This window comes from Bos grunniens, chromosome 23 (genome assembly GCF_055505025.1).
Source record: "Bos grunniens cultivar Pamir isolate PY7600 chromosome 23, Bosgru_T2T1.0, whole genome shotgun sequence".
Lineage (NCBI taxonomy): Eukaryota > Metazoa > Chordata > Mammalia > Artiodactyla > Bovidae > Bos > Bos grunniens.
The window spans coordinates 15,580,950-15,869,307 of NC_141187.1; the positions used below are offsets into that span (position 1 = coordinate 15,580,950).

The 288,358-nt window shown below is 48.9% G+C and overlaps 1 protein-coding gene, 2 long non-coding RNA genes and 2 other non-coding genes across 5 annotated transcripts; 2 read left to right on the forward strand and 3 right to left on the reverse strand.

Moving 5' to 3' along the window:
- Window positions 1-10,449: 10,449 nt before the first annotated feature.
- Window positions 10,450-13,658, reverse strand: LOC147346755 (uncharacterized). The gene is made up of 2 exons (XR_015152712.1): window positions 12,465-13,658; window positions 10,450-10,996 (listed from the first exon to the last, which is right to left on the reverse strand). It is a non-coding gene; the product is annotated as an uncharacterized LOC147346755 (long non-coding RNA).
- A 600-nt stretch (window positions 13,659-14,258) lies between these two features.
- LOC147346756 (uncharacterized) lies at window positions 14,259-16,977 on the forward strand. The gene is made up of 4 exons (XR_015152711.1): window positions 14,259-14,795; window positions 15,003-15,659; window positions 15,847-15,916; window positions 16,364-16,977. It is a non-coding gene; the product is annotated as an uncharacterized LOC147346756 (long non-coding RNA).
- Window positions 16,978-29,602: 12,625 nt separating this feature from the next.
- On the reverse strand, window positions 29,603-231,658 carry LRFN2 (leucine rich repeat and fibronectin type III domain containing 2). The gene is made up of 3 exons (XM_086370657.1): window positions 230,911-231,658; window positions 71,304-72,728; window positions 29,603-31,631 (listed from the first exon to the last, which is right to left on the reverse strand). The coding sequence occupies exons 2-3, from the start codon at window positions 72,701-72,703 to the stop codon at window positions 30,668-30,670; spliced, it is 2,364 nt and encodes a 787-aa protein (XP_086226783.1). The 5' UTR covers window positions 72,704-72,728; window positions 230,911-231,658; the 3' UTR covers window positions 29,603-30,667.
- Window positions 46,780-46,884, forward strand: LOC147346758 (U6 spliceosomal RNA). The gene has a single exon (XR_015153332.1). It is a non-coding gene; the product is annotated as a U6 spliceosomal RNA (small nuclear RNA).
- A 24,753-nt stretch (window positions 231,659-256,411) lies between the features above and the next one.
- Window positions 256,412-256,484, reverse strand: TRNAR-CCU (transfer RNA arginine (anticodon CCU)). The gene has a single exon. It is a non-coding gene; the product is annotated as a tRNA-Arg (tRNA).
- Between the last annotated feature and the right edge of the window lie 31,874 nt (window positions 256,485-288,358).

Genomic DNA, 288,358 nt, shown 5'->3' on the forward strand with positions numbered 1-288,358 from the left:
CCTCTCCTGAAATGGAACACAGTAAGCTTTCAAAGCCCCACCAAGTTATAACACCCCTGGTCCCTCTCCTCCCTCCAGGAGGAAGGAGACAAGTCCTGGCTGATTGTCACATTGTCCTGCCTCCCCCTCACACCCGTTCACTTATTCATCCCTCTCACAAATATTTCTCGGGCACCAGTTCTGTGCAGGGCCCCTTCTAGACTGAGAATTCAGCAGTGAAGAAACAGACAAAGCCATTGTCAGGCAAGGCAGTCAAGAGTATTAACAAATAATTAAATGTATCATACATAGGAGATAAGTACTACCGTGAAAAGTTAAAATAAAGTAATAGGATGGAAGTGCTTTTTTATAAAGGGTGCACAGGCAGAGCCTCTGTGAATAGGTAATGAAATCTAAGGAGAAAGAAGAAAAAAGTGAGCTCTCTGAATATCTGAGGCCGAAGTATTTCAGGAAGAAGAAAATGCCAGGGTCTTTTGAAGGCAGAGAGAGCAAGACTGCAGGTCTGAGGAACAGCCAAGGGACCTGAGTAAGTGGGAAACACAAGGCAAGGGGGCGGGGGCGCTGTTGAGGATTAGGTCAGAGGTCAGAGGTTGGTGGGATGGGGGTGATAGGGAACAGATCACATGTGATCATGCAGGCCACTGTTAGGACTTTGGGGAGCAGGGAGTTAGACACAGAAGAGTGACACTGCCTGACATAATTTAAAAAGATCAACTGACTATTCTATTTTGAGAATAGACTGAGGTAAGAGAAGGAAATGGCAACCACTCCAGTGTTCTTGCCTGGAGAATCCCAGTGACGGTGGAGCCTGGTGGGCTGCCGTCTCTGGGGTCGCACAGAGTCGGACATGACTGAAGCGACCTAGCAGCAGCAGCAGCAGCAGCAGCAGCAGCAGCAGGAGAGTGGGGGGCCAAGAGGGAAGCAGAGGATCATCTAGAAGGTTACAAAATAATTCAGGAGGGAGAAAACATAGACTGGTCCAAGGCAATTCATATGGAAGAAGTTAAAATCGGTTGGGTTCTGAAAATATGTTGAAGACAGAGTGGACAAGAGCTGTTTACAGTGAGCATTCAGATAGAGAAAATGAATGGTCAACTTGGAGTTACAATGGAGACCGTCTAATCATCCCTCTGCTGACCCAGGAATCTCCAACCCAACATCTCTGATATCATGATACTCAGTCACTTAATGCACATTCCCCTCCTGGGGAAAGTGGATTCGCCACTTCACACAACAATCTCACCTGGTCCTTGAAGTTCTTTCTTATAGTCACTTGAAGTTTGTGCTTTCTCTCACTGCTCCTAAAGCAACACAGGACAGGGCTCCACCACCTCCCACGGACAGTCCTCCAGACTGTTTGACCTCTCCCTTGGTTCGAATCCCCCATCAATGCTGTTTCAGTCCCTCTGGCTGTGAACAAATCCCTGAAGGAAGTAGCTTTGCTTGTTCTACCTAGGCAGAAGGGCCAGGGGGCTGATTGTTCTCTGAGCTCCTTCTACAACATCTTTCACAGATTACGGTAAATGACTTTCCGCTCAGGACACAAATATAAATTTGGCAAATGCACTCTTCCCCTACCCTTTTTCAGGTGAGGGAGTTAGAGAATTAGCTTAGATCTTGCTTCTCACCACTGAGAATGCCAAAGCCATTATAAGAGAACCTCCTGGGAGTTTCCTGGCGGTCCGGGGGTCAGGACTCCATGCTTTCACTGCCAGGAGCCTCGATTCCATCCTTGGGGAAAGAACTAAGATCCTACAAGTTGGGGGACATGGCCAAAAAAGAAAAGAAGAGCACTTCTTTAGGTATCAACTGTCAACATCCATGTCCACACTCTCTGTTTTCCTTCCCATAACATAAATGGACCATCCATGTTCCTATCTAAATCCAGTCCCTCCACTTTTCTGCTATATCCACCCCTTCTCTCATGTTTAAGAACACTGGTGACCCTAAAAGTTGGAGGGAATAATAGAAAAGAGCTAATATTTTTAAAACAAAACTCGAGAATCCTTTATACAAATAAAAGAAAGCCTGTATTTATTTAAGTCAACCATATGCCTGGGAAAATTGACTGAGAATGATCAACTCAGAGACACAGCCTAAAAAATGATTAAATTTTAAAAACAAAGAAACCATACCCAAGAACTCCAGGCACAATACCCATAATACCTACAAGAGTATGAAAAAATTAGATTGGCATCAGTATATCTAAGAGCTACTTGCAAAACAAGGCAAGAATGGAACATTATTCTGAAGTAACAAAGAAAAGAAACAAATTGTGAGCCAAGGACTTTATACACAACAAAGCCATCATTCAATTATCAAGGCTATAGAAAAGTAAATTATATATGCAAAGAGTGAAAGAATCTGTGCATATAAGTCCTTCTTGGATGACCTGTTAGAGGATGAATTCTATTTAACCAAGAGATAACTGGGGAACATTTTTGGCAAAAGAATGATGGAGGATGTAGTATATTTAAAGTGTATTTAAAGCATGTCGATCTAAAATTTATACAAGGATTATGAACAAAGGTGGAAAATACTTTGTAAATGTTGTATGTTCTGATAAAGTAGAAAAATGCAACTTAAAATTTGAGCTAAGAAGAAAGACAGAGGAAAGTAGGGTAAAATCACTGTTGCATAGGGAACAGTTAGAAATCAAATGATATCATTTTGAATTGACTATCCAGATAATAGTGAAAAATACTGACTATCCATATCTGGATAGAGTGAAAAAGCTGGCTTAAAACTCAACATTCAAAAAACAAAGATCATGGCATCTGGTCCCATAGCTTCGTGGCAAACAGATGGAGAAAATTTGAAAACAGTGACAGATTTTATTTTCTTGGACTCCAAAATCACCAAGGATCGTGACTGCAGCCACAAAATTAAAAGACACTTGCTCCTTGGATGAAAATCTATGACAAACCTAGACAGTGTATTAAAAAGCAGAGACATCACTTTGCGGACAAAGGTATGTAGAGTCAAAGCTATGGTTTTTCCAGTAGTCATGTATGAATGTGAGAGCTGGACCATGAAGGTTGCTGCTGCTGCTGCTGCTAAGTCACCTCAATTGTGTCTGACTCTGTGGGACCCCATAGATGGCAGCCCACCAGGCTCCTTCATCCTCGGGATTCTCTAGGCAAGAGTACTGGAGTGGGTGGCCATTTCCTTCACCAAAAGAAGGTTGAGCACTGAAGAACTGATACTTTCGAATTGTGGTGCTGGAGAAGGCTCTTGAGAATCCCTTGGATAGCAAGGAGATTAAGCTTATCAATCCTAAAGGAAATCAACCTTGATTATTCATTGAAAGGACTGATGCTGAAGCTGAAGCTCCAATACTTTGGCCGCCTGATGTGAAGAGCAGATGCATTGGAAAAGACTCTGATGCTGGAAAAGATTGAAGGTAAGAGGAGAAGGGGACAACAGAGGATGAGATGGTTGGATGGCATCACTGACTTAATGGACGTGAGTTTGAGCAAACTCTGGGAGATAGTGAAGGACAGAGAAACCTGGTATGCTACAGTTCATGGGGTCACAAAGAGTCAAGACACAATTTAGCAACTGAACAACAACATCCAGATAGTAAAAGGTTAAGTAAGGGTTTATCTTACTTTAATTTTTATCTCCTTAAGTAAGGATATTGAGGATATTTTAAAAGATATCAATGCAAAGGTAACTATCAAAGCAAAATGTACACTTTTATAAATGTCAAAGCAATTTTTTCAAGAAAAAATGAGGCATACAGAGAAAGAAAAAAAGATATAGAAAAAAGAAAAAAAGAAAGAAAAAAATATAACATAATCATAGATTATAATATAAAATGTTGTAAACAATTTACACCCAATATATTTGTCATATCAAGAAATGTAAAGATTAACTTGTTTAGTAAAAGAAATAGATTTTCAAAATATCTTACAAAGGAAAACTTTGGAGTCTTCCATATATAGAGGAAATATTTAAAACAAAGTGATTCAAAGGCTAAAACAATGAAAGAGGATGGGAAAACTTATGCCAGCTAAATAGAACAACTCCAAAGCAAGGATAGCAAGCCTAATATTAGGTAATGCAGAATTTAGGCCAAAAACATCAAACAAGACAAATAAAAACATTATATGGTAGAAAGTCACAATCTGAAATACAATAAAATACAGACTATGTACCTGATTACCAAAAGTGAAGTGAAAGTCGCTTAGTCATGTCTGATTCTTTGAGACCCCATGGACTACATGGTCCATGGAATTCTCTAGGCCAGAAAACTGGAGTGGGTAGCCTTTCAGTTCTCCAAGGGATCTTCCCAACTCAGGGATCAACCTCAGGTCTCCTGCATTGCAGGTGGATTCTTTACCAGCTGAGCTACAAGGAAAGCCCAAGATTACCAAAAAAAAAAAAAAAAAACCCATCTTTTTGTAAAATAGAAATTAGAGCAATATAAGGAAAAATAGAAATATTGATAAGAGAGCTTTACACACCACTCAGGATGAGAGGGGCATGTGAACAAAAAATAAGTATGAAGAGAGAAGACTTTAACATGAATAATAAATTAGGTATCATAAAATGTATTAAGTGCTGCACCCTTTAATAAAAAATATCCTTTCTTCTCAAGCAGACAGGAAACACTCAGTGAAATTGATCATATATTATATCACAAAAGAAACATAAGTAGGTTCCATAGTAGGAATATTACAAACAGAAATTTCTGATCACAATGCAGTAAAAGTAGAAATGAAAAGAAAAAATAAAAAATTAAATGCCCTTCCAAAGATGGAGAAAAGGGGACTGACTTTACTCTCCTACCTAAAGCAACAGCAAAAATATCTGAACAAAATACTGCATGAAACAATGGTTTTCAAGACACCAGACATCAAACCCTGAAGAATAATGATCCCAAAGAGCTGGGGAACAAATGAGATGCGTTCTACAATCCCACCGGTTTGGTGCCTGGAGAGGGTTTCCAGGCACAGGAACGTTGAAGCCAGGCAGAGCCAAGTGAACTCCCTGATTTGAGAAATTTAGAGTTCGAGGAGATCAAGGTCGCCAGAGTTCATAGGACAGACTACCAGAGACAGAACAATCGATGAGAGTTCCCCTCAAATATTCAGCAGGATGCTGATCGGCCCACACATGTGAGGAAACTCCTTAGTCTAGTCAGACCATTGTAGCAAAATACCAAAGACTGGGAAGCTTGCACGTAACAGGAGCTTATTTCCTACAATTCTGGAGGCTGGAAGTCTGAGACCTGGGTACCAGGATGGTCTGGTGGGAGCCCTCTTCAGGTCTCAGACTTCTCACTGCATCCTCACACGGTGGGAGGTGCTAGGAAGCTCTCTAGAACCTCTCTTTTAAGACAGGAGAGTTCGATCCTCAGGACTTAGGCACCTCCCAAATGCCCCACGCACTAATGCCGTCACCTCTGGGGGCTAGAATTTCAACATAAGAATTTGCCAGGGAGAGGTTGGAGGCTGACACAAACAATCAAACCAAAAGCACTGCCCAAAGCCTCCTAAAATGATAAAAAGAAACACTGCCAGATATTCTCAAAGAACGAAGAGTAGTGTCTGGTCTAGCTAGCTGAACTGGAAAACCCCATAATATAATTTCATGTAAATTATATAGTGTACTCAGAAGGATCTTGCCTCAAAGGTGGGGAATAATTAGCCCTAGACTAAACACTGCAATGGCTCTATCTGACAAATCTTTAAACTAAGACCTGAAAGGACTGAACTTTTTCCAAGTAACTTAACTGAAACCCAGAACAAAGCTCAGGAATATTTATAGGAATACAGAAATATCCAAAACACAATAAATTAAAATTCCTAATGTCTAGCATCTAATAAAAATTACCTGATGTACAAATAAGCAGGAAAATATAACCCACAATGAAGAGAAAAAATCAATTAAAACCAACCAGAATTGGCAGCAAATGTTAGAATTAACATGGGATTAATACAGAATAAACATTAGAGAAGATTAGTAAATTTTTTAAGACACAGCAATAGAAACAACCTAAAACAAAACACTCAGCAAAATCATAATAATAAAAAAATGAAAAGAGCATCAGTGAGCTGTAGGACACCTTCATGCTGCCTATTATACCTATGATTGGAGTCCCCAGAGGACAGGATAGAGAGAGACCAAAAAAATCTGAAAAAAATACTGGCTCAAAATATTAAAAATATGATTAAAAATACTAATCCACAGAGTCAAGAAGGTCAACAAACCCCAAGCACAAGAAACACAAAGAAACAAGACTAAGTCAAATCATAACAAATTTACTCAAAAACCAAAGGTAAAGAGAAAAGTTTAAAAACAACCAGATAAAAGTCAAAAACAATACAAGCAAGACTTGAAGCACAATCTTCAAAATACTGAAAGAAGTTAAATGTCAACCTAGAATTCAATACCCAGTGAAAGTATCTTTTGAAAACTAATGCAAATGAAGAATTCACGCCCTGCAGGACCACACTGCAAGATTTGCTGAAAGAAGTCCTTCAGGCAGAAGAAAAGAATACCAGATGGAAATACAAATTACACAAAAAATTGAAGAACACTGAAAATGGTTGCTATATGGATAAATAATAAGATGTATTTCCTATTATTTAAATCCCTTTGAAAGATAATCAGTTTTAAGAAAACATTGTAGAGTTTATAATATGTGTAAAAGTGAACTCTGTGACAGAGATATCATAAAACCTTCAAGTAGATAAACGGAAATATGCTATTGAGAGATTTATAATATATATGATGTAATATAAAATCATTTGAAGATAGGTTGTGGTGAGGTAATGATGCATACTATAAATCCTAAAACCACCACTAAAATAGCAAAACAAAGAATTATAAACCACATGCCACTGAAGGATAGAAAAATGGGAGTAAAAATTCAAATAATTAAAAAGAGAGCAAGAAAAGAAGAAAGTAAAAATAAAGTTTATGGGGAAAAACAGAACAGATTGCAAGATGATGTACTTAAACCTAACTATATCAATAACCACATTACCTGTAAACAATAAAGAGGCAGAGATCGTTAAAATGGATAAAAAAGCAATCCCCAGTATTGCTGCCTACACAAAACTCACTTTAAATACAAAGACACAAAGAAGTTAAGGTAAAGGAATGAGAAATGATAAGACCAACTTCCTTATCTTCTTTCCTTCTTTTCATGGGAAAGTATTTAGTTTTTCACTTTTAAGTGTGATTATGTTTGTAAGTTTTCCAATGGTATTCTTTATCAGGTTATGGAAGTCTTTTTCTCTTCTTACTTTGCTTAGAGTTTTTATCAGGAATGGATGTTTGACTTTTTTCAAGTGATTTTCTGAATCCACAAAGATGATCATATAACTTTTACCTTTTAGTTTCTTAATATGGTAAATTATATTGTTTTTTTAAAATGTTAAACCAGACTTGAATTCCTGGGATAAATCCCACTTGGTCATAACACATTATCTTTTTAATATTTTGATGAGTTTGATTTAAAATATTAATAATTTTTGCATGTTTTTATGACAGATATTAGTCTTTTATTTTCCCTTACTTTTTGACTGCATCATGCAACATGTGTGATCTTTCCTAACCAGAGTTTGAACCTATGCCCTCTGCACTGAAAGCACAGAATCTTAACCACTGGATGACCAGGGAAACCCAACAGATATTAGTCTTTAGTTTTGCTCTCTTATAATGTCCTTGCTTATTTTTATCAAGGTTATACTGGCCTCATAAAATAAGTTGGGTAATACACCCTTCTTTCTAATGTTCTGGAAAAGTTGCTGTTGAATTGCTATTATTTCCTCCCCGAGTGTCAACAGGATTCACCAGTGAAGCTACTTGGGATGAAAGGATTTTTATTTGAAGGTTTCTAATTAGAAGTTAAAATTTTAAAATAACTCAGGTTATTTTTCTTCTTGAAAGTTCTGCTGCTGCTGCTAAGTCGCTTCAGTCGTGTCCAACTCTGTGTGACCCCATAGATGGCAGCCCACTAGGCTCCCCCGCCCCTGGGATTCTCCAGGCAAGAACACTAGAGTGGGTTGCCATTTCCTTCTCCAATGCATGAAAGTGAGAAGTGAAAGTGAAGTCGCTCAGTTGTGTCTGACTCTTAACGACCCCATGGACTGCAGCCCACCAGGCTCCTCTGTCCATGGGATTTTCCAGGCAAGAGTACTGGAGTGAGTTGCCATTGCCTTCTCCGTACTTGAAGGTTCTAGCCAGAGCAATAAGGCAAAGAGAAAAAAAGCATCCAGATTACAAAGGAAAAAATAAAACTGTCTGTATTTGTAGAAGATTTCTACATTATTTTCTATGTAGAAATTCTATGGAATCCACAAAAATAGTTACTAGAATAAGTGAGTTTAGCAAGTTTGTATGACACAAGGAAGTAGAAAAAATCAATTTTATCTCTATATATTAGTAACGAACAATAGAAAATTGAAATTAAATCAATACCATTTACAATGGTATTCAAAATGTGAAATACTTAGAAATAAGTTTGACAAAAGATGACCAAGACCTGTATACTGAAGCCTATAAATCACTGCAAATTAAAACAGACATGAGTAAATAAAGAGATATGTTATGTTCATAATTTAGAAGACTCAATATTGTTAAAATGTGAATTCTCAAATTTACCATTAGACTCAAAGCAATTCTAATCCAAATGTCAACAGTGTTTTGGGGGTTTTTTTTTGGTCAGAATTCACAGGCTGACTTCCTATATCACATGGGAACTAAAGAACCCAGAATAGCCAAAACAACTTTTGAAAAGAAGGATAAAGTTGGTAGATTAATGCTACCTGATTTCAAGACTTATTATAAAGTTGAAGACAATGTAGCATTGTTATGCGTGCTTGTATGCTCAGTTGCTTTAGTTGTGTCCCACTCTTTGTGAGGCTATGGACTGTAGCCCACCAGGCTCCTCTGTTGGTGGGATTCTCCAGGCAAGAATACTGGAGCGGGTTGCCATGCCCTCCTCCAGGGGATCTTCCCAAACCAGGGATCGAACCTGGGTCTCCTGTGTTGCAGGAGGATTCTTTACCCACTGAGCTACCTGGGAAGCCCAGCATTGGTATAAGAATAGGCAAATAGGTCAGTGGAACAGAACAGAAAGTCTAGAGATAAGCCCACATATATGTGAACAAATTACTTTTGACAAAGATGCATATAACAATTAAGTGGAAAAGGAATAGCCTTTTCAACAAATGGTCTTGGAACAATGGATATCCATATGCAAAAAATAATAATTTTCTGTCCATACCTTGCATCATAGACGAGAGTTAACCTAAAAATAGGTTGTATAACTAAATGTGAAATCTAAAAGCAAAATGCTTCTAAAGAAAACATAGGAGAAAGCATTTGCAACCTTTGGTGAGGCAAAGATTTTTCACATATGATGTCAAAACCATGACCCATAAGAGACCAAATTTATAAATTGAACTTCATCAGAATTAAAAACATCTGTTCTTATATTCCTAAGAGAATGAAAAGACAAGCTACACATCAGAATAAATACTTGTGAATTCTATTCCTGACAAAGAATTTATATACAGAATATATAAAATCTCTCAAAACGTAAACCGTACAAATCTATAAGAAAATGGGCAAGTAACTTGGACACTCCACCAAAGAAGATACACGGATGGCAAAAAAGCACCTTAAAAGATACTCACCATCAGCAGTCATTAAAGAAATGCAAATTAAAACCAAAACAAGATACTACTACACACATTATATAATGGCTAAAATTAAAAACAAAACAAACTGTGCTAAGTGTTGGTGAGAACGTGGAGAAACTGAAACTCTCATATACTCTCCAGGGAACATAAAAACCACAGTCTATTTGGAAAATAACTTGGCAATTTTTACAACATAGACACATCATATGATCCAGTCATTCTATTCCTAGGTATTTATCCAAGAGAATGAAAGCATATGTCCTTACAAATTTTACACTAATGTTCAGAGCAGCTTTATTTGTTTTAACTAAACTGGAAACAACACAAGCGCTCATCATCAGCTGATAAATATTGATAGATAAACAAATTGTTGTACATATTTCCAATTTGATTCTGTTCTGCAATAAGAAGAAATGAACACTAAAACATGGATGAGTATCAAAACAATTATGCTAAATTAAAAAATCCAGATAATAAAAAACTGCATCCTTTATGATTCCATTTATATAAAATTCTATGAATGCCAAATAATCTACAGTGACAAAGCAGGTCAGTGGTTGCTTGAAGGAATGAGGGGTGAGAGAAATTACAAAGGGACACACACAAACTTGAGTTTAATTGCTCACTAACTTGACTGTAATGGTGATGATTTCCCTGGTGTTTATAATTGTCAGAACTTATCAAATTGTACTTAAATATATGCGATTTCTTCTGTTAATTATACCTCAATAAAACTGCTAAGAAAAGACTTTCAGATCGAAAAATATTTGTAATATGTCCTTCTGACTGGAATTGAAAAACAATCTTTTATTAAACAATTCTTAGGTGATTACAAAAATGCCAACAGGAAATAGAGAATTCTGGAAAAATAAAAGAATAATTAAAACACTAAATATCCTATCAAGACATATTTAACGCATAGATAAGAGGAAAATTCAGTCATAAACACATATATCGCTCAAAAGAGAAGAATAAAAATAATAATTACCCCTAAAAAGCCCAGAAAAAGAAAATAATAAAGCTAAATACATAAATAGCTCAGACAGACAAGAGGGCAGTAGTAAAGCTAACCAATAAATATAATCCCAGGGTGATTGACAAGTGTAGTTCAGTGGCTAAGACCCTGTGCTCTTGACACAGGGGGCCCAGGTTTGAACGAACCCTGACCAGGGAACTAGATCCCACACGTCTGCCACAATTAAGACCTTGTTTTTGTTGTTGAGTCACTAAGTCGTGTCTGAGTCTTTTTCAACCCCATGGACTGTAGCTTGCCAGGCTCCTCTGTCCATGGGATTCCCCAGGCAAGAATACTGGAGCAGGTTGCCATTTCCTACCTGGTGCAGCCAAATAAAGAAAATGAACACTAAAAAAAAAAAAAAGTGCCCCTTTCTACACATATATGCAAATGAACTGGGTGGAAAGAGTAGGGGATTGAGTAAAAATTCACTGATTATGCATTGTATATGGTTTGAAATTTAGAATCATGTTAATATTTTACATATTCAAAGAATAAAATTGAAACAACATGAGGGAAAAGATATTTACATCATCTCTAGGTATCTTCCAACAAATTACTTATTAGTTACAAAAGAAAAAAGTAACAACTTTACAATGGTTAAATCTGGCTTAAAAACATTTTGAAGTGATGAACATTAGCACTATCAATAATGGGACAAGCCAACATCATGGCCCTCTTCTGTATTTCACTGACAAAATTCACTTAAGCAGAGTTTCTGCCAAGAATACACTAACTGAATCCAATCCACATGTAATAAAATATAAAAGAAGAGGGAACTGTTTCAAATTGAAGACACTTGGAACAACTAAATGCAAATAGGCTGAATTGAATCCTGGGCTGGAAAACATAATTGGTGTAAAGGACACTGCTTGAATAATAGAGGAAATTAGAATATAAATTGTTGATTAAATACTAGTATTGTATAGATGGTAACTTTCCTGATTGTTAACAATACTGAGCTCATACAACAGAATTTCCTTATTGTTAGGAAAAAAATAATTATAAAGGAGTAAACAGGCATGATGAAATTACTCAATGAGAGAGAGAGAGACAGAATGATAAAGCAAATACAGCAAAATGTTAACCATGAATAGATCTAAGTATGTATAGACAGCAATTCATGTACTATCCTTGGGACTTTTCTATAAATTGGCAACTAAAACAAGATACATGTTAAATAATTGTATTCATACCACTCCTATAGCAACGATTCCCTTCTGTACCTTAAGTATCCCAATTTTTTAATTCCATAACACTTAAGTTCTAATATCAAATATATAGTTTGTGTATTATGAATCTCTCTCCATAAAAATACAAGTTCTCAGGGATAGGAATCTTTGCTATTGTGTACAATGAAGAAATCCTATTTCTACAACAATGTACCTAGCATTTCATAGAGGGAAGATAGATACTCTTGAATTAGAGAATAAATGTATAATTGGATAAAATTGGCTCTAAAGTCCAACAAGTCAAATCCTGGCTCTTAATGTTCCTTCATGCAACACGAACAGGTTACTGAACTTCCTCAGAACTTAGCTCCTAATAAGCACTTACTTCAAAGGAATATGGGGAAGATGACACCCACAAAAAATGAGAAGTAGGAACTCCAAAAGTTTGTTTTCCACAAAGGCAATGAATGAACTGGCAAAAACTGATGAGAATCAACTTTTTTCAGAACTCTGGAATCAAATCAAAATTTACCACAAGCAGGGAAATAATTAAATAATTAAGGTGAAAAAACCAGATAAGTCTAGATAAGACAGCTTTGAGACATTTTAACTTACCATGGTACAATACCATCTCCTGCTTCCCAGCTTGCAGTGGCCTGAAGACAATGGCTGGCATTCCCAGTGTGTACCTGGTAACCAGAGGGAGCAGAACAGGCCTTATTCGCAAATGTGGTTTTTGTTTTAACCTACCTGGTGGTTCCTTGAAGAACTGTCTTAAATGGCTTGCTTATTTTCACCTAAGAACATTCCCAGGGTTGAAGCAGCTACCTAGGAAAACTTTGCTCAAAACATTTAAAGGCAAATGTATGTATGCATACATACATACATGCATACTTACATAGTTGCTTCTGGAAACTGGGAATAATAGTTGGGGAAAACAATAACCTGAAAGCTTGGAAGGAAAGGCTAGGGAAGGAGATGCTTTGGGGAATAAGGATTTTGAAAAGCTGTCACCTCTTTCTGGGAATCTAGAAGTCCATGCCCACATTCACGGCTGGACACATGCTCAGAAAAGACCTGAGAAGGCCCTAGGCTCTTACCTCTGGCTGACTTCAGGCTCTGCAGGAGCAAGGAGTGAAGGCTTAGGCCAAGTTGTAATCTGCTTGGCCAAGTGCTGAATGCATGTACACACACACGCACACGCACAGTCCATCTGCAAAGACTGGGATGTTTTTTTTTTCTTTTAGTTCTAAGGGCATAAGGAAATTTCTCTTGAATCACTGTGTGTGTGCTTAGTCGCTCAGTCATGTTTGACTCTTTGCGACCCCATGGACTGTAGCCTGACAAGCTCTTCTGTCCATGGTGATTCTCCAGGTAAGAATACTGGAGTGCATTGCCAGGTCCTCCTCCAGGGGATCGTCCCAACCCAGGGATCGAACCCAGGTCTCCTGCATTGCAGGTGGATTCTTTACCGTCTGAGCCACCAGGGAAGCTGGTGGCTGACCATTAATCGAACAGAACAGACTTTAATGACCATATATGACAAAGGATACAAACTTTACAAAACTAGTGCAGAAAAGTCACAAAACAAAAAGCAAGGGAAATGCAAATCAAAACCACAATGAGATGCCCACTCCATGCTTACTTAGATGGCTATAACTTTTTAAAATAAAAAGTGATGAGGATGCAGAGAAACTGGAACCCTTGTACACTGCTGGTAAGGCTATAAAATGGTACATCAACTGCATGATGGCAGCTCCTCAAAAGTTAAACAGTTAGGACCCAGTAGTTCCACTCCTTGGTATACATCTGAAAGAAGTGAAAACAATAGGTTCAAACAAAAAACATGTACACGAATGTTACAGCAAAACTATTCATCACCAAAAGGTGGAAGCAATCCAAAATGTCCATCAACATGAAACAGATAAATGTAATATGGTATATCTGTGCAGGGGAATATTATTTAGCCTTAAACAGAAGGAAGTAGTGATACATGCTACAACATGGATAAATCTTGAAAATACTATGCTAAGTATTAATAATAATTTAAAAAGCCAGACACAAAGTTATGTACCTTGTGATTTCACTTACATAGAAAGTCTAGAATAGCCAAATCCATTAAAGTAGAAAGCTGATGCGAGGTTGCCAGAGGCTAACAGGAGGTGAGAATGGGGATGAACTGCTTAATGTGTGTGGAATTCCTGGAGGTGGAGATGTATAAAAAATGTCCTGGAATTATTAATAAGTAGTGGGAATGATTGGACAGTACTGTGAATGTACTATAAGCCACTGAATCATACACTTAAAAAATGGTTAAAATGATAAACCTTATGTTATGTGAATTCTATTTCAATTTTTTTAATGGGATCTCAGTTCCCCCACCAGGGCTGAACCCTGACCTCTGCAGTTAAAGCATGGAATCCTAACCACTAGACTACTAGAGAACTCCTTATTTCAATTTTTAAATAATTAATATGAGATGCTCAAATACAATGATCTATTTTGAACTTTTCAGGACTGAGTCTTTCAAAATAAGTGCCCAATAAAAACGGTCTCCTGCACTGCAGGAAGATTCTTCACCGTCTGAGCCACCAGGGAAGCCCCAAATAGTAACACATGGGCCTCTTCTCTAGGAAGTCAGAGGCCTCCTCATCTGCTCAGCAACCCTCTCCCATTGGCTTGAAACCATGACTCTGATTAAGGACCCGGGTTCCCCAGGTCCTGCTGCAGGGATACAAGGAGGCAGAGGATAATGGCAACTAGTCCTAGAAGACTCTGGGTCCCCAAAGCTGGCTGAGACTGGTTAAAGCTTCGTTTATTGTGACAGGGCCTTGATTGGTGGGAGGAGGTCGAAAGTTGTCATTAGCAGGATCTGAACGCCACCTCTGCCCCTAACCCTCACGAGGCCTCAACCTCAGGGCCTTCTGGATGGTGCTTTTCTCTGAGGTAAAATAGAAGTGAGGACTCTGGGATCAGAGGCACCACATCATCATCAGTGTGGTTTGCTGGTCTGCTAACTATAAAGCGCGGGCCACTGCTCTCAGAGGCCAGACTGTAGCTTATCTATATCCTGGAAGGTTCTGGGGGCTCACAGTCCCTCTCCTACCTCCCCTTCTGCTGCCCTCACCCCACACCTCCACCTCCTTCCCACAGTGCTTGGCTCATCCAAGACACAGACGTTTCCCAGAAGCCCCCAAACTACACGGAGTCCAGCAGGTTTCTTTCCTTACACTCTTGCCTTGGGACAGCTGGTCTGAAGTGAAGTTGCCCAGTCGTGTCCGACTCTTTGAGACCCCGTGGACAGTAGCCTGCCAGGCTCCTCCGTCCATGGAATTTTCCAGGCAAGGATACTGGAGTGGGTTGCCATTTCCTCCTTCAGGGGCTCTTCCCTACCCAGGGATCGAACCCGGGTCTCCTGCACTGCAGGCAGACTCTACCGCATGAGCAGCTAGGGAAATTCCTCAGAGGCTGTGGAACGTTCTGGCAGGGGCAGAGCCCCTCCCCCGCACTGCCTCCTACACAACAGCGGGGCGGAAGGAGCAGAGAGGGAGGGAGGCCTCTGATTGGAGGAGGCTTGGTGAGAGGGCGGGGCGGTGGGCGTGTCCAACGGCCCCTGAAGAAGTCGTTGGGATCCGTTAAGTTCCAGCGGCACTTCGCTCATTTTTCTCTAAGATGGCATGAAGCTGACTTAGTTGGAGAACGGGCTTATGGGGATCTCCCCTTTCAGGAAGATGAGAACTGCTATAAGGATTCAGGAAAACCCCTGAGGCCCAGGATGTGGAGAACTGAGCGCCCCGTCCCTCACCGCCGGTTGGTTGTAGACGTTGTGGAGGGAGGGGTGCAAGGGGTTTTGTGCTCCCGGTCCCGCCAGGAGATGGGCGGTGGTTGGAGATGGGCCCCCAAGTCCTTCACAAGCCCCTTCCCCCTCGCCTCGGGGCTCATCCGAGCATTTCTCCGCTCTTTTCTCCCTTTACCTCTGTGTCTCTCTTGTGGGAAGATTCCATTCTTCCATCCCAAGGAGGAGAGCCACTCGAATGTCCTGAAAGACACTGGGACTCCGAGGACAGGTATGTGCCGGCCCATCGCTGTGCGCCCCGGGCTTTTCCCCGGCCTCCCTTTCCCGGTTTGCGGGTATCTTTCCTAACTTCTTAGTCTCATCTATCATCTCCCTCTCTGCTGTGATTGGTGAAGGGTTGGGGTGGATGAACTGGAGATCTGGGAGTTGAGGGGTGGGAGGTCCGGGATCAGTTTCAAGTCCAAAGATGCCCCTACGAGCTCTGTGTGATCGTGGGAAATTTACTGACCCTTTCATGAGTGTGTGTTCTCACCTGGAAAGTGACAAAAATCATAATGCTCATTGAATCACCGTGAGAGCTGGAGTGTTATGTCAGTGTCTTTGAAATACAGATGTGCTGCAAATTCCTTATTGGGGTTTTAACTCTGTTCTTCCTGCTGCCCTCCCCGCAGCTGCTGTCTTTTCTATGTACGAGGTTTCTGCCTTTTTCCTCCCACAGGATGGGTCAGTCAAGCCATAACAGAGCATGGAGCCAGTTCCTTTGTCCACCCTGTCATCTTCTAGGAACTAGGAAGCACCCTTCCTGCGTCCCTGCCCCAGTGGACTTCCCCAGTTCTTCCTTCCCAGCCGTTGCTGTGGCATTAGCCATCTGGAAAAAGAGCTGCTGGTAGGACCTGGGACTTTTGTTCACACCCATAAGCCTTCCCTCCAGATATCCAGTACTTTGCCTTCAGGAAGGAGACTTGAACTTCAGGCAACCGGAGAAAACCAAACCTTCAAGGGCTTTGGTTCCCTCCAAGGCCAAGGTTCCCAAGATCCTTGGTTAAGAGGTCTGGGCCACTGCCGTCCCGTCTTCACTCTTCTTTTCCGTTTGTCCCATAGTTCTGCTATAACCCCAAAGCTTTTCTGTTTACCATCAACATGGAAACTTGACTCTTCATATAGGTATATTTTCCCTCTTTTGTGCATCATCTTGTTCCCAAAAACTGCCTTTTCATGAAGGAGGCTTGTGGGACTCAAGGGGCCTGGCCAGTCACCCAGCCTCCCCCGAAGCCTCAGACCACTGGTAATGTGGAGAAGTTTAATAAAGATGTCATTACTTCTTGACTTGTAGCTTGTGTTCAGTGTGCTGATTCAGAAGTGAAGACTCATAGGGATCCTTTTTATCCTTCCCACTTAAACCAGGTGGAAGGTGTTTGCATCCCCAGGGAAATGAGCAATGCGAGGTGGGTGGAGGGGATGTTATAATGGGCACCCCAGCCTGCCCACCCCTGCCTTTGAATAAAACTCATCACTGTCTCCTCTAGGGACGTGGAATTACCTGGTTTACTAGACACCTGGCAGAGTTTTCTGAGTATTTGCATTGTAATAGGGCAGGAACTAAAAGGGAACAAATTTATCCACCAGAAAGTCAGGTCAGAGGAAGCAGGTAAACAGTGATTCATATTAAGGCCCTAGAATTTTATTAGTTGCTATTTTTATAACTTTGCTCTTTTAGTCCTTGATGGAGGATAAATGGAGAATTGTAAAGGAACAAATTGGTGGTGGGAAAAGGGTGGAGGAGGGGGTCTTTGTCCTCATGCGAGCAGGGATGGAAGAGCGCCTGTGATGTGCACCTGGGAGGTGTGGGCCCCATCCCTGGACCCCGCAGGTGGGAGCGGCAGTCCTGGTCCACAAGCGTCTGCTTCCTGGGGCCTCAGAGCTTGCCCAGTGCCTCTGCCTTTCTCCCATGCCTATCTTCCCTGTGTACCATGGATACCAGAACTGATGCGGCAAGAGAACAGACCTCCCTAAGACTTTCCATCTGGGGCCCTGGTTCTGTGTTTTTCTATGTCAGTGATGATCACAGAATACTCCTGGAGTTGTCTTCTGTAATGGCTCTGGCCACCTTTTAAAGAGGAGGAATGGTGGAGTCTGGATAAACCTGGAGCTCCTTGAAGCACAGAGTATGCTTCATCTGTCTGTTCCTTGGTGCACTTAGGAATGAAAGGTATGGACCTGTGTATAATCACGCCACCCAGTGGGAATACTGGTGAGTGGAGGAGGGCTTCTTTGGAAACCTCCGATCTTTCCAGCCTTTAGACTCTGGGCCTAATATGCATATAATAGTTCAGTCACTCAGTCATGTCCAACTCTTTGTGACCCCATGGACTGCAGCGCACCAGGCCTCCCTGTCCATCACCAACTCCCAGAGTCTACTCATTTATGTTCATTGAGTCAGTGATGCCACCCAACCATCTCATCCTCTGTTGTCCCCTTCTCCATCAAGGCTATGGTTTTTCCAGTAGTCATGTGTGGATGTGAGAGTTGGACTGTGAAGAAAGCTGAGCGCTGAAGAATTGATGCTTTTGAACTGTGATGTTGGAGAAGACTCTTGAGAGTCCCTTGGACTGCAAAGAGATCCAACCAGTCCATCCTAAAGGAGATCAGTCCTGGGTGTTCATTAGAAGGACTGATGTTGAAGCTGAGACTCCAATACTTTGGCCACCTGATGCAAAGACCTGACTCATTGGAAAAGACCCTGATGTTGGGAAAGATAATAATCACTAGTGGCCTGAAATCTATAACAGTATTACCATTGATCCAATCATCATGGATCTGCTGCTGCTAAGTTGCTTCAGTCGTGTCCGACTCTGTGTCACCCCATAGACGGCAGCTCACCAGGCTCCCCTGTCCCTGGGATTCTCCAGGCAAGAACACTGGAGTGGGTTGCCATTTCCTTCTCCAATGCACGAAAGTGAAAAGTGAAAGAAGTCGCTCAGTCGTGTCCAACTTGTAGCGACCCCGTGGGCTGCAGCCTACCAGGCTCCTCCGTCCATGGGATTTTCCAGGCAAGAGTAGTGGAGTGGGTTGCCATTGCCTTCTCCAGCATCATGAATCTGTAACTTCTCAAATCCTATGGGTTATTTGTGCTGTAGAGAGCTCTGTGATTTGGAGGTAGAGAGATACTGTGGCCATTTTACAGATGAGCATTTCTGAAATGGGAAAAAGACCCAACTCCTTTGAAGGGAGGGGTGTGCAGTGCGCTTGCCTAATTGCTCTATATTACTTCTCCCCTCTTTCCAATCCTTACACTTTAGAAAGTGAAAACAAAAAACGCAAACAGTGACATGGGGTTTATTTAGTGCTTAGTTTTTCAGGACAAAGTGTGACTCAAGAAGCAAGGGAGAGGCACAGAGAAGTCACTAGATACTTGCTTAGTGCATCTCTCCATGTCTTCTACTTTTTAATGTCAGAATCCCTCTTCATTGCTCAACTTCCAGAAAATTCACTGAAATTCTAATGTCGTTAGCTGTTGCATAGGTTACTTTGGGGGCAACTGCAGTTATTGAGTGATTAAATCTCCAGCCCTCTCCCTAACTAGTTGTATGACCTACAGCCAGTCATTAACATCTCTGTGTCTGTTTTCTCAGAAAATGGATGATCTAACCCCTAGGTCACCAGGATGGGTGAAGACTATGAGGAACAATACATGAAGTATATGAGATGCTTACCACACTGTTTGGTAAATAACGCTAGTTCCCTCTCTCCTGCTTGGACAATCCTTTGTATTCTGAAAAGAACTAGCCTATTTAGGGTGTATCACAACCAAAAGGAAGGCAGTCCCAAGTCCTCCCTCCCCAAGCTGGTTCAAGGCCAACCCAGATTCCATAAACCTTTCTGAAAGATTTCCATCTTTCTGTGCAGCAGCCGTCTTCCCAGAAACTGGCTGTGGCAGGTCAGTGCATTCTGGAACAATCTGAAAGGCCTGGGGCTCATCACCTTCCATCATTCTCTACTCATCTAGTCTCCAGCCATCCCCTCGTGGAGACCTGGAAGAGGCAAGTGGATTTGATGGTGCAGCTGTGCCCCAAAGTCTCCAGTAGCATGGAGAAGCCAACCCTTTCTTCCTTCAGTAGACCTTGAAATGCAGATGCAGACATAGCCACGATTTAATGACAACCCACTCCAGTATTCTTGCCTGGAAAATCCTATGGACTGAAGATCCTGCAGGCTCCTCAGTCCATGGGGTCGCAAAAAGTCGGACATGACTGACCGACTTCACTTTCACTCTCTTACTACATGGGTCAAGAATCTTTGCCAGACTGGTTCCTTTGAGAAATCAGAGCCTCAAAGCTTACAATCATTCAAATCCTAAAAACAACCAACTCCTTGGTGGGCCCTGCTAGCCTCCTGGCTTCACTAGGTAGAGGGCCCTCAAGGGTACTCCTTGTGGAGTGCACCCCAGCTCCTTCCCCCTCTTCTAGATGAGGACGGTGGATGGACTGGATCCACACCTTGGACCTGCACAGCTGTCCTCCCAACTACTCTTCTGATCCTGCCCTGTATTCCTGTCCTGCTCATCCTTGCTTGGACCCCTCTCACATCCATTCTTTTTTGCTTATCCCAAGATGGATTAGAGTCTATGACCCCTCTCCATCTGGGCTGTCCCCAGAGGGCCAAGCCTCATATCCACATAGAATTCCTGCAGAGCTGCCCTTCTCAGCCCCATCTCTCAACTTCCTAGGGTCCTGTAGCCTTTGCCTGCCTCTCCAAGACCTGCCTGTGTGGTTGTCTTTCCTACCTCTGGCTGCCTGCCTTCCTGTTGTGGCAGCCAGCACTGTGATGGCTGAGTGTCGGGGGTATCATGTGAAGGGAACTCCAATTGTGGGGTCAGAAAATTTAGTTTGAGACCCACTCTGCTTCATAAGCTCTATAAGAACTTGGGGGGAAATGGGCAACTTTCATCCTCAGTTTGGAGAATCTGTAAAGTGGGGAAAGCAGTAATGTATAAGTTGGAGTTTTTAGGTAAGGAATGGAAGGAATGGTAATCCATGTGAAAGAATTCGTTTTTTGATAGTGAGATGCCACACAGGCTCTCTACCTCTGCTGCTGACTTTATGTATCATAAGTGTCTCTAGTTACATTTCATCCTCCACCATTCTGCAGACAAAGTTGGATGTGGGGAAGGAACACTGGTTGACCACCCCTAGAATTGGATACTCTTTAATTATAATTTTATTTATTTTTCCCCTAATTATAATTTTATTGATCTTTTCTTAATATTGTATTATCCATGTTATATAGGTTACTTCAACATGTTATGAACCCCATGATACATTGAAAGTATTATTATTTTAAACAGCAAACAGTCTTTTAAAGAGTATGAAATGAAAATTTTGGAATTTTGAAATTTTACCATTTATACCATATCAGAACATCAAATTCCTTGGAATAAACCTAACAGAAGATATACAAGCCCTTTATGCAGAAAGTGGGGAAAATATTGGGGGAAATTACAGAGACCTAAATTAGTGGAGTGAGACACCATGTTTGAGTTATGAGTCAATATTGCAACGATGGCAGGTCACTGGATCTGGTCTTCAGGTTCAGTGCAATGCCAATCAAAATCTCAAATGTGTAGAAGTGTATGTGTGAGTGTGTGTGTGTGTGTGATTTTAAAATCTTAGCCAAGGCACCTGAAAAAGAACATGGCTCACCAAAGAAGCCATGGTGTGAGTGAGTGCTCAGTCGTGTGCAACTCTTTACAACTCCACGGACTATAGCCCACGAGGCTCCTCTGTCCATGGGGTTTTTTCCAGGCAAGAATACTGGAGTGGGTTGCCATTTATTCCTCCTGGGTAGACTTGGATACTCTTGCCTAGGCCCGCTCTGTCTTGTATTTTACTCCAAACCAAAGATGGAGGCAGCTCAGGCAAGGGGATTTTATCATGCCTGGCACAGACCCCATTTTCCCATAAATCTCACGGAGGACAGAAGGCCCTAGAATTCAACAGAAAAGTCCCAGGGAAAGTCCCAGCCTCTGCTTCCCTAGCAGGGCAGGGCTGAATTAACCTACAGCCGTTTGAAGGATTCCTCAGAAGGTAGAATCTCAACAGAAGGCTTAAAAGTGTGAAGATACAGGAAGAATGAGGCCCCTTGATTGCTGTTGCGATACTCCCCGCCTCCTCCCAGACCTCTAGGGTGACTCACAGTTGTCTCCATTTATTTTTTGACATGGAAGCCAAGCTCTTGGTCTTGTGGGGGTCACTGATCCCCAGTATCGTGTCCCGTTGCCCTTCCTGAAGCAACTGTGTGCTGGCAGCTCTCGCAAGGGACCTCTCCAGCTGTGCACACTCCAGCCAGCCCCCTCTACCTCCAGAGTGGGTGAAATGTTTCTCTAACATTCTTTCTTCATTCAAGCTTGGACTAGTGTGATGTTTCAGAAGTAAAAACCAAACTGGGAGCCAATTATGATCTTTCCACCTCAAGCAGATATATGTTTTTGCTACAGGAAACCTGGATGTTAAGGAGAGGCAGAGAGGGCTGGGGAGAGGGCTGCCTGGGGTCATCCCATCACCCCTTGGGAGTACTCATCACCTGACTCCAAAGGGGACCCTCTGGCCCCTCTACTTTCTTGAACAGAGCCAGCCTCTCCCTGTTTACCTGGCACCTGACAGCGTCTTCCTGTAAGTATTTACCTTGTAGAAGGGTCTTTTCACCCAAAGGAATAAGGAAAAGCCAGTGGGAGGTTTTTAGTGGCAGCACTTGTCATTCCAGAGCCCCGATGGTTTGATTTTCATCATCATGTCAGACCTGGGACAAGGGTGAAGGGGGAGCAGGGATTGGGGAATCGATGAGTGGGGGAACCTATGGAAGAGGTCTGGAATCTTCCAGGTCCTTCTAACTGCTGGGACAGTGGAGCTCAGAAATTAAAGGAACATCAGGGACTGCAGAGGCTACCATGTACTTTCTGCTCCTTTCCTGCCTCCTTCCTTCTCTCAATGGCATGACCAGGGTTGATTCAGCAAGGAAACAACAGCTCCTCCCCGCCACTGACTGCACCCAGGGGAGATTCTCCCTGCAGGACTGTGGCTCTATAGCTGTTTCCTACCATTGCTGGGCCACAGCAGTCTCTGCGAGCTACTTTCTCTCTGGGCTCTGGATTTCTTGGGAAGGAAGGAATGATGGCTCTGCAAGGGCCCACCAGGAAGCACTGGTCTGACTGGAGTACAGGGAGCTGCTCCTTGTCTGGGCTGAATTCTGAAATTCATCATGCGTGAGCTTACTGGTAATAAGATTACTAATAGTTTTCCTGGATATTGAACAGGTGATTCTAATGCCCATTGAGGGAGGCTAGCGTGGATGACCCCTAATAGCTCTGTGAGCCCTGAGATTCTGTGAGCCTGAGATCCCTAATATTATTGCTAATATGCTGTAAATTATAATAATGTTTTCAATGATGCATATCATTAATAATAATGACCGTTATCACTCTGCCTTTCCCAACCTGAAGTGTGATCTATATAAATGGTAACTCCTCAGGCGTACTTACCAGAGATGATACTTACCACTGTTACTTTATAAGAAAGAAAACTCAGGCCAAAAAACAGACTCTGAAACCAGCTTCTCACGCTGGATGCCCCTCCTCCTCGAGGAGCAGGTGCTCCTGCCTCAGGCTATTCAGGACCCTCCAGTTCTTCGCAGCTGTCCATCTGCCCTCTTCCAGGCCTCCTCCCAGCCACCTCAGAAGCTCCTGGGATTGCCACAGTTGTTATCCTTCTGCCCCTGCTTGTCTGGTACAGGATTCTAGTCCTGCCTGGGTCCCTTTGACCCAAAGCTGGTCACGTCACCATGCTGGTCCCTTTGAAACTTAAAATCTAGTGAATTCTTCCAGTCAGAGGTGCCGTGTGGGCTTGAGGCCAATCCATCCACCCATACGTCTCCTCCTGGGTAGTAGATCTATAGGTTATCTTTAAGGAGTGAAAATAGGCCATCTCTGTAAAACCAGAGACCTGGAAACCAGCTTAACCCTGCCCCTTGGGGAAGTGTGCCCCTCCAGTGTGTGCCCCGTGTCCTTCACTTTTATTTTGATTTCTCTCCACGCTAGAGAGTGCTCAGCATGCAGTAGGTCCGCAGATGCTTGCTGAAAGCACCTAGTGCTGATTGCTCCAACTCTCTCACTTTTTCTTCTGGTTCATTTTCTCAAGTTCAAGGTTCACATACCAAGATTCAAGCTCCGACCTAAAACCCAGCAAGCTCTGCATCTCTAATGGTCTCTGCAGTTCTGTAGGTAACTTCAGTGTAAATCAATTTATTGAATGTTTACCCAGCTCTGCCACTCACTAGCTGTGTGACCTTGGGCAAGTTATTTAACCCCTCTCTACCTTAGCTTCCCCAGTGGGGATGATAATAGTAACCCACTTGACTGGATTGTTTTGATGACAAATTGAGACAATCTATAGGAAGCTCTTAGAACAGTGCACAGCACGTAGGAAATTCAATGAATGTCAGCTATTATCAATGTAATCTTGCAGTTCAACGTCAACTTGGAAAATACCAAGCTTGTGTCAACCTATGAATGGATGAGAACTTTCCCATAATTAGGGTAGTTAAGGCAACCAGCCAATCCCTGGTAGACAGGCAGAATATTATCCTCGAGAGATCCCCCAAGGAATGTGTGGAAAGGGTATGATAGGAAACCCAGGAGGGTAACATTCAAGATTACTGGATGTAACTGAAGGCTTAATTCTCTTCTTCTTGGCAATATTCCTTCTCAAATGGTGAACAAGATACTTGCTTGTTACCAGGACATGCCAAGTCAGAGATGGAGGGGACAGGTGTGGGGCTCTGAGGTTTTGTCTCATGGGAAAGTGGGATTGGCCACAGAAAGGTCAGCTGATACATGTAACCATGGTTTGGGGAACCAAGGACACCTCAGATACAGCACTGGGGATTCAAAGGAAAGACATTCACCCAGGAAAGACATATAAATGCTGGATTTATATCACTGCTGGATGTGCCAGAAAGCACCAATGAACACATGTTACAGAGGAGGTGACAGAAGAAGAGGGGGTGTGCTCATCATCACCCCCAGATGGGCAGTCTGGATGGAGGGGCCCAGGGCCGTGGGAGGTTGGTCAGTAGGCTGACTGGCTGTGGACCAGACAGGCTTGGGGATCCCATGGAGATGGGTGAAATTCCAGATTCACCCTCTCATCAACAGGAAGCCAGGTAAGTAACTGCAGGCTTCACTGACATCCCAGGAAGGGCCTGGATAGTGAGATCTTCCTCAGCGCAGCCCCAGAGAGACTCCAGCACTCAGTGGTGGAGAGAATGCTGGCTGTGCTTCACCAGGAGTACACTCAACTGTTGGCTAAAAGGATCAGAAGATCCTTATCCCAACAAAGCAGAACAATAACCAGACTAGAGCCTGCAATCTGGGTCCATTTCCCCGGAGTCAGTGAGCAGAAGAAAGATGTCAAACATTGTCCCAAATAAGATCATGGGACAAGACCGCTGCACTTGTCCGAAGACACTGGATGGCCCTTCTGGGGATCACAGGATAGCTGGAGAGGGAAAGGTCAGCTTCCCTCTTTGGTCTGTTGGGAAACGTATTAATTTCCCTCTGCTAGAGGCTGCAGGGAAGGGAAACCTATGAGCCTTGTAAACATTCACTGCTGTGAGCTTGGGAACTTGAAATAAGAAAATGAAAGCTGAGAATCTAAGATCTTTGGTTTAAAGGCTGAAAACACAAATAGATATTTTTAGACTGAGAAGGGGGTAGTGTTCCTTTGAGATGTTTGCGGAGCAATCCATGTAGGGGTCTGATTTTATTATTCAAAGGTAGAAACCTCAGTTGTTTACCTGTGAGAAGCCTTCTTTTCACAGCAAACTTTTCCTGCCGCCAACTGCATCACACAGGTCTGGGGAATCTAAGCGTGATGTGCAAAACTATGTGTTCAGATTTTGCCTGCTCTTTATCAACAGTCTTTTTTTTCGGATGCATGCATGCTTACTCGCTCAGTCATGTCCGACTCTTGGCAACCCCATGGACTATAGCCCACCTGGCTCCTCTGTCCATGGAATTCTTCAGACAAGAATACTTGACTGAATAGCCATTCCCCTCCCAAGGGATTTTCCCTACCCAGGAATCAAACCTGGGTTTCCTGCATTGCAGGCAAATTCTTTACCGTCTGAGCCACCAGGGAAGCCCTTTCGTTTGGATAACTGTGTCTATTTCACCAGCAGCAGTTTGCAGAAATCCCCATTGCTGCAAAAACAGAGGAAGCCCCACCCAGTTTACTGAAGCCCTGAGACCTTTACTACAAACACTGAGAACAGACAACAGAAGACACAGAAGTACTCAGCCTGTATTTACAAAAAATCGATACCCACAGACTCTGGGAGAAAAGTTACTACCCATGTGGGAAGGGGGACATCTGAGACAGTGACCTTCCTCTTACCTGGTTAGAAATGATATCACTTAAAAAAAAAAAAAGCAAGTCTAAGTTCTTTTGGAATTTTAGTGCTGTAATCATGGCAAAATAAAAATCTCCTTTGAGGAGAATCTGTGGACTGTATCAATTTGTTGACTGAACTTGGGGGAGAGGGTTGAAGTCTTGCCAGAAAGATTAATAATTCAGACAGGCTCAGAGTGTATCAGCCACCTCTCTTCTGCAAGAGATCAGAGAGCTAAAGCCTTCTGTCTATCAGGAAAGAGGATCTGGTAGGCAAACACCTCTTCAGTTAGAGGTTTTTGAATTAGGAAGAGACAGGAAGATGGGTTTGGTCTTTGGAGTGCGCTATTGTGAGGTTTTCTGTCTCTAGGAGACAAAGGTATAGGCTTTCAGGGCAGAGAGGACCAGATGAGGCTGGAGGTGGAAAACTATTAAACAAGGGACCTCTAGAGGTCACCAGGCCAGGAGGAGGAATGGTAAGGTCTGGGCAGGACCATCTGAAGCCTGGGTGGATTTTCCTGGCCAGAGTAGGAATGTATACAAGCCAAAAAAGGCCAAAAAGACTAACATGGGGTCAGAAGAAGTCACTTAACCAAGAGGACCTTGAGTCAACATTCTGAGAATTTTAGTCCTTGAGACCAAACCAAGGGCTTTCAGATCAGACTATAAATTTGACTACTTCAGCCAGGACAAAATACTGTCTGAAGCTAATGAGTTGAAGGGAGGAAGAAAGAGTGGGGGAGGTAGTGTGATGTCATGGGAAGAGCTAAGGGTTTGCAGCCAGACTTACTGTGTGACCTTGTGCAAGTTACTTAACCCCGCTGAGCCTCAGCCCTTCATCTGAAAGACTGGCATAATAGTATTTACCTTGAGAGGCTGCCGTGAGGGTTTAGTGATATGTGCAGCTGAAGCAGCAGCACAGGACCTAGAACTGTAGGAGCTCAGTAACTGTTAGCTTCCTTCCCCTTCCAGAAACTGAGCTTGCAAGTCAGTGGCTGTACATGTAGAGCTGGCTATATGAGCTCCGTGCAGTTCTCAAGCCCTTTAAAGCCAGTTAGTCTGAACTGAGATGTGCCGTGTGAAACACACATCAGATTCCCGACACCATGTACAGAAAAAGGGTACAATATCTTATTAATAATTCTGTAGTGATTATATGTTGAAATAAAAATAGTTTTAATATATTGGGTTAAATAAACTATATATTAACTTCACCTGGTTCTCTATACTTGATTTAATGGCCTTCTAGAAAATTTAAAATTACAGGGCAGCACAGACTTTATACCTCTTAGACAGTGCTGACCTAGACACTAGAGGAAGATAGGGTTGGGAAGCTGTGTTCCAGAAGCTCATTTGTTTCTCTACCGTGGGTCTGTGCTTTGGTTTGTTGTCTTGCGTGCATGTATGCTCAGTCACTTCAGTTGCAGACTCTTTGTGGCCCTGTGGACTGTAGCCCGCCAGGCTCCTCTGTCCATGGGGATTCTCCTGGCAAGAATACTAGAGTGGGTTGCCATGCCCTCTTCCAGGAGATCTTCCCGACCCAGGGATCAAACCTGAGTCTCTTGTGTCTCCTGCATTGGCCGGCGGGTTCTTTACCCCTAGCTCCACCTTGTTTTCCTGCTTCCCATGTATACCTGTGGCAGATTCATTTTGATATTTGACAAAACCAATACAATATTGTAAAGTTTAAAAATAAAATAAAATTTAAAAAAAAAAGACCTTTTTGAAAAAAAAAATGCCATCTTGGGCACAGAGTGGGTGGAAGGCACTCTGGCGCCCCTAGTGGCCACGTGTGGTGGTGGCCACTGTCCAGGAAAAAGGAAGCGGGGCTGAAGGTGAGAGGACAGAGCTGTCAGGTGGTAGGTAGCCTGGACAGACTGAACTATTCCTTCTTCGCCTGGAGCTTCATTCCAGACCCTCTACTGACCTTTACTCCAGGAGGGCGGGCCCATTCTCTCTTAGTTCGGAAGGCTCCCGTCTTATATGTGAACTTGGCAGGAAGCAGGCTCTCACCAGGCAGAACCAGACACAGGTGTGAGAGAAAAATGCCATCTCAAGGCCACCTTCAGAAAACCACAGAGTTTCCAGAGAAATAAACAGCAGACTTCACAGACACAGGAATGTTCTTTTTTTTTTTTTTTTTGTCTCTCCGAAGAAGTGTGGTTAGTTGTTTTTAAAACTGTACATTTTACTGTACACTTTTTTTTTTTTTTTTTTTAGCAAAGGAGAAGGTTGGCATTTGTATTCTGCCCACAGGGATGTCGCTTTCCAAACCTGGCAAACACAAGTGCTAGAAACATGTCATGTCACGACAGAGCTTGGAGCCGCCGACGAGAACAGACAGCTGGTTCCCCTCGCTTCCCAAGCCTACCCCTTTTCCTCTAGGCGTCTGAACCCAAAGGCAAAAAAGAGAGTGGCACTTGGGGTCACCTCCTCAATGGCTACATTTAGAAAAGGCTGAGTGAGAAAGTGCAGAGGGAAAAAGGAGAGGAGGAAAGTGGGGCAGAGAAAGGGAGGGTGGGGGAGATTTTTCTTTCACGCCACCAAGGCTGGAGGTCTCCCATGACTGCAGAAAGCTTGTGCTCCAGCGCTGGGAGTGGAAGTGAGCTTGTGGTCTCAGGAAGAGCCCGGCCCGGTCTGTTGATGACCTGGTCAGGCCCAGAAAGGGACTGGGGGAAGGCAGAGAGGCACCAGCAGAAAAGGAATGAAGACAGGAGACAGGAGGGAAGGTGAGGAGAGAGAGGAGGGGGCAGGGAAGGAGGAAGGCATGGGGTCTGGAGGCTCCTGGGCGGGAGCCAGAAGGCAGTCCTGCATAGACGGTTCCCCGCCCTCTGCCTGTGTGTTCTGGGCAGGGCTGGGAGACCACCAGCTCAGCTCCAGGCCTGAGCCCATCAGAACGTTTCAGCCCCAAATGGACTCACCTGTATGCGTTGTAGGCTGCGTGGTCGGCAAGTGGCAGAAGGAGGGAGAGTGGGAAACGGAGGCTAGAACTCTGTGGTGGAGGTTTGGGAGAGAAAGGAATGAGGTGGGGAGAGGTAGTGTGTTGGCAGTGAGGCGAGACCTCGGACAGACAGGGGCCAAGAGAGACAGAGATGCTGGGGAAGACCCTCCAGATGCTTCCAGATGCCTTCCCCCACACTGGCCACAAGTCCTCTGTCTCCTCTCACCAGTGTCTGTGAGTGTGGGGTTCAGTCTCCAGATGGACAGGAACCCGTGTGCCCCTCCTCATCTTGTCATTTCCATGACAGATCCGCCTCCTGACTGGCATCATGGAAGGCAGCCCCTGTGTCCCCGTGTCCCACCCTGAGCCACCTTCTTCAAGAACAACGAAGGACAGGCTCTACACACAGAAACGCCCTAGCCACGGTGAAGACTTGGTAACAGATTTCAGACACCACCCCCAAGAGGTACGTGGCCTTGGGCCCTGCCCTGACTTGGTCACTAACTCACTATGTGACCTTGGGCAGGTCCCTTGGACTCTGGCGGGAAGGAGAGAGAAGGTTGAAATGATCGCAAACACCTCTTCGATCTTCAAAATCCTACAACTCATTTAGTCATGAAGAGTCCTTAGTCCTTCGAGCTGGAAGGGATTGGAGATTTGGTACACTCTTGGTATTTTATGAATTAGGAGCCTGAGGTCCCAGAGAGAAGGGGTCTTGCCTGCTGTATTCAACTGGATATTGGGTGGTGGCTCTGAAACCCAGACTTGCAGCTTTGGACTCTGTGTCCAGTGCTCCTTCTGCTCCTTCGAGTCTGCTCCCCTTAAGAGAAAACCTCTTGGCAAGCCCCTCACAACCATGCCCCACCCTGTCCAGCTTCCCTTAAAAGAAGCAAAAATCCCAAAGCACCTCCATAAGTTAACATACCTTATACCCATGGGTCTCATAAAACCCTTCTCCCTCTCCCGCATGTAGAGTCCTGGAAGTTACCCTTCTGGTTTAAGCTGATGTGCTGGGTGTGGGGCGTTGTGTTTGAGAAGCAAAGGAAGCTGGGCCAGCAATGGGGGGTTCACTCACCCCTCCTGAGTGTGGGGACTTGGGAATAATGAGAGAGTCTAGGTGGAGGACTTCAATGTTCCCCCAAACAAATGTGCCACCCAAATCATTCCCTGCTTTGCTCAGCTGGCAGCAACTGCCCACTACCAGGGCTGCTGGGACCTGCTTTTGTGTGGCATAAATTCTCCATTATCTGTGTCACTGAAGAGGAGGAGTCTGGGACGTGGAAGAAATAAATTAAGAAACAAAAACAACACTGGAACCATCCGCAATCCAAAGCCGCTTGCTTATAGGCTACATTTGTGATTAGAAGGGCAGGAGCCCTGCCTTTCCAAACACTCAGGGCTCAGTCTGACATGTGAGCGATCGAGTCCGCTTTCCCTGAGCACACCCCGACGGGTGGTGGGGGACGGGCCTGGGAAGGTGTGTGTGGGTGGCGTAGTGGGGAGGGGGGAGGCCGTTGACAGGGAGACAAAATGGTCCCTGGATGTAAACATCACCATGGAAACTCCACAAAGACTTGTGGGTAAAGATGCTTCCCCTTCCCCCACCCTGGTAGGGTGGGAGGGAGGAGGCCCACCCCCAGGCCTACACCGTGCTCTCCATCACCCACTCGGAGCTGCCGAAAGTTCCTCGGGCCCCCACCAGGCCACTCTCCTCGAAGGGCAAGAGCATGCCATTTACAGAGAGGCTGCGCTTTGTCCAGATGTTCGAGACCCTCCGCGGGGGGCTGTAGCCTCCGGGGGCGACCCCTCCGGTAGCTGCGGCCGCAAAGTCCCCCATGTCGAAGGAGTGGCTGCGTTTGGCCTTGCCCTCCAGGGGCAAGGGGAGCAGGCTCCTGGCCCTGGCCGCGGGCGGCCCCAGCAGTGGCTCTCGGTCCGAGGGGTGGCCCTTGGCCGACGTCCCAGACCCCCTCCCGCCTGGAGTCCTGGAGTCCAGCAGCTCCTCCTTTCTCTGACTTTTGAGGTCCAAGGAGGCGAAGGCCCCCATGAGGCGGTCAAGGTTGGGCTTGGGGCGGGGGGCAGGGGGTGGGAGCCTCCAGGGGCCCCGTCCCAGCCCCTCCCCAATGCCCAGGGAGCTGGAGGAAGAGGAGTCGCTGCCTCGGGCCAGGCTGGCACTGAAGTCCATGAGCTCGTTGCGAACCACCACCTTGGGCGGTCCGGGCACAGGGGCCCCGCTGGGCACGCTGCCCAGAGCGGGCGGCTGGGCCCCGTTGGTCTGGGAGTGCACGTTGGTGACGGCCGCCGCGGGCTTCCCCGCGCCCTCCTGGTTGCAGACCTTGTAGCGCACCATGAGGATGACGATGAAAACCAGCAGCGTGGCCACGATGATGCCGCCGATGACCAGGATCATGGTGCCGCCCAGGATCTGGCTGTGCATGGACTGGCACTGCGGGTAGTCGGCCTTGGTGAAGAACTGGGCGCAGCCCACAATGTTGGTGGCCGTGAGCGTGGTGGCTGTGTCGTCCCACATGGCCAGCACGCACAGGTCGTAGCCAGTCCCGGACACAAGGTTGTTGACCACAAAGGCCTTGTTGGAGGCTGGGATCATCCTGGGAGGTGGAGGGGATAGGTCCAGACGGGGAGGGATGGTGAGGAGCAGTCAGGTGATGGGGGGACAGGGGCAGAAGTGGAAGAAAGAGATAGGGTGACAGAGAGGAGATGTGGAGAAGGAGAGAGCCACAGGCGCAGAGAGAATGAGGCAGAGAGGGGAGGTGACGGGTGGAGAGACAGGAAAAGGGAGAGAGGGCGAGACAGAGAGGAGGGGACCCAGGCAGGAGAACAGAGATGGGGGGAAAGAGAGAGGAAGATTCCGGGCCAGGGGGCAGATGTGTCAGAGCCGGATACACAGAGAAAGAGACATCGGCAACCAGGTGCGGAAAACAACCCAGAAGATGTGGAAATAAATCGATGATGAGTGTGACCAAGAAGGGAATGGAACAGGAGGTAGTTGACGGTGGAAAGCGGTTAGAGTTGGAGGTTCGGAGACCAAAGGGGAGAGATTCAGGGGAGAGGAGAGAGAGAAGGCATGGGGGAGGGGCGGAGGGGGAGGCAGAGAGATTAAAGATGTGAAGCAGCAGCAATTAAACAAAAGGGACTCCCCACCTCCTTCTGCCTTGTCTGCTTCAAACAGCCCCCTCAGTCTCTGGGCCATGGGGGTGAGACTCAGGTCAGCCATAGCCTCCCAGCCCGAGGGCTGCCTCCACCCGCTGTCTGTCCTGGGAGATTCCCCAGCACTGACTGAGCGCCGTTCAGAGCCTGAGCTGTCACAGACAAGGTCCTGTCCTGAGGGCCCAAGGCCATCCTCCTCTCTAGATGGCTTTCTCACGTCTCAGGAGGGACAACTTCACTGCTGCAGATGGGTTGGGGTGTGTGGGGGGGTCTAGGCAGAAGGAAACTGGAGGCGTGAAGAGGGGCGTTGCTTGGAGAGGAAGGGCAGGGTGCAATGTTGAAGACTGGGGGGAACTCTGCTTCCCAGAGTGGGGGAGGGGTCCTCCGTCACTGCCATAGCAGGCCAGGGCCATCCAAAGACCCCCGGGGCAGTATCACTGGTTGGGGAGGCCTCTACGGCTCCTTCCACCTTAAGGGAGGGTCAGAGGGGGCAGCAATCTCCCCACACTGGGGCCGGTCCACCCTAGCCTTAGCCCTTCCAGCATGCCTTCTGGTGGGAGTTCCTAGAAACGACGCCTGTCTCATCCCACATACACTCTTGCAGAAATACTCACCTCGTCCAAAAGGAGCCACATCTCCCTGCAGCCTCCCCACCGCCCCCCAGACCCACACTGCCAAAGAGCCCGGTGTGCTCCTGTCCCCTGCTACTCCAGCGCCATCTGTGCCCGTCAATGGCTCACACCCAGGCAGCTTAATTGAGACCTCAAACATGAAATCCTGGAGCCTGAAGACTTCCACCTGGGAACTGCGCACGGAGGCTGGGACTGACAGGCAGGTATTGACATCTCGTCAGTGGGCAGCCCTGGAGGCTCCTGCCTCCCGCCTCACTCTCGGCCCCTCTAGGCTGCTGGGGAAGCCACACGAGGAAATTGAGTCCTCTGCCCCATGCCCACCTCCATCCTATAGCTACAGTGCGTGGGGCAGAAGAGGTGAGTGGAGGAGTTGGGGGCCTGGATCCAGCAAAGGCACTGCACCCAGCCCCTTAGGTCTATCTGTTCCACCTGTGCGTCATGGCAAGCCTGGGCCCTCAGATCACAGAGGACTGGCCAAGGCTCAGAGAGGTTAAGTGATTTGCCTGAGGTCACCCAGCTGGGACTGCCAGGATGAGGCAGTTGGGGCTTTGACACTAGCTTCTAGATCCACAGTCTGGGCTTATTCCTTTCCACAAATGAGGATGATTTTCCTCATCTCAGTGAAAACCTTGCCCCGGCCTGTTGCAGATCAGCCAGCCCCTTCCATGGAGCAACCTAGCTCACTGAGGCTCACGCTCCTCCACAAACAGAACCTTGGTTCTGCTAGGCCCACTGCTGTGCAGAGTTCACTTCCTTCCACCTCAGGGTAGCGATGTGAGTGTCATGAGTTGGAGCAGCAGGAGCTATGCACACCCAGAATAGTGCAATAGTAGGCTGTGTGCTTAGTCACTTCAGTTGTGTCCAACTCTTTGCGACCCTATGGACTGTAGCTTGCTAGGCTCCTCTGACCATGGGGTTTCTCCAGGCAAGAATACTGGAGTGGGTTGCCATGCCCTCCTCCAGGGGATCTTTCTAACCCAGGGGTTGAACCCGTGTCTCTCAGTCTTACACACTGGCAGGCAGGTGCTTTACCGCTAGCGCCACTGGGAAGCCCGATGACAGTAGAGCAAATGCTTCAAGGCAAGTGTGTTCAGGCTCTGCTTTAGGCACCCTATGTCTATCAACTCGCTTAGCCCTACAGCAACTCTCTGAAGCAGCTACTGTCGTGGTCTTTTTTCTGCAGAGGTGTTAGGCAAACGTAACATGGCCAAGTCAGTATTTAAACCCAGGCAGTCCAGCTCCTATCCACTCTGACCCACCTCACTCGGCCACCTCTCTGGGTCATGAGTAATAAAAGAACATATCCCTTTAGGGCGGGGATGGGTTGGCTGGTTTATTGAACCCCTGATATGTGACAAGGGTTTTCACACTCAATATTGTGTTTAAACCTCACCACAATCCCAGGACACAGGAGAGGGACTCTGAGCCTAGAAATCATCTCAGTATTTAGCTGTCTTATCCTGGAAGCAGACCCGGCTATTACTACTACTACTACTACTACTACTACTACGAAGAGTAGCCAACACTGAGGGCTTCCTCTGTGCCAGGATCATTAAGAGGATTAATTCATTTAATCCAACAATTGTTGGGAGGTCGTTATTATTACTGTTTTACATGTAAGAACCTGAGGCACAGAAAGGTTAAGTTTCCTGCCTGAGAGTGCCCAGCTAGTACGTGGCAGAGCTGGGATCCGAACCAGACAGTCTGGACCCAGAGCTTCCACTCCTGATCGCTGTGCCTTGCTGCCTCACAGCCACTGCCCTGTCTTCCTGCCCTCCCTGGGGCGACGTTGTGTGGACCCTGCCCGGCCTCTCCCCATCCCCCTTGCTTCCTGAGTCAGGGAAGATCATGATGCGATGAAGCTGCAACTGGGCTGCTGTTAAGGGAGGTGTTTCAGGGTGAGGCTGATCCTTAGCAAGCAGCTGGCACCGGGGATGAAGGGTCAGGCTGGGGAAACCCTTGCACTGTAAATGGTCCATCAGAAGCAAGGCCAGATAGAAAAGCCTGCTTTCCAGGATTAAGAGCAGAAAAGCAGCTCTTGTTTTCTCTGGGGGGTTGGGGGTGTGGGTGTGTGTGTGTGTGTGTGTGTGTGTGTGTGTGTGTGTGTGTGGACTTAACAGGAGAACTAGAACCAGCTGGCTCAAACCTCGTTGGAAATCAAGCTTTCCTTTGCTGACAATAATAACCAACATTCACCAAGTGCTAACCTTGTGCTGGGCAGTTTACATGTAGTATCTCATTTAGCCTCTTAACAATGATAAGCTATCATTCCCACTTAGGAAAGGAGGAAGCTAAACAGTTTTCACTTTCCCTTGGGGGAATGGAGCTGAGACCAGATTTGTATCCAGGATTCAGAGCCCGGTTCTTAATCACAAGCAAGACTGCTCCCCACTCCAGGCAGCAAAAGGACGGCCTGCGTGAGAAAGTTATGTGAATCAGGCACTATTCAAACCCTAGTAACAGAACCAACCTCATCTCCTGCCCATGTGGCCATGTCCACCCCATTTTGTTCCTGACTACTTACTGCCCCCAGACTAGATCTGGGGAGCCTGGATCCCTCTTTGAGACAGACTAGGACCTGGGGCCCTTCACTGCAGTGCTTGCACCTGGACAAATGTCTCCTCGAGCAACGGCATACAAAGAAGATTCCCTTCTCCAGGGGATCTTCCTGACTCAGGGATTGAACTGGGGTTTCCCACATTGCAGGTAGATTCTTTATCATCTGAGCCACCAGGGAAGCCCTACAAAGAAGCTGCTGCTGCTGCTGCTAAGTCGCTTCAGTTGTGTCCGACTCTGTGTGACCCCATAGACGGCAGCCCACCAGGCTCCCCCGTCCCTGGGATTCTCCAGGCAAGAATGCTGGAGTGGGTTGCCATTTCCTTCTCCAATGCATGAAAGTGAAAAGTGAAAGTGACGTCACTCAGTTGTGTCCAACTCTTAGCAACCCCATGGACTGCAGCCTCCCAGGCTCCTCCGTCCATGAGATTTTCCAGGCAAGAGTACTGGAGTGGGACGCCATTGCCTTCTCTGACAAAGAAGCTACAAAGGACTAAAAGTAACTGCGTGCATGTGCAGTTGGGGCAAATTATGAACAACAAGCTACAAAAAGGCCAAAACCCAACTGCCACTTCTGAGGTGCTAGAAGCAAAAGCAGGGTCCTGTGCATGATCTCTGCACGCAGCACCAACACAGGGGTGGGCAGACCACCCAAGCCACCCTTTGAGCCTGACCCACCAATCTGTCCCACTCTTGTCCCATTTAAGGGGCCAGCTCAACCCCCTTCCCCCTGGGGGGTGAATAAGGGCAACTGTACTTGTTTCTGCTTCCTCGTGCTACAGCAGGAGCCCCAATAAAGCCTTGCCTGAATTTCTCATCTGGCCGTTAGCAATTTCCATTGATTAAAGAGTCCAAGAACCCAGGTTATTAACAACTTCACTCCTACCCACACCCTACTAGCACTCTGGCTGGAAGGCTGTGCCTTCTGAACCTCTCCCTCTTTCCATCACCACACTCATGCTTTTGCCTGGGCCTCGTCGTTTCTGGTCTGGATGGATGCAGTGTTCTCCAAACTGGCCTCCCCGCCTCTGGTTGTGCTTCCTTGAAGTCTGTGCTCAGCACCATCATCTCCAGAGTGCTCCAGCTAAAGCACAACTCTGGACGTGTCCCCTGGCCGCTGAAACAGTCTTCAAGGGCTAACCATTACCTACAAGGGATGTCCAGGGTCCTGAGCTGGGCTCCCAATCCAGACTTCCCATCCCATCCTTGCCCTTCCACTCACATACCCTCATCCTAGCCCATGTTCTTAAAACAACTCAGAATCAGTTAGGCCTTGTGGTGCAGAGGGCACACTCACAGAGCAATGGGATGATAAAGGACCACTTGTAAATGGACTCGTTACAAAGAGTGGACAGGGGATGGGGACCACAGAGCACAGGCAGTGACCCAGGGCTAGCCGCAGCCAAGCTGTTTCCAGATTCAGGAAGGAGACTCACGCAGGTCAGCACTACTCCGAGTGTGGCCCATAGGAGGGTGGTCGTTCATGAGCTGTTTGTTCCTGGTCCCTGATCAGACAGCACAGACATTGAGAGTAAGCTTTAAGAATGTTTTACAGCCATTTAGCACTGGTTGTGACACCTGAATGAGTGATCATTTTTTTCTGATAAAGTGTTTCTATGATATTCTTAAAAAAGCATTGGTCTGCAAAAAAGAAAGCTGGTCGTTCACCACAAATACCTTGAGAAGCACTGGCCTAGGCAGAGCAGGGTGCCTCAGGCTTGGCACTGCTGACACTTGGGCGATGAGTTTTGGTGGTGGGGCGGTCCTGTGTACTATATGTGTTTATTAGCAGCATCCCTGGCCTCTGCCCACTGGGTGCCAGTAACCGCCCCCCTCCCCAGTTATGACAACCAAAGATGTCTCCAGACATTACCATCTGGGGACAGAATCACCTCCTGTTGGGACACATCAGTCTAGAAAACTTGGTTGAGGAACAGAGACAACCAGTGGCAACTGTACAGGGTGAGGACCAGACAGGTACCCCAGCCTCAAGTCTCTTCCCTCTTCCCAGGCTTCTGCTACTGCTCCCCATGACCGAACCCAGCTGAAAGCCAGAGTTCATGGGCGCGCGTTGGTCAGCCTTTCAGGGCACACAGCAGTGGGCAGGAGGGGCAAATGGATCTGGAGAGGCAAGAAAAGAAAAAAAAAAAAAGATATCTGGCACAACTATTGGGTCACAGCCCTCTTTGTGAAAGACTCAACCTGAAATCTTGATAGATTTCTTTCCGTCACATAAACTGGCAACATCTCTTTTAGTAGAAAACATGAATTGCTATTTTAAGTTGCTCCAAAGTGTTAAATTTAATTAAGCTCATACGCTCTAAAGCGTAATTTAAAACTGCCACCCCAAGTGCTTACCCAGGAAACACAAAACAAGCGTTAAGTGGCTGCTTCTGAGCTGTTTTTCCTCCTCCCCCCCCCCCATTAATATTCTTTTGGTATTTGTTCATTCAGTTTAACACTAGCAAATAAATATACAGCTGATTTCTACAGTTGATAGCAGAGGTTTTAGAAGAAATCACACAGGAGCATATTGGTTACTCTCTCATAGTGGTCATCATTCTCATACTGGTTATTCTCTGCCATCTGTCTTCCCTTCATCTGCCCGCTCCTGAACAACAAGGAACTACATTTCCCAGACTCCCTTGCCCGTCCCCAAGCTCCTTTGCTTCCCAGGTAGAGTTGGCCAATGGAGGCCCTAGCAGGTAGGAGGAGGGGAGAGCCTGGTATTTCTTCCTCTTTTTCTGCTTCAAGTGGTATCTGCTTGTCAGCTCCTGAGCCTCCTCTGTGATCCCACCTTCAGGGGTTCTAGCTCCTGCCAGATAGACCTGGATCTTAGGCTCTGATCAGACCATCTCCTCCATGTACCTCAAGTCCTGGGGTGGGGTGGGTGGTGGCAGTGGCTTCTGGCTATAGCTAATCTCTGCGATGCTCACCCCTCAGCAATTCCATCACCTGTAACCCAACCCCAGTACCAGATTCCTTCCTAGATCTAGAATGCTCATTTTTTCCCTTGACTGAATCCTAGGTGACATAAGAACATATACTTTACACGACAAGAAGGAAAAAATTGTTTTTTCCTTGCATTTCTGGAGAAAACTGTCATTACTTCATGTCAGTAGCATCACATCTTATCTAGTAGAACTCCAGCTGAAGGCAGCACTTTGCCACCTTCTCGGAATCACTCATCACTCCCCAAATCTACCACCTGGCACTTTTGCACAGAGCAGACCCTCATCCTGGAAATCACTTGTGTTTTCCACCTGGTGACCTCGTCTTTCGAGGCCTGACTCAGCGTCACCTCCGACCCCATCTCTACTCTCTGCTCCCACAGCCCCTCCTGCCTTCCTCCAATAGAGCCCTTCTCCACAGATGCCTGTGTCTCCCTGGAGGACATGGGCTGTGTCTTCATCTTTGCATCTCCTCTGCCAATTCATAGTATCTGGCCTTGAGTCACTGCTGAGTAAATATTTACCCTATGGTTGAGCAGTGAATGAAAGAGTGCTTTGCTAAATGTTAAGGCCTGTACAAATTTGAGGGATTCTTAGTTAAATATAATACGATGGCTGGTGACTCTCAGACACTGGCTGGTCCTAAGGAAATCTTCCTGGAAAGGCATTTTTCTACATCTTTGAAGGGCACCCCTGACAATCTTTATGAACTTGCACATAGATACATGTTGGACTGTGTGAGTGCAAGTGAATGTGTGTGTGTGTGTGTGTGTGTGTGTGTGAAAAGATGTGTGGGAGACATGTCTGTGTGTCTATCATTTGAGAGTTGACTGCCTGAGTATTTGTGTGTGTGTGTGTGTGTGTGTAAGTGTTCACATACAAATGGTACACAAAAGTTCTGCTTCCATCCAGCGTTGGTTACTGCTATGTCCCTCTTCTACCCAGCTTCCTCAGTGCCCCAGAGACTCCACATGTCCCCCAGTACTTCTGAGGGGACTCCCCACATGACCTCTCCCAGAGACCCTTGCAGGCCAAGTCTACTTCTCCCTAACTGCTACCTTTAAAGCTACTGCTAGCTTTACTACCGGAGAATGCGATGGCACCCCACTCCAGTACTCTTGCCTGGAAAATCCCATGGATGGAGGAGCCTGGTAGGCTACAGTCCATGGGGTTGCAAAGAGTCGGACACGACTGAGTGACGACTTCACTTTCACTTTTCACTTTCATGCATTGGAGAAGGAAATGGCAGCCCACTTCAGTGTTCTTGCCTGGAGAATCCCAGGGACGGGGGAGCCTGGTGGGCTGCCGTCTATGGGGTCACACAGAGTCGGACACGACTGAAGCGACTTAGCAGCAGCAGCAGCAGCTTTACTACTACTACTACTACTACTACTACTACTACCATTAAAGCTATACTACTCCTGGAACATCTGGGAATGGGGATGAGAGAGGTTCTTAGAGGCCACCTGAGCCTGGGGGCAAAGCCTGTGAGCGGACCACCGATGACGACTGGCCCCCTTTCGTGGGCTCACTCCAGACCGCACTCCCCAGCCACCTGTGCCCTGGGCGGCATCCAGGTGGTGAGTGCTGGCAAAGGGGACACAGCAGCAGCAGTGTGTATACCTCTGGGCCAGGCCCAGAAACAGGGGGACTCCCTGCTCCATTCTCCCTGGACCCTGGGTGCGGTGACCAGCCTCAGCCCACCCGAGGGGCGCTGGAAACCTGGTGCCCAAGTCTGCATGTGAGGAAGGCCTCCTGACAAACCTGGGAGACCACCCTGGACCCCCGGGAGAGCAAAACATCAAACTCCCCCATGCTTGAGCCTTTTGCATTTGCCTCCATTCACCCCAGGAGCTGGCCTCTCCTGACTAATCCAGCCCCCTGCAGATATAATGAGGTGACCCTGAGGAGTTCATTATGTGTAGGTGTGTGACAGAGAAAAAGAGAGGGGGTGAGTGTGTGTGTGGGGGCAGGTGACTGAAGGGGAATGTGTGTGTTTGTGTAAGAGGAAGCAGTTGGTGCTGGTGTCTACACAAGAAATGCAATTCTTGCCTTCCTGGAGTTGGGAACAGACACCACGTCTTTCACCCCAGCCTCCATCCCCTCAGCTCCCAGCACTTTGAGGTGCTCTCCCTTCCTCCCCCTCCCCCTCCCCTCCCCCATCAGCGATGCACCGGCCTCCTGCTGAGCCCCGGCACTAATTTGTAGACCACGTCAAGCTGCCCCCACTCCACTTCGCTGGCTCTGCACCCTCATTACTGGCTCTTCACAGAATCCCCAGCCTGCCAAGCTCCCTGGCCGGCCATGACATCTCAGGGCACATGAAAGGGCCTCATTAAACCAAGGCAAGCAGCCTGGCTCCCCAGCCCCTCCCTCTACCTGCCAGTCCCAAAGGGGCCGGTTGGCTTCCCTGCGCAGCTGCAAGGGAGGAGAACCCAAGCGGCTGGGTCTATCTGGCATATGATTTATTGAGTACATACTATGCACCCAGCACTTGATAGGCAGGGTCTCTCTGATTCTGCACACTGACTCTGTGAGTAGGAATAATTATCTCCATACTACAGATGAAGAAACTGAGACTCAGGTAGATCAGTCACCTGCTCAAGTTCACACAGCTGGAAGGCGGCTGAGCCAGCTTTGTAAGCCAGGGCTGCCAGGCCACCCAGCACGATCTTCCCTGTACCGTATTATTACCTTGAACTGAACTGGGCAGAATCAGATCATAGCAGAAGCAAATCTCAGTGTCTAGCTGTTTGTAAAACACAAAAAACACAAAATTGTTACTACAATGGCAGGTAACATTTATTGAACACTTACTATATGCCAGTCAGTGTTCTAAGCACTCTACCTGTATTAACTGATTTAATCCCCACAGCAGCTCTATGAGGGAGGTACTATTATTACCCCCAGTTTACACAAAAGAAGAAATCAAGGCTCAGAGGAGTTAAGTGATCTGCTCAACAGAGAAAACATTTGTGCCTGGCCGAGACTTGAACCCAGCACTCTCAATCAATGCTCTTGATAACCCTGAAGTACCTCTCGTAATAATGCTCCCCACTTTAGAGATGAGAATTAGCCGAATTGACCTGAAGCCACAGAGCTAATCAGAGACGAGAGTTCCATGAGTGGTAAGCGTTGTCCTACTACTTCTGAAAGCTTCTGGGAGGCCTGAAGGAAATGAGGGGGCTGCCTGGTTCTCTGTGGGCAGTTTTCCCATAGAGGGAGCCGCTGCCAGTGCAAAGGCCCTGAGGCAGGGACCTTGAGAAGACCGGTTTGGCCAAAACAGAGTGATGGAAAGGGAGAGTGGTGGGAAACGAAGTCACCAAATTAGGAGCCAGGAGCTGGGTTCTAGAGGCCTTGTCTGGTGTGCCAGCTCCAAGGATTAGACGAGTGCTGGTGTTGAGAAGAATTCTGAGGCTGTGTTCAAACTCAGCAGGACAGACTGCCGTGGGTCTGGAAGGACCTGTCTTTTGTATTTGTCGTTTCTGATCTCGGGATCAGAGAGCAATTAGAGAGAAGGACTGTAATTACCAATATGTATCGCAGAATCCCCTCTTCTGGTCTTGCGCCAGGTGCTGGCCTTCCCTGAATGCAGGGCCCTGAGTGATAACAGGGGCAGGCCCGTGGCTCCTTCTCAGAACAGGATTCCCATAGAGCCGGCTCGACTCAGTGAGGGCTCCGAGAATCAAGAGCCTCTCATTAGCTTCTGAGAAGGGCCAGGGGCCAGGCTCAGTCACTGCCCCACAGCCCCTACCCCTCCTGAGAACACGGGGGCTCTCCTGGGTGCCTGAGGCACTCTGTCTTATTGGCAATGATTTTGTCCATCAGAGAGTAAAGGAGTCACATTCAACAGGAGTGAGATTCCGAGGCAGAGAACCCCAATATCCATTCCCACAGCCCTGAGGACAGCAGGCGGGGCTGGGGATCAAAACTTCCGGTTACACCGGCCTCAGATGACCTCCCTGGCTCCCCACCCCCACCCTTCCTCTACAAATGGCCAGTGCGTCCTGTTAAGGCCCAGGTCAGGTCAAGTCCTTCCTCTGCCCCATGCCCCCAGTGAGGCCTGTCTCACCTAGTCAGAGTCTCTCCTGCCCCACGGGCCCTTTGTGATCTCCTCTCAGCCCTCCCAGTTTCCCTCATCCTACTCAACCCACCCACTCTGCACCAGTCTCCTGGCCTCCCTGCTACCCCTCAGACTTGCCAAGGGTGCTCCTGCCACAGGGCCTTTGCACTGCCTGTTGCCCTTACCTGGATGCTCCTCCTCCAGACGTCCTACACTCCCTGCCTCATCTCCTTCAACTCTGCTCCAACGTCACCTCCTCTAACTGCCCTATTTAACACTGCCAGCTTCCCCATCTGTTGCCCCCTGCAAGCCCCTTACTCTGCTCTGTCTTTTCCCACTGCATTTTTATTGCCTGACAGACACTGTCGTTTGCTTATTTACTAGGCTTCCTGTTAATTCTCTCTCTCTCTCTTCTCCCACTAGAATCTCAGTTCAGGGTTAAGATCAGGGTTTTTTGTCTCCTTTGCTCACTGATATTTCCTCAGCCTCTAAAACAACACTTGGCACATAGTAGGCCCTCAAGAACATTCGGAATGAAGTGAATGTTCTGTATTGGCACTTCCCAATATAGTAGCTGGGCTTCCCAGGTGGCTCCGTTGGTAAAGAATCCATCTGTAATGTAGGAGGGTGGGGAAGATCCGCTGGAGAAGGAAATGGCAACCCACTCTAGTATTCTTGCCTGGAAAATCCCGAGGACAGAGGAGCCTGGAGGGCTACAGTCCATGGAGTCACAAAGAGTCAGACACGACTGAGTGACTAACAAATCAAATAAATAAAGTGCAGTAGCTATACATGGCCTTTCAGTTCCTCCGTCACACTAGGCATATTTCAAGGGCTCAACGGTCACAAGTGGCCAGTGGCTCCACACTGGACCGTGCGGCTGGGAAGCAGCCCACCGTCACAGAGTTCTACTCACCGAGACTCTATGCCCCTCTCCAGCAGGTGGTAGGAGTCCTGCCATCTCCCACGTGAGCCCCGGCGCCCCCAAAAAGGTGGGCCAGGCCGGGGAGCGTTGTCAGGCTCACAGACACCCTCCAAACAAGGACAATTGATCTCGTAGGCTTCAATCCAGGCCTCTGAGCTCTCTGTCTTCCTAGGCCTTCTCTCTGTGACTCTGGAGAGTTTCAGCCCTTCTTTTCAGCTCTTCCAGCTTCCCTTGGCTCCTGGGCCTTCTAGGTTCACTGGGGTCTCTCTGGGGCTCCCCCAGGCCTGACGCAAGCTTGTTGCCCCTCCTCCACAGTGCTCTGCCTGTCTGCCTCTCACTCAGCCTGTGGTCCAGCCCCTTTCCAAGCAGCCTCCCTTTACCCACGGTTCACAGGCTGGGCCAGCCCCAGGCCAAACCAGAGAGGCTTTGGCCCCGCTGGTCCCCCCATTGCTGCAGGGCGTTCCTGCATTCCCACTTTTCATCTACTAGCTATCCTTAGACTTCTGCTTTGTCTCTATTAAGAAAAGTCCCTGATGAATCCAGTCACCATTATGACTGTCACCCTTCTCAGGAACAGACACCTTTAGAAAGAGAGGTGGTAGAGGGCAATGGTGACCCTGGAGATAGATAGATGCTGGGTTCAAACACTGCTTCTGCCCCTTCGTAGCTGAAATCACTTACTGGTGGTGGTAGAGGGGGCAAATTCTTTACCTTCGGGGCCTATTTTCCTAGAAATATCCTATTTCTGTAAAATGAGGCATTTATAATCTCCACTCTGTGGGGATGTTATAAAGTTTAAATGAGTCATGATTCATGGGGAACCTGGATCAGTGTCTGGCACACAGTAAGAGCCACTGGAGGGTTTGTTATATAAAGGACTGGGTGATGCTGAGCTAAAAGTAACGTTTATCTCTGACAGTGGAAATCCAGGCCTCAAGGGTTCGTGGCTGGCAAATCTCTTGCAAGCATCTCATGGGAGATGTGGGAGGTGCCTGGATCCTGGCTGGGCCGACAGGAGACCTCGTGGCTTCAACAGCATGTCTCCCCCCACCCTCATCCCGTCCCCCCTGCTCCCACCTCATGTGACTCCAAAAGTCTTTTTCAGATGACACCTGGTGACAGTGTTCATTCAGCCCTGGCTGAGTGATTGCAGAGATTACTGGAAAATAAACCAAAGGGAGCCAAGTCCCAGCAAGCTGCCTCTTCACCCACCTCCCCAGGGTCAGGACTTACCTGATGACAGGTAAGGATCTGACCTGGGGAGGCCCTGCCTTTGCTCCCTGACCCGGCACTTGCGACAGACCCAGCTACCTGGCAAGGGTTTGGGAAACCACCAGCCTCTGTGTTCAGCTGAGACCACAGTGTCAGGGCAGGAATTCCTCCCTGTTCCACGGCATCCCTTCATCAAGCGGGTAAAGCCGAGAGGTCAGCATGTGAGCGTGGGGCTGGACCCCCAGAGTTCCAAGCCCAGTGCCATTGCTCACTGGCTCTGTGACCTTGGGAAAGCCACTTAACCTCTTTGTAGAGGGGGACAGACAATAGAGCCTCCCTCACTGGCTTGCTATGAAGATGAAATGAGCCAGTGCCTGCAATTGAAACTGTCCCTGGTCCATCACGAGCTTAGAGGATGCTACCGATTCTGACCGAGGGGGGTCATCTGGTCCCAATGAGGCCAGAGATGAATCTGCAGCATGAGGTTAGATTAAATACTAGCTGGGGAGGCAGGCGCACAGTCCCACTCTAGGCCCGCTGGCCGAGCTCTGGTGGCGGGACTCTGCACTGGCCCAGCCAGCCCTCCAGCCCGGCCCGTCTCCGGTTGACCCGCCACGATGCTGCAGCTCCTTCTAGCCCTCCCTCTGCCACCTCCACTCTCAGATCACAGGAAGGGTGGGCCGAGGGGGCCATCGACACCTCTGGCTGTTGGCCCTCCACTCACACACTTCCACGGACACACCAGACAGCCCCACCTCCAGCTTCACACAACCCTGAGCAGCTCAGAATTCCTGCTCTCACTGCTGAGGTCTGACAGTTGCCGCTTGGTCCCACCAGTCCCAACTCAACCCCATGGGGACACCCACGGGACAAGGCGTTTCTTTCTTGAACATATGTTGGCGCTTCCCAAACTGTGCAGCAGCTCTCTCAGCCTGCCTTGCGTTTCCACTTCTCCGGAATGAACATTTCCATCCCTCCCCACCATCTCCTTGGGACTTGCTCTCCAGCTTGCACCCCAGCTGCTCCCCTCTGATCACATGCCCATCTGTCTTTGGCCCTCCTCTCTGCATGTATGAGTGTTGGGGGTGGGTTTGAACTCTTAGAAAAGCATCACTTTCCCCCAAGTAGACCCTACTTTTCCTGAGGCCCCCCACCCTAAGACAACACTCTGTTCAGGAAGCCGCATCGCAACCACAGCTCACCCTAAGCAGGCAGTTAATGGAAACGCCCTCAGATTACCCACGTTTAAGCCACACTGCTCCCATCCTGCTCCCTGAAGTCACGTCTCCACCACTGTCGGCTGAGCCCACCCAGGCAAGGCCCCCTACCCACACCAGGCCTCTCTCTCTCTGTATATCCTTCTCTCTCTGTCTCTCCTCATCCACGTTTCTATGGATATGGGACTTTTCTCTGCATTTAACTGTCCTTGGCTTCCAGCCCCTGAGGATTGGGTCAGCACAATACAAAATGCAAAGCGCTAGTCACTCTGTCATGTCTGACTCTTTGCAACCTCATGGACTGCAGCCCACAGGCTCCTCTGTCCACAGAATTCTCCAGGCAAGAATACTGGAGCAAGTAGCCATTCCCTTCTCCAGGGGATTTTCCCTGACCCAGGAATTCAACCTGGATCTCCTGCATCACAGGTAGATTCCTTATCATCTGAGTCACCAGGTCGGCACATCACAGGGAAAAAAAACTGTGGTCTTTGGAACCTGGCAGAAACCTCTCTTTGAAGGCTGGTTCTGCCCCCGACCAACGGTGTAACTCGCGGTCACTTTTTCCCTCTCTCTGAACTTCAGTTTGCTCACATGAGAAATGGGGAGAGCGGTACCAACCTCCTGCAGTGAGTGTGATACATGATGTGTGCTGGGGAAAACACGACTGCCCCTCCTCTCCTTCCCAGGGCCACTTGGTACCCCAACGACGATGACGATGGCGATGATCATTGCCATTTATCTCCTCAAGGAGCTGAGAAAAACTTGCTCAATAACAATTCATCACTTACAGAAGAAACACAGAAGGTGTCAGACCAATTATACCTCATTGTAAACACAGGAGTGAACAAAATGAAGATTCCCCACCAGCCACCTCCAAACGCACTAGAACAGCCAGCAGATGCCAAGTCAGTGCCACCCAGGGATGTACCCGATCAGACAACCCTGCCCAGCCAGCAGATCTGTGATTTCCCAGGGGCACCGCGCAGAGGCAAAGTCACCTGTGGCGCCAACTCCTTAAAAATGTCACGCCGGCGCTTACTTAAGCTACGAATATACTTGAATCAGAATGATGCAGAAGAGATTAGGATGATCCTTGCACAAGGATGACAAGCAAATTCATGAAGCATTCTGCATTTCTATGAAATGTTGACACATGTTACAGCTTGGGTGAATCTTGAGGACATAATGCTGAGTGAAACAAGCCAGACACAAAACAGAAATATTGTGTGTCTCCCCTTACAGGAGGTACCTAGAGTGGTCAAATTCATAGACTGACAGTAGAAGAATGTTTGCTAGGGGCTGGGGGAGGAGGGAATGGGGAGTTAGCATCAGACTGGCACAGAGTTTCAGTTTAGGATGATGGAAAAGTGAAGATGGGTGATGGTGATGGTTCTACAACGCAAATATACTTAAGGTTCTTGCACTACAGACTTAAAAATGGTTACAATGGTAATTTTATGTTATGTACATTTTAGCACAGTAACAAAGTGGCCAAAAAAGATGCTTGTTGCCTTTTACCCCCATTGTAATCCCCTCCCTCTATCAGATCAGAAGCTTCTTGAAGAAGGGAACTGTATCACTCCCTAGGTAAGTCTGTGCTAGGGTGAAAAAAGCTTATTGACCATGCAATGTAGGTAAGTCGCTTCACATCTCTAAGTCTCCCTCAGTTTTCTTGCCTACAAAATGGGTTAATAGCATGGATCCTACAGTATCTTTGTGAAACTTAAACACAATAGTATTTGTTAAGTACTGAGTACAGTGCTCAAGATATGTTTGTGCAATAAAAAGCAGCCATCAGTAGAAATTAATACATTTTAAATTAATGCTTCAACAAATTTTTTTTAAAAAATAGCAGTAATCAGTATTACCTTTAGCAACTTAGCAATAAGTGTTTCTCTGTGCTGTTTCTTAGAGGCCTCAAGAGTTTACTGGGGAAGAAAAAGCAGTCATGATGATACTTGGATTTGGTGCCTGAAGATCGAGTTCAAACCCTGGCCCTGGCAGCTACTAGCTGAGTGAGACTAGGAGATTGTTGAGAAAACCTACCAAGCTCCTGTCTGCACGTGGTAAAGTGCTTGCAAAGGTGAGGTGTCATTTTTTTTTTAAATGACGACCCTCAACAGCTCTGCATGAATGAGGAACTGAGAAACTGACAGGTGCTCCAAGTTACATGCCCGAGGCTGTACCCCGCGACCGAGGGGGCTGCTCGACTTCCGGCTCACTGAGCTGCAGGGCCATCGTGCTTGCTGCCTTACCCCACGGAGAGATGTCCTTTCAGCTGGTGGTCTCGTGGAGCCCACTCGGCACTTCTCCGGCCTGCACTTCTGCTGATCCTGCCCTGGACATCTCTGCCTCTAACAAGCAGGCTGACTGGGAAGGGATGACTCAGGGTAGGGAGAAAACCTCTGTGGGCAATGGGGAGGCCACTCTGTCCAGTGGATGGAGAAGCAGAACTGTCCACACCCACCAAATATTCTCCAGTCCAGCTGGAGGGACAAGACTCTAACCCTGGCTCTCTCATGGACTTGCTGTGTGACCTTGGGCAAGTCACCTTCCTTCTCTGTGTTCCAGTGTCCAATTCTGACATCTAGAACTCCACAAGAATATTACTGGGAGAGGGGTGATGGGAGCAAGGGAGAGGCAGGAGGAGAGAAGGCCAGGCACAGTCATCAAAGGGCTGTGGGAGTTTGGGCACCGGGTCCCCAATTCTGAATGGGATTTGACACCAGAGTGACCTGGGCTCTGGGCTTCAGTCCTGACTCACATCTTACTGGCTGCATAATCTTTACCCCAGTGCTTAACTTCCCAGAGCTTAGTCGTCTTGATTGTAAAAGCAGTCTGCAAAGCTAATCTGCAGAGTCGTATGAGAATTAAATTAAGGAAGGCGCTGACATGCAATATATACTCAATAGATCATGTACGTATCTAGTGAATGCTTACTTTATCATCTATCCATCTATCATCTGTTTATGTATCATATCTATCTATCTGTCTTCTACCTATCACCTAACTATCATCATAGTGTCATCATGTCATCATAGTGTCATCATAGAGAACATGAACACCATCCAACCCACCCATCTCCCAGTAGGACCTCTTGCAGTGGTGAAGGTGAACTGCCTGGGGTCACTGGTGGGGTGTCTGGGGGTTGTCGCCCCTGTACTAAGTGGGAAGATCGACTTCACTGTGGGACTTCCTCATGAGTTGAGAGTTTTCAGGTGAGGCTGGCCTGGGTGTAGCCATGCATCCTCATGGTTTAACTGGGAACAACTTAAAGCGCTATTCGTATCTTCCCCTCCCTCACCCCCTCCCCCAGCCTGGGGGCAGCAGCTCCTGTGGGGACAATGAGCCTCCAAATGTGCTTCAGGGTCCCAGGAGGACAGCCCACCATCAGTCTCTGATCTCAGCAGGGAAGTAATCCTGTGAGCACAGCACACAGCTCTGGAGCTTCCTGGGAGTCTCTCCAGCGCTGTTTATTGGGGGTGCACAGGTCCAAGGCCCCAGGCTCACTTCTCCCTCTCCTGGTCGGGCCGGGGAGCGGCCCTGCTGCAGCTGCAGCGGGGGCTAGGCTGGTGAGCCGCCTGCTACTCTCCCAGCCACACAGGCGGGATAGAGGGTGAAGCCCCACGGAGGAGCTGCGTGTGTGTCCACTGACTGGTGCGCAGGTGTGTGGGTGTGTTGTGTGTGCATGCCTGCTGACTAGGGTTGAAGCCTCATTAGTGTGTGAGGAGATGAGAGTGCTGGCTTGAGGCTGTCAGTGAACGTGAGCATTTCGATGAGGCGAGCATTTGAACAAGCCAGAACGTGGAGAAAACATGCTCCAAGAGCCTGCAAGGCTCCACGTGGTCTGGTCCCACGACCTCCCTGCCCAGTCTCCCGGACCCTGCCCCTCCCTGGCTCCCGCTGCTCCCCAGACATGCTCCACCCTTGAGGCCTCACCCTGGCTGTTCCCTCTGCCTGAAATGCCCTTTCTGCAGACCCCTGCTTGACTCACCTCCTTCAAGTCGTTGCCACACCTCACCTTCTCAGGGAGGCCCGCCCAGACCCCCTATTTAATATTGCCATCTGCCCACACCCCTCCCCAGCCCCATGCCCCTTACCGGGCTCTGCGGATGGATTCTTCTGGGCCGAGCACTGACTGCTCCCCGCACGTCTATAATCTGCCCATTTATACTGCTTGTTGCCGGTTCCCCATGAGGCTGAGGATCTCCGGGTGTTCTGTTCGCTGACTGCATCCAGAGCACCCAGAAGAGTAACATTTATTTTATGGCGTATTTGCCTCCAGTTCCTCATCTGTAACATGAGGACCATAACAGAAGCTATCCATTTTGAAGAGCTGTTGGGCAAGGGAAATGAATGAATTACCTAAAAGCACCGATAACTGTGCTTGGCACAGAGCTCAGGCTGGCTATTATCACTACACTCCGTCACAGCCTGGGAGATGGAACCGAGTGAATGATCCACGCGAGGGTGAAGGTGCTTAATGCACACTTATCGCCTCACTCCCCCTCTACCCCTTGAAAATTCCCAGGAAGGAAAATTCCCTGACATCCTCCAGTCATGAAATCCATAGTTTTGGACCCCTTTTGGGTTAGGAACCTAATTATCAGTAAATTTACTATCTGGGGTTTTTCTGGTTGTCATTGTTTGTTTGTTTGTTTTAATCAAGGGAAGAAGCGAGCCAGACTCCAGCCCACCCCACCCCAGGCTGCGCGGCTCTGGGTCCCTACCGGTATTTAATAGCATGTGACCAGCAAGCGCGTCCTCTGATAGGCGTGAGAGCAGCCTGGACCACACAGCACCTGAGCCCCGGAGGCAGGTGCCCAGATTCATCTCCCAGCTCTGCAGCCCCCACTAGGCTGGATGGCCTAGGGCAAGCCCCATCCCCAATCTGAGTCACCACTCTTCCCTGGTGAGAGGCTGTGATTAGACTTTTGCTAAAGTCTTCCCAGACTCATCTGTTCATCTGACTTTCATGGGGCATCTATCTGTCGTGTGCCAGTGCTGCTGCTGGGGGTACAGCCATGAGCATGAGACACAAGTCCCCACCCCATGGAGCTGACACTCCGGGCAGGGAGAAGGCAGACAGTAAGTGAGGAACACAACTGGTAAATCACATAATATGTTAGAAAGTGGAGTGTACTATGGGAAAAAGAAAAAGCATAGCAGGTTAAAAGAAGGTGAAAGGGCTGGGGGCTGGTAGGGAGGACAGACTCAGCTCCATGTGGGCTGATCAGGGGTATTTAGAGGTGACATTTGAGGCAAGGGACATCTTACACTCCAGAAGCCTATGAATCGAAGGGGTCTTGGCACCGCTCTATTCCGTTAGGGGTCCCCTGGAGTCCCCATCTCTTCTTTTCCATCCTTCTCTGAGTATACTGAGCCCCAGCTCACCCAGTGGGTGATGATGGGGCCAGAAGACAGATCAGCCAAGTCCCCAGCGGTGGTGAGTGATTTAGCACCATCTTTATTCACACTCCGATATTTCACGGCTCCCGTGGCTCTGACGGAATAAGTATGACCTTTTATTCTTCACTTTGCTTAAGACTCAAGGTCAACAGCCCAGCTGTGATCTATCGGCTGCTCCCTCCACTGCCTTCTGTGAGCCAGGGAGCCCCAGGGCTGTCAGAGACTCATGGCGTCCCCTCCCCGCCCCACAACCCCCTGCCCCTTGGCGCTGGGCCTGGGCCTTGCTTGGCCGAGGAGGCAGTAGCCATGGTGGCTCCAGGGGATGACGGCTCACAGAGGGCAGAGACTGAGCCATAAATCTCCCTCCTCTCCCCAGAGCACCCCCATCACCAGGGCTGAACTCATGACCCAGGTTTCATTTCAGCCCTGGGAGGAGGCAGCCGTGTTCAAAGGGCAAGTCACACATTAGAACGCCCAGGGTACGGCCATCAGGTTTTTTTTTAGCATAAAGGAGTAAAAAGCCTGTCTGCCTCAGATGGAACCCTCCAGGCCCTTCAGGCAGCCGAAGCCTCTTGCTCTCAAAGAAGCCTGGCTTTGCTCGCCAGACACCACCAGGACTGCCTGGAAGTTCTTCCCCATGTCTTAACTGAGACCCCTCCCTGAAGCACTCCCCTCTCCTGCCTCTCCTCTATGTGTGCATGGTTGGGGGGGAATGGTCTGGTCTGGTTCAGATTCCCCCTGTTTCCTCCTGGTGCTTCTGAGTGACCTGGGTTTGCTAATAGACTAGGTGGCTGGGAAGGAGCGGCTAGACTGTCTGAAAGGAAATGTGGTCACCGACCTCTATTTTGAACACACCACCTGTGACCCCGAGACACTTGCCTTGCTCCTCTCCATCCTAACTCATGTCCTGGGAAGGAAAGGAAGGGTCAGAAGCTCTCTGGAGCACAGCCAACCTAGACTTGAATTCTGGTTCTGCCACTTTCAAGCTGGGAGACCTTAGGCAGCTTACTTACCCTCTCTGATCCCAGAGATTCCTACCCTGTTAAGCGGTCTTAGGTGTAAAACTGCCTCCCAGGGGTGGTGCACATGCTTGGTGCCCTGAGAAGCACACAGCAAGCACTCAGATGCTAAGTACGTATTATCAAGGCCTCGAGGGGAAGGCTCCGGAGTCAAATCCCAGGTGAGACACCTTGACCTCTTCAGACCTCAGTTTTCTCATCAGGATCATAACAGCACCTTCTTCATTGGGATGTTGCAAGAATTAAATGAGTTAATGAATGAACTTAGATGAGTACCTGGCATATAACCATTTCTCAGAAAGGTAGGTTCTCAGTCTCATTGTCATGGCTGGAGAAGAGACCGTCCACAACCACTCAGTACTTTTGACCTAACCCCCATCAACTGACTTTGTGACTTATAATTCCACTGACCACTGACCTGAGCAACCAGGGCTCTCCTGGTGGCTCAGATGGTAAAGAATCCACCTGCAATACAGGAGACACGGGTTCAATCCGTGGGTCAGGAAGATCCCCTGGAGAAGGGAATGGCAATCCACTCCAGTATTCTTGCCTGGAGAATTCCATGGACAGAGGAGCCTGGCAGGCTACAGTCCATGGGGTTGCAGAGTTGGACATGACTGAGTGACCAAGCACACACGTATGACCTTCAACCAAGTGCATACAAGGACTTGCAACATAAAAACATGTAAAACGAGATGAGTACATTTTTAAAATGTTTTATGGCAGATCAAAAGTCATTAAGAAGGCTTGAAGTGGAGGATGCCAGGATGTTTGCTGTGATGTCCAAACACTGACCTCACTTATAATGCCCACATACCAACCAGGTGGCCACACATCCCTGGGGCCACTTCATCCTGGGAAGAACCCAGGGAGGAGGGGGTGTGGGGGCTTCAGAACATGTGAGGGGAGTGGCTTTGTAGGGCTACTTTGTCTGTGTGGGAGTTGGATCAGAGGAGACCAGGGGGCCTGAGGCTGCCTTCAGATGTGGGGGACTTCAGATGCAGTCCACTCTGCTCTGGTCAGGCCGCATCCAGTTGCTGGATCCCACACATGCAGGAGGGCACGACCTGACACGCACCTGAAGCAAGGGACACAGCCCAGGTCCCTCCTTGCTCCAGGACAAACACGCAGTCCTTCAGCTGCAGTGCCACCCACATTTCTTCCCTGATTGAGCTCCTACTTGACCTTCTGGGTCACCTCCTCCAGGAAGACTTCTCGGACCTCCCCAGCATCTGCTCTTGTCAAGCCTCACACAGCTTATCACAGCTATGGTATCTGAACCAGACTATACAAGTACACAGTCCTTTAATGCCTCCCTCCCTGGGAAATATGAGCTGCAGAAGGGTGAGGGTGTCCTGTTCCCAGTTGTCTTCCCCATGAGTGGCCCAGACCTGGCATCATAAGCAGCAGATGAAAACCTCTAGAATGACTAAAAGTGAAAGGCAAAAGTGGAAGGCAGCAGGGAGGGAGGATCTTGAATTTGAAAAAACAAATAGTACTAGGTGAGCCAGGAGAATTATCTGCAAAAATTAAATATTGTGGAAGAAGAATGAGTTTTATGCCTGATGAGGATGAAGACAGAATCTAAGGCTAGGTGGTAGAGAGAGATGAAGTTTGGGGCCTGTAAGGGAAAAAAAAAACAAACAAAAACAAAACCTCTCAACTTAAAGGCACCCAGCGGTGGTCTGGGCTCTTGAATAAAAAGAAGGGAAGGTTCTTGTGTCTGGAAGTTATCCCCCATGTGGGGCCAGTCAGCATTCCAAGAAGATGGTAGGGGTGGGAGTGATGGGTAGGAAGGGTGGTGGGCATTGTAAGAATTGGTGAAGAAATGAGAAGGCGGGCCTGGATGACCTTGAACTGTCCCCTTTTCACTCTGGACTTTTTTCAGTCTATGGGAGTAGCAAGAACTATGCCCATTTTAAAGAGTCAGAAAAGAGTTTTAAAGAATGAACAACCGAATTAGTCCCAAGACCTTGACGTCCTCCCCTCTCCCTAAACGCTGTCAAGCCCTTAGCAATATGTCCACACAAGGCAACTGGGCTTCGAGGTTTCCTAACGATGCCTTCCTGACTCTCCCTGCCACCTCCTGCTAGAGCCTCCACTGCGGTCTCTGTCATGTCTGTATCCTCTGTCTGTCAGGCCCAGAGGAAACTGCCTGAGTGAGTATCTCCCATGACAGATGGAAAGAAACACATCTCTAATGGTGGAATGTCAACCTCCTGATCTTACATGAAGGCAGTATTTCTGGGTGGGATTCTATTCCTAGGCCCCCTCTAGGAAAGATGAAGGACAATGGGGGGACTCCTTTCCTGACCTCAGGAGGGCGGGCTCCACCCACTCACTTTTGCTGCAGGACTGAAGCTTCCTTCCAGCTTCCCTGCCAGAGGGAAAGGACTGCGGAGCACCACCCTAGCCGACCTGGGAATTTTCAAAGCCTCCCTGTTCCACACAGACCGTTCTTTGATCGACAATCAAAGCTTGAAGGAAAAGCAGCCTTTGGAAGCAGCCCTTGGCAATGGCTCACACGCAGTGGCATTCTGACGGGTGGTAAAAATATCTCTCTGGTGTTCAGTGCCGGCTGTTGCCACCATCGCAGTTTCCAAGATCCTGTCTCCATGCCCAGGGCCTCAGCAGCCTCCCCACCTGTCCACACACACACACCCCAGGACCCGAACACAGGTCACCCAGCCCCTGACCACCGGCCACCCTCAAACCCACAAGGGCCGCCCCAATCGTTGCGGCCAGGCACCAGCAAAAATGCTCTTAAGAGCCACTAGAGAGGGAGATTTAGTCTCAGAAATACTGCAGCACATGCCTAATGAGCTAATTAAACAGGAACATAAATAATTACTTCCCTATCAGAGTGAGAGGACTTGGGGGGAGAGGGCAGGGTGCTGACTGGAGGAGCTGGGAGAGTGATGGGTGAGCTGTGATGCTCTGGAGGGGGAGATGGGAAACTCCTCTCTCCGCCGTGGCTGTGGGCTGGGCCTCGGGGAGGTTCCCGGGCCAGGCAGACGCAGCTCCAAGGATTCTGCCAGAAAAATCATCACAAGATGCCATTTTGTTCCCTTCCTGAGTATTTCCTGCTCACTCATATGCCCACACCCTGACCTCCCTCCCACTATTATAACAAGCCCAGGAGGGGAAATTTCAGTGGAAGGGGTCCTCTTCCCATTTTATGGATATGGGCATTCAGGAGCAGGAGGGTCTCAAGACATAGCTAAGACTCCAACAACCATGGTGTACCTGGTCTCCCTGCTTCCGCCCCTGCCCCCTGTGGTCTCCAGATTCTGTAGTCAGCCAGAATTGTCTTTCTTAATCACATCATGCCACTCTCCTGTGCTCATCCCCGCAATGACTCCCATCTCATCCCACATAAAGTCCAAGGCCTCACATGGCCTGCGAGGCCCTACCTGATCCAGCCACATCCAATTCTCTGACCTCACTCACTGTCACTCTCCCTCCAGATGCAGTGGAGTCTGGCTGCATCTCCCAGCAGGACAAGGACACCCTACTCCAGGGCCTTTGGCGTTGCTGTTTCCTCACTGCCTGCTCTTTCTCTCACTCCATTCCGGCCTCTGCTCCAATATCACTCTTTAGAAAGGCCTTCTCTGGCCACCCATATAAAACAGCGCTCCCCAGTGTATCCTTACACTACTTATTTCTTTTCCTAGCACACATTTAACATTTTTCATCCCTCTCCTCCATAAGAACGTAAGCTCCTTGTAGACCAAGGCTTTGCCTATTTTGTTCTAACCTTATGGTCTTGAGTAGATTCTACCCCAAAGCCAGCACTCAACAAGTATTTACCAGTTGAATAAATAAAAAACCTAGATACCAAGAGTCAAAGTGCAGTTTGTGTCTAGACCATCCAGTTCCAAATCCGGAGTCCTTCCGTCACAGGTCGTTTCTCCCCTCAGAGCTTGACCCTGGCTCCCCACAGCCAAAAGGAGAAAGCCTGAAGTCAGGACAGCTACAAAGTCTAGCTCCACCCCCTCCACGTAAGAGAATGAAGTACACAGCACATCTTTAGAACAATACCTGGAACGTAGTTCAGTTCGGTCGCTCAGTCGTGTCCGAGTCTTTGCGACCCCATGAATCGCAGCATAGAATGTAGTTAGGGCTCAGTAAATACAGCTACTGGGTGTGACACTCCAGGCCACCCACAGTCTACTCTCTTCCATTCTCTCCGAACAAACCTATTGTTTCCATAGACCAGAGGGTATCCAAAAGTGGCCCCGGATGGACAGCATCAGCATCACTGGGAGAATATGTTAGAATTGTAGATTCTCAGACCCCACTCCAGACCGAATGGGTCAGAAACCCAGGAGGGTAGGGCCCTGCAGCGCTGTGCTAACAGTGCTAAGTTTGTTAGTGATTCTGACGTGTGCTCAAGTTTGAGACCCACTGCACTAGAGATAGCGTTTCCACCAAATCAGCCAGGTGTGGTAGACTGAGCTGCTGGACCTATTCCTTCACTTCTCTTTAATTGGGCTTTCTAGGTTGTTCAGTGGTAAAGAATCCTCTTGCAATGCAGGAGATGCAGGTCCGATCCCTGGGTCAGGAAGATCCCCTGGATAAAGGAAATGGCAACCCACTCCAGTATTCTTGCCTGGAGAATCCCATGGACAGAGGAGCCTGGTGGGTTATAGTCCATGGGGTCGCAAAAGAGTCAGATATGAATGAACAACTAAATACCAATAAAATGAAATCTCCACAGTCTTGCCATGGCCTGATGGTGGGTGATGTGCATGCCCTGCCCCTTGACTGGGCTTGGCCTTGTAACTTGCTTTGCCCCATGGGATTTAGCCGATGTAATGCCAGCAGAGGCTTGATGTTTGCTTCTTCACCTGCCCTCTTCATTTCTGCTATCACCATGAGAAAAACATACTCTGGATGACCACTGCCCCTGTACCTGAGCTCCAGAATAAAATACATGGAGAAGATTTAAACCAGACTTGGAGCCTGGAGCCCAGCCCAGCTGAGACCCAGTGAATTCCAACCAACTTGCACACCCACAAGGAATAAGATTCAAGAAGCTGTAAGCTACTGAGATTTTGGACTTGTTTGTCATGCAGCATTACTATTGTGGCAGCACTGACTAATACACCAGGGTTTTCAGGGGTCCTTGACTGGGCCTGATCATTCCTGCCTTGGCCTCTTTATTATTGCTTCCACCTAAAACAGCTAACTCCTCCGCTCTTCCTTCCAAATCCCACCTACTCCCCAGGACACAGCTTATAGCCCACTCCACCTAATTCCAGAAGCTCTGCCCACCCAGCCACAGAATACACCCCTCCCCACCCAGGCTTGTGAATGCACTTCCATTAGCTCATGAAAAAGCTCAAGTAGATCAACTTCACCAAGCAATTCATTTACATTTTCACCTTTTAGGTGGTCAATTACTAAATTGAACAGCCCCCTAACTTAGTATCATCACTAATGAATTATCTGGTTAGAAGGTTAAGTGTTTAATAGTTCCGTGTGACGTTTAATTTCTGAACAGGTACCTTCTTGACAAGGCAGTGGAAGTTGAGCTCCCACATCTGGACCCATACTTCTCCCCCCACAGCATCAGCACTGCAGCCACAGCACAAGCGGGAGGCCATCTCTGGAGCCCACCCCCGCTAGAAATAGCTCTCCTTTGTAAATAGTTAATGAGCTTATTCATCCACGTTGCACGTCTCCATGGCCCCACTCTCACCCTGGGCTGGCACATCACAGTCTGTGGTTCTGTGTGATCCTGCTCGCTCACCACCCCCCACCACCTCTGAGGCTCTGAAGATGATGGGCGTTAATTTGACTTTACGTCTGGAGCCCTTCTGTCACCCACAGGGTGCCCACTCTCATCACACACGCACTTGCCAGACCATAGGTCTAATTGGCAAAGACTCAGACATCCCCCTCGGCTTCTTTCTCTGTCTCAGTGTCTCTAGAGATGAGAAAAGAGTGCTCAAAAGCAGCCCAGATCATCTCCATTCCCCAGGCTGGATTCAGCTACACATGCAGGCTGCTGGCTCCTGGGGTGGTGTGGGCAGGTGGGTGCCAAGAAATGTGAACGACACTGATGCTTTCATGCATAGAGCTCTCTGGGGCTGCACACCGGCCGGACAGCCATCCTCCTCCCCTGACTCCTCAGCAGATCCCTGACTTTATTTGGGAAAGCAACATGCCTGAACAAACAGCCAACTTTCTCAGCCTCTGATGCAGACTGAGGAAATACAACGGATAGAAGTGGGAGTCATGGGGTGGGATTCCTGGGGGATTCTTTCAGTGGGCTGACTCAGGGACTTCTCTGGCAGTTAGATGGTTAAGACTTCACCTTCTAATGCAGGGCTTGTGGGTTCAATCCCTGGTTGCAGAGCTAAGATCCTACATGCCTCCCAGCCCCAACCTCCCCCCCGCCCGCCAAAAAAACTAACATAAAACAGAAGCAGTATTGTAACAAATTCAATAAAGACTTTCAAAAACTAAGTAAATAAAGGGGCTGACTCATCTGAATGGTTGGTGCCTGTCTTCCTTCATCTGGCTTTCCCGGGAGCAGACTCTAAGACAAAGATTTGAGTGCCAATAGTTTATTTGGGCCCAGGACTCTCTTCTTTTGGGGAAGAAGGTCCATACAGGGTGTGTTGCTAAGCAAGTTACCATCGTGAGCAATCTGGGTTCAGTCGTATCGGGACCCTCTAGGGACTGCATAGAATACGCCTCAACTGTCTTTCTTCCCCCACTAGGGGAGGAAGCTGGGGGGTTAATCCTCCCCAGCATGGACTGGGGCTGCTTCTGGGGACATCAGCTCTCCTCCACTTCAGCTGCCCTCTCTGTGGGCTGGGCACGCAGGAGGAAGTCCTGGGGGGAAGGGTCAGCGAGCCCAGAGGCAGAGAGCCACATGTTAAAGGTTGTGCAACTTGAGAAGGAGCCTCAGTCCCTGAGGTCCATGGAACTCCCATGCCAGTCCTGAGCACCAGCCCTCTGGAATTCCATTACATGACAGAAACAAATCCTCAGTTTGGTCAAACGGCTATAGTCAGATCTTGGTGATAAGAAGCACTTCGCACTATCTGAAGCTGCTCTTCTTCACGCCTTACATCTCTTCCCATTTCACAACACCTTTGGGAGTCACTAGCGTCCCCATTTTACAGATGAGAAGCCTGAGGCTCAGAGAAGGACAGGGAGGGGAGATGAGAGCCCATGTCTGGAGTCCATGATTCTAGCCTCCTGGTATTCATCACTCAGCCTCAGCCGAAGGGCAAGAAAAATGACTCCAGCAACTAAAATGCACAAGGTGCTGTTGTTTCCTGAATGTTTCACATACTTTATCTCCTTGGAGATGATCCCATTTGAAAGAGTTTGTATTTCAGTGTTATAGATGAAACAAAGTCTAAGAGAGGTGAGATGACAAGGGCATGGGAGAGCTGGGGTGGGAACCCCGGTCTGCTGACTTCTCTCACCAGAAGTTCAGATACCAAAGCCCCACCTGTGGGATTTATAGCAGCTTGCCTCCCAGCAATGCCCATTCCCCAGGCACAAGGGCCCGATGTGGAACACACATCAGAGTCACTGGGGGAGTTTTAAAAACACGGATGCTTGGGCCCCACCTGAAGCTGGCTTGGGATCTCCTGGAGACAGGATGCAGCTCCCCATAGATTCCAACGCACAGCCAGGCTTGGGGAACACTAGGGTGGTGGGAGACCCCAGGTTCGGTGTCAGAATGCCTGGGTTTCCCACCTGCCTGACTTCTGGCTCTCCTGGAGCTGTTATGAGGCTGAACGGAGCTGGCTCTCTGGTTCTCCCTTCACTACAAGGGAAAAAAGCCACATTCCAAAAGAAAAGCAGGCTGGATACACACTGTAATAATTTTACTCCTGCTAATTTTTCTCTCTTCAGAGATGTCTTCAGACAGAACTTTAGAGAATAGAGGGAATGACACGTAGAGAATTTAGTCACCTCTGAACTGATGCCCTGAAGGTTTTGCATCTGAGTGGTGTTCATCTTGTGTGAAGCAAGAGGGGCAGGATGAGAAAGTAATGATGTGATTTGAGATGCTCCTGGAAGGCACCCCTGAAAAATGTCTCTCCTATGCTGAAACCTGCTCTGGGCTTTGAAATTACACCCTTAGAGATTCACTCTTTTGGGTCTTTCAGAGTTTCCAATTGAACTACAAAGATTTCTGAAAGGGATTATGTCTTACACCTTAATCTCTTAAAATGTTATCAGATTGTTTTCCCAGTTTACAGCTCTCTTGGAGTAAGTTTTGAAGAATGGAGCCACAAGAAGAAGCCTGGAGAACAAGGACAAGAAGAGGGGCCCAAGGAGGGAAAGTTGTCAGGCTCCTAATAACAGTAAGTACTGACATGTTTCTGATACTTCATAGTTGACCATGTAAATGCGCTTCCAAATATGTGATCTCATTCAGTTCATGCCACTATTGGTATTAATATGAGAGTGGCGTAGTGATTTGCCCATGGTCCCAGGACTAGTAAATGGTAGAGTTGGGGTGCAAACTCAGGTTCTAGAAGTGCTATATGACTGGCAGTGCATTTGGCCTAGCTTTAAAAATCTACATCTCTCAGCCTCCCTTGCAGACAGATATGGCCAAAAGAGATAGAAGCAGAAGTTACGGGAGGGAGAACCTCCTCTCCTTTGCCCTCTTATCCTTCTGCTTTTCATCTTTCCCACTGTATAGAAAGGAGATGTGATAGCTAGCATGCCAGCAGCCATTTCTCACCATGAGGAAACCTTAAGGACAGAATCTGTGTGCTGAGGATGGCTGAGCAGAAAGGTAGGAGCTGGGTCCTTGGTGGCCAGGCTGCCCAGAGACCCAGACTAAACTCCCTTCCACTGACTTCTTTTACACAAGAGACATAAACCCATATGAATTTAAATCTCCTTTGGTTGAGTTTTCTGTTCATCCTAATTGCTATGGCTAGGCCTTAGAAATGTGAGGAAAGCAACTAAAACTGGAAGAGAAAATCTCAGCAGCCTCCCAGTGAATTACCCCATCCTTCTGAGAAAAAGAAGTCACAGTTGGTGTCCCTCAGCCCAAGTCTCCAGCCTTAAGGAAAACTCCTTGGGATATTAGTGAGAAGTTTCACACAGCATGTACCTGGCATTGGATGTGGGTACGATATTTCTAGTCTTTGCTTTGTGGAACCTTGGGAAATCTCAATTCATTAAAGACTCAGTTTCATGAGCTTTAAAATGGGTCTAATATTTGTTTTGGCCATCCCTGCTTGTTGATGTCAGATTTCAATAGTCAGACAGTGTAAAAAAAATATAAAATCCAAGGCAGGCTGATTTTGGCTCTAACCAGGGAGTTCCCGGGAATCTTTCTACCCCAGTCACCCCAACTTTCTCCTTTACACATTTTTTCCCTGACAGTGGGGTCCAATCCAACCTTTCAGTAGAAGCTGCGATGTCTGTGGAAGCAGCTGAATCAAAGAACCCTTCCCCTGCATAGATGGGAGCTCTTATATCTGGTATAGCCCTCCCTGGCTTCCTTGGTGGCTCAGATGGTAAAGAATCTGCCTGCGATGCAGGAGACTGGGTTCAGTCCCTGGGTTGGGAAGATTCCCTAGAGAAGGGAATGACTATCCACTCCAGTATCCTTACCTAGAGAATTCCACGGACAGAGACACCTGGTGGGCTATAGACCATGCGGTCACAAAAAGTTGGACACAACTGAGTGACTAACACTTTAGGGAGCATCCTCCCCAGAAGTTTCTCCCCATATCCACAGGATCATAGGTTCATTAGTAAATTTCCCTCTACCCTATTGTGGAGTTCCAATTAGCTGCATTTTCATGGGGCAGAGGGCAGGGGCAATCTCCACTGGGGTATTGATTCAAAATGATGGAGTAGGCAGATTGAATCTGCCTCCTTATTTTTTCCCTAGATGAGAGAAAGACCAACAGGAATAATAATAATTTAAAAATGCCCCACTCTAAGCCTTGCAAAACTCAATAAGGTGGTCCAGCCTCCTTCAAGGTGGAGATTATGTCATGGAGGAATATGGTACGGGAAGGGGGTTCAAGATAAAGTTGCAGCAGGTCATAGAATGGCTACTATCTTCCACCACCTTCAGGGTCTCTTGCCTCATAAGCCCTCACTTTTGCTACGTGGAGATGATGACAGCAGAATAAGCTTCTCGAAGACAAGGCTGCATCCTGGCTAATTTCATGCTGTGCTTTAGAAGTAAGCTGGCTGTTCCCCTGGCCCTCCCGGGGACTGTTCTAACATCACGCCTGGTGACAGATGTTCTTGATGACTCTTAGAGACAAGTGTTTGTGAGTGTCACTTGGGCTGATAATGACATGCAGGACACTTAACTTACCATGTCATACCAGGGATGAGGCACAGCTGGGATGCGCTGTTGCTCTCTCCTTGGGGAGGGGAGGCCCCTTCTTTCTGACTCACCTCTCCCACCTTTCTTCCCCTCATTGACTCCCCTACTTCTGACACTGCTCCCATGAATGACAGTCACTTCCTGAAAGGGCAGGCCCTGGGGCTGACAGATGCAGGAGTCAGTCTTCCCCAGTCACATGGTCCCACTTGTGGACTGTCTGCGTCTAGTATGACCCAGAGCTGCCTCCAGGGCTCAGTCATGGGTACTTAGGGAAGGCGAATGCCTTGGGAGGTCAGCAAAAACCCTTAGATAATTAGAGAGCTAATCATCTGATAATAATAAAAAAAAGGCAAGACACTATTTCATAGCCAAATTCAAATCCTGATTTATCCATGGTTTGGGATTAACCAGGCCTCTGCTTCCCCTTCCTGGTATGTAGATTGTTGTTTGTCATTGTTCAGTCACTAACCGTATCTGATTCTTTTTCAACCCCATGGACGATAGCCCACCAGGATTCTCTGTCCATTGGATTTCCCAGGCAAATCAACTGGAGTAGGTTGCCATTTCCTTTTCCAGGGCATCTTCCTGACCCAGGGATCAAACCCGCCTCTCCTGAATTGCAAGCAGATTCTTTATTGCTAGGTTCCAGGGAAGCCAAGGTATATAGACTGGAACCTGATGGTTCACACACAGCTCCCAGCTCCCAGGGTTTCTGCAGGACCATGGTGTCAGTCAATGGTGACCTGTCAATGACATGTCCAATCTGGTTGGACAATTAAGCCTCCACCAAGGTCCCTGTCTGTGACCTCAGACCCTGGGCTCAAACCCCTATGAGACAGGGCATCCTAACCCTGGGAGGCAAAACGCCATGTGGCCCCAACTGGCAACTGGTAAGCATATTGTCTTGATCATGGGATAATAAGCCTTAAACAGAGTCACAGACCATCAGGGTGGGATTGTTTAAGTCAAACGTTACAGTCAGGCTGCCCACTGGGCATCCCTGGTGTGGAATCAGCTTGAATCATCCTGGTACAGGCAGCTTGCTACCCTGTGGCAGCCCTTGTTTTGTCTGCTGTCGGGCAGCCCTGATGTTTACTTCCATTCTGTTCAGTTCACCAGATATTGACCCACTAGCCTTCGTGGGCCAGGTCTCGCTAGGAGCGGGGGATACGAAGATGAGTATGCATGAGTGGCACATGTTAGAGAAGAAGAAAGATACAAGCCAAGTCCTTCTGCAGCCAGACGGAGAGCAACGAGAGAGGTATGTACAGGTGCTGCTATTGGAAATTTTTTGTTGTAATGGGCTGATGCCTGCTTTAGAGTGTGTGTGTGTTCTCTTCTACTCGTACGTTCTGTGAATAAATTAAAGGATATATGACTTCTTTCCCAAATCCTGTCATCACCAACCTCCGTCCATCTCACAAGATTCTAGAATCCCATTCTCATCAGTGGATCTCTGGATATATTGCCACTGGCGAAGATTATCTCTGAAGACTGTGTCTTCCTATAGTAAATGTGTTACAGCTCTGCTCTGACCAGCTCAAAATGACTCAGTGGTTAAAACTGCAACCTCCCATGATCTCAGCACTTGACTTCTGTTAACACAGCCCCCAATTACAGGAGTCTTTTGGCAGCTCCATCACTTTTCAGCCACAACATCCTTGAGATCAGCTAAAACTCTGAGCTGATGCCACACAAAGCTCCCATCAAGCCAGATTCTCTTCATCTTGAACTATGGCAGCTGAGTTTTTGAACCAAAAAGAATAAACATTTTCTGTGTCATTATCCATGTCAATAAGAAAATATTCTGAGCAGCGCAGAATGGGGCAGGTGTGGAGGTACAAGCCAGAGGCTTTCTCCCATGTGCACAGCAATTTGTTAAGCAATCTGGCCCCAGGGTACCGGGCTGAGCTCTCTGGAGCTTCCCACTAGCTGCCTATTTACACACGGTAGTGTGTATTGTATCAATGGGGGTGGGGTGGGAGGGAGGCTCACAAGGGAGGGAACATATGTATACTTACAGGCGACTCACACTGTCACGTGGCAGAAACTGACACAACATTGTAAAGCGATTATTCTCCAATTAAAACTAAATTTTTGGAAAAAAAGGAACTAAAAAATAATCTGGTTGACCAGTTACAAGCTCATTTCACAGTTTACGCATCTCCGTTTTGGCCCAAACTCAGGGTGGGGTTTTTGTCCACTGTCTTTGACAGTTGTGATGCACTCTGTTTACGGCGCTGAGTCACAGCCACTGGAAACCCGCTAGGATGCTTTCCAACAGCATCTACCACCCCAGAGGTTCTGGTCCACCTCCCCCATGGAGACGCGTGGGATGAACGCGTCTCATGGAGAGAATCTCGTGTCAGGAGGGATGTCACTGTGAAGGGCTGTCCTTGTGAATGATGAGGGAGGCAGATGAAAAGAACTACTGGGTCACAAAATAGTGAATATAACAAAAGAAAGACTCATGGATATAGAGAACAAACTAACGGTTATACCAGTCGGGCGGAGAGGCAAGATTGGGATAGGGGATTAAGAAGATTAAAGATTTAAAGATTAAGAATAATTTAAACTATTAACTGCAGCCATGAAATTAAAAGATGCTTACTCCTTGGAAGGAAAGTTATGACCAACCTAGATAGCAGAGACATTACTTTGCCAACAAAGGTCCGTCTAGTCAAGGCTATGGCTTTTCCTGTGATCACGTATGGATGTGAGAGTTGGACTGTGAAGAAGGCTGAGCACCAAAGAATTGATGCTTTTGAACTGTGGTGTTGGAGAAGACTCTTGAGAGTCCCTTGGACTGCAAGGAGATCCAACCAGTCCATTCTGAAGGAGATCAGCCCTGGGATTTCTTTGGAAGGAATGATGCTAAAGCTGAAACTCCAGTACTTTGGCCACCTCATGCGAAGCGTTGACTCATTGGCAAAGACTCTGATGCTGGGAGGGATTGGGGGCAGGAGGAGAAGGGGACGACAGAGGATGAGATGGCTGGATGGCACCACTGACTCGATGGACGTGAGTCTGGGTGAACTCCGGGAGTTTGTGATGGACAGGGAGGCCTGGTGTGCTGCGATTCATGGGGTCGCAAAGAGTCCAATACGACTGAGCGACTGAACTGAACTGAACTGAAACTATGAACATTTAAAATAAATAAGCAACAACGATGCATTGTACAACACAGGGAATATAGCCAGTATTTTGCAGGAACTATAAATGGAATATAACCTTTAAAAACTGTGAATCACTATGCTGTACATCTGTAAATTATGTACATCAACTATACTTCAATTAAAACATGAAAAAGAAAAGAACTGGGTCACAGTGTCCCCTGAAGACAACTCAATACCTGGGCATGATTTGGCCCCTTGGGAGTCCTTATGGGGTTCTGGCAATCGGCATTCTTTTCCAAGGGCTTACAGACATCTGTTGAGCAATCCTTTCTGGAATTTGGACTGTCCACGCCCAGCCTAGCATCCTAGGCTTTATAGAGTCTAGTCTTCAAAAGCAGAGTATCTGCACTTTTCCCATCTTGGGCACTCCTCTTTCTGTCCGTGCTGTCTCAAGCTCACTCCCATGGGCTTGGAACCTTGGCTTGTATCCTCTAGTCCTTGGACGTGACCCTTGGGGCTTGGGGACCAGAACAAATGCAGGGCAGTATGATGTGTCTCTGTTGGCCTCGGGTCCCTCCCTGAGTATTAGTCTTGCCCTTTCCACGTGGCCTGGATTCAAGTTCTATCTCTGAAACCTTGAGCCAGTTTCTTATATGGGAAGTGGAATAACGGTAGTTCTCAAACGCCAGGGTTTTGGGAAAACTGTTGAGTTCATGTGTATAAAGTCCTCAGAATAGTGCCTGGTTCAAACAAGCTCTCAATGCAAATTTGTAACATTATTGCTGTGGCCATTCTTGCCGGGGAAAGGGAGGCAATTTGGAAACTGTGGCTTTGCCTGCTGCTCTTGTCTAGTCTTCCTGCAGCTTCCTTCTCAGCCAGGAGGTTTGTCCTTCCAGCGACAAACATGGATTAAAAGCCCTGCCATGAGCATCTCTGTATCGTATATTGCTGTTGTTTAGTTGCTCAGTCCTGTCCAACTCTTTGCGACCCCATGGACTGCAGAATGCCAGGCTTTCCTGTCCTTCACCATCTCCCAAAGTTTGCTCAAACTCATGTCCATTGAGTCAGTGATTCCACTGAACCATTTCATCCTCTGTCGTCCCCTTCTCCTCCTGCTTTCAACCTTACCCAGCATCAGGGTCTTTTTCAATGAGTCAGCTCTTCCCATTAGGTGGCCAAAGTATTGGAATTTCAGCTTCAGCATCAGTCCTTCCAATGAACATTCAGGGTTGATTTCCTTTAGAATTACTAGTTTGATCTCCTTGCTGTCCAAGGGACTCTCAGGAGTCTTCTTTAGCACCACAGTTTAAAAGCTTCAATTCTTTGGTGCTCAGCCTTCTTTATGGTCCAATTCTTACATCCATACATGATTACTGGAAAAACCATAGCTTTGACTACACGGACCTTTGTCAGCGAAGTGATGTCTCTGCTTTTTAACATGCTGTCTAGGTTTGTCATAGCTTTTCTTCCAAGGAGCAAGTGTCTTTTAAATTCATGGCTGCAGTCACCATCCACAGTGATTCTGGAGTCTAAGAAAATAAAATCTGTCACTGTTTCCACTTTTTCCCCATCTATTTGCCATGAAGTGATGGGACTGGATGCCATGATCATAGTTTTTTGAGTGCTGTCATATTCATCTTCGGGTAGAAACCTTTCTGCCCCTCGTGTGAACACGTCGCTGTTGTAGGCTGAGCATATCACAGAGCCAATGTGCAGCCCGGTTGGTGTCTCTTCTTTCCCGTGGGGACAGTTCACTTTCTAAAAACCTACTGCTCTTCCTTGGAGTCTCCTATTTGTCTTAACAGCCAGTTGCACTGTAAGGACGAAGGTAGAATGGCCACGGTGGCTGAATTTCGGAACTGAAGCCAGGGGAGTGACCTTGGGAGAGTTTAATTCTCTTGGTCTTTTATACTTCCTGGTATGTCCAGGAGAATGAAATGAGATGCTTACTCCTTGGAAAGCTACATGTAAAACCCACAGTAAGCTGGTAAAAATGTTGTCTAGTGATTGCCGTTACTATTAACTAGCTACAGACTCACACTGTCCTTTTCCTTTAAATTTTGGAAATCCGGCTTCTTAAAGATTGAGCTGTGTATCTAACCTTCCTCTTCCCTTTGCCCCCCAGGATGGCAGACAAGATAATGGTCTCACTCTCACCATTACTGTTACTCCTACCCCAATTGCTAATAACAACAACAATAATCACTTATATTGCCTGAACACTTACTACATGCCTGCACGATTCAGAAAGCTTTCCATGATGTTTCTCTTCTAATCTTCAAGACCTCAATAAGGGGAAGTCAGCACTGTTATCTGCATTTTTCCCCTAAGCTTCCTGATGCTTCCATTTACTTTTCTTTATTGCACTTTGCTTATTACACTTGGCAAATGCTGTATTTTTTACAAATTGAAGATTTGAGGCAATGCTGCATTGAAGAAGTCTATAGGTGATGTTTTTCTAACAGCATTTTCTCACTTCATGTCTCTGTGTCACATTTTGGTAATTCTCTCACAATTTCAAACTTTTTTCATTATTATTATATTTGTTATGGTGTCCGTGACCAGTGATCTTTGGTGTTACTACTATGATTCTCTGAAGGCTCAGATGATGGTTGGTATTTTTTAGCATTAAGGTATTTTTTAATTAAAGTATGTACATTGTTTTTTTAGACATAATGTTATTGCACATTTAACAGACTACAGTATAGTATCAGCATAACTTTTATATGCACTGGGAAAGCAAAAAATTGATGTGGCTTGCTTTATTGCAATATTCGCTTTATTGCCATGGTCTGGAACCCAATCCAAAATATCTTCAAAGTCTGCTTGTATTTCTGTTTATAAACCTAGTGTCTCCAAGATCTCAATCACCAAATAAAAGTGGTTTGAATCCAGCTTTGAGTGACTTCAGAAGCATAACTCCGACCCCTCTTGGGGGTCCTCCCAGGATTTCTGAGATGCCCCAGGGAGGGGCTCCATTTTGGCAGTCTTGGCTTTCTGCCACCTTGATGCCAGCATCTCTTCCCTTGCAAACTGCATTTCCTTTCATCCTATGCCTGTGTAGGCCTCAGAGCTGGTAGCTTTTCTCCTTTACAGTTTATATCAAAGTCAAAACCATATAATAAATTCACAAGTGAAGAAATATACTTATTTTCAAAAGGTCAACCTTATACACTATCAAAGAAATGCAAATTAAAACAAGTTCCATTTTTCACCTGTGAGATTGGCAAAAATGAAAGTAATTATATATCTATAATTGGCAAGGGTGTGGTCAAAATGGGTACCTCTCACTGGTGAGAGGATAACTAAGTGTTTATATGCAATCTATAAAGATCATTATTTACCTATGAAACCAGTAACTCAACCCCTAGGAAAATAGGCTAAGGAAATCACTGAAGTTTTGCATAACTATATTTATGTAAAAAGATATATCCATTGCTGCTTTACTACTTTTTTGCTTTTAATACTGAAAAATGGAAACAGCCTAAATGTTGAAAAATAAAAGATTGATTAAATAAATTATGTTATAGCCAAATGAAAAATATTTTAATATCGTGAGATATAAGCAAGGTACAATGTTGAGTGGAAAGAATTAAGAATCAAAAGGACACATTAGATTAATCATGAGTATTGTTTTAAACTGAAATAAAACTTAGAGATCAAATGCTCTGGTTAACTATGAGTGGTGGGATTACAGGCAATTTTCCTCTATTTCTTTATCATTTTGTCAATGTTCCAAATTTTCTACAAAGACTATTACTGTTGTAATCAGAAAAATACATATGTATATTGTTTAATTTTACATGTATGTCACATATATAACAATATGTATTATTTAATTTCATATATATATATATGTGAATGCATATACTTCAGTTAAGTTCTACTGCTATTTTCTTTACATGCTGAGAAGGAAACTGCCCCCTAGACAAGCCACATATGTGACGCAAGATAAGGGAAGTTCCTTGGCTCCACCAATGTCCATGGGGCTCCTACCCTCCATCTCATTTGGTGAATAAATGCCTTTCTTTGTCCACACCTTCCTATCCAGAGACCTATTCATCAAGTGAGAAAATCAGAGCTGGAAGAAAGCTCATCAATGGATCAAGGTTCTTGATCTCTCTTGCACCATGGACCCTTCAGCTGTCTGGTAAAGTCTATGGGATCCCTTCTCAGAATAATCATTTTGAATGCATAAGATAAAACACACAGGATTTCAAAAGAAACCATACATTCCTTGAACTGTAAGACTCTAAGCCACATCTGTCATGTTTAACACAAGCAGGAATCTGGCTGCAAAGGAAACACACCTGTGGTCAGACCCTGACCCTTTAGCTTGGATCCATTATTTGATGGAGCCTTCCTTCTGGACAACTTAAGCAGTTCTGTTGCAGCTTTTGAGTCTTCACCTCCCTTCTACCAGCCTAAGAAATGACCCTTTGATCCTCACAGCAGATCGACAAAGTCAACACTATTGTCTCCATTTTACAGATGAAAAGACTGACACCTGGAGAGGTCAGGACAGCTGGGCAGGATGACCTAATACTCACTGGCTCACATGACCTGCTCTGGTTAATCAGAGCTCATCCAGGACTTTGGTGGAACAACTGGGACAGGGAGGCTCTTCTTCTAGGGCTGCCCAGAGGAAAGAGGTATGTGACGGTGAAGCCAAACCCAGAAGAAAAGAAAACTTAGGGAAGCAAAGAAACTGAGTGCAGAATGCTTGTGGGCCCTTTGATCTAGCTGGGTCTGAGGCAGGATGCTGAGTTTCAGTTATCTCTGCCTGTTTCTTCTTTCAGCCAGTGTGGGCTTCCCTGGTGGGTCACACCGTAAACAATCTGCCTGCAGCGCAGAAGACTCAGGTTTGATCCCTTGGTTGGAAAGATCCCCTGGAGAAGGGAATGGCTATCCACTCCAGTATTCTTGGAGAATTCCAAGGAGAGAGGAGTCTGGTGGCTACAGTCCATGGGGTTGCGAAGACCTGGACACAACTGAGCAACTAAGAGTTTCACTTTCACCTGCAGACTAAGTCAGGCGTGGATTATCCCCATTTTACAGATGAGGAAAACTGAGGCAGGGCAAGACAATTAAATGATTAGCAAATGGCAGAGTGATGATCTGAATTCTACACTTCCTGACCTTAGCCATGACTGCCTATGAATCTAGGTGAAGGCCAGATTCATCCTTCGTTGGAGGAGTCAGATCCTCTGGCCAAGAGATCTCCTTATTGTTATTGTGTGTCCTCCATCTAAGGCTCAAATGTGGCTGATTCATATTGGTTGATGTATGACAAAAACCATCACAATATTGTAAAATAATTATCCTCCAATTAAAATAAATTAATTAATTAAAAAAAAAAAAAAGAAGAAAACTCGGAGCTCATAGTCATTGAGACCACCTACCACTGCCAGACCTCTGGGAGGCACCATCCTCCCACACACACATCTCTTCAGGCTGCACATGTAGGGCACCCTCTCCTGAAACTTGTACATAATGTTCATTCTATTTCCCCTCACCTGCACAAATGGCACAGTGTGTCCCTGGAATCGCACAAACACCTCTGGGGGGTGGGAGTGGGGGGCGGCATCGGTAGGAACAGCTCTAAACCCACCCCATAACTTCCTCCAGGCCCATCTGGACACCTCCCTGCATTGCAGCAGCCTCGGCTCACCTGTAAATCAGTACCTCATCGTCGGAGCAATTGTACTGCAGCTGGTACATTTTCACCCGCGGGGCAGACTTGCTGACTGACCACTTGACCAGGGCCGAGGTGGTGGTCACGTCAGACACCAGCACAGCCCGTTCCGGGGGGCTTTTGGGAGGCTCCCCGCCCCCACTTCCTCCACCTCCGCGGCTGGTCTTGCTGGAGCCGGTGATGTCCGAGAGCCGGGACTTGGGGGGTGCCGCCCGGCTGGTGCTGTTGCTGAGGTGCGGCAGCTGGACGATGGAGACCTCCACCGTGGCCGTGGCCTCCCCGGCGGCGTTGGCAGCGATGCAGGTGAAGGCGCCGCTGTCCTGAGACGTGGTGATGAGGATGTCCAGGGTGCCATTGTCATACACGGCGGTCCTGGAGGAATTCCCCACCAGGCGGTCATCGGGGGCCACCCAGTGGATGAGGGGGCTGGGGTCCCCGATGGCCTTGCACTTGAGCGTGGCCGCCTGGCCCTCCAGGACAAGCAGCTTGTGCGTGTGCTGGGTGATGAGCGGCGGTTCGCACACAAACTCCTCCTCGCGCACGTGCCAGAAGTAGCGGCCCTTGAGGCCCCCCGGGGAGCCGCACGTCTCCAGGTCGTCGTCCCGCTCCAGCCTGCGGAGCCAGAGAAGCTCACAGTTACAGTGCAGCGGGTTGCCCCCGAAACTAAAGGACAGGGGTGGGGCGAAGGGCGTGGCGGTCAGAGCCGAGGCCTGGGAGCGGGCGAAGATGGGGTCCGGGGGCAGCTTCTGCAGCCGGTTGGAGGTGAGGTCCAGGCGGGCCAGTTTCTGCAGGTCGGTGAAGGTGCCCTCGGCGATGTGGTCCAGCAGGTTGTGGTCGAGGCTCAGCTGGTGCAGGTTGATCATGCGCCGCACAGAGCCCCAGGGCAGCCCGTGGAGGTTGTTGTAGGAGAGGTCCAAGTCCTCCAGGGTCAGCAGGAAGTCCTCAAAGGCCTCCTCTGCGATGCCGCCCAGCTGGTTGTTGTTCACGATGAGATGCTGCAGGTTGACCAGGCCGCGCAGCGTGTCCTCCCCGAGGCTGGGCAGCCGGTTGCTGTCCAGGTGCAGGGAGCGCAGGCTCTCCAGGTCCAGGAAGGAGAAGGGCTGGATGTGACTGATGGTGTTCCTGGACAGGGTCAGGTCCACCAGCCCCGTCATGTTGGCGAAGTCCTGGCGGCCAATGTGGATGATGAAATTGCCACCCAGACGCAGCTCCACTGTCCGCCGATCAATGTCTGGCGGCACGAAGAGCAGCCCCTTGGAGGGGCACAGGGTCCCCAGTGACTCAGACAGGTTCTGACAGACGCAGTACTTGGGACAGGCGTCGACCACAGCAAACGCCATGCCAAACGCCAGCAGGCCGCCAAGCAGGGTCTCCATGGTCTGGTCACTCAGGCCGTGGTGCCTGGAAGGGAGGGACACAAGGTCAGGATTGGGAGGCGACTTCCTAACGCCCTCACCTGCAGCGCCCACTCTCACACCTACCGGCTGCCCTAGGGAGCAGCGGAGAATGGCATCAGCTTATGCAGGAGTGATCTCTTCTAGCAATCCTGCTGATAACAGTTCTAATGTTTCCTTTCTCCTTAGCTCTTATCGCCTTGGAACAGCTTACTTGATTTTCTTATTAATTATGTTTATGGAATATTTTCTATCTCCCCAACTAGAATGTCAGTTCCAGGAGGGCAGGCCCTTTTGTCTGTTCTGTTCATTGCTCTAATCACTTCCCAGGTGGCTCAGTGGTAAAGAATCTGCCTGCCAATGCAGAAGACACAGGTTCAATCCCTGGGTTGGGAAGATCCCCTTGAGAAGGAAATGACAGCCCACTCCAGTATTCTTGCCCAGGGAAATCCCATGGACAGGGGAGCCTGGCGGGCTACAGTCCTTGGGGGTCACAAAGAGTCGGGCACAACTTGGTGACTAAATAACAACAGTTCATCTAGCACAGTGCTTGAAACACAGTAGGTGCTCAATACTTGTTGGATGCATGGATGGATGGATAATTCCATATCAGTGGTTTGTCTAGTAATCTTTGGATTTGAAACGTACATTATAGCAGCCTTTTGAAGTGGTTTTGCCTTCTTAACTGGATTAGACTCACTGTGAAATCAGATTGGACCAGCATTCCCTAAGAACAAGAAGGTGGACAAGGAGAGAGCTATCCCTGGGAGTCGCCAGGGTAAACGGGGAACTGGCTTTGGATAAATTCTTTATCATGGAGAATCCACAGAATGGGAGCTTAGGGGAGTGAAGAAGGGGGTGGGATGGGAAACCAAGGCATAGACTTCTTCTGAGCGTTCAGTACATACTGGTCCCCTGCCCAGATCTTCGTACACATCACCTCATCTGGGCTTTGGGAGCACCCTTCACAGGGAAGGACTTACCAGTGTATATAGATGAGGACTTGTCCATCTAAGGAGCCTAAGAACCTCCTTCAGGTCCTTATGAAAAAGTCACTTTCTCACCGAGGCCTTACCCTCTGTGCACATCCCTCTTCCTTGCTCTGCTTTCTCCTTGGAATCAATCACTATCTACCTTACTGTATATTTCGTCTATGTGTCTTGTTACCGTTTGTCTTCTTAAATGACAACAAAGCTCGAAACAGTTGGGACTTGTTTTTAATTCACCACCGAATAAAAGGCCTAAAGCGCCGCCTGGCACATAGAATGTGCTTTTGCAAGAATGACTAACCAGGGAAGGAAGGGATGGGGCTTTGGTTCAGGTCTTTGAACCTTCGAATATTATAGGTTTCTCACTATTCCATGTTGCACACAGTGTGGCTCTATTTACGTGGTGCTAAAAACATCCACTGAGCTGGACTTTTGGAAAATCGCGCACACTGGTTTTGTTGCATCACACAGACTAGCACTTCTCAATTTGCCTTCTAGGAGTGTGAATTGGGTTCTACAAGGAAGACGCCTAAGGCCAGTGAATTGGGAAGTACACCCTCTCTTGCGAAAGCTCTCTGCACACTAGCAAGTTCAGAAGGGTTGAGAAATTCTGTGGCAGTAAAGAAATTTGGATTAATGTTTAATGCCGTGTGGCTTCTTTTTTTAGTTAAATATACTCCTTTTTTGCATAACAACTATTAATATCTTGAGAAAGCAGAGCTCCATTGCTCTGTTTGAGGAGCACAGATGCAGACAACTAGCTGATACAAAAAAAACAAGATATATAGTAAATTTAAAAACCCATTCTAAATTAATTTAGAATAATTAACATATTTGTCAGTCTATCTTCTATGAAATATGAGACATCTCTTTATATAGCAAGACTTTTTTTTTACATCTCAGTAAATATTTATGGTTTTCTTAAAAAAATGCTTTGTAAATAAAAAAACCTATTCAAATTGAATATTACTTTACTGTGAAGATTTGAATTCCATCATTGTATCTCCTTAAAGGTAAATCTCCCACCTGAGATCCTTTAGGGCTAGAAACTTACTCTACATTTCATCTGTAGGATTATTCCTGAATAACACTGTCTAATAGAAATGTACTGTGAGCCATAAATGTAATTTTAAATTACATACATATTAAATTACATTTAAATTATACACCCCTATTAAAAATGTGAAAAGAAACAAGTGAAATCAGTTTTGATCAGGTATTTAATTTAGCCTACTGTATCTAAAATATTATTTCAATGTGTAATCAATACAAACAATTATGAATGAGGTGTGTAGCAATCTTTTTTATTTGTACTAAGTCTTCAAAATCTAAGAGTATTTAACACTTAGAGAACATTTCAAGTGCTCAATAGCCTTATGTGGCTATGGGCTTCTACACTGGACAGGACCATTAGAGCAGGGGTTAGCTAAGTGTATTCCAAGGGCCAAATATAGCCTGCCACCTGTTGTTGTCAATAGTTTTATTAGAACACAGCCTTGCACATATCTGCATATTGTCTATGGCTTTTTTTTTCATGCTACAATGGTGGGAGTAAGTAGTTGCAACAGATAGAACAGGGCCAGCAAAGCCTAAAATATTTATTGTCTTGCCATTTATAGAAAAAGTTTGCTTACCTCTGTTCCACAGGATATCTCCCCTTTTCATCTTCATTATGGTCACCCTCATTAAAAGTCTTTGTCAACATACCTAATTCCATGCAACTCTGCTCTGAAGTCCCGTGAGCAACTGCCCACCTTTCCAGTCCCTGCTCTCGCTGACCTCTTCCATGAAGGGTACCAGCCTGCCCTGACCCTGGTACCACCCAGCCACATCCACCCTAGAGGTGTCTGCCTGCCACTTCCTCAACATGCAAATATGTCTGACCTTCTAGGTTCACACTTAACTTAGTCCTAATAACACAAACAGGAATCTTCTCCATCTACATTGACCTTCTTCTTATCTTTTTGGCATAAGAACAAGTCTTTGCAAGAGCTGGTTCTGCCCATTTTTTCACTTTACTTCTCCCAACTCTCTCTCCCTTTGTTCTTCTTGCTCCAACTACATTCCACCTCTTTCACTTATAAATGCCAATCTGCTCTTCCTCTGGGACTTCCTCCTTGCTCTGGTCTCTTCCTGGCTTCTCTCCCACCTCCACTCCTGGCTAACCAAACTCCTAGTCCACCTCTAGGCCCAGCTTAAACACCACCTGCTCCAGGAAGCCTCTCCAAAATCTAGACCAAAACAGACCCTTCTGCTATTTGCCCCTTAGTACCCTATAGTCAAAAAACCTAGACAGCACATTAAAAAGCCCAGACATTACTTTGCCAACAAAGTTCCATCTAGTCAAAGCTATGGTTTTTCCAGTACTCATGTATGAATGTGAGAGTTGGACCATAAGGAAGGCTGAGTGCCAAGAATTGATGCTTTTGAACTGTGGTGTTGGAGAAGACTTTTGAGAGTCCCTTGGACTGCAAAGAGAGCCACCAGTCCATCCTAAAGGAGATCAATCCTGAGTATTCATTGGAAGGACTGATGCTGAAGCTGAAGCACCAACACTTTGGCCACCTGATGTGAAGAGCCGACTCATTAGAACAGACCCTGATGCTGGGAAAGATTGAAGGCAGGAGGAGAAGGGGACCACAGAGGATGAGATGGTTGGATGGCATCACCAACTCGATGGACTTGAGTTTGAGCAAGCTCCAGGAGATGGTAAAGGACAGGGAAGCCTGGCGTGCTGCAGTCCAGGGGGTCACAAAGGGTCACAAAGAGACATGACTGAGCGACTGAACGACAACAACCCTATACTTGTCTTATGTATCACTCACCATACTTACATAGTTCCTTAATCACTTACATGTCTGCCTTCCTAGACCGGAAACTCCATGAGGCAGGGAATGTATCTATCATGTCCACCTGTCACTGTATCTTAGCACCAATACCACACCCACCTAATAGTAAGTTTCCCAATCAGTATGGAATGAATGAATGAGTGAATGAACTATGGTACTGAACCCAGTGAATTTCTGGCATTGTCACTGAGTTCTGAGTTCTGTATCAACATTGGCCAGAGCCAACACTCACTTGGCTAATCAGCTGAGAAAACCATCTTTGTTGGGTGGCCTGGTCACACAGAAGCTTCAGAAGCATCTTCTGCCAGTCATCTGCTATGCTCTCCAGGTTGGCTCACTGCAGTCATAGAATATGCCTCTGGCCACTGCATCTGTTCAAGGAGAGGTGAGAGGTATCCCCTATACTCACGGGGGACACAGGGACAGCAACAGTCACACCCAGGAGGTCCCTCGATAGTTAAACTGGAGGTGGCTACATGCCTGCGTGCATGTATGTATGTGCATGTGTATGTTTATGGAGGAAGGGGACAGGGTTTGAGAAAGGCATCCTCCTTATGAGCTCTTGTCACACTGCATTTTCTTTTTCTTTTAAATTTTTTATTTTGTATTGGGAGTGTAGCTGATTAACAGCGTTGTGATAGTTTCAGGTGGATGGCAAAGGGACTCAGTCATACATATACATGTATCCCTTCTCCCCCAAACTCCCCTCCCATCCAGGCTACCACATAACATTGAGCAGAATTCCCTGTGCTATACAGGGGGACCCTGTTGGTTATCCATTTGCAATATAGCAGTGTGTACATGTCCATCCCCAACTCCCTAACTATCCCTTCCTCCCATCCTTCCCCTCTGGCAACCATCAACCCTGCATTTTTGGAGGCTCAGCAGCGCTTCCCAACGTCTCCCCGTCATAGCACACATAGCAAACAGTAATAATCATTGTCAGGTACATGCGAGTTCAGGGCCGAGGCTGTCGGTGGCCTGTGGGGGTATCTTCCACTGCCCCTCCAGATCCTCTCTCCACCCTCTCCAGCCCTGCCCTGTGTCCTGGAAAGCTGACCAGTATGGCAACATCAGGGTCACGTGGACTGACCGCCCTGTGCCACGGCATCCTTGTGCCTTTCAGTCGCGCCTCCATTGGCTGCCCTCTGGAAGAGAGTGACAAGGCATCAGCAAGCAGGAAAGATCTGGACACTTTGGGATGCACGGAGCCCATGGTTTAAAACAGTTTCGTCCTTGAAAATTATGCTAAACAAAACACAGTTGTTTTAAAAAAAAAGTTTGTTGAGGATTAACAAACGTCTAATGAATTCAAATCAATGACATAATAGAGCTGGGTAAATATATTTTAAGTAATCAGCATGGAAGATTACTGACAGAGAAGTGACTATTGAAGCTTAATTAAAATTGTATTCTGAGAACTGTCACTTAATATATTACTCTCATAGCCAACAAAAAGCAGCTTAAACCCCAAGTTGGGAGGGAGGTGAGAGGAACAGGGTGAATAACAGGCAATTAGTGCACACCCTAGGGGGCAGAGGGCTCTCTCTTTTGAGAAGGGATTTTAGCAAATGCTAGAAGGAGCAACCCAGGTCCCTCTTAGCATCTCGGAATGGTGTAGGTGGTGGAGGGGACCACGGAGGGGTGGAGATTAGGAGTAGAAGGCTGGGATCAGGAACAAAGAAGCTGATGAAAGCAGGCAGGAGGGGCCATAGGATTATTTGTGGGCAAAACTGAGAGAGGTGCGTGGGGATCTGAAGGAGGCTGTGAAATGGATGCTGGTATCAAATGTCAGAATCAGCCTTCATGGGAAGAATCCATCTGCAAGGGAGCCAGACCTTGTCTGCTCAGAATGTCTATGAGCCAGGACTGGGGGAAGGGAGGGGTGAGTGGGGAAAGTTGCCAGAGAAACAGAGGCGATGAACTGAAGAGGAAGAGAAACAGTCTTCTTTGGACCTACAGTGTCTGAGAAAATCAGCACATCTCTAGGAGTTTACCCAGGGTAGGAACAGTGTCTCCTGTCTCCTTCCCTAGGTTCTGCACTTGGTTTTCACAACTCTGCAAGGTGAGTGCTAAGGCTGGCCCAACGGTGCTCTTGTGTAATTAGAAAGAGGTGTCCCCACTGGCGGAGAAGGCAATGGCGACCCACTCCTGTACTCTTGCCTGGAAAATTCCATGGGCGGAGGAGCCTGGTGGGCTGCAGTCCATGGGGTCACTAAGAATCGGACACAACTGAGCGACTTCACTTTCACTTCTAATTTTCATGCATTGGAGAAGGAAATGGCAACCCACTCCAGTGTTCTTGCCTGGAGAATCCCAGGGACGGGGGAGCCTGGTGGGCTGCCATCTATGGGGTTGCACAGAGTCGGACACGACTGAAGTGACTTAGCAGCAGCAGCAGCAGTCCCCACTGGGCATTTGGACTGGCTCCTTAGCTGAACAGATTTGTCCAGTGAGTAACTTGCCCTACCATACTGACGACCTGAGTATTGCTACCCCTATTTTAACCACCAGGAAGGTTCAAAGAGATTTGGACCTGCCCAAACTCTCCCAGCTCCCGCAAGAAGGATCAGAATTTGAACTCAGGAGAGTCTAGCTTCGGGCCATCCTAATAGTAGAAGAGGAGAGAGAAGAACCTGATAGAGAAGAGACACTCCAGAGGCTTCCACGTGCCTGGTGTACATAGAAACTGGCTGCCTCTACTACGAGATTGCTTAGTAACCTGGGACGGCCCAGCTGTTCAGCTAAATTTGGGCACTTGTGTTTCCTGCTTGGGGAGGAGCCTAGAAGGAATGCTGGTGTTCTCAGAAGCTGAGGCTTCATTGGCTCAGGAAGACCCACCTGTCAGGCCCATCGGTATTGAGTCACTCATGTACACACACACACACACACAATGCATGCACACAATTAAATATACTGGCGATGAATTTAGAGTTGTGGATCAAGGCTGGTGGTTTGTACAGAATCTCCAGATGGGATTTTACATTTAAAACAAAAGGGAAAAAAGAAAGATGAGGACAGAAAGGGAAAAGCTAAGGGACACGGCAGACAAGGTGGCATAAAATGAATGCCTTCACTTGATGTGGAGACCACAGACTTCCCTCCCCCACTTCCCCAGCCCCTGGGCCATGCTTCCCCGTCAGAACCACCTCAAGCTGTTCCAGACAGAAGAGGCAACATTTAGCAGATGGCTGGCACGATATATGTGATATCTCTCCACCCTGATTTCCATTTAAAAGATACCTTAGCAACCAGCCGAGGAGCCACCCGCCCCTGGAGCCTGTAAATCAAGTAAGATGCCTGTCTCTGCTTCAGGTAAAAAGAAATGGCCCCTCCAGGGTGCTCCAGGCTGATGGGAAAGTGTGAATTAATAAGAGTGGGAGGGGTTTGAATCTGCTAGGAGAGGCAGCCGCCTGCGTTTTGCCCTCGCAGAGAGCTGGCTGCTCCCCATAAATCACACCACTCAAGACGAGCTCTGAAGGGACCGACTCTGGAGCCAGGGGACTAGAAAAGGAAACTTGATTTCCAGACATGGGCTTCCAGAAGACGCTGCTTCTCTGGTCTAGGAGTTGCCAGGTGGGACCCTGCCCCTAGCCTGGGGTGTGGTTCCAGTTGGATGCTTCAAGCCCTGCCCTTGCTCCAGGCCCACCACCTTCCAGGCCCTCCAGAAGTAACAGTTTGGGGCTTCTTCTAAGGGTAAGAAAAATGAGTTAGTATCAGAGAACTGGTATTCCCCATTCCCCTCTCTGATGCTGACGTGTATAGGAATCCTTCTAGAACCTTGAGAAAGAAGGGAGGGTGCAAGTTCAATGAAAGTGTTGGAGAGGAGATAGCTCCTGACTTCAATGATCTCAGTCTGATCAGGGAGGCATAGTCTTTGACCTCATGCTAAGTTGCTTCAGTCATGTCTGACTCTGCGACCCCATGGACTATAGCCTACCAGGCTTTTCTGTCCTTGGGATTCTCCAGGCAAGAATACTGAAGTGGGTTGCCATGACCTTCTCCAGAGGATCTTCCCGACCCAGGGATCGAACCTGCGTCTCTTATGTCTCTTGCAATGGCAGGCAGGTTCTTTACCACTGGCGCCACCTGGGAAGCCCAGTCTTTGACATCAGGCAGCTTCAATTTTGATTACAGCTTCTAGTTTGAAGAGAGAGAAGGAGAGAGAGAGACAGAGAGAGAGAGAGGCAGAAAAAGCCAAAATCCCAAGGGATCCCTCTGCCCTTGGAAGGTCCAAGTTCCATTACTGCAGAAAGACACCCACACAGGATGGGCAAAAACATTCCCTGTGCTGTCCCCGGGCAAAGCCACAGAGACAGAAACCACATCCTGAATCCCGGGACTGCTTCATAAACTGGAAAGAGTGGTCTTAGACAGCAGAGGTAACAGGAAAGAAAAGGGGAAATGGAATCTAAAACATCCGAGGGCAGATTGAGCCCATTTAGAGTCTGTGTAAACTTCTATTGTGCAAGGTAAGCAGTTGTTACGGTAAGTAAGTTATTAAGCTCAGAACTGCTTCCTCTCTGTTCTGGGTGACAGCACTCTGCCTCCGTGTTAAAGCATCCCCGGTAGCTTTCATTGTATTGCAGTGTAATTATGTGTTTCCCTGTCTTCTACCCCATTCACCTGGGAACCTCTTCTTGGCAGGGACTGTATTTTGTTTAGTTCTGAATCCCCAGTAGCAAGGCCAGTACCTAGCACTGAGCAGGCACCGGGGACATTTGAAGGGAGAAGGAATGAATGAATGACCAAATGAATGGATGGATGAGTGCTCCAGCGTACACCCTGGCACCTTTGACACTCTGTTCATGCCCTCTTACTGCAGAAGTGTGCTCACTCCCATCTGGGGCAGGCCAGGCAGGCTGGGGCAAATTCATGCCCTGGAGAGCAGCCCCCCAACCAAGGCCAGCAGCGGGGATGAAGGATAAACCCCTCAACTTCCTCACTGGTTGGGTGGGATGACTCCAAACACGTTCTGCACAGTCTCCTTCAGGTCCCCAGTGAGAATGAGCCCTGGCGGCCCTTCGCAGTAACCTGCTTCTTATACAACCTGTCCCGGCTCCTCATCTCACCTCCTACCCATCTTCCTTTTTTCCGAGTGCCCTGCCATCATGGGCTGAATAAGCCACTTACGCTCAAATCCTTGTTTCAAGTCCATTTCTGGGGAATCCAGCCCAGGGGACACTTCTTAATTATAACTCTCAGGATTTAATGTACCCACTGAGCCTGGACTATTGGGAATTAAAAAAAAAAAAAAGGATCAAAAAGCCATGTACATTCTTGTCAAAGACTAACACAAACAGGCCACTCACTGAAGGAAAGGGACTTTTAGTTGCCATGCAAATGGTTGGTATTGAGAGTTGAATGGGAAAATGTATCTACCCAATGTAGTCACAACTGGGGTTGTAGAACCCGAGTCCTCTTTTGTCTTGAGACCTGTGTGAGCCAATATGCGGATGAGTGTTTGTGCGTGGTGAGTGTTTACTGTGAATGAAGAAGACCTGTGATCAGAGGGGTGTGGAGTGTGAGTGGAGAGGTGTGTGTGTGTGAAAAAGCAGGCGTGTCTGACTGAATGTGCCTTTGTGTATGAGAGAGGGGGCGTCGCATGAATGGAGGTGATGACTGAGAGAACTTGTGTGCTTGGTGAATGGAGGGCTGTGTGGGTGAAGGAGGGCCTGGTTTTACGAATGAGGGCCTGGATGTGAATGAGGGTGTGTGAGGGACGGGAGGCGAGCTTATTCGTTCGGCTTTGATAGGGACAAATACTGTTCTGTGGGCGTGTTGTCAACTACGAATGCATTAATCTCCATGGTTGCCTGTGATCCGGCCCTGCTTAGGGGACACAGAGAGCCCACAGGGCTGGCAGCTCGCAGCAGCAGTTTAGGCCTCGGCCTTCCTCTCCGTGTCCTCCTGTCAGCGTCCACTCTGGCCCTCAGGTGTGAGTGTGTGGGGGCTCTGGTTTCACACAGAGATTTTGTGCTTTTATTCAGTCATGACTTTCAAGACTCTGTCTCTGCAATACCCCTGGCCCCATTTCAAGCATCTTTTCGATTCTGTCACCTGAAGGCTCAAGCAAGGCTTCAGTTCTCGGAACCTGGGTGGCCTGATTCCTTCTTACCTCAGAGGTGGAGTGTGGAGAATGTGGATACACAGGGTTGCACTTCTAGTCAATCCAGGCTTTCAGTCCTCGCTCTCTCTCCCAAGGACTTCTCCAGCAGATTCACATCCAATGACCCAGTCTGTCATTTTAGCCCTTTCATTCTTCTCTGCTCTAAATCACAGAGCATCCCCAGGTTCACTGACTCACCAGCGCCGCCCTCAAGTACCCCTAGCCTCTCCCTAGTCCCCACACTCAGGGGAGCAAACTGAGTGTGTAGCCCCCTCTAGGACCTTGGTGATGAAGGGAGCAGTGGGGTGGATAATTCAAAGCGGCAGATAATCCAAAACTCATTTCCATTTGGCTGGGGAATGTTCACTCTATGATTTACTCTCCTCATTATGTTTGGCTCTGGCTAAAATTAAAATTGGCTTTTCTTCTTCAAGCCACCCAGGCTACAGTGTAGGCAATGGTGGAATAGCACTGAAGTTTAGTCCAGCTAGGGAACTTGATTATAGGCTAACATCTGACTAGGATAACAGCCTTGAAGGTCAATAGAAATAGGGGTTGGATTTCACTCAGCAGACTGGGCTCCCTGAAGCAGGGCTGTGTCTCCCCTCAGACTGGGGCTCCCTGAGGTTAGGCTGTGTCTCCCCTCAGACTGGGGCTCCCTGAGGCGGGGCTGTGTCTCCCCTCAGACTGGGGCTCCCTGAGGCGGGGCTGTGTCTCCCCTCAGACTGGGGCTCCCTGAGGCAGGGCTGTGTCTAGCATCTGCCCACAGTTCTTCCTTCAGGATGAGGATTATTAGCAGTGTACTCCTGCTCCTCACAGCCCCCTCTCCTCGCCCCACCCTGGGAAGCCGAGGCGAGGGCCTGCCCTCCCTGAAGCAGCCCTTCCCCACAAGTCCACAGCTGGGCCTCATCAGGGGCTGCTCGCGGGCATTGTATCACGAAAGCTCCCAGGCTGCTCTGAGAAGGACGCTGTCTCACTGCGCAGGCCTGCAGTTATTACCCTTCCTTGTTATGTGCCTTTGGTACAACATCGAGCATAGCATGTTTAATCTTGGACTCCTAATAACACCTGTGATTATTCAAATAAAAAGAATTTAGGCAATCAAATTGGCTTGATGGGAGTTTATTTGATTATTTGTGGGTAGTAGGGAGGGGCTGCTGCAATGGAGGACACAGTTACAGACGAGGATTCCCACGTTGCCACCTCCAATGTCAGGTCTTTAATTGGCCTTGGGACGGAATCCTCATCACCTGTTGGCCAACCTAGACTCACAAGGTGACACACGAAAGCAAGAAGACTTTTCAGGACTTTCCAGTCGGCGCTGCCTTTGCTAACCCTAACCCCACAAATTTCCTCAGCAGACATAAGTCTTGAGAAAAAGTCTCACTAGAGAAAAGGCCTGCGAGACTGTCACATGCCCCAGGCGAGCAGCACTAAGGGGTAGGAGGGGTGGTGAGGCGGGGCTGTCCAGCCCTTCCGGGGGGTGGTGGTCTGGGGTGCCAGGCCTGTGTGCCCTCCCCACCTCTGCGCAAACCGCTCCTCACAGTCCAGGTTAGCTCCAGCCCCTGAGGCTCCTCCCACTTTGTGAAAAGTGTCCTCTGTGCCCGCCCATTTCTGAACAGAAGGGACAGAGAGGCATCAGTCAGGGAAGAACAGATGACAGAATCGCAGGTGTACCTGAGGGACGTTTAATGAAGGCACTGTTTACGGAGGTGTGGGCAGGGTTAGATGCGGGTTGGATCCCTGGGTTGGGAAGATCCCCTGGAGAAGAGAATGGCAACCCCCTCCAGCACTGTTGCCTGGAAAATCCCATGGACAGAGGAGCCTAGCAGGCTATAGTCCATGAGGTTGCAAAGAGTTGGACACAACTGAAGCACGCACGTATGGGCAAGGTTAAGGAAACCCAATTGGGGTGATGAGGCCCCCAGGGGCTGGCAACAGAGGAGGGCTTTTCAAATCCTTTCACCCCAGGCCTGAAGGGGTGAAGGCAGAGGGCAGTTCCCAGAACCCATGCAGAGTTACAGCCACGGGAGAGAGATAAGGATGGATACAACCCACTGACCTACTAGGGCCTGGGAGGGAGCCAGCCAAGGAAACAGGCCCCCCCTCTCATCCTCTTTCTCACCTCCTGCTGCGCCTCCCAACAACCAAATGGAGGAAGCCAGAGGACAAAGGATACTGTAGGAGGCAGTTCATATAGGACAGCTTCCCAGGGCACAGGGCAGGGCAGATAAAGGAGGAAAGTTCACTTGGAGCAGCAGATGGAAAAAAAATCTGCACACACAGAGCAGCCTTCTCTCTTGTCAACTTTCCCAGTGAGTAGTCGGATAATAAAAGTACTTGTAAGTGTAAGGAGAACAGGGAGGAAAAGGAAGAAGGGGAGAGAGGAGAGAGACATGAATCCATTGGAAACAATAAACCCCACAGACTCAAGGGCAGTAAATATGAATTCAATTTGCCTTTGCCATTTACACAGCCCAGCCTTCTTAAGCGCTGACAGGCTGATCAGATAAAAGTCGCTATTGCCACCAGGACGGCACATTTAAATTTTTATTGCAAACACCAGGCTCCATTACCCTGGGATTTGCTCTCTGCATTCCTAATATTGTCTTTCTTCATGTAGGAATAGAAGCACTCTGGCTCCCAGGGGCAGACTAATTCGGCAGGAAGAGTTTGGTGCTGGAGTTCTGAGACCTGGGTCCCATCCTGGCCCTGCCCAGGACTTCAGCAAGCCGCCTCTCCTCTGCAGGCCTCGGTTTCCTTATCTGGGGAATTTGGCTGGATGGTGTCGGGGGGCAGAGGGTGTGAGGGGTCCTCTATTCAAATTCATTTCCAGCCCCAGCCTGGTGAGATCTGGGTGGGGAGCAAAGGAGACTCAAACCAGCTGAGCACCCTGCTGCTAAGTCACTGCAGTCGTGCTCGACTCTGTGCGACCCCATAGACGGCAGCCCACCAGGCTCCCCCGGCACCCTAGCCCGCTCCTAACCTGGTCCCTTCCTCACGTGTGGGAAATGAGAGACCTTGGCTGCCTCTCTCTCCATCCTAATGTCTGAAAATCTCAAAGAGCTTCTCTTTTTCCTTTATTTTTTCTGTTTGCAGACTCATCTCTCCCTCCCCTTTACCTCCTTCCTTTTCTTCCTGCCCCTCTTTCTCTCATAATCCTCCATCCTTCCCAAGTTCCCTCTGCCTGTATGCTTCATCCTCTCCTTCCTTTCTCCCTCGGCTTCCTCTCTGGAGATGTCAGAATCGAGATCTGGAATGGTACAGCAATCCCTCCCCAATATGACCTTCCACCCACCGCTACAGACTTGGGGATGAGCCTGATCCCGCAGCAAGGGCTCAGTCATTCCATCAGGCTTCCGTGGAGCAGCTGCTCTATGTGGCAAGCAGGGCGTGGGCATAAAGGTGGACAGAGTCAGATGGGATATCTCCCCTCTCCTCAAGAGGAGCTTACACACACACATACTTAACCGGGAGCCACCAGAGTATGGGAGTGTATCGAGTGCATCTGGCACTTTACACATGGCATCTCAGTTAAGCCATTTGCTGCCACAGTACTATTTACCCATTTTACAGGTGGAGAAACTGAGGCTTGGGAAGCTTCTATAACTTGCACAATGACTGAAGAAAAAAGGCAGAGCTGTAATTCCAAAAGGCAGTCCAGATACACCCAACCCTACCACGAATGGCACTGTCCTCACAGAATTCTTCAGAAGACATCCATCCTAACTAGAGTGATGGAATCCCCCTTGGAGGAAGGGATGTGAACTGTGGTCTTGAAGGATGGGTGATAGGATATCAACAACTAAGGTTGATTCTCTTATGGAGATTATTCTAGAAGAACAAAGATTCACAGTACTTGGTAGACTGAGGAAGATCTATCGAAGTTGGGTAATTACAGAAACCTTTTAAAGGAAAGCGCTTCTGAAGGCCCCAGTTTGAGAAGCACTGTGGTTAGAAGCTTGACTTGGAGGCACGTGGATTCCAGAGTCCAGCCCCCTTCATGGGCAAAGGGTTACCACTCACAAGCCTCGTGACCTTGGGCAAGTTGCTTCCCTTCCCACTACATCGGTGTGCTCATCTGTAAAACTGGATGATCTCACAGGGTTGTGGACGCTGACTGGGTCCCTCCATGTCAAACACCTCAGCAGGCCACACAGAGTGAAATCTCAAACCTGTGTCACCCACTATAATTCTTCTCCTGGGGATGGTCTTTAAGCTGCAACTGGATGTTTTCTTAGATTTGCTACTAAAATCAAAAGCTAAAAGGTAAAACATATTCATAGAACTCAGCACCCACAGGGGACCTCAGCCACTAGTTTAAGAAATCTTGTCATTGTAGGCTCCATGGGAGGAGTTAAGGCCAGGAAAGCTGGGGTCTAGGAGCAATAACTGAATCTTCCTCCAACCCAGCTGCTCAGATTCCAGGATTAGGCTTGAGGGTTGCTTTGTATGTAGGATGCCTCCAGCCCAGGGAAAATGTAGCCAGAAATGAAGAGAGAGTAATTTTTTTTTTTTTAAGTGAAGGAAAGAGTCTTCAAAGGTAAAAGTGCTTAGAACCTATGAAAGTCATAATGAAGCTCTGATCAGGGTATTTTATGGCCACTCACTACGGGGCCATAGAGAAAGTGTCCCCGCCTCTCCTCTCTTCTCACTCCAGGCTCCTTCGTAATTCTATCCCCAGCCTGTTTCTTCACCAGTGACCCCACCAGAACAGCAGTTCCATGTTCTGTTCATTAGGCTTCTGTCTTTAGGTGTTGGGTACATATCTATTGTGCTAAATCATTAAGCAGCTATAAATATTTATTGAGCACCTGCTGTGCTGGGCACCATACAGATTTCTCAATAAACAGTTCCTTCCTGTCCTCTGGGAGACTGCAATCTATTAAAGGCAAGACAGGAAGAGCCAGCCCTGAGGGAAAGGGGAGAGGTGGAGCTGGCAGCAGACACATGAAGGAAGTAAGATCTGCCCTGCCTCCTCCTCACCCTGCAACTCACCAAGAAACAGGGGCTGTGTCTCCCCCAGACTGGGGCTCCCTGAGGTGGGGCTGTGTCTCCTGAGACTGGGGCTCCCTGAGGTGGGGCTGTGTCTCCCCCAGACTGGGGATCCCTGAGGTGGAGCTGTGTCTCCCCCAGACTGGGGTTCCTTGAGGCAGGGCTGTGTCTCCTCTCAGACTGGGGTTCCCTGGGGATGGGCTGTCTCCTCTCGGCAACTGGGGCTCCCTTGTACCAAAATCCTGTATTTCACGATCATAATAATAGTTCTTCATAAACGCTCTGTGTATGCTTCTTTAGTGCAATAAATGAACACCTGGGGCTTCCCTGGTGGTCCAGTGGTTAAGAGTCTGCCTTGCAATGCAGGGGATGCAGGTTTTATCCCTGGTCGGAGAACTAAGATCCCACTTGCTGTGAAGTAACCAAGTCCATGAGCCACAACTACTGAGCCCTGATGCCACAGAGGCTTTGTAAGACACAGCGAAAGCTTCCACAAGACACATGAAAGATCCCAAGTGCCAGCACTAAGACTGGACACAGCCAAACAAATAAAAGAAAAGAAAAAGAACTGAATACCCCATTGACCTTTTCATTAACCTCAAGCTCAGCATCCTCCCAGTTCGTGCGTCAGTTTCCTGCCCTGTAAATGTGGGCATTCAGTTCAGTTCAGTTCAGTCCCTCAGTCGTGTCCGACTCTCCATGACCCCATGAATCGCAGCACGCCAGGCCTCCCTGTCCATCACCAACTCCTGGAGTTCACTCAGACTCACATCCATCGAGTCAGTGATGCCATCCAGCCATCTCATCCTCTGTTGTCCCCTTCTCCTCCTGCCCCCAATCCCTCCCAGCATCAGAGTCTTTGCCAATGAGTCAACTCTTCGCAGGAGGTGGCCAAAGTACTGGAGTTTCAGCTTTAGCATCATTCCTTCCAAAGAAATCCCAGGGCTGATCTCCTTCAGAATGGACTGGTTGGATCTCCTTGCAGTCCAAGGGACTCTCAAGAGTCTTCTCCAACACCACAGTTCGAAAGCATCAATTCTTTGGTGCTCAGCCTTCTTCACAGTCCAACTCTCACATCCATACATGACCACAGGAAAAACCAAAGCCTTGACTAGATGAACCTTTGTTGGCAAAGTAATGTCTCTGCTTTTGAATATGTTATCTAGGTTGGTCATAACTTTCCTTCCAAGGAGTAAACGTCTTTTAATTTCATGGCTGCAGTCACCATCTGCAGTGATCTTGGAGCCCAAAAAAAAAAAGTCTGACACTGTTTCCACTGTTTCCCCATCTATTTGCCATGAAGTGATGGGACTGGATGCCATGGTCTTCATTTTCTGAATGTTGAGCTTTAAGCCAACTTTTTCACTCTCCACTTTCATCAAGAGGCTTTTGAGTTCCTCTTCACTTTGTGCCATAAGGGTTGTGTCATCTGCATATCTGAGGTTATTGATATTTCTCCCGGCAATCTTGATTCCAGCTTGTGCTTCTTCCAGTCCAGCGTTTCTCATGATGTACTCTGCATATAAGTTAAATAAACAGGGTGACAATATACAGCCTTGACGTACTCCTTTTCCTATTTGGAACTAGTCTGTTGTTCCATGTCCAGTTCTAACTGTTGCTTCCTGACCTGCATACAGATTTCTCAAGAGGCAGATCAGGTGGTCTGGTATTCCCATCTCTTTCAGAATTTTCCACAGTTTATTGTGATCCACACAGTCAAAGGCCTTGGCATAGTCAATAAAGCAAAAATAGATGGGTTTTTTTTTTAACTCTCTTGCTTTTTCCATGATCCAGCGGATGTTGGCAATTTGATCTCTTGTTCCTCTGCCTTTTCTAAAACCAGCTTGAACATCAGGAAGTTCATGGTTCATGTATTGCTGAAGCCTGGCTTGGAGAATTTTGAGCATTACTTTACTAGCGTGTGAGATGAGTGCAATTGTGCGGTAGTTTGAGCATTCTTTGGCATTGCCTTTCTTTGGGATTAGAATGAAAACTGACCTTTTCCAGTCCTGTGGCCACTGCTGAGTCTTCCAAATTTGCTGGCATATTGAGTGCAGCACTTTCACAGCATTATCTTTCAGGATTTGAAATAGCTCAACTGGAATTCCATCACCTCCTCTAGCTTTGTTCGTAGTGATGCTTTCTAAGGCTTACTTGACTTCACATTCCAGGATGTCCGGCTCCAGGTCAGTGATCACACCATCGTGATTATCTGGGTCGTAGCTTTAAAGTTGTTGTGATGTTATGATGTTAACCACAGATTCAGAAGTGAGCCTCACCTTCAGTGTCTCTTCTTTCCCCAGACTTGGCTCCCTTTAGCATCCCCACAGGCACAGCCGTCACTGTCTGGTGATGCCTTCTCCCACCTGAACTAACTGGGGACCTGTGCTTAGAGAATCTTGAAAAACTTTGTCCTTAAATTGATATATTTCTCAGAAGGCCAAAGACTTGAATGTGGCTTCAGTGATTCTTACTCTTCAGCACTTGAAATGTACATGACACCATCAACATCATCCATCATGATCTAATGGTGAACATTTTAGAGTAATCATTACTCTTATACAGATGAAGCAAGTGAGGCTCAGGGAGATGAATAGGTGACTTGCCAAATCCTCTTCTTAGTCAGTGGCCGCTGGTGCCTCTGGGTTTGCCAATATTGTCAGCCTCGGGACCCTAGGACTCACTCATTCTCCTGGAGAGGCAACCAACAAAATACACCCAGGCTCTAGCCCAACAGTCAGCACAATCACTTTATTGTCAAACACTTAACTGAAGGAGAATGGGGAGCTCATCTCAGAATTTCAGGGTGGGGGTTCCCTGCCCTGACATGTCAAAGGTCAGAGTGCTCCCAGAATTTGAGCACAAGTACATGAGAGGTCAGGGGGCTGGTTGTTCCGCAGTGGTCTCCTTCTTACTGGCCTTAGTGGGGGAGTTTGAATCACACCATCGCTTGGCCTCAGGCTTCAGGGGGGCTGCCAACACAAGGAAAGGACTCAGTCCTTCCTGCTATGAATGGGAGAGGTGGATCAGTGCTCGGTTGAGGCAATAAGTTTTATGTTTCTCCTGTAAACCTTGGGGGGTTAGTGCTCAGCAAGCCAGTGCTTCTTTTGAGATCCCAATTCAGGTAAGGTAAAAAAAAAAAAAATCCTTATTCTGATAAATTAGGGGATCAGAGTGAACTTGATGCCAAAGGGGAGCCATCCTTGGTGCCGTGTGACCACAGCCAACCTCGGCTAGCCTACCAACCTCAGTTGTCTCCAATGTACATGGGAGGGGAGTTTGGGAGCAAGGCGATCTCTGAGTCCTCTTCCAGACCTAACCTTTCCTAATCCTATTCTTGCTGCAACACTTTAAAAGAGCAGATAAATCAATGGTTAAACTATTAATGGCTGATTAGGTTAACTGAGACTTCTGCACTGCCTTAACCAAGGGACTGAGTCCCTAATGAAATGTTAGGCATTATCCCCTGACTTGTGGGAGTGGTATTTGGTGAGACTGCAAGGCTGGAGAAAGTCTAATCATTTCCCCTAATTCACATCACATGAGTGCCTCCCATCTTTTGACAGAAAGCAGGACCAGAAAGGACAAATGCCTGTGGCTTAAGATCTCACGGAGAAGGAAATGGCAACCCACCCCAGTATTCTTGCCTGGAGAATCCCATGGACGGAGGAGCCTGGTGGGCTACAGTCCACAGGGTCGCAAAGAGTCGGACACAACTGAGCGACTTCACGTTCACTTTCACTAAGGTCTCTTGAAGAGCTAAGGAGATTGGATGGAGGCTGCTTGATAAGTAAAGGAGGACTCAGCCTGCTTTGCTGAAGGAAGGAAACAGGGTGACTTCCTTCTGTAGTTGAGTGGAGGAGTACTGGGGAAGTCAGGTTGGAGAGTTGAGAGGGCGATCAAATCAGTCAGCTCTTCCTCGACACCCAGCATTGTGCACTTCCCCCATGCAGTGACAGCATGGAGCCTCCAGGCTCTATAGTTATTATTTGTTGTCCTCTAATATCCATTCTCCCCTCCTCCCTAGTAAGAATTTCCAAGTGTTATTTGGCCACAAGGCCATGCAGAATAAAGACCACATTTCCCAGCCTCCCTTGTACCTAGGTGTGGTCATATGATCAAGTTTTATCCAATGATCTATAGGCAAAACACTAGTATGTGATATCCTGAAAGTGAAAGTCATGTCCGACTCTTTTGACCCCACAGTCCACGGAATTCTCCAGGCCAGGATACTGGAATGGGTAGCCTTTCCCTTCTTCCGGGGAATCTTCCCGACCCAGGGATCGAACCCAGGTCTCCCACATTGCAGGCGGATTCTTTACCAGCTCAGCCAAAAGAGAAGTCCAAGAATACTGGAGTGGGTAGCCTATCCCTTCTCCAGGGGATCTTCCTGACCCAGGAATCAAACTGGGGTCTCCTGCATTGCAGGTGGATTCTTTACCAACTGAGCTATCAGGGAAACCCTATGTGATACCCTAGTGGTGTACTTTAAAAAAGGATACACCCTTCTTTGCCCCTCCCTCTTTCCTAAGACTGGAATGCTGATGCATGTACAGAACTTGAGCAGCTATCTTGGCCCATGAACTGGCAGCCGAGTGTTGAGGATACAAAATTATGAAACAGAAGGAATGTGGACGCCTGGTGATCATGGCACCACTATTCAGTCCTGGAATCTCTGAAGGTTTTGGCTTTTGTTTTAATTATAACTTTTAAAAATGTTTAAGACATAAGAAGTTTCAAAAATAGTAAGAGTTCCCATAGACACTTCACCCCACTTCTTCCCATGATAATATCTCACATACCCATAGTATCAATACATTTTTAAAGGAGGAACTTGACCTTATTACAGTGCCATTCACTTGAATATAGACCTTATTCCTTGTACTTTCTACAAGAGAGAGAAATAAACATCTTTTTCATTTAGGCTACTTGGTTTTGTTTTTTTTATCACTCACAATGAAATCAAAAAATTTCTGACTGATATAATTTCCAAAAGGTATAAGATGGCATCCAAATCCCACTCCAGAGAGAGGCACATGGTAGGCAGAAGGAGCTGGTCCAGATACAGGGAACAACCAGACAACCTTCAGGGCAGTGTGGAGAAGTCCTTTCAAAGCGTGGGAGGCATAGGACTATCACGCGTCTTCCCTTCAATGGTGCTGGTGAATGGACTGTCCTCTCCCACCTCCTTGCTCCTCCACTGCCCTTGGCAGGCCTCCCTGTCCCCACGCTTAAATCTTCGCTCGTCTTTCTCTTGCTGGATCCACCTCTACCCCCACCTCTTACCTATGCAGAGCTCTGCATCCCCTGCTACTTCAGGGAGACCTGAGATGCTCATTAGTGTTGCTGGTTCCTGGCCCGTCAGAGTCACATGTCAGGACAGGGAAGCGAAGGCGGGTGACATTTGTTGGTATTTTCAACTCGGGTGAAAACAAACAAATTGCACTGGAGTTAAATGTCAAAGGCTCCTGAGCGTGCTGCCTGGGAGGGAGGGGGACCATCTCCACGGGGGACAGCCTTCTCTGTGTCCCTGAGCGGGTGTGTGTGGGCGATGTAGCTGTGTTGGAAGTCTACCAGGAAGGCCGAGTGGGCTGTGTTTGTCAAAGTCCACCTTCATCCCACCGTGGGCAGTCCGGTTAGACATGCGCAGTCCCCAAGGGAGGACATGCATTCCTCATCCATTGCTTCATCCAGAGAACATTTAGTGAGCACTCGCTACATGCAAAAGACTCGACAAGAGGGGCTGAGGGGCAACTGATGATGAGACAAATACGGCTGGTCCCTGCCTCCTGGGAACAGGCCACCCTTAGAGAGGACAGAAGACATCTAAACATACGATGTAAGCAGAAAATGGTCATCCTGGCCAGGGGTACAATGCTCTTTGGGTCCTTGGACAAAGAGGGAAGGAGAAATCAGGGATGTATTTCAAAGGCTTTGCCACGAGGCTTGAAGGATCTACCTTTAGATGTGCACGGAGGAGGGTTTAAGGGGACAATCAACTCAAAGATAGCACAAACCTCATCTACCCACATTGCCATCAGCTTTAGTATCATTGTTACCCCCAAACAGGATGGAAATACACTCATGGAGCTGAACGCACATGATGTAACCCAGTAAGGAAGGGTTTCTGGGGTCCATGAAATTACTGGAATTGTGTGCTGAATTTTGTGTATTCAAGCACTTCTCTGGGAGGAATATGCATAGCCTCCACCAAATTCTGCAAAGTAGAGGTGATCTCCCCCTAAGTTGGACCCCTATTCTAGAAGCTGGCAAGAAGTAAGACCTTGCTGGATCTCAAACTATGACTTGTCTAAATGGATCCACTCCATGAAGAGCAGGTTGGAGGTTTTCTAAATGCAGCCCTTCCTTCACAGACTTTATTCCTGAGATTGATTTGCAGAGACTAAACCAGTTCCAGCCCCAGCCCCAGCTCGGGGAGGTGGGCAGGAGGCAGAGGACAGGGTGAGGGGGGGCGTCCAGGCAGGGCCAGCTCTTCTCCAAGGAGGCAGCATCCTCTGCTTAGGTCCAGCCCTGCAGTGATTGAATTATCCACCCTTTCACTTAATGAGCATCTCTCTGGACTGGCCATGAGACCTGTGTTCAGGAGAGCAGACATTTCATTAGCAGAATTCAGTGGTGCCGTGTTGATCCTGGTTTCCTGACAATTAAGAGAAGGAGCCAGAGTCCTAAGCACAATCCTTTTGTGAGCCTTGCCTCTTTCAAAACGTGCAAGCTCTCATCCACCCCCTAGTCTCACGTGTAGCTGTGTGTGACCAGGGGAGGCAAGAAGGCCCTTGTAGGGGACTCCAAAGTACATGAAGGCCTAGTGGGGCTGTGCCCTTGGGCCCGGACCGCTCTGGCTGCTGAGAGATGATGAGGAGACACGTCACTTCTCCCTTCCAGATTAGGAATGAGAAAGAATTCCACAGGTGGCTGGTGGACAGTCTTCCAGGAACCATCCCTCCTTCATCTTGTCAGTTCCAAGGGTACCTCTCCCCATGAAAATGACATTATGGACATTCCAGGTCACTGTCAGGATCACCATTATCTTCCTTGCTACACAAGGAGAAGCAGAGGCCCAGGAAAGAGGCCAGGGGCATTGACAGAAAACCCTGGAAGGACATTTAAAGGGATCAGTGTTACCTCCTCCGTGAAGGTCTTCTGGAAACAAAGGGTGAGACACACACCAGATTTGTTGTGTAATGCAACAGTGCACGGGTTTCCAAGGTGGCACTAGTGGTAAAGAACTCACCTGCCAATGCAGGAGACACAGGAGATGCAGGTTCTGTCCCTGGGTCAGGAAGATCCCCTGGAGGAGGGCATGGCAACCCACTCCAGTATTCTTGCCTGGAGAATCCCATCAACAGAGGAGCCTGGTGGGCTACAGTCCAGAGGTTTACAAAGAGTCAGAAATGACTGAACTGACTTAGCATGCACGCACATACCTGACGGTGCAGTTGGGAGTTCTTCTAGGTCAGCCTGCTTACCATCCATGGTATCAGCTGGCCTCAAGGCCAGAGTCATGGCTGTTCAACATCGTAAGTCCAAGGCCACTAACCCTGAGTTCGCCACACCATCAGTCTGCTCCCGCAAGACCAGTAGCATGATCCATAAGGAACCACATGAGCTGTCAAAGCCACAGGAGCCAGCGGTGACGCCAGTCAGGATTATAACGTCCGTGTCCACGCTGGTGAGCTCTGGGCCCAGCTGAACTCTCACCTCAGGGCATCCTGGGTATGGTAGAGAGAGGTGCTCTTCAGTCTTTGGGCCTGTAGTGTGTGAAGGGAGCCTGCCCCAAATCCTCTACATCAGAAGCAAGAACTGAGGGATTAGACACACCTGATCATTCCATCAGGTCCAGAAGAACTTACAGATGGGTCACAGGGGCTCTGAATGGAGCCACACAGGCACCAACAGAAGAGAAATGACTGACGACATTAGCAAGGTTCCCTGCAGTCAACCGTGAACAAACAGAATAATCCTTCCTCCCTGGCTGCTGCTGCTGCTGCTTTGGTCACTCAGTCATGCCCGACTCTTTGCGATCCCATGAACTGTAGCCCACCAGGCTCCTCTGTCCCTAAGATTCTCCAGGCAAGAATACTGGAGTGGGCTGCCATTTCCTACTCCAGGGAATATTCCTGACCCAGAGATTGAATCCACATCTCTTGCATTGGCAGGCAGATTCTTTACCACTGAGCCACCAGGGAATATCCCTTCTTCCCCACACCTCCCTATAGCACAGGAAGAGGAACTGATATAGAGAGAGGGAGGGAGGGAGTTAGAAGGATAGAGTGAGAAAGAGAAAAAAGGGAGGAAGGAAGATGGGGGGGGGGAAGGAAGGAGAGAGAGGAAGAGAGAGCGAGAGAATTATAAATGAATACATGGAGCTTTGGAAACAGACACACTGGCTCCCAAGGGCAGGAGGCTGGTTGTAGTTGTACCAGTGCAGAAACAGAGTGTCCTGTTGTCAAGTACAGGCGATGACGCCGTAGGTGATTTCTTTCCCATGGGGGATGTCCCGTGGCCCTGCTTCACTGTGATTCACCACTGCAGGTGGATCCAGTGAACAATCAGCCGTGCTTCCCTATGTGTGTCCTGTAAGCTGCTGTCACCCTGGAAAGTTGCTGGCTGTGTCTGGAGCTTGGAAGGAGAAGGAAGAGGGGAAAAGGAGAGGTGGAGGGTGAAGCTGTGGCAACGCTGTTGTGGAGAAAGGGTGATGTGACTGGCCAGCCCCGATAGTCTCAGTGATTCCCACTATGGAGGATGGATGAAGTCTCAGCTCCCTCTAGCTTTAGGGATCTAAGAGGAAAGCATCCTTATAAACAGCACTGCCCCACCGCACCCACAGCCACCACCCTTAGCAAAGCCACTCCCCCACCGTAACTCCCCAGTAGTGGAAGCCCCACCCATTCCCCTACCCAGACACACACACACACAACTCCGAGCCTGGCTTTGCTGTCCAGATGCTTCTTTCCTTTAGGTTCAAAAATCCCTCTTTTTCCCCCCCAAAAGGCATTTCCCCAAGGGAAGTGAGGTCAGGACTGGGTGTTTTGCAGGAGGGCTTGAAGTTATACTCACTGATCTTTTGCAGGGTCTCTGATTTTCTGGGGGGCAAGTTTTATGTCCAGGATCAGAAAGCCACTCATACTGACTATCCTCTACAGCAAACTCATGTCAAGGTTGTGACAGACATGCCGGAGCTCAAAGTCAATAGGCATGTAAGTCCCATCCATCATTCCTCGGGTTCAAACATCTACCAGCCTCTCCCTGATTCGGATTAACCCTCAGTCCCCACGAGCTTTTGTGCTTGACTAACTCTCTGCTCCATCTCATCCTGTTAGGAGTGAGCCTGTTCAGCTGGGATGCTTCAGACCAAGAGGACGGACTGCCAGATCCAGTGGGCAGGTAAAAAGTCAGAACTTTACTTTAAAACTCCCTCAACATTCTCAACCTTATCCATAATTAAGAAAATGCAAATGAAAACATCTGAATATCATCTTCCATTGAGAGGGTGGATAAAGACCGTTAATATCCAGTGCTGTGAGGCTATAGGCAAATAAAAATAACCGAACACTGTTGGGGTGGTAGGGAGAGGGGGTGCAAATTAGGATAGATTTCCTGGAAGACACTTTGGCAATACCTACAGAAATTCAAACGACGTCCACTAGTCCACATCTAAGAAGTGAATTTTACATAGATACCTGTACATCTGCACAAAGAAGTAGATACAAGGATTTCATTAAAGCATTGTTTGCAACAAAGTCTTCATATGATTTAAGTGTTCACCTATAGCACATCTATATTTGAAGTGCTGAGTTGCCAAAACCTAAAGTATCATGAGATCCTATATGTACCCAGAAAAGGACACATACTTTATCTATTTGTCTGTCTGTCTATCTATCTACCTATCTTTGATTTACAAGCCAGACAGTTTTTGGAAGGTCACAAAAAAATTGTGGTTTCTCTGGGAACTATACTTGGAAATCTAGGGCATAAAAAAGACTTTCATTTTATCATTCATACTTTTTTTGACTGTGTCCATTCTTTATTTAAAGGTACTACCTCTATAATAAAAAAAGCAGTTATAAATATCTTGATTCCCCTCACACACCATATTGTCATTGCTCCTGCCTGTGAGCCATTTCCTCCACGTGGGCCACAGCAGGTGCTCTCCGTTGCCCTTGCTCTCCCTCCTCTGTGAGTGGCTGCTTTTGCATCACCACGAGATTAGTGTGTATCACTCTACCAAACGCACCGTGATCTCCTGGCCTCACCTGCCTCCCAGATCATTAGCTGCATCTCAGTCGTCACCCTGGCAGAACACTTTCATGCAGACAAGCGTGGCCTGGAACCACACCCCACACCCCAGGGCATGGGATCTGGCTTCTAGAGCAGCTCTCTATGAAGGGGCCAATGGAAAGCAGGAGGTAGGAGAAAGTCAGACAGCCAGCTTTCTCTATCGCCTCTTCCCTTCAAAGGACAGATTTCCCATACAACCTGTCCAGAGAAGTTTTGCCTGGCTGAGCAGGTTTATCTGACGCCTCCTTGTGGGCTGTTGTGAGGCCATGGCCATCGCAATGATAGTGGCCCATCACCATGCGTGCTCCCATCCTTCCCTGCCTGTCTCCCCTTTGCCCTCACTCTCATTGCCCTGGGACTGTACCTCCTAAATAAGCATCAGCACTTCATCCCTGCCCCAGGCTCTCATTTCTAGGAACCTCGGGCAAAGATAACCACTCCAACAATTACTTGTTTCTAGGCCTCTTTGCATTTTTCATATTTAGGGTACCAGAGAAGACCCAATCTTTGTTGAATAGAGTTCAGCTTGAACTGAAACCTCTTGGATACTGCGGTAGGAAGAATGCTCAGATGGCCTCCAGGAGGCCCAGCTCTTGAACAATTCCCTCCCCCCTCAGGGTGAGGAAGTGGAATATGGGGACTTGTGAATATGCTGCCATATTACTCCCATGATTATGTTACATTATATGACAGAAGAGTTTTGTGGATGTTACTGAAGAAGGTCCCTAATCAACTGACTTTGAGTTAATCAAAAGGGAGATTATACTGCATGGGCCTGATTTAATCAGGTGAGCCCTTAAAAGGGACTCAGCTCTTTCTAAGAGAGATTTCTCCTGCTGGCCTTGAAGGTGCACACTGCCATGCTGTGGAAGGGCCACGTGGCCGGGGACAGCAGGCAGGCTCTAGGAGCTACGGGATTCAGCCAACAAAAGAGTAGGGGCCTCAGTCCTACAGCCACAGGTAGCGGAATTCTGCCAACAATCTGAGAGAGCTTGGGAGTGGATATCTTCCTAGCTGAGCTTCCGGGTAAGAATTCCTTGATCTCAGCCACGTGAGATTCTGAGCAGAGGATCTACAAGACACTGTGAGGCAATACATCTGTGTTATTTAAGCATTTGTTATGTGAGTGTGTGTGTGTGTGTGTGTGTGTGTACAAGCTCAGTCACTCAGTCATGTCCTACTCTTTGTGGCCTCATAGAGTATAGCTCGCCAGGCTCCTCTGTCCATGGGATTTTCCAGGCAAGAATACTGGAGTGGGTTGCTATTTTCTCCTCCAGAGAATCTTCCCGACCCAGGAATCAAACCCTCATCTCCTGCATTGGCAGGCGGGTTCTGTACTGCTAGCGCCACCGGGGAAGCCCCAGTTATCTGTTGTACAGTGATTAAATCTAACCCGGATATCCAGAAGTGTGGATTCTTTTCAGACTAAAAAGAGGAGGCACAGAGAGTCAGAGGAAAATGAAATCATACCAGGGGGAACTGGATCGAGGAAAGAGAGGCTGAGGGAAACCAGACCCAGGCATGCTGACAAATTTGTTTCCTAAGCCGGAAATAGCCAGACTCGATAACTACTCTGGATACTAGTAAATTGCTGCTATCTTTGTGTCTTCTGCTCTTATATACAGAAGTAAAATAATGGTGAGGATGACGACAACGATGATGATAGTACAATGGTAACCCCTTAGTTTGCACAGCTCTTTATAGTTTAAAAAAAAAAAAAAAACTGGTACATTTTTTTCCACGTTTGATTCTCCAAGAACTCCAGAGAGAATATTTTCATCTTCATTTTACAAGGGAAGAAAATGAAAACAGAGAGTTAAAGCCTCTCTGTGGTTACATCATTATTAAATGGTTGTCCAGAGCTCAAGGCTCATGGGTGCCTCCAAGGAGGAACATAAAAGAGAAGAAAGAAGAAGGAGCAGCTCTGTTCCTTGGGTCAAGGCCCTGGGAACAAGTCTGAAAGGCAGCCCTACTTAATGCTTACTTAGAGGAATTTTGGCACCTGGGGAAAACGGCATTCCAGAGTTCCCCTCACCCCATACATGTTTTTCTCTAGCCAGTAACAGGTCAACCACACAGACCTTCAGTTTTTTACTCAGTGAAGGATTAGACTGGTCAGCGTCTCTCCCCTCTGGGCATCCCACACTCTCCATTCTGCACCTCCCCTCCCTTTCCTCTTTTTCCTCCTCCTCTTCTCCTATTGAAACATACCTGTTCTGATTCCCAGTCTCTGCCCACTAAGAATATCATCGCCATATGGAGGTGTGAATGAATAATGATGATTGTACATGCCTGTCTCCAAGCCAAGAGAAAGTGTGCATTTTAAGAGGGCTTTCCCACAGCTCTAATCCAAAAAAAGGGATTGTAATTATGTGGATTTGGGGCCTTGAAATATAAGTAAGCTGCCTACTCTGCAAGAAAGCCTAGCATCTCACAAGAAGGTTCTGTTTATGGGATTAGCCTTTTTCTCCCCCAAATGACTATCTTATCAGTCACAAAGGTAATTATTTGTTGTTATTCCTAGGGGAAAAAAATAGGTGGAGCTCGCCTTATTATCAGACTAGGGTTACATCAGAAATGAGAAAACTCTTTAAAAAGCGTGCTGTTGCTGTTCAGCCTTAAAGTTGTGTCTGACTCTTTGCAACCCCATGGACTGCAGCACTCTCCCTGTCCTTCATTATCTCCTGGAGTTTGCTCAAACTTATGTCCATTGAGCTGGTGATGCCATCCAACCATCTCATCCTCTGCTGCCCCTTTCTCCTGCTGCCTTCAATCTTTCCCAGCATCAGGGTTTTCCCCAATGAATCAGCTCTTCTCATCACATGGCCAATATACTGGAGCTGCAGCTTCAGCATCAGTCCTTCCAATGAGTATTCAGGGTTGATTTCCTTTAGGCTTGACTGATATGTACTCCTTGCAGTCCAAGGAATTCTCAAGAGTCTTCTCCAGCACTACAATTTTAAATCATTTAAAAAAAGGCTTTGTGCCATTATTTTCCATGAGATCTTGAGCAAAAAATTCATGTCTAACATTCACCCATACCCATCTCTTCCCACTTCCAGACAACTCTTCTCGGCTCCCTTGCAGGTCTGTGAGCTATGTGACTATGTCACAATGGAACCTGAGTAGACTGTATATCATCATCAGACATGATTACCTGGTCTCTCTCTTGCCCCGCTTTGAGGACCAAAGAGCTGGCTTCATGTTCCAGATGATGAACGTACAAGAAGATGGAGCCATCATCATCCTGGATCTTTGAGGACCACATGGAAGACAGTTGCCCTGAAGAGTCTCTCAGGCCCCTTTTACTTTGTGTGGGTAAGAAGTAAACTGCTGTTGTGTTTGGGTACCGAGACTGGGGGCTGCTTGTTATTAAAGCATAACTAGCTTATCCTAATTAATACATCTAACTTCACTGAGCCTGCCTTCTCTTTGATGATATGGAGAAAATCTGCCAGCCTTCATCCTAGGGTAGCCACAAGGAACAGAAACCATAGAAACTGCTTTGCAAACATGAACCAGTATCAGGTTAGATCAGAGAAGGGAGGTTTTGTTGACCCTTGGTTCTGGTCTTCCATGTGAGCAGGGATGGCCCTGGTGCAGGAGGCAGGAAGAGCTGGACGGTGGACATTCTCATGAAATGAGGTCCTGCTTAAGAGCAGCAAAAGCCCAGCAGTCTCAGAAAACAGCAACACATGTTCCTTTTAGTGCTCAGCTCCACAGCTGCCTGGGTTTTCCAGGTGGTTCAGTGGTAAAGAATCTACCTGCCAATGCAGGAGATGCAAGAGATGCAGTTTCGATCCCTGGGTTGGGAAGATCCCTTAGGAAATGGCAACCCACTCCAGTATTCTTGCCTGGAAAATTCCATGGTCAGAAGAGTCTGGCAGGCTATAGTCCACGAGGGCACGAAGAGTCAGACACGACTGAGTACACACCACAGCTGTCCACAGTTATTTTGCATAATTGGGCTCTAAGCTCCGGTTTCATTGGGAGGTGACGGTCCAGAGCAATGGGAAATTAATCTCAGCTGCTTCTATTTCCTCAACAGTCAGAGCAGAAACACTCACACTCAGATTCCTTATGCTAACAGAACCCACCCCTTCCCCAGGGCTCCACCGGGCACAAAGTACTAGCCAGAGACTATTTCCCAGCCCCTTGTAGGGTTAGGTGTGACAGTGTGATCTTGTATTTTCAAAGGAAAGTGTGCAGAAGTGATGAGTGCAGCTTCTGCATCGCTTGCTCTAAGGAAGAGCCTTTAAGCTCAGCTTCTCTTTCCAGTCCGCACGTGTTAGAAAGCAAATGTGCCAGCCTCACAGCTCCAACCACGCAAATGAGCACAATGCCCAGGGGAGAGTTGAGCCACAAGATGGAAGGAACCTGGGTCTGAACATTCTGTCAATCACAGTGGTCCCACCAGCCTGAACCAACTAGACTGTTATGTGAGAGTAAAACACACTTTCCTCTCATTTAAGCCACTCTCTCAGGACTCTGTAACAGCAACTTCACCTTTATCCTGACATACTGGGTGAAAAGAGGCTGCAGTGAATGCTTTAGTTGATTTCACACATGCTTTCCAAGAACCCATAGGGCCAATTGCAACAGAAGCAATCTTTCCTGTTTATGGAAACTGGCTAAACATTGCTTCTTCCCTGAGAAGGAAAGCCAGGTTCTTCTCCTAGGCAGGCAGGCTGGGGGCTCTGAAGAGTCTAGTGATCTGTTGCCCCCATCATCTAACACTCCTCTTTCCCTATTAATCCAAGGAAACTGTATCTCCAGCTTGGCTGCCACATTCTTAACAAAGTGGACAGAGTCTATGATGGGACTGTCAAAGGAGTAAAGTCTTAGATCAGAGGAGCTGCCATGGAAAAGGCCCAGCTGACACAGGCTGACACAGGCCCCCTGGTATCCCTGCCCAGGGGTGATAGATGGGATCGGGTAAGAGACTTGGGGAGGATGTGAGTAACGTATAACTTGTTTGTAAATTTCAGTGAAATTGAAAACATTTTTCATGTAAATAGAGATATTTTAGGTACAGATACAAACATATGCCCTTTGTCTTGATGCACAGCCCACCATTTCTTGCTTCCTAATGGCCTCCATCTCCTCTCTGTCAGTCTTATCTATCAGTCTTGTCAGGCCCAGAACAAATGCTACCTCTTTCCCCTGAAAAACCTGCATGTTGTCCACACCCAGATCAATTTCTCCCTTCTCCAAACTGGTAAAGCATTTTTATCTGTGTTTCCTTGGGGACCCTTGGAACTCTGTGCCTTGTAGATGAGTTGGTGAAAACACATAATGAAGGCTTGCAGAGTGGCTGGAGAGAGGTCCTTTTAATGAGAGCATCTAACATCTGTCTCTGGCTTTCTGCTAAAGGACTCAAATATATGCTCACTTGATTTTTTAAAATTAACTTTTTTATTTTTTTGGCTGCACTGCGCAGCATGTAGGATCATAATTTCCCGACCAGGGATCAAACCCATGCCCCCTGCATTAGAGGCATGGCATCTTAACCACTGGACCACCAGGTAAGTCCTTCTCACTTGATTTTTATGTCAATCCTAGACAGTGAAAGTGAAGTCGCTCAGTCGTGTCCAACTCTTTGCGACCCCATGGACTGTAGCCTACCAGGCTCCTCAGTCCATGGGATTGTCCAGGCAAGAGTACTAGAGTGGGTTGCCATTTCCTTCTCCAGGAGATCTTCCCAACCCAGGGATGGAACCCAGGTCTCCCACATTGCAGGCAGACGCTTTACCATCTGAGCCACCAGGGAAGTCAATCCTAGAGTCAGGTACTATTGTTACCTCCACTTGAAGGATGAGGAAACTAGCACCAAGAGGTTAAGGAACCCATGGTCACCAAGCTAACAACTGGTGGAGAAGAGATTCCAGCCCAGGAAGCTGCAGTAGAGAGCTGACAGTTATGGTCATTGCATACCACTGCCCTCATTCATGAGAGGGACAAGCAGATACCCAAGAAGCTGGGCACAAGGAAAGTGTTCATGACAGAGGAGGTGCTGCAGACAGGAACAGGCACCCCTGTGTTCAGAAGCCCCTTGGGCTTGTGTGTGGAGCCATCACATAACAGCAGGCTTGAGTTTTGAGCTACTCAGCTGAGACAGCAAAACAATTCTGCCAATTAAGCCAAACATCTGGTCAATGTAGTGAAAAATCAATCACGAGGGGTCTGGCCACAGACCCAGGGCTCCTCCCAGGTCCCAGGTGATGGAAGCGAGGCTTCCCTAGTTCCCAGACCCTAGTTCGCATGCTCCCCTTTGATTGACTGGGGAGATTCACACCTAATGCAGACCTAAGGACATCAGGAGAGCAAAGGAGGGACAAATCCTGTGGGCTCTAAAAAGTGCTTCAGAATGGAGAGCCGCATTCACCGCAGATCCAAAAAGCACATTCCCAAGCCGGGTGGTAAATTCTGTACTGCCTGCTGTAGAAATGCAAATTGCCATAATAAATGCCGATTATCCCAATTACCTCTAATTGTCTGGCTTGTGTAGCAAGAGCATTACCATAGGAGAGACCAATAAGGGACCCGGTGTATTTAGCAGAATATCCTATCCTGGGAGTTGGGTTACAAATGAAGTAGGTGAGCTGGGCCAGGAAGCCCCCTCTGCGGTCCCTGGGAGGGATGTCGCAGAAAGATACGGGGGCTTCACAGTCTCCCAGCTGCTTGGGGACAGCACTGATGCAGTGACATCTTTATGCAATGGTCATTAAATGCTATTTTAAAAATTGGCCGTGTGCTGGAGAGATAAGGGCAGAGAATATATGCTTGTTCTCCATGCTTCCTTCCTTCTGGCCAGCTGGGTCTGCGGAACAGCTAGGGGGGGAAGGGCGGCTATCGGATGGAACATGACATTATTTTCCATCATTGTAATGTAACATTTGATTCATCCATTTATTTAATCAACCAGCTGGGGCAAGTATACACTATATACCCAGCATCTGGAAACACAGAATTTTAGAGCCAAAAGTGACATTAGAAACTGTTTCCCACTCTGTACACAACCATCATACCAGGTGATTTCGTCCCTTCCAGTAGCAAATAATTTCTTGAGTTTCTGTCATGTGCCAGGCATTGTTGTAGGTACCAAGGACAGACACAGCAGTGAATAAATGAGACAAAACAGAGGAGAGACAGGGAATAAACGAGTTAAACAAAATAGAGAGAATACTAGAAGGCAGTAAGTGTTGAGAAAAAACAAGCAATGGAGAGGATGGAGATTACTGATGACCGGACTTGAGGTTGAAATGCAATGTAATCAGGTTGACATGAAAGAAGATGACATAAAACCTGAAACTGTAGCAGAAATGATAGACTGGCCCTGCCACGAAAAACACACATGCTTTCAGTCAATAACTGAATAAACCAGAGCAAATGTGGTACAAGACAGAAAAATGTGGTCCCCAGTTATCGACAAGTACATTGGCTAAGGTCTTGTGTGTAGTTGTGTACGCTCATTTATTATTAGCTTAGGTAACATCACAAGGCTTGCTGGGACCTCTTAATTCTCTTACAGTATTGATTAAAGGCATAATAAATGCAAAATGCACGATTTGCATGCACCCTTGTGAAATTAAAACCTTTCCGTTCACTGATAGAGCAATAATTACTACAAGGAACTAAGGGCACCTCAGCTAAACCAAGCAATGATTTCATTTGCCCACGAAGAGGAAAACAGGACCTCAGCAAGTAATCTTCACCTTGGTTGGGTCCAAGGACAGAAGCTTTGTGGGGTCAGATGATGGAGGAGGCTCCAAAGATGACTGGATTATGAGGGAAGCTATTTAACTGCTTTCATACTCTCTTGCTCAATTCAGGTACAACCATGGGGCTTTGCTTGAAGATGCCTTCTCCAAAGATATGTGGACACCCCTCCAGGTGCCCTCAGTACCTGATTCACAGCCTCCCTGCCCTAAGCCCTCTCAGTCTGGAAAAAGCCCCAACACCACATTCCTCACTTCCCTCTTCCATCCCAAACTTTTTTGCTGACATCCTGGTAAAGCAGTTCCAACTCATCAATGGGGCCACAGTGCATACAAGCTCAGGGATATCTCACAAGTGACAGCACTTGACAGCTTATAAAGTTTTTTGTGTCCGTTATTTTATCGAGTCCTCACAAAAATCCTACATCGCTGTTTAAGGAGAAGGGCACCCAGGTTCAGAGGAAGAGTCTAACTAAGGTAACAAGGAATGGAAGCCAGGCCTCTCTGGTCACAATGCACATGGCCACTATTACCTCCTCATGACCAGTTGCTTCCAGAGTCCACGGTGCCCTTCTTTGTGGCTGGGCATATGGCTTCTAGAAAGAAAACATTTCCCAGCCCTTCCTGCAACTAGGTATGGCCATGTGACTGAGTTCTGGCCACGGAGTTGTAAGTGGTAGAGGTAAATGCAACTTATCACAAGTGTCCTAATGATACAAATGAACTTATTTACAAAATAGATACAGACTCACAGACTTAGACAATGAATTTATGGTTGCCAGTGGGGAAGGATGCAGAAAAGGGACAATTAGGGAGCTTGGGACTGACACTTCTATATTTAAAATGGGTAACCAATGAGGTCCACTGTTTAGCACAGGGAACTCTGCTCAATCTTATGTGGCAGCCTGAATGGGAGGGGAGTTTGGGGAGAATAGATACATACACATGTATGGCTGAGTCCCTTTGCTGTCCACCTGAAACTCTCCCAACATGGTTAATCAGCTATACTCCAATACAAAATAAAAAGCTAAAAAAAAGAAGTGTCCTTACAGGAAGGTGTGATATACTCTTATTAGAATATAATTCAGTCTTCATCCTGGTCTGGGCCCAGAGCTCCTAAAATCCTTTATAATTTCCTGTGATGAGAGTCATAAAGGCATCTTCTGCTATGTTAATGGTACTTTTGGAAAACACCTAAGGATGGAGTCTGGTTGCTGGGGGAGTCAACCATTTGGTTAGAGTTTGAACCTTCAGTCATACCCTCCTGACCTCTTGGGAGGGGAGTGATGCTGAATCAGTCACTGGTAGCCAAAGATGAATCAACCATGCATGTATGACGAGTCCTCAGTGAGAAGGCTCTGGAGAACGTCCAGGTTGGTGAACACCTCGTACAGGACATGGAAGTGTTCTCTGCCCCTTCCCACACATCTTGCCCTGTGCATCTCTTACAATGGCTGTTCCTGAGTAATGTATATATTTCTATAAGAAACTGGTGAGCTAGTAAGTAAAATGTCTCTCTGAGTTCTGTGAGCTGCTCTAGCAAATTAATGAAACCCAAGGAGAGGACTGTGGGGAACTTCTAATCAATAGTCAGTTGCTCAGAAGCATAGGAGACAAAACTGGACTTAAAACTGGTGTCTGAAGTGGAGAACAGTCTTGCAGGACTGAGCCCTTAAGCTGTGGGATTCTGATACTATTAATATCTCCAAGTAGATTGTGTCAGAATTGACTTGTAGGACACACAGCTGACTCTGGAGAATTTTGGGGTGGAAAAAGAACACACGTTGGAATTAGTGTCAGAATCATAGAAAGTTTGGGTGGGTCCTTCTCCTTCCTGGTACCTGGAATGTAGATGTGATTGCTGGAGCTGCAGTGGCCATTTTGGGCCAAGAGGTGAGTTTGGAAACGGAGGCCATAGTTATCAGGGAAACAAGGTAGAAGGAGGCCCAGCTGCCTAGCTGGGCTTTTAGGTAAAATGGAATAAACTTCTATTGTCCAGTTTGGATTTTCTGTAAGTCAAAGTCACACTTTATCCTAAATAATGTTTCATCTATAAACACAGCTGGCTTTATAACACAGACATAGTCTTTCTACCTCTGCAACCAGAATCATAATCTGAAGGCTCTTCTTCTCTCCCCTGGACCACTGCAATAGCTCCCTGCTTCTAGGCTTGCTATTTCATACACCAGGGAGGGACAGAGGCACCTACCAAGTATGCCCATCTGGCTATATCTCTTACTGTCTCAAAACCTTAAATGGTTTCCCCTTTGCTACAAGATGGTGCTCAAACCTCTTCTGGTGGGAGAGAATGCTCCATGACCACACCCCTGCCTAGCTCTACAGAGGAGTTCCTACAGTCCCCCGCCCAGTGTTGTAAGCCAGGCTGCTTACTCCACTCCATCTTCTCTGCATGCATCATACCATTGCTTTCCCAGGTCTGTTTGTTCATGCCATCTCCTCCGTCAGGAACAGTGACCTGCCCCTGTGATCTGGCCAACTCCTAAATGTCCTTCGGTGTGAACTCAGGCTTTAGCACTGCAGGATACCGTCTCTGATCTACCCCTTATCCCCCATCCAGACCATGTAACTCTGGCTCAGGCCTATACTAAACAGACCATACTACATTATAACCATCTTCTTTGTGTCTCCCCTTCACAGAGTAGGGACTGGCATCAATTTCATCATTCTCTCACTGGAACTTGGTAACAACCTGGCCAAATCAGACATTCAGATTTTTGATGAATAAATAGATGAATTAACTGTACCATACTCTGTTGATGAGTGAACCATATCACCTCAGGACCATTCCCATGCTTGTTGATGGCTTCATACTCCAAGCATCTGGGACTCTAAAAGCTTTCTCTGGCCACAGGAGTTCCCTGAGCTAGGACAGACAGGCCAGAAATGCTGAGAAATTACTTTCCCCTGAAACCAGGCTTGGATGGGGGTGGATAAATACTCTCTCACTCCTTGTGTGGAACAACTCTGAGGTGTGATCTGTAAAAATTCCTTTGGTGGGCTCCTCAAAGATGTCACATCCTAACCCTGTGTATATGTTAGGCTATGTGGCAAATGGGGAATTAAGATTACAGATGTAATTAAGGTTGCTAATCAGCTGACCTTAAAATAGAGGTAATCATGGAATATCTTGGTAGGTCCAATGCAATCAAAAAGATCCTTAAATGTGGAAGAGGGAGGCAGAAGAGGAGGTCAGAGTGGTGCAGTATGAAAAACTGTGGCCACCTCTGAAGGATGAGGCCATGAGCCAATGAATGTGGGCAGCCTCTAGAATCTGGAAAGGGCCAAGAAGAGGATTCTGCCCATGAGCCTTCAGAAGGGCAGCATTGCCAAGACCTTGGTTTCAGCCCCGTGTGAACAAGTGTGGAGTTCTGCACTATAGAACTATAAGATAATACATTTGTCCTTTTAAGCCACTAAGTGTATGGTATTTGTTACAGCAGCTACAGAAAACTAATACACTCCTAGAGCTCCCCAGTGGGACTGAGTTCCAGTTGTTCAAACCAGTAATTTGCTCATTAACACACCTCACATTGGCTTCCTGCCTTTCCTGATCTCATGTCCCCATTTCTCTGCTAATGCTTCCTGAGTTCATCCCCAATAGATTGAGGGTAATCTATTTACCCTCAAATCCTTGCCTTGGTTTGCATCTGGGGGACACAACAGAAGGCATTAGTTAATTGGAATAACTAGAGTATTACTTGAACAATAAGGCCTGGGCTCTCCTGACGCAGAATTTGAACCAGGTCTGATACCCAATAGCTTCAGGAACTTTGGGGGGATTAAGTTCCCAGGATGATCACATTTATGGGAACTTGGAGACCTAAGAGATATACCGCAGTGACCAGGGGTGAGGGGAAGCCCAGTAGGAGCTCAAAAGGAGAGGTGGGCTGGAGGGGGTGGAACAGAGAGGGGAAAGGGCAGGTGGAGCAGCAGGGGGCTCAGAAGGGCCACCCAGAGAAGGGAGGCAGTGACTTCCCACTCACCCTCTGCTTTTTTCAGAAAGGTGCCTGTAGGAAATAAGAGGCTTTAGCCTGGAGAAGAGGTTGGGGAGGGACAGTAGCTGGAGAATAGGGTGGTGGTGGTGATGTGCAGTGCCCTAAAAAACCCAGTTTATGGAAAGGAGAGAGTGGAGCCACAGAAGAAGTCAGGTTCCAGCTGTGAGCTGGGCACTGTCTCTCGAGCCATAAAGCACATCCTTTGAGTGTGGAATTTCTCTGCAAAGGATCCAGGAACTAGAATAAATGGGATGACCTTTGCAGACCCATTCAAATCTGAGTTTGGAGCTTTTATGACCTTAAAACCGCCCCAGGGAACAGACAGCATGGCCAAAGAGAGGGATAATCAGGAGAACCTATAAATGCACTAAGCAAAGGTCTTCCTGGCACAACCGCCACCTGCTCTGAGGCAGCAGTCCCCAGCATTCTTGACACCAGGGACTGGTTTCGTGGAAGACAATTTTTCCATGGACAGTGGTGGTGAGGTGGGGAATGGTTTCCAGATGATTCAAGAACAGTACTTTTATTGTTCACTTTATTTTTATTATTATTATTACATCAGCTCCACTTCAGATCATCAGGGATTAGATCCCAGAAGTTGGGGACCCCTGCTCTAGGGGAAGGGCCAGAAGGCAGAAGCAGAGCTCTGGCCTGGAGAGCTCCCAGTCTGAGGACAGAGACCCAGCCCCATCTTTAAGGAGACCCTGATATAATCAGCGGGTGGGGGATCAGGACACCCACCTGGAAGACATCCATTGGCCACACACCCAACAAAGCTTTGGAAGAGTGAGTGTCTTCACTATGATGTGATGTGAACAGAAAGGAGAGGACCCCACTCAAGCTCCTATCAGGATCACTCCTCCTAGAGGGTAAGCCACAGGGTCTTGGGCTGGGCACAGCATGAGATTTACAGAGAGAACATGCTCTGACCTACTTCTGCTTCTCTGTGTGCTGTGCTGTCATATTCAGCACCATGGACTGTAGCCCGCCGGGTTCCTCTGTCCATGGGATTCTCCAGGCAAGAATACTGAAGTGAGTTGCCATTCCCTCCTCCAGCGGGTATTCTCAACCCAGGGATCAACCCAACAGGATCAACCCACCTGTTGGCAGGTGGGTTCTTTACCTCTAGCGCCACCTGGGAAGCCCTCTGCCACTCAGATCACCCCAGACAAGCTACTCCTCTCTCCACCTTAACTTTCTCACTGGCAAAATGAAGACAACATATGTTTTACTTATCTCAGTAGCTGGAAATTTGAATGAGATGCATGGTCCAAACATGAGGCCCTTTCCCCTTCCCCTCTGCCTGCCTCCCAGGTCCCTGATGTCCTTTCTTTGACATCAGTTGGTGGCCAGAGGGGAAGAGCTTCCTTCAGATCCCATCTCAGGGCAGGCCCAGCTGCCCATGTTCAAAGAGACTGCACTCAGCCTGCAGACACTGTAGCAAGCTCTGGGCTGGAGCCAAGGCCTAGATTACAGGACATGGCATCCCCTCCTATGCCTGCGTCCCCCTGCAGTCCAGCTATGGTCACATCTCAGAAGCTCAGAGCTGGAGACACGGTGTCTGAGGAACATGGTAAGTGACTCTTGGCAAAGTCCAGTGAGAGGCAACGGGGACTTTTTTTTTTTTTCAAGTGAGTTATCTCCAGGCTGGGAGGTAAGAAAAGAAAACAAGGATGCCTCAGAGAGGTAGGTACTGCCCAAGGACATCTCAGGGACAGGAGGCAGGGGGCCAGCTCTGCTTTCTGGAAGCACAAAGAAACACTGCACCTTGTCTCTTGCACAATGGCAAGAAGACAGCTCTCACTGCAGGAGCTTCTGATGGAAAAAAGAAAGCCACCCCAGCCTTACAGATGGAGTCTTACAGTCTTACAGTCCTTACAGTCTGATGGAGAGATACAGCCCCTGTCTTCAGGCGACTCCCAGTCAACTTCCCACCTCCAACTTCAGGAAAATCTCTCAGGTGAAAGACACCTTAGGATGCCCCAAGCTGATAGGGGAGACACACCTGATTTATGGTATCTCCCCTCATGGCAGAAGAGACCCCATGGCTGTGACAGGTGGCCCCAATCTAAAGGGGATGGACGGCCTCTGCTTCAGAAATCTCCAAATCTGATTCAGGACCTGACCTCAGATCCCCAAACCCTGGCCTGAAGGATCTCCTAGTGAGAGGATTAGAACATACACAGAGAGCGTCTGTCGCAGGCTAGTGCAAACATCACCATGTGGAAAGGGATATAATGGGTTCATCTGGGAATGATTCCCCTGAATCAGATATGGAATGGGCTGCCTGGCGAACACCTCCACCCAACCAACCCCAGACCTTGCTCATGACTTTCCTGAGTGGGCCGCAGGCTCTGCTGACCTACAACAGGAGGTTTAGCATCTACTTCAGAAACACTTCTGTTATTAATTCTATCAATTCTGCTTACTGAGCTCCTGCTCTCAGGCAGGCAGTGGGGCTTCAGAGACGAACCTCTTTGAATCTGGCCTCTACTTTCCAGAAATTCCCACCCAGTGTCAGAAAAAGGGAAATGAACAAGTCCTCCTCCCATCGCTCTTCTTCCCTACCCCAAGCACTTGGAGTTTGGGTCGAGGATGACCTCATCACCTTAACTGAATTACATCTTCAAAGACCCCCTTTCCCAAGTCAGGCAGCATTCACAGGTTCTGGAAGTTAGGTGGTGGACTTATCTTTTGGGGGAATGGACCATTCCACCCACTTTAACGGTCATCTCGGGTGAGCTCTTGTCCCTTCTCGATGTCTCCTACATGTGTCACCTCAGTGCTGTATTGAGAGGTCCCGTAATGCCCTGTTGACATGTTCTAACCTCGCCGGCTGTCAGGATTGCCACCTCCCTGACCTGTGCCCAGCATGGGGTTCAGGCCCAAAGTTGGTGCTCAAAAATAACCAGCTGCATTTAACACACAGCAAGGCAGCTATCAATACACTACTTTCTACACTTTTCTGGATGCTTGAAATTTTCATAATTTAAGAGAAAAAGAAACATGATGAGAAAGACATGCAATAGAACCACACAGAAAGGAAAGCTGAGGGAATGTCCAGGACTCAGAGCAATGGGGGATTCACATGTGGGGGATCAGGGGTGTGGGATGGGGGAAGTGAGTGCAGATGTAGGTTGTATTCAAGCTGTTTCCTGGGAGTTAGTGCATGCCCTCCATTACTAAAGACAGTAATGAAACAGCCAATAAAAGTGGCTCATAGGAAACCAGTGAGGCGTGTGACTCAACCACGTCTGGGAACCTGAAACCCAAAGAGGAAAAAACCACTGAGTGGAAACGATACAAAGAGACGAGGGGACAGAGTGCTGAGGAGCTGAGAGTGGGCTTATCTATGTCTGCTGGATTGGGGTGGGGGTGAGGGGTACGTGATCAACACCCCCAGGCTCCCTCCCACCTCTATCTTACTCCCATCCTTTCAGGTACATCTCTTCTCCTCTTTGGCTTCATCTGTAAACTGGAAATAGCATCAGCCCTTCCTTCCTTTCTGGCCAGTTCTGAAATGCACTGAGGTGACACATGTAGGGGACATCGAGAAGGGATAGGCGCTCACCCGAGATGACCATTAAAGCGAGTTGAATGGTCCACTCCCCCAAAAGATAGGTCCACCTCCTAACTTCCGGAACCTGTGAATGCTGCCTGATTTGGGAAAGGGGGTCTTTGAAGATGTAATTCAGTTAAGGTGATGAGGTCATCCTCGACCCAAACTCCAGTGACAAGTGTCCTTCCAAAGGACAGAAGAGGAGATACAAAGACATAATGGAGAAGGTCACTGAGGACAGAGGCAGAAATTGGAATGTTCCTGCCACCGCCAAGGGACACCTGGAGCCACCAGAAGTCAAAGGGGGAAGAAGGATTACCCCCCAGAGCACTGGAGGGGGCACCACACCAGAGACTTCATTTCAGACTCGTGGCCTCCAGAACTCAGAGTGGACACCTTCCTGTTGTTTTAAGCCATCCAATTTGTGGAGGAAGCGAAAACAATTCTCATCACTGGCTCACACTGTCTATTCTCCGTGGATCCACCCCCTCTCCAATCCATTGACTTTCCTGCTCAGACCCTTGCAGGCAAGTCCCCACCAGCTGCATTTCACAGACTCCCCTTTGCTCTGGCTTTCTTGGGTTGGTCTCCAGGGGCACCGACAGGAACCTGGAGAGTGAGGCAGGGCATTTTCCCACTGCCCTGCCATGGCGTGGGTTTTGTGGCCATCTGGCCATGGCTGTGTCCAGCAGCCGCAGCTCCTGTGGGACGGCCCCTATCCCTGGACGCAGCTCTCGGTGGCACCTCTGCCCCCTCCCCTTGCTCCGCAGTCCCCAGGGATGGTAACTGTCCCAGCCTTGTGCTGGGAGTGCACCCGCCCTAGTGGGTCCTGCTGCCCTGCCCACACCTCTGCAAACCATCTGCTCACTCATCCCTCTGGTAACGCTGGGAGTTAGTCATCCTTGTAGCCGTGTTCCTGCTAGCCAGTGCCCACTGACTTGGGGCAGAGGGACAGACTTCTCACCTCAGAGCCAGCCCCTTCCGTTCGAATTCTCACTGGCAGAGTTTTCTCTCGAAACTATCACATGCGGTTACAATAGGCCCCTTGTCACTTGAAGCAGGTGCCCGGGCCTCCATGTCTCCACCTGCCACACATCCCCAGCTTTCCTGTGGAACCCCACCCAGGACTTCCCTGCCCTGGCCAGCTTGGTCCCCTGGGGCATGCCGGCTTGGGGCCCACAGGCAGGGTGGGCCCGCCTCTAAGAAACACAGCGCCCCTCCTCATGCAATAGAAACAAACAGTGGAATTATGCCAACTGTTTCTGCCAACTTAGCCAATGATTGAAGAGGCTGCTTTCTGCCTGCTCTCATCGGAATTCCCTGAGAGAGGAGAGAGAGAGATATTTGGAAGATCGAGCAGCTTGTGATGACCCCCAGCTCCATCCCCCTGACCTCAGCACCTGCACCCTCCTCCTGCTCTGGCCCCCACATCACCTCCTGTTGCTCTAACTGTTGAGCTCTGACATATGCAACCGCCAGGCCCAGGCCCACTTCAGGGAGCACCTGGATGGGGGTGGAACGTGACAGGCAGGAGACAGGACGGGGTGGAGGATGCACACGGGTACGGGCTCCAGTGTCAGAGCTGGACACGACATCAGAGCCACCTGAGCCAACTCTGTCCCTACAGATGAGGCCGAGGGCCAGGAGTAGCAGCTCACACCCAGAGAGTCCCTAAGCCAGTGGACAGCAGACGAGAAGAATGCTGGCAAAACTGAGCATGTTCAGCAGGCCCAGGCCTTACAGGTGAGGGGCATGGGAGCCGATGGCCAAGAAGGAGGAAGGGTTGAAGGGCCAGGGGACCCTACTTGTCCTATCCGAGTCTGCAGGTGCAGGTAGGAAGCTGGCCTGCAAATATCCGAGGGATCTCAGGCCAAAGGGACAGACTTCTCAGTGGCTCTAGAATTTCAGCCAGGGCAGGAGAGGAAAGGGAGGCAAGTTTGGGGCTCAGCATCCAAACATTTCTTTTCCAAAACTCCAAACTCCAGGAAGATGGGTTCAGCCTCCTGGAAAAGTAACAAGCAGCCCATCATTGGATGTGTTCCAACTGGGCTGTGGGATCCAGGGATGCTGCCATGTGGGTCTCTGTAAAGGATGTTACTCTGACGGATAAAATCTCTTCCTGATACCCTAAAGCTGTCCTGTAGAGGTGGCATGCCGTGGAGTCCAGAGCATAGACTGGAGGCAGCTGGCCTGGATTCAAATCCCCACTATGTTATTAACAGCAGTGTGGCCCGGGGCAGCTGGCTGAAGCTCCCTGCTGTACAGTGGGGGTAAAAATGGCTGCACCCCCTTCGAATGACTGCTGTTTTGTTCTGTATCACGTCAAGAGATGCCCTCTGTGAGGTGACTTGTCTACACCCATAGCCAGAGCAGATTTGCCCATAGGAAGAAGGTGAACAGGGGACCCCATGTCTTCAGGCAAGGCTAGCGAGAGGGTGCAAGTGCCCAGAATCAGTGAGGCCCACCATTCACACTTATTTAGTAAACTTTATGTCCCCAAGCATCCCACGTGCTGATGGCACAGTTTCAGGGACCCAATAACCTGTCTGAACGTATGCTCCACCCCACACAGAGGCCTTGATGGTAAGCCTCCCTTATGTGTACACAGAGGTTAGAGACAAGGTGGTTATAAAAAAAAAGCTGGACCCTCCCCCACCTCCCACTTACCCTCCCCTCTCCATCGATGCTTCCCATCTTCCTCCCTGTTCCCTCCTTCCCCTTCAGTTTCTCTTGTTTCCTCTTCTCCCAGAGCCGGAATAGGTATTTCCAGGTCAAAACAACTGGTTGATTCCACCAGTTCAGGGACCTAGCGGGCAGGGCTTTGTGAAAGCCTGAAATCCAAGGACTTATTCTCACAATAACTGCCACCACCTGCCTGAACTCACTTGTTCACCGGCTGAGCTGGCATCTGAAGACCCGGCCGGTTAGGGGGAGAATCTGAGGGCACAGGGAGCAGGGGGGCCACTGTGGTCATTTTTAGTCCAATAGGGACTCCCAGGGGTCCAGCCCAACGTACCCCTTGGGCCCCACAGAGCTCCAGATCGCCCTGCCATGAACCCGCAGCCTCGGTCCTTGGGAAGTCCAGTGGCCCAGTGCACGTCCCTCCTCCTGATGCTGATGTTGGCACGAATCATTCAAGAAACTGCATCCTGTGGTTCCAAGGAGGCCCTCTGGGGAGCCCTAGACATCTCATGACTCCGAGCATCAATGGAGACAACGATGTCCTATTCTCCCCCTTGGCCTCTGCTCTGCCCGGGGCTGTCAGCCCCACCTTCAGCTACCCTGACGGTCCGACAGGCAGGAACTACGTCATTCATTCCCCAAATCCCGTTTTCATTGGTTCTCAGCTTTCCACGACTGTGATTCTCCTTGGCCTGGAATCTCCTGTGTCTTTCCATCCTGATGTTCACACCCTTCGTTCACTATGGGCTGCATCCTCCAGTAGCTCCTTAAACACCTGTTTCTCAGGTTGCTATGGGAACAGGTCTCACTGGCTGAGATGCTGGGCCACCTTGTGCCATCAGAGGAACACAGCCCACACCTGGCCTGTTCCTGCTCCTCTGTGTCTGGCTCCCCCCATCCTCCATGACCACTCACACCTCATCCTCCCATTTCCCTGCCTCCAGGCCCCGCCTCTACCTTCTTTTTCCTCATAATTTGAGACCTCCTGGGCGCCAGCCCAGTTCCGAGGCTCTGCTCTCTGCCAGGTGGTGGCCAGGAATGATGGTTTTAAACCGACAAGCAGAACAGCCCCCAGCTGCCACCCTTGACAAGAAGCCCTGTTAGGCAGCTCAGGTAACGTCACACCTCCCCTCAGCTTAAATGTCAAGTCTCCAGGAAGCTCCTGAAAAGGAGACAGTGCGTCAGACTAGAAAGCGCCTCTGCTTCAAAGTCAGAAAAACCTAGAGTTAACTCCAGCCAGGCCATCTGCTAGCTGGGGTTAGGAAAGTGACATAACCCTCCCGGGCCTCCGCTTCCTCCCCGAGCCGTGAGGAGGTGATGGATAATGACTGAGACTCGCTGAGTCCCAGCCTGATGCCCCAAGTGTCATTTGCGGCTGATTCAGGTAATCCTCCCTACAGCCCCGGGGGTGGGCATTGCTGTTCCCACCTCCATTTCATTGATGAGGAAACTGAGGCACCAAGTGGTTAAATCACCTGCCCATGGACACATGACTAGAAAGCGGGCCTCAGCTCTACTGCGGCCTTAATCACGATCACACACAACTTCTCACACGTGTCTTTCTCACGTTAGAATGCAAACATCCAGATGTTCCCCGGCTCACAGCAGGCACTCGGTAAAGGCAAGATGGTCTTATGGTTGTTGGTAATCTAGACACTCAATATACCAGCAAATTTGGAAAACTCAGCAGTAGCCATAGGACTGGAAAAGGTCTGTTTTCATTCCAATCCCAAAGAAAGGCAATGCCAAAGAATGTTCAAACTACTGCACAACTGCACTCATCTCACACGCTAGCAAAGTAATGCTAGGCTTCTAATTCTCCAAGCTAGGCTTCAATAGTACATGAACGGAGAACCTCCCAATGTTGAAGCTGAATTTAGGTAAGGCAGAGGAACCAGAGATCAAATTGCCAACATCCATTGAATCATAGAAAAAGCAAGAGAATTCCAGAAAAACATCTACCTCTGCTTCATTGACTTCACTAAAGCCTTTGATTATATGGATCACAACAAACTGGAAAATTCTTCAAGAGATGGAAATATCAGACCACCTTACCTGCCTCGTGAGAAATCTGTATGCAGGTCAAGAAACAACAGTTAGAACTGGACATGGAACAATGGACTGGTTCCAAATTGGGAAAAGAGTACGTCAAGGCTGTATATTGTTACTCTGCTTATTTAACTTATATGCAGAGTACATTATGCAAAATGCTGGACTGGATAAAGCATAAGCTGGAATCAAGATTACAGGGAGAAATATCAATAACCTCAGAAACGCAGATGACACCACCCTTATGGCAGAAAGTGAATAGGAACTAAAAAGCCTCTTGATTAAAGTGAAAGAGGAGAGTGGAAAAGCTGGCTTAAAACTCAGTATTCAAAAAAACTAAGATCGTGGTATCTGGTCCCATCACTTCATGGCAGATAGATGGGGAAACAATGGAGACAGTGATGGACTTTATTTTTCTGGGCTCCAAAATCACTGCAGACGGTGACTGCAGCCATGAAATTAAAAGATGCTTACTCCTTGGAAGGAAAGTTATGACCAACCTAGACAGCATATTAAAAAGCAGAGATATTACTTTGCTGACAAAGGTCTGTCTAGTCAAAGCTATGGTTTTTCCAGTGGTCATGTATGGATGTGAGTGTTGGACCGTAAAGAAAGCTGAGCATTGAAGAATTGATGCATTTGAGCTGTGGTGTTGGAGAAGACTCTTGAGAGTCCCTTGGACCACAAGGAGATCCAACCAGTCAATCCTAAAGGAAATCAGTCCTGAATATTCATTGGAAGGACTGATGCTGAAACTGAAACTCCAATACTTAGGCCACCAGATGTGAAGAACTGACTCATTGGAAAAGACCCTGATGCTGGAAAAGATTGAAGGCAGGAGAAGGGGATGACAGAGGATGAGATGGTTGGATGGCATCACAGACTCGATGGACATGAGTTTGAGCAAGCTCCAGGAGTTGGTGATGGACAGGGAAGTCTGGCCTGCTGCAGTCCATGGGGTTGCAAAGAGTCAGACATGACTGAGTGACTGAACTGAACTGACTGCATGAAGACATGGCATCTTCAGGAAGGCCAGTGGGACGGGATTGGTGTAGTAAGGGAGACTGGAAAAGGAAGAGCAGGGCCTTCCCTGGTCGTCCAGTGGTTAAGACTCTTGCTTCCACTGAAGGAAGCATGGGTTCCATCCCTGGTTGAGGAACTAAGATCCCATGTGCCAGGTGGAGCGGCCAAAAGATTTTTTAAAAAATAAGGAGAGAAAAAAGAAACAGGGAGAGCAGGACACAGGCAGGTATCTCATGACTCTTCTGCAGTAGTTTCCTGGGGTGACCTTAACAAATTGCCACAAACTCTGTGGCTTTAAACAGAAATTGATTCTCTCACAGCTCTGGAAGCCAGAAGTCTGAAATCAAGGTGTCAGCAATGCCATGCAACCTCTGAAGGCTCTTGGGAGGAATTCCATGTTGGCTCTGCCAGCTTCTGGGTACTCCTTGAAATACCCAGCCTTCCTTAGCTCATGGCCGCATTGCTCCAATCTCTGCCTCTGTTTTCTTGTGGAGGTCTTCCCTGTGCCCCTCTGCATCTTAGGAAGCGTGGGGAGATGATGCCTTTTCTTTGTTGCTTATGAGGACACACACCTGGGGATTAGGGCCCAGCTTAATCCAGGATGATCTCATCTCAAGGTCCTTATTATCGCTGAGGTCCTGAGTGCACTTATCTTTTGGAGCCATGATTCAACCCATGACACATTCTTCATGCTCCTTACATAGAGAAGATGGTGCTAGAAGACCATGTGCTCTTCTGGGTCTTGAAGGAAGAGGAGGATTGCACCACATCAACCAATGAGGCTGGGCAGCCACTAGTGGGGATGGCCCTGGCTGCACCCACTCTCATGATTGCTGGAAACTGGGGTTGCCATGTGTACCCAGCACATGGAGGAAGGGCAGAGCCTGCAGAGTGCCAGTGGACAGGGGCTGGGCTGGGCTGGGAATCCCAGCACCGGCTGAGACTGTGAGACTGCATTTGACTGTAGCCGTACTGCTCTGAGAAGGCAGCTGGGACAAAGGAGCATCACAGGGAAGAGACCAGGATGAGCCCAGCAGCGGCTCTAGAGGGCAAGTAGGGAAGGATTTGGGATTTCGCTCAGTATCACAGACAAGCACCAGCTGGCCTCCCACCAGTGCTGGCCGCAGCATTAGACAGAGCTGAGTGCAGGGCATGCAGGATGGGAATAGACAGAGTCAGATCCTGGGCCTTGGGGCTAGAGGGTGTCAAGGAGCATGCAAACAGAGCTCTGTAGTTTGTGCAGAGAAAGGGTATTATCAGTACTTCAAACTGAATGGGTCTCTTTGTTTCAGTGAGAAGACTTGATGGGATGTGTAGGGAATGGGGATACTGAAGCTGAGAGAAAGGCCCTCGATCCCTTAACCAAGTGCTAAGACTAAGGCTCTCATCAGAGCTGCCTTTTTTTTTCAAGTGGTTTCACTCCTCCTATTTTGCAGAGTCCTCACTCCTGTGGCCCCTTCCATCCTGTTGTACATACTCTACGGACCCCAGGTTGTTGGCACCCCGCAGAGGGCACTGCTTATGAGCTGGGTCAACTGCCCCTGGTTTCATAAGGGAAGGGCTTCCCAGGTGGCACTAGTTGTAAAGAACCCACCTGCCAATGCAGGAGACCCAAGAGACGTTCGATCCCTGGGTTGGGAAGATCCCCTAGAGGAGGGCATAGCAATCCACTCCAGTATTCTTGCCTGGAGAATCCCGTGGACAGAGGAGCCTGGTGGGCTACAGTCCATAGCGTTGCAAAGAGCTGGACACAACTGAAGCAACTGGGCATGCACAGAAGGAAAAACTGAGGTTCAAAGAAGATTGGTGATTTGCCCCAAGACACCCAGTTAATCAAAGGTAGGGCTCGGAAGAGGATCTAGGGATGTAGAATCTCCAGCTGAGCTGTCTGCCCCAGGGTGGCATCGTGACTTTCCTGGGCTCAAGACATGTTTGCCTTGCTGGGCTCCTTCTGCCACAAAAAGATATTAAAAATTGTATTTTATGATTGCATTGGTATAAAGAGGAATACGATCCAGGCCTGATTAAACATTAAAATATTTTATTCAACTTTAAAGACTTGAGAATGGGTCTACTCAGCCCAGTGTGTCTTCTAGGGACACTTTATCATCCTGCCCCAGCCTGGTCTGGTGCAGCTCTGCCCAGGAACCTCCCTGGACCTCAGTCACAGGGGCTTCCCTGCCCCACCCATACCCCAGACCATGTCAGGGGCTGGATCATCAAATATGCAGACTTCCTGCTCTCCCCTGCCCATAGCTACTTCAGTCCCCTGAAATGTTACCTGCTTCCTGTGTGCTATACATTTCTGCAGACTCACCACCTCCAAGCAGCCTTCCCAGATAACTAAAAAGCCTATTAGGAGACCCTACTTGGAATTCCCTTTGTATGGAACCATCTTGAAATGGTTTGAACTGTGTGTCTCCCAGCCTCACTGTAAGTATAAGGGTGAGCCTTGGCTCTCCTGTGGGTACCACTTCCCAGGTACACCAGCAAAGCCTGGTACAGTGCTGGGCACACAGGGAGCCCCCTGGGCAGGAACAGCCCCTGGGCCAGACACAGAGACGTAGTCGCTGTTTCCTGTTTCCTGCTTAGGAATGCTGCTACCTCTCCTGCTTTCCACCAGGAAAACTTATATACACCCTTCAAAGCCCCAGCTCAAGTCTCCTGCTTCCAGAAGCCCTCCTTTACCTTCCCAGAGAGAAGCCATCTCTCCTCTTTCCCACTCTCCACAGTTCCCAGCACGCAACCTCACTGGAGGACAGATCATACAACCCCCTCATCATGCTTTACAGGGCTGTTTTCCCAGCGCCCTGGGGCTTCCTTAATAACAGGGCTCAGCCCAAGCCTCAGGAGTCAGTAGTGACCTGATGGATGTTTTCTGCCTCAGCCTCAGCCAACGCTCAGTGGGAAGCAGAGTCAGGAGCAGTATCCTATTTCCAGCCTCCTGGGCTGGACCCCAAGGAATGTCTCAGGTCTAGATGCCAAAAGACCTAGACATCTGGTTCCCCCAAATCTCTTCCCATCTTCTTCATTAATTAAAATCACCTTCAACTTTTGATCGCTAGGGAGTGGATTATCTAGGTCATATCTATGGCTCTCAGCCCTGGCTGCATGTCAGACATGTGTGAAGCTTTTATAAAATTCCCACGCCTGGGCTTCGGGCAGATCAATGACATCAGAAACTCTGGGAAGGGGGACCCCACCCACCCCCGCATTAGTATTTTTGGTGTTTTTAAAAGACTCTTCAGGTGATTCTAATTATCAGGGGGTGAGGAGCATTCAGCCTGGGGTTGAATGAGTTTTCTCATCAAAAGGGTCCCCTTCTGTTCTCACGATGTTCTATTTCTAGGCTCATTTCCTAAGCCAAGGGGAAGGCTGCCTGGGAAGAGTTTCCCCTGGATTCTGTGATTCGGCTGCCTGCCTTTAACATGGTTTTCTCCGTTGTCTCTGGGTCCAGAGACGTTGAGTGTCTTTCACAAGGTCACCCAGCTAGGCAGATGGCAGAACTGAGTTGATAAGTAGGTTCTTTCAACCAATGATTCAGTGGCGGGCTGAGCAGAGGGACTCTCACTAGGGGACAAGTGAGATGGACAAGTCTTGGGGATGGTGAGCAGCGTGCCTTTCCCCAGCACCCGGGGCTGTAAAGGCGTTCCTGCTCTGTCTCCCTGGGTGACCCCTCCTCAGCCTCTCCGTGGCCAGCTCTGGCCACATCCTGCGTGTCCTCCCACATGTCCTCTGTCAGTAAACAGACCCCCAGGCTGTAGCTGCACACTCTCCACCTCCTATCCCCTCCTGAGCACTCGCTCTAAGAGCTCCACGAGAAGCTCTGCAGTGGCCCAGGCGATGAGTCACCCGCACTCTGTTTGGGGACCCGACACTCCTCTCCAAGCCCAGAGATATTTCATTTCTCAGACAATGCCACAAGAAGCTGTTTACACGCACACAGGATGTACTACAGATGCAGCAAACCGTGAATATCGTAAACCTGTTTGCAGCTTCTCCTCCCTCGTGTGATAATTAGACAGCCTGGGTCACACATGCAAAGTGGCAACGCCAGGGCGGGAAGCCACAGGCGCATGCTGGCACAAGGGGACCAAGCGCCCTGTCTGCTGCCAGGCCAGTCTCCAGGCCAGGGCCTACCCTGCCGCCCTCTTCTACCTCCTGGGCAGGGGAACAAGGTGGTACCCTGCACACCCTTCTGTCCCTGATCTGAGACATGAGTTGGGGGCTGAACCTACACTCTGGGTCCTCACACTTTTGCTTGGTCCTCAGAATAACCCTAAGAGGTAAATGCTATTACTAGCTCATTTTGTAGGCAAAAAGCAATAAATCATATTATCACCATTATCCCCACAATCATGGTTAATTTAATATCTGTGCGTATTTACTATCTGCTAAGCTCTGAGTCTTTTCCACGTATCAATTTATTTAATTCTTGCAACAGTCCTATGAGTAGTATGGTTATTATTCTTGTTTTACTGATGGGAGAAATGGGGAACAGAGGGGTTGAGTAACTTACCAATGGTCACACAGCTAGAAAGCAAAAGTGAGGAAATAATCTAGTCATTTGTTGAATAAGAACAACTGGAAATTCAGGGGCAAATGAAATAGACACAGCCACATCTCTCACACGGCAGGCAAATTAAGTTGCCAAGCTTCCCTCCGCTGGACAGCAGTGGGGTTAGGACTTGATTAGGAGCTCTGGGTCTCTGGATTCAGTATACTTTCTGCTTGGCCAAGCTCTCAGCCTTTTCTAATGAGTGGGTATGGGTAGGTGTGATAAGTGTGTGTATTTGTGTGTGTATGTGTGTGTGCATATCCACCTGCATAGTATGTGAAAGGTTAGATCTGAAATTCATCTTATATTGATACACTTAAGAACCAGTCACTGTTTTGGGCTATCCTGCTGATCATATACTCTGTGTGTGTGTGTGTGTGTGTGTGTATTTAGTCACTCAGTTGTGTCTGACATTTTGTGACCCTGTGGACTGTAGCTTGTGAGGTTCTTCTGTCCATGGAATCTTCCAAGCATGAATACTGGAGTGGGTTGCCATTTCCTACTCCAGGGGATCTTCTCAACCCAAGGTTCGAATCCGCATCTTTTGCATCTCCTGCATTGGCAGGTGGCTTCTTTACCACCGAACCACCTGGGAAGCCCCAATTATATACTAGGTCTCAACAAATATACTGATGAAGTTAAACTGCCTCAAATCCAGCACCATTATGTTCCCTGCACATCTATAGACTGGACATGCAGAAACATTACCTTCCAAGGAGTCAGTATAGACAAATAGCTGAAAGGCAGGTTTTAGAATTTTGTTTAGCTCAAGACCAAGTTCCTGGGGCTTCCCTGGTGGTTCAGTGGTAAAGAATCCACTTGTCAATACAGGAGACACGAATGGGTTCAATCCCTGATCCGGGAAGACCCCACATGCTGCAAAGCAGCTAAGCCCGTGCACCGCAACTATTGAGCCTGTGCTCTCGAGTCTGGGAGCCACAACTGCTGAAGCCCAAATGCCCTAGAGCTCTGCTCTGCAACAAGAGAAACCACCGCAGTGAGAAGCTCACACACTGCAGCTAGAGTAGCCCCACTCGGCACAATAGAGATAAGCCCAAGCAGCAACAAAGACCCAGCACAGCCAAAAATAAAAAATAAATAGAATTATTTTTTAAAATAGACCAAATTCCTACAAGTACCAAACGGGAAACCTCAGGCAAACCGCTTATCTTCTCTGTGCCTCAGCTTCTCTTTATAAAGGAAGATGAAGATGGTTCCCACCTCACAAGATTAGAAGAATATTACGCACTTAGAACAATGCCTGGCGCTGCTGCTGCTGCTAAGTCGCTTTAGTCGTGTCCGACTCTGTGCAATCCCATAGACGGCAGCCCACCAGGCTCCCCCGTCCCTGGGATTCTCCAGGCAAGAATGCTGGAGTGGGTTGCCATTTCCTTCTCCAATGCGTGAAAGTGAAAAGTGAAAGTGAAGTCGCTCAGTCGTGTCCGATTCTTAGCGACCCCATGGACTGCAGCCCATCAGGCTCCTCCGTCCATGGGATTTTCCAGGCGAGAGTACTGGAGTGGGGTGCCATTGCCTTCTCCGACGCCTGGCACTAGCACTTAGTAAATTACGGCTATCATCACCATCATTACAATGAATAGCATTTGTGTCTCTCTCCATCTTTGTGCCTCAGCACTTGAGAAGATTCACTTTCCTTAAGCTGATAAGGAGTGAAAATGCAGAGGTTGCGGGGGGGGGGGGGGGGGTGGGGGGGGGGAGGGTTGGGGTCAGGTTTCACACTCCTGAGCTAACAGCTGCTACAGTGTCAAGGTCCCTGGGCCTGTGAGACACAACATGTGTGTTTCCTCGTCCCAGCTCTGACATCACACAAGGCACTTCCCCTGCAGTGGGGCCTCACTTTCCTCATCTGTAAAATGGGAAGTGTACTAAGTAACTTTTAAGGATCCCTTTCAGCTCTCACTTTGTGGAATTTCTAGGATCTCTCTCCTCTCTTCTTCCTGCTATGAACATCTGGTACTGTCACCTGGCATTCTGAGGGGCACTCTGAGTTGGGGGGACATCAATCTGAGCCTGTGTTGCTAAAACACAGGAGCAAGGTCCTCAATTCACAGGTGAGGAAGCTGAAACCCAGAGCAGGAACCCAGCCAAGTGGAAGGACTGTCCTCACCATAGGCTCTCCCTAGAAAGTCCTAGGGCACCAGGGAGGGTGAAGAATGTGCCCGGGTCTCTATTTTATGAAGGGCAGAACTTGAATTCTAAATCAAGTCCATCTGGCTCCATATTCCTTTCTTCCTCCTCTAGGTGAGGCCCTGCCAGCCCAAGGAATCTATGCTGCTATGAAACTCTGTGTGTGTGTGTGCGTGTGTGCGTGTGTGTGTGTGCTCAGTCATGTCCATTAGTTTGGCAAAATAGTTTGAGCATAAAACCTGAGATTTTTTTTAAGGCCTGCTTCTAGGAAAATCTCAAGGACTCTTGAATATCAGTGTTTGGGTAGAGGCTCACACTTACTCCCATTTTCCAGGTCCATATATGGAAGCCTCGAGGGCTAGTAGAAATGATAAACACAAATTTAGCACTTACTGTGTTCCAAGCTTTGTTCTAAGAGCTTTGCATATATTAACTTACTTTTTTTTTTTTTTTTAACAGCACCAGATTAGCAGTATGATCTCTGTTTTTCAGATGAGGAAATGGAGGCCTGAAAGCTGGTTTCACATAGCTGGATACTGGGGAAACTGGAATTCAGTCCCTCTTGTCTGGTGGGGAGTTCAGACTCTAATCACCAGCAGGGGTCATGTCTTAGGACCTGAACATCTTAGAGCTGAGTGTTCTTAGGTCTGAAGCCTGACTCATTGACCAGGTCACTGTGTGGCCTTGAATGAGTCCACGACCTCCGAAATGAGGATACGACTGCAGAGTTATGATTGGGAATTATCAATAATGTATTAATCTATCATCAAGTCTCAGAAGTGACTTAGTGGGACATAAACACTTAGCAGGTGCTATTATTTGTGGTTTATAAAAATATCAGATGGCTGAGGGTGCTTAATGCAAAACCTAATTATGCTGAACTTCATAGTAACTGAGATGGAGCCTAAAATACTATCAGCTATACGTGTGGAGAGCAGGTTTAAATAAATGTTCACGGGAAAACATCCACAAGAACCTTTCTAGAGCACTTACATGTCATTTGCAAACGCCATGCTAATTTGAGTGAGTCACGAATGGCTGACAGGCCCCTGACAAGCGTCTGGGTCTGTTTGGGCTTGGGCCTGGAAGGAAAGAAACTACTTATTGAAAAGCAGTGTCTGGTTCAGACTGTCATCAATGCCGACAGGTCCTCCCTGAGGATCGAAATCAGCTTGTTTGAGGTTTGTTTATTTTTCTTGCTCAGAATTCTAGAAACGGCGGAAATGGAAAGCAGCTTGGAGAAACTGAGGTCCAGGGAATCTGGGTGCACAGCCAGGCCCAAGGGTTCCTGGAGAGGCCGGCCTGAGGGGAGGGGGCTTCCCCTCCTCTGCTTCCACATGGCTGGGGGCTCCCTGGGCCCATGTCTGAGAGGTCCCTATGCCCGGGGACAGGAGATGGGGTCTCCGGGAGCTCAGTCCCACAGCCCAGCCATCAAAGCCTCAGTTCCCGAGGCTGAAGATTACAGAAACCCTGCAGCAGCAGTCCAGACCCATGACACTGCCCTGAGTATTTTACTTACGCCAACACATGAAGCCCTTCCAACAATCCAGTGAGACAGATATGATTATCGTCTCTGCCTCGCAGGAGGGAAACTGAGGCACCGTAGCTAACCAGCCCTGGCAGCTAGAAGGGACACTGGGGCTGTGAGGCCAGGCAGTGGGACTCTGGGGTCTGAATTCTTGTCCCCTGGGCCTCTTGGATGGATGTCAAGCACTGTGCAGATGGAGGAGGTACTTTTAGGCAGGATGGGGAGAGTAGGAGAGTAGGGTAAGTGTTAGCTTCTGAAATCCCCTCTTCCTAGTGAGCCCAAGTCTGAAAAGGCTTTCTCTGTGGGTCCCTTGGCCAGACCCGGGTGACAAGCCCCACAGAGTCCCCAGTTCTTGAAACAGAATCTGGGAGGCAGAGTACAGCTGGACCAGCATGCCAAGAGGACAGGATGCCAAGGTCCAGGGTCCTGAGGCCCACACGGAGAAGGCTTCTATAGGGGGCGACTCACATCCTCTCTTCAGAAGGAATCTTACCCCTGACACCCACCCACCCACCTGCTCAGCATTCCCCAAGCTCCCCACTCCTCCTCCTGCAAAGGATGCGAGGACAGCCAATAAAATCTCCAAACTTGTGGTCTTTATTCTTTTTCAAAGATGTCGCCTGTCTGTGGTTGCCATGGAGACACCTGCCAGCTTCTCTGAAGTCAGGCCTCAGCTCCCTCCCGTGGCCTTGGCAGCTTCCCCCTCAGCCCTGGACCCTCTTTCTGCAGCCCGCCGTCCCACCCCCGGCCATGTTTGCCCTCGCAGGTCCCCAGCCCCAGCCTCCTGTTCCTCCTGGCCAGGCTGGTTCAGATGCCATGGGCGGAGGCAGAGACGGCTCAGGATGGGGTGGAGAGGACTTCAGAAGAACCAGGCACACAAGCGGGTAAGTGACAGTAATGAGCTCTCGGGTGGCAGGGACCTCTGCCAGGGATGCCTGGACATGACTGAGCTGTCCAAGGGGCCAGGCCCGCTGCATTGCCTGCTCACTGGGCCTGCGGCAGCCTCCGTCCCCTCTGTCCCCCTGGCCTCTCCTCTGTCCTGCGGGCTCTCTATTCTTCCACCATAGCCCAGAAGGCTCCCGTGTAGTCGAGAAGACAGATTCTGTGAAAACGGATTGGCTTGATCCTGGCTGAGGAATTTTACCGTTCAGAGCCTCACCTTTTACACCCACAAGGGGAGACTGAGTGTTGCTGTGGGGCATAAATGGGAAGTGTGTGCAAATATCAGAGACACAGCAGATGCCAGAGCAACACTCTTCCCCCTCTGCTCCCCACTGTTCCCATCCCTCCTCCCCGCCCGCCCTGCTTCTCGACTTCTGTCTCTGTGAATCCACTTTGCTTTCCCCTCTTTGCCAGCATCATCCTAGCTCTGTCTGCTCTCCACCCCTTCCTCCCCAGGCTTTATTGCTTCCAGCCTGGAGTCACTGGTTCTTCCCTGAGGTCATAGGACTTCTTGGGGAAGGTGGGGGTAGGGGATGCTTGGTGTCCAGAAGGGACAGCCTTGACCTCTGATGGGAAGCCAGTGAGAGCATGAGGACAACAGCAGTGGACACCCTCTATGAAGCACTTACAACGTGCCAGATTCTATTTGAGGAGTTTTCCACGAAGCAGCTCATGGAATCATGCCACTGCCCCTCTGTGGCACTTAACTACCGCCATCCCCACTTCATGCCTGGAGAAGACAAGCAGTGGCAGGAAACGGGGAAGGAGCTGTGATTCTACAGCGTGGGACACAAGAGGGGAGGAGGAAGAGGGGACCCGGCACCTCAGGGGACAAGCAGCGTCTTCTTGCCCTTCCTTTTGCCAGGTCGCAGTTGGCTTTGACACAGGTCTTGCCATCACATCCCAACTACTCTGAATCCCTGAAAGCATCCTTGGTTCAAGTTCAAGGTCACCCACCAACCTCCAGAGTCTGTCCACGTGCCCAACGCAGAGTACGTGGCCATCTCTGTAGACTTCCTGCTAGGAACGGGCCCGTCCCTGCAGGTAGCAGAATTCTCAGTCTCCTCTGGCAAAACCTTCACCATCCTGCCAGCCCATGCCAGCTCTGTAGGGCTGGGTCCCGTTACTCACCTCTCACCACCTTTCTTTAGCAGTGACTCTGCGCCAGCTGCCACCCCACAGTCAAGGAAACCATCTCATTCCAGGAGCAAGGGTTTAGCAGCAGACAGACAGGGACAGCGGGCCCTGCCAGGGACGCAGTGTGGTGACAGGTCGAGGGACAGGGCTGGCTGAGAGCTCTCACTTCCAGAGGCTTCTGCCCACTTACTGCTCAGCAGCTTTTTGTTTTCTCAGCCTCCTGGAGCCTCCTGGCTATTTGCCACTTCTAAATCTCACCTGCTCCACTGCAGGTCCAAACTGGGGAGGGAGGGCTCCCCTCTCTGGATCCTGCCCCAACTTTCTGAGTCCCAGAGCGGTTTCTCCCAGCCGCCTCTCTAGTGTGAGCCAGAGCTGCACACACTCAAACGCACACACCAACCACCTGGGACTCCAGGAAAGAGCAGATCCTGATTTGGAAGATCCAGGTGGGACCTGAGATACTACATTTCTAGCTCTCTGGACATTATTTGGGAGTCAGGGTTAGTGAGAGCCTAGATGACTGAAGGAGATCCAACCAGTCCATCCTAAAGGAAATCAGTCCTGAATATTCATTGGAAGGACTGATGCTGAAGCTGAAACTCCAATACTTTGGCCACCTGATGCAAAGAACTGACTCATCTGAAAAGACCCTGATGCTGGGAAAGATTGAAGGCGGGAGGAGAAAGGGATGGCAGAGGATGAGATTATCACCGACTCAATGGACATGAGTTTGAGTAAATTCTGGGAGTTGACAATGGACAGGGAAGCCTGGCGTGCTGCAGTCCATGGGGTCGCAAAGAGTCAGACACGATTGAACTGGAACTGAGATGACTCAGGATGGCATCCTAAGAGAAAAACCTTTGAAAGCCAAGGGTCTAGGAGTCCCCAAAGCCTCATATGGCCCCCCCAAGGCCTTCTTCTGGGATGCCTCCTTTGGAACTAGACATCACACAATTGCTCTCAGCTGCTGCCTACCAGTCATACAGGCCTGCCCACGAGCATCTTCAGACTAAGACCGTGAGTTCTGAGCAACGGAGTTCAATACCTCTAAGCCACGAAACATAGCACCTAGTCCCTTCCATGGAGGAATGCAGTCCTTAGATCCCTCCAGACCTCACACACTAACAAGAATGGCCGGGTGAGAGTTGCACAGAATGGCTCTGTCGTCTGCACTCACCCACAGTCTGATCCCACAGATGCTGGCAGAGTTCAGGAGAGATGAGAAAGCTCAGGGAAGACACAGTGAGAGTCCAGATGTCAGCTTGTATGTCAGTAGCTCAGCCGTGTCTAACTCTGCGACCCCATGGACTGCAGCCAGGTTCTTCTGTCCATGGAATTCTCCAGGCAAGAATACTGAAGTGGGTTGCCATTTCCTTCTTCAGGGTTTCTTCCTGTGGATTGAACGCAGGTCTCCCACATTGTAGGCAGATTCTTTACTATCTGAGCCACCAGGGATGTAGTCTTGGCTAGTAGAAAATCCCCCAAATGAGGATCTGAGGGGCACAGTGAACCACTCCCCAAAGAGCCTAAGAATGGTAAGAACCCCATATCCGCTTTGTGAATTGTATTCCGACCTTGTGCAGAAAAGGTCACCATTAACTTACTTCCCCTTGGGTTTACACTTCTATCTGTAAAAGGTGTATTTCTCAGCCAGGTCATTTCTAGAAAAGATCTCATCCATCAGTCCAAGGGGGTCTGTGTGCATTCAGACACAAGAGGATGGGCCAGGCGACATATCAAGGTCACTCACAAGTCAGAGAAAATCTATGAATTCCCTACCATCAACCGGGCATCGTGGAGAGAAAAAGTCCCTTCCCTACAGCAGTGTGTGGTTTTGGCTTTGATTAAATCTCAAGATTAATTTTTTCCAGTGACAGAGTGGCCAGCCTGGAAGCCATAATCCTTTCAGTAGTTCAACATGTTTATGAGGGTGAGAGGGTGCTTAATGCTGCAGTTAAAATGCTAAGCTGAGTAATCAGTTCATTAGGAATTTACTCAATACGTTTGCTGTCTGCAGCTGGGCCCCACTCCGCTGGACAGAGATAAATCAGCAGACAATGCAGATAGTGACAAGATAAACTCTTCCAGCATTGATGTCTGTGCTCAGATATACCCTGACCCAGAGGAGCGGTCTCTGGCCCAGCAGCCCATGAGGTCTTGGACCAGGTCAGGCTGCTTGCTGGCCAGAGCTGGGGAGAACTCAGTGAGGAGTACACACAGAGACTGGACTCTTGCACCCCAAAAAATTAGGTCAGTTCCAGCCCAGAGACTCTGGGTTATCACGGCCCAATGAACTTGAGTGATTTTACATTTCCCCAGGAGATCCTGAGACACAGATTCGAGGACACGTGGTTTACTTGGGGAGTCACCCCTGAAAACACTGGGTGTAGGGGACGTGAGAAGGAAAACAGAAGGCAACCCAAAAAGTGTGTGTTATCGAGCAAGTTACAATGATGAGCAATGGAGCTCAGTCCCACTGGGACCTCTGGGCAACTCGTAGGACCCACATCAGAGTTCTCTCTGCTGCAGGGTGAGGGTGTTAGGACGGAAGTGCCCAAAGGTCACTGTTTTGAGGGCAGTTCCAGTAGTGAAGTCCCCCAGCACTTCTGGCCTAGAGACTTGCCTGTGTAGAGTGCTCCAGGGGCCAGGGAAGGCCCATAAGCTGAAGATGCAGGTGGAAGTGGTGAGAACTGAGGTTAACGTCATGGGGTTGAGGGTGAGGGTCATTGCTGCTCCATAGAGAGTAAGCAGAGCCCAGTAGGAGTCATCTTAGAAGAGACTTGGGATGCATGGACTAAGTAGTTTCACTTTCTGACCCAGTAAGAACTGCACTCATCTCTAAAAAGGGCAGGACCCCAGAGCCCCAAAGCACAAGGACTCCTCAGGGAATCAGCAGGTAGCAAGCCCTTGCTGTGGATTGATTCAGACTTACAGAGGGGCCCTCGGGATGGTGGGAGGGCCTCTCAGTGGCACCCTTTCTGGGTTAGAAACGGACAGGAGTTTTAAAGATGCTCTGGACCACTTCTTTGGATGGAGAACGGCTAACAGAGGCATCCTGTGTTAGGGCAGGGAGTCTTATTTGAAATTTTAATGTATCATCTGGAAGAGAGAGTGTGCAGCAGTGAGAGCTGGAGATGTGCAAATGGCACCAAGTTTTTTGGGGGAAGCGAAATGTCAAGCCAATGGGGATACACGACAGAATCCCACAAGGGTGTGTGTGAGTGGGCAGAAAAGCAACAGATGAGACACGGTGTGGGCAAGTGTAAGATAGTGTATTTAAAGACCAATATCTCAACTTCTACAGGACTTCCTTCTGAGATGATGCACGCTGTGGTGGTTTTATTTTGGGAAGAGTAAGGAGGGGCAGGAGAACTGACATTTACGGAGTGGCTACTAGGTGCCAGGTAAATAAGACACGTCGGCTTTATTGAGTTCTCTGCTTGCAGAGTGGAGAAGTGTGCTTCAGAAGGGCAAAGTCAGTTGTCCAAGGCCACACAGCTGGGGGGTGGGGGCTGAGACTGGGCTTCCGATTCAATCTGTGTTCTTTCTGGTCTGTTCCCGGAAGATGTGAGCTCACTATGTGAAATGGTCCGAAGACCACCAGGGAGCAGCCATAATAGGAAGACACTGGAATCAGATGTCACTCCTGGTCTCTCCTGCTCACCTCTAATGCTGGTTCTTTCAGCAAAACACCGAAGTGCCCCAGGCCCTTCCTGGCCCTTTCTTTTCTTTCTTCCTTTCCCTTGGGGTAATATCATTGTATGCTGATGAGTTCCCTCCAGTCCCCAGCCCTGACTTCACCCTGAGCTCTTAGACCCACAATTCTACCTTCAGGACCTCTCCCCTGGGGTGACTAACAGACATCTCAGACCTAACAGGGCCACATCAAGCTCTACATCTCAGACCTAACAGGGCCACATCAAGCTCTCGCTGCTTCCCCTGGAGCCTGCTGTTCCTGCAGCTTTCCTCATCTCAGGAAATGGCAACCCTGTGGAGCCCATCCTTCCACCTTTGTACCTTGAACATGTCCCAGGAAAGTCAACGGAAAGGCAGGGAGGTAGGCAGATGGCTGCGGAAGGGGAAGGACCTCTTACTTTTGGAAAGATGGAGGTAAAACAATGGCTGGGCACCCAAAGAACCAAGACATAGATGGTGAGAAGTCCGTGTGTTTTACCAGCAGCTCCAAGGGTGGTAGGTAAGGGAATGGCTAGGAATACAGACCCGCCCCCGAGAAGTGTGGACAATACACGGCAGGAGCAAACCAAAGGAAGCCCCCAGGCCCACCACCCACTGCTACCTGTGAGCCCTGCCCCGCACCCCCAACCTGATCTCTGGACCCAGTCTGCTCCTCTGCACTTTCGTCTGACCTGCACTAATCCCCTCCACCCACCAGGCTTCAAGGCAGTGGGAACCGCCCTCTCTCTGCACGCCCTGGTCCCACAGCAGCAGCTCTGATGTGAGCACCAATCCCAGCCAGAAATGGCCTGGAGTGGAGAGTGGGGGACCCCAGACCCATCTGGCAGGTGCCCAGGTAAAGGCTCCACATAGCAGGGCCCCAGGCCCCCCAGTCACAGCCGCGGCCCTCAGTTCCTCCCCATCCGGGGGTTGGTCGAGCAGGAGAGGGAATGGCTCCTCTTGTTGTTGGGAGGATGGAGCCGAACAATAAAAAGCCGTTAAGTCACTGGATTGGAAAATGAGAAAGCAGAATAAATAGGCTCCTGGGAGGGAAATAGGTCTTCCCCGCTCTTTGAACAGGAATAAACAGGGAGAGCGCCTGTCAGGAGGGGACTTACACCAGGAAATAGGTGGCTTGGGCCTGTAAGGAGTCCCTGAGGGGAGAGGACTGAATCTCCTCTCCAGCCCAGACTTTCCTTCTCCTGGAGCACCAGGCAGCCGGGTTCCACTGTGTTGGTCACCTGCCTGTCCCTTCCCCATCCACACCTGTCCTCCATTCCCTCCACCCCGGTCCTCCCTGACCCCAGCACCCCTCCGCCAGGGTGTCCTGTCCTTCACTGAAGCAAACCCACCTCCCGTCGAAGCCTCATTTCCTGTGGAAGCCTTCCTCACCTTTCTCTTCTCAGACCCACTAAGTCACAGCCACACATTCTGGGCACCGCCCCCACCACTCGATCCCTTGTCTGACCATTTGCCCAACCTCCCATGGCCCTTAGAGTATAATGACTCTGTTTACGTCTCCTCCTCCAGGAAGTCCTCCCTGATCTCTACAGCTCACTGGCAGATTTAATGCCTCTTCCCTGTACCCACTGCAAATTGGAGTAATTCTAGTTATAGCCTAAGCCTCCTGGTCTGGTCTAAAGGTGAATCATTCCTGCATGAAGGAGCCTCACCTTCTGTGCCTCCTTGAGAGCAGGTCCACTCTGTATTCCACAAGGCTTCAGGGTGTTGGGTTAGGGAATGACTAGGATTAGGGATCACCTACAAAGTGTGAAATGTTCGGAGCAAACCCAAGGAGAACTGACTCAGCCACACAAAAAGCACCTGCTGGAGGAGCACTGGATTGATTATGGTCAATTTTATTTTGTTTTCAAGGTGTTGGAGTAAACATTTCACGCAGCATGAAGCACGCAGCCTGGTATAAACTTCGTCCTTTGTACAGAGACACGTACAACCCTAACCTCTTCCCCTACATACATGTAGGCACGTGCCTCACAGCATGGACAGGGAAAGACACCCCCACAGAGACTGCCTCCACCCCGCTGCCCTCTCTGATCCCTGCAGGTCCACTTTGTTGCACTTAAAAACCACTGACGATCTCTTACCAACATGAAGCCTTACTGCAACAAAACAGCGGAGCAAACCCCTTTCCCCTGAACTCCACTCAAACCATCTCCACCCTGCAGAGCTGGAAGGGGGTTTGAAGTAAGCTTGCCTGACCTCTTAACTCCATGGATTGGGTATCTGAGGCCCAGAGTGAGGCAGTGCCTGTCTGAGAGGACACAACTGGGGTGGCATCAGCAGGCCTGCACTGCGTCCCCAACTCTGCCACTCTTTAGCTGCGCCACCTCAGACTGGCACTGCCTGGGACCCCTTGGGCCCCTCATCACTCATTCAACCGGGTGCCCATCTCAGGGTGTGCCTGGCGGGCAGGCAAGGGGCAGGACGTACCCCTGCCCTTGTCAAGGCCACCACCTCGTGGAAGAGAGAAGATTCCCTCCCCAGCAGTGCCTACAAAGAACACCAGGTGGGACCCTGGTGTCCCAGGCCCTAACTCTACTCTGCCACTATAATGCTGTGTGACTTTGGGTAAGCAACTCACCCTCTCTGAGTCTCTAATTTCCTCTCTGGAAAAATCAAGGGTTCAGATCCTGGGGTCTAGGGTGCCTTCCAGCCAAGCCACTAATTCTCCTGGATCCAGGGAGGGGGCCAGTTAGGGCAGAGTTTCCCACAGGAGCCCTCACCTGAGTCCCAGAGGTGGGGGAAGCCGGGAGGCGAGGTTCCGCCCCTGGTCTGTTCTAACTCCTCCTCTCCTTACTGCTGGGAGACAGTGGGGTGATGGGCGAGGGCTGCCTTGGGGAGGTGATGAGCAGATGTGGTGGGAAGGACTCAGGTGAGGCTTAGAACTCTGAGGAAGGAAATACTCCTTCCCCTTCTCCTTGCCTCGTGAGGAGGTAAGCGCCTTCCCTCGGGGGTCTGTCCTCTGCCTGATTCAGGGGAAAATGTAAAGGTGCAGAGTAGCGACCAGAGAGAGGGCCTGCCCACCGGCTCCTCCCTCGGCTGTCTGTCATCTGTGCCCATTCACTGCCCCTCTCTGACTCACAGCATCCCGCCCACTCCACGCATATGCCTGGGGGCCCGCCGCTCCAGTCCCCGACTAGGCCCACCTCACCCCCATCTGCTTCTCCTGCACTCCAAGCCCACTTGGCCACGGCCTCTCCGGGTCCCCTCTCCGTCCCACCTGCCAGTTCAGTCTGCCAGGATTTCCCCTCCCCCGGGCGAGTTGCGGATCTGCCTGCAGGGCTTCCACGCCGGGCCCCTCGCTCCCGGATGGCGTGGGCAGCAGAGGCCGGGCCGCTGCTCGCCCCGAGCCGGACCGGGAGGTCGGCCGGCGCCAGAAGGAACCAGGGCCCGGCGTCTGCAGCTTCCGGCCAGCCGGCGGGAGAAGGCAGACCCCGGCGGAAGCGAACATCTTGTCAGGGTTCCACGGCGGCCTGGGAGGAAATGGGACCAATTAATCCACATTTGCCTCTCCAGATTGGAGTACAAGCGGAGAGATGGAAGAATTAACCTTTTCAAAAATGTAATTTCACAAAATCATCTCGCTTGGAACAGACTCTCGTTATTACTGTTATTGATGGCCACGTCCGCCTCAGGCCACCACCGGCCTGGAGAGACGAGGAGGGGCCCCAGCTACCCCGTGGACAGAGTGGGGCTGCCTGGACTGCAAACCCAGGCTCGGGGTTCAGTCACAGACACCCCGGGAGCCCCCACAGCCCTCACGGGTCACTGGCGGCTCCTCTGTAGAAGCGCCCTCCCTGGGACTGAGTCCCACGTCACTCTCGACCGTCAGGTGAAAACATGGCTACCGTGGCCCATCTCCGCCTGCCGACCTGGCTCATGCTGCCTGGTCCCTGCCCTCCTTCTGGAGCTCTCGTGGCTGGTGCTGGGGGTCCTTCAGCAGCCACCCCGCATGTGAGGCCCACCAGGACAGGGACCCTGAGGAACCCTCTGCTGGATACCTCCCTGGCTCCAAGAAATGGGTGTTAGGCCCCTTCTGCTGTCCACATGCCTGTCCACCCTCCCAGGCTGCCATCTTCACTTATGCCTCTCGGCTCCAACTCCTTCAGAGTCTGTGGCTCTTCCCTGTCAAAGGGGCACCAGGAAGGAAACCAGTGTGGCCATAGGGTGCTGAGAAGGCAGAGGAGTAGCCACGAGGTCAGGGCGGGATCACGTGAGGTCTCGTGTGCCCATGTGACCGTGGAAGGTCTTGGGCTTTCACTCTGAGTGAACTGGGGAGCCACAGCAGGATCTGGAGCAAGGGAGGGGGCATGATCTGCCTTGTGTGGTCAAAGATTGTTGCTTACCCATTCTCCGGAGCCTCATCTATTCAAGCTGGCCCATTGCCTCCCCACAAAGTCTCCTGTCCCTCTGTGGGACCCCATGGACCCCTCTTAACTCATTTAACAATGTTCAGTGGGTGCCTATCTCATCCCCATCTCAGGATGTTCCTGGTGGGCAGGCAAGGGGCAAGATGTGCCCTGGCCTTGTCAAGGCCACCATCGAATGGAAGAGAGAAGATTCCCTCCCCAGCAGTGCCTACGAAGAATACTGGGTGGGACTCTGGTGTCCCTGGCCCTGACTCTACTCTGCCACTATTACGCTGTGTGACTTTGGGTAAGCAGCTTACCCTCTCTGAACCTCTAATTTCCTCTCTGGAAAATCAAGGGTTTGGAGCCTGTGATCTGAGGTGCCTTCCAGCCAAGCCACTAATTCTCCTGGATCTGAGGAGGAGGAGGACAGTTAGGGCAAGGTTTCCCATGGGAGCTCTCATCTGAGTCCCAGAGGTGGGGGAAGCTGGGAGGTGAGGTTCCATTCCTTGTCTGTCCTAGACTCTCTTCTTGCTCAGCTGTCCCCTCTGCAGCTCCCCTCGGCTCCATCTGTCCAGCCCCAGCTCTCCTGCCAGCCCCATCTCTGGCTCTGAGCGGGGAGCACATTGAAGCTGCCAGGTCAAATCAGATCCTCACACGCAACAATTTAACAAGAGATGGATCTGACGTATGTATGCGGCTTTTAAACAGAGGTTCCTAGGAGCCGGTTATTTCACTCAGAATGAAAACAATTGATTTTCTTTAGAGCCACTTACTAAGGCTTATCAGCCTTGATACAACCGGCCAGGTGTTTCCAGAGGTCCAGTGCTGCTCACTTGCCCTCAGGTGAGGCCCTGCTCCCAGGAAGCGGGTGAGCATCACAGCATGGCAGCCAGGGCCCCCACCTCTGCTGGGAGGAACAGGACTCCCAGGCAGGAGGGGGCGGATGGGGCTGGACAGGGAGGTCGGCCTCCCTGCAGACCTAAGCTCAGACCCAGCTCTACAGAGCGTGAGGCATTGAGAGTGGGGGTGGCTACAACTCAACCGTGCCCCGGGAGCTGGGAAAGCAGGAGAGGCCACAGGGCACCCCCTCCCAACTCAATGCTGAGTCAGCCCCTCGTCCTGGGATCTGAATGACAAGGAAATCCAGTTCTGACCTTGGGGGCTTCCCAGTGTGCAAATGTGCAAGGTGGACAATAGCAGTATTCACATGCATTCTGAGATGTCCGGTGTAGTATGGGCTTCTGAGAACAGAGAGTAGGTTCAGGGCTGGGAGAGGAAGGGGCTATGAGGCCTGGGGGTGGTCAGGAAAGACCTCTCCTAGGAGGGGACATGTGAGGCAGCTGGGTCTTGCTGGAGAAGAGCTTCAGGGCAGAGGGGACACCCTCGAGTCCTCTGTGCATGGGGGCCTGAACGAAGGCTGGGCTCAGAGGTGGAAGAGACACCCCTGCTCCCGTCCACCCGCTGGGGCTTCTGCACGTTTCTCTGGAGGGCGTTCTGGTGCACTTGGTGTCTTGACTTTGACACTGGTTCCTACATCCCAGGCTAGGTGGGTCCTCTGTGCGTGGGCAGACAGCTCAAAATCAAGACGGGATGCCCAGCCGGCCTTGGGTACTGCCCTCTGCCTTCATGTCCCTCTTGACATCTTTGGGCTAGACATGCCCCCTGTATACAGTCCTGTCCAGCACCTCGCTTACCGGTGAGCCCCAGGAAACTATGAAAAGCCCCTGTGCTCTCCAGCATTTCTGAAAGCCCTCCACTTCTGTCTCCTCCCCTCCTCCCAACCCTCCTCCATCTCTTAAAGTCTGTTTTCTGTCCCATTGCCTTGCAGCTGGCTTCTCCCTCTCAACCAGGCTGATGTCTGACTTGGGCAGTCCACTTAGCTGGGTGCCGGCCTTACCTCTGGGCACTGATTCCTAGCCTGTGAGTCAATCCTGCCTCATCCACGTCCAGCCAATGCTCTAAGAACCCAGAAATGGGAGAGTCCCAGGTTGAAGTTAACCCCGGACCCTGAGTTCTGACCAAGGGCAGACCGTGCAGCTGAGTAAGTGTCTCAGCCATCCCAGCCTGGTTTTCACCTAAGCCTAGCCTCCTACTATGGTAGAACGGTATTGTTCTGGAAAAGTGTAGGCAGGGTGAAACGGACCTCGCTAAGGGCATGCTGGAGAGAAGCTTCCTGCTAGTGCTGTGGTCAGTCTTGTGTTTAAACACAGACTGTTAGGAGCCTCAGGGAAAGCAGCACAGAATAGGAAAACAGGTTCTGAGTAGTTATGGAAGCCAGGTCCCGTGGGAGACAGGAAGCCTGGGCCCCCTCCTTCCTCTGTTCCTAACTACCGGGGTGACCTTGGAGAAGGAGCACTCTTGTTCCTCAGATGAAAAATAAGGTGCAGTGGATTAAATCAGGGGTTTTCTAGCTGTGCCGGGGAAGTTTCTGTGGAGCCCTTCCAAAAACCCCTCAGAGCAGAGGTGAGGATTCGGGCCTCAGAACTCCACCCTATTTCCACAGTAGATGGCTTTCACTTTCACTGTTTGTTTCAAGCTGCCTCAAAATGCTTCCTGTAAACAAGAGTTGAGAGTTTGACAAATCGTTTTAAAACCACTTCACTAGATGACTTGGAAATTCCAAGAATTAAAGATTAGCCACCCATTGATAACCTCAGCACTTGGCTCGCTGCCTCTCTCTTTTCCTCTCCACCATGTTCCTGCCATCATCTGCAACATCTTTAGCATCCCTCTGATGGTCTGCTCCACACCCTGGCCTCTCAGTTCATGGACCGCCACCCCCGCCTTAGCACCAAACGTCTCCTGTCCTTCTTCTCCACCTTCCACACACATGGCTACACTGTAGGCCACATCATCTCCAGTAACACCCTCACTCAGAATGCTTAACTTCAAGGACCCCCAGTCTAACTTCATCCCCTTTAGTACTCCAGTTATGCTGTGTTAACAAAATACCGACTGAGACCTCCCAATCCGGTCATCACTCAGCCCAGATTTCACAGATTTCAGCCCCCCAACCATCCCCTTCCCAGTTCTCTTGATGTCCTTGGCCCCTCCCCCTCCTTCATATTCATCAGAAAAAAAACCCACCCTGGTTAAACCCCACCATCCACTGCCTCAGCAGCTCCAGCCCCCCAGCCAGTTGCTCTCTAGGAATTCTCTAGAGAATATCACACCACCTTGTGGACTAGTTCACATTCATGACTGGACATACCTTTGAACTCTGCCAGGTAATGTTTCTGGACGTTCCTCGTAAACCTACTTTCCAGCTCTCTGAAAACATTATTTCGAAAATCCCCCTCATCTCTTAAATGATCATCTTCTCTGCTTGGCCCTTCTCACCAGATGATGGCTTTGATGTGTATTTCATAGAGAAATCGATGACATCAAAAACCCGTCTCTTCTTCCTACCCATACCTCACCCACCTACCTACATCTGTCCTCACCTTCCCAGCCTCCCTTTTTCTTGAAAATATATGTGTGTGTGTATATATATATATATATATACACACACACACACCATTGATTTCAAGCTCTTCCCCTGTGAACAGGAATCCTATCTGGGCTCATCTTCTCCAAGGTTCTCCTGCAATGATTCCCTCCATCCCTGCATCACCACTATCTCTCTCGCTCTCTTTGGATCAACCTGATTGACAAACATGTCTTACTAGTTCACATCTTAGAAGAAATAAGTCTTTCCCTTGACTCCACATTGCTTTTTAGCCCCTCTATTTTCTTGTCCTGTCCTGCTTCACCTCCAGCCAAAGGTTTACTAGTTAATACTGTCTCTACTGGGGCTTCCCTCATAGCTCAGCTGGTAAAGAATCCACCTGCAATGCAGGAGACCTAGGTTCAATCCCTGGGTTGGGAAGAAGGGAACAGCTACCCACTGCAATATTCTGGCCTGGAGAATTCCATGGACTGTATAGTCCATGGGGTCACAAAGAGTCAGACATGACTGAGCGACTTTCACTTTCACTGTTTCTACTGGGCTTCCCTGTGGCTCAGTGGTAAAGAATCCACTGCAATGCAGGAGACGCAGGAGAATAGGGTTCAATCCCTAGGTTGGGAGGATCCCCAGGAGGAAATGGCAACCCACTCCAGTATTCTTGCCTGGGCAATCCCATGTACAGAGGGCTTGGTGGGCTACAGTCCATGGGGTTGTGACCGAAGGGACTTAGCATATGACACTCAAAATTTTACCTCCAGCCTGGACCTTTCCTCTTGACTCTACCAGAACTGCTACCAACATGCCATCTCCACTTGATGTCTATTTGGCTTCTCAAGCCAAAACAGAACAATAAACCCCCTCTCCATACCTGCTCCCCTTGGAGCCTTCTCCATCTCCAATGCCCCACCAATCACTCATTCAATTGCTCTTGATTCCTCTTTCCCTCACATCTAATACCCCATCCATCACTGAACCTTGTTGGTTGAACCTCCAAAATGTGTCCTGAATCTGACCCTTCTCACTGCCTCCACTGCTACTGCCTGGTCCAAGTACCATCATCTCTCAGCTGGACCAGTCCATTTATCCTCTAACTTTCTCTATCCTGTAGTTCTGCCTTCAATCTGCCCTCCACAGAGCAGCTGGAGGAAACTACGTAAACCAGAATCAGGTCAGGTCAGCCCACTGTTTTAAAGCCTTTCAGAGACTCCTGTTCCACAGGAGATAAAAACCACGGTCCTCACTGCAGCCTACAAGGCCCTGTGTGGTCCAGCCCCTGCCCACCCCTCCAGTCTCATCTTTCTCCAGCCCTGCTCTCACACTGGAAGCTCCAGACCCCCAGCTGCAACTCTTCCCAGTCTTGGAATCTTTGCACTTATCCCTTCTGCTTGGATCCCTCTTCTCCCCACCCCTCAGTCTTCACACACCCTCTCGTCATCATTCAGATCTCATTTCATGTGTCACCTCCTCTGAGAAGCCACCCCTGACCACCCTGGTCACAGGGCTGCAACCCCAAGCCCACTGTACTGCCACCGTCCCTTACACTAACCTATTTTATCTTGTTCAAAGATACTGAAAAGCATCTTTACTGGGCTTCCCCGGTGGCTCAGTGGTAAAGAATCTGCCCACCAATGTAGGAGACACGAGTTTGATCCCTGGTCCGGGAGGATCCCACATGCCTCGGAGCAACTGGGCCCGTTCGCCACAACTATTGAGCCTGAGCTCTAGAGCCTGGGAACCGCAAGTGCTGAAGCCCACACCCCCTAGAGTCTGTGCTCTGCAACAAGAGAAGCCACCACATTGAGAAGCCCAAAACCGCAACTACAGAGTAGCCCCTGCTCACTGCAAATACAAAAAGCCCATACAATAATGAAGACTCAGTACAGCGAAAAATAAATACATAAATAAAATTACTTTTAAGTGTTTTTTGTTTTTAAAAGCATCTTCCCGATGGACTTGTGTGTGAGTCTCAGCTGCTTCCCTCTGAAATACTAGACCCCGAGGGCAGGGCTTCCATCTATGTGGTTCCTGACTCTAATCCTAGTATCTAAAAATCATCTGGCACACAGTAGGTGCTTATTAAGTTGACCTACTAGTCCTAGATCTTCAGTTCCTTGCTGACTGTCCCTAAAATGCCTTCTTGGTTTTTAAGGTAAGTGTTCCAACCCTGATGTGCCTCTAGGGGCTGGTATAAGGTTATTGGATGTGACAGAGCTTTACGATCTGTAAAGTGCCCTGCAAAGGCTTCAGTCCCCTACCTGACTCAGCAGAAAGGGGCTTGCCTCGGAAAGGAGTTTATAGCATCCCAAAGTGAGACTCCTCTGAGCCCGCTGTCACCTGCCTGTCTAGCTCAGAAGTCGGTTCTTTTGTTTTCACCTCGGCTTCTGCTCCTTGTCCCAGCCTGAGATTCCCCCTCGGGGATTCCTCTGGATTCTCTGTCCCTGTGGAGCAGACTGCTCCCCAGATCTCACAGGCTGAGGACCCCAGCACCCCTCTCTTCTAGCATCTTCTCCAAGCCCCCCGAACTCTGCCTGCTATCCGTGTCAATCCCTGATAGCCAGGACTCCCCTGGTCTTTCCTGCCGCATCCCTGCCCACCCAGATACCTGCTTGTAAACCTGTCTTGTGGCTTTATCTTCTCCTTTTCTAGGAGTCATCCGCTGGCACATTAGCATCTAAGAAGTCCCTTGTGCTTCACAGAATGTGGGGTGAAACAGAAAAGAATGCACTCAGAATAGTACAAGGATGGGGAGAGAAGAAGCTGAGTGTCTGACAATGCCTCAGTTTCCATGTATGCACAGAGGAGGCTGTGCAGCGTAGATGCCCTAGATTTTCCAAAACACACCTCACCCCCACCCTGCCTTCCTGTCTTCCTCAGAATTGATGCATGGCCTTTGCAGAGAAGGCCTTGGGCTCCCCAGGATGCTAGGATGATAAAAAAAAAAACACCAAAATCGGGACAGCAATCAGCTGCACACAGGGAATTCTTGGAAGGCTAGAGAAATGTCACCTCCCCAGTCTGGGACCACAAGAACCATTTATCATCCTTACTGTTGGGTGGGGGGCAGTCCTGAGATGGAGCTGACCTTGAGGAAGGAGAGAATAACTTATGGGGTACCCGCTGGGGTGCCCAGAGACGAGGGGCCTGGGAGGGTCAGGTAGAGATGGAGGAGCAAGAAAAGGGGGATGAAGTCCAGACTGTCCAGAGGGAATACGGGCCAAACGACAGTGGGTGTCCAGACCTGTGTCCACGCTAATGGCTCTTCCAGAAGGTCAGGGAAGCCTGGAGAGACTGAATGGGGAAATTGAAAGATGGCTGGAAGGGCTGTCACAGCCAGAGAGGTAAGTAATGAGTGTCTGCGCCCAGCAGTCCAGGTTCCTACCTCCAGGTCCTTCCTAGTAATTGAATCTAAGCTGTGTTTGTGATTGAAGGGTCTACAATTAAGACCTGAATCCAGACATGCCAAGGGCTATAGGCAGAGAGGCCAGAGCCTGTGGGAGAGGAGCCTGGCATATTTGTAAAGATATTTCTAGATATTTCGGGCTTCCCTGGTGGCTCTCAGATGGTTAAGAAAGAATCTGCCTGCAATGAGGGAGACCTGGGTTTGATCCCTGCGTCAGAAAGATCCCCTAGAGAAGGGGATGGCAACCCACTCCAGTATTCTTGCCTGGAAAATCCCATGGACAGAAAAGCCTGGCAGTCTATAGTCCATGGGGTCACAAAGAGTCAGACATACCTGAGCACGCATGCACACATCTCAACAAACAAGCACAGACACTTGCTCCCAGATGCAGATACATCCAATCTGGATACCCCTGGGCACCTCGATATACAAAGACATCTATTCTCACCCATCTCTTTCACTCACTATGCCCATGCTCAGGCCAGCCAAGACCCCACACAGACATGCAGATACACACAGCCCTGCGGTATGAGCTTGGATATGTTGGTGAATGAAGCTGACCAAGATCCCTGCCCTCAGGGAGGTGACATTCTAGGCCACCATCCACGGAGATGCACAGACACATCCCCTCAGACCCCTGCACATAGATTATTTACATACATGTAGGGGCTCAAACTGACTCCCAAAAAACATGTATTGAGCACCTGCTTCGTCCCAGGAAGCAAGCTTGGTGTGGAGGAGATACAGGTGGGCAAAACCAATATGGTTCCTTCTCTCATGTGTGTTAGCTGCTCAGTTGTGTCTACTCTTTGGGACCCCATGGTCTGTCCATGAGATTTCCCAGGCAAGAATACTGGAGTGGATTCTATTCCCTTCTCCAGGGGATCTTCGTGACCCAGGGATTGAACTGGGATCTCCTGCATTGCAAGAAGATTCTTTACCATCTGAGCTACTAGGGAAGCCCCCATAAAGGCACACTCAGAAACATAAGCCTAACAGCGCTACACGCAACCTGCATGCACACACTTGGGTGCACACACATGCACGGCTCTTGGTGACTTTAAATACAAACCCAGATTCAAGGCATTTTTATTATACAAGGCCCCAGGAAGCAGTTCATTTAGAATGAGGAGCAAGTCCAAAGTCAGATCTGTAAGCGGCCCATTCCTCTCCCCAGCTGTGTGCACCTCTCCTCCAACCTCAAGTCATCTTCTCTGCTCCATCCTCTCATGTCCTTCAAATAATGACAACGCCAGGGGCTGCCTGCAGCCTTGAACTCCCCCCTTGCTGTTCAAGATGCCTCCCAGCCTCACCGTCAGGACAGAAACCAAACGCGGGTCCACGGGCCAGCGGATTTTGCTGAGCCATTGCATTACAGATAGAGTCTGCTCCTTTCAGACATTTTTTTTTTTTTTTTTTTGCTTCTTCTTTGGCTTTTAAAGAATCAGAAATACCTTGGCAGTAAAAATGCGCTTTGGGCTGAAAGCTGACTCCCAGGGTCAGAGCCCAGGAGAAGATTTCTGCTACAAAGTTTCAGAGAAAATAGCAGGTGCTAAGCAGTTCTTATTTTCCAAGGGATAGAGAGAAAACACAACTGGAGTGGATTTAGGGCTTTGCAGGGCTCCTCTTCAGGTTGTGGTGTGTGTGCGTGTGTGGTTTCTCTTTATTCCCCTGCTGGACAGAGTGGAAACAGAAAGAGCAGGCAGAGAGGAGGAGGTCAGAAAGCTGGGTCTGCGGCTGGTCCCTGCCTGAGACCAGGGACCCGCTGGCCCCGTAGTGGGTCCAGGGCAGTGGATTTGGAGCCACTGAGCCAGGTTTAGGCCCCCAGCTCTGCCTTCTCTGAGCTGCAGGAGAAGGGCTTTTTTTTTTTTTTTAATCTCTCTATGCTTCAGTTTCCTCATCTATAATATAGGAAAAACAACAGCAACTACTTCATAGGGCTACTGTGAGGGTTAAACAAGTCTATATTATAAAGAATTGTATACACATCATTCAGAGGCAGTCCTGTAAGCCCGCAGAGGATGTCGGCTCCTGTCAGCCTCCCACCCTTCTCCCTTCTCCCCAAACTGTGGCGACCAGCTCCCAGACTGCGGGATGGATGGAGGGTGAAGCCATGGCTCCATGGATGGATGGTCGCCGCTGAGAGGGCTATTCTGCTTGTCCCTGCATCTTCTCTGCAGCCTTCCTCGGCCAGCTCTGTGCTCCGGGAGCCTGGCCTCTATGGACTGCATCCCCCAGACCCTATTCCTTCTCTTTCCACTTGGGTTGGCCAATGAGAGGTCAGACGACAGGAGGAGATGAGGCTGGATACCTCTGCTCACACTCCCTCTGGCTTCAGCACCTCGCTTTCATTTCATCTCCTGATCACTTCTGGCCGGGGTAGGTACCTAATGGCTCCTACACTGCTAGTCTTTGGGTGCCTGGCATTCTTGTGGATCTGTCAACTCTGCCCACACTTTTGTGAAAAATCCCTTTCTTAAATACTTTGAAGGACAGTGAAACCAGCAACATACAAGGAGACAGTCATGGCAGCACATGAGGTTTTCACATAAGGATGTTCATTACAGTGTTGTTTATAATGACCGAAAAAAAAAATGGAAGGAACCTAGAAGTCCAACCACCAGACATTGAGTGAGTAATCCAGACAGTGTTCACTGGACTGCAGCTACTGAGGACAATGAGTGCAAACATATTCACCAATACTGGGGAACAGTCACTACACCTCTCAGAAAAACAGTAGGCTGCCAAGTCTATGGGCAATCTGATACCACTGAAAATAATATCCACAGGTTTGGAAAGAGAATGTATGTGAAGCACATATACAAAAATGTCAACTGCATCCCCCTTGAATATGTAAATTACGGGCAGTGGCTGTTTTATTCCTTAGTACATTTCTGGGTGGGGAGATGCCTTTTCTTCATTGAGCAGAAATTATTCTACTGACTAGAAGTTATTAACAATATAGGTGCAACTATTAAAAATTGTATTTTAAAAAGTATTTAGGGGAATTCCCTAGTGGTCCACTGCTTAAGACTTTGCCTTCCAATGTGGAGGATACAGATTCAATCCCTGGTCGGGTAGCTAAGATGCCACCTGCCTCAAGGCCAAAAAACCTAAAACATAATATAGAAGCAATATTGTAACAAATTCAATAAAGACTTTAAAAATAGTCCACATCAAAAAATCTTTTTAAAAAATGCTTAGAGTCACAGGAAAATAAACATCATAAAATGTTAAGTGAAAAAAGCAAAATTTCTTCGTATACACACACACAGATTAGACATTAAACCAGGGTCTCAAACCTTGCTCAGAACTAAAGCTCCTGTCCCTACAAACTGCCTGCCCCACCTGGGTTGGGAAGCCCTCTTACTGCCAAAGGGGTTTCATGCTGGACTGTTTTCGGAATATGTGAAGTGATGGAGCCCAGAGTGGAGGGGGAGGATGTGTGTGCAGAAAATTCACCTGGATCATGCACAAAACAGTCCCAGACTTCTGCTGCCGCAGAGCGGGCAGCAGGCTCCTTCTGCAAGGGGGGCGTCTCTCCTCCTTCAGGTTTGTGTCTGTGATTGTTTATAACCTGTCAGCAGGGCCTCGCTGGGCTCTGCGGGGGCAGGGGGCAAGGCGGAAATGTTGGTCACTGAGCTCCCTAACACGAGAAAATGGCCTCACAGTGCGTCTAATCACCACTTCCCACAAGGAATTTCACCGTGCGTGCTCATTTGCTTTTTAATCATCCTCTAAATATGCATTTTCACGTAATACCCTAATGGCACCCAGAGAATCATTAGGATCTGTTGGGACCTTAATCCATGGCTTCAGAAGTCTCTAAGTATGTAATTTCGCTCCATGACGCAGGTTCCTAAAAGTCCACAAATAACCATTTGCATGATAAAGTCACAACTCCAGAATCAATTACAGCTTTGGCTGGAGAGAATTTATTTCCTTTTTGAAAATTAAAATGTGAAATCGGGAAGTTGCCGCACAAAAGCCTCGCCTTGCCCAGGTGGGAAGAGGGAAGAGATCACAGCGCCCCCTGGCGCCCTGACGGACTGGGCGCCATCGTGGAATCACCAGGCAGGCGGCCCCCGCAGGGCCTCTAGGGTGGCTCTCGGTGGGGCTGGCTGTGGGATTTCACTTCTCACAGGGATCATTCGTCTTCTCAACCCCCACCTCCATCTTAACTTCATGCCTCCTAACGGGCACTGGGGGTCCCAGCTGTGACTCTCCAGAGAGCCCCAAGACGTCCAGATATGTGAGGGGGCCCAAATGACCCAGAAGCCTGGTGGGCTGCTGTCTATGGGATCGCACAGAGTCGGACACGACTGAAGCGACTCAGCAGCAGCAGCAGCAGCAGCTTTAGTCGCTCAGTCGTGTCTGACTCTTTGCGACCCGGTGGACTGTACCCCACCGGGCTCCTCTGTCCATGGAATTCTCCAGGCAAGAATCCTGGAGTGGGTTGCCATTTCCTCCTCCAAGGGATCTTCCCAACCCAGGGATTGAACCAGGGTCTCCCACCCTGCAGGTAAATTCTTTACCGTCTGAGCCATCAGGGAAGCCCACAACAGAGAAGGTACCACTATTAATCTAAATAGTGGGTCTTCCCTGGTGGTGCAGTCATTAACACCCCACATTTCCACTGCATGGCACGTGGGTTCAGTTCCTGGCTGGGAAGCTAAGATCCCGCATGCTGCGTGGTACAGCTGAAAGGGAAAACAAAAAATGACACTGATAAGCCAACTGATGGTGTCTAATGGTAGTGATTCAGGTCGACTCCCTGTGTTGTGGGGATACCATGGGCCCTGGATTTGGAGTTGGGAGCCAGCACTTGATGCCTGCAAGGCTCCGCTCAGCATCTCTGCTAGACCCAAAGAGCCTGACTCGTCTCACACCTGGCTGGCTCTTAATAACTGCTCCGATGCCTCCAGCTCCTCCCTGTGTCAGACTCACATAGCTTGGTTTAGTTCATGATCTAAAGAGGGATATCTCCTCCCTGTCTTCTGTACCCTAATGAAACACAGATGGAATTTTAAACACTACAGTTTACTGAGTGCTTGCTCTGGGTCAGACACGCACTACACCCTGAACACACAGCATCTCCTTTCATGTTCACGATGGCTTGCTGAGACAGGCTCCATCTCAGAGAAGGTAAGAGACACAGAGCCGGCTGGAAGAGGGGTCCTCCAACACTATACGGCCTCTCTTAGGGGTGAGCAGATTCTTCAGACCCTCTGAACCTTGGTTTTCTTATCTGAAAATTGGGCAGATGCTTCTCACTTGGGGCTCTGACGAGGAAATGAGAAAGTGCTGGCACACTGCACCAGCCAGGAAGGTGCTGGGCCGTCTCGTTTTGACTTGTCCTTTGGTCTTGCCTCTAGTGGATTCTTAATGATCTACTCATGAAACATGAAGGCCCTGAAAAGTTTCAGATTCTATCTGAATCTGATTAAACCTCGAGCCACAACTCAGAGTCAGGCATTCTGATTCTGATGCCATGATGACAGTAAGATGAATAAGAGTCTTTTAGAAGCCAGACGCCTGATGACGATTGTAACTGTACTGAAGGTAGGAGACTCCTCTCCACTGGAAAGGTGGGGAAGCCGGGGTGTAGAGCTGGTCACTAGCCTGCAGTTCAGCACCAGTGCGGGGAGAGCAGAGGCTTGGGAGCTGGGTCAAGTTGGTGCCCACACCTGGCTCTGTCCTGACCCAGCTGTCACCTGGGACTAGTTTTGCGTCCTCTGAGTACCCACCACTACTTCCTAGTCTTGGATCTGATGATCCAAACACGGTGCCGGCACCTAGTACCACTGGCTATGGTACTAGCCATAGTACTACATAGTACAGCTATGGTGTTTCCTGCCCAAGGACACTCCATGGGGAAGGGGTGGAGGGGGGCTCAGGTTTCCTGCCCTGCCCCACTCCAGGGCCCCCTCTGCGACCCCACAGCCTCCTGCCTTGAGCCGCCCCCTCAGCCTGCTCCCTCTCCCTCTGCAGCCATCATAGGCAGGAGGGATGGAGGTCTCTGAAGGGGTCTGACCTGCAGAGGGGGAGGGGGATCCACCCAAGGGGACCTGGGTATTTTGCCTGTGCTCAGAGAGCCTCTGCGTCCCCTACCACGCCTCCAACAGGAGCTTAAACCCTTGCCCCACCATGAACTAGTGGGCCACTGAGAGCAAGCCGCCTTACTCCTCTGTGCCTCAGTTTCCTCCCTGGAAAGCCCTGCAATGGAAGGAGACCTGGATTGATAAGGGCACCTATTTCTAGGGTTGGCATGTGGAGCAAAGGGCTTAATACATGTAAGAAATTGAAAGCTGTGCTCATCAGGCAGTTAGCACGCCATAAATGCTCAAAGATACCATCATCACTAATAGGAAGAGTCATATCAGAAGCACTGTGTTCTAGTCCCCAAAGTCTAGACTCTCCCCATTCACCATACGGTCTCAGCACCAGCCTGGGAGCCAGCGCACGGCTACTCCCAGCTACAGCTCTGCCAGTGACCCGGGCGCGATCTCGGACAGGCCACGGCTCCTCTCCGGACCTCAGTTCCTGCTGCCATGCAGTGATGAGTGGACAAGATGATTTCTGGGTCTTCTTCCATTTCCGGACTTTGAAATCCCCTCCTTCTAAGGACCACGGCAACCAGCGTGCCAGATTCTCTCTCCACCAGCAGGATCTGTGCTGGAGGCGTGTGGGGATGTGGCGGGGGATTCACTCACTCATTCGGTCAGCACACTTTTCAGAGAGCCTCCCACCGACAAAGCGGGCTCTCTCTTCTGGAATGACCCAGCCCATAAGGGCGCACCTGCACCTCTTCCTTCCCCAGCTCTGATTGAACCACTCAGCTCCTTTCTAAGAATAATCTTTCTCTCTTCATAATCATGAGTTTCTGTCCCTGGTCTCCCAGGCAGGACTGCCCACTGGACAGTGCACAGTCTTTGTGTCCAGCAAGTCTGAGTGGACGGTCACCCTCCACACCAGGTAGCTCGGGGACACTGGGCCACGTTTCCCAGAGTGAGGGGCATGATTCATTTGTGGGTCATAAACTTAGTGTAGTCGGTTGTGTCTGGCATTAAGATGTAATGAGGGCTCCCCTGGTGGTCCAGTGGTTGTCTCTGCCTTGCAATGCGGGAGACAACGGTTTGATCCCTGGTGGGATCCCTGGTGGGATCCCTGGGCTTCCCAGGTTGCGCTAGTGATAAAGAACCTGTCTGCCAACGTAGGAGACATAAAAGATGCAAATTTTATCCCTGGGTTGGGAAGATCCCCTGGAGGAAGGCATGGCAATCCACTCCAGTATTCTTGCCATGGAGAATTCCATGGTCAGAGGAGGCTGGTGGGCTATAGTCCATAGCATTGCAAAGAGTCAGACATGGCTGAAGCAACTTAACAGATGCGCCGGGAAGATCCCACATGCCCAGGGCAACAAAGCCAGTACACCACAACCTTCCAAGAGCCCAGAGAAGCCACTGCAATGAGAAGCCCATACACTGCAACTAGAGGGTAGCCCCCATTGTCCACAACTAGAGAAAGCCTGCATGCAGCAATGAGGACCCAGCACAGCCATAAATAAACATTAAAAAAAAAACCATAATGAAAGAGCAGAAAGTGGAATAAAATGGCAGAGAAAATAGTGTTGTACAGAGTAGGAGGTGAGTATAGCCGTGAGATGTGAGTTGCATGTATTACCATAGGACGTGTCAGAGAAGTTTGGAAGCCACACACCTAGAGCACATAATTTGACTTCCCAGGCCTTGGTCTCCTCCTCTACCAGGAAGGTATTTTGAGATGAGACTAGCATCAAGCCAGGCAAGGCTGGAGACCCCAGTGAGTTCTTCCCCGGTTGTCTGGAGCCCCCGCCTCTGTCCTGACATGTGAGCTTCAATCTGCGGGGAGCTGAGTCACCAGTCCCACCCCTGCCCCCAAACCCTCTGCCCTCAGGTGATCAACAAATCAGTCACAGGAGAAGAAAATGCATATCCATTCTGCAAACATTTGCAATCCCGGGTCGGTAAGCAAGAAAAATGCATATAAATCCCAGGAACATTTATCAAGCATCTGCATCACTCCAGGCCTCAGGCTGGGGGCCGGGGTGCAGTAATGAGTAGACAGGCCACCGCCCCAGGGAATTCACAGTCCAGCATGAGAAGCCAGTTAAAAAAAAAACCCACAGACATATGCCCAGGATGCCAGGCTGGGCAATGTGCTGGAGGAAATGAAAGCAGGGCCAAGGGCAGACAGAGATGCTCTTTCAGACTGGGCGGCCACATTGATGGTCATTCATGCCTGGGCCATAAGCAGGCAGGGTTCAGGAGTAAGTGTGTAATGATGACAGGGCTCTCGGCTCTGAAGAGCAGCAGGAAGATGAGATTTACAGCAGAAATAGAGGAGAGTTGTCCAGACGCCTGGGTTAAAACTGGGTGGGGTGGGGCGAACTGCAGATTAGCAAGGGCAAGCCTAGGTGTAGCCAGGATTCCCTTTCTGCAACAAGGAACAGAAGAGCTGATTAATGTAAGTGAACAGGAGATGAGTGGGCATCCCAGGGATGGGGAGAAAATGGGCAAATGGGGCCTAGTGCAGGAGGGCATCGTGCCCACTGATGGGGACGGTGAGGGGAACCAGAAGGTCAGATGGAGTCTACTCTTGCGGCATCATTTATAGCAACATTTGGGGGACACCTATCACACTCCAGGCCTGTGATGAGAATTTTTCACGTGTTATGTAATTGAATCTTCACAACCCTTGAAGTAGATGTTACAACATTTCATCACATTTAAGGCTCTTTCTTTTTTTTTTTTTAAGCTTAATATTTATTTTTTTTAAATTTTATTTTATTTTTAAATTTTACAATATTGTATTGGTTTTGCCAAATATTGAAATGAATCCACCACAGGTATACCTGTGTTCCCCATCCTGAACCCTCCTCCCTTCTCCCTCTCCATACCATCCCTCTGGGTCGTCCCAGTGCACCAGCCCCAAGCATCCAGAATCGTGCATCGAGCCTGGACTGGCGACTCGTTTCATATATGATATTATATATGTTTCAATGTCATTCTCCCAGATCTTCCCACCCTCTCCCTCTCCCACAGAGTCCATAAGACTGTTCTATACATCAGTGTCTCTTTTGCTGTCTCGTATACAGAGTTATTGTTACCATCTTTCTAAATTCCATATATATGCGTTAGTATACTGTATTGGTGTTTTTCTTTCTGGCTTATTTCACTCTGTATAATAGGCTCCAGTTTCATCCACCTCATTAGAACTGATTTCTTTTTAATGGCTGAGTAATACTCCATTGTGTATATGTACCATAGCTTTCTTATCCATTCATCTGCTGATGGACATCTAGGTTGCTTCCATGTCCTGGCTAATCTAAGGCTCTTTAGATTAGCAAATGGACTGTTAATTTTGGTAGCCCTGAGAAAGAAATGTCGCAGCTATTTAAACTTTGACATGTCATAGATTGTCACAAGCATTCCAATCTCAGAGAGGTTAAATAAAGATCTTAGCATTGGGAATGTAGCCTTGTGATCCACAGGAAGTAGGGGCAGTGGGAGGGTTGATAGCTTGATCCACATTCATACAACTCATAAGGCCCAAGGGGACTTGAATGCAGGCCAGTCTGGCTCTGGAGCTTGTTTTCTGCCCCTAGAACATCTCCTTCCTGTCTGTGAGAGGCCAGGGTCACAGCGGGGTGCTGTGGGGTTTCGAGAGGAGGCATGAAGTGTGGTCCAGGAAGCCCACGGGGCAGATGGGAGAGGAAGAGACCACTGAGAAGGTGGCTGTGAGAACCAGGCGTGCGGTGGTGGAGATACGGCCAGCTCCCAGCAGAGGAGAAGGGAGATGAGGGGAAGAAAGGAGGTGTACTATCGTGATCCAAGGTTTTAATATGATGACCCTTCCCAACTGGAGGCAGGGTTTTCTATAAAGCAGAAATAATACAAGGGTATAGGTTTCAAAGAATTACATCCAACACTGACAAGAAGGAAGGACAAGAGACAGAGAGAAAGGAGGAAGAATGAAGGGGAAAAACAGGCGAGGGAGGGACCCAGAGGGTGGCTATATAAGAAATGGCAGAGTGGGTGGTTGAGGGGCCTTTAAGAGTCACTTTGGAAGCCCTGAGTCAACAGAACCCTAGAGAGAAGCAGCCTGGGGCTGATGTCAGACTTCTGGACCCTTAGGAGCCAGATCATCAAGGCAGGGACGCCCACCCCTGCCGGCTTCCCAGGCACTAACCAGAGTCCCCAGCCCCCATGAAGAGACTCTCCTGCACACTGTCCTAAGGGGAGGCTGGCGAGATTAGAACCAACCTCTGTGCCTCTTGCAAACCCAAGACCTCGAGTCATCCTCCGGTTCTGCCCAGGTGTCTACTTAACCTTCTACCGCCCCCATTTCCTGTGGGTAAGGATGCCACGTTTCAACAACCCTCAGATGTTTCTTAACATTTCTGAAACTGGAATGCGTCTTAGTCAATGCCATGTCAAAGTTTAATCGGCAGCGGCGTGACTTTCTTAGGCATACGAAAAATAACAGTTCATCTTCTAATTGAAGAAGTCTTAGGTTCCATGCCATATTGTATCCCCTTCAATATCCTGGACACATCCTAGTGGCAGAGACGATCTACACCCCCGGGGCCAGGTCCCCAACCCTGGTTCTGGCCTTAGTTCAGCCCTGTTGGATTCTCCCCCTCGGTGCATTGAAAATGCACAGAACAGACCCTGGATCCCTCCTGAGACCTCACCAGGCCCCAAAGCTTCCTGGACCCACTATCTGAGCCACTCTGGGATAAGAAAGGTCCCCCTGGAGGACACCAGGACCCCACCCTTTACACCGAGCCTCTAAGGAGAGACAATCCCTGCAGGTTTCTGCAGAGGAAAAACATTAACTACAGTCAGTATCCCCGAGTTGTGGAACAACAGTAAGCCAGGGAGAGGAGAGAGCAATGAAGACAGAGTGCCCTGGGCTGAACAGGGTCAGGGGGTCACAAGATCCAGTCCACTGTGTCCCAGCTTAGCCAGGAGGAGAGCTGGCTTCTCTGTTTATAAAAATGCAGATAATGCTCATAACAGCGGTTCGTTCAGCAAGTCTGTAGTGACAGAGACTTACCAGCTGCTGTATCGAGAGGTGGGGCCCAGAACAGTTGCCCCTGAGAAGCCAGGGAGCTGGGGCAATTATTTGTTTGCAAGCCTGGGTCTTGTACCAATATAACAATTGTGCATTGAGGTGATCAAGGCAGAACAGCTGAGGAAGTGCTTACTATATCCTGTCTCTTAACAAATATTTTTGAGCATCTACTCCGCACTAGGTCTTGTGAATGGAGAACAACATGGATGGTGGTCCCTGCCCTCCTGGAGCCAACATTCAGGAGATGAGAGATGGATCACAAACAATACACAAAACAAATAAGGTAACAATACAGATAAGAGTCAAGGAGGGGGAGGGGAAGAGTTCACTCTCGGGTCATGGGTTGTGATTTTAAGAACAGTCAGGAAGGCCTCCTTAGATGGTGACAAGATCAAGGAAAATGCCCCCAAAGTGATAGCTGGACTGAGTCTTGAGACATGAACAGGAGCTTACTAAGCCACAGGGGGTTAGAGGGAAGACCCTCCTGACACATGGAGCAGTATGTGCAAAGGTCCAGGGGTTAGCAAGCTCAGGGTCACCCCAAGGAGCTACCAAGAATAGGGGGCCCAGCAAGAAAAGATATGAGAGGAGTAGCTAGCTCATGAGGGTCCGGTTAAACCAGGCTAAAATTATCTGAGCATTGCCCAACATGCTTGGGGAAACGTGAGGATCTGAAGCGGAGAAGTGATGAAGTCCTGCGTTCTGTTTTTAATAGGATTTGATGCAAACGGGGTATGAAAAGCTCTGGAAAAATGCCAAATGGCATTCCCAGAGAATGTTCCACACGGCACTTACCCAAGCCCTAAGAACTCTGCATGAAACAAAGGTTTTCATGATCTATAGGGTTTGGGCGAAAACAAACAAAATATATGTAAGTGTTTACATTTGTGAATGCGTGCATGCATGTCAAGTCGCTCCAGTTATCTCCAACCCACAGACTGTAGCCCGCCAGGCTATTGGTATGGGTTGCCATTTCCTACTCCAGGGGATCTTCCTGACCCAGGGATCAAACCTGGGTCTCTCCTGTCTCCTGCATTGGCAGGTGGGTTCTCTACCACTAGCACCACCTGGAAAGCCCATATTTATGTATACCACATTCCTTTTTTTGGAAAAACACAACGCTGATTTGCATTGTAAAGGATCTGAGGATGTCTGCAATAAAGACACTTTCAACCTTTTCAGTTCTAGCGTGGTCAGACTAACCTGACCACACAGCTCTTTTTCATTTCTCTCTCCCCACACCCTCACACTTCTGAACCCTCCTGGAGAAACAGCAGATCGAAGGACATGATACCAAGCAGTTCCCGTTTCCTGTAGTGTGTGTGCTCTTCATGCAATCCGCCCCCATCCCGCCCCGGCTCAAGGCCCCGTTTCTAGAACTCCTCAATGGCAGCCCCACCCGGATGGCCATCTGGGCAGCCTCCAACCCAGTCAGCCTGCAGCAGGTGAGCCCAGCAGTCACTGGTCACTCTCCACAGAGATAGCATAATCCAAAACAGCAGATAATCCAAAAGCCATTTATTTTTGGCATGCTTAAGTGAGTTTATTTTTACTTCATCCTTACCTTCCTGATTTGGCCTCACTCAGACACATGCTAAAAAGAGCCTGCTTTTTTGGAACACATGCTGAGAGAAGGGAGGAAGAGGGCCCAGGGAGATGCTTGGGGAAGCCGCTGGGGAATTTCATACACACTGTGGCTCGTGTCTGCTTCCTCACTCTCCTGTTGAAAAACCCTCCTGACTGGAAACTGTGTGCTGATCTGGTGCTGAAACTGTGCTCCAATCAGCAGTGACAGGAAAAAAAAAAAAAAAAAGAGTGGAACATGTGGTTCAGAGAGATTTGTTGCAAAAAGCACAAACGAGCTGGGGGTAGGGTTGAGGGAGTTTCACTCATTGAGATCCGATGCTCTCTGAAGCGTGCCCTTTCCATGACAGTGCCCAACTCCCAGCTGCCAGCACCTGCGTCTTTCTCCCTGAGGGCTTCTCTTGTACTAAAGCCACTCTGTCTGCCCACATGGTGGGTCAAAAGTGCCAGGAAATTAACACCTGCCCCATCCTCAATGCAAGAGGTCCTCAACCAATGTTTGCTGGAGAAGAGTATAAATACCCCAGCTCACTGACCACACAGGAGGTGCAATTCTGAGGCTAGTGTCTTTGCTGGATTACTACATTCCCCAGTAGGATTAAGCTGGAGTTGGCACTGGGGTAACTGACTTGAAAACCCACCCTTCTGGGCTGTATACCCTGCTCTGTCTTGCCATCCTCCATCCACACCACCCATCAGTGTTTCTTGAGCCAAGCTATAAAATAAACTGCTTACACTCAGATCTTGTCTCAGGGTTGACTTCTAGGGAACACACACTAAAAAATCCAGCTCTTCCTGGTTGGGGGAGCTGGACACAGCCTGGTGTGAGTCTGGTTTTCCCTGGCATTGGAGAAGGCGCATGACCTGGCTCCATACACTTCTTCGGAAGGTTCTGGGGTTGCCTATGGATGCTGGATGATCCTGAGCCCTTGTTAGTATCTCCGACCTGGGGAGTTCATCTTTCAGTATCATATCTTTTTGCCTTTTCATACTGTTCATGGAGTTCTCAAGGCAAGAATACTCAAGTGGTTTGCCATTGCCTTCTCCAGTGGGCTACATTTTGGCAGAACTCTCTACCATGACCCATCCGTCTTGGGTGGTCCTACATGGCATGGCTCATAGTTTTATTGAGTTAGAAAGGCTGTGACCCATGTGATCAGTTTGATTAGTTTTCTGTGATTGTGGTTTTCCAAGTCGGTAGGTGCCCAATATGCTACTGAAGACGAGTGGAGAAATAACACCAGAAAGAATGAAGAGACAAGCCAAAGAGAAAACACTGCCCAATTGTGGATGTGACTGGTGATGGAAGTAAAGTCCAATGCTGTAAACAGCAATATTGTATAGGAAACTGGAATGTTAGGTCCGTGAATTAAGGTAAACTAGAAGTGGGGGCTTCACTCTCACTTTTCACTTTCATGCATTGGAGAAGGAAATGGCAACCCACTCCAGTGTTCTTGCCTGGAGAATCCCAGGGACGGGGGAGCCTGGTGGGCTGCCGTCTATGGGGTCACACAGAGTCAGACATGACTGAAGTGACTTAGCAGCAGCAGCAGAAGTGGTCAAACAGGAGATGGCAAGAGTGAACATCGACGTTTTAGGAATCAGTGAACTAAAATGAACTGGAATGGGCAAATTTAACTCAGATGACCATTATATCTACTATTGTAGGCAAGAATCCTTTAGAAGAAATGGAGTAGCCCTCATAGTCAACAAGAGTTTGAAATGCAGTTCTTGGGTGCAATCTAAAAAACGACAGAATGATCTCTGTTCATTTCCAAGGCAAACCATTCAATATCACAGTAATCCAAGTCTATGCCCCAACCACTAATGCCAAAGAATCTGAAGTTGAATGTTTCTATGAAGACCTATACGACCTTCTAGAACTAACACCCAAAAAAGATGTTCTTTTCATCATAGGGGACTGGAATGCAAAAGTAGGAAGTCAAGAAACACCTGGAGTAATGGGCAAATTTGGCCTTGGAGTACAAAATGAAGCAGGGCAAAGGCTAACAGAGTTTTGCCAAGGGAATGCACCAGTCATAGCAAACATCCTCTTCCAACAACACAAGAGAAGACTCTACACATGGACATCACCAGATGGTCAATACCAAAGTCAGATTGATTATATTCTTTGCAGCCAAAGAGGGAGAAGCTCTATAGAGTCAGCAAAAACAAGACCAGGAGCTGACTGTGGCTCAGATCATGAACTTCTTATTGCCAAATTCAGATTTAAATTGAAGAAAGTAGGGAAAAACACCAGACCATTCAGTATGACCTAAATCAAGTCCCTTATGATTATACAGTGGAAGTGACAAATAGATTCAAGGGATTAGATCCGATAGGCAGAATGCCTGAAGACCTATGGACAGAGGTTTGTGACATTGTACAGGAGGCAGTGATCAAGACCATCCCCAAGAAACAGAAATGCAAAAAGGCAAAATGGTTGTCTGAGGAGGCCTTACAAATAGCTGAGAAAAGAAGACAAGTGAAAAGCAAAGGAGAAAAGGAAAGATATACCCATATGAATGCAGAGTTCCAAAGAATAGCAAGGAGAGAAAAGAAAGCCTTCCTCAGTGATCAATGCAAAGAGATAGTGGAAAACAATAGAATGGGAAAGACTAGAGGTCTCAAGAAAATTAGTGATAACAAGGGAACATTTCATGCAAAGATGGGCACAAAAAAGGACAGAAAAGGACAGAAAAGGTATGGACCTAACAGAAGCAGAAGATATTAAGAAGAGGTGGCAAGAATACACGGAAGAACTATACAAAAAAAATCATCATGGCCCAGATAATCATGACGGGTGATCACTCACACTCACCTAGAGCCATCCTGGAATATGAAGTCAAGTGGGCCTTAGGAAGCATCACTACCAATAAAGATAGTAGAGGTGATGGAATTCCAGTTGAGCTATTTCAAATCCTAAAAGATGATGCTGTAAAAGTGCTGCACTCAATAGGCCAGCAAGTTTGGAAAACTTCAGCAGTGGCCACAGGACAGGAAAAGGTCAGTTTTCATTCCCATCCCAAAGAAAGGCAATGCCAAAGAATGCTCAAACTACAGCACAATTGCACTCATCTCACATGCTAGCAAAGTAATGCTCAAAATTCTCCAAGCCAGGCTTTAACAATACATGAACCGTGAACTTCCAGATGCTCAAGCTGGATTTAGAAAAGGCAGAGGAATCAGAGATCAAATTGCCAACATCTGTTGGATGATCAAAAAAGTAAGAGAGTTTCAGGAAAAACATCTACTTCTGCTTTATTGACTATGCCAAAGCCTTTGACTGTGTGGATCACAACAAACTGTGGAAAATTATTAAAGAGCTGGGAATACCAGACCACGTGACCTGCCTCCTGAGAAATCTGTATGCAGGTCAAGAAGCAACAGTTAGAACTGGACATGGAACAAAAGAATGGTTCCAAATAGAGAAAGGAGTATATCAAGGTTGTATATTGTCACCCTACTTATTTAACTTATAAAAAGTACACCATGCAAAATGCCGGGCAGGATGAAACACAAGCTGCAATCAAAATTGCTGAGAGAAATATCAATAACCTCAAACATGCAGATGACACCACTCTAATGGCAGAAAGTGAAGAACTGAAGAGCCTCTTGATGAAAGTGAAAGAGGAGAGTGAAAAAGTTGGCTTAAAGCTCAACATTCAGAAAACTACGATCATGGCATCTGATCCAATCACTTCACGGCAAATAGATGGGGAAACAATGGAAACAGTGACAGACTTTATTTTCTTGGGCTCCAAAGTCACTGCTGATGATGACTGCAACCATGAAATTAAAAGATGCCTACTCCTTGGAAGAAAAGCTATGACCAACCTAGATAGCATATTAAAAAGAAGAGACATTACTTTGCCAACAAAGGTCCATCTAGTCAAGCTATGGTTTTTTCCAGTAGTCATGTATGGATGTGAAAGTTGGACTATAAAAAAAGCTGAGCACTGAAGAATTGATGTTTTTGAACTGTGGTGTTGGAGAAGACTCTTGGACTGCAAGGAGATCAAACCAGTCCATCCTAAAGGAAATCAGTCCTGAATATTCATTGGAAGGACTGATGTTGAAGCTGTAACTCCAATACTTTGGCCACCTGATGTGAAGATCTGACTCACTGGAAAAGACCCTGATGCAGGGAAAGATTGAAGGCAGGAGGAGAAGGGGACGACAGAGGATGAGATGGTTGGATGGCATCACTGACTCAATAGACATGAGTTTGAGCAGGCTCCAGGAGTTGGTGATGGACAGGGCAGCCAGGAGTGGTGCAGTCCATGAGGTTGCAAAGAGTCAGACATGAGTGAGCAATTGAACTGAACTGTTAGTATTTCCAAAATCATTTCTACCAAGTTAGGCCTGGGAAGGTCATCAAGAAGGCTTCCCAGGGACCAAAATATTCACAAAGAAACAGGAACAAGGACGCTTGGTCAAAGAAGGATGCAGCCTTGTCTCATCTGGGGGCAGCAGAGGAAGCTTGTCACACACTGTGGGATGGCAGGAAGAGGTCCCCTGATGTGATTTGTAGGAATCACTGGGCGGTCTCCTGTTTTCCTAATTAGAAAGTTACCCCCCCGGGCTTCTCCCCTAGCATCGGCCCACCGCCTTGCAGACACGTGGCGGTGCAGGCCTCCCCACCTTTCAGCAGTTGTCTCTCACACACACCCCACGCTGGTCGTGGACTGCTCCCACTCAAGTCTCCAGGTTCCTGAAAGATTAAGGGGTGGCCAGGAGAGAAACAGTCACCCCCAAGGGGCCTGGATGGATGAGTCCCCAGTCTGAGCCTAGGGAAGATACCTCCATCTCTCTGGATCTCCTCTTTGAGGAAAGGGCAGGGAAGGAGCCCTTCCACCCTCATCTGTGATGGGTTCCTTCCACCACTTTTTTTTGTTATTGAGCAGCCACTATGCACCAAGCCCTCTTCTGGGCGCTCAGGATGTGTACTACGAATAAGCCTACTTATAAAAAAACAGTGCCTTTTTGCACAGGGTTTGTACTCTAGCTCTTGCTGGGATGCAATTTTCCTGCCAGTGACAAAAAGATTTGGTCTCCCAGGTGTTCTGATAAGAGAACTGGCCCCATTCCTCTTGGCCGCCTTCCTCCACACCCCCAAGGTCAGGCCCAAGGTCCCAATCTAAACCTATTGGATTGAATTGACAGGTTGTCTCCACCACCTTGTAGCAGGTCAGTTCTACCTGTGACACAGGGGGAATGAAGGTTTGGTTCTCAGGTGGAGGACCTAAGCCCTTCAAGACACAGAAAGCTCACAATGAGGAGGCAAATGCCCCCTACAGGATACACCTTCCCACTGACCCCAATCTCAGAGTCTTAAGACAAAATGCATGCTGCACCACATGAGTTTCAATCAGGGCAGAGCATCAGGCCCTGGTCTCTGCTACAGACCCTGGACAAGGGCAGAGAAAGGTCTTAAACTCCCTTCACCTGCAGAGCCAGCTCTTGCTCAGATCTCCCTGCTTGTCTTGGGCTCCGTCATCCCAGCTAGGATCTCCCACCAAGGATGCTCCCCAGCACCTGTGCAGAGGCACTTGAAAGAAGGAGGCTCATTTCAGTATCACTCTGTGCAAAGCCTGAGTAGGGGTGTCAGTGAGTGACCTCCCCTCACACACACACACACACCCAGCAGCAGTACCCACACGATGGCACAGTGTCATGGGGCTGGGGAGGATGGTTTATGCGATTAGCTGCACTTGGGGATTATCTCTGCTCCGTTAGTGCAGATAATTGGGCGTTGACAACAGAAATTGCATCACTCAAGTGCCAAGAGGAGAACGAGGGTGGATCAGGCTGGTCTTCCCCCACCTCCCACCCTCTCTGTGCCAACCTCTCATCTCCCAGCTGACCCCTCTCCAAGTACAAGTGGGTGGTGAAGTACATGGAGCCCTGCTTGGGCATCAGGCAACCTGGTTTCTAGTCCCAACCCTGTTCCTAATCCGCTGTGTGATCTTGGGTGAATTCCCGCCCTCTCTGAGCCTCAGTTATTTCACTGGTCAAGCGACAGGATCTGGACTCGAGGGCAATAGGCACAGCTGTGAACATTTAGTGTGTGCTGTGAACTCAGTCTTGTGCTAAGCAGTTTCATGCAGCATCTTATTTGATCCTGTGCTGATTTTATTCTGTCCCCTGCTCTCTCTTCAATGCCTGGCACATGGCTGATGACCAATAAATACTGGTTTGTTTGATAAGTGCTTCCAACTCCTCTATGAAGCCAGAATTATTTTAATCCCACTTTTCAGTGGGAGAAACTGATGCACAGCAAATTAAATGCAAATCACTAAGGTCACTTCCTGTCCTGCTGCACTCAGATGATCTACTGACTACAGATGTCAAACAGGGGCAGGACTTGGTCCAATACACCCTGAGTCCCGGGTAGGGCAAGTGCTCTGTAGACGAGAGGCTCCATGACAGGCAGTGGGCATCATTTTCTGTCATCTTTCCCTGATAACTCCACAGTACTAACAGCATCTGACACACAGTAGGTGCTCAGTAAACATGCACTGAGTACATGAACAGATGAAGTTTTTAAATTCTCATAACAACCCCATGAAAAATAAGGAAACTGGTGTTCAGACAGGTGAAATGACTTGTCTATATTGATAAGCAGGGAGTCAGAGATTCAAACAGTGTTGGGGGGCCCAACCCCCCATATTCATATTCTTTGCTTCGAAATGCTTCCCACAAAGGGACATGTGTACTGCCCCACTCTTGACTTTAATCTATTTGACTTGCTTTGGCCATAGATCAGGGTGACACGATACTGTGCCCGTTCCAAGCTGAGGCTTCACGACACCTTCCAGTTCCCCTGGCTCTCTTGTGCATCTGCCACTGCCACGCTGATATGCCTGGGCTAGCCTGCGGTCCCAGGAAATGAATGAGACGCGAGAGCAGAGCTGCTCTGGCCCAGCTTAACACTGCTGCTTTCAGCGCCTGGCTTTGAGTGTGGCTTGTTACTCAGCAGCAGCAGACAGATACAACAGGTCTGCTTTCATTTCAGGTAGGAAAAGTGACACAGAAAAGCTGTCCTAATAGCACACAGGAGGTGCAGGTAAGTCTAGAGCAGGCAGAAATGGTAGAGGAGGAGACATTTGAACTGAGGCTAGACGATGAGTAAGGTCCGCCACTCATTCGACAAACGCCAAATGAGCACATACTATGTGCCAAGCCCTGGTCTAGGCACTGGAGTTTTTCAGATGAGAAGGGACAGGGAAGGGCGTTCCAGGCAGAGGGAATGGCATACACGAAGGTATGGCGGGCCTGGGAACAACCTGGCGTGTCTGGGCGTGTGGGAGACAATGCTGCAAAGGCAGGCGGGCCAGGTGGATGAGGTGGGTCTCATGCTGAGGTGACAGAGACCTCTTGAAGGATGTTAAGTAGTGTGACGATGAGACCTGGCTCTAATTTTAGACAGAACCCTCTGGCAGCCATGAGAACTGCTGAGCAGAAGGCAGGAAGGCCAGCCAACAGAGACGCTGCAGCATTTCTGACTCAGAGCAGTGACGGAGGGGGTGGACGATGGGCAGCTTTTGGATACGGACTGAAAGGGAGGGGCAGGATGGAGGAGCCAAGGATGAGGCCCTGGTCTCCAGCTTGGGCAACTGGGCTGGGGGGCTGTGGGGAAGTGGGAGGAGGGTCGGTTCTGGGGATGGGGGTGAGGGGGAAGGAGACTCGGCTGGGGTGAGCTGCCATTGCAGGAGGCGGGAGAGGGGGTGCCCTTCCTTGCAGCCTTGGGTCCTACCCCACCACTAGGTCATCTGTCCGACCCAACCAGAGGCGGCTTGGACTTTCTGTCTTCCCCTGGCCCCCAGTCAAAAAGGTCCCTCGAATGGCCACGCAGTCCACACATCCTGAGGACAGGCAGCTGGCTCCGTGCTGACATGGAGTGTCCAGACAGTGCCTGTCTGGAGAGGGGCCTTTGGAGGCAGGGATGGGGATAGAGGGGCAGGCAACCACCGCACCCGAGCTCCGGTCCCTTCTGCCGGACCCCAGCTTGGAAACAATAGCAACCTGGACAGGGAGAAGCAATGAGAAAGCCGGAGAGGAGTGGAGGGAGGCGGGGACAGACAGACCCGGTGAGGCCTTCAAAGATGCGGAGCTGCTGTCTCCCCAGCTGTCCAGCTGGAGAGAGACAGAACTTGGGGCACAGAGAACCCTGGAGCCAGAGGGAAAGGAGAGAAGGGGAGGCAGGCAAGTGCAAGGAGTGGGTGTGTGGAGGGGAGGGAGACGAGAGGAGGAAGGGAAGGAGCACTCTGATGAGAAGGGCTGCGATTCTCACTTCTGTTCTGCCAGCAGCTGAGATCTTGGTGCACCCTGAGAGGATGGAGGGTGGGGTGGGAGAGGCTTAGAAGGGCCTGGATGGAAGACACCACCAAGAAACCCTCTCTCTGGGGCGCCGGGACCCCCAACCAGGATCTCAGAGCCCAAAGCACGTGGGAGCAGAGGCAGGGGCCCCAGAGCAAGGGGGCTTCTCTGACAATTTGAAACAAAATGGGCACAGTGTTCTAATACTAACAGCCTGTTATTAAAATCAAGTGCTATTTTACAAAATGCATTTGCCAGGGAATGGCTAATTACAGGCAAGGCGCGTTTCTGTGTGTTGGTGCCGATTAATCCTGAGCAGTTTAAGCAGTCAAATTTTATACATATAATTATCACTCAAGATTCGCAAAACAGCAACAAGATGCTCTAGGGCTCTGCCCTTGAGGGACTGTGGCTGAGGGCTGTCTTGGGGGTGTGGAGGGAGGTGGGCAGGGAGCTTCTTTGTGCTGAATCACACCTTGAGCCACCTTTTTCTATCCATCTCTTACTTCCCCCATGGGAAGGAACAAAGCCAGCGATAAGGAGGGGAGGGACCTCTTGGGCTGGGGAACAGCTCCCAGAAGGGCTGCTAGCAAAGTTCCACCACCGTGAGATGGTGCTCAATGTGGGGTTTGAGACAAGGCGAGTTTCACAGCCCAGGTTTTCATGTGTGAGATGGGCGGCCTGGGGAGTGAGTCAGGGAGGGAAGCCACACCTCCAAGGCCGGAAGTAAGGGAGAGAGTCTTTATATGGGGTCCTAGGTGCTGCTCAGCCAATGGAGAGGCAGGAAAATCACACAGCCTCTGGGGTGGATGGGTCCTCATGGCAAAGCAAGAGGTAGGAGGTGGTGGCTACCGCCAGCTGCAAGTCATGCTGGGAGATCGTGGGGGAGAGTGGCAGGGAGCTAGGACAGGCCTGCCCAGTGCACGGAGAAATGAGGAAAAATTAACCGGCAACCAAGGTCTGATTGCCCACTCTGGGAGGAGGGGTGCACCCAGGTACAAGTCGGCTGAGTCTAGGGGCGCCCACAAGCGTGGAGTCATGGGGCATGTGGGCCACAGCCAAGGGAACGTGGAGCTCAGAGATGATGTGATGGAGCCGGAAAGCTGACAGTCCAGCCTGTTTTGCTGGGAGAGAAGACCCAGGGCAGAGCCCACCACCCAAAGCACCTGTAACCTTGCCCCGAAACTCACGAGAAGCTGGAGAAGCGATGTGTGGGGAGAAGGGAGGGTGAAACAGAGTTTTCTGGCTAAAGCTACTGGTAACCCACTTCACTGCTGGTACTGGAGTGGAACCCAAGCAAGCAAGGGGACTATGTGAAGGTCATTGTCTACCTGCATGGGAATTCCTGGGCCCCTGGCCTTCACTGCTTCAGAGCTCCTGGGGGCAGGGCCCTGGAATCCTGCGAGCACTACAGTTTGCAAACCATTGGCTTGGAAAGGCAGCAGCATCTCCATGTGAACCCAGAGTGTTTAAAGGAAAACAAGAGTAGAGGACCAACGCCTCTGATGCTTTAGCCGCTTCCTGTTGGTTGGCTTCTCTGCTCTGTGTGATGGGCTAGGAGCTGGGCTGAGTGTCAGGGGTGGGGGTTCCACTGGATGTGTGCAAGGGGGTGAGGGCCCAGGACTGGATTAATGAAGCTACTGTCCCAGCGACGTTGGAGAGACCAAGAGCGTCAAAGTCTCCACAGGTGTGAGCTTTTACACGCCTGTTACCATTTTGTTACAGTGGCTCAGAGGCTCAAGGGACTGTTTGAAGGCCAGGGTGACAAACGTGATGATACCTAAGTGCCTGGCACGCAGTAGGCGCTCAATATATGCTCAGTATTGGGGAATTTGAACCCCTCCTTTTCCTCCCTCTACACGTCCACTGAGGACTCCAGTTCCGCCCCTTTGGACAGCTGTTTGATGGCATCACCACTGAACTCACCAGGAGTGGGTTTTACAAGCTCAGCCCCACTGCTCAGCGGAGAAAGTTAATTACACTGAGTCATTAAACCAAAGCACTCCCATTGCTTTTAGTGCTGGAGCAGCTTCAGGTGCTTCATCACCAAAAGCTCTTGTAAGTTGGCATAACTGGACCTTCCTTTACCAGAGACCCTGTGAATAACAGTTCAGCCCACTGGGCACCCACGGTGTGCCGTCCAGGACCAGGTGCTGGCGTGCATGGCCGTGAGGGCTAAGCTTACTGTCAGCCCTGTTCCCCCTCGCACACAGGATACTGGCTGGAGAGGCCAGGTGAGACACCCGGGATCACAGGCAGTCAGTGACAAGAGGGTCAGCCACCTCCCTCTGCCCTGAACCGCATTCTGGACCCTACATCGTGCACACACACACCTGCAGCCCTCCTCTCCCTTCCGTTGTAAAGTAGGTGGAGCTTGGCCTCTGGTATTTTGGAGCTTGGCCTCTGGTATTTCCCCTTCTTGCACCTTTTCCATCCTTCTTGGGATCTGGCTCACCCAGGCAGGGGACCAAGGTTCACCTGCTTCATTGCCTATTCCCATCCCAGCCAGCCTTTAGACAGTGTCTTTTTCTTATGTCATGAAAAGTGCTTTCTGTCCTTAAAGAAATCTGAGGAATCAGAGGGATGTTGGAGGAGATATTCCCAGGGCCGAGGAGCCACCCGGTGCCCTGAACTCAGGCTGTGACAGAGACTTGTGGACAAATACATCCTAAGAGTAGCAGATCCAGCTTGTCTTCATCCTGAATCTTCAGGCCTAAGCCCTGCTCCGGGAAATGGAACTCGGGGTTCAATGGTTCCAGAAGCTCTGGACTCTGGAGAAATAGGTTCTTTCCTATTAGAAAGAACCAGTGTGGCATCACAGATAAAGCACTGCTCTTGGGATGGGGAGAACTGGGGTCTAGTCCTGGTATTGCACTCACCTGGCTGTGTGACCTTAGGAAAAGTCACTTCCCTTCTCTGGACTTCAGTTCATTATCTATAAAATACAGGGCTGGTAGAGATGGACTTCAAGGTATCCTCCAGTTCTGTAAGTGTATGGACACTAAGGAGGGGAAAGCGGGTGGGATGAATTGGGAAATTGGGATTGACGTGCATACACTACAATGTATAACATAGATAACTAATGAGAACCCACTGCATAGCACAGGGAACTCTGTTCAGTGCTCTGTGGTCACCTAAGTGGGAAGGAAATCCAAAACGGAGCAGATATATGTATACCTGGACTTTTCAGTGGTAAAGAACCTGCCTGTCAATGCAGGAAATATAAGAGACGCAAGTTTGATCCCTGGGTTGGGAGATCTCCTGGAGAAGGAAATGACAACCCACCCCAGTATTCTTGCCTGGAAAAGTCCATGAACAGAGGAGCCTGGTGGGCTATAGTCCACAGGGTCACAAAGAGTCGGACACGATTGAAGCAATTTAACACAGCACATATGTATACATAGAGCTGATTCACTTCATTGTACAGCAAAACTAACACAACATTGTAAAGCAACTATGCTATGCTATGCTGAGTCACTTCAGTCATGTGCGACTCTGTGTGACCCCATAGACGGCAGCCCCCCAGGCTCCCCTGTCCCTGGGATTCTCCAGGCAAGAACACTGGAGTGGGTTGCCATTTCCTTCTCCAATGCATGAAAGTGAAAAGTGAAAGTGAAGTCGCTCAGTCGTGTCCAACTCTTGCGACCCCATGGACTGCAGCCTACACGGCTCCTCGGTCCATGGGATTTTCCAGGCAAGAGTACTGGAGTGGGGTGCCATTGCCTTCTCCAAAAATACTGCAATTGAAAAAAAAAAAAAGGATGTCCTGCTGTTCTGGTCACTGGACTCTGACTCTGTGACAAGGCAGTGGTCTCCACTCAACTCCACTGACCCCAGTGGAGCAGGCCGGTGACCAGGGACAGGGAGCTGAAGACAGGAGCAGTCCCCAGGCCAGCCAGTGCCCACCTGCCTGGAGCCGAGCTGCCTTGCTAGTCTCAGAAATCATGCAGCGCCAGGGCGGCCCTGCTGCAGGCTGGCGCCACAAGGCAAATTACAGCCTCTCGAGGGTGCCTGTGACAAATGACGACTAAATGGTTTGCTTTCCGTATGCAAATGAAGCCGCCAATTTACATTCATTTGCACCTGATGGGTGTCTGAAATGGGTGAATTTGATTTGTGCTTGATCTGTAAGTGTCTAATTTATTAATCAATAAAACGTCATGTACAGGCACAAGGATTCCCCAGTTCCAGCCGGCCTCCATATATATGTAAATAATGCAATCTCTCAATCTACTTGTTATGTAAATGTTAATATAAAACTGACAGAAATATGGCATCTGCAGAACTTTATGAGCTGAGGGAATTGAGATTTACACCAGCTCCTACCCACCCTCTGCCCCGTGGCTCTTCCTCTTGCCACCCCTTCCTCTCAATTTTCCTTATGCCAGCTCACCCCCTCACCTCCTCCAGGAAGCCCACCCATTCCTCTGGCCTTCCAGCACTGCCAGGCCTCCACCAGGGGCTGCCACTGTTACCTCCTACACAATCTTGTCCTGGAACTCTGCCCCCAAGACCCCACCTTACATGATCTACCCACCCACATCTCTCTACTTTCTCCATCTCTGTGTATTAAAATCTACCCTCTCAGGAACCAGCTAAAAGTCACCACCTTTTGCCAAAGTGGACACTGAGCATGCAGGCAGGAACCTATTCTGGGAAGAGGAAGGGATCAAAAGTCCCCGTCTCCAAGATGCTCCTGGTTTAATTCCATCCTCTGTTTGCTGGGCGCTGCTCTGGGCACAGCTTGCGGAGCATCCTCTGCAGGGGGGGCTGCTGTTGCCTGCTGTCTAGTTGATGAAAACGATGCTTCTTCAGAGAGCTTACCTACTAGACAGGCGCAAACGGGCAGGATTGATTCCAGGCAGCACCATCAAAAGTCAGTCTCCAAACCAAATTATGGCCTTTTCCCAGTGAGCAGAAAAGGTCATTCCAAGCCGTGGAAGCCAAATTAAACTTCTTTTATAGTTTTCTTTGAAGGGGCTGCAAAACAAACCTTAGCAAGGCCAGAAAATGATACCTTTCTTCAGCCTGTCCCACCAGGAAGGGGTCATGCCTGGATCGCATGACCATCCATCTTTAGCACATCAGTTCTTCACATTGCCTGGAAGGTCTCTCTCCATTTATTTCCCCCCCCTCCCCTGCCTATTACTGTGAGGGCAAGGCCAGCTGTTTCTGTTCCATTGGTGCCCCCAGGGCACCTGGCACTCGGAATACAAATGTGTGGAGCCACTGGAGGGGCCAACAGAACCCCCCACCATTCACCTGCTTCCTGCCCCTCTCCTCTCTGCACATTCATCACCTCCTTAACCCCAAGGATCTTCCTGGTGGCTCAGATGGTAAAGTTTCTGCTTGCAATGTGGGAGACCCGGGTTCAATTCCTGGATCAGGAAGATCCCCTGGAGAAGGAAATGGCAATCCACTCCAGCACTCTTGCCTGGAAAATCCCATGGACGGAGGAGTCTGATAGGCTACAGTCCATGGGGTCGCAAAGAGTCGGACACGACTGAGCGACATCACTAGCCCCAAGCTTTAGGAACCACGCTCAGCCCACGCTTTATAGATAGAGTCTACAAAATTTGATAGAGAGGGACAAGAAAGAGTGAACGTCCACTGACATTCATTCTGCACGGGGGACTTGGCAGATTGAGACCCAGGAGGTGAAGCAGCGCTCACAGCATCACATACCCAGGTGAGGGCACAGCCAGGCTCAAAGCCAGGTCTGTACACAGTCAGGTCCATCCTTAGGCAGGGTTGGTCAAGGTCTAAGCTGGATGACCTGAAAAGGGCTGAGAAGGACACCCCTATATATCTTCCCAGTCCATCATCCTCACTGACTCTTATCCTACTATTACAGATTCAGGGGCTCTTCTCTCATAGGAGGGCTCCCCAGGTTGCTCAATGGTAAAGAATCCACCTGCCAATGCAGGAGATGTGGGTTTGATCCCTGGGTCGGGAAGATCCCCTGGAGTAGGAAATGACAACCGGCTCCATTATTCTTGCCTGGAGACTCCCATGGACAGAGGAGCCTGGCGGGCTACAGTTCACGGGGTCACAAATAGTTGGACATGACTGAACACATACTTCCTATAGGAATGACCTTTGGGAGCCCGCGGATCCTCACTGCAGGAACCAAAGGCAAGAATCCAGACCAAGTGGTCTGTGGCTCTGCCAGATCCCTTCCTCCACAAGGTCAGCATTAAGTGATATGTTCCTGGTGAGAAGGGGCTGCAGAAAGGGAGGGCAGGGTTTTGATGAAGCCCATTATATCTCCATCAAGAGGAAAAGACAAACGCTTTGTATTAAAAGGTGCCACTGAGGGCAGAAACTGGGGTTTGCAAGCGGAAGTTTCATTCCTAGCTGCACCAGCTATGGTGGCGGAGGGAAGTGGCCCTGAATGTGGGACCAGTTACGGCTCACATACAGTGCTTCTAGAAATTCCTCCGGGAGACGGGTGTTTCACTCGCCCTTAGAAGTGAAATGGAAATTGACCTTCTCTGCACTGGAGAGCAGTTCTCCAGAAACTTTTTAAAAGGGAAAGCCTAGAGCTGCCGTCAGATTAAGCCTCAACTTCTGGTCTCCTATCCAACAATGCAATATACCAGGACAGCCCATAGCACGAAGATGAAAGGATGGAAAGGAACAAGAAGGAAACTAACATCCACTGGTGTTTATCCTAAACCAGAGGTTGCAGATTTTATTTTATTTTATTGGTCCCCATCCTGTATGAGGTAACGTACTATTTATTATACCCAAGGAGCTAGTGAGGCTCAGAGAGATTCATCTAAAGCCACACAGCTAGCAAGTAGCAGAGCCAGAATTGGAAAGCAGGTCTGTCTAACCACAAAGCCTGGACTTTTTCCAGGGCCCAGAGGCTCCAGTTATGAGCCACTACAGATGATGTGCCAATCAGAAAGAAAATTAGGAAACTGGACTTCAGATCATTTAGAAAGAATGAATGTGCGCCTGGCCAGAGATATGCTGAGTGTATAAATGATTAAGTAGAAAGCTACCATATTGAACTTGAGAAGAGTTTGAAAATGATCTAATATAAATTATTCTATCCATTCATGATTGCCTAATGATGCTGTTTTTACATTAATTAAAACAAAACATGCTAAGGTATTTGAAATTCCATGGTCAGAGCCTAGATTTGGAACCAAGTTCAGCTTGTAGTTCGGATCATGGAAAGGAGATGGAGGGACAACCTGTCACCAGATAATAATAATAACTGTAACTTCTAATAGCTATAATATGCAGTTACTAACTTTAAACACACAAATTCATACAATCCTATGAAGTGGCTGTGGTTATTCCCAATAATAGAGCAGAATACGGAGTCTCAGAGAGGTTGAGAAACTTGCCCAAAGTCACACAGCTGGTTAGCGCCAGAGCTGGAATTCAAATCCATTTTTCTGTGGTGCCAGAGCTCAAATAGCCCCTATAGCATATCCTAGTTTTTGTTTTGTTTTAAGTATATTAAAGGAAGCAGTTAGGTTTTTGTTGCCAGCTCTCAAACCCATCTTCCCCCTGGCAGCTTGCTAAGGGGGACCAGGTTGAAAGCAGTAACTCCTGGATGTCCAGGCACTCCAGGCACCCTTGTGGGCACGTGGGCCCAGCAGAGGAACCCAGTGGGAGGGCACAGCTTCTCAGCTCTTAAATGCAGATCTGTTCTTCAACACGAGGAGGAAGCTGGCCTAGCTGACCCTAGAGAATTCCAGCGCTCAGAAGTTGGGAGCCCTTGTTTCTGTCTTCCATTGTTTTCTCTGGGGTTCCCTCTTTGGGGTACTAAGTGCCTCCTGTCTGCCCTGCTGCTGCTATACTGGGGGTTCCAAGGTGGAACCCCATCAAAGCCAGGAGGCATGGCTCATTCCAGAGGCTGGGGGCTCTGGGCTAGACTAGTACTCCTTCCTTCACTCTTCCAAGAGGCAGAGTCTTCTGGGCTCTCTGATCTTTACCCTGGGTCCCCTCAGATTCTCTAGGAGGCCTCCTAGAATGGTCACTCCAACTAGGCATGCCAGTTCCCCTATTCTCACCGCCCAGGACATCACCTGGGCTGAGTTCATTTGCAAGTCTGGGGAAGGCACTGCCTGGGCAGCTCCCACTCCTCTAGTAGAGACGGACCTCCCCACAGACATACATGTTCTAATTTGTCTTGACTCTCTCTTTCTTTTTTTTTCCCCACAGGCTTCAGGAATGTTCTCAGGATGGAAAGTAAAAGATGCTTGAGGTCATGGCCCCTTTTGTCTTTTTTTAGAAAAAAAAAAAAGTATAAATTTGGTGAGGAAATTACTTGCGGTGTTCTAAAGAGGAGCTCTGAAGGCACTGATAAGATGTGGGAGGTCAGCCAGCACTTCAGAGGACCCCACGACCTTTGCACAATCCTCCACTGAGTAGGAAAGAAAAGTCCCAATCATGACAGAAACTGAAATTCCGTATCAATCAAAGGTGCGAGGTGAGGATTCAGGGTGAGTATTATGGTAGTCGAAATAAAATCAAGAACGTGTGAAATTTAGTCCCCACCTAAATTTGTGACCAAGCTGCGTACCTAACTATCCACATTGTTTCCTGCAGCTGGTCAATGTGGCCTTAAGGGAAATATAACTCAGCTTAATATTTGCTTAGGACTTCCCTGGAGGTCCAGTGGATAAGAATTTGCCTGCCAATGCAGGAGAGCAGATTCCACATGCCGAGGGGCAGCTAAGCCTGTGCGCCACAGCTACTGAAGCCTAGGTGCCCGTGCTCCTCAACAAGAGAAGCCACCGCAGTGAGAAGTCCTCTCACGTCCTCTCTCAATGACAGGAAGCTCTCTCACAGCAACAAAATGAATAATCAACTAATTTAAGAAATTTAAAAAAACATAAGTCAGTAAAAAAAATATTTGCTTAAACCAAATAGAATACAGAAGGGAAATAAATTTGTTGTTAAGTCATCAAGCAGCGCATTTTAAGCCCAAAATGAAAGGCCCAAGAATTGTCTTACGAGTAGATTATGCATACTTTGTCACAGCTTCCTGTGTTCACATCACTCGTAATATTTCATGAAAGGCAGTAGAGAGTCTGAGCTGTCTGGGTTTAAGCCATAGGTTTGTCACTTACTAGCTGAGTGACTTTGGGCAAGGTTGTGAACCTCCCTGTGCCTCAATTTCCCCAGCTGTAAAATGGGGGCAATCATTGCATACACCGGACATGGTCCATGTGGCAGTTCAATCAGGTTACATATGCACATGCTGGCACATAGTAAGTGTTTCAATAAACGGTAGGTAGTATTATCATTGTTGTTATTTGAATGTGAGGGATTCTTGTGGTTTTGTAGGGTTCTTCTCAACTTCCTAATTTCATATCACAGACACCCAAACAGAAGCATAGATTTTCACTTCTGGTGGTTAGAAATAACTGTGGTCCCTACAGGGAAATGAATTAGGCAACATGCCTGCTGTGACCTGGGAAATGGCAGGCCTGGGGCAGGTGATCCAGAAGGAATTGAAGCAGAGACAGACACTCTCCTTGGGATGCCAGCTGCCTGCTCCACCCAGACTCTGGACTTTGGGTCACCCAACATCCAAGCCTCACCCTCCTCCACTCTCCTCTGCAGCTGAGACAGAAAGGTGAAGTCTAACAGACATAAATGGAAAGTTCCACATTTGGGTTAGAACAATTGATGGCACAGGCAGAGGATAGGGGGGCTCTGGCTCGGAAGCAGTTCTAGGAATCCAAAAGGGCCTGAGTTAAGTTAGTAGGGGTGGGCAGTGATGTTCAGAACAGGGGAGGGTAACTGGACTAAGTAGATCGTTATGAGAGAAAAGATTTGGAGGCAGGTAGAGGGAGTGGAGGATACAGGAGGCAGTGGTAGTGGTGGTGATGGTCAAAATGACCAGGCTTGAACATCCGCTGGGTCATCGAAAAAGCAAGAGAGTTCCAGAAAAACATCTATTTCTGCTTTATTGACTATGCCAAAGCCTTTGACTGTGTGGATCACAAGAAACTGTGGAAAATTCTGAAAGAGATGGGAATACCAGGCCACCTGACCTGCCTCTTGAGAAACCTGTACACAAGTCAGGAAGCAACAGTTAGAGCTGGACATAGAACAACAGACTGGTTCCAAATAGGGAAAGGAGTATGTCAAGGCTGTATATTGTCACCCTGCTTATTTAACTTATATGCTGAGTAGATCATGAGAAACGCTGGGCTGGAAGAAGCACAAGCTGGAATCAAGATTGCTGGGAGAAATATCAATAACCTCAGATATGCAGATGACACCACCCTTATGGCAGAAAGTGAAGAGGAACTAAAGAGCCTCTTGATGAAATTGAAAGAGGAGAGTGAAAAAGTTGGCTTAAAGCTCAACATTCAGAAAACTAGGATCATGGCATCCAGTCCCATTACTTCATGGCAAATAGATAGGGAAACAGTGGAAACAGTAGCTGACTTTATTTTTCTGGGCTCCAAGATCACCGCAGATGGTGACTGCAGCCATGAAATTAAAAGATGCTTACTCCTTGGAAGGAAAGTTATGACCAACCTAGACAGCATATTGAAAAGCAGAGATATTACTTTGTCAGCAAAGGTCCGTCTAGTCAAGGCTATGGTTTTCCCAGTGGTCATGTATGGATGGGAGAAGGCAATGGCAAGCCACTCCAGTACTTTTGCCTGGAGAATCCCAGGGACGGAGGAGCCTGGTGGGCTGCCATCTATTGGGTTGCACAGAGTTGGACACGACTTAAGTGACTTAGCAGCCGCAGCAGCAGCACGTATGGATGTGAGAGTTGGACCATAAAGAAAGCTGAGCGCAGAAGAATTGATGCTTTTGAACTGTGATGTTGGAGAAGACTCCTGAGAGTCCCTTGGACTGAAAGGAGATCCAACCAGTCCATCCTAAAGGAAATCAGTCCTGAATATTCATTGGAAGGACTGATGCTGAAGCTGAAACTGCAAAACTTTGGCCACCTGATGTGAAGAGCTGACTCACCTACTCAATGGACATGGGTTTGGGTGGACTCTGGGAGTTGGTGATGGACAGGGAGGCCTGGCATGCTGCGGTTCATGGGGTCACAAAGAGTCAGACACAACCGAACAACTGAACTGAACTGAACTGACCTCTCCACTAACATGTGACCCTAGTGACCATTTTCTCCCTGAATCCCACCCCTTCCTGGGTTTGAACCTCTGACCATCCCCTCCCAGCTGCCTGTGAGAATCTCCCTCTCTGTCTGCCCTTGAACCCTGGTATTCCCAGCACCCGACTCTGTGCAGGCTTCTCTCCTCAGTGTCTGCACTCCTCGCGGGTGAACTGCCCCTGTCTCCAGGAGCCCCAGGTGGCAAGCCATCCACCTCCTATCCCGGCCCCAGGGCCCAGTTCAGTTTCTCTTGACTGACTCCTCAGGCACCCTAAATCAACCTCAGTTCAGTTCAGTCACTCAGTTGTGTCCAACTCTTTCTGACCCCATGCACCGCAGCATGCCAGGCCTCCCTGTCCATCACCAACTCCCGGAGTTTACTCAAACTCGTGTCCATTGAGTCGGTGATGCCATCCAACCATATCATCCTCTGTCGTCCCCTTCTCCTCCTGCCTTCAATCTTTCACAGCTTCAGGATCTTTTCAAATGAGTCAGTTCTTTGCATAAGGTGTCCAAAGTATTGGAGTTTCAGCTTCAACATCAGTCCTTCCAATGAATATACAGGACTGATCTCTTTTAGGATGGACTGGTTGGATCTCTTTGCAGTCCAAGGGACTCTCAAGAGTCTTCTCCAACACCACAATTCAAAAGCATCAATTCTTCCGCACTCAGCTTTCTTTATAGTCTAATACTCACATCCATAAATGACTACTGGAAAAACCACAGCCTTGACTAGACGGACCTTTGTTGGCAAAATAATGTCTCTGCTTTTTAATGTGCTGTCTAGGTTAGTCATAACTTTCCTGCCAAGGAGTCCAAACTAAATTCTCTTCTGCTTCAGCCATTGTGTTCCCGACCTTGGTTATTCTCATCACTCTTTGGCTGGTTGCTCCAAACCCAATCCTTTCTGGGGGGATGGGGAAAGGGAATATTTTTTAAAAGCTATTTGTGGAGAGAATCTTGCAGTGCGACCAAAAAAAAAAAAAAAAAAAAGTTGATTGTGGGACTATAAGATGCATACAGAAAAGTTTCATGTTATAAGTTCAGTGAATTTGCACAAAATAAACACACGCATAGAAGCGTGAAAACACCACTCAGATCAGGAAACAGAACAGACCCAGCCCCCCTAGAAGCCCATCCCCTACATGGGTGACCATTGTCTGGATTTGTTTCACCGCAGATACATCTGTTTCTGTAATTTATATCAACAGGCTCCTGCTGTCTGTATTCTTTTATGTCTGGCTTTTTTCAGATGTTCAGGAGACTTTGTTCATGAGACTGTCACAGATTGCGCTGTGATTTTGGCCTTTCTTGCTTTACTGGACAGTGTTCTTTAAGTCACATCTCCTGTCCTCTGCTGGGGAGCATCTGGGCTGCATCCCATTGGAGCTATTGTAGATATCCAGCGCTGCTGTGAACACCGGAGAACACATCTTTGGGGGGCATATGTGTGCATTTCTGCCACCTCTATAACTAGGAGAGAGTTCCCGGGTCCCAGACTCTGCACAGAGACAGCTGTAATCAGTCCTGCCCAGTGGTTTTCTAAGTGTCTGCCCTGACATCGCCTCCCTCCAGCAGCACTGCAGCTGCTGCTGCTAAGTCGCTTCAGTCGTGTCCGACTCTTAGCGACCCCATGGACTACAGCCCATCAGACTCCTCCATCCATGGGATTTTCCAGGCAAGAGTACTGGAGTGGGGTGCCATTGCCTTCTCCATCCAGCAGCACAGGAGAATTTCAGTTGCCCTTGGAGCTGTGTTGACTCCTCCCTCCTTCTCCCTTGTCTCCAAGGAGCATTTATAGCTGTCTTATGTGTGTGCTAGTTTTTTTGTTTTTGAGGGTGCTTCCCCTGGGCCCTGAGTCCTGCTGGTTCTATTTACATGATAGGTTTTTAATCCCTGCCATCCTCTCTGGTCCCACTGCCATTCCCTTTTCTGCCCTCATTCTCTCCTGGCTGGGCTGTCACCAATTCCAGTCCTTCCTTAGGAGTCTGAACCGCCCCTTCCCCCACTCTATCCTCCACCTCTCAGCAGGATGTCCTCCAGCATCACCACTTTCTGCTCAAGAACCTGACAATCCCCAGGATTTACACTTGATCTTTGCCAAAAGGCCAAGAAGCAATAGTACCCAGCACCTAAAGCAAAGTGGCCATGATGGAACCTGGGAACGCCTTGTGGGCAGATGCTGGGTCTCCTCACAGCTCCTGGAGCATCCCCGCGCTCAAGACACAGGAGATGCTCCACTTCTCATTCTGCCCCCACTGACCCTTCCAATCTCGCCCCCTGAAGTTCCCTTATTGACCCTGGACCAGAGACGGCTGCCTCCCATACAGCCATGGAGTCACCCAAGGATTATTACTGCACACCCACCATGTGCCAGGTAGGTGCCCTTCCCTTGACCTGAAATTCTTTCCCCCTTTTGGGGCTTGTTTCAGGCAGACAGCACAGGCAGCAATCTAGTCTTACTTGGGGGTCATCAGTCCCAAAGGTGGTGGGAATGGACCTCTAGTTCATGGTAGCTCACCTTGCCCACTCAAGAGTGAATGAAGGCTGCCTTGTTCACGCCCAAGTGGGCTGGGAGGGGTGGGTGGGGCCACTGCCAGGGCAAGACACATTCATCCTAACATGACTAAACTTTCGTTTGTGCCGAGCTGCAGAAGGACAGGAGCTGACACACTTCCCAACAGTCTAAGCTGCCACAGGTGCATGAAGCTACCCGTATCCCATAAAAGGGTCATTTTTGGCTTTTCAAAGGCCAGAGAGAATCTCTGTTCTGCTCAGATGGCCTCCTAGCCAGCTGCACTCCTTATTGTACCCAGTGGTCAGGAAATATAGACAGCTATGGGCAAATGCTGGCCAGCCTCCACCTCCAGGGAGCCACCAAGTTTGTAGTCTCACGTAAGGGTAACGTGCTCGGTGGTCACGGTCATCCTATGACAACCAGGTCCCCTAGGGTTCTTTTTCACTTGTGTCCCACAGTGGATATTTCATAAGAGAGCATCACATATTTTATCTCTTCATGTAATAGCACTATGAATTCATGTAATAGCCTGAAGAATTGGTGCTTTCAAATTATGGTGCTGGAGAAGACTCTTGAGAGTCCTTTGGACTGCAAGGAGATCACAGCAGTCAATCCTAAAGGAAATCAACCCTGAATATTCATTGGAAGGCCGGATGATGAAATGGAAACTCCAATACTTTGGCCATCTGACGCGTAGAGTTGAGTCATTGGAAAAGACCTTGGATGATGGGAAAGACTGAAGGTGAAAAGAGAAGGGGGCAGCAGAGGAAGAACTGGTTAGATAGCATCACCGACTCAGTGGACATGAACTTGAGCAAACTCCGGGAGATAGTAGAGGGAAGAGGAGCCTGGTGTGCTACAGTCCATGAGGTTGCAAAGAGTTGGACACGACTTAGTGACTGAACAACAACAAAACAAAACCAACAGCCTAAGGAGACTGTTACTCTCACTTCCTGGATGAAGAAACAGGCACAGAGAGGTGAAGTCACCCGCCCCAAAGCACACAGCTAGGACGTGGCACCGAGATTAAACCCAAGTTGTCGGACACAAAATCCAGCCCACCCCCAGCACCTCTGCCCTGCCTACAGAAACCCTGGTCTTTGTCCCAGAGGCCTTATCACTTACTCCCTACAAAGCAGTTCCGGATTTCCCAGTCAGAATTAACTCATCTCTCCTCCGTGCTCTTTATCTGAACTTTTATTATAGTAATTATAGCAGCCTGACTTTTATGATCGTCGTTATTTACGTGTCTGCCTCCCCGACTGGGGCTGGGAGCTCATTAAGGGCGGAACCCTGTCAATTTTGTGCCTTGAGCCCAGCAGGTGGGTATTGAGCACAACACAAGAATGATATCAGCAAGGCGGTTATGAAGGCCTCCAGCCTTCAGGCTTAATCAAGTCCTCAGCTTAATTCACCTGGACTGCAGGTCAAGCACAGAAAGGTGACAGGTTGCCTATGGTTGTAAAAATGCAACAGAACTCTTAAAGGTCTTAGTGCCAGAGTCTTAGGCTCCGACAGGAGGAGGATGTTTCTCAGGGCTTTTTAGAATGTCTTAGTGACCATTCTCTTGGTTCACTCATGGGTCTCTATTTTGCTTTGCTCTCTCTCTCCTCCTTCCTCTTTCTCCCTTTCTCTGTCTCCTTGTCTTTTCTTTCTCTTTCCCTTAACTGGACAAAAAACAGAATCAAGATATATTTTCTGTTGCTTGTTGTACCAACTGAATTTTTTTCTGTTCCCTGCTCTAAAAAAGTATCTGAGTGGGCTGTTTTCTACTTTACTGCTCTCTTGCTCAACACACACACACACACACACACACACACACACACTTACACACACACACAAGATTTCCTTTAAGGGATGCTCAAGTCATCTCCCTCTGTCAATTACTGACAACTGACAGGGGAAAAAAGCACCCTGTCCATCACCCCAACTAAACTAAGGTACATCTTCCTCGATGGCATCAGGTCATCCAGCCAGCACCAAATGCCCCAGGAGCAGAGGACAGGACATCCCTTCTTTGAACAAAAAATAAAAGATCGATGCATGCCCTGGGTGTACGGACCTGATGTTCTGATGAAGGAGACGAGCACTGCACCTGTGGAAAGTGAAAGTGAAAGAAAGTGAAAGTCACTCAGTCGTGTCCAGCTCTTTGCATCCCCATGGACTATACAGTCCATGGAATTCTCTAGGCCAGAATACTTGGGTGGGTTGCCTTTCCCATCTCCAGGGGATCTTCCCAGCCCAGGGATTGAACCCAGGTCTCCTGCATTGCAGGCGGATTCTTTACCAGCCGAGCCACAAGGGAAGCCCCTATGGAAAGGGGGGGTTGCTAAATCATAAGAAGCATGTTGTGGAGGAGAGGGGATTTGGAAGCCAAGTGTGTAGACCTCAGCATAGCCTGAACTGAGGAAAAGTGAGAAGGCAAGGTAGATGCAGAATCGAACAGCACCAGTGTGTTAATGTTATGATGCTAATATGATGAACAGCCACATTCACTGAGCACGTAGACTCCATCAGGCACTGTTTTAACTTCTTTCCAAGCACTAGCTCATTTAATTCTTACATCATAAGTAGTCTTATAACTATTATCCCCATTTTCCAGGTGAGAAAACTGAGGCACACAGGGACGAAGGAGCTTGCCTGTGGTCACACAGCTGGTAAGCGGCACAGGCCAGGCAGTCTGAGCTGCAGAGTCTGAACCACTTTCTAAACATTTGAGGGGATTGGGAGCCCCAAGGCCCAGTATTAGCTTTATCACCTTGTCGTGTGGACCCTGGATAAGGCACTGCGAGATGGGCAGGCTTTGAAACCGACTGTGTAGCTCTCCTGTGCCTCAGTTTCCCCTCCTGAAAGTGAGCTTCATAATAATAGATACTTCATAAGGGCTTTCTGAGAATGTACTGAGAAGCTGCATGTAAAGAGCTTAGGGCGTTGCCTGGCATGGAATAAGAGGCTGATATGCGCGGGGAATTGCTATTGATATCGTCTGAAGTCATTCTCTGCCTCCCCTTTCTGGTCACTCTCCTTGGGACCCTGGACACAGGCTATGGGCCACCTTGCTGGGAGGAAGAGGAGGGGCAGTGGGCTGTCAGACAAGACCAGACCAAGAAGGATGCCACTTACTGAGCACTACCAAGTGCCAGGCGCCCTGCCTGCTGCTTCTAAAATCCCTGGGCAAAAGGCCACCACTCCATTTCACAGATGAAGTGCCAGAGGCCCAGCGTGATGAAGCAATTTGCCCAAGGCCCATGATGGAGAACAGCAGGGCTGGGATTTGGACTGAGGTCTGTCTGGCTCCAGTATTCCCAGATGGAGCTGGTGATAAAGAATCTGCCTGGCAATGCAGGAGGCATACGAGATGAGAGTTCAATTCCTGGGTTGGGAAGATTCCTGGAGAAGGAAATGGCAACCCACTCCAGTATTCTTGCCTGGACAGAGGAACCTGATGGGCTATACAGTCTATAGCGTCGCAAAGATTAGGACACAACTGAAGAGACTTAGCACACATGTCTGACTCCAAAGCCCAGGCTTCACATCACCTCCCTGGGGCAGCCAAGGGTCAGGCCTCGGGTCTCTGTCACTCCAGAAAGCAGAAAGGGGCCAAGGGGAGAGGGGCCTTGGTGCCGCCATGCTGTGTAATCATAAAAAAAATCCTCTCGATATCACTGCGTCTCAGCCACCCTGCCTGTCAGATGTGATAATGGCAGGGAGTGCCCTTTGGCGGGCATTGGAGCATTTACAACAAGGCTGCATGATTAGTGTCACTATCAGGATGATTACGATGGCTCACCCCAAGTAAGCAGATGGACAGCTGGGCCCTGGATGCTCGGGAGAGCTTGGGGCAGCCAGAAAGCCAGGCTGTGACCTGAACAAAGCTCCAAAGAGGAGGGAGGAGCAGGGCTTGGACCATCCCTGCTACTGCCTTGGTGTCCCAGGATGGACAGGAACCGCTTGGGGTTGGGAGACATCCCCGCTCCAGCCACTGAGACACCAGCTCTGATGGGAATCCACCAACCACCTGGATCTGTCCTCCCCAATTCGGTCACCCCACTAGCAAACGGCAGGACTAGGAACCAGCACCCCACTCCAGCTTGCCTGCAGCCCCACTCCCAGTCCTGCAACCAAGCCGTGGTGGTGGTGGTGCAGGGGGGAGGGGGGACAGGAAGGTGCGAAGGGCCTGTGCTTTGCTGATTATACATCAAGGCTCTCATTATACCCATCTCATCACTGTGCTCAGGATTTCCAGTGAGTGCAGAGAACCTGCGTCTGTTGATACTTCGTCTGACGCGCACAATGCAGAGGAAAAATAATTCGATTAGGGAAAGGGGACAAGAAAGACAAGGAGAGGGAGGGTGACCTGGTTTTGCAGCTGGCTCAGCGATGTACAGGCAGATGGTCTGACCCAAGTTGGGATGTTAGAAAGATTCTGTCCAGGCCCAGAATCGGGGAGTCAGGTGAGAGATGAAAATAAAAGAAGCTGAGGTCAGGTGCCAGCTGCATGTGACCAGTCACCAGACAACTCTTCAGGCAGAAGCAGCACAGAAAAAAAGATGTAGAAGGATCATAAGGGGAGGGGAGAAGGATGAAAAATAGTCTAGAAGGCAGTCAGAACCTAGGAGAACTCTCACACTGAGGGGAGACACAGCTCTGCTCTCAGGGAGATGTAGTTTGTAGGAGAAGAAATAACCTCTACTTGCATAAAGCTTCTGGTGTGAAAAAAGTTAAAAGTCTTGCCTTTCCCAAAGTGATGCGCAGGGAATTTACATAGGTATTAACAACACCCCGAGGTCAGGATATGACTCTCGGTGTATTCAGAACTAAATAGAATGATGAGATTGGTACCTGGATTTTTTCCTCAGCTTCACTGAATTATGCAAATGAAAAGAACCAGAGTGATGGAACCGAAGGGTCTGTGTCTATGTTTAGATAAACGGAGGTACGGGGAACATGAAGAGGAGCCTGTTCTCAGCTGGGAGCCACTAGGAGGTAGGTAATAGCCGGGGAAAGCCAGCCCTGCCCAGCAGAGCAGGAGGAGGGCTGGCCTGGAGGGGCTCTGTGCAGGACTGAGCCTCCACAACAGACCTGGAAGCCCATCTTCTCAGAGGGCAGGTTCCTGAATGGAGGACAGATAGAGGACAGCTAAGAAGCCAGAAACTCAGATCTGGTGGAGCTGCTGAGGCCTTGAATCTCATCTCCTGTCCCCAGGCAGAGAGAAAAGCCCAGAGGATAATCACAGCAATAATTACCACTATTAGCACAAAGCACCATTTATTGAGTACTTAACCTATATCCGACACCGTTTTCATGACCTTCCGTGTATAAGCTTTCTTAAACAACATTACGAGGTAGGTTATTATCCCTGTTCTTCAGGTGAGGAAACTGGGGCACAGAGAATGTAAGTTAGCACCAAAAGTTTAGCAGCTAGAACATGGCACAGATGGAATTTGGACCCAGGGGATCTACAATGTGGCTATCCATTTTTTGCTTGATTGCAGGGACTAGGAGCTAAGTACCTGGAAGGCTGCTTTTGTTAGGGTACCTTCTAGAATAATCTGAAGCAGAGAGCAGAGGCTTATCACCCTAGACATAGAAGGGCCAATAGGATGTGACCTAAGCACCGAGAAGAGTACACGTCCTCAGGAGCAGTCGTGAAGTGAATCTCCTCCAGCAGAGACCTCCTCTAGGGCTACATCCCATCACCCCTGGGCGACGACCAGGGCACAGCCACAGGTTCCAGCAGAGCCCCACACTCAGTGTGGCCAGAAAGAGCCCCAGGAACGGACACCCAAACAAGGAGATTCCCAAGGAGCAAGCACCATGGGAACTGAGACTGAGCTGAAAGCAAGGCCCGTCTCAAGTGCCCCCTCCTCCAGGAAGCATCCCTGACAGCTCCTGCTGCCCCTCTCCTTTAGACTCCCCCTGTCTTCACCTCTCCCCAGATGTGGTTCTGAGCCACGCCTGATGGGGTTGGTTCCTGTCTGTGTGGGGGACCCCACTTTCACATTGACCCACAAGCTCCAAAGCAGGGGGCAGAGACTTGGCATCGTGTGCCACCCAGGCCCTCAGTGCCTTGGCATAGAGTTAGGAACAGGGGCCCCCCTTGGTGTTAAAGATGGATGGCTGGGACTTCCCTGGTGGTCTAGTGGCTGACTCGGAGCTCCCAATGCAGGGGGCTCGCATGCTATCTTTAGTCAGGGAACTAGATTCCACATACTGCAACTAAAGTTCCCAGGTGCCTCAGTGAAGACTGACGATCCTGTATGCCACAATTAAGACCCGGCACAGCCAAATAAATAAATAAAAATTAAAAAAAAAAAAGATGGACGGCCATCGAGGTGACAAGGAGCAGTTGGGGCACATTACCCACCCCAGCTCCTTCAGTGCTCCAGCTGCAAATAAGAGACCCTAGGACCTCCCAGAGGAGAAGGCAATGGCACCCCACTCCAGTACTCCTGCCTGGAAAATTCCATGGATGGAGGAGCCTGGAAGGCTGCAGTCCATGGGGTCGCTGAGGGTCGGACATGACTGAGCAACTTCACTTTCACTTTTCACTTTCATGCATTGGAGAAGGAAATGGCAACCCACTCCAATGTTCTTGCCTGGAGAATCCCAGGGACGGCAGAGCCTGGTGGGCTGCCGTCTATGGGGTCGCACAGAGTCGGACACGACTGAAGTGACTTAGCAGCAGCAGCAGGACCTCCCAGAACCTAATGGGGCCCTGGATGGCCCAGGGAGCCCCCTCTCTCATGCTTCGTCATCTCTCCTGTGGCTTAGACTTCACCGTGCTCAGGCTTGAGGATCAGAAAGAGAGGGAAGCCCTGGAGCCTCCTCCCACCACCTGTCTCTCTGGGTGCTAAGGGGAGGAGCTGCCTCTTCACTTCGCTCTTTGCTGTTATGAGAAAGGGTTGCAGGAGAAACAACTACTTAAGTCCTGGGCATTCAGGGCTCTAGGGAGGGGCCAGAAGTGAGGGCTGCACCATGGAAAGAGGGGAAGGGGCTGGGGCTGAGAGGGGTGATGGGAAGCCACAGGTCCAATGACACCCCAGCATCCAGGTCTCTGCTGGGTCTCACTCTCCCCTCTGCAGGGCCCCCAGCCGCCCACCGCCCACACCTTCCCTGCTGACAGCTCATTCCAGAGAAGGCAGCCCCAACCACCGCTCCAGATTCCTGCACCCCAACCCCAGTGTGAATTACCATAAACACAATGGGCCCAATTAGAGATTGGCTGGTTTAAGGGAAATATTCACACACAGGGCCCTCTCTTCCTCCCCTCCAGCACCAGGCAAATTGGCCACTGTACTCTCCTCCCTGCTCACAGCCTCTCCTAAGCACACCCAGTCACCACAAACCCCAATCACCTCTTCCCCAAATCACAGCTCTCTACCAACACCTCCCAAGACACATCCCACCCCATCCCCAATCACCACCATCCACATTCATCCTCTCTGACCCAGACCCAGGGCCTCTCCTCACAACAGCCCCACCTCCATCCTGGCCCTGCATTCTGTGACACCCATTCTTCACCAGGCCCAGGACAGGGGTTCATAGGGCAAGGAGCGGGGTCCATCGTGTAAGCATACTATCAGATCCTGTCTTTTTGTGTTTGTCATAATTGTGTGTGTATTTTTTTTTAAGAAACATTGCATTGAAAGATTCTTCAACTCAACTGCCTGGAGCATCCACTTCAATTTTGCAGCCAAGCTGGGCGCCTCGCCCTGTTCCTGCCCGACACATATTCCCTGCGGCTGGGGGGAGTCTGGGACCCTCTCCAGTCTCCTCCATCTCTAATGACACAGCAGCTGACACCGTCAGCTGACACTACTATCAGTAGCCGGATACTCACCCTACCCTCTCCCCCTCCCCAGCCTCAAGTCCATCACCCTTCATGTAGAGTGAGACTCCTTCCCCTCCATCTTGCCCTCCATCTCCCCCCGTCCCAGGGCCACGCCTGAGGAACAGAGGGCAGAGGCTGGAAGCACTTGCTAGCACAGGTATCTCAAACCTTCCACAACAGAGCTGAGGCTGCCTTTCCTTTCTGGGGTCACTGACCACCCCTCATCCTGTCCACACTGCCCCAGAGGTGCAACTTCCCCAACTTCAGTCATGTTGATGTTTCTTTCACGACCGCCGCTGACAAGGGTTCGGTAGAAACCAACACTAACAGTTTGGTGCCCAGAGGAATAAATAAAGCCGAGGAGTTCTCACCGATGCAGGCGGCAGCCACTCTGGGCAGCCCTGAGCTGCTTCCAGTTCCATTCGTTCATTTATTCAATCAGCACATCGTGGGCACACCCATTATGTGGCAGGTGCAGTTTGAGGAGCTGCAGATACAGCAGGGAACGAAACAGACTCGCTGCCCTCAGAGCTTCCGTTCTGAGTCCCAGGGGGAGGCACAGCCCCACCCGCACAGACGCCCCACTCACAGACCACACCTGTCTGCACCCGCATGGATTCACAGCCCCGTGATGCTGAGCAGCCTAGGAGGATCCACTGGACTGTCTCTGTGTCTTGAGCAAAGAGTGAAGACAGCTCTAAGCCCCTACGTAGGGTAGAAAAGCTTACATGGGTAGGCAGCTGGGGTCTCAGTTTTAGATCGTGGCACCTGCCTTACTCACTGTGGGTACGGCAATTCCCGACTCAGTGTCACCACCTGTGACCAGGACAGGCTAATCCTCACTCCTCCTCTCCCTTCCCCATCACCTCTCTGGGATGCTGTGAGATACCAGGAGAGGACAGGCGCTGTGATGTTTGAAATCTTGTAAATCTCCCCCAGTGCAGAAAGAGTGCTAGACCCAGGGTCAGGGTCATGTTGCTGGTGTGGCCACAGACAATGCATGCTTGCTAAGTTGCTTTGTGACCCCATGGACTGCAGCCCACCAGGCTCCTCTGTCCATGGGGATTCTCCAGGCAAGAACACTGGAGTGGGTTTCCATGCCCTCCTCCAGGGGATCTTCCCCACCCAGGGATCGAACCTGCATCTCTTATGTCTACCTGCACTGGCAAGCAGGTTCTTTACCACTATCACACAACATGAGGCCTGGGCACAGACCATGGAGCACTGGCAAATGAGTGAATGGATGCTGAATTTGACTTGGTTCAATACCAGCTCAAGCCCACCAAGTCCCAGGAACTTGAGAAAGGCTCTGTGCCTCAGTTTCCTCATAGAGTGCATGGGGAAAACACTACCCCTACACCTGATAGTATTACTGCAAATAAAATACTCAGAATAGTCCCTGGCACTTAGCAAGTGCTGCGGACATGTGGGCGATCAGGAGCTTGCTGGGTGACCTTGGGCCAGCCTGTGCCTCCTCTGGGTTGCAGGTGTTCCATCTGGTGAATGAACAGGTTGGACCTAAGCTCCCCTCTGGACTCCGAACTTTGGTAGAGCATCTTCCCTCTGGATCGGCAGCCCTAGACCCTTAGTTAGGGTCTGCCCACTCCCCATCTCTGATGGCACAGAGGCCTGGAGCATCTCTAGGTGCCGTGGCTGGGGAGGAGGAGACAGCCAGAGAGGTCGTGGATGCTGCGGTTGTCTTTGTGGATCTGCTGTGACTGGCAGCATGGGGAAGGAAGATGTCGCCCAAGGGGCAGCCAGCTGCCTCTGCTGAGATATTGCTGAGAGCAGAAAACGTAATGGTATCTTCATTATGAAAGGGAAGCTTGGAGTGGGGCTAGCCTTCTGCAGAGACATGTGTTTCTTTCCTCCTTTGCTGGAGGGCAGCTCGGCCTGGTGGTGGAGATGGCCCACAGGCTTGGGGACCAAGAGACAACTGGACCCGCAGAGGCCCAAGGGGCATACTAGGGGCCTGCGGTGCCCAGAGAGGCAAAGCTCTCCTCGATGGAAGAGGGGAGCTGGCAAATGAAGTCCTTCTCCAGCTTCTTCTTGGGGCTGGAAAGAGCCTGCCTGGAGGGTGCAGGAGGCCCCTGGGAAAGAGGGAAAGAGATTTCTCCCCAGGAAAGGAGGGTGGGTACCTTAGAGCCTTGTACCCAAGATATGTCCTGGAGGCTCACTTCACCCCCTCATCTTGCAGCAGCAGGACTGTGAGTACCCAGAGCCAGTAGACACAGAGTACATGTGCCCTAACTCTGCCATGGGCACCCCACTGGAACAGGCATCATCAGGTCCTGACCCTTGCCTGGGTGACCAGCAGCAAATTTCAAGCTTCCTGCAATGAGTGGCCATTTCAACCTGGGGTGTTTCTGCCTGGCCTGGACTCTCCCCATTAATGCTGCTGCACCCCCAGTAACCTCCCTGCTCAAACTGTGCCAGATGGCACCTCTCTGCACATATGTATGTATCTGGCGTGCATGAGTGCTAAGTCACTTCTATCGTGTCCGACTCTTTGCAACCTTATGGATTGTAACCTGCCAGACTATGCAGCCCATGGAGTTGCAAAGAGTTGGACACAACTGAGCAACTGAACTGAAGCTATTCTATGGGAATGAGGCTCTTCCATGGGACTCTCCAGATAAGAATACTAAAGTGGGTTACTGTGCCCTCCTCCAGGGGATCTTCCCAACCTAGGCATCAAAGCTGCATCTCCTGAAACTCTTGCATTGCAGGTGGCTTCTTAACAACTGAGCCACAGGGGAAGCGCAAGTGTCTGGCACACCCGTCCATTCATTCATTTAACCTCATGTTCCCCCAAAGGACCTGTCTGTGCCAAGCCCAGCCCCCAAGGAACACACAACTGAGCCCGGAGGCAGAACGTGTCCCCTGGGGACAGCTGGGGACCCCCCAAAGTCTTTGTTCACCATAACCCCCACTTTCCCTGAGGTGTCAAGAAGGGATAGGGTCCCTGAGATCCAGGATGGAATGTGGTGGGGGTGAGGCAGTGACAGAGGCAGATACCACAGTGCTGAGGGCATAGGGGTGCCCTCAGGAGCCTTCTCTGCCCAATCAGGGAGAGAAGATGACAGAGAGGAAGCTCAGGGTTGCGGTGGGTGGGCAGCAGAGCCCAGGGAGACACTGAACTCACTGACAAATCCCCGAACACAGGTGTCAGTGACAGGTCTCACATGCAGAGGATTCTGGAAAACATGGCTCGGCTGGACAGGGGCCACGGCCAGGGCAGCCACAGCCCCCCAGCCCTCCAGCACCACCTCCCCCGTAGACATACACCGGACAGTGGACATCCGGCCCATTGAGAGATGCTCATCATGTTACTCAAACATGTGCACCCATCAGACACCATAGCAGTATGCGTTGTCACACGGGCACCCAGAAGATCACCCCCACCTGTGCATGGAACACATGAACGTATATCTACAGAGACACAGACAGACAGCTGAGGATGCCCGCATGCCCAGACGCATGCACACACAAGGCAGTGCCCCATGCAGGCACACACCACCGTGCCTCTGTCCTCCCAGCCAGCTGCAGGGGCTTCGCCACACCCAAACTCGGTCATTCAGGAGAGACTTGGTCATTCAAAGACCCACATGCACACACTCCATTTCCATGTGGGCTGCTGCTTTGGCTTGAATGCTTGCTGCAAGGCCTGCTCCCATCATTTCTGACAGGAGGAGTGAGACTATCGTGGTCGGAGGAAGCCCACATACTCCACCTTGAGCCTCCTAGGCCCCTGGGTGATTGCCTTTTCCAGGGTTGCAGGCTGTGAGTTTTCCAATTAGGAAACCTGAGCCCTGAGAGGCTCAGGGGCAGCGGGGGGTCATTAAGGATGCAGCTCAGGCAGTGCTTGTGGGAGGAGGAAGGAACCGGGGCAGGCAGGCGGATGGCTGGGCGGGAGGCACTGCAGCACAGCCCAGCAGCCCCAGAGAGACTTTCAGAGGCTCTGCCCACAGGTACAGAGAGCTGAGCCCCTGTCCCTGCGCACCCCAGCCTCAGTCAGCAGCTTCCTCATCTCTGCCCAGGACACCTACACCACCTGGCCTCTGAGCCTGGCTGAGCGCAGAGAAGTAAGATGCTAAAACAACCCTCTTCCTCAGTGCTCTGTATCCAGCCCTGCCCCAGCTCTGACCACACCTTGCCTCTTCCCAAAGGCAATATTCACCTTGGTTCCCCCTGGCCCTCCTAGCTCCAGCCAGAACAAGAGTCCCTCAGGCACCTGCCTTGAGCCTGCACCCAGAGAGCTGGGCACCCCCAGCTGCCCTCGCCTCCTAGGAGGAGTCCTCCAGGCCAGGCCTCTGGATGCAGCAGGAGCCCTGAGTTCCCAAAGCCCCATCCACATTTTCCCCAAGATACCTAACACCAAAGCACTCCATAGACAAAGGCAGGGTTCCAAGGTGAACAGGGGCTACGGATCAGAGTGCTAATTCCCGCTCCCCCGTCCTGCCACCCAGATGACTTCTCTGCAAAATAGGCCACAAACCACTTCCAGAGTAAAGGATTGGGCCTGATGACTTCGGGAGCCCCTGCCAGCCCCCAAAGCTGGGGTACTCTCAACTGACCTTGAACGGTGGAACTTCGACATCGTCAGGCACACTGATGGACGTCTCCCTGGCTTATTCAGTTCCTCCATGGCAGGAAGTCCAGAGGAGGTTCATCCCTCTCCTTCTGGCTTCTGTTTCTCTATCAAGCCTTTAGACGGGCGCCTGGGGCACCTGCATATGACACCTATGTGTGTATGTATGTACCTTCCTCATTGCCACCAGAGCCGGTGAGCTAGGCTTTTGGCAGCTGAGTCATGTTCTTGGCTTCCTTCTGCTCTGGTCCATGCACACCCAGGTGTCTTGCACATCTGTACCCTGCCTACTCCCACTTGTGACTCCCCTCCTCCCTCCACACACCTAGGGAAACCAGCTGTGGGGAAACAAGACTGATTTTTCACCGTGTTTATAAATCTCTTAAGCTCTGCACGGTGCTGTTTTTTCTTTTTTTTTTTTTACAGCTCAAAGCCTAGCTGGAATGTTGCTGTTTTCGCAGGGAAAAATCAAAGGAAAGGGATTATAATTATGGGTCAAGTCTTGAGCGGGAAGCAGCTGCGGGCGCTGGGGGCTCCCCTTGCTTGGGCATCTTTTATATCAGCAAAGAGCCAGGCATCCTAGAGGTGGGCTGAAAGGGACGTGACCAGAGTTTTTGCCTGGGGAAATGCCTCTTCCCATTTTCTCCCATTTCTTGCCCTCATCAAATGCCGGGCTCCTGTCATCTCCTGAATTATTCTCGGTGAAGCAAATGCCTACAGCCAGGTATGAAATGCCCAGCTCATCAGCCGCAGAGGACCCTGGGCCTGGCCTGCTCACCGTGTCCTAGCCCCAGTGGCCCCCAACTTCCTTACGGGACTGGCATGGACCATCCCCACCCACCACCACCATCCCCACCCCGAGATTCTGGGCTATCCAGAGACTCACAGTGGAGCACCATTCATCAGTCCTACTCAAGTCTCAGAAGTCCTTTTCCAACCTGGCCAGCTGGGAGAAGAAAAGAGAAAAGGAAGAGAGAGAGAGAGAAGGAATAGCAGCCCTCGCTTTGAGCTGAAACTCTCCTTCCTTCCTTGCAAACACAGCAACCTGCCCGACCCACAAAGTCTTCAGAGTTTCATCCACCTCCACGAACGCCAGACTTGAAAGTCCCACCTGAGGCTCATGTTTTCAAACCTCTTGGTTTTTTTTTTTTAACACAAACTTTCAGCATCAACTTGAAGCTGCCATTAAAAACCCCAGGCCTGGCGGTCCTGCAGTTGAGCATTTCCACCTGGATTTGAGTAAACAGCCATGAATAATCCAGTGTTTCCTGCAGGGCCACGTGCCCTGTCCACCCCCCCCCACCCTCCCCCTCCCCAAGGGTCTGGGAGTCCAGGCCTTCCTGTCTCAAACCACTGACTCAGAACATGTGAGCTGGAGAGTGCCATGGAGTCACTGCCTCTGATGCCCTCCTGTGATGGAGGAGGAGAAGAAAACCACCCAAGCTCAAAGGAGGGTGAGCAACAACCACCTGCCTTCCCTACTCTTCACAAAACAGCCCGGCAGCTCCAGGGATGGCCCAGCGCCGAGTTCCTACAGAACCAAGGGTAACCTGCATGTTTACGGTCCTGGCCAGAAACAGCAAGTCCCTGCTCAGTACTGGCCCCATGGGTGACCTCAACAAAGTGTTTTCCCTCCTTTGACCCTAAACCCACATCTTTCTAAGGAGGAGGATAGAGCAAGTGGGTGGCAGTGCCCTTTGCAGCTGAGATGAGTTAGGACACATTAACAGAACAAGTGCCACCCCACAGGAGGGTGGTTGGAAGCATGTTGTCCCAAATTCAAATCCAGCTCTCCCAGTTAGGGAGTGGATGAGCCAGGATCAGTCACTCCTCTTCACTGAGCCAGGGTTTCTGCACTGAAATCAGGGGTAACAAGAGCCCACCTGATGGAACTGTGGGATCCAATGAGCTGGTTCATGCAAAATGCTCAGCACAGAGCAAGGGACACAGTGAGTGCTTAGCACTTGGTATTATTATTTTCTTCTCTTGGAAAACTAATCAGATAACAAGGCACCCAGCCCTCTAATTCTGGAGAACAGTGCATGATGGAGCCCTGGAGGTGTGGGAACATGGATGAAGGTGAGGTCACTGGGCAGCACGGGATATCAGAGGGCTGTGGCCCCTGCAAGACCACTCACTCATTCCTGCTGCAGAGCCAGACACACCGGCTGCTACAGTGTGCTGTTGGTCAACAAGGGGGAGAGCAGGAGCCACCCGCATGGAAAACAAATTGACTGAATGATTTGCATTCCCCCAGCTCCCACACTCAGGCACTGGGGCCACCCCTGGAGCATGTTAAAAGGGTGACTGTCTGCAGAGGTGGAGGCAGGATGTGGGGGGAGGAGAGAGGGAGACACTGGAGGCCCCAAGATGAGGAGAGGAGGAAAGGGTGGGAGAGAAGGGAGGGGGAGGAAAGGGAGGAGGTGGAAAAGAGGAAGGGGGAGGGGAGGAGGAGGGGAAAGGGAAGGATGCAGGGAGGAGCAGAGGGCAAGGGGGCTGCAGTGAGCCTCCGGATCTGGACGTGGTGAGCTGAAATGGTAACCACAACACAATTCCAAAGGCTGCAGACATCCTTTGGCCTGTGAGTAGAAAGGAATTTGAAAAGAAAGCTCCATGAGGGTAGGGACTATTTTTAACTGTTTCTTTTTTTAACTCTTTGTTGAGTGTGGTATCTTCAGGCCCTAGACTCATGCCTGTCCAGGGAAACATACAATCACCATTTATGGAATGAGAATATATCCATGCAGGCTATCAACCAACAGGTTGTAGCCCAGCAGCTTCTGCCCTGAGCTCAGGGAGAGACAGGGTGGGGGACTCAGAGAATCCCAATGGCTAATTTTGAGGATCTAAGCTGAGCTGATCAGGGGGCTGTGGTAAAGAGAGCTCAGTACAGCAGCCCCCGGATGGTGGGCGACAAGTGGTTTTGCTGGTGGGCAGCACAGGACAGACAGCACGGAGCCAACATGGAACACAGATGAAAATGCGGATCAGTATTGAAGTTAGGACATGTTCCAAAGGATTTCATGCCAAATCCTGTGCATTGCAACTCTTCCTTTCTGGAAGGAAGGTGGCCCCATTGACTCCAATGACCTGCTGATACAGACCTTGAGTCTCCTTGCAGCCTCTGTAAAGCCCCCAACTGTTAGACCCCAATTCAGTTGGAACAGAAGTGAGTAGCCAGGTCCAAGCACATTAACCACCTCCTGGCTGTGCTGGTGGGAAGCCCAGGGGAGCCCCTGATGACAGGCCCTTCCTCACTGTCTTGGCCAACTCTGTGATATGGGACCACTCACTGGCTTTGGAATCTGAATTCAAACCGCAGCTCTGCAGCTTCCAAACCACACAGCTCGAGGCACTTGGCAAATAAGATAAACTCGTGTTGATCGAGAATTTACTGTGCTCCAGGCACTGTTTCAGGTGTTTGCATGTACATTCATTACCCCGTGTGGCAGATACTACTGTTATCCCATTTTTCAGATGAGGAAACTGAGGCACAAAGTCACAAGAGTGAGTGGTAAAGTTAGGATCTGAACTCAAGCAGTCAGCCTCCCCAGCCCTGGCTCTCACCTTCCATGACACCTGTGTAACCTCTCCAAGACTGTGTTTCCTTATTTGTCAAACAAGGCTCATCACAGTACCTTCTTTTTAGAGTTACTGAGAAGATTTGAAATAACATTATATAAAATACTTGGGAAAGGATAATATGTGTTCAAGAAACAGCACCTGTTACATTTTACTGATTTAAGAGTGTATTTCTGTTGTAAAAATGGCAATAAAGTATATCTTGATTCATGTCAGTAAATGGCCCCAAACCATGGTTGCTCTTCTGCCCCATAAAACCTCTTCTATCTAGCACATTATTCAGCTTATTATGAATTAGTGCCACCCTTTGCTGAGAATCTTGTTTCCCCTCCAGATCCACCATCCAGCCTCTCTACCCTCGTCACTGCCTGGAGGCTAGTCCGTGTGTTCAAAATCAATGGCCATCATGCTCTCTGCTTCTGCTTGCGACAGGACAAACAGGGAGGAGCAGAAGGAGAAGGAAGAGGGAGAGGAGAGTGGATTGGGGTTATTTATCCCCACCCCTAATGCCTCCATGTGAGTCTCACTGTGACCTTCAAGCAAAGGTCACAGTCTCTGGATTTTAGGAACTACCCTCTCCCTTTATCCCTTCAAGTTTAGGAGTACTAACAACCTAGCCTTATGGTATTTCACCATCCCTGTGGCTTCTTCACAATGCCATACCTACACCTTTGCAAACAGTTCCTTTAACCCTTTCAAATAACTCATTTGAGGGTGTCATCTTTCTCCCAGTAGGGCCTGAACCATGGACAGCGTCAACTAGATGAAGCCTGAAAGCATCTTTTTCACTGAAGTTTGGCAGACTTTGGGTCAGATCTTGTTCTAATACTTACCAGTCATGTGACGTAGGTAAGAACTTCAGTTTTCTCATCTCTTTTCACATGGGAATAAAATTGAGGGTAAAAAAAATTGTACCTACTTTATAGGTTATTTTGAGCCAATGCACATAGAAGGATAATAAACAGCCATCAGCATTATTAGTGTTTGATATATCAGGAGTATAATATGGCTATCTTCCCCCAAGTCCTTGATTCTGCTTGGGGAGTTATGTGGTTCTGTGAAGTAGATTCCACCCACTCCCAGCAGCAATTGGTACATTTAATTCCAGAGGCCATGGTGATTGGTTATGAGAGGAACATATGGCTCCAGCAGGTCTAATCAGAGTGACACTCAGAACTCCTCCCAAGACTGTTGGGAAAATGTATTTTCTCTCCTTCTAGATGGCCTGATCTGTGGACATGCAGCTCACACCTGCTACAGCCATCTCACTACCCCCAAGGAAAGCATCCTGAGGATAAAACCAACTCACAGAGGTTGGGGAAATGGAGCCAGACTCTGGTGAATCCAGCCTAAAGTTCACACTGCTTTCTTGATACACAAACCAATAATGTTCATTTTTAGAAGTCAGGTTAAATTGGGTTTTTGTCTACTTGTCTTAAATTGCATCTAGTGGATTGAGACTTTGTTACCAGAAGTGGAATGTTGACATAATTGACCCTAAACATCAGACAAAGTGTTTACAACACGCCAAAGAGATGTGCTGGCAAACAACAAAGATGCTGTCATCTAGGGCTGCTGTGCACAGCGCCTTACACAGCCCCAGGGCGCGTTCATTGAAACTGCATAGCCATCAGAGACCTGTGGCTTCATAAGACAGCTTTCTTGCACATGGCAGTAGAATGACTTGAAGAAGGGGAGGTTTTTTAAAAATTGGCGCAGTGATGTCAACTGGGGAAGCAGCAGGCTATCATTACCCAATCTGGCAAACCATCAGCACTTGTATGTAACAGCAAGGAGGGTGGCTAAAGTGTTGCCCCAGTCTCCTGGGGTCACAGACCTGTGTGCCCAATAAGGCTATGGCAGGTAAGAAAAATTTAGGATTCTGGAATATACTGACTGCTTCTTGTGGCCTTCAAAAAGGCGTGGGGTCTCACAGTACAGAGAAAACCTATGGTTCAAGGTGGCCCTTTGAGAGCAGAAGAAAAAAAGAAAATATGGCCCTGCTATGAGAAGCTGTCATTGGCACCTGTGGTTTATAATCCAAATTTTCTTGAGATTATGGTAATCTGGATCCTGGCAGGGATGGAAAAGTCATGCTGTGGTGTGTGAGCAAAGGTAAGTGTAGGTGCCATAGTGGCACATAAGATTGAGATCCATAGGCGGTCTGAATCCCTGGACCACACACAAACATCTCTTGAAATAAACTCCCTTCCTGTAAAGGAAGACAATCTCTTCTGTTGTAAGGAGGCAGCCGAGGTGTAGGCAGTGAGGAAAGGGCAGATCGGTGGGGCCTCCCTTGCCCAAAGAACAGGCCCCAGGAGGTAGAGTGTGGAGGCAGAAGCTATGAAATTAAGGACTAGGGAATAAGCAGAGCAAGGAGGTCTGTTGCTAGGAGACAATTCTCAGACTTAAGACTTACTCAGCAATACCTCTTGGCTGCTGTTATCGGCACATGGTATTGACTGGGAGGTAAACAGACTGGAAATCTAAGGTCTTTAGAGAGAGTTACATTGTCAAGTCTGGCTGACAACGACCTTTGATTACTCCAACCTAAGGCGATGCCCAAGTTCTAACTGCTAACATAGTAGAAAAGAGAAGCCCTCTGCCATGTCCACCTTAGAGGGGTCTTGAGAGGACAATGGCCCAGGGAAAGCCTCCCACCATGACTGGCTACCCAAGGAATGTGCACACTGCCGCAAGAAGATGCTAGGGACCACACGCCCGTGATAGCAGCGTGGCTTTCCAGTTTTATTGTTTTCCCAATGGAAGGAGTATGTTTTTGTTTGCTTGATTTACTTTTTGCAACTCTCATATTTTTTCTCCATATGTGCGTTGAGACATAGATAGCTTATCATTTAACAAATCAAGGCCTGAAACATCAGCAGATTCATCAGCTTTGGATGAAGAGAATTTGGAGCCCTAAAAGATGCTGGACTAGGAGCTGTAAGAAGCACCTGGGTGAAATCTCATACCTCGCTCTAGACATGAGGTGAGTCCATGTATGCAAGTGGGTGTTCCATAACATGTACATGTAGTACAAGAGATGTGTGGCAACCAAAGAGGTGGCGTGCAATGGACATCTGTGGTTGCCTTCCAAAGATGCATCACTGAAGCACACAAATTCTATAGGACCTCCCATGGGTCAGTCTGGGAAAACTGATTCAAACTCAGCTCCATGTACATGGAGCATGTACATGACACAAGGACAGATAGTGACTGCTCGTGACCTGAGCCAAAAAGACTATTTCCTGAGGAAACTGTGGGCCAAATGTGTCCATTTAGAGTGACTCTCAGGGACACAGTACTCAGCAATAAGTGATTACAGAGGCCATCTGCATCCCAGCACTGTTCTAGGCAATGGCAGATCCTACAGTGAACAGAGCCATGGGCTTTGTCCTCCAGAAACTCACATCCTTCAAGAAACCACAGGATACAGATGCGAGACCAGGAGGGAAGTCAGAGGAGGAAGACAAGGCCAGCACACAGAGGAAAAGACCCAAAGAGCCAATGAGAAATGGAGCCCGCAGCCTGCTCAGGCTGCTCCTGAAGTCCATATTATGGTCCAACTTTTCAAGCACGTGAACCAAAATTACTCTTGATGGCTTTAGCTTTGAGTTGGGTTTTCCATTACTTACATTCAAAGATACGCTGTGTATGAATCTCCCAAGCTTAATCCACTTCTCTGGATTTCATCAGAGCACCCAAACCCACTGGCAGGAGTCTAGATCGTGATTGATAAATATGTGTTGAATAAGTCAATAAATATGACAACCATGAAACATGGGAGGAGAAGTAGCTGTTGAGGGCTTATCCCAAGGCAGAACTATAGAGGCCTATAGATGCTATGATGCTGTCTTAGTGAGCAGTCAACCTAGCAATTCAGGAGGGTGGCTGAAGAAGGAACAGAGCATTCTCCATACAGACAGCCTGTGTGCATGCTTACTCGTTCAGTCATGTCCGACTCTTTGCAACCCCATGGACTGTAGCCTGTCAGGCTCCTCTGTCCACGGGATTCTCCAGGCAAAAATACTGGAGTGGGTTGCCATTTCCTTTTCCAGGGCATCTTCCCAACCCAGAGATTTGACCTGGGTCTCCTGAGAGACATGTGTATTAATTACTCTGATCAGCTTTGACATGCAAATGTGACAGAATCGAATATTAAGAAAGATCAGAGGCAGATGGAAGATTTTAGTCCATCACGTCCAATTCGCCCACTTAACTGCTGAGGAAGTTGAAGCCAAAAGAGAAGACAAGACCCACAGGTATGACGATCCATTTACACAGGTGAAGGGCACATCAGTTGCCACACAGTTCCCTCCTTGGGGGCCAGGGCATTTCACTCCATCCAGAGAAGAGTGGTTTTCAAAGTCTGATCTCCAAGTGCAGCAGCAGCCCCACCAGGGAACCCAGAAGAAATGCAAATTCTCTTGGGTTCCACCCCAGACCTACTGAATCCGAAGCTCTGAAGTGGGCTCCACAATCCTAGTCTTGCCAAGCTCTCCAGGTGTATGCTCAAGCCTGAGAACCACTCTTCTAGAACAGTGGTTCTCAAACCTGAAGGTGCATACAAATTACCTGAGGATCTTGTTAAAATGCCAGTTCAAATTTAGCAGGTCTGGGGTAGGACCCAAGAACTGTCATTTCTAACTAGTTCCCAGGTGATACCGATGCTCTGTGAACCAACCACAGTTTGAATAGCAAAACTCTCTGTATTAAAGCATTATTTTGCATCTGCTCCCCATCACTTGTACAAATTAGAACTTCTTACCAAGGTAGCTAAGCAGACACAATCACGGAGGACTTGAAAAAAGTAAAATCCCAGAGAAGAACTACACCATGTAAAAGAAGATCTATTTATAGCTAAAGACATTAGATAATTCAAGTATAAAACATAGGCCCCTAAAGTCCCAAAACCTATTTTTCTTGTCTTTCTCACTTAAAAAAAAAAAAAAAACTTGCATTATAAAAGCAATATCAGTAAAAGGCTTTTAGAAAGGAAAGGAAGAAAAACACTTACACTCTAATCACCCCAGCAACTATTTTTTTTATATTTGCATAATCCTTCCAATCTTTGTTCATACATATCCATAAAAAAAAAAAAAAAAAAACCCAGCTCCTATCATGTACTATGGAGTCTTCTGAACTAGAATAATTCTGTTCTGGAGTGCTCTTATCCAATTCTCATTTATCTTAATCAGTAAAAACCCTTAATCAGTCCATTAATATACTCAGCTATTCAACAAGTTAGTTAATTCTCTGGGCCATAGAGGTCCATCTGCCCTGGAGAGTGTTGTTCAAGGACACAGGGGTCCTTTGTGTCTCCCATGGCTTCAAACATGAGAGACCTCTCCTCCCTCAGCTGACCTTTCAAAGGCTGCAGAGAAGGAATCACCCTCAACTTCCCGCTTCTTCCCTCCTACCTATTCACTTGGGTCCCTGCACTGACGGGTCCCTTCATCCCCACCATCTGAGAATAAGGGCTTCCTTATTGCATACAGATTCCTTCTCCTTATCCCCATCCTCTCCTAAGAGGGAGAAGAATGGTCTGTGTGATACATGAAAGCAAAGCAGAGAGTTTGTGGAAGAGCAAGCTGCCCAGAGGCTGCCCACAGGTCTGGGTTGTAGGAACGTATGAGTGAATCTGGGATTCAGTTTATGAGATCACCTCACTTCTGGAGGCTTCTGCCTAAATGTATTAACCTCAGACTCTCCTCAGGGTCTTTCTTCTTGGGCCTTCCAAAATTCTGTCTTCCCTACCTTGGTTCCACCAAAGAGTAAGCTAGAATTCAAGACTGATAGAGAGATGAATGGACTAACAGATGGATGAATGAGATAGATGGACAGGTGGGTGGATGAATGGGATAGAGGGAGGGTGTGAGTGGATGGAGCGATACAGAGATGGATGGGTGGAGAGACAAGATGACAGGAGATAGCTTGGATGGACAAACTGACAGAAAGCAGAAAGGTCCCAAAGAAATAGGTAGTTATCTGTACTCTTTTCATTGTCTGTTTTCCAAGAGCAATGATTAATTCAAGGTAAAGAGGACCCAAAAATTGGATGTCAAATTATAATCACACCTCCATAAAACCACAGACTAAGCTAAAATGGGGCCCCCTTTTACAGATGAGCAAACTGAGGCCCAAGGAGGTCCAATGATTGGCCTGAAGTCTCAAACACTATTTATTTTTCATGCTTTCGTTTTCCAATCTCCCGATCTGTCTCTCTCTCCCTACTCACCCTCTCTTCCTTCTTCTCCCTCCCTCCCTCCTTGTCTCTGAAAAAAATCACTCTTATCCTTTCACCTGCGTATCTTCCACCTATCTTTTATCTCTGCCCCCAGCCAGTTTCCTGGTTCAAAGTCACCCCACAGCAAATCAACCTACAAGCACAGTGGTTTCCACAGCAGAAGCAGGTGAGACGACATTCTGTTTCTAACAGAGCCGTTTTCAATGATGTATAATTAATTATAACGTGTAAGAAAGGCCTTTTCCTTGCAGGCTGGTGGAAAGTTCTTCCTGACATCTAACACAGCTCCGTCCTTCTCTTTACGGTTGATTAAATCATCTCCCCCACTTCTCTTTTCCCTGAGAACATAAGGCATTGTCTTTGCCAACCTTGGAAAGACCAGGACAATGGAATGCACTCTGCTGGGGGCCCCTCCTGCCGGCTCCTCCACAGGGACGGGGGGCGAGGGGAGGCGGGTGGAGATGAGCTCAGCGCCGGTTAGGAGAGGAGACCCTCCTGGCTCTTTCTCTCCCCTCTGCGTGCACGTGAAGCTGAGCCGGCAGGATACAGGAAACCTTTCTCAGAGTATTGATCACAGAGGCATGGGTGGCTGCCAAGGGGATACTGCACTGTCTGTCGGGGCCCTATCCGGGAGGTGAGAACTGCGTGCAGAAACCCCTCCTCACAGGCCCTGCTCCAGGGGGCAGGGGTGGAGTCTGCAGCTCCTGGCCTTGTGAGACACATCCCTAATTGTCAGCCCCATACCCCTGTACTCCCTCTTTGTTCCCAGCCAGTTTCTCTCTCATCCTCCAAAAGAGCTAAAGAACCAGCTTCCCAATCAGGAAATCTCACCTGCAACAGATGAGAGGCGGTGGAGATTCTGGTCCAGCCCTCTCCACCCTGACCTGGAACCCCACTACGGAGCACCCACCCCACATACACGTGTCCCTGACATGCATCCTGCCCAGAGAGTTTCCTACCTAGAAACTACGGATGGTTTTACTGCGCCATGTCTTTCCTTTTATGCCTACATCTGTGTCATCTCAGACTGGAAGCTCCCTAACAACAAGATATGTATTAAAAATAGATAACCTTAACAATAATAATAATAATACATTGAGAATGTACTCTGTTTCCGGCTCTGCGCCAAGCATGTTCTGGGCACCGTGACCCCAGGTCTGCTGTCGGCAGACCTGGCCTCCTCAAGCTCCTCCCATCCCGCCCACCTGAGCCACCTGGGATGGGGTCTGGCTTGGGGTCTGAAGAGCCTGGGAGGAGCCATGACCATCAGAGGGTCCTCTGAGGCCCCCCTCCCAGGCGTTGGCTCAGGCTTTGGTGCCAGCTCCCCAGTCCCCTGATTCTACAGCCTGCAGGAAACCAGCCCTTCTGGTCCTAGTCTGAACCCTGACACCTTGTCGTGTGTGGGTGCTAAGTCGCTTCAGTTGTATCTGACTCTTTGTGACCCCATGGACTGCAGCCTACCAGGTTCCACTGTTCATGGGATTCACCAGGCAAGAATACTGGAGTGGGTTGCTGTGCAGGCCCCTCTGACCCCAGGGCAAGAGCCCTTCTGCCCAAAAGGACGAATGTAATCTGAAGCTGCTCTGAAGGGACAGAGCAGTAGGGAGGAGAGAGGCCACGCGCTGTGCTCTCCTGAAAGGGCAAGGGGAGGGGAGGAGAGAGACACCTGGAGTGTGATCATTCTCCTAGGACGCCCTGGCCCTGACTCTGCAGGACATCCCACCACTACAGCTTCAGAAAGCTACTTATCCTCAGGACGGCATGCAGGTAGTGGGCACAAGGTCACCCAGCTGGTTAGTGATAGGTGGCTAAGACTCAGCAGCTCTCTTACACACACACACACACACACACTCCCCTACTGAAGTCCTAGGCCCGCTTCTGAATGGCTGATTTCTTGGACTCCTGTCTCCCTGTCTAAGTCATCCCAAATCTGGCCCACTCCAAAATTCCCGAGGCCATGGCCACCAACACTGAGAGCACCAAAGATACAAATCCAGCCCAAGGAACTCTTCAGTTTCGTGTGATTTATGTCACTATTGATGGAGAGCTCCTAAGACAAGGGGCATGATAATACCCAGGATCATAATCCACACCCAACTGCCCCGTGTCCCCCCGGGCACCCCTTCCCGATTGGCACGCCTCCAGCCTCTCTCCATCAGGGGCTCGCTTCATGCTCTGCAGGTCCCCCAGCCTAACACCCTGGAAGGGTTTGTGCTGGGGTGGCTATGAGCTCACAACAGAGGGTGCCCCATGATCCATCAGTCCCTCCTTCAGGAGGGGCAAGGCCCCCACTGGTCCAGCACATATCTGACCTTCGGAAGACATAAGCCTGCCCTCAAAGCACTGACAGGTGGCCAGCAGAAGTGATGTCCTGACTGTCTCACAGAAATGATACAGAAAGGGAGGAAAAGGTCAGGAAGCAGAGGTGCAGGGGTTCAGAGAAGGGACAAGAATGGTGGAGATGATGGTGGGGCCAAGGCTGCCACTCCTGGTCTCTACCCCGGAGAGCCACAAAAAAACAAGATCCCCAGGCAAGGGTCTGCGGAGGCCTTGGGGTCAAGGGCCAGGCTTGGCCTTGGCAGGACATCAACAAGTAAAGATGAGAGTGAGGTGTACTCACAGGGGAAAGAAACTGGGGCGCAGAGGTGCTACAAACCCTTGCATCAGAGATGCTCCTACACACCTGTGGTTAAGTATGCAGATCCTGGCTCTGCTGTGTGACCTGGGGCAAGTTCCTCGCCCTTTCTGTGCTTCGTCTATGAAACTGGACTGAGAGCAGCACCTACTTTGTAAGAACCCTGAGAGATTTAAATGAGCATGTACAGTGTTATGACAGTACCTGGCATGTAAAAAGTGCCCTATGAGTGATAATTATTATTGACGTGGATGATAATGATGTTATTTCATTGCATGGAAGCCTTCTCTAACTGAATCCCCAGCGATTTGCTGTTCCCCGGTTTCTAGACTTTGGGTAAGGGTTTATTTGCCCATTTACGTGGAAAGTAACAAATTTCAGGACTGCGCAGTGGAGGTCCGTGAAGGGGTGCCCCGTGCCTGCTGACTCCCCTCAAGAAGGGGAGAGGGGAGAAGAAGTGTCTGCTGGTTGATGGTGCTTTCTGGGGCTCCAGGGGCTCAGTAAGCAGAAGTCTGCAGGGAAGCTGTCTTGATCACCCAGAGGGATTCTTTGACACCATGGCTCCTTTGGCCCAGCTCGCCCATGGATCTAGGCAGGAGCAGCCCACCCAGGGCCTGGGAATGGGAGGAAACTCCCATCCTACACCCTTGGTGCTCCCAAGTGAACAGCGCATGGCTTCTCTCCTGGCCACTGGCTCATAGCCATGAGAGAAGCAGACAGGACTTCCTTCCCCTGGATGGCTGAAGGCCTGGGCCAGTGCTCTCTGTGAAGGACCTGCCGTTCTGCTCTCCAGCCCCACGGCCAGGATCAGCACAGATGGCTTTGCACCGGGGGTGGGAAAAGGCTGCGGCCACATGGCTCCTGTGGGATTTAGACAGTCAGTGAGCTGAGCGTGAGAGACCAGTGGGTCACAAGAAGGCGAGGGTTGGGGGCACAGCGGAAGAAGATGCCCTCCATCTGATAGGGAAGATGGTTCCTGACTTCTGGAGCTTGGGATCTAGTGGGGAAAGGTGACGGCTATACTTACATTAGAATCATTCCGTAATAATAAGCATTATTATTTGTACTATCAGCTCCTACTCATATTACTCAGAGCTCCTCCTCTGCTCCTCCAAGCACTTTCCTTGCATCCTGTCATTTAATCCCTACAAAGCGCACTGGGAGGTGGGTGATGTCATCATACAGGTGAGGAGAAGGAGGCAGGGAGAAGCTACGGAACCCACCCAAGGTCCACAGCGGCCAGAGGCAGCTCAGGGTCCACAGGCCTGGCTTCACCGTGACCCTGAACTGTGCGGGAGACAGAGGCTGCCAGCTGCACGCACCCAGGGGAGGGCCAGCATCGGGGGAGGTGGCCGCCGGACTGCTTTCTGAGGACAATGAGGATGAATGGGGGGCGCTCGTGAGGAGCTGTGTTGGGGTGCGGGTCCCAGCAGCAAAGCGTGTCAGGATGGTGAGATGAAGCTGCTGGCTGTGATGGGTGTGGGGGTGGGTGAGGCAGGGCTGCCCTGCTCTCCAGAGGGTGTCATGTGCAGAATGGGGTGAGGGAGTGAGTGGTGGGGAGAGGTCAACCTCTGAATGCTCCCCCAGCAAAGGGCAGGAGCTGCCTGATGATGCTGCAAGTCAGCGCTCCTCAGCGAAGTGCTCAGTCTATTGCCCGATGCCACTGTTTGAGTCGCAACTAGAGTTTTAGTTTATAACTCCGGCCTCGGTAAACCCTGCCTAGAGCACAACAGGGCAGGGAAAGCAATGCCCCCACACCCTGGGAATCCCTGGTCCAGCTGGGACTGTCCCAGGCCCGAGTAGGGAAGGCTGTCTGGGACTGTCAGGGGGAGCCTAGCACTGTCTGGGGGAGAGAGGGGAGAGGGAGAGAAGAGAACCCTAGGGGTTACTTGGTCCCTTCTGTTAATTGCCCATTTTTTTTTTTGATTACCCTGAGAAGTAAGGCTTGAGATTAGTGAGGGATCAGAGATCCAACACGCTTCCCTGCTGGGATCTGCACCCCAACAAAGCTCCTTGCCAAGTCCCTGCATTCATCTTCATTGTCCTCAGAAATCACTACTGCAGGCTCCTTCTCTGATGCTGGCACTCCCCTGGGCACGTGCAGCTGGCACCCTCTGTGCCCCGCACAGTTCAGGGTCAAGGTGAAGCCCAGCCTGTGGAGGGATGTGACTCAAGCCTGCCATCCTCCCCGGCCTAGCATCCTCCCAAACTGGGCTGCACTGACTCCCCTTCTCCCACCCTGCAGACCTCCACCTCCCCACCCTGGTCAGTCTCCCCCAGGCTGTTTACAAGTCCTCACTCCTCTACTGCTCTCCCCAACCCCACTCATGCGAGAGCAGCCAATGCACAAGGGCTGGTCTTTCTCCCTCTTCCATTTCCCAGACTCCATCCTGACTCGGCCATCCCAAAGCCAAGGACAGCTTTAAGCAGCTGTCCACACACACACCCCACCCTCCCCAGACACCAGCTCCTGGAGAGCAGGACCACGTCTCCTTCATCTCTGCCTTGTCTTGATTAGCCCTGGGCTGAGTGCTCAGAGGAAGCTCAATGAACATTCGGTGAGAGATCTCTTTGTTTTTGTGGCCTTAATGTATCACAGCGTGGGAAAAGGGAGAGTCACTCTGTCATGTCCAGCTCTTTGCGACCCCATGGTCTACACAGTCCAGAGAATTCTCCAGGCCAGAATCCTGGAGTGGGTTGCCTTTCCCTTCTCCAGGGGATCTTCCCAACTCAGAGATCAAACCCATATCTCCCAAATTGCGGGCAGATTCTTTACCAGCTGAGCCACAAGGGAATCACAGTGTGGGGACACAGAAAATGTGAGATGAGTGTTTGTGGGCTGAATCCAGGCCAGGAGGCACCTCCCACTGGGACAAGCCTCCAATCACCGCCACCTCCCACCTTTCAGAAATCACGTACTCCAGGCTCTTTGGGCTCTTCCTGTGACCAGGCCAGGAGGCTGTGATGTATCCCCGGGCAGGAGAGCCCTTGTGAGGCCAGGGATCCTCACATGTTCAGAAATGCCTGGGCAGCACTGCAGAAATACAGGGGCAGGGCAGAAATACAGAAATGGCGGGTGGAGGGCATGCCTCGCTCCCGCAGGGAAAGGGTCTGCGGTTGCTGGCACGCTGCTGAGTGAAAGTTCTCTGTCGGGATGGGTCAGCCGGAAGATGATCCAGGAGGAAGGCTGTCCTCACTAACACACACTGGAACAGACAGACGCTCCCAGCATCCATCCCAGCAGGTTTGCCCAATCTCTCCAGGGCAGTGTTCATCAAATTGCGGTTCAAGACCCACTGATCGGTGATGGAATCAATGCAATAGATCATGACCAGTGTGCTTAACAGAACAAAACAAAACAGGGTAAGGTGGGATTAGATGGAATAAAACAGAATAGAATAGCATAGGGCATAACACTTAGTAAGAACATTAGTTCACAAAATTTTTGTTTCTGTTATAATTTCCACTATACACACGGGTGTCTGTATGTGTCAAATGTACCGACTAGGTTGTGACGTAAAATATACTTCTTACTCTGGGGTTCCAGTAAAAAAAAAAAGTTTGAAAGCCACTAATGTAGGTGACCTAGATTGCTCACAAATCTACCAAATCTACCCGACTTGTGCCCTCTCCTTATCATTTGACTCAGCCATGAAGTAGCATGTCCATCTGCGTTAGTGATATTTTTAACAGACTCTTTTTTTCTTTCTTTAAAAATATTGTAATAGTCTTCTATCTTGTTTCCATCTATAGCACACTGTTCCCCCTATTCTTGGGCATTTCCATTCTAATTTTTACAGATAACATTTAAAAAAAAATTTATCGGGGTATACCTGATTTGACTCGTGGAGCTCCAACTAATCCATCCTAAAGGAAATCAGTCCTGAATATTCATTGGAAGGACTGATGCTGAAGCTGAAGCTCCAATACTTTGGCCACCTGATGTGAATAAGCAACTCATTAGAAACGACCCTGATGCTGGCAAAGATTGAAGGCCAGAGGAGAAGGGGACGACAGAGGACGAGATGGCTGGATGGCATCACTGACTCAATAGACATGAGTTTGAGTAAACTCCGGGAGTTGGTAATGGACAGGGAAGCCTGGCGTGCTGCAGTCCATGGGGATGCAAAGAGTTGGACACGACTGAGCGACTGAACGGAACTGAACTGACTGACTGGAGCTGTCCTCTCCCTGGGGTCTTAGCTGGGCATGTTCAGCATGGATGTGTGTTCTACACACAGTTGCCAGGCCATGAGGCAGCACCGTGAGCTGGGGCCCCAGGGGAAGGGCAACGGGGACAACCCCCTTGAAGCTCTTTGCAGCTCACCCGCCTCCAGAGAAACAGAAAGTAAAGGACAGGCTTTGTGTGGCTGCAGGAGAGATGGCCTACTGGAAGGGACCCCAGGCAGTTTTTGTGCCAACCCTCATTTTGTAGTTGGGGATCCTGAGGCCCCTGCAGAGGGAGGCCAGTGGCTGGGGGCTGCCTGGAGTAGAACCCACGTCTCCTAAAACTTCCCATGAGCACAGCTCCCACTGCTGCCCAGGCCTGTCCCAGGGGCTGGCGTACTGTGCCACAGGCAGGCCACAGTGATGGTGCCGTCTCCCGTGCTGGGAGCGGGGAGGTGGCTGCATTAGACCCTGCCAGCTCAGGGGGCTTCCAGGAGCAGCTGGATCCACTGTCCGCAGGAAGGCACCTTTGCTCAAGGATTTGACAGGAAATTGCTCAGAAATGAAGCAAAGGGAGGCACAGCCATTTCAGATACTAAAAAAACAAGAGCCTTAGCTTTCCCGCACTTAGCCCTGATGGGAAAGTTGGGATGAGGAGGGAATGCCAATGAGGATAAGTTCCAGAAGGGCTGGAGGCAGGGGATGCGCTGCAGCAGGCCTGGGAGGTCCACCCGGGCTGCTCTCTTTCCTGGGCTCTAGGTGAAGACTCCCTCCAGTTAGGCCCCCCAACCCTGCTCTCCAACCTCAGGCTTCAGGGAACCCCCTCCATCTGCTGACCTGGAGTCAAGAAGCCCCAAAGCCCCAAAGTTAGTCTCCCTCACCTCCATAGCCCCAGGACCCAGTCCAGGGTCTGGCTCATAGCAGACAGGAAATTCATTGAGTGTTTGAGGGATAAATGAAGGAATGAAGATGAAGTCCAGCTAGGGCATGAGGACAGTGACAAAGAGAAAGAGCATTTAAAAGTGAACATATGATGAGAGGCAGAGGAGGTGCAGAGGAGGAATGAGGTGGCTGTTATGGGCAAGGCTGGGCCAGAGCAACCACAGGAGGCTTCCTGGAGGCGGGGGTTACAGGCCAGCAGCAGGAGGCATGTGGGCAGTGGAGTGCCGGGACTGGAGAGCACAGGGTGCCCAAGGGGACAAAGGAGGGGTGTCAGTCTCATGTTCAGACCTGGCAGGTGCTGGGGGGCCTCCTGAGTTTGGATGAATAGAAACAACTAGGAACTGGCCCAGAGGATGCCAAGGAAAAGGTACAAAGCGAGGAGGAGGAAAGGGCCTGGAAAGAGACAAGATTTCCAATCTCACATCCCCAAGGGGAAGCAGGGTCCACCTGGGGAATGGGCCACTTTGCCAGGACCCTGTGGCTCCAGCCAGAGGCAGAGCTTGTTGGAGTCTCCCTCTGCCGCCCCCAAGCTGAAGGGCCTTAGTCACTGGAGAGCAGCAGGAACGCGGCCCCCGGTTCTGCCATCACATGCGTGTCAACCAGGCAGAGAAAGCACTCCAAAGAAATTCAGACTATTTCTGTCACCACTTGGGAATGAAGACTTCCCTAGAAACTGACTGTTGAGGTTCCATTGTACGTGTAAAGGCACTTGCGTGCGTAGGTGTACACACACACACACACACACACACACACACACACACTGCATTATTCCCGAGAGGTCCGAAGTGGGGCTTGCTGATGGCTGTGCCCCTCAAGGGACCACGGGTGAGCCTGAGGGAGGGGCTGGCCACCGAGGACTCGAGGGTCAGGACCTGCGCCTCTGTCTGTGCAGGGGTGTGTGTCCCGTGCAGGTCTCCCCAAGGCCCAAGTCCAGATTTTGACCCAGGTTGGCTCCTGGTCCCATCCATGTCTTCCCGAGCATTGACTTGAAGCTGACAGAGGGCTCAAGGGGCACCACGTGCAGACTCCTCCCTGCACCCCTATGTGGTACCCACAGATGACTCAGGTGTGGATGGGCACCTCTCTCTGCCCTACTCTCATTGCCTCTCTGCATCCAGTCAGTAGCTCAACGTCTGGGACTTTCATCTCCGCTTCTCTCCAGTGTGGACGCATGAGGACAGCCACAGGGCCGGCGGCTGGGCCAGTGAGCTCCCTCGCCTCCTGCTCTGGGAGGCCCTCAGGGGTCCTCAGGCTCGCAGAGTCCTCACTTTCCCATCAAAGGGAGGAAAGGCATGGAGAGCAGCCACTGCCAGGGCTCCCTGTCAATCCACACCGCTCATCATGGAGCAAAGGCCATTAGGGAGCGGTGGGTTTGAGAGTCTTCTGTCTGGACGAACATCACCTGTTGCTATTTTTAAAACAGTCTTCTTTGTGACTCGGCTGGAATTCAACAGAAGCAAAGGTAGAGACGGGAACAGCGGAGTCCCCAGACGTTCCGCCTTCCCCGTCGGCGCTCAGGGCCTATCAGAAGCCTCGAGGGCGGTGTCACAGTCTCATCTCCTGGACTGCTGAGCAGCAAGAATAGAGATCAGAGCGGAAGTGACGCAATGGATGTGGAAGGCGCACCAGTCTTCCAGTATGTCCAGCCCTATCTCCAAAGTCTTCAACAGCTTCGCCGCCTCCACTCACTTCCTCACCGTCACCCCACAGACACACCCTCTGCGTGCTGACACAGTGTTGGATGCAAGACACAGATGATTAATTTTTGTTAAATGACTACCGCTAACAACTGCGGTCCAGGAACCGGGCTTAGTGCTATACAACATTATCTCATTATATTACCTTCCGTCATCTGTGCAACAACCCTGTCAAATGAGCGCTCTTTTTTTATCCTCATCTTAGGGGTGAATGTTGTGGCTTCCCTGATGGCTCAGATGGTAAAGAATCTGCCTGCAATCCTGGAGACCCAGGTTCAATCCCTGAGTTGGGATGATCTTCTGGGGAAGGGAATGGCAACCCACAACCCACTCCAGCAATCTTGCCTGGAGAATCTCATGAACAGAGGAGCCTGGTGGGCTACAGTCCATGGGGTCGAAAAGAGTTGGACATGACTGAGTGACTAACACACTAGAGGTGAACATACTGAGGCTCAGGGAAGTCAAGTAACTTTCCCCAAATCACTCAGCCAGTAAAGGAAGGCTTTGGGATTTAAATTCAGGTTCATCGGAGTCTGAGGTTCAACTCTTAACCATTCAAATATTAACCGTCTGTGGGCCAGCTCCCAGAGTGTTAGGTGTCCTGTGGAGGACACAGGCACTGGAACCAAAAATATACACTGTAATACACAGGGCCTGTTATGATCAGGACCAAGGGTCAACAGCAATAGTCATCCAACCAACGTACACTGAGGGTCTATCATGTGCCAGCTGCTGCTTGAGGGCCTGGGAGGACAGGTGGACACAACAAAGTCCCTGCCCTCGTGCAGCTTACAATCTAATGATCCGTCCAGTTTCCCAAGCCAGAAACATAAGGTTCATTCATCTTTAATAAGGTGAACTCGTCTCACTCTTCTCTGATCAAAGTATTATTCAATCATCATCGAGTCCCGTTGATTTAACCACCTAACCAGCTCCAGCACCTGCCCTCTTCTCTCCATCCCACCTCTACCACCCCAGTCCAAGCCACCGTCGTCTCTCTCCTGGAGCACTCCGGTGGCCTCTTAACCGGTCTACATTCATCCACTCTTGTCATCTTCCAAGGAGTTTCCCACCATGCAATTAAAGTAAGCTTTTCAAAAAGTAAATCTGGTTCCCCTTCCTTTAAATTATAAGCCTTCAATATATATCCTTCCTATTATATATAGAACTGGTAAACAGCAAGGTCCTACTGTACAGCAAAGAGAACTAAATTCAATATGCTATGATAAGCCATAATGGGAAAGAATATTTTAAAAGCATGTGTGTATGTATATGTGTATATATACACATATATATAATTGAATCACTTTGCTGTATAGCAGAAATTAACACAACATTGTAAATCAACTATGCGTTGATAAAAATAATAGTAATCCTTCAATGCCTTTCCATTGTCCCTAGCAAAAACACTTCTTAACTACTTGTGATGCCCTATCTCTCCAGCCTTTCCCTACACCATGACCTCAACAACCATCTCCAGCATCACAGTAGTCATGCCCTTCATCTGCACAATCACCCCAACTTCCTCCACCACAAGCCCTCCACCACTGCAGTCCTCAACATCCCAAAAGCCTGACTCTTCACAAAGCATCCTTTCCACCTGTGTGCCTGAGCTATGTGCAATGATGGAGGCAAACAGCTCTGCCATCAAAGCGCTGACGACTTGAGACAAAGACTCAGAAATACATCATCATGGCACCTGTCTGTTCAAATAAAAGCCTTAAGACTGCTGTGGAACTCCTAGCCTTCCCACATCTCTAAGAAAAGGTCTCAGCCCATAGTAGAGGGCACTCTGCTCTTCCTGCCCTGAGGCAGGGTGTATAATAGCCAGGATCATCTGTAAGAGGATTGGGACTGGAAGATCAATCACTGTAGGACCCCTAACATTTATATTCCAGCCAAGCCTCGGGAAGATGACCTTTGAGAGCAGCCTTAAAAAGAAGCGCAAAGAGTAGACTTAAAGCAGAAAGAGGCAGGCTTGTTTCCTTAGAGTCCTTAGGATATTATGTCTGTAACTCTTCCATCTCCCAATGTTAAAGATGAGGAAACAGATTTCCCATCACTTCATGGCAAATAGAGGGAGAAAAGTGGCAACAATGACAGATTTTATTTTCTTGGGCTCCAAAATCACTGCAGACGGTGACTGCAGCTAAGTTAAAAGACGCTTGCTCCTTGGAAGAAAAGTTATGACAAGCCTAGACAACATATTAAAAAGCAGAGACATCACTTTGATGACAAAGGTCCATATAATCAAAGCTATGGTTTTTTCCTGCAGTCATAAACAGAGGTGAGAGTTGGACCATAAAGAAGGCTGAGTGCCAAAGAATTGATGCTTTCCAACTGTGGTGTTGGAGAAGACTATTGAGAGCCCCTTGATCAAACCAGTCAATCCTAAAGGAAATCAACCCTGAATATTCATTGGAAGGACTGATGCTGAAGCTCCAGTACTTTGACCACCTGATGCAAAGAGCCAACTCATGGAAAAGACTCTGATGCTGGGAAAGATTGAGGGCAGGAGGAGAAGGGGTAGGCAGAGGATGAGACGGTTAGATAGCATCTCTGACTCTATGGATATGAGTTTGAGCAAACTCAGGGAGATGGTGAAGGACAGGGAGGCCTGGCGTGCTGCAGTCCATGGGGTCGCAAAGTGTCGAACACGACTTAGCAAATGAACAAAAGTAACAACAGAAGAGGGCTGGAGAGGAGACCCTCTTAATCAAACTGCAAGTCCCTGGGACAGCCAGCATCCTAGTCAGACCGAGACTCTGTCCTTTTAGCCCATCTGGCTTCCTTGAGAAAAGGAAATACAGAGGGGAGCCCCTTAGGGTGGGATCAGCCTCCTGCTGCCAGGATGCTCATCCTTGGCCCCCGACAAGGACAGAACAAGACGTGCTTTCTCTGGGCTCTACTGACCCCTCACAGCTGAGAGAAGAAAACAAAACTGTGGCCACAATTGGCTCTCCTCCAGCAGAATGGAATTACAGTGGGCGGGAAAGGAGCTTTGGTGGATTCCATCTTACTTAAAAGAAGAAAAAAGAAATCCCTTGACCCCAGACTTTAAAGAATCCAAGGCGGGCAACTTGACCATTTTATTGATATGACTTGAAAGACTGAGCAACAAGCATGACAGAAGTTTCTAATGTAGCTGTCGGGCAGCGTGGAAGGAAGGATGCTGCTCTGTCCAAGTTTTGCTGATCAGACATGCCAAGGAGGATTAAGTAATTAAACAGAGAGCAAACAATTCTCCTTCTCTGTATGAACCAGGCCCTGAACTGCTCTTGTGGTGGCAGAAGGGCTTCTGTCCTCTGACCTCCAAACCTTCGATTTCATTCACAGTAAACCATCCTCCATGCATCTACTCAGGCAAATTTCCTTAGAGGCAAATCAGACCGTATCATTTCTGCCTTAAAAGGCTTGCAGGCTCCCCACCAGCTTCCCCACCAAGCCTAAGCTCCTTAACGTGGCACATAGCGACCCTGCCTGGCTTGGCCCTGCCTTCCTGTGCCACCCTTCAGCTCCCCTGCCTTGGCCTCTTTCTCTCTGCTCGCTCCTCCAGCAAGGCCTTCCAGCTGCAGGATGTTCTTGGTGTTGTGAGCACCTGCCTTTCCCCATCTCTATGCTTCTCAACCCTAGAATCAGAATCCCAGGAAAGGTTTAAAAAAGAAAAACTCCAGTGCCCCAGCCACACTCAGAACAGTTAAATCAATGACTCTCTTGGAATAGGGGTCCAAGCATCACTGGTTTTTAAAACCCCTCAGGTGACTTCAATGTACATCTAGGCCCGAGAACCACTGTTTTCTTTAACCAACCCCAACCTAGTCCCTTCAAGATTCAGCCCATGTGTCTTATTTAATCATCAACTATTTCTTCGTTGGGCACTATTCTAAGCATGAGCTATAAAAATAATAATGATCACTAATATTTATTAAGCATCTGCCATATGCCAGACCGTGTTCCAAGTGCTTTACATATGTTAACTCATTCAACGGGAACACCACCTTGATGGGATAGGTACTATTATTTCCCCCGTTTTATACATGGGAAATCTGGGGTACAGAGAGGGGAAGTGACCTGCCCAGGGTCACACAGCTGGTAAGCATTATTGCAGGACTTGCATGCAGCCAGTCTGAGCATCCGTCTGGGCTTTGAATTCCTGCCCCCCTGCCATTCACAGGTTGCAAGAGTGAAGCCACAAACAAACGAATGAATAGAGTAGAAAGAGGGATATGGACGGGGGGAAGCTGCCTGTGTGAGCAGCAAGGGGCTGACTTTGGGTGGCCAGGCCATCCCCAGGAGTGGTATTTAATCTGGGTCCTGAAGGATGAGAAGGACCCAGCCAAGCAGAGTGTGGGAAATGGGGTTCCAGGCGGGGGGCCAGTGAACATGACATGGGCTAGGAACTGTGGAGGTCCAGTGGGGGCTGGCGAGAGGGCACAGACAAGTAAAGACGACGACAGGGCAGTGCCTCTGCAGGCCACCGAATGAGAGCAATCAGCAGGGCACACGGTGCCCACCTCAGGGTGGGCTGGAGGTGCCCCCTGTAGCCATTTAGCCAGCAGCATTTCCAGGACCTAGAGAGATGTGCCTCCTCCAGGACGCTCTCTCGGTTCCTCAGCTCCAATCGTTGCACCATCACAGTGTCTTGTGGGCTTCCCCAGCGGTGCGAGTGATAAACCACCTGCCTGCCAAAGCAAGAAGCATAAGAGACTCCGGTTCCACCCCTGGGTCAGGAAGATCCCCGGAGAAGGGAATGGCAACCCACTCCAGTATTCTTGCCTGGAGAATCCCGTGGACAGAGGAGCCTGGTGGGCTGCAGTCCACGGGGTCGCAGAGTCGGACACGACTGAGCGACTGAGCACGCAGTGTGTCGCGATTGCCTATTTACCTCCCGGCCTCCCTCCTGGCCTGGGAGCGCCCTGAGGGCAGACACCAATCTAACTGGCCTCTGTAGCCCAGCTGTTGACCGATATTAGGCGCTTGGTGAATATCTACAGCAGCTCTGGATTCCTGACAGTGAAGGCAGGGCCAGGCCTGATGCTGGAGCTTCTGTGGTCCTTCTGCTGCCACTGCCGTCACCAGCGGGGCCCCCCAAACCAAGGGACACCCCACCTCTGTCAAATTAGAGGAGAGCAGAGGCAAAGGGGCAGGCAACTCAGAGGGATCACCCAGGTCGCATGACCCGTTGTTGGCAAAGCTGGCCAGGACTTAGGTTTCCAGACCCCCAGCCCAGAGGTTTCTCCACTAGCCACTTCTCCATCGGCCTTCTCGCCCCTGCCTCTGCTCACCATTCCTTTAGGAATGTCTCTATCTGTGTGCTGAAACCGTGCAGAGCCGAGAACACCCAGAACAGAGGAGCCCGCCTGTCTCCTGGGAAGAAGCAGCCAGCCGGGTGCCCCAGGGATGCCAGGGGCCCCTGCTCACTATCACGGGCCATTCTGCTTTGAGGTTGTGCTAACAGCATGATGCTTAAGCATGTAGGTTCAAAGCACAGTCCCGCAACTTCCCAGCTCTGTGGTCCTGGGCAAGTGACTTCAACTGTCTCTGCCAAGTCTCTTCACTATAGAATGAAGGTAACAGTGATAACAATAATCCTATGTCCTAGGGTTGTGGTGGGTTAAATGGGTGAACAGGCGTAAAATGCTTGGAATGGTTCCTGGCAGGTAGAAAGTGCTTAATCAGTAAAATGTGTCCAATAAATGTGAGTGAGAATTTTCCAGGACAGACTCAAGAGACTCAGGTCCCTAGGTGAGCCTGAGCTATTTACCAACCCACTGTATGCCTCAGGTTCCCCACCTTTTAAATGGGGAGTCATTCATCTCTATGAGTGGCTGGAGGACAACCATGAAATGCCAAGAATCCTGAAAAGAGTTTAGAGGTTAAAAAGAAAAGAACCTTAGAAGTGGGAGGCCTGATGGGCAGGTGACCCTGTGGCAGAGGCAGGGCCCCATAATTCACCCTCAACCCAGCAGGCTGCCTGGGTTTTATGGGCCCTGGGGGCCAGGGTACTTTCCTGAATATCATTCAGAATTTATAGACTCTTGTCACTGTCCTTCCCAACTCTTTTTATGTCGTTGCCTTAGAAGGAAGCCTGGCGTTAACAGAGCCTCTGCTGCCCTCCCAGGAAAATGCAGCCCACCCTGCCTTCAGTTCCCAGCTGGTGGGAGGAGAGGAGCTGAGAGGCCAGCAGGCATGTCCACTGCAGCCAGGTGCCCCCTCTACCTGCCGAGGCCGGAGCACAGGAGGACAACCTGGAGCCCAAGTCTAGGAACCAGCCTTCTGCATAAGGGACCCGTGATGATCAAGACCGCAGGCCTCAGACCTCTAGGAATTTGAATAGGACTGGGCTGGGCTGGGCTGGGGGCCTCTTCCGAGTTACAGAACAAGGAAAGCACAAGGGGAAAACACGAGCTGGGGACGCCTGGCACAAGCGCTCCTGTTGTATCACTTACAGGCCGTGTCATCGGCTAAGTACCTTGGCCTCTCTGTGCTCCCATTTTCTGACTTGTACACTGGCTAAAAATGCCTGGCCCTGTCTACTCCACAAGCTACCAGGATGAGGAAAGAAGACCATGAGGATGGAGAAGACTGGGAAGAGATACAACGGGAGCTGCAGCAGAGTGGCCAGGAGTGCAGGTCCCAAATCCCCACCTTCTGACTGGGGGACCTGAGCGAGTTACCTTCCCCTCTCTGCTTCCTCTCCAGGAAACGCTGAACGTCTAGTTCCCAAGGTTGCACAAGGATGAAATAGCTTAGCATCCCTAAAGCCAGCCAGGGCTCAGCAAACGTGGGCAGCTATAGAAGAGGCACCACCCCTGAGGGAATCGAGAGCAGTGGGTAAGGGCACCTGGCAGGAATCAGACACGGCGGGGGGTCAGGTCCTGGCTCGGCCACTCAGTGTCCATGTGACCTGGGACGCCTCCCAGTTGGCCTGGGACTTCTCTGGTTTCAAGTCTTGCATCCCAGAATCCCCTGGGTCCCAAAGAGGGTCAGTTGGTCACCTTAGACCCAAAGAAAATCCCATTGCTGTTCTGAGCTCCAGCTTCCGCGTCAGCACAAAAGGAGGTAATACCTACTTTGTGAAGGTTGTAGGGGAACGAAATGAGAGAACACACGTCAATTACGCCAGACATGGCGGCTCTTTCATAGATGTTCACTCACCTCATCCTCACCACGACCCAGGAGCGGGGAGGCAGTGCTCAGCAGGGGTTCCCCAGGGAGGGAAGGGGCTGTGCCCAGCACAACCTGTGGGCCCCCAGGCACTTTCAGCTCCTCCTTTGATGCCCACTGGCCTGCCGGGGCCCCTAGGAGACAGTCCAGCCCTACGCAGCTCTGCCTGTGATCAGAGCTGAAATCCCCCTCTGAGGGCACATCTAGCCACCACAAGGTTCTCCAGCCCTTCTCCTTGGGTGCAGGAGAACTACTGCAGACATTGAAGGTGTACAAGAATAAGAAAGTCTCTCTGAGGAAGAGGAGATATATGTATGTGTATATATATACACACACACATATATAGTTATGACTGATTCGTGATGTTATACGTCAGAAACCAACACAACATTGTAAAGCAATTGCCTTCCAGTTAAAAAGAAAAAAGAAAGCCTCTCATACACCGGGAAGCTCCACCTCTATTCCCATCTCTCACCCTTACACATATCACAACATGTGACAGCTTGAATCGCAGATAAGAGTGTGGGCTCAGGAGCCGGGCTGCCCCAGGTTCACGTCCAAGCTCTGCCCTCTGACTAGCTGTGTGACCTCAGGCAAGTGACTTAACTTCTCTGGGCCTGTTTCCTCACCTGTAAAAATGAGCTAATCAGCACCCACCCCACAGAACTAATGTGGGGATAAAATCAGTATATAAATCTTACATTAGAACAGCGCCGGGCCCACTATAAGCAGGCAATACCCAGGAGCCATTATTCTGATTATTTAATATAATGTAATTCAATCCAAGCATGACCTGGTCATTCCATTAGCCTCTTTGAGGCCATTTCCTTACCTTTAAACAGAGACGACTCCGCTCGCCCCTACTTCCTCACTGTCACGGGATCCAAAGCAGATAAACGTGGTTGTGAGTTACGCTTTAAAAACCATCAAGAGCTGTATATGTGAAAGGGCTGAAAATAACGCATCCTCTAATAAACGTAAGGTAATAGAAACATAGCACTACAGGGTAACATGAGCCAACGTAAGACAACACTCCGCGTTAAAAACTGAACTGTGAGAGAGAGAAGACAGATGGAGAAAGAGGAGGAGAGGCGGAGAAAGGCCAAGCAAGACAGGGGCAGCGAGTGAGGGCTGAACTTGGAGAGCAGGGAATCAATGCCGTACTGTAATTTAAAAACCAATATACAGTAAATATCAGCCCGGCGCCGAGAGCAGCAGCATGGCAGGGTGGCCCTGCCAGAGATAACTCACAGCCCCAAGCTGTGAGTTACCCCCGGCTCCCCGCCGGCCTCCCCTGTAACTCATGGGCCATCGCTCTCTCCCTGCAGCTGGGTGCTACCCTAGGGCCACAGGTACCTGCAGGGCCTCCTAGTTATGTACCATATTCACACGGCCCAAGATCTATGGAGCCAGCTGATCATGAAGTCCTGGAAATGTGCTTGGGGCCTGGACTTCTCCCCTCGAGAGAGGAAGCCTGGGATGGGGCTTGGGTTCCCAGCAGCCTGGGTTTGTCCTGGGGGTAATCTGGAGGCTCAAGCCCCAGGGAGCGTCCATGGCAGCTCTTCTCTTGTGGCTTCACTGCCGGAATTCTGTCCCCTCCCCACAGTTACACACCCATCCTCCCATCATCACCCCACATCCCTACACCTGACCCTCCCAGTTCCTGAAACCCTGCCCCCACCAGCATGCCTCTAAATCTGGTTTCTCCTGCTGGGGAGCTCATGCCCTCTTCTGCCTCCTACTCCAAGGCCTATTTTCTTGACCCCCAGAGGCTTTTCCAGCTTCTTCCGACCAAAATACCCAGGAAGTCCCACTTCCCACCACCTGGCTCAGCCCTGGGGAACGGGTTCTGGGGTCGGGGGCGGGGGCAGGAATCACGGCCCAGGGAGATGTTGCTCTCTGGCCTTCTCTCCACATAAGAGACCAGGCTGAATCAGATGCCTCCTTCCTTGATAGAAAGTTCCTCAATCCAAGTGCCACATCCCCATTAGAACCCGCAGTACCGTCCCACCCCCATCCAGCACAGCACACCAAACAGTGGTTTCAAAAGGACCCAAAGCAGCATGTTCTCTGGCCCCGCCACTAACTCCCGTCCCCTGAGGGTCTGTTTTGTGCTTTCCCATGAGGCATGTCCTATAGACACCGCCTGAGCCTGTAGACTGTAACATCCTCCCACAATGTGGCTTGATTGCCCTGTAATCTGACCCCAAAACAAAGAAGGCCCATGTGTGAGGTCCAATTCTGAATCCACTAGCCATCTTCAGACAAACCCCTCGTCCATAAAATTCCCCAGCCACGAAGCTGAACACAGTATGGTTACAGGTATAATAAGAACCCAACTGCATCAGGAACTACTCAGCGACCTCTGTGCCTCAGTGTCCTCTCGTGTATAATGGGTGTAATCATAGCATCTGTCCTTCCTGCTTGCCTGGTAGGAACTTCAGTAGAATCAAATGAGATCACGTGGAGAGTATTATAAAATTCCCCCAAGGTGCTGGATGATTTAGTGGGTGGTTGTTGGAGAGGCGCCTCCATTAAGATGATCCACAGTTGCTCCCCTCCACGCTTAGGAAAAATGCCGCTAGTCTATCTACCATGAATAACAGTAAAGTATACTACACAGAGGGCTTCCCTGGTGGCTCAGACAATAAAGAATCCACCTGCAGGATCTGGATCAGGAAGATCCCCTGGAGAAGTGATGGCAACCCACTCCTATATTCTTGCCTGGAGAAGTCCATGGACAGAGGAGCCTAGCGAGCTATATAGTCCATGGGGTCGCAGAGAGTTGGACATGACTGAGTGACTTAGGATGCGCGCGCACACACACACACATACACACACACACACACACACACACACACTACACAGCATGCAGCACGTGCCAGGCACTGCTCCAGCCCCTCACATACAGCAATTCATCAAGTTCTCCTAACAGCCCTATGCTGTGGGTACTATTATTGTCTCCATTTTGCAGATGAGGAAACTGAGGCCCAGAGCGAGTAACCTGCCCAAGTCCACACGATCAGGAAAAGAGAACACGGTGTAAGCCCTAGGAATGGGGGCCCCAGTGCACCCAGGCTCCCTACATAAGAAAGAACTGTGTCCACATATTTTAGTGCCTAAGCATTCCGGGATAATGTGTATGTTTCTCTGCTCCACCCTCCTCTTAGACCTAAACTTCCCAAGGACAAGAAGTGGGCCTTTCTCCACCCAAGGACGGCTTCTCAAGAGTAAGGAACCCGCCTTGCCCACTTGCAACCTCTCTCTGCTCACCCTCCTGCTGCCAGCAGCTCTCTGCCCAGATTCTTGTCCGTTTAAGGACTAGGAAATCGTCCCGCCCCCAGTGCAATGGCCCTCATTTCTCATGTGCTTAGAAGCTGTGATCAGACAGAGGGGCCGGGATTTACGTCTATTCTAGGGTCTCCCCTCAGTTCCCCTTCTCCCAGCTCAGCCTCTGTGACGTACATGCCCGGGCTGGGAGGAAGATTAAGTGGTTCCTTTAGGGTCAGCTGCCCCTAAACAGGGACCACAGCCCCCAAATCTCTTCACCCAGTCAGTTCACATTTGGGTGAGAGGATGAGAAGCCAGTTAAGCAGCGGGGCAGGGAGGGATCTGGGAAAGCAGCTTGAGAGCGCGTTTCTCAAGTGGTCCACGTCACCCCTCCACCTCCAGCATTGACAACACTCTTGTCAGCTTTACATCATGTGGTTAATCGTGCATGACCTTCAGCTGAGTCCTGAGCACATGTACACACACACACATGCACATGCATGCGCGGGAACACAGGCGAGGGAAGGCAGTAGAAACAAGCCAGAGCTGGGCACCCCCACCACCATCCCAACCCCAACCCCCACCAAGTCCTGGAGTCCACATGCAGGGCTGGAAAAAATACAGAAGGGGAAATCAAACAATGGGGGTGGCGGAGGGCTGTGTGCAGTGTCTGGTCTGGGGGTGGTGCAGAGTAGGTGCTCAATAACTGCGTGTTGAATTAAACTGAATCAGTGAGGACCACTGACCAGTCAGTCATGAAAGGGAAGGTCTAGGGAGCATGAGCTTGATCACCAAATCCTGAACACTCAGGCTCTCCTGACTTTACAGCTCGATGGGCTTGAGGGCTTTCTGGGTGGCAGTAGTGGTAAAGAACCCATCTGCAATGCAGGAGATGTAAGAGACATGAGTTCGATCCCTGAGCTGGGAAGATCCCCTGGAGGAGAGCATGGCAACCCACTCCTATATTCTTGCCTGGAGAATCCCATGGACAGAGGAACCCGGCAGGCTACAGTCCGTGGGGTCACGAAGAGTCAGACACAACTGAGGTGACTTAGCACGCACGGGGTGGAGGGGACACTTTAGAACAAATCAAAGGAGACCTCACTCTCATACTGGCAGCAAAGTACAGAACTTTGCTCAAGAGGTGGGGTGGATTGAGACCATGAAAGTGTTTCTAGCAAATCATGACACCCATAACTTGACCCTTAATAAGCATAATGAGAAATGGCCATGAGAAGGCGTCCTCCACGGTGTGAGGACAGAAATCTCCCAGCCCTCTCCCACACTCCATCTCGGTGGAAATGAGGCAGAACTGGGGCTAGAACTCGCAGGGGACTGACCTAGCATGGGATTTCTCAACTGTGGGAGGTGTGATATGAATCAAAGCTCCTGAAAGCAGACTGACAGTCAGGAACAATCACCAAACAGCCACACAGGAGCAGATGTAGAGTACACAGGTGTCCTGGCAGAGAGAGGGCTCCAGGGTGGCTCCACCTCCCAGGGTGAATCATTGGAAAGTTCCTGACCAAGTTCCCCAGCACCCCAGAGAGTCCTCTACACCTTGGTGCCTTGTGCTGTACAAGGACCTCTAACCTCTAACCTTTGATTTCCATGTCTCCAGGTCATCCATGTTCCTCCCTTCTGCCCTAAGAGGACTTATCTGGGTATTACAGAGGCTCCACTGGGGGCAGGGGAAGGGAAATCGAATCAAAGGATCAACTTGCCCACCCAGGAGTCCTCAATACCTTTTTAGAATGACTAGACCTCATCTTATGGCCCTTATTGGGCATTTCCAGGGCTTTCCAGGAGCTCAGGTCAAGCTTGCCTACACCTCCATTGTTGTCCTCCAGGGGGCCCCAACATCTCTTTCTCATCAGCTACTGAGATGCAAGCTGGAGCCTAAACCTGGCTTCCCACCCAATCTCCTCCAACTCCTGCTGGCTGAGTGACCATATGTCATTCATTTGGGGGACCAGAGGGAGTCATGTAACAGCAAGACCTAGTTTACAACTAGTCTGAAGTAGGAGTCTGCACAGACTCCCAATATTAGTTGGGGATCATAGTAAATCCCCACCCCCAGCTATTTTGACTGAAGCTGCCTTAATAGCGGAACAGATCAGGAAGGGTAACTAGGAAAGATGGTGCTAGCTTTGGGGAAAAGGAGTAGAAAGTGAGTCTTAGGGAGGGAAGGTAGAAGGACCAAACAGATTTTTGCATTTCTGTGAAGCTTATTAGAGACCTGAGCTAAGACGAAAGGGAAGACCTTCCTGTGTTGGCCTTAGACCGAAGAAGAGGGTGTTAAGGGGAGATGGCCCAGGAGGGAAATATAGAGGAAAAAGGGGTTAAGACAGACACAGCATCTCACTTTTCTTGCTGCGTCTGCTGTGAATGAGTTAACGCAGGGTATGCCCATAATACGGTTGTTCTAGTATCCAGGACTCCCACAGATGCTAAAACCCAGAGGCTCTAATCTCTTTATAAATGGCACAGTATTTGCACATAACCTGTACACATCTTCCCATATACTTTACTTTTTTAACTTCTTTATTTTGTACTGGGGTATGGCCGATTAACAATGTTGTGATGGTTTCAGGTGAGTAGGGAAGGGACTCAGCCACACATATACACTTATCCACTCTCCTCCAAACTCCCTTCCCATCCAGGCTGCCACATAACACTGAGCAGAATTCCATATGCTATGCAGTAGGTCCTTGTTGGTTATCCATTTTAAATATAGTTGTGTGCACATGTCCATCCCAAACTCCGTAACTACCCTTTCCCCTCATCCTTCCCCCCCGCCCCCCCACAACCATAAATTTATTCTCTAAATCTGTGCCTCCCACATACTTTAAAATCTTCCCTAGATTACTTATAATACCGACTACAATGTAAATGCTATGTAAATCAATGTAAATGCTACGTAAATAGTTGCCAGTACATGGCAAACTCAAGTGTTGCTTTTCAGAACTTTCTGGGATTTGTCTTTTTCTGAAAATTTTTGATTGCATCCACGGATAAAGAACCCACGGATAAGGAGGGCCGATTGTAAATGCATTGAGTTCTAAAGAGTCCAACTTTGGGATTTTGCAGTCTCTCATGTTTCGGGATTACCCTATATATATAGGACTATGACAAGGAGTCCCAGGCTCTATGCAGAGAACTACAAGCAGACTGATAAATTATAAGAGCTCAGTTTTGCTCTTTAATCCAGTTTGACCCTGTTTAACACCTAAGTCTTGTGCCTACAGTTCCAGTCTGCCTCTTGGGTTGGTCTGGTGCCCATTAACCTTGACCCTTGGGGATATTCAAGAAAGCAGACTTAGATCTGTCCAAATCAGACACCTGGCCTTCTGTTGCTCAGGAGCAAAGTCAAACACTGCCTTGCGTCTCCTCCATGGGACCCCCACACCTTCTACACAACGTGCAACCACAATGTAAGGAATCGTGGGGAAAAAAACCAAGTGATGGATCACAACACAGGCAGACTGTGTCATTGCTTAAACGTGCTCGGTCCATTAGGACTCAGCTTAACAACCCGTTTGACCCAGCACGTACTTGTCTCTGGCTTCTCACCCCTTTTCCTTTGATCTTCTGTTCACAGACTAGCCTTGTTTTCCAGGATCATGCATCCAACCCTGCCCTTACCCCCCATTTCAATGAAATGGAGATGCCTATTCAAGAGGTTTGGGATTTTGCATCCATCCAGAAGGCAATGGCACCCCACTCCAGTACTCTTGCCTGGGAAATCCCATGGACGGAGGAGCCTGGTAGGCTACAGTCCATGGGGCCGCTAAGAGTCAGACACGACTGAGCGACTTCACTTTCACTTTTCACTTTCATGCATTGGAGAAGGAAATGGCAACCCACTCCAGTGTTCTTGCCTGGAGAATCCCAGGGACGGGGGAGCCTGGTGGGCTTCCATCTATGGGGTCCACAGAGTCGGACATGACTGACGTGACTCAGCAGCAGCAGCAGCAGCCCACTTCTGGGTGATGTTGATGCTCCTGGTCCATGGACCACACTCCAGGCAGTGACATGCCAGTGTGGCTCTGTCCTTACCATCTCCTGGATTCTCCTTGCTTTAAATCTACCTCGTTTTCTAATCCTAGTTGAAAAGTTAAGTCGCTCAGTCGTGTCCAACTCTTTGCGACCCCATGGACTGTAACCTACCAGGCTCCTCAGTCCATGGGATTTTCCAGGCAAGAGTACTGGAGTGGGTTGCCATTTCCTTCTCCAGAGGATCTTCCCAACCCAGGGATGGAACCCGGATCTCCTGCACTTCAGGCAGACGCTTTACCGTCTGAGCCACCAGTTGCTGCTGCTGGGGCTAAGTTGCTGGTTAGTCCTAAAACATGAATTCTCATTGGTGGCAACAGCGCCCCCAAGGGGGCAAAAATTGTTATTGGGAGCAGCTTACTCTTTGTATACAAAGCACAGCGATACCTAATACAGTACATAAACAGATATATAGTATATATTAAAATTTTATGGGAGTGAAATTATAAGAAATAGTGTCTTAAAAGTTTTCATCAAGAGGGCAATAATTAAAGAAAGGTTGAGATACACGGGCTGAAGGCTAACTCCCTTCACCGTCTCTGGTGCCAAAGCTTCAATAATGGCACCTAGTTGCAAATAAATGATATGACATGATATGAAATAACATCAGTGTGTCCCTTCCCTGCTGCCCGCCACTGATCGCACCCAACTGTCCGGACCAAAGACCCTTCTTCCGCAGGTTCTGCATCCCTTTTCCCAGAAGGCACAGTGTCCACCTGCCTCACCTAGTGTATTATTGGGGAACTCCAGTCCCACATGAAATGGATACATTAAAGCCTACCTGTAATGCCTTCGTGCGTGCACGTGTGCTAAGTCTCTTCAGTTGTGTCTGACTCTTTGAGACACCATGGACTGTAGCCCACCAGGCTCCTCTGTCCATGAGGATTCTCCAGGCAAGAATACTGGAGTGCGTTGCCATGCCCTCCTCCAGGGGATCTTCCCAACCCAGGGATCGAACCCGCATCACTTAAGTCTCCTGCATTGGCAGGTGGGCTCTTTACCACTAGCACCACTTGGGAAGCCCCAATGCCCTCATACCTGGGCAGCACTGCCTTTGACAGTTTAATTACTTGATCTAAAATTAGGAAGGGGTCACAAATATAATCCTGCATGCTAAAGGGCTTGCTCAAGGCTGAAGCACACTCACATGGGCCTGACCTTACATCTGTCTTAGGAAGTCAACATCAGCACCCTGACAGATCAGTAATGGAACCAGGCCTCGGGGGTGCCCCACCCAAGTCACACACATGGTAGAGTCGGGACCCCTAATTCACAGCCCAGCGTTCAGCCTACCATCTTCCATCCTGTCCAGAAGGACAATGCTAACTATCTGATGGGAATTTTTAAACAGATGCGTATGAGCCAGAATGGCAGGCAGGGAAGCCCACGAGAAGACTGAGCCCCCCAGGGCTCTGTGATGAAGGCTCTGAAGTCACCTCACCAGCCAGACCAGGAGGCCAGCAGAGCACACACAGGGACCAATCCATGCTGATCCTACTGATCCTCCCCTGGGGACAGAGGCAGTACAGAGGGGTTAAGAGTGTGGGTGCTGATCCAGACAGATGTGAGGACTCAGTGACAGCTCTGCCACTTACCAACTAATTGGCAGGCACCCAGCTTCTCTGAACCTCTGTTTCCCCATCTGTAAAGTGGAGGTACCAACAGTGACCATTTCACAGGATTGGGAGAATTCAATGAGAAAAAAATGTGAAGCTCTTAGCACTGTGCCTGGTACATAATAAACAAACAAGAAATTGTTCGAAGGAGCTGGTCTTGACAGCCTAAGAAATTCTCAGAATATCCATTCTACTTTCCCCACCTGAAACTCCCAAATTCCCAGTGACCTCTGAGAATTTATAAGACAAAATCTAACTTCTATGGAGTTTTATGGGCTTTTGCTGTTCCTAAATCTTCATCTCCTCCAAGAAGCCCTCTTGATTGCCCTCACCCTGAGCATACTGAACATGGCTTTTTCCCTTGGTCCCCGTCTCCAGACTTGACCTACTGCTCCCTGAATATACCTTTTCTTAGGCCCACCCATGATGGTTAGACTAGTCCTCCAACCCTGTTCTAGTAACTCATTAGTCAGATCCCACTAAATACATGTCTGGGCCCAAGCCCCTCTTCCCAACTGGGTGGGTCACCCAATTCCACAAATGGGACCCAGGTCCAATCACAGGCCCTGTAGAGGCCCCAGCAGAGCTATGTCCATTCACTTAGCCTGGCTCTGACACCAGCCCTGTGAGGCCACTCTTGGGGCAGCAAGAGGTGGAGCCAGGGAAGGAAGAGGAGGGGCTGAATTCTGGGAGAGATTTCACACTCAGGCTTGAGATAGGAAAGCGTGACAGATGATACTTGTAAAACACAGAGTCAGAGCATCCTGAGCAAATGTGCATGGCTGTAAAAACCCACAGCAAACAAGAGGCAGGGAGAGAAGCAGGTGCCACAGCCCCAGAGGTGAAATCTGCTCCTCGAATATCAATTCTCCAAGTTTTCTTGGAGGGTTTCCTGGAGTCTTTTAATGACCCGCTTATGTAGGATGGCATCAAACCCTCCTGGCAGCTGTGTGCAGGGGAGGCTGGGGACACTCTCCTCCAGGTCTCTGAGGGCCCCTCCCCCTCTCTGAAACTTCTCCCTCCAACCAAACACTCCCCCAGATCTGTAAGGGGTTTGGGGGGCACTGGGGCAAATATGGGGCCATACACATCTGCAAAGCATGTGCCATTATTTCCTGTCACCAGATGAGAGCACAGAGGCCCCAGCGGTTAACACACATGTGGCAGAGCTGGAATTCCACCCCAGGCCTTCCAAGTGCAGGTTCCATTCCACTCCAGGCACATCTTGCTTTACTGCGCTTCACTTGATTGCCCTTCATAGATACTGTGTTTCTTTACAAATTGAAGGTTTGTGGCAACAACCTTGCTTCGAGCAAGTATACTGGGGCCATTTTACCAACAGCATTTGCCCACTTCATGTCTCTGTGTCACACTTTGGTAATTCTTGCAGTAGTTCAAACATTTTCATTTTTATTGTGTTTGCTACCGGTGATCTGTAATCAGTGATCTGTAATCGGTGATCTTTGATGTTATTACTATGACTTTCTGAAGGCTTACAAGTGGTTAGAGTTTTTAGCAATAAAGTCTTTTTTAATTAAGGTATTACATTGGTTTGCTTTTTTTTTTAAGATATAATGTTCTTATGCACTTCATAGACTACAGTATCATGTAAATATAACTTTGATATGCACTGGGAAGCCAAAAATTCATGACTCACTTTATTACAATATTTGCTTTATTATAGCGGAACAGAACTGCAATATCTCCAAGGTATGCCTGTATATGACAACTCTATCCCTTCAAATAAACTGTGCCCAAAAACTACCACTAAACTTCAAATAAACTGTGCTAAGACTCCAACTATGCTCAAAATAAAATTGCAAAACACTCCAATAGTTCTTGCTTCTGTCCAGGGTCCTGTTACATTCGGCTATTTCTGGTTGGTTTCTGCTCCATGTCTCTGCTCTCAGTCTAGAAGCCTCCCCCATCAGAATGGGAAGCCAGGCCCTAGATGCCAATACTGTGCTCACCTCCAGCCTGGGACAGGGGACTTTCTGAAGGAGAACTGCTCCATCTCACAGGCTGGACAGGCTTGACGAACGTACCTGACACTGGAGGCCAGAGTCCCCTGGATCCTTGATTTTATTTCAGAACTGCAGGCAAGACACAAAGGCGATTTTCACTGTAGCCAACCCAGGGCCTGGGTGCCCAAAAGGCTGCCTGCTTCTCCCAGTGGCCCCACCCACCTCATCTGCATTTCCCACCCCTTCCACCCTCCCTCTCCTCCTCCATCTGGCCTCCTGAAAGCTCCCTGCTCACCCTCTCTCAGGCCAGGACTCCCCAGCGTCTCAGATTTCAGGGCCTGGGAAAGGAAGGAACTGGCACATCAGAGAAGGTGGGCAGGCACCCAGTCCAACCCAACAGGGGATGGAGCTGGGAGCCGACCTCCCAGAGACGCATCGCCAGAGGCTGAAACCGAAATGCCAAGTTAGCTGTTTGTATCCCCCAGGGCCAGGGTAGGAAGATACGTAATTACATTCCTGAACAGGAATTAGACCAGAAACTCTAAATTGAGGACTGGGCAGAGGGCTTGAGCAGAAGCAGGGGAGGAGCTGGAAGACAGAGATGGAACTCGGCACCCCAAGCCCGAGTCAGAAGGGAGAGACGACATCCCAGCGTCAGCAGATGGGCCCGGGGAAGCTGGCATGGTCTGCGGAGGCTGCCGGCAGGCCCTCTGGAGCTTCCTCGTCCTCCCCTGCAGGACCCTGATCCCCTTCAGCCTCCAAAGTACTGCACAAGCGAGGCCACAGCTGGTGGGGCTCTGCTGTACGTGGCTGTGTACAGCTCTTCGCAGAGGACAGCGATCAGCCCAGGACACAACCCCAAGACTCGGGATCTGAGCTCCCAGTCTCCCCACAATCCCCCCATCTGTGCTCCCAGTCTCCCCACAAGCCGTGAGTTCCAAGACGGCCCCCACCCTCGTACAACAGCCCAACAAGAACCTCTCAGCCTGGTCCCAGGGAACTTCACAGCTCAGAGACAGGCAGTTTCCTGCCTAGCTCTGCTCCTCCCCAGCCATGGGGGGGTCAATTTCCTGAAGCCTCCCGGCTCCCATGGCCCCTCAAGGCCAATCAGCCCTTTGCAGCCACAGAGGACCCCCTCCCTGACACACGCATGCACACACACACACACACACACACATACACACTTCACTGTCATGAGTGCAGAGGGTCATCACCTACAGCCATGCCTGTAACACCAGCTCAGGGTGTGGGGTGTGGGCTCCGCCAAGCTCCCGCTCCCCGCAGGTATCTGCCCGTCTGTCTGTGGCATCTCAGCAGGCACTTGGTGCTGGCCTGGATCAGTCCCCCTGCGGTCCCCGCTCAGGCTCCCTCCTGTTTCTCTTTCACTTTCTGGCTCTCAGGAGCTCTGTCTCCCTGGAACTCACTGCCTATGTCCTTTGTATTGGGGTGATGCAAAGATCGGTAGGACACCTCCCTGTCGTCCCCTTGGGTCTGTGCAGAGCGAGGCACTGCTGGCACTGACTGCCCACTGTTCTCCCTCCTCCTTGCCCAGGCCAACCTTAGAACCCTAGAACCAGGGCAGGGCTGGTGGGAGACAGACCTACCAACCAGGCGCAGCTAATACCAGTTTCCATATTGCTTCATCATGCCATTCTGATGCCCCAAGCTGCACACACACCATCTCCCCAATCTCCCTGCCTTCTACCTGAAGACAGGAGAGGGTCCCTGAGGTTGCCCTACATGCCTGCCTCCCTGAACTGCAATGAAGCCTTCCTTCGCTCCATCAGCACTGAGTCAACTCCTCCACACCCGGCTCTACCCACCCCACCCAACCCACAGAGCGCAGGGAGCCCTGGCGTCCGACCCAGCCCCCAGCAACCGCTCCAGCCAGGCTTCCGCCTGTGGGGAGATGCAACAGAGTGGTCTGGCGGCAAAGTTCTCCTGCTGTTTCAACGTTTCGGTCTACCTGCAGCTCCCATCTCTCCCTCCTGCTCTCTGGCCTCAAACGGAACTCGCTCTCCCCGCTCCTGGCCAGAGTTTCACCCCCACGATCAAAAAAGAAAGAAAGAAAGACATGAAAAGGAAACCTCCCGCGATAACGATGGGCGAAAAAGAAGAGAGTATCCGCAGGGATGCTCGGGTGAGAGAGCCCTCAAGTGAAAAAAGAAAGGGATGCAAAGTTCCCAGCTCCCCCGGGAGCGTTCAGCCCCGCGCCGAGCTCGCGAAGACACCCGATCGCTGAGACGCGGTGGCGGCGGCGACCACTCACCTGGGCGAGGCAGCATCTACCCCCGGCTGGGAGGCACCGAGGCCGGTTCCGCAGGGCGCCCGGGCTCCCCGGCTCGGCCACGCATCCTTCCCCGCCCGAGACCGGCTCGAGCTAAGCCCTCCGGCTCCGGCGAACACAGGCAGATGGTGGCCTCGGATGTCCACGCGGGGAGAGCCCTGAGCGGCTTATTCAGTTATATCCACGGCATTTAGCACGAAGAAAGAAAGAAAAAGCACAACTTGTTCTCTTCCAGATTAAAAAACAAAACAAAACATAATCTCTCCCTAGGAAGACGGCGGTAGGATTTTCCAAATCGAAGAAACCCGGGCATCCCCAGGAACCTCGAGCATCTTGGAATGTGGGGCGTCTTCAAGTTCAGACGAGTCAGCCGGTTGTGCGTGTGAGTGTGAGTGTGTGTGTGTGTGTGTGTGTGTGTGTGTGTCTCAGAGAGAACGAGCCAGGCACTCACACCCACACGCACACAAACACACTCCCCCGCACGCCCCGCATGCACACTGCCCCCCCATGCGCGCGCACACACACGCGCGCCCCCGTCACACATACACACACATACGCACGGCGATCGCACGCATGGAGCTAGGAGGGAGCCGGGCGGGCTGCGGCGGCCGCCGAGGGCTGGCGGCGGAGAGAGCCCAGCGGCCGGAGGCGCCCGGAGCCCGGGGCCGTGCGCGCCGTCCCCGCCGAGCCCCTCGGCGAGGCCGCCCCCAGCGGCGGCCGGCGGAGCTGCAGGAGCCGGTGAGCCGGCCTCGGGCCCGCCGCGCGGCGCACCCCCTTCCTTCCCGCACGGCCGCCGGAACTGGAGGGCTCGCGGTCCCCGCCGGGGTGGCGCGAGGGCAGCCGCTGGCTATCGGGGCTCTCATGGAGCGGTGGCTGGGGTCTGGGGAGGGCGGCGGGCGGGCCTGGCGCCCAGGAGCCGGCAGGGCGGGCTGGGCGGCCCGGCGGCACGGGCAGCCCCTGCGCCAAGCGAGCCGGGCGGCCTGGGCTGAGCGCTGCGGCCGGAGCCGGTGCTGCCGCCTCACGTGCGGAGCGCGCCGTGCAGCCTTCAGCCCGCCGCCTGCCGGAGGAGAACCCCGCCGCGCCGGCCTGGGCTGAGGGTGGGGGCTGGGACGATCGCGCCCACCCAGCCCTGGCCGGGTTCTGATTCCCACAGCCTAGCGGGGCGACCCAGGACAAATGAGAGCCCAGTGCAGGCTGGCCTGGAGAATTCCATGGACTGTATAGTCCATGGGGTCGCAAAGAGTCGGACACGCACCTTTAGACTTCGGAATATCGGAATATCGTCAGAATCTGTAAAGTGTGCAGTGGCGCTAACTGTTTGCACAGCGCCTTCCCTTGTTTGATCCTCCCACCATCCCTCATTTGACATTGGAGGAAAATGAGGCCCGGAACAGTAAAGTGACTTGTCCGAGGCCCGTGGCGTGTCATTAAATCCCCGTGGGCTTAACATCAGAAGGTCTGGGTCTGGCTGGGGTCTCATCTAACTTTGGTTGTATCCTCTCTGTCCACTGGGATCAGCAACCAGTTTCCAGAAAGGTAGGACCAGGCTCTGCCTTACTGGTCTTTCCAAGAGGTTCAGGTACCTTTCCCACAGAAAGAACTGAAAATTTGAGATTCCTGCTTGTACTCCAGCTGCTAAATCCAGGGAGAATGTCTCAATCCCTCTCTGCTCTCCTAGCTAACACCTCCCGTGCACCTGTCCCAGATACCCACAGGGAGGCACATGTGGCATGTGGATGTGTCTCTGCAGCCCAGGACTAGCTCAGCTGCTTAAATCTGTAATCTGAAACCCTGCCTCCTCTGTGCACTGTGAAGTGGATGAAAGTCTGCCCAAGTCCAGGCACCCAGACTCCCCGTGTGCGGCACTCCCGTGGGCACTCAGGGAAACTGCCAGATCATAGTTCTGCGGACCCTGGAAGACAGGCACTTCCTTGGGGGAATTCTAGAAAACCTAAGGGGGAAAGGGCATGGTCAGGATGAAACTCAAGGTACATCAGAGTGGGCAAGAAAAGAGAGGTAGAAACGGGGTGGGAAGAGATGTGTGCTATGCTTAGTTGCTAAGTGTCTGACTCTGCGACCCCATGGACTGTGGCCTGCCAGGGTCCTCTGTCCATGGGGATTCTCCAGGCAAGAATTACTGGAATGGGTTGCTATGCTGTCCTCCAGAGGGTCTTCCCAACTCAGGAATCAACCCAGGTCTCCCGCTTTGCAGGCCGATTCTTTACCTCTAGGCCATCAGGGAAGGGAAGATAAATGGCGAAAGCAAGGAGGAAGGAGAGGTTGAGTAGAAGAAGTGGGGGCAGAAATAGGAGGACTCCCCAAGGGAAGAGGTGGGGGAAGGAATGAATGGGGGGAATCAGCAGGGAGGTTTTCTTCCTTGTTTAACTTTGGTTTTGCATTCCATAGGTGGGAATTCTAAGAGGAGGAGTTAGGAGTGGAAGGACGTTTAGCTTAGATTCTCCTCTCTGAATTCCCCTCCAAGGCTCAAGGGCATCAGACTAGATTATCCCCTTCACAGTCACCCAGGAGAGGACCAGAATCTAGCAGCAGGGATAAGATGAGACTGGGACCAGAGCAGAAATGAAGCTGCACTCAGAAACCAATAAGACATTAGGATGGCATGAAGGCCAGGGATGCTGGGGGTAGCCCAATGCCTGCTCCAAAGGGAACCCAATACGCCATGAGGAAGTTGTCCCAGGACTTCCCTGATGGTTCAGTGGATAAGGACTTCCTTGGTTGCTCAGACGGTAAAGAATCTGCTTGCAATAAGGAAGACCTGGTTTTGATCTCTGGGTCAGGAAGATCCCTTGGAGAAGGGAATGGCTACCCACTCCAGTATTCTTGCCTGGAGAATTCCATGGACAGACGAGCCTGGTGGGCTACAATCCATGGGATTGCAAAGGGTCGGACACGACTGAGCAGCACACACAGTGGATAAGAATCTGCCTGCCAATGCAGGGGACACGGGTTCGACCCCTGGTCCAAGAAAATCCTACATGCCTCGGAGCAACTAAGCCTGCAGCTACTGAAGCCCAAGCTCCTTGAGCCTATGCTCTGTGACAAGAGAAGCCACCGCAATGAAGAGGAGTCCCTGCTCACAGCAGCTAGACAGAGCCTGTGCACAGCTACGAAGACCAGTGCAAACCAAAAGAAAGAAAGAAAAAAGTTGTCCCAGCTCAGAGAAGGGAATGGCTATCCCATAAAGAGCCAGGACCTGGATCATTTCTTGTACTTTGGATAATTCTGAGGACAACTGGCTTATTTTTTTGAATAATATTCGCCTCACCTGAGCACTCAGCACTGGGCTAGTAGTCAGGCGGCCTGGATATTCAACATGCCTCTATACTAACAAGCGATGTTGACAATCCCCATCCCCTCAAAGGGGCTAGCCTGTGTGCTTTCTAACAGCCTGCCCAGCTCTAGGAACCCATGAGCAACCTTGGCAGATGGAGCAGGGTGGGGACCCAGATGCTCCTCAGGAGGCCAAGAAATAACCAGTCTGCCGTCACCATTCATGGTTGAAAGTCCCCAGAAGACAATTTACACTTCAGTAATGGAAAGATAGGGATGGTGGGTTTCTTGTTTCCTTGAGCAAGCCCAGAAGGGTTGGGTAGGGGCACTGCTGTGCTAGCTGCTTTTCCTGATTGCTGACCACAGAGCTGGACCAAGGCTTCCCAAAGGGCTGCTACTGCCATCCTGTGAGAGAGAGGTAGGAGTGGGGCAGAGGGAGAGAGAGGTCCAGGGAGGAGATGAAAGCTCATACACCATCCAATCCGAGGACGGGCATCGGGATTCTTCTACACTGTTCACTTTTCTAAATAACCCTATGGTGGACATCTTTGTACCTAAGTCTTTGCCCACCTTCTCGCTTCTCTGCTTGAGTTAGATTCCCTGAAGTAGGATCACTGGGTAGAAGGGTATGAACATTTGCAGGGCTCTTTGTATAATACTTACCTCTTTGTTTCAGTTTTAGAGCCAAGGCACTGAAGTGCAGGGCAGATAAGTGATTTCCCAGAGAGCTCCCAGCAGGTGTTTAAGAATGTTTTCATACACCTTTTCATGTCTCTATGTGGCAGAGAGTGATGGTGCCCTGTGCTTCCCACCGCACATCAGGGCAGCACTGCCTCCCCAGAGGTAACTCTATGTCCCAACACGGAGAAAGCTCAAGCTCTGCTGGCCCCCCATCATGAACCATCCTCCCCTGCTCTCCTGGGCACTCCTGACCAGCTTCACCTTGTTGTCTGCATCCCCTGGCTGTCTGGTTGAGCTATAGGTACTGATCCCCACTACGCACTTCTGGACAGGTGGTGACTCCCAATCCTGCTTGCTCAGTGGGATCTCAGTGCATAAGGAGAGGAGTTCTTGTGAGGGGCTGGAGGTTGAGAGGCATTCAGTCTGAGGAGGAGAAGATCAAGCTAGCCTGGGCCCTCATAACCAAAAGAAGGACTCTTGTGCAAAAGACAAGGAGGAGCCTCTCTATATCCACCCAGTATGGAGAAGAGAGGGAATTGGTCTAAAAAGCAGTGAGGGGGACTTCCCTGGTGGTCCGCTGGTGGAGAATCTGCCTGCCAATGCAGGGGACATCGGTTTGATTCCTGCTCTGAAAAGATCCCACATGAAACTAGGCCTGTACGCCACCACTGCTGAAGCCTGCAAGCCTGAGAGCCCACGCTCGGTAGCAATGAGAAGCCAGCACACGGCAACTAGAGAGTAGCCCCTGATTGCTGCAACTAGAGAAAGCCCTTACCCAGCAACCAAGACCCAGCTCAGCCAAAAATAAACAAATAATCAATCAACAAAAATTATTAGAAACAAAACAGTGAGGGATTCGGGTAGACGACAGGACACAGCCAGGTGCCTGAACATATGGGATCACAGAGTGAGGACTGTTGAGTCTGCTCCATAAAGAAGAGCATCTGTAATCCCAGGAATTCGCTGGATGCTTCTTGGTGTCCCCCTCAGCACATCGTGGAGTGATGACAAATTTTGTGGGCCAGAGGAATCAGAGAGATCCTGGGACACAGTCTCATGAGGCCTTGGGACCTCCCTCCACTGAGTTGATTGCATGACTAGAAGCTAGGAGTCATTCCTAAATCTCCAGGCCCATTCTCTGCTTCTACCAGGACCAACAGCCAGCCTGATCCCAGTTTATCCCACAGGCCTTATAGATCTTGCCATGTTTCCTCTGGAGCCAAGGCCTAGCCCTGGAGCGAACTTGACAGAGATTCAAGTCCCATGTCTTTTAATCCTGCAGTGCCCTCTACCCCTCCTCCCTTCCCAAATGCTGGAGTAAGAAGCAGCCAAAATAAATTCCTATTAGTATGCATATGTATTCCCAAATTCCTTAACAGAATGACTAACACCACCTACAGCCATTAGCTGGAGTTTGTTTTCTAAATCCAGTTTACTTTTCATCAGCAAGCCCTCTGTTTATCTCTCCCCCTCCCCCAGGCCTCAGGGGGCTCCCTTCACAGCCTCACTGTCTTGCCCTAATACCAGGTCTGGGATTGGGTTCCTGATTCATCAAAGGGTCAGACAATCCTGAAAGATCACATTCAATCAACACGGAAGTCTTGACTGTGTGCGGTTTATACACTGCCTAGTGCTCTGCTCCATACCACAGGGGAGAAGACAGGGAGGAAGAAGGCAGAGTCTCTTTCTGGAGAGAAAGGACACAAATTGACACCGGCACAGCATCCTGCAGTCTGTAAAGAGCATTCGTAAATGCTGTCTCACTCATTCGCCATACCAGTCACAGGCAATCGATCATTACCCCATTATATACACAAAAAGACTAAGCCCTATACAGGTAACATGGTAGCTCCAAGAGTTTGGAGCTCTTGGATGGCACTGGGTTTCAATCTTCTGACTCCACATCCCAAGACTCCTTCCTGTGTACAAGGCAACCTCTCTAATACTAGCCAGGGTGCCTGCTACTACTGCTACTGCTAAGTCGCTTCAGTCGTGTCCGACTCTGTGCGACCCCATAGACGGCAGCCCACCAGGCTCCCCCGTCCCTGGGATTTTCCAGGCAAGAGTACTGGAGTGGGTTGCCATTGCCTTCTAGTAAGTGGTAAATTACCAAGTGCACCTGAAGTGCAGTAGACATCCAGCAAAGAGAAGGCCAAGGCAACTAGGGCCAACTTGGTGGATGTTTTGCAGCCCAAAAGAAGCACCCTGACAAATGCACAGTGTTAGGAGACCCTGGGATTTGAGGTAGTGTGGTTGGAAGAACACCAGAGGGGAAGACAGAAGATCTGGATTCTGGTATTTAATGTGACCTTGGGCAACTCTTCCTCTCTCTGGACCTTTGCTTCTCCATCTCTAAAACAGAAGTGTTGGAGCAAAATGGTCTCTAGGATCCAGAGAGCAATAAAGGAAACAGTCGTCTGGAACAGGACTTGAGGCAACAGATGCTTCCTGCCAGAGTAGCTCAGTCAGTAAAGAATCTGCCTGCAATGCAGGAGACCTGGGTTCAATTCCTGGGTCAGGAAGATCCCCTGGAGAAGGGAGTGGCAACTCATTCCAGTATTCTTGCCTGGGAAATCCCATGGACAGAGGAGCCTGGAGGGCTACAGTCCATGGGGTCACAAGACGTAGGCATGACATAGCAACGAAACCACCACCACCACCACCACCACCAGGGAATCTCCAAACCTTCAGGATGGTATTGAAACAGAAAACGCTGTGGGCTGGGGCCCATGCCCAGGAAGATCTGGGAAGGACTACAGCTCTTAGCTCCGCCCCAGCACTGCCAGTGCTTCACCAGATCTCCCTGCCAGTCCCAGGCTCTTCTCTTGCCATCAGATATATACCAGCAAGGGTGCTAGGCTACATTTAGGGCACACAGGCACCAGCCACTCCTTTGCACACTGGTCAAAGGTCATTTTACTTAATTCTCACAAAAGCCTCTGAGGCAGGTACTATTACTGACCTCACTTTACAGATGTGGAAACTGATGTAGACAGAGGCCGAGTGGCTTCCTAGGTCAGAGAGTTGGTGACTAGCAGAGCCAGAATTCTCACCCTGGCACTCTAAGTCCAGAGCTGGAGTGCTCACAGTGACTGGTTGTGGAGTCAACTTGTTTAAGGAGAATCAAGATAAGGATTCATTTTGCCATTCATTCATTTTGTCACTCTCAGAATGGACAGGCTGATTCCCTGTCTCTCACACCAGCTCTCAGTGCCTCCCTTCACCTCTCCCTGCCTTCTGTTATGTATTGTTTGGAACATACAGTCATAAGTATGCGGTTTATTTTATAATCCAACTGACTCGGGGAGCACAGCTATCGTCATTTATGTCCCTGCCTTACCATCCTTCACCCCAGAGATTTATCGCAGCAGGAATTGACTGACTACAAAGTTCTTTCCGTTCCTTAATCAAGCCCGTGGCTTTTCTTTCAGAGGGACTTGGAGAGCAGAGCAGAACCCATTCTAGATCCCAAGCAGGACAATAATTCAGCTTCAGCTCATAAAACTGCTTTTGTAAGCTTCATGTGAAACATACAGAGAAGGTTTAAGGGGGAAATCAGCTGTGGCCCCATCTCACATGCTGGTTGAGCAAATGATTGTCATATAAGGAAACAAGGTAAAAATAAAAAGTTTGGGAAAATGTTGTATTTACAGACTAGAATCACTTCCAAGAAAGGAAATTAGACAAGACTTCAAGGAGGCATTAAAATGTGAATGACACTTGAATAGCATCTGGAAGAGGGCAAAGAGATGAGAGAACCTGGCAGGCCAGGTGGGGATAGGAGTGTGGGCGAGGGCTCGGAGGCAGGGCAGCACAGGAAGTGTGCAAGGGAGGTGGGGGGTGCAGATGGGTGCCCGAAGCAAGTGCAGAAGGAGGCATGGAGGCTAGAAATGGGCTTTGAATACAGACTCAGTTTATGTTCAAGGCCCCACCTCCAAGGGGAGTTACCTTAAGCTAGTTGCTGAGCCTCGCTGCAGTTCCTTCCCTTCATCAATAAAGTGAGAATAATAATAATGACATAGCCTGCGTGAGAGGATTAAGTGACATAAATAACTTGAGAATATTAGATAAAGTGGCATATAGTAAATTTTCGAGAAATGTTCTATGTTATTACTGTTATTGTTATTCAAGAGCAGAGTGGGAAATGAGAGAGCAGAACAGGTTGGCACTCGCCTGAAGGTGACACGGCTGAGCACGCACGCACCGTGACGGTAAGGTCCAGATCCCTTTACGCAGATCAGTGGGCATCCCTGAAGCGCTTTGAGCAGACCTATGTAGGGATTTGGTGGTCAACCTGCTGGGAGAAGTTTCTGAATAAAAGAAAAGCATGCACAAATATATTGAAATCATCCAGGTTGCGGGGTGGGGGGCGGGGACTATCGCATTGAAAGGTATAGTAGTGACCATAAAAGAGGGTGGACGTGAGAAGCAGAATGGACCAGACCTCAGAGACGCCTAGCTGTGAGGTCTGAGGGCGAAGATGATTGTGGTCAAAGCCCACTTTATGGTATGAAGTCTACTTGGCTGGAAGGATGGTTGGTGTCCTTGAGAGATGCTGGAAAGATGGCGGAAAGTGGGAGGGGAAATGGGGAATGATGAATTCCACGTTGAATGTCTGGAGTTTGAGAATTTGGGGACACCCAGATCTTCTTGTTCAGGAAGTAATTTAGTAAGTGAGTCAGGAAGAAATAGTCAGGGGTACAGGGAAGGTGGAAGCTCAAGGGAATGGAGGAAAATCCCCAAGGGAGAAAACCCAGAGTGAGAGCGCAGGAGGTGGAGGTTAGAAACCTCCGCTCAGTGGACTTTACTCCACCAGTGGTCCTGCACTGGCCATTTTCCTCGTTATGCATGAGCCTCCCTGCAAAGCAGAAATTGGTTGGGGAAGGAGGCTGAGACTCAGCAAGACTAAGTAGCTTGTCCAAGATCACTTTGTTAGAGAAGCCAGACAAGGAAGCAGAGAAACATCCCATAGAAGAGTAGAATAACAGCCCCTTATCAAGGGATTCAAAGAAGGGAAGAGGACTTGGAGGTTTGCTACCCAGTCTCCATACCAGGACTCATATAGAAAATATTTGCATGGCACATGGCGGGTCAGTAGAGAGGCTGATCTTCACGGGGTGATTTGCCCTCCAGACTCCCCTGACTCTACGTGGCTAGTCCCAGTCCTGAAGTAATCAATATCTCACCACAGCATTACGCTTCCCTGGTGGCTCAGATGGTAAAGAATCTGCCTGCAATGTAGGAGACCTGGGTTCGATCCTTGAGTCGGGAAGATCCCCTGGAGAAGGGAATAGTATTCTTGCCTGGAGAATTCCATGGACAGAGGAGCCTGGCAGGCTACAGTCCACAGGATAGCAGAGTTGGACACAACTGAGCGACTAACACAAACACACACACACACTCTGACACTGTAAAGATCCAACAACTGGTATATCCAGGCACCCACTAATGAGAGCAGAAACCCCCTACAACACCAAACATCATTTTGTTACATAATGAAGAGGTCCATCTCGGGGTCCTAGAGCAGGGGCTTAGGGAACCAGGTGGTAAAAAGGGGCACATAGGGGACTCTGGCAGTGGATTGAAAATATTTCTCTATTTTCATCACCCATATGGCTGAATGCTGCATCCCAGGCCTGCCTGTGACCAACCTCCAGCACACCCGTGTGCCATGGCACACCAGCTGGGACCATTGGCTCAGAATTTGGTTACATAGTGTGTTTGACCTGGCAGAGGAGTAGGCTGGGGGAATGGTGGTTGTAAAGCAGAACTATCAGGCTTGGTGATTCGGAGGTCATTGATGGCCTTCAAGAGAGCAATTTCTGCAGTGATATGGATGTGGAAACCAGATTGCTAGTGGTTGGAACTGAGTGGGAGGTGAGGAAGTAGAGGCGGTGAACGTATAATACTTTTTCGAGAAGTTTAGCTGTGAAAGGAGGGTGGAAGGTGGGATGGAAGCTCAGGAGAAATCAGAGTGGAGGAAAGGCTTTCTTGGGAGTGGGAAGCAGTTGGGTGTGAGCCAGAGCGAAGCATCCAGCATAGAAAGAAAACAAGAAGAGATCTTCCAAGGGAGGGTAAGGGAGGGGCAGGAAGTGTTCAGGCAGGGACCCTGGAAAGCGGGGTCCTTCCACAGAGATCAGAGGAAATGAACAAAGAAAAAGGAGATGACAGGCATTTCGAGGTGGAGGGAAGTGCTCTGTGGTCTGGATCTTGCAAGTTGAGTGGTAGAGAAAGAGGAAATGGGATTTGAGGGGAGAGGAAGGTTGGAACTGCCCCCTGAGGATGAGATGAGTGTATATTCAGGGAATATATATGGATGTTTCAGGCAGAAATGAGGCCCACTATCTTCAGTATATGGTGGTGGAAACTCAGAGAGGTCATGGGACTTTGTCCTGACATTTGTCACCCTGAGAATGACAGAAAGAACCAGTATGTATGTGCTCTAGGACATCAGGTAGTCAGGAGCAAGTGGGGACATACTGAGTGTGCGGTGGACTTGGAGTCCTTGTGAAAGATGGACTGTGGGATCTGAGGTAAGCAGGCTAGTGAGGATGGGCAAGGGTTAGTGATGGGGAGTGGACTTGCTCTGAAGCGGGGCTGGAGTTCAACAGATGTATAGTGGGAGATGGATAAGAACATGTGGCCAAGAGCAAATGAGAAGATAAAGTTCCAGGTTTGGAGGCTGGTGCTGAGTGTTTCCTGTTGGTAGGAGACCCATACTTGCTCTTTCATACTCTCCCCTGTGCCACAGGGCTTCCCAAGTGGCACAGCAGTAAAGAATCTGCCCTCCAACGCAGGAGATGCAAGAGATGCAGGTTTGATCCCTGGGTTAGGAAGATCCCCTGAAGTAGGAAATGGCCACTCACTCCAGTATTCTTGCCTGAAAAATTCCATCAACAGAGAAGCCTGGTGGGCTACAGTCCATGGGGTCACAAAGAGTCAGGCCTGACTGAGCACTGCACCACCGCCTGCACCATAGAGATATCAAAACTTCATTCCCAAGACTCCCTTGACAGCTAGATTCTGCATAAGACCCACTGAGGGGAGGCGCTCCAGTGAGACTAGAAAGCATGCAGAAGGTTGAAGCTGTTTTCTGCATGAGGCAGCAGCGTTAGCAGGGATGCAGGCTCCTGGGTCTCTGGCCGTTGTCAGCAGCGGTTCCACTCATGTCTCGGAGTGCAGGATCCTGGGATCTGGACCCTTGCCCCTTTTCACTCCTTCAGCTCTATGAGCAGTAATGACTATGTGAAGTATCAATCTCCGGGGAGCTGCATCTTCTCTTCTTCACTTTTAAAATCCAACCAACCCCTTTGCTACATATTCCCTATATTAAATCCTTCCTGTTTGAAATACCTGGGATGGTTTCTGTTTTCCAGATGAGACAGTTTTACCTGTTAGAAAGCCCAGGTTGTGACTGGGCGTATGATATGGATGGCTGAAGTAAAGAGGAGAGGAAGGGCTTGGGATGGGGTGTTCTGAGGTCAAATAATTGAGAGATCAGGGAGTGCACAGCTCTGCACAAGAATTCATAGCTGAAGCTAGAGACTCCCACCCCCTCCTCGGGGCTCTGAATTCTGTTGGGATCAAGGGCTCTTCCCTCAAACGTCCCTTCCCAGCTTTCACCCAAGCCAGAGCACTGTCCTTACCCGACCTGCCCAAGTTTACATTATCTTCTGCACCTCATGGGTCCCACTGATGACTCAAACAGTGATATGTGTATTATCCCCATTATCCCTGTTACTCCCTCCTAAACTATGTCCACTTCATAGTTTTCCCACCTCCCCAAATCTCTAGGGATGTATTTTGCCTCCTGTTTTTGACAAATATTATTCCTCAAAATAATTTCTTAATCTGGAGCCCATGGAGATTCTAAGGGTTAGGATTTGCACAGTTAATTTCACATGTATGTGTATATGCTTTTTTTTTTTCCTTTAACTGAGGGAGAGGATATCATATTTATCACAGTTTCAAAGGGATCATTGTTCCCTTCACAATGGGTGTGGTTCTAGGAAGAAAAAGAACAATTACTGATGAGTCTCCAGAACTTAATTTGATCAAGATCTCTAACTTTTTCCTGTGATCTTGAGAAATCCATTTTCACTTTCTAAGACTCAGTTTTTTCATCTGTAAAATGGAAGCAATAATTCCTAGCCTTCAGGATTATTATAAGGATTAGAAATAGTATAAAAGTCAGCACAGTGCTGGGCATGGTGACTTTTAGTAAAAGCCAGCTATTGGAACTGAGGCTTCCCTGGTGGCTCAGATGGTAAAGAATCTGCCTGCATTGCAGGAGACCTGAGTTTGCTCCTTAAGGTTTGGAAGATTCCCTGGAGAAGGGGTTGACACCCACTTCAGTATTCTTGCTTGGAGAATTCCATGGACAGAGGAGGCTGGCAGGCTACAGTCCAGGAATTGGAACTGAGCTAGTTTGGATTCCTCCAGAAACAGACCATTAGAAGGAATTTCAGAACAAGTCTGGGAGGTGACCTAAAAATGTCAGTGGGGAGTGGGATAAGGTAGGTGAGAAGTGAAGATGTTCATCGAAGCACTGTTTATAATAGCCAGGACATGGAAGCAACCTAGATGTCCATCAGCAGATGAATGGATAAGAAAACTGTGGTACATATACACAATGGAGTATTACTCAGCCATTAAAAAGAATACATTTGAATCAGTTCTAATGAGGTGGATGAAACCAGAGCCTATTATACAGAATGAAGTAAGCCAGAAAGAAAAACACCAATACAGTATGCTGCTGATGCTGCTGCTAAGTCGCTTCAGTCCTGTCCGACTCTGTGCAACCCCATAGATGGCAGCCCATCAGGCTCCCCCATCCCTGAGATTCTCCAGGCAAGAACACTGGAGTGGGTTGCCATTTCCTTCTCCAATGCATGAAAGTGAAAAGTGAAAGTGAAGTCACTCAGTCGTGTCCGACTCTTAGCGACCCCATGGATTGCAGCCTACCAGGCTCCTCCATTCATGGGATTTTCCAGGCAAGAGTACTGGAATGGGGTGCCATTGCCTTCTCTGAATACAGTATACTAACACATATATATGGAATTTAGAAAGATGGTAACGATAACCCTGTATACGAGACAGCAAAAGAGACACAGAGGTATAGAACACTCTTTTGGACTCTCTGGGAGGAGGAGAGGGTGGGATGATTTGGGAGAATGGCATTGAAACATGTATAATATCATATATGAAACGAATCGCCAGTCCAGGTTCGATGCAGAATACAGGATGCTTGGGGCTGGTGCACTGGGATGACCCAGAGGGATGGTATGGGGAGGGAGGTGGGAGGGGGGTTCAGGATGGGGAACATGTGTATACCTGTGGCGGATTCATGTTGATGTATGGCAAAACCAATACAATATTGTAAAGTAATTAGCCTCCAATTAAAATAAATAAATATATATTTTTTAAAAAAAGAAAGGGGGATAATCCAATCAAGCAAGTATTTTCAGTTGGAGCTCATTCTACTGGGGATCTCTGAGATACAGTGCGAGGCACTCTGAATTGTCCCCTCTAGGGGTGAGGGAATAGAGGATTTATCTGCCTAGTTGCTATCTATCATTGACTGAGGGCTTCCAGGGACATTAACTTTCCAGCACAACTGGCTCCCTTGACCAGGAAAAGCCCTCCGGCATGAAGTCTTAGGTGTTTATAGTAGCAACTTAGTTGTATAAAGATGAATGCTCAAGAGATAACAGCAGGGCAATGACAGCAACTGCTGCAGTGACTAATATGAAGCCTTTCCCCTATTCCCACAATCATCATTGATAAAGTCCCCAGTCCTTGCCCCACTGGCTCTTAGCTTGTCCTCTGGGCTCTGTGCTGGACTAGCACTAAAGTATCTTGTGCACGCATATCTGTCTCTTCGGGAGAACTTGAAGCTTTTTGAAGGCAGGGGTTGTATCTCACCCTAATTCTCTGATACTGGAACTTGACATAATAGCTGATAAAAAGTGGAAATACCTGGTACCTGTTTATAATGAATGAACTGCCCTCAGAGTGGCTATTTGGAGGTTTCTGGGAACCTCACTCTGCCAGAGGGGTGACACCATTAGACATTCCACTCATGCAGTAGGAGATTTATGACCCCTCCTGTTTCTGTGGCAGGTGCTTTTATCACAGTGTGTATGGTTCCTGAATCATTTGCCGAGGGATTCAGGTCTCAATATTTTAATCTCCAAAGCGATGATATTAGAAATTCAGTTTTTAAAAGGAACTGTTTAGGGTGTCAGCACGTTATGATAATTATCTGGGAGGATCGTTCTCCACGCCCCCCCCCCCACTTCTTCTTGAACTGCACTTGTAAGCTGGTTTTCACCTTAATACAAAGAGTGGGAAGAATACAAACTATTTATGTGTGTGTCCGCCACCCCCAACCTCATCCTCATCTCCCGTTCCCACATTGCCAACACATGGGGAGTGTACTCTGTTCCCCAGAGCACATGCCTGAATAAGCCTGATTGCTTTCCTGTACTTCTTTATAAAACTTTAAATATTCATTGCGCCATCAAATTAAATGGGATTCTTTGGCTGTCATTCTTTTCAACACTCTGAGTACTTTTCTCCAAGACCTGTCCTACCACCATCTGAAGCCTCTAGAGACTCGGCATTTATCTAACATCATCCCCTATAAGCGTGGCTCGCAATCGAGTGAGAGGGATGCTAATAGAAACAGGAGAGTGGGCCTTGTTTCTGAGATCAGGTGCTCAGTTGGAGATCTGAGGGACGGCGGTGAAAGACCGTTTCTCGTGGCTCAGAGAAGAAGATTTGAGGATGAGAGGCCACACGGAAGAAGACACAATGGAGTGGGCCGAAGGTGAAGTGGAAACCACCCAACAGGTCTCTATCAGCCATCATTCATCCCTCTTTACCAAGTTTAAGGTCAGAATCCAGGATTTCAATATCCTTGCGCCAGAAACAAGGAACTGAGTTAGATGACATTTGGCAGTCCCTTCTAGCCCCTCAAGTCATTAAATTTCTTTGTCCGGCAGTGACGGAAGCTTAACAAGGAAGGCCTGGTGGGACCCTACAAGAGAAACTGAGGGAGGGAAACGTGAATATGCAAATCCGGCTGAATATTAAGTATAGCATTGTGTTAGATTTCAATGCAATACATTATATTTTAATCTACTTCCTCTGCTTGTGCGGTCCTTTAACATGGGGATAGATCAGCGAGCTGCGGACTAATGTGCCAGGGACTGGGTCACCATCTCCTCGCAATAGCAATTTATAACTAGCCTGAATTGGATGAAGCGCTGCGCGGGAGAAAGCCCCGCGCTGCGGCTGCAGCAGAAGCGGCACGCCGGCGGGTGCAGAGGGCGGGGCGGGGGGCGAGGCAGGCGGCCAGTGCTGCAGACTGCACTGCGGGCCGCCCACCGTCGCTGAATTCACCGCAGTGCGGGACGCGGGAGTTTGCCCAGCTGCGGGCCGGCGTGCTTCAGGAGCATGCGGTGCTGGACAGCGCACTGCGCCCTCGGCCTAAGGAAGTCTCTGAGGAATGGAAGGAATAGCATCACCTGGACCACGGACAGGGTGCGTGCTAATGGGGAAAGCCCAGGTGATAGACGTCTCCCCAACACGAGTACCAGGTGGCAGCGTGGAATTGAGTAAGGCCCGCCTCCTTACTGGGCCTCAACTTTTTTCATCCGGAAAACGAGAATTTGTTCCAGATGCTGTGACAGGATCTTGAGTGTTCTGGTCGGCTATGAATCAGTTGCTTGTAAATGCGATAGATGCCCGTAGAACAGTGGCTCTCAGATCTGGCTGGCCATCAATACTTCCTATGGTGGGAGATAAAATCCCTATCTTCAGGCCTAAGTGTGGAGTTCCGGTTCTGTAGGCTTGGGATAGGACTAGCAATGTGCATTTTTAACATGCATCTTGATTGCCTTTTCCCAGGCACCAGTTCAGAGAAGTCTGAGAAATATTGCATTTGGAATATCTCTCTGATTTTATTTTCTGATCTCTCCACCATGACTTCTCTGCCCTCATATCCCCTACCCTCTGTGCAGCACACACACACACACACACACACACTCAGGAATCCCCATGCACAAATAACGTATTTAGTCCCCAAACTTTTAAGGTACTCATTATGTTCCAGTGAAACCTTAGTTTTCTCAAAGAAAGATAAACCATCTATAAGACAAAGCATATTCTCTCAAGAGGTCTTAGTCTCACAGGGCAAATAGGCAGACAGCTAACTGTGATGCAAAGCGATAAAGGCACCCTCAACAGGGTGTGTAGCTGAGTGCAGCATAGCACAGATGTGCAGGCTTCTGCTGTGTGCTCAGTGGAGCGGATGGCTGTCGCCCTTGGGCAGGGTGTCACTTTCCCAGGCCTGCTGCATGAGTTTTGCATGCACAGTTTCCTCCGTGTTGTGGACAGCTCTCCATCTGTGTGGTGCATAGCACCCCGCCAAGTAGAGTGATAATTGCTTTGCTCATTCATCATGGCATCTCAGGGGACACCTGACTTGCTGAAAGAGCTTCCTCCATCTAGTCTTCTGCATCACTGTCTTCCCGTGTATCCTTTTGTCTTCCTCTTTTTCCAAGGTTCTCTTTCTCTCCCTTATTTACATGTCTCCACTTTGACATCCTCAACCCCCAACAAAGAGTGTCTTTTTTTCCCTAACTCCATTCCTTGTCCCAAGCTGCCAGATACCATCTGTGCTGAGGGTGGTTTTGTAGTTGTTGCTAATGAGAGAGGTCCTTAAGAGAGGAAGCTGGATTGTTCATCACAACATATTATGGTGAAAATGGAATGAGGTTTAGCTCAGCACAGTGGCACTTTGGCTAGCTTGGTGCTAAGGAGATAGAATTAGCAAAGCAGGACCCAGGTAGCAATCAAAGACCTTAGCAGTAACTGCAACCAAACTGGCTCAGCGTTGATCATATCTCCTTCTCGCCCAGAGGTCTATGCACAAGACTCCTTTCTTCTTCAGTTCAGCTCAGTTCAGTTGCTCAGTCGTGTCCGACTCTTTGCGACCCCATGGACTGCAGCACGCCAGGCCTCCTTGTCCATCTCCAACTCCCGGAGCTTACTCAAACTCATGTCCATTGAGTCAGTGATGCCATCCAACCATCTCATCCTCTGTCATGCCTTTCTCCTCCCGCCTTCAATCTTTCCCAGCATCAGGGTCTTTTCACATGAGTCAGTTGTTCACATCAGGTGGCCAAAGTATTGGAGTTTTCAGCTTCAACATCAGTCCTTCCTGAATATTCAGGACTGATTTCCTTTAGGATGGACTGATTGGATCTCCTTGCAATCCAAGGGACTCTCAAGAGTCTTCTCCAATACCACAGTTCGAAAGCATCAATTCTTCAGCGCTCAGCAGAACCTTTCTCCTTGGCAGATACCAAGTCCTTCCATCCTTCACCCCCATTGCTTGTCTTGTGTGCTCTCTTTTTGTGTGTCTTTTGCTAACCTACTACTTGGTATCCCATTACTGCTCATCTCATCTCTCCTCTCATGGGCCTGATGCTTTGGAGATCGTTATCATCACTGTGTACTCTACAGACATATCCATTTCTGAATATCCAAACCTTTCCCTTTCATCCAGGACCTCATTCTGATGGAGACTCTCTTCTAGGTCCTTCCATGTAAACCACAGGTTTCTCAAGCTTCATACAAGTCCATGCATGTGATTAGAAAGTGCCAGAACCCCTTATCCCTATTCTGACAGTTTTTTTTTTCCAAATTCATGGTAATACTCCCTTGAATTAACCTGATTTCTCAGCCATGCCAGTTTTCACCAATGATGGCCATATTTTTAATGCCACATTCCTGTTTGCAACAGGTAAGGTTTGGATTGATATTTCTGTGTCTGCTTCAGCTCTAAGCAAAGTTTCTGATGTGTGCCATACACACACAGCATTGGGATTCCCCAGCTTTCCCCCTAGACCATGTCTTATATTTGGCTTTCTTGCTGAGACTGTCCTGGAACATACATCCCAACTTGAGTGGTTCTTCCTGCCTGAATCTAAACCCTGTTTCTTGCATCAGCTTATCTGGGTTGATGGCTGATGCCCCAGAGCAGAAATCTCATCTAAAGCCAAGAGTATGCCCCACCTCAGAACTCAGTGTACTCCCATGACCACAAACACCCACTGTGGTGTCCCACCATCACATTGGCCTCCTTGGATGTGGAGCCAGTTCAGATCCAGCTGCAGTTTCCTAGCTCCTCCCTCTGCTGTAACATGGACTAATGAGTGGACACTCAACAGGGGGAATTGGACATGTTCCTATCAGTTCCCTCAGCTCCAGCCCAACCCAACCCTTCTCTCACCCCCTGACCCTCTATATTTAATTATCATGACAACTCATCAAGGTATTAGTGTTCTTTATGGGTAGAAGCTGGAGTTCACAGGGGTTGAATAATTTGCCCATGCTGCTGTGGCTGCTATGTCACTTCAGTCATATTTGATTCTTTGTGACCTCATAGACTGTAGCCTTCCAGACTCTTCTGTCCATGGGTTTCTCCAGGCAAGAATACTGGAGTGGGTTAGCCATGCCCTCCTCCAGGGTGTCTTCCCTACTATTTGCCCATAGTAAACAGTAAGCCTGTGACTGTAACCCAGGCTATCAGCCTTCTTCATCCAGGAAAGATTCTCAGACTCTGTGAGCTTTTAGCTTTAGGGTGAAAAGAAGAACTCTTTTCCTATGAGTGCTTCCAAGATGGATGGTTCTTCTCACTCTTAGTTTGGTCATAGGAAGTCATAGAATTTTAAGGACATTAAATATGCATGGCAAATGCCATCAGCGTCCTGCCCACATCCCCTTAGCAGTCACTGGTTCTGTGCCTGCCGAGAGTCTCTTATTGCAAGCACCTGCATCTCCCTGCCTGAGGGCTTTCTCTAGCAGTAAGAACATGAGCCCCCTCCCTCAGCCCACAGAGAACACTGTAAATGCTAGGGAGTTAACACCCTGAGAGAGGCATCCAATCAATGACAAATTGGAATTTTGTGATCAATTACCTTGTCACCCCCTCATGAGGACACCTCTGGAACACATGTCCTACACCATCTATAAGTTCCCAGTGGGACTGAATCCCAGTCATTCACAGTGGTAAATTGTTCATACAGACCTTCTATTGGCTTCTTTCCCCATCTGACTTCCTGATTCTGCTACTGGTACTTCCTGGACTCATGTCTTACATAAACTACTTGTGCTTGAATCCTAGGTTCAGTGTCTGCTTCTCGGAGAAGCCAGGATAAGACAGTCAACTTGAAATCTTAGAGGTCCTCTGGTTCAGCCATCTCATAACTAAATTAAGTCCCAGAGAGAGAGAAGACCTGCATGCCTGGCAGCCACATACCAGGCAAAGATGGACTGGAGCCACAGATGTCTCCAACTCTTAGTCCAGCTCCCACTCCATTTGGGGGCTCCCTCCTGTAACCTCTGGCAGCCACATCCCCAGAAGTCATATATCATTGGGAATGCACCACTAGGAACTGGTGGAACTGGTTGGAAAGTGGAATGAGGATGGTAGAGAAAGAGGGAATGAGAGTAGAAAAACCTGCAGTCCATAAATCTCATTATGATTCACCCCTGTACTTTGTCTGTCAACAAGTCATATCATTCTGCCTCTCTGGCCAGCTATGGGCTGCAAGAATCTGCAGCCTCGACCCAGGTTAATTGCACAGTTCTTCTGAGACTTTAGAACCAGAGACGTTAGAACAAACTTTGTGTTTGTGTCCTGGCAAGCTGCTGTATGCCCTTCTCAAGCAGCCATTGGTACTGCTGCATGCTGGCCTTGGTGCTGGAAGCTGGGTTGGCCTGGGTTGAGCTGGACTGGGCTGCTGGAAGCTAGAGATTGAGAACACCCTCACAGCTGAACAAGAGCTTTATAATCACTTATACTACCTCCTTGTGGTACAGGGGGAGATGTGAGACCCAGAGGACAGATGGGAGTTCTCCAACGGCATGATTACACCTGCTATTTAAGAAGATCAAATATAACTTGGCTTTGATTACCTCTGTCAATGGAAGGGAAGAGGAAGCTCATAGAATTCTAAATAGCATGTAATACAAAATAATTTCTATTTTGAGTATAGACTGAATTCAAAGCCATTGGGGGAGCAGGGGTTGCAGGTGTACTTTTGTAATCGTGTTGAGCCTTACTGAATGAAGCAAGAGACAGAAAGATGGAAAAGGTAGGGAGAAGAGTCAGGAGTAGCCAGCCTAGGGTTAAGGGTGCCCTGTGGACAGGCTACATGAGGGTAAACTACAAGCCATTCCACAAGTACAAGCATATTTCCTTCACCAGACCTTACAACATTGCCCCACATACGCATGCACACGCACACACACACACAAAACATGGTTTTAAGAGCATCTTATCTGCCACCTTTTTCCAGAGTCTCCAGCATTCTCCTCACCTTGTCAGCCTACCACATGCATTCTGAAGCCCTTCATCTTTCGTCCATCCAACCATCTTCCCCTATACTTCTGCTGCTGAGCCCTGGGAAGAAAAGGCGCACACTGAAGGTATGATCCCTGGGTGGGGAAGATCCCCTGGAGGAGAGCATGGCAATCCACTCCAGTACTCTTGCCTGAAGAATCCCATGGACGGAGGAGCCTGGTGGGCTACAGTCCATAGGATAACAAAGAGTCAGACACAACTGAAGCAACTTAGCACCTATGAACTGTGACCAGAGGTTGGATCTCATGCCTCAATCTAGCCCCTTATCCCCTTAGGACCTGGGCTTAGGTGATCTACATTTTTCTGGAGAAGGAAATGGCAACTCACTCCAGTATTCTTGCCTTGAAAGTTCCATGGACAGAGAAGCCTGGTGGGCTACAGTTCATGGGGTCGCAGTGTCGGATATAAGTGAAGCAACTAAGCACGTGTGATCTACCTTTCTCGCTGTCTGCTGTGGCAGTCCTAACCTTCCTCAACTTTGATATTCCTTTTTTGAAATATTTATTTTTTGCTGCCTTAGGTGTGGTTGCTGCATGCAGGCTTTCTCTAGTTGCAGAGAGTAGCGGCTTCTCTCTACTTGAAGTGCACAGGCTTCTCACTGCGTCAGCTTCTCTTGTTGAGCGGCACAGGCTGAGGATGCTCAGGTTTCAGCAGTTGATGCTGTGGTCTCAGGAGTTATGGCTCGTGGGCTCCACAGCATAAGCCTAGTAGTCATGATGCATGCATGGGCTTAGCTGCCTTGCGGCCTGTGGGATCCTCCTGGACCAGGGATCGAACTGGCGTCCCCTACATCGCAAAGTGGATTCTTAACCAATGGACCACCAGGGAAACTCCTTCTTCAACCTTTCTGAAGATCCTTAACGTCCCACTTACTCTCTGTAGATAACAACATTTCCCTGTTAACAATGAACAATTGGGCTATTAGGCATGGATTCCCTCAGCTCCATTAAAAGTCCATCTGCTCTCACAATTATGTATTCCTTCTTTCTTTCTCTCATAAAGAAGGAAGTGTTCTTCTGCCCAAAGAAAACCCCTCTATCTGTGACGTAGAGCCTTTATCCTATCTCTCCAAGGACATTTTCCCATCAATAAGGCACTCTCTTCCCATGTACCTCTCCCTTCCACTGACTCTTACCTCTCAGCACAGAAGCAGTTTCAAGTTTTTGTCATTTTATAGTCTTCTTCTAACTAATCATCTCCTTTTTCACCTTCCTTGAAAAGCCAGATTTTCTTTAAAAAGCAGCACACATTTCTCTCACCCCCACTCATCCCTCCATCCACTGCACAATGGTATTAGTTAAATCACTTCACTGATACCCATTTGGTTAGGACACCAGTGACCTCATAATTGCGACATCCACTTAGACTCCTCCCCTGCAATTCAATTCTTAGTTCATTTTCCCTACCACTTCACAGTTTTGAGCACCTTAAAAATCATTCTTCTTCCTTGGTATTTGTGACCATGGTGGTTTTTCCCCTCTTAGATCACTCCTCAGTTTCTTGAGCACTCCTTAAAGATTTTGGTATTCGCCAGGATCCTGCACTTGATCCTCTCCTCTTCTCACTTTATTCATTCTCCCTGAGTAAGCCCAACCATGCTCCTGGGCTTCTCTCCCGTGAGTTCATTGCTCCCAAACGCATGGTCTAGAGTATCCCTGTCCTCTAAACCAGGCACAAATATCCACCTTCACTGGATCTTCACAAGCACCTCAAACTCATCCTATGCTCCGCAGAAATTATCACCCTTTCCCCACAAGTAGTTTTTTCTCTTATTTTCTATAGCAAAGAACTTGAGTCACCCTTAACTCCATTCCCCACCTTCCTCATACCTTCCTATACTAGTATTCCATACATTACACATCTGTAGTTACCCAATACCTAGTCTTAAGGCCACTCAACACACACTTGTTTATTTGCCAGTTAAACATTTTCATCTGCTTTTTAGGTGCTTGTCTGTGTATGTGTCTGTCCTTGTTTTGTGTTTAGTAAAAACAATTCTAGACAGGAAAAATGCAAATTATCACTTGTCATCTATACTTTAGTGTCGTTAAGTTTTCTGATGGGAGAATATGAAAGGAACACAGGAAGAAAGCCCGAGGGCCTTAGAAGGTACCAAATGGAAACAACCCAAGGTGGCTGGAGCACTTGCGTCAACTCTGCCAACTTCTCAATTTTCTCTCAGCCTCAGCATGCAGTGTTCACTAGCTTCAATTTACAAGAAGCTTGTTATTGCTTCACATCTATCTCAAGCCTGACCCATCTGTGTCTGGATCCCATTGACTCTTGCACCTAGGGAGATGTAAAGATTTAGGACAGAGTTGTCTGGTCTATAAACATAGCTATATTTTTCCTCCTCTCTTTCTCTCTTGCTTTCTTTCTTGCTTTTACTTAGCTAGAATGTAATTAAATTTGAATTGCAGCCAAAGCCGATTTGTGAGACAAGCATTTGGTTAGTAATATCAAGCCAACCAGGTTAAAAAAACATCAGCAAAACTTCAAAAAGGCCAATAATCACATTGTGATTGAAATTCAGGCCTTCTCTTCTCATCCTCTCTCCTATTAACTCGGACAAGAGCTGGAATTCCTCTTGGGACTCTTGGCTCATTGCATTTTGCAGAAAGGTCTGGGTGTTTGTGTGCACATTGCACCGAGGAGAGATGGGACTCGGTGTTTAGACACACACGGCACAGAGGGAAGGGCCGCAGCAGCCCCCCTAACCGTAAACTGAGGATTTCTAGTTTGACTAACAGATCCCACGATATTAGAAGAGGACTGGATTTAGCAGAATTGGGGGCTTAGGAAATTGGGATATGATGGAGGGACAGTGAAAGAGCAGGGAAGAATCAGATGGCTGGAACATCAAATTTTGGAACATGAGGATGGAATATAAGAAGAACACTGAGATTAAGAGTCAGAGGGAAGGTCTTTGAGGATCATTCTTTCATAAAACAACAGATTCTTAAGATTGAAAATGAACTCAAGTGGCATCTATTCTCACACCCCTTCACTATCCTACTGATGTGGAAACTGAGGCTCAGGAAGGAAATGGACTTACTCGAGGAAACTCAGTTGCATTCAATCAATTACTAACACATAGTAACAGGCCTAGGCTGTGCCTGCTGGTCTGGGAACTTCCAAAGTGTCCTTAGATACAGTGTCTGCCTTCCTGGGATATTATACCTGAGTAACAATGGGTGCATCTCTCCCGACAGCCTGCATCCTCAGCTTTCTGTGACCTGCCGCACATCTGCTCCTGGTTAACTGTGACCTTGGCCTTTTCTTCCACAGATTTTCTCAGGATCATTTTTGGAGAGCTCCTTGAGGGGAACTGAGTACAGTCAGGAGTGTGTGTTCACATGAGTGTCTCGGCTAAGCAGAAGCCCACTGGCCAACTCTCACTCCCTCTTAATACCAGAGAGAAAGAGTCATAGAATGTTCTCCATGCCTCTGTAGCCTTCCTAAATGTGGCCAGTTCGTCATAACTCTCCTCTGTGGACATGCCAGGTAGATCTCCACTACCTCTCAGTGGTTGCATGTAAACCCTAAAGGGCAGGGATGATACTACTTCCCCACTGGAAGTGGATTTTCTATCTACACTTGTTGGATGGATGAGTGGATGAATAAATGGATAGGTGGGTAAATAATGGGCATTGAATGAAGAAACAGAACCCCAGAAAGTGAAACAACCCACCCAAGCTCATGTAGTTAGCGTCGGGCAGAGTTGAGACTAAAAGGCAGGGCTTCTAACTCCTGATCTCATGCTCCATGTGGCCCCCTGAGCAAAGACCTTGAAAGACAGAGACAGACATAGGAATAAGCCAGAGAATGACCAGCTTCTTGGTCAAAGCCAGCTCAACACCCTTGTGTGAAGCCCCTTAGAACTTAATAAACAGCATCAAATCTAGAATCCAAAGAACTGGGTTCTCATCCAGGCTTTGATGTTGGGTATACAAGTCACAGCTCCTCTCTCAGTGTCAGTTTCCTTGTTTGTAGGATGGGTTATATTTGACTGCGTAGCATTCAAAGGGCTCTGATGGGGTATTCTGAGACCCCAGCATTCTAGGTGCCAATGGATATTCAAGTTCCATTAATTCATTTCACCAACAAATAATAATAGCAATAATAAAAATAATCATTATGACTGCTATATTTTCCAGCTGGATGGGAGATATTTGGCTGGGAGGCTCTTCCTCCCTGTTGCTATTTGGGGAATTCAGAGCTAAATATAGCCCAGTGGCAGGCATTCCAAACACCATCGTCTCAAATTAGGAAATACATTTGCACCTCCTATCAACAGTCCTGTGGCAGACATGCTGACAACTCTGGCAAAGATGCAAGAAGACTGTTTCCGCCCATGAAAAAAATCCATGTCTGCCTCCTAGAAAAAATGGTCCGGAGATTCTGTGGATAAAACTGATGGCAGAGTAAAGAGGAAGCACTGGTAAGGATTGACCCTATCACTCCAGAGGCCTGGTATATAATCACTACTATCTACTGAACACCGACTACGTGCCAGGGTGTGTGATAAGCAGTGTGTATATGCTACTTCAATCCTTACGGCAACCTTGAAACGTAAGCTCTCAAGGCCACATAGCTTGGAAATAACAGAGGAGAGATATGTAACTTTGGCTGTCTCAACCCAAGGTCCACGCATCTTCCGCTGCATTGGACACCTCTCTGCGGTTCCTTCCTCTCCTGCTTCCTTGAGCACCGTTGGATATTTAACCACATTTCTTTCTTTCTTTTGTTGTTGGTTAGTGGCTAAATCATACATGACTCTTTTGCAACCCCATAGACTGCAGCCTTCCAGGATCCTCTGTCCATGGGATTCTCCAGGCAAGAATACTGGAGTGGGTTTCCAGGGGCATACTGGAGGCTCCTCCTCCAGGGGATGTTCCCAACCCAGGGATAGAACCCGCATCTGGTGCATTGGCAGGCAGATTCTTTACCACTAAGCCAGCAGGGAAGCCCTCCTTTCTTTTAATATATATTTATCTGGCTGCACCAGTTCTTAGGTGCGGCCTGCAGGATTTTTAATCACAGCATGTGAACTCTTAGTTGCGTGGGATCTAGTTCCCTGACCAGGGATCAAACCTGGGCCCCCTGCATTAGGAGTGCAAAGTCTTAGCCACTGGATCACCAGGGAAATTCCACTTAACCATATTTCCGACCTTATACTTAACATACAAAGGTAAGTAAGACTCCATTCTTGCCCCCTAAGGACCCCCCCCACCCAGTTAATGCTGCATGGATAACATTGACCATCAAAATTCAGCATGACACAAACAATAATAAAGATAAATACAGGGTGATGTGGGAACATAGACTGGGAGTGTCAGGATATACTCCAGAAAGGAAGTAAATTTGAGTCAACACATAAAGGGCGACCCATGGTTAACAGATCATCAAGCAGTAGATGGCCCTCAGCAGGAGGAGTGCAGAGACAAAGGAAAGGCACGCTGAGTTTGGGGGGCGGCACCTGGGGTTCGATGGAGTCCTGCCCCCTCTGTCTCACTCCATCTCCACTCCCAACGTGAAACGGCACCATGAATGCACAGAAGGAGAAGAACCAGATCAAAGCACCCTGAATTAAGACCTCTCCTTGCTCCTTCACCAAATGAGAGAAGCATCAAGTCCTTTCCCTCGAAAACCTCGGACTCCAGATTCAGGGATTAAAAAAAAATAGCATGTAGGAACCTGGATGATGGTGGCCTGGGGCCAGAAAAACTAGAGGAAACCCTGGCCCCTTGCTTGGCCTTCAAGCAGCGCTCTGCACCCTTGGCATCTGAGACCGGGCAGCGTCTCCAGGGAGTCGATGCTTTTCTAGTTGGAATTGACTGCTGCCTTTGGCTCTTAGCACCTTCCCATGGGCAGGGAGCTCTTGGGAGATGAATGCAATGTCTCACCAAGCAGCATCCACTCCTGCCTCCCTCCTCAGACACTTCCTCTACCCCGCTCCTCAGATCTTTACTCACCCCCTTGTCCCACTGTTCCCTCCTCCTTCCGGCTGAACCCACCCTGCTCGCACCCCCAGCCTGCCTCCCACTTCTCACCTCCGTGCCTCCTCATTCTCCCGCAGCACTTCCCTATCCCGCCTTAGCTTCACCATGTCAGAACGAAAAAACTAGCCACTGTTCATGCTTTGTTCCTAAACCCAAGCCCATAAAATGCTCCTTTCATTTGAGGAGAAGGGAAAGCAATAATTCAGGCATTAGCAAGGAGCACAGCACACTTATTTGTAGTCTTCGTGGAGTTCTTCGGAGCTTCTCCCACATCAACGCCTGCTCCCAGAGCAGCAAGAGCGTGGGGTACAAGATGCAGGAAACGGCCCGAGGGCCGTGCAAACAGCAGGCATGACAGGATGTGACCTGTGTGACCTGACACCTGTCCCCTGCCTGTCACTCTTGGCCCCACCTCTTGGGATGTGACTGGGTCCCACTGCTTCGCCAGGACCCTGGGACAGTCTCCACCATCTTCATACAAAGAGGCTTCAAAGAGCCTGAGTCCAGCTCAGGGGCGACTTTCATGGCAGGGCCAGCCCAGCCCTGCTTTTCACCCAAAATGTAAAAAGCTGCCATGAGCTGAGAATTCCCAATCTGAGGGATGGATAGACCCCATCCCTGGCCTCAGGGATTTCCAGTTTGAGGAAGCCACTTAAGTCCATAATCTCAGAATTTCCAATCACAACCCCTCTCCTCGAGGAATTCAGCTGACTCCCCCCAATACTTGAAAAATACTAGAGGGGTGATGCAGTAGAAAGAGAAAGAAAGCACATGATCTTTGAGGCATGGGGTGATGCTGACAGTAAAATATTATAAATCCCAGCTCCAAGCATAGCTGACGTCTTCATCTGTAAACTGGGGCCTCGCTTCTTTTCCTAGCAACCTGCATCCCAGAGAAAGTCCATGGAAACATTTAACTGCCACACCCTCGTACATGCCTGTGGGCAGGACGATGACTCCTCATGATCTCTGCCTTTGTGGCCGTTCCTGCCAGCCTCTCTTTGTTCCTCATCCCTGTGACTCTCAGTTCAATCCCTGACTCCCAGACTCTCTCTAGAGTAACAGTAGTAGCATCCTTCTGTAGTAGGCCCACTCCATGCCAGGCACTGGACTGGTTGCTTAATAAAATCTCAATCCCATCCCCTTGGTTTTAGATCCATTCCCCTTCCTGGGAATTTCTGTGTTGATTGCCAAAGGTAAATTCCACTTCCTGCTAGTCTCACGCCTAACCCAGATTGGCTGCATGTTCTAGGGACTCCATTACTGGGATGTCAGTTGAGCAGACACCTGTAATCTGTAACCAAAACGTTACTATTTGTAAACCTGCCCAGAACAATCAGCCAACACAATCTTCCTGGGCTTCTTAAACAGCTTAACACCCCAACTCCCACAGCCCAAAGTTCCCCTCAATGAGTTCATTTCTTGAACTCTTTATTATGAGGTTACAAATCCATTTTCCAGATGGTGTCACTGGCACAAGGAAAGCCTAGGACCCTGGCTCAGATCCATCCACTGGTCTACACTGAGAAACATAGCTAGGGAATTCCCTGGTGATTAGGACTCTGAGCTTCCATGGGTTTGATCCCTAGTTGGGGAACTAAGATCCACAAGCATCATGGCATGGTCAAAAAGAAAAAAGGAAGTAGAAAACAGAAGCATGGTAAGTATCTGGAGGTGATGGAAGCTGTGATGGAAAGGGCTGGGGTCCCCTCCCTCCTGCCGGGCTGCCCCCATGAGTGTGCAGCCGCCCACTCCCCTGCAGGCCCACCACCAGGTGGGCTGTGCCTTGCTGCTCTGATGCAGGCTGCTGCAGCGGTCAGGGTGGAAGTCAGAGAGGGAGGCCTGACACGGAGCTAACAGTAGAGATATCCTCCTGCCAGGGACCCTGAGGAGCTCTGAGGCTGGCTGCCACGCAGGTAGGGCAGGTCTTTGAGGATGACGGGGTTGGCAGCCTCCTTTCTCTAAACAGTTGCCCAGAAAAATGAGCAACCAGGCCTGGGATGATACTGTGGCTTTTCAGATTTCTCTGCTGAAAGGCTAGCAGAGAGAGGCCCGTGCCCATCACCATCTCTTCGTCAGTCTCCAGAACAGCCCATGGGGTGGGGAGGGAGTAGGGAGAGAAGCCATTCTTAGCTAGAGATTTCTGAGTCCTCCAGACAGGCTCCTATCCACTCTGAGTTTGAGAATATCAGCTTTATCATCTCTGCTTCCTCTGGGATCCCCCAGTTTGGGGGCCCGTTTGCCTTTCCCAGAAGTAGGGGATCAGTAATGTCCTAGGCTCCTGAAGGACCAGGAAAGCTGTAAGGTAACCAATTATCTCAACTTGCCTGGAGAATCCCAGGGACAGGGGATCCTGGTGGGCTGCCGTCTATGGGGTCGCACAGAGTCGGACACGACTAAAGTGACTTAGCAGCAGCAGCAGAGGTGTGGGAAGCAGGTTCCTGGGGTGCGGCACTTTCAGGGCTAACACTGGCAAGGCCTAGGCAAACCAGGATGAGCGGGTCACCCTAAACGACTGTCTTTTCCTGCCTACTATGGACCCCAGGCTCCTGGTCCCCTTCTTCCTTCTTGTTCTGGATTGAATCTCTCTGGATTAAAAGCTCCTTGTTCAGCATTTATCCCAGCCTAAAGGACAAAGTAAGCATATTAGAGAAATGGGCAAGTAGCTACTATCCTCAAAGCCACAGCCCATGAACACTAAAACTGAGAAATGAGGGCTTGCAGAGCACCCATGAGAGAGATACAATGCAAAAGAGGAAGCTGGCTGTCTTCCGGCCAAGCAGGTGCTCTGAGCATGAGGCTGGCCCCTGTGGCCTTGACCACGCAGCTTTGTTAAGGTTGCGCACTGCTCATCTCAGAGGACCTCAACATGAAGACCTGGCTGGGAAGGGGGGTGGTATCACAGAATTGAGAGCTTTCAATGGCTGGTATGGCCAGGTGAGCCATCTCCCCCATGGGCATGGTACCCAGCAAATGTGCCCTCTCCCTCCACTCTTGTTCACCAAACCCCTGGAACATTCGCCGTCTCCTTTTGTTGGTTCTCCTGTCGTTCTCGGCTAATCTCAGAGCTCACCTCTTCCAGGAAGTCTGCCGAGTGAAGAGACTGCCCTGAGTTTCCACTAGTCTTGATTCCGCTTCTGGTAAGATTACGCTTCTTGCCAGATTCTGATCTGGCAAGATCTTTGATTAAGGGGCCGCATTCTAGTTCCAAAGTTGGTGAAAGGTTTGTGTCTTCTAATCTGAACTTAGAAGGACAGAGTTCCTCAGGACAGGGCCTAGGCACAGCTGAATGGATGCATCAAATCCTCAAATGCAGCTGGGCATCCCTTCCGCCAGTTGGCATGGTCATAGCCTGCATATTATGGTTTTTAATGTACATTTAAAGGCCTTGCACTGTAATTTAAACAGTAATATTTGCACTAAAGTAAAATGCCTCCTTGCTTCCCATTACCGTGTGTGCATATGTGTGTGGATTTTGTGTGTGAAATGCCCATTACATATTTCTTATAATTGGGCATTTACAAGCCAGAAGAGTAGAAGAAAGTTCCCAGACCAATCTTCCAGGGAAGGGAAAAAGTAGCTCTAAGGTTCTATATGTTTGGGGAGAAAAACAGAATAACTGGCTAATGTTCATAAGAAGGAATAATTTGCCAATTAGGACTCAAGGTATTTCTTCCCCAAAGAGTAATCATTTGTTTGTCTTAAATGAACAAATGGGTTGATTACGATTATCAGCACGTGGAAGTGTTGACTGAGCCTGACTAGCAGCTGTGAAATGCAAACAGACGTGTCAGGACATAATCATATTCTCAATCCCGCTAATGACTTTGATGAAGGCAGAACATCATACTATACACTAAAAAGCTTAGCCTTGAGGTTATATGTTCATATGAAAATTCTTTAATTAATGCATGGCACCTCTGTTCTTTGGGGTAGCCTTTTGCTGCAAATCTGTCACTTAAAAGCTAAGCATGCTGGTATTTATCATTATAAAGGAAACTTATTTCCCATAAATTTGGGGGTGTATACAAATACTTTCCAACAATATTTCCCTCATATTTTCCAAACATTCTTAATGAAAAATTTCAAGCAGACTGAAACGAGAAAGTAATTTGTCAGTGACTATGATATACTTGAGGTTTCCCAGATGGGCGTCTCTGGTGGCTCAGACGGTAAAGAATCTGCCCACAATGTGAGAGACCTGGGTTTGTTCCCTGAGTCAGGAAGCTCCCCTGGAGGAGGGAATGGTGACCCTCTCCAGTATTCTTATCTGGAAAGTCTCCTGGACCAAAAAGCTTGGTGAGGTACAGTTCATAGTGTCTCAAAGAGTCAGACATGACTGAGAGGCTGAGCACGGATGGACTATATACTCATCACCTATATTCTACGATCAGTATTTTAGAATATTTGCTTTATCATATCTATCATGTATCCATCCATTAATAAGTCTTGCTTTTGATACATTTCAAAATGTATTATAGACGTCAGTGAAATTCACTTTTAAATACTTTGGTATTCACAACATTAACTAGAATTTAATATTAGTTTACAGTTCTTTTCCTGTGAAATTTGCATATAGTGAATGCATCGATCTTAAATATACCATTTGATGAGTTTTTGGCAGATGCGCATGTCTGTAAACCCAAATCATCAGTCCAGAAAGCCCCTCATATCTCTTCCAGTCACCTCCGCATCACCCTCATTCTCTGCAAAGATAAGCACTGTTGTGATTTTTTTTTTTACCATAGAATAGGGAATTCCCTGGTGGTCCAGTGGTTAGGATTCAGAACTTTCACTGCCAAGGGTTCGATTTTAGATCCTTGGCCCAGGAACTAAGACTCTGCATGGCCAAAAAAAAAAAAACACTGAAAACCCATAGAATAGCTTGCCAGTTCTAGAATTTTATATAAATGGACACATATACAAACAGTACATACTCTTTGGCCTAAGACTTCTTTCACATAGCATGTTTTAAAGCTTCATCATGCAGTGTGAGTCAGTAAATCATTCCTTTTTGCGGCTAAGTTCATTGACTGGAGAACTCAGGGTTTTATGTTCCATTGTCCTGCTAATGGACACCCAGATTGTTTTCAGTTTGGGAAAATTATTAACAAAGACGATATGAACATGCTATACAATACTTCTTGTGAACATATGCTTTCACTTCATTTGGATAAATAGTACTTCATTTGGGGTGAAATTACTGAGTCACGGGTTAGATGTATGTTTGTGAGTGCGTGCTCAGTCGCTTCAGTCGTGTCCAATTCTTTGCGACCCTATGGACTGTAGCGCACTAGGCTCCTCAGTCCATGGGGATTCTCCAGGCAAGAATACTGGAGTGAGTTGCCATGCCCTTCTCCAGGGAATCTATCCAACCCAGGGATCGAGCCCGGGTCTCCTGCATTGCAGGCAGATTCTTTACCGCTGAGCCACCAGGAAAGTCCAGGTGTATATTTAGTTTTCTAAAAAGGCTGCCAGAACTTTCCAAACCAATTATACCTTTTTACAGTCCTATCAACCCCCGTTCCACATCCTCATCCACAGTGGTGCCAGTCATTCTAACTTTAGCCATCCAAACGGGCGTGCAGTAGGGTATCATGCAGCTTTGGTTACGTTTCCCTGATGACTAATGACGTTGAGCATCTTTTCTCATATCATTATTGGCCATTCATTAATCTTTCTTTGTGAAATGTCTGTGCAAATCTTGGCCCATATTTATTGAATTGTTTGTCTTTTCGTTATTGAGTGGCAGGAGTGATATATGTATACTCTGGACACTTGTCCTTTGTCAGATGCATGTCTTGTAAACGTTTCCCTTAATCTGTGACTTTTTGCCTGTTTGTTCTCTCTGTAGGGCCTTTTGATGAGCTGCTGCTTCTGCTAAGTCACTTCAGTCGTGTCTGACTCTGTGCGACCCCATAGACAGCAGCTCACTAGGCTCCTCCATCCCTGGGATTCTCCAGGCCAGAATACTGGAGTGGGTTGCCATTTCCTTCTCCAACTTTTGATGAGCAGAAGTTTTTAAATTTTATGAAATCTGATTTAACCACGTTTTCTTTTATGGTTATTATTTTCCTCAATTCTGTCTAGGACACCCTGGCTACCCTTGAGTCACATAGATATTTTCCCAGTTTCTTCTAGAGGCTTCTAGAATGTATGATCCATATCAAATTAATTTTTGTATTTGTGTTAGGCAAGGGCCTCAATTCAGTTTTCCATATCAGCATCTGGTTCTTCCAGTGCCATTTGCTGAGAAGACTTTTCTCCATTACAGTAACTTGGTGCCTTTGGTTAAAATCAAATGTTTGTTGACATATGAGTCTATGACAGACTCTATTCTGCCCCACTGATCTACTGGGGAATCCTTACATCAGTCCACACAGTTTGGATTAATGTAACTTTTATAATAAATGTTGAAGACAAGTAGTATAAGCCCTCAATCTTATTCTTTTTAATAGAGTTTATTTGGCTATTCTAAGTCTTTTTTTATTTTCATATAAAATTCAAAATTAGCACGACAGTTTCTTTTAAAAAATCTGTTGGGATTGTGATTGGATTCAATGAATCGAAGAGGAGAACCTAATTTAGGGCGACTTGTCACCATACCAGTTTGGAGTCTTCTAATTTATGAGCATGGGCTATCATTCCAGTTATTTAGATCTTTACTTTGTATTTCTAGTCTTGCATTTATTTTCTTAAATTTATTCATAAGTATTTTATGATGTGTTTCTATTGTAAGTAGAATTTTAAGGACGGTTTGTTACCGGTATGTAGACATCCAATTGTTTTTACTATTTGACCTTGTATCTTATGATCTTTCTAAATTCACATATTAATTCTTATAGTTGTTTCGTTACAAAAGCCCTAATTCTTTAGCATGTCCTATGTAAACAATCAGCTCAACGTGTTACTTCTTCTTTACCAATCTTTGCATTCATTGCACTACTGTATTGGCTGGCATGTCTAGCACATTGTTGAATTAAAGTGGTCAGAGTGGACATCCATGCCTTGTTCTCCATCTTAGAAGTGTTAGGGAGTAATTCTGCAGGAATCTGTCAAATCCGTGCAAGAGACTTCTCTTCTGTAAGAGAGACGCCTATGGCAGCGGCACTAGCCTCTGAACTATCTTTTCAAGAATGTTGGCACAGCAAACAGCCTAGGAAGTCAGAGATGGTGTATCCCTCTGGAGAAGAAGGGTAATTTATTTACTGTCCAATTTGCTTGTTAGTCATTCCAGGGCAAAGGCTGAGCATGATTTCTTACAGCCCCTTATGATGAAAGATCAAGGTACCCTAGGCTTGGGGTTCCTCCTCTGTGGCACAAACCCACTTGGTGTGAGCATCCGTTTAAGCCCAATAGGACCTGGGGAGGAATGATGAGAACATGAAGCTTGTGCTACCTGCTGGGCTTTGAGTAAGTCTTTTGTCTCTGACTCAGGAGTCTCATGTCCCCTTTCAGCATCTACTATGTACTGAATAGTGTTCCCCCCGCCCCCATCAAATTCATCTGCTGAAGCACTAACCCACTGATATGACTATATTTAGAGAGAGAGCCCATAAGGAGATAATCAAGAGTAAAAGAGATCGTAAGGATAGGGATCGGATCCAATAGAATTGGTGTCTTTATAAGAAGAGACACCAGAGAGCCTGCTCTCTTCCTCTGTCTCTCTCTTTCTCTCTGTCTCTCTCTCTCTCTCTGGGTGTCTCTCTCCTTTTCTCCCTGTCTATCTCTATTTCTCTGCCATGCTCAGAAGAAAGGCCGTGTAAGGACAAAGCATTGTCTATAAGCCAGGAAGACAGCTTTCCCCAGAAACTGAATCCTGCTAGAAACTTCAGCTTGAACTTTCCAGCCTTCAGCAGTATGAGAAAATACTTTTCTGTTTATTTATGCATAAAATACCAATCTGTATTTTTCTATGGCAGCCTGAGTCTACTAATACAATATCCATGAAGCTGTGGTAGGCCAACTCATTAGCTTGAAAGTAGGGTAAAATTCAGAGTCTTCGTATTTCTTGATAAGAAAGAACATTAAATCTTTAATCATTAAGTATAATGTTTTCTATAGGATTTTTGTAGACAATTTTAGTCAAGTTGACCAGGTTTCCCTCTATGTGAATTCACTAAGAGCTTTTAATGTAATTGGGCATTGCATTTTGTCAAATGCTTTGTCTGCATCTGCCAATATGATCATTTTTTCTCCTTTATTAATATAGTGAATCACATAGACTGATTTTTGAGTATTAAACCAATTTGGCATTACTAGAATAAAGCTTCCTTAGTCATGATGCCAGGTAAATATATATGCATTGCTGTATTCATTTTGCTAGCATTTCGTTATGAATCTTGTTCTTTTTTTGTTAAAGAATCTATGTTCGTGAGGGATGTTGGTCTGCAGCTTCTTATTTTTTGTACTGTCTTTGTCTGGTTTGGGTATTAGGGTAATGCTGACCTCATAAAATGGGTTAGAGAGTTTTTTCACCTCCTTTATATTATGGAAGAGTTTGTGTTCATCAATTTAGGCTGCTGTAACCAAATACCATGAACTGGGTGGGTCAAAGAACAGAAATTTATTTTCTTACACTTTCGGAGGCGGAAGTCCCAGATCAAGGTGTCAGCAAAGTCAGCTGCTGCTGCTGCTGCTGCTAAGTCACTTCAGTCATGTCCGACTCTGTGCTGGTAGGAGCTATATCTTCCTGGCTTACAGATAGCTGCCTTCTCCCTGTGTCCTTACATCACAGAGAGAGGGGGACAGAGAGATAAAGACAGAAAGGGTTCTAGAGTTCTATAATATTTCTTCTTATAAGGATACTAATCCCATCACGATGACCTGATTCCCATGACCTCATCCAACCTAACTATCTCCTAAAGACCCCAACACCAAATAGCATCACATTGGGGGTCAGAGCTTCAGCATATGAATTTGGTGGGAGAAGGACCAAAGTCAGTCCAAAATGGAGTTTGAGTAGAACTGGTATTATTTTGTTCTTAAATCTTCAATAGTATTCATTCGTGAAGCCATCTGAGCTTGGAGTTTTCTTTGTGGAAATGTTTAATTATGAATTCAATTTCTTTAATATCTCTAGAGCTATTAATACTTTTCTATTTCTTCTTGAGTCAGTTGTGGTAATTTGCTTCTTTCAAGGAATTTTTCCATTTAATCTAAGTTGTCAAGTTTATTGGAATAAAGTTATTTATATTTCCTTATCATCTTTTTGAGGGTCTTTAAGTTCTATAGTGATGTCCTCTCTTCATTCCTGACATTAGTCATTTATGTCTTTTCTCCTTTTTTTTCTTAAAGAGGTCCAGAGTCCTTGTTGTAGCTTTGGTGGGTAATTTTTTTTCTTAATTGTTTATCTGTTTTCAACTCCATTGCTTTCTGCACTTAGCTTTATTCTTTCCTTCCTTTTTCTTACTTTGAGTTTGTGTCACTGTTTCTTAAACTTAATAAGGTGAAAACTTAAAAAATTGATTTCAGACATTTCTCCTTTCAAATATAAACATTTAAAGCTATAAATTCCCCTCTCAGCACTGCTTTAGCTACCTCCCACAGATTTTTATGTGGTGTATTTTTCATTATCTTTCATTTAGGAGTATGTTTGAATTCCTTTTATGATTTCTTCTTTAATTCATGGTTCTTTAGAAAAGTGTTCCATTTCCAAATCTTTGTAGTTCTGCAGATATTTTATTGTTATTGGTTTTTAATTAGATTTCATAGTTATTGGAAAGCAAATATATGTATTTTCCACACTTTTAAATGTACGAGATTTGTTTTATGGCCCAGCCCATGGTCTATCTTGTAGAACATACATGCGTATTCTACAGCTGTTCTATTCTATAGAATCTATAGCATTCTATAAATACCAACTGGGTCAAGGTAACTGATACTGTTGTTCAAACCTTGATTCCAATTTTTGCTTCTGGTTTACTTGCCTTAGACTAGGGAATTGAAAACCAAAACAAGAATTTGAGCCTCTGCAAGCATTAAATAAGTATGCAAAAATATGCAAAAATACTTGGTCTAGGCAATGCTGAAAATGCCGGTTACTTCTCTCTTCCTCTACGTCAGCCTCTCCCTGGGGTCTGATGATCGTCCAGGATGCATTTAATGAGCCAACAAGTGCGCTCTTCCTGGTCCCTGCTCCTTCACCCCAGTCGTCAGAATCTGACCCCACTGTTCTTTGATAAGTGATTCTATCTTATCTCTTGGCTGCGTTAGAAAGTACTTTGGTAGAGGATCTGTTAGAAACGTGGGTCAGACAGCCTCAGCAGGTGAGTTACAGGTGCCACAGTTTCCTTCGTTTTCATATCTTCTTTCCACGACAGACTTCACAAATGGTCACAGCCCTTCGTCCCTCTCAGAATCTACGGGTAAGGCTGCTGGTGGTCCCCCATAACCATTCTCCCCTCCTTCTTATATGAATCCATTATTGAACCCATTGTTAAAATGAATCCCCCACATTTTAACTGGACATGAGGCCACTCAGACAATGGCATCACTTCCCAACCCCTTTTGCAAAGTGTGGCCTTGGAACTCAGGTCTGCCCAATGGGAAGTGAAGAAAAGTGGTGTGTGTGCAACTTTCTTATTAAGCCCTTACAGTGAGTGAGCATGTCCTCCCCTTACACTTTCACCAGCTGGAGTGCAGATAGGGTACTGCTGATCTGTCATCTTGAAGCATCAAGACAGAAGAAGTTTGAATCTGTGGGAACCTTGGGAGCATAGAACACAAGAGAGTTCTGCCTACACTGAATGACGTACGATTAGACTTTTTAAGCAAGAATAAAGTCCAATCTTATTTAAGCCACTGCATTTGGGGGTCTCTTCATTACAACAGTCTAACCTAAATTCTGACTAATACTGAAGCTTTCCCAACTCAGATGTCCAGGGAATCTTGGCCAATGGATTGGTGTTTCACTTGAAACATGCTTGCCATACTGATTTTCCCTTTAGATCCCATTTGGGTAGACACTCACCTTTATTTGGCCAGGAGCAATATTTGTCTTGTTTACTATCAAATGTCCTAACTATTTATTTTATGGGCTTCCCTGGTGGCTCAATGGTAAAGAATCTACTTGCCAATGCAGCAGACTTGGGTTCAATCCCTGCTCTGGGAAGATTCCCTGGAGAAGGAAATGGCAACCCACTCTAATATTCTTGCCTGGAGAATAACATGGACAGAGGAGCCTGGCAGGCTACAGTGTATGGGATCACAAAGAGTTGGACACAACTTAGCCACCGAGTACCTACGCATGCATGCACTATCAAATGTCTGGTGTCTAACTCAATGCCCAGCTCTCAGCAGGTGCTTAATAAATACACTAACAAATTTATGGATGAATAAAGCTTATTCTTCACAAGATGTATCATTGGCCATATGACCTCTCCCTGGAATAGGAAAAATTGCCCTCCTCTGGCTCTCTACTGTCCAGACTGACTCTACTGCCAAAACACAAGGCCAAGTCACTTAACTTCTCCAAGTCTTGCTTTCCTCATTGGGAAAAGAGAACACCCACCTGGGTGCCCAGGAAGATGCTGAAGCCTTTGACCTCAGTACCTGTGAATGTGACCATTATTTTTCTCTTTATTCTTTTTTTAAGTTAAAGGATAATTACTTAACAATATTGTGATGGTTTCCACCCTATATCAACATGAATCAGCCATAGGTATATATATGTCCCATTGTTCCTGAACCCCCTCTTACCTCCCTCCCCATCCCACCTCTCTAGGTTGGAATGTGACCATTATTTTGATGAGGTCTTTGTAGATGTGATCAAATTAAGATGAGGTCATTAAGGTGAGCAGAAATCCAGGATCATGGGCGTCCTCATAAAAAGGGGATATCTGGACACAGAGAACTGCACACAGGGAGGACATCATGTGAAGACTGAAGTTCTGCTGCCATCAGCTAAGGAAGCACCAGATGCTAGGAGAGAGGCCTGGACCAGTTCCTTCTAGTCCCTTCAGAGGGAGCATGGCCCTGCCAACCTCTTGATCTCAGACTTCTGGCCTCCAGAGCTGTGAGACCAGCTCTTCGTGTTTTTTCCCCAAGACATCCAGTTTGTGGTGCTTTGATATGGCAGTCCTAGCAGAGTAATACACCACTTGATGGGGGTCATGTTCCCAAACTTTGGCCACCTGATGTGAAGAAGCAACTCATTGGAAAAGACCTTGTGCTGGGAAAGATTGAAAGCAAAAAGGGGGTGGGGGTAGCAGCGGATGAGGTGCTTAGACAGCATCACTGACTCAGTGGACATGAATTTGAGCAAACTCCAGGAGATAGTGAAGGACAGGGAAGCCTGGTGTGCTGCAGTCAGTCCATGGGCTCCCAAAGGGTTGGACACAACTTAGTGACTGAACAACAAAGAGTAAAATATGTAAAGTTGCTGACACAACATGTACATTGAATAAATTCAGTTCAGTTCAGGTCACTCGCTCAGTTGTGTCCGACTCTTCACAACCCCATGGACCACAGCACGCCAGGCTTCCCTGTCCATCACCAACTCCCAGAGCTTGCTCAAACTCATGTCCACAGAGTCAGTAATGCCACCCAACCATCTCATCCTCTGTCATCCCCTTCTCCTCTTGCCTTTAATCTTCCCCAGAATCAGGGTCTTTTCAAATGAGTCAGCTCTTTGCATCGGGTGGCCAAAGTATTGCAGTTTCAGATTCAGCATCAGTCCTTCCAATGAACACCCAGGACTGATCTCCTTCAGGATGGACTGGTTGGATCTTCTTGCAGTCCAAGGGACTCTCAAGAGTCTTCTCCAACACCACAGTTCAAAAGCATCAATTCTTCGGCACTCAGCTTTCTTTATAGTCCAACTCTCACATCCATACATGACTACTGAATCAATTATGATGGGAATATTACTTTACTTTTCTGAGTCTTAATTTTTTAATAATAAATAAAGAAATGCAATATAGCGGGGCTGTGTGACCATGGAAAAACTTCATAATCTCTCTCTCTGCCTTAGTTTCCTTACCTACACAAGGGTAGTGATGAGAGCACCTATTTCATTGGTTGTTGTGAGAATAAATTCAGCTCAAATGTGGAGCACACTCACAACAGCGCCTGGCACATAGTAAGTTCTCCATAAATGGGATGATGATGATGATATAAAATGAGAAGGAAGAACAAGATGGTCATTTCTCCCAGGTGGTGCTAGTGGTAAAAACTTGCGTGCCAGTGCAGGTGGTGCAAGAGACACAGGTTCCATCCCTGGGTCAGGAAGATCCCTTGGAGAAGGAAATAGCAAGTTGCCCCAGTATTTTAGCTTGGGAAATTCCATGCATTGAGGAGCCTGGTGGGCTACAGTCCAAGAGGTCACAAAGAGTCGGATACAACTGAGTGACGAAGCAGCAGCAGCTAGAAAACCAGATACTATAACTGCTTTTAAAATGGTCAAGGTGAAGAACTCCTCTTTTTTCCTGTAGTTTGGCTACAGTAAGAGACTAGAGAGAAAAGGCAGACTTTTTCATGAGGTCCGGACAGAGAAGGCTGTCTAGGGAGCCCTTAGGTGCCTTTGACAGTGGGTTCAGGATTCATCTCTCTGGTGGAAACTGCCACCAGGCCTGGAGTTTGTCCCTTAATGGTTGCTTACTCAAGAGCGTCTTAGTGTGAGGGCCCCTGGGTGCCCGAGTAGAGACAGATGGCCTTGAGAAGCCATCACCCTGGTGGCAATGCTTCCCACCTCAAGCGCCCGGGTGAGCCAAGGAGGGCAGAGGTCTGGGGAGGTGCCACTCAGCCCACTGTGCTGAACAACCCCAGGGGGCACTGGGATGGGGAAGATGACGGTGACAATCTCTGGGTCTTGCTGTGATTGGAAGACCAGCCCCACCCACACTGAGCTCAGGAGGCGGGGAGGATAAATCTGCCCGTTTTTATTGATGCCTCCGCCTCGTCCTCCCAGAAAAATCTGATTATCTCGGCTCCCCTGGCAGGTGTCAAAATGAAATGTTTGCTCCCAGCTCTCCACTGGGGGTTGGGGGGTGGCTGGGGCCAGCTTCTGCCTTTCTGTCAACCAACTATCATTAATACCCCTCTCTTACAGTCAATATCTGATGTCACTTTTTCTGGTTTATGTGGCTTCGTGACCTTCCCCTATTTTGTTCCTAATAAAGACAGCTCCGGGGGGGGGGGGGGGCTGGGCCTGTGGTGAGCCCTGTGTAATTCAAGGAGCATTAAATCAGAGGGAGCCCTTTCGGACAGCAGGCAGCTCCTGGGGTCAGCGCCTTGGGTCTCTGGCCTCTGCTGCAGCATATTCCTGTGGCTGTGATGTGGTGCTTCCTTCACAGGAGCTTCTCACTTTCTCTTAGTAAGTGTGCCTTTCAGAAGGTTCTAGTTTGGCTGCTCCCAGGGGGCACCCTGGACTGCAGGGTTATGCTCCTGTAGGTGCCCGTGTTGCGCCTGGGCACACGCACACACGCAAGCTCACACACACAGTCCATCCTGGCTTCCCCATCTCTGTCTCCCAAAGCCAGAAGCTTCCTGCTGTCAGGGCTAAGCCACAGAAGTTCTCAACCCGTGTCATGTACTAGTATCACCAAGGGAGCTTTAAAAAATACAGATGCCTGGAGAAAAGCGTACCAGGCACTTCACAAAAGAGGCTACCTAAGTGGCCAATAAACACATCCAGATGCTCAGCTTCACTGGTCATCCGGGAGATGCAGAACCAAGCACAGTGAGACCCTGCTGTGCACCCCGCAGGTTGGCTAAAATGAAACACAGGTGATACCAAGTTCTTCCTGGGCCATGGAGCAACCAGAATGCCCATACACTGCTGGCATGAGTTTAACTTGCACAGTTACACAGCACAAAAGTGCTTGGAAGTATCTAAACTAAAAAACACATACCCCACCCCGCCTCGGTCCAACATTTTCTTAGGTGTGTATACACAGAAAGGCATGCACAGAGCTAATAAAATCCACCCCTAGCAGCATTCCTCATAGTAAACCAAACCATAAGGGTTTCATATGCTCATCAACCAGAGAACTGAGAAATAAAGGGTGGCATATTTATACAATGAGATTCCAGAGCACATTGAGAATGAACAGATAGCATTACAAGCAACAACTGGAATGGCTCCCACGAACAGAATGTGCATAAATGAAGCCAGAATCACAAAAAGTACATAATTTCAAAATTCCATTTGTATGAAGTTCACAGACAGGCAAAACTAACCCAAAATGTCAAAGGTGGGGACGTTGCTTTACTTTAGGTAGAGACTAGGAGGGGTGCGAGGGGGATTGCTGGTGGGCAGCAATGCTGTTTCTTGACTTGAGCATGTGTGTATTCGGTTTGGAAACATCCATCATATATGTACATTTAGGATTTGCCCACTCTTCTAGAAGAATGTTATATTTCAATTAATAGACTTAAAATTTTACCAATATCCAGACTCTACCTTCAGAGATTCTGACTTCGTTAGTCTTGGATTCAGCCCTGGCAGGGGTATTTTTAAGTTCTACTGAAATGTAGCCTTGGTCTTCCCTGGTGGCTCAAATGGTAAAGAATCTGCCTGCAATGCAGGAGACTGGGTTCAATCCCTGGGTCAGGAAGCTCCCCTGGAGACAGGAATGGCAACCCACTCCAGTATTCTTGCCTGGAGAATTCCATGGAAAGAGGAGCCTGGTGGGCTGCAGTCCATGGAGTTGCAAAGAGTGGGGCACGACTGAGCGACTAGCACATTCTAAAATGTAGCCAGAGCTGAGAACCTGGGTTTAGAGAGTGGGTGTTTGGAGTCACAGGCAACAAGCCTGGAAGACTAGTCCTCCCATGCACTTGCTTGTGTACATTACTGAGTCTCTCGGGATCTATTTCTTCTTTTCTCTTCAGGTCTGTTTCCCCTGAGGTGACATGAGAGGGTTGGACAAAGGACCCAGTGACACTGAGAAGATGCCACCGGGGAGAAACAATGACAGCTATGGGGACTCGCCTCCTTTGGCTTGTCCCCTTGCCCCCTCCCTATGGCTGGGAGCCCCGTATATCATGTACATCAAGGCAGAACCATTTTGGCTGATGGAAGCACAGTGGGTCCCTTGACCATGGAGGACTCTGCTACACGAAGCCCAAACAGAGCCCCCACTTACAGCACTGGCAGAAGTGAGCTTCCACCGGTTTTATAAGCACAGCTTCCCCACGTGTCCCTTTCCAACCTGCTATCGTGAGAAAAGAGGGTGGGGTGGGAGTAAAGAAAAATAAGGGAGGAATAGCCAGCTTTTCCCTTTGTCCAGGGAGCTTTCTCAACCTTCAATATTCCTAACTCTTTAACATCTCCAGCCGAATCCCAAAGACCTTCAATTCTGGATGTGCTCTGCCAGCCAGGGAGAAGTGTGCTTTCTTCACTTCCCACCCACATCTGGGGGTTGAGGACTGTCCCCAGGTACAGAGCCTGAAACCCCACCGGTTCATCTGAAATACTCCAGTTCGATAAAGCAAGCAGCAGCAGAGCCGAGGCAAGCCAGGATGCAGATGTTGGCCAGCTCTGCCACCTTGAGAAAATGTCATCCCCTGAGCAGGGTGCGGGGAGGGGGCCAAGCTCCAAAGCTTCCTGCTCCTCCTCTGAGTTCACTGAGAATTCTGTTCCCACATTAGTCATCTGAATGTTTAAGAAGATGACAGCTGGGCTCCCAGATGGGGAAGTGGAGGCAAAAAGGATGTGGGGGATGACTGCCAATCAGGCAATGGAGTGGCTGTCTGAGGAGGTGAGCCCTTCCTCATTTGCCTCTGCTCAGGAAGCGTAGGCGGGGGCCTTCACCTCAGCACTTGCCCCAAGCTTAGCCGCCCCAGGGCTGGGGAGGGTCGTGGAGTGGAGGTCGAGTATGCCCTTTAGTGACCAAGAAATGCATAGTTAACCAAAAGTCCTCACACAGCCCACACAAGCAAATATATATTTAGTGGAAGTTAAGGAAGATGACATCGCGCAAGTCAGCCTCTGCCACAACTGAGAAAGCGTTCCTCGGAGAGAGAAGGGGATGTGTGTTTTGCCACGGCCAGTGGAGCTGAAGTACTTATCAGCTGTGAGGAGAAAATTCCATCTGCTTCAAATGCCGTTTGTAGTTGTTTATCACCCCCAGACCTAAAATGTTTGCGGTTAAAAACAGAAGGAGGACTTTAGGAAGACCTGGTGAAGACCAGCATGTACTTCTTGAACATCAGCAAATACTAGCCCATATTTGCTGAGCATTCTATGCAAATGGGCAAAAAGAAAGACTAAGAAGGACAAGGTGAAGAGAGAGAGACACACAGTGACAAGCCCTGAGAGAAAGATGGACAGACAGACACACACAGAGGTGAGCACAGAGAGAGACAGGCACCTAGGAGCAGAGAGAGAGCCTGATGGTCTTCCATGCCCACAGCTCAGCTCAGTTCAGTCGCTCAGTTGTGTCCGACTCTTTGCGACCCCACAGACTGCAGCACACCAGGCCTACCTGCCCATCACCGACTCCCGGAGCTTGCTCAAACTCATGTCCATCGAGTCAGTGATGCCATCCAACCATCTCATCCTCTGTCATCCCCTTCTCCTCCTGCCTTCAATCTTTCCCAGCATTGGGGTCTTTTCAAATGAGTCAGTTTTTCGCATCAGGTAGCCAAAGTATTGGAGTTTCAGCTTCAGCATCAGTCCTTCCAGTGAATATTCAGGACAACAGAGCAAGATGTAAATCCACGGAGAAGGACAGAGGATCCATTGACACCACAGGTAAGTGGACGACTCCTGTTTTTGTCACCTCTTCCCCTCCAGCTCTAGAGGTCCCCTGGCTGCCTCCCTTGCAGAATCCAGTGGTCCAGAAACTTTAACTTCTCCTTCTCCTTGCTCCAGATCCCTGTCTCCATAACTACACTGTGATGAATAATCCCCCAAATCCCTGTGTATTCTTCATGTAAACCTGTTTGGCTGAAATTGAGGCTTCTTACTATAGGACCTGACGTACATGGCTCTAAGCTCACCTGTGGAAGGAAAGCAGATCATCAGGGCCAACTGGTTGGTGGGCTTCCTGAGGGCTAGTGAGCAGAACCATGGTCCTCTCCGAGTGCCTGAATCAGATAACCCTGTAGGATTTGGGAGAGGGGACACTGGTGGAACTACAGGTCCCAAGGGTGAGGACAGGCATGCAAGCCGAAGTGAGAGAGGACATTAGGCTATTCAGGTTGGCTGGAGATGGAAATGGAGTCAGGGAGAGGGGAGTCACTTTGGAACGGATAGTGACAGAAGAGAACTATTTCTACTAGGTCACAGTTTAGCCTGTGGAGGCACGTGGGGCCCTGAGGGAAAGAGACCACCAGCCGCTAAAAATCTCTCCCTGGTGTTGGGAGTGACTTGAAGGACCTTTGCATCCGTTGAGATGCTTTCAGCTGTCAGTAACAGAGTATCTAATGAAAACAATATTTATTATCTATCTAACAAAAATTTAGAGGTAGACCATTTCAGAGTCTATCCACATATTGATGGGAGTGGTCAAAAAATAAATTTGAAAATAGTGTTGTTTCAAACAACTAAGTTTTGGAGTGACTTGTTACATAGTAGTCTTGTAACAGTGACTGACTGATACATTTCTAAAATCATATCTTGCTAGGAGTTTGCCACTTTTGTGAGGTTGGCCTAGTCTGGAGGAAATGGAGCTAGAGAAAGGGCTTCCCAGGGGGCCTCCCTGCCCCTGTGGTTGCTCTCCTTCCATCTTCTTTGCCCCCTCCTCGATCACCCACGAGGCTGAAGGAGGCTGCAGAAACCCCTCTGCCCTTCACCTCTTACTCCTCTCATGCCGTGCAGTCCCTCTGCTGCATCTGCTGTTTACAGACTCCTTATTACAGCCAAGGCTGCACAATCCCTGGTGAGACCTCCTCATCTGTTGCTCACAAAGCCTTCTCTCTGGACCTATTTTCCTTAAAAATTCATCTCTTTGTATCACATGGTTCCAAAGAAGCTTTCTCAAGCTAGAGGCCAGCTCCTTGGAAAGCCCGCCGGCCAGCCAATTTGCTGAGGCAATGAGACATTATCTCCGGCCTTTTCCCCGCGTGCCTTCGACACTTTTAATCTTTATCCATCAGCCATCTCTGGACAGCCTTCCACAGCTTGCCTGCTCCCGACTCCAGCCTCTGTGCTCATGGAGTGGTCTGGCTTCTGGTTTCTCCTCCTTACTCAGTGTCGAGCTCTACTATGCCCTGAATTCCGAGAACACCCTGGCACGGTGCTAGAAACGAGGGCTGCACCATTCTGGGCCTGCTCTAGAGGGTGTGCATGTGCATAGAGAGGCCTAGATGAGAAGTACAGATGTGCCATTAAAAGTTATTACAGGGCCTTCATGTTTCAAAAAATATTTCTTGAGCACCTCCTGTGTGCAGAGCAAGGTGCTGGGCATTGGAGAGGCAGCAGTGGCCCAAACAGTTGGAATCCCCTCTTTGAGAGCTTCAGGCCCAAGTCCTTACAGCATTCTGTCCAGAGTACAGAGGTATTCAGTAAGCAGGAGTACATCTCCCTGAGGGCAGGTGTGGTCAGTGCTCCCCCACGCACTGTCCCAGCTCATGCCTGTGGGCCCCACTCAAGCACCTGTGACCCGGCTCAGGGCCTTCTCCTCCCCATGCACAGGAGGACCCCAGCTTCCAGGGAGGCTAATGGGCCCAGCAGTGTCCAGGGATGTGCTGAAGCTGGAGGATGAATGTCCTGGTGTCCTCGCCCTCAGGTGGGACAACTGTGAGGCTCCTCTATGCAGCAACCAGGAGGTCCCCAGTGGGATGGAGACCACTTCTCCACAGTGGGAGCTGGTCATTAACACACCCAGTGGTGGCTCCCATTCCCTGTCCGCCTTACTTCCCCACATCCCTGTGGGCGCTTCCAGGGCTCACATCCCAAACAAACTACTTGCCTGCCAATGCAGGAGACTCAGGTTCGATCCCTGGATCGGGAAAATCCCTTGGAGAAGGACATGGCAGCCCACTTCAGTATTTTTGTCTGGACAGTCCCATGGACAGAGGAGCCTGGGGGGCTACAGTCCCTGGGAATGCAAAGGAGTCAGACACAACTTAAAGACCAAATAAACTACTTGCGTACAAATCCACATCTCAGGGTCTGCTTTGGAGGTAACCCCCAATAAGCATAATAATAATGATAATTATCATCATTAGTAGTAGAGTAGTAGCAGAAGACTGGGGCCTCATGGTGTGCCTGGCCCCTCTTAAACTGAAGTGCCTCAGTGTGTGCTTGCATGCATGCTAAGTCCCTTCATTTGGGTCTGACTCTCTGCAACCCCATGGACTGTAGTCCGCCAACCTCCTCTGTCCATGGGATTCTCCAGGCAAGAATACTGGAGTGGGTTGCGATGTCCTTCTCCAGGGATCTTCCTGACCCAGGGACTGAACCCTCATCTCCCCTGTCTCTTGCATTGGTAGGTGGGTTCTTTACCACCAGCACCACCTGGGAAGCTCACCTCGGTGTGAGTGGTGCGGCAATTTGCTTCACTGTGAATTGGAAGGACAACGCTGAAGCTGAAACTCTGATACTTTGGCCACCTGATGGGAAGAGCTGACTCATTTGAGAAGACACTGATGCTGGGAAAGATTGAGGGCAGGAGGAGAAGGGGACGACAGAGGATGAGATGGTTGGATGGCATCACCGACTCAATGGGCATGAGTTTGGGTAAACTCCGGGAGTTGGTGATGGACAGAGGCCTGGTATGCTGCAGTCCATTGGGTCACAAAGAGTCAGACACAACTGAGAGACTGAACTGAACTAAAAAGGAGAAAACAGGCACGAGAGGGGAACTCTGGCACAAGGGGAGGACTTTGATAAAAATCTAGGGTCCCAGTTCCAGGTCTGGGAAAGTAGCTCAGGATATTGGGAAAGCTGTGTGACTCCTAAGCCTGTTTCCCTTCCTTTCATGGTGAGGATGACACTCCCTGCCTGCCCTCCACACAGGGCCTGGAAAGCTACTGTAAAGTGAGGGGTTTTACGCTCCAGCAACATAAAAGGCACACAATGCTTTTAGAGAGTATGAAGCTCAGGGTCAAAGTGAAGGTTGAAGGACCTGTGGACAGACTCCTCCCAGGCCGCTGTTCTCAGCACTGATGAGTCCATCCAGGAAGGGCAAGATCCTTCAAGGAGCAACTTCCACGTCCCAGCCACAGGAAGTTCTTATCCAGGAATCGTCATCCTCTTCTCCAAGATCTTAGTCCTGTGTTTGCTGATATGCTTGTCTAAATTCTCTCCCTCAGACTGGGGCTCCTTGAGGCAGGACTGTGTGTGTCTCTTATTCCCACCAGTTTCAACAGTGGTCCTAAATATGGAAAAAATGTTGCCAAGACCCTTAAGCTGGGAATCCCCAGATCAGGTCCAAGGCTCTTTGAGCAGGTGTGGGTACTGGCAGTAGGGATCCTGACCTAGACTGCCATGGAGCAAGAGCTCGTGTTAATGGAGGTTGTCCTAATTTTGTTTGTGTAACTTTCCACTTGACTTATTTATAGGTGTCCCCACTGAGTGAGTTTACTGGCAGTAGGTCTGCAAACTTTAGGGATCTCTGTGCTGAATGAGGTGGGGGTACAGGGTGGGGAAGCAAGAGGAGTGAGGGGTGACAGGAAGAAAGAAGAGGGCATTTCAGGGCAGAGCCAGTAAGGGGCACAGGCCCTGGACCCGAGCTCCCAGACTCCCACAAGAAGTTATACGGGCCAATCTGTGCTATTTCACATACTATTTTTTTTCAGAGATTTTGGTACAGGATATATTCCTGAAAGATGAAATTTATTTCTGCCTGGAGGCCTGGCCTGGCCCAAATCAGAAATGGGTAAGACAAGTTTTTGGCTGAAGACCTTACCTCACTAGGCCTTCCACCTTGCAGGTTTCCACCTGGCTGAGCTCTTTCATGTCCTGCTCAACCTACTTGCCTTGTGTCCCCGACCTCAGGACCCTATTCTCTTCACCTCTGCCACTTTATGCTAATGCTGGGTCCTCCAGATGACAACCCCCTTGTGAGGACAGCCCGGGATCAATACCGGAGGCACTGAACACTTCTCTTCCAGCAGGGTCTGCTCTGAGAGGCTCACAGTCATTAACTTGGTTCCCCTCATAAGCTCTTTATGATGGAGCAGCCAATGTTATAACCCATTTTACAGATTAGGAAACTGAGGGACAGGGAAATCAAATGACTTGCCCAAGGTCACACCATCAGTGGCAAAGGTGGTTTAATCCCAAGCTGTCTGCTCCCGGTGGCGAGCACCTCCCAGAACTTGGGGGCTCAGAGTAATTCCTGCAACTTGCCCTAACCCCAACTGTGTTCGCTTTTCCTTCTTCCAAACAAGTGGCATCTTTGTTCATGATATAATTTTCCTTTGTTTATTGTTTACCCCTGATCCTTTGTGTTCCCTGCCAGACCAAAAATCTCCCTGAGGGCAGGCACTTCCCGGCTCCTGGAACTGGTTTGTCACATAGGAGCCATTCTGTAGAAGCCTGTGGAATGAATGAAGAAGTGATTGGCATTGGAGGCAGAGTTGGTCACCCAAGGAGGGTCTCTAATCACCCAGGGAGGCCCCAGACCCAGACTCGGAGAACTGTGAGTGCATGAATGTGTGTGTGCACATCTGTGTGCATGTCTGCAAATGTGTGTGCATGTGTACAAGTGCGTGTGTGTGCACACATGTGCATGTGTGTACGAGTGTCCGTCTGTGCTTGAGTGTCTGTGTGCTGTGCATCCGTCCCGACAGCGCTGGAAGCTGTCAGACTGTCGGGCTGGCTGGCCTGGGAGCAGCCTAATCATGCCTGACAGATTGATTAGAGGAGAAAGTTGCTGTGTCTCTATTGCAACAGACAGGGGGAGCGTGTCTCCACTTAACCTTTCCCTTCACACAGGGATGGAAGGGGTGCAGGCTGGGGCAGGGCGGAGGGGCCGGGGTGGGTGTCCGTGAGCAGGACTGAGGAGAGTCAGCGGCGGGAGGGGGAGCAAGCCCAGGGCAGGGAGGGAGCGTGGAAGGAACAGGAGGAGAGGAGTGGTTGACTGAGGCTGGAAGACAAGGGAGGCGGACATCCGGCTGGCGTGGCAAGGCCAGGGCTTGTCTCCACGACGTGATCCAAGGAGCCCCAGGGCCATGGATGTCCCCCTTGGAGCTAAGCTTCTCCCTCTCTTGTCCTGAGGGATAGATGAGAGGGGTGATCCTACAGGGAATCTGGAGACTCTAAAGCCTGGCTCTGATCATGCTCAGGAGGGTTGTGAAGGCGTGTGGTCAGGGGCCTTCAGAGCAGAGCCGGGCCCACAGCAAGGGCGATGCTGAGGGTCCTTTACCCTCAGCTAGGGGCAGAGAAGAGTGCTCAGTTGACAAGGCTGCAGAGGACCTTGGAAAAGAAAGCAGCTGTCTGCCCCTCCTCCCTCTATGGAAGGGGAAGCAGTCCAGTGCAGAGAAGGAACCCTCCCAGGTCAGTTTCTCTCCCACCATGGGTGGGATCTATTGCCTGCTGGGGGCTGAACCAGGTGAACCCTGCAAGGAGGTGGATGATGGATGAGATGGGCTCTGAGGACCATTGGTGAGGATCTTCCTGGATCTGTTCCTTCTGTCCTGGAGGCCTCACAGGAGGGGACTGGAAGAGTCCATGATAACACAGCAGACCCTGGAGAAGGAAGCACCTTACTCCACCTAGGCCTGAGGTCTTCCCCACAATCCCATCAGGGTCACAGGGAGCAAAAGAGATGCCTGCATTTTCATTCAGTCCACTCTGCCCGGGTAAAGTGGCCCTGTTGCTTCTAGCAACCAGAGAACTAACGTTCTGAATCATTATACTTTTTAAATTAGGAATATCTAGTGGCAGATATTATGTGTCACCGAGTCACTCTTTATAGTATCTTTGTGTAGAACTTGTAAATGTTACTGGTGACTCAAAGTTAACACAAAAAATGTACATATAGTAGTTTAACCTAAAATATTTTATTTTAGAATGATTAGGGAGGAAAATGAAACTGGACAGATCCAACAGAGGGATAACAGTGGTTGTTGCTGGGGAATCAGATCTGGGTAACATTTATATACAATTTTCTGCATCCCTTCAGTTTTATCATTACAACAACAGGCATTGCTCTCCAAACAGCAGTATGCCTGGTTTTGAATACACAAAGGATCCCAGTTCGGTAAATGAAACACACATAGCAAAACGTCTGAAAAATAAAATTTTAAAAAAGAGAAAGTAACAATGTCTGTGTTTTTGAGGCTGGGAGTGATTTCTTTTATTTTTCTCCTCTTTTCATCTTCCTAAAGCATCTGCATCACTAAAACTGAGGGTGAAGGGTGGGCATCGGCCTAGAGGGAAAGAGAAGAACAGTATTTCAAACAAATAAGGAAACCATTCCAGTCATTCCTTTCACTGGCTTCAAGAGGAAGAGAGGAAGATAATTGCTGCTCTGGGTATGGATCGGAGGCCCTTGGAATAACACACACAATGCCATCAGAGCAACAGTGAGCAGATTTGCTAATGGCCTTCTCAAATCTGTTCCCCTCTTTGTGTCTCTGCCAGAACTCTGGTTTGGTTCTGTTCGCCCTCCTCTCAGAGGCCACATGTGCAGAGCAGGTGTCTCATACCCGGGATCAGTCGCCAGTGTTTCTCAATGGGGCATTATTGGCATTCAATTATACAATGTATATAGCATTTCTCCACCACCCCCAGGAACAGTGTGCTCAGATGGACCCCCATATGTTAGGACTTCTAAAAACTCTTCCCCACATGTCCAAATGCCCCCCAGTGAAGCTGTTACACTCTGGTTGAGGACCACTGGCAGCCAACAGCAATGACTTCCTTTCTCTTGCCAGTGACTCAAGAAAAGCAGGTGCAACAAGTTGAACTGTGTCCCCCTCTTTACCCCCTTAAAGGGCTTCCCTGGTGGCTCAGAGGGTAAAGAATCTGACTGCAATGCAGGAGACCCAGGTCCGATTCCTGGGTTGGGAAGATATTCTGGAGAAGAGAATGGCTGCCCACTCCAGTAATTCTTGCCTGGAGAATTCCAAGGACAGAGGAGCATGGCGGGCCACAGTCCATGGAGTCACAAAGAGTCAGACACAATTGAGTGACTAACACTTTCTACACCCCCCAAAAGATATGTTAAAGTCTTAACTCCCAGTACCTGTGAATGTGACACCCAGAAATAGTCTTTGCAGATGATCAAGTTCAGATGAGGTCTTAGGGTGGGCCCTAGTCCACTGTGACAAGTACCCTTATAAAAAGGCACCTCTAATGCCAATCATTTCTTCATTCATTCCACAAGAGTGTACAGAGTGGCTCCTATGTGACAAGTCTTGTCCCAAGAGTCAGGAAGTGTCTGCCCTCAGGGAGCCTGCAGGCTCAGGGAACACAGCCATTCATGGGTAAATAACAGTTCAGTTCAGTTCAGTCGCTCAGTCGTGTCCAACTCTTTGTGACCTCGTGAACCACAGCACGCCAGGCTTCCCTGTCCATCACCAACTCCCAGAGTCCACCCAAACCCATGTCCATTGAGTCGGTGATGCCATCCAACCATCTCATCCTCTGTCATCCCCTTCTCCTCCTGCCCTCAATCTTTCCCAGCATCAGGGTCTTTTCAGATGAGTCAGCTCTTCGCATCAGGTGGCCAAAGTATTGGAGTTTCAGCTTCAACATCAGTCCTTCCAATGAACACCCAGGACTCATCTCCTTTAGGATGGACTGGTTGGATCTCCTTGCAGTCCAAGGGACTCTCAAGAGTCTTCTCAAACACCACAGTTCAAAAGCATCAATTCTTCGGTGTTCAGCTTTCTTTATAGTCCAACTCTCACATCCATACATGACTACTGGAAAAATCATAGCCTTGACTAGATGGACCTTTGCGGACAAAGTAATATCTCTGCTTTTGAATATGCTGTCAAGTTTGGTCATAACTTTCCTTCCAAGGAGCAAGCACCTTTTAATTTCATGGCTGCAACCACCATCTGTAGTGATTTTGGAGCCCCCAAAAATAAAGTCAGCCACTGTTTTCACTGTTTCCCTATCTATTTGCCATGAACTGATGGGACCAGATACCATGATCTTCGTTTTCTGAATGTTGAGCTTTAAGCCAACTTTTTCACTCTCCTCTTTCACTTTCATCAAGAGGCTCTTTAGTTCTTCTTCACTTTCTGCCATAAGGGTGGTGTCATCTGCCTATCTGAGGTTATTGATATTTCTCCCGGCAATCTTGATTCCAGCTTGTGCTTCATCCACCCCAGCATTTCTCATGATGTACTCTGCATATAAGTTAAATAAGCAGGGTGACAATATGTACTCCTTTTCCTATTTAGAACCAGTCTGTTGTTCCATGTCTAGTTCTAACTGTTGCTTCCTGACCTGCATATAGGTTTCTCAAGAGGCAGGTCAGGTGGTCTGGTATTCCCATCTCTTTCAGAATTTTCCACAGTTTATTACAAACAAGGGAAGATTATATTGCAAGCAAAGACGCTAAGTGCTTGGAACAAGGGAAAGGGAACACAGTCAGGGTGTTGGGCAGGTGGTAGGAATCACTTCTGAGTCTCCAAGTTCTAGAAGCTGCTCACTCTTGGGGGAAGACAGCCTGGGTTCAAGCCACCTGTGCCACTGATGATATGATCTTAGGCAAGTCACTTAATTTCCCTGTTTCTCAGCTTCCTCATCTATAAAATGGGTGGTAACCCTAGATGCTCCTCACAAGGAGGTTATGAGGGGAATCAGGTTAATGTATGTGAAATACTCAGAGCAGGCACAGGGGAGGACAGTGTAAAGAGATCTGGGGCCAACGCCATGTGAAAACTGGATGATGCTCCACCAGCCAAGAAGGCTCCTTTTGGGGCAACCAGAAGCTGGAAGAGCAAGGAGGAATCCTTCCCCAGTAGGTTTCAGGGGGAGCTTAGCTCTGCCGAAACCTTGATTCCTGACTTTCAGCCTCTGGAACCAGGAGAGAGTAGATTTCTATTGTTCTGAATCACCCTGTTTGTGGTACTTTGTTATAGCAGCCTTAGGAGCTAATGGGCTTCCCTGGCAGCTCAGATGGTAGAGCTTCCGCCTGCAATGCAGGAGACCCAGGTTCGATCCCTGGGTTGGGAAGATCCCCTGGAGAAGGAAATGGCAACCCACTCCAGTATTCTTGCCTGGAGAATCCCATGGACAGAGGACCCTGATAGGCTACAGTCCATGGGGTCGCAAAGAGTCAGACACGACTGAGCGACTTCACTTTCACTTTCACTTTCACTTTAGGAGCTAATACAGCATGTGACCTCCTTCTGGCCAATAACATTCAAAGGAAAGTTGTCTGGGAGAAATGTTTCCCACTAATACAAAGAGACCCAAAATAAATAATGATTTATCTGATAACAATAGTTTTTTCTGCATGTGATGGTGGGAGAGAAATAAGGCTGTATATATATAATCAGCTTATAGAGTAAAGAAATGCAAAGAACGTGGGCCGTTGATGATTACTGTTGAGTCTCTGAAACAACCAATGCTGTATCTTCTCACTCTTGGGACTTCTTGTTATGTTAATAATAAATTCACTGATGGTTGAAATCATGTTTGATCTTGGTTTTCTGTTTCTTACACTAAAGTGCATTCTCAGTGATGCAACATATGGTGTCAATCAATCAACAGCCTCTCAGCCTAAGACCCATGGTGGATGTCATTGACGAGGCTGCTAACTATTGATGGCTCAGTTTAGAAGTAGCCAAACCTTATTTTATCAATATTAAGTCTATGAGCATATGTCCCTAGAGAGAAATCTGAGGAAGTAATTGGTTGCTTTGTCTTAGTTAATCTTAATTTTTCAGACATAGTCACAGAGATGAAGAGAATCACATCCTGCCCACGCAGGGAGGGAGTTTAATGTTCCTTTCGTACAGGGGCTTTCAAAGCATGGTCTGGGGCCAACAGGCCAGAATTATTTTTATAATAATACTAGAATGTTAACTTCCCTTTTCCCTTTTCCTTTCTCATGAATGTGCAGTGGAGTTTTCCAGAGGCTGCCTGACATGTGATATCACAGCAGATTGACTGCAGAAACAGGTAAGAGAATCCAGCTGTCTTCAAATAAAGCAGATTTTAGATTTCAAAATATGTGGAAGAAGGCCACTCATTCAAAATTTGTTTGGTCAAATAGTTATTTTACCTAAAAGTATTATTTATGTCAATTTGTCATGGGTTTGTTATTATTTTATAACAGTATTTTAAAAAAAAATTCTCAGTAGATGAAAATAGATATAACTCCCATACAAGAAAGTCCTTTGGAGTCCTCAGTAATACTTAACAGTATAAAAGGGTCCTGTGAGCAAAATGTTGCAGCGATTGTGATTGAGAGACACCACGGTTGACCCAAGAAGAAAGGGCTTCTCTTATTGTTGGATCAGCAAACAAAGTGATGGAAACGGGATCAGCCAGTGATAACAAAAGCAAACTTCTACAGGTGCCCGCAATGGGCCAGGCATGGCATGGAGAGCTCACACTTGTTACCTGTATCATTCTCACATCAACCATTTATCCTTTACCACCTCTGTATGAGATAGGCAGGGAGACAATCCCTAGGGAGAAAACCATGAATTCAGCAAGACAATTCTCTACCGAAAACCTCGCAGCCAGTAAGCGCGGAAGCCGGATTCAAATCTGCCACCACTGCTCATGTTTCTGAATCCGGTGTCTTTAGCCTCTACGCTTTATAGAGTTAGGAACTCAAGCCAGACATTTAGCAGTATTTGAACTTCAGTTCAAGCTCTGGGCTCTCTGGGACCCGCTCGTTTGGAAAATGGGCATGAAAATAACTCAGTAGTAAGGATAAGCAGAGGTAATGATATGAGAGCAATTTGTAAATGGTAAACCTGATGGGATCATTATGACCCATCATTCCAGCTGGGCTCTCCTTTGTGGGGACCATTTTGGGGACTATTAAAACCATGGACCCACTCTTGTGATTGAACACATGTATGTTTGTTTATGCACACACATGCTCACTGGCAAGGTGTCAGATGACACATACATTTTTATAGTAATCCTCAAAGGCTTGCTTTAATCTGTAAATATTTAATTTCCTCTCTCTCACACATGCACACACATACATGCACATACATTATCTCGGTAGCTTATGTGAAGGACAGGCTCACTGAACCAGGTTTAAAAAAAACCACCAGTATCCCCACAGCGAGAATAAGGATTGGTCCCCAGTGCTGGCCAGTGGGCCGCCCTCCTCTCTGGACCACCGTCAACAGCACTTGAAAGGTGACAGTCATTTGTAGACCTCTTCTGAGTCTTTCTCAGCGCAAAGCTAAATAAGCACCATTCCCAGGCACGACTTTGTGAGGCAAGTAATAGAGTCTGAAACGATGATTAGATATTTACTGTAGCGAAAGCACTGAACTGACATGTGCTTTAACAACACTAAACGGTAAACCAGGGAGGGAAGGCGAGCCCCTGGAGACTGAGTGCCCGGGAATGACTCTGGAAGAGGAAAGCCGTGTCTCAGGCTGCAGGCATGCTGGACGCGTCTTGGCAATAGCAGTGGCCTCCTGGGGCAGAGGGGGAAGAGTCTGGCCTGGGTCAAGAGACCAGTACACCACCACCTCTCCCCAACTCTTTGGGCAAACCACATCCCCTCGCTGGGTCTCAGTTTCCTCTACTGGGTCCTAAGGGTTGATCAGATGACCCATAGAATTCTGCACTCCTTCCCAATGAGGTCTTCAGTGGTCACATCACAGTGGGGCTGGTGTCCAGAGGAGTAGGGGTGAGCGATGGGAACAAGAGTGAACTCTGGGGCCAGAGCCTTTGACCAGGTATTTTCAGGTTCCTTGGCAGCTTCCTAGCTCCCTAGAAAACCTCCTAAAGTGTGTGTATTGGGAGTGGGAGGTCATCAGAAAAAGCTCTGGGTGGCATAAATGCCAAGAAATGGAGGCAGAGACAGAGGGAGAGAGAGGCCCAAGGAGGGCGTAGGAAAGCATTTCTCTGGCCCTTGTCCATCCATGATGCTCCTGCCCAGCAGCCCCCTTGGGCCGGCAAACCTTTGCTCCTGAAGCCCCTGCACTCCTCACGCCTACCTCCCCATGGCTAACTCCTGCTCCCCGACCCTCTTTATCTGTCCCCATCCCTCCCCATCTTCTCAAGCTATTGGTCTGGTCTCTTGGGAACCCCAGAGCTACACTCCTGCCTCACTTGCAGTAACTTTCTGGTCCCAAATGTTCAGACAAACCTCATTCTCTGCTCTTGCCCACTCTGTGTGTAGCAGAAACGGATTATGCTTTGCAGTCGGAAAAAAACGTCTATCACCAGTGCTGGGCCTTCAGGCAAGATCCTCAGTTTTCTTATGTGTAATTCAAGGCTAACAAGGATACTTGACAGAATGTTTTGGTGATTATACACGAAGGTATTTTGTCAGCCAATATGACATTAGTTCAGTTCAGTTCAGTCGCTCAGTCGTGTCCGACTCTTTGTGACCCCATGAATCGCAGCACACCAGGCCTCCCTGTCCATCACCAACTCCCGGAGTTCACTCAGACTCACGTCCATCGAGTCAGTGATGCCATCCAGCCATCTCATCCTCTGTCGTCCCCTTCTCCTCCTGCCGCCAATCCCTCCCAGCATCAGAGTCTTTTCCAATGAGTCAACTCTTCGCATGAGGTGGCCAAAGTACTGGAGTTTCAGCTTTAGCATCATTCCCTCCAAAGAAATCCCAGGGCTGATCTCCTTCAGAATGGACTGGTTGGATCTCCTTGCAGCCCAAGGGATTCTCAAGGGTCCTCTCCAACACCACAGTTCAAAAGCATCAATTCTTCGGCGCTCAGCTTTCTTCACAGTCCAACTCTCACATCCATGCATGACCACTGGAAAAACCATAGCCTTGACTGGACAGACCTTTGTTGGCAAAGTAATGTCTCTGCTTTTGAATATGCTATCTAGGTTGGTCATAACTTTCCTTCCAAGGAGTAAGCGTCTTTTAATTTCATGGCTGCAATTATCTACATTCTATAATTTAGCAACACTGTACTCCATTTAATTTAACGTCATTATCTCCCTCACAGCCCTCATGGATATGGTGAACTTTGCACTCACAGGCATGTT

Coding starts and splice junctions, on each gene's coding strand:
- LRFN2 (XM_086370657.1), bottom strand. CDS start 72,703: ATGGAGACCCTGCTTGGCGGCCTGCTGGCGTTTGGCATGGCGTTTGCT. Junction 31,632..71,303: donor GATGAGGTACTGATTTACAG/GTGAGCCGAGGC, acceptor TCCACCTCCCAG/GATGATCCCAGCCTCCAACA.